At 44.1% G+C, this 267,336-nt stretch overlaps 4 protein-coding genes across 4 annotated transcripts; all 4 read left to right on the top strand.

Annotated features, from left to right (window-relative positions):
* Positions 1–28,439: 28,439 nt before the first annotated feature.
* HTRA1 (HtrA serine peptidase 1) lies at positions 28,440–154,185 on the top strand (the record flags this gene model as incomplete). The annotated part of the gene is made up of 10 exons (XM_030204704.1): positions 28,440–28,531; positions 28,964–29,550; positions 41,369–41,468; positions 54,505–54,709; positions 100,970–101,164; positions 101,899–101,931; positions 127,217–127,331; positions 137,157–137,214; positions 139,714–139,809; positions 153,402–154,185. Coding segments are annotated over 10 exons (1,650 nt in total), but the record flags the coding sequence as incomplete, so codon positions are not given.
* Positions 154,186–185,995: 31,810 nt separating this feature from the next.
* On the top strand, positions 185,996–250,724 carry LOC115471034 (deleted in malignant brain tumors 1 protein-like). Its single transcript, XM_030204703.1, is given in 18 exon segments — positions 185,996–186,056; positions 194,545–194,559; positions 205,659–205,697; positions 206,985–207,302; positions 226,434–226,445; positions 238,645–238,962; positions 241,046–241,063; positions 241,519–241,571; positions 241,573–241,837; positions 242,873–242,890; positions 243,346–243,663; positions 245,744–245,761; positions 246,217–246,534; positions 247,571–247,588; positions 248,044–248,361; positions 249,398–249,415; positions 249,871–250,188; positions 250,720–250,724. Coding segments are annotated over 18 exon segments (2,448 nt in total).
* Positions 250,725–251,701: 977 nt separating this feature from the next.
* On the top strand, positions 251,702–253,740 carry LOC115471033 (deleted in malignant brain tumors 1 protein-like). The gene is made up of 3 exons (XM_030204702.1): positions 251,702–252,014; positions 253,051–253,068; positions 253,523–253,740. Exons 1-3 carry the CDS (start codon positions 251,702–251,704, stop codon positions 253,738–253,740), a joined length of 549 nt encoding a protein of 182 aa, XP_030060562.1.
* An 87-nt stretch (positions 253,741–253,827) lies between these two features.
* On the top strand, positions 253,828–261,857 carry LOC115471032 (deleted in malignant brain tumors 1 protein-like). Its single transcript, XM_030204701.1, has 4 exons — positions 253,828–253,838; positions 260,011–260,028; positions 260,484–260,801; positions 261,823–261,857. The coding sequence occupies exons 3-4, from the start codon at positions 260,489–260,491 to the stop codon at positions 261,855–261,857; spliced, it is 348 nt and encodes a 115-aa protein (XP_030060561.1). The 5' UTR covers positions 253,828–253,838; positions 260,011–260,028; positions 260,484–260,488.
* The last annotated feature ends 5,479 nt before the right edge of the window (positions 261,858–267,336 follow it).

Raw genomic sequence — 267,336 nt, 5'->3', positions numbered from 1 at the left:
CTGAGTATCCTTCTAACTTTGACTGTCGCCTTTTCTACCTGTTTGGCCAGCTTGAGATCATCGGACACAATCGCCCCCCAAGTCTTGCTCTTCTTTCGTACTTCACCCCCTATACTGTAAGGAATGGAAGAATAGACTAATGGTTAGTGCAATGGCCTGAGAACCAGGAGAACTGGATTCAGTTCCAACTGTAGCTCCTTGGGACTCAGGGCAAGTCACTTAACCCTCCATTGTCCCAGGTAACTCTAAAATTATCCTTCCCATCCTTCAAGGAATTTTGACTCGAGACTTTTCTCAAGCCTATTCTTCCACCAAGCCACCAAATTCTGGAACACCGTACCGACAGCAATGCTCAACATCAACTGCTACACTGTATTCCATAAAGCGTTAAAATCAGTTCTGTTCAAGAAATACGTCCAACCAAACTCATCGTAAATCTGGTTCCCCAACATAACTTTTATAGTACGTCTGAAGTCCTTTTCACAGCATCTATGCATTAGACTGACTTGTCTACTTGCTAACCTGCTCTGTAATCTGCTGTGAAACTTGTCTTCCCAATGCAGTCTTGTTGAATTCTCTTTACTCTGTAATCTGCTCGGAACCACTTGAGGTGTGAGCGGAATATAAGCACCTGGTAAAGTAAAGGACCTGTATATAATATGTAAACTGCTTTGATTGTAACCACAGAAAGGTGGTATATCAAGTCCCATCCCCTTTCCCTTAACAGAAAATACCCACTTCTGCTCTGTGTCCAAAATCTCTTGAGGTTTTTGTTTTAATATTTTTATTGGTGCTACATCAAAGATGAACATACAATAAACACCAAAGGCAAGAATAGCAAACATCACTGTCTGATTGAAATAAGTATGAACAAGACAATTGTACCAACAACCACATGCTGTCCACTTTCTCCACATCCTACCCCACCCCCAACCCTTCGCAACCCTCACTATTACCTACAGTGCAACTAGATGGGTAAGAAAGTTACAAAGCCTATCATGAGGAACCCACTGGACTGAAATGCCATCCCCTTAGCTGTGCTCCCCGTTCCCAACCTTTGGGCAGACTGGATGGACAGTGCAGGTCTTTTTCTGCCGTCATCTACTATGTATGTTTTTTACCCAATCAGCCATATACTTAAATCCTTCCCCCCTTCCTCCTCCCAACACACCCCTCCCCACTGCCACATCACAAGAACGTATCTCCTTCCTCCCACCTCCTCTCCCTTCCTGCACCCTCCCAGTACCAGCCTATCTAAATAGCCAAATGTGACTCCCCAAACCCTATCACCAGAAAGGACCCTACCGGACAGGCCACCAGATCCTAGTGTTATAGATTATTTACAAAGAGGCTGCGGCCCTGTGGACTCAGAATTTGCAAATAAGGGTCCCAGAGCTTCAAAAAGAATTGTTTACATTTGTAGGAGCCACTCGCCTCCTTAGCTTCCCAGGTGGCCAGTATATGAACCTGGTTACGCCAGTGCCAAAATACAGGCAGGTCTGATGATGTTCAATATTGCAAGATCACTTTTTTGCCACCAGGCTAAGCTTGCGACATAAAAGGATGCTGTATCTAGCGAGGGGCCTGAATGCACCCCGCTTCCCAGGTGGCCAGTATATGAACCTGGTTTTGCTAGTGCTGAAATGCCTTGGGGGGGGGGGGGGTCTGATGACGTCCAATATTGCAAGATCACTTTTTTGGCCACCAGGCTAAGCTTGCGACATAAAAGGATGCTGTATCTAGTGAGGGGCCGGAATGCACCCCGCTTATCTAGTAATAATTGTTCTGCCGTCACTTGGACCGTGTGGACCAGTATCTGAGATGACAAGCCCCTGATCCTTCCCCAAAAGGCTTTTATTTTAGGGCATTGCCAAATCGCATGAATATGTTTGTCTCTGTTGTTTACATTTAGGACAGCTCGACTTCCCCTCTCCGACCACGTGTGCGAGCTGCGCTTTAGCCCAATATGCTTGAAGTATTACTCTGTATCTGCACTCCCTCAGTCTCACCTCTGTAGTGAGCGAGAATATCCCCCTTAACGTAGCAGCGACATCCCAGTCCCACAGTGACACCCCCAAATCTTCCCATCTAGCTTTCAATCATGTAAAATCTTTATCTGGTATCCACTTGATTAGGGCCCCACACAGACCTGAAACAGACAGGCTGCGGATCTCAACCTCTTGAAAGAATTCTCGAATTTTGGCCCCCAAATGTGTCCCCAGTTGCTTCCTATCCAAGGATAAAACATAATGCTTGAGCTGTACTTAGGCAAACCTATTACCCCATTGCTGTCCCACCCAGTCCTGCAATCGCTCATATGGGATCAACTGCCCTTCCCCTTCCAAAATATGTTCTAGTAATGAAATGCTGCTTTTTTCCCATTCCCCAAAGATCGGGCTGTCCATGCCTGGCTGAAAAGCCACATTACCTCTGATCGTAAGTTGGTCAGACATTAAGGGGTTAGTTCCCAGCCTCCCCGCCAAGAAGCGCTACAGTTCCTGCAGTGGCCTTAGTAACACACTTTTTTTTTTCAGATGAGAGGGTGTTTGAGACGTTGGCAAATGTAGTAATGAGGAAAATTTTGTAAGGTGCATAGTATATACTCTCCAGTTCTATAGGTGTGTAGATCTGTGTCTGACAAAACCAGTCTCCCAGATGACGCAGCAAGCATGCTTGGTTGTATTGTTGCAAATTGGGAAGACCAAAGCCCCCCCCCCCCCCCCTCCAGTCATCCAGCATAACTGGCAAACGCATCTTCGGTTTTTTCTTTGCCCAGCAAAATCCACTGAACAACCAATACAGGCCCCTCAAATCTTTCTTTAGAATCCTGATCGGCAGCACCTGGAGAACATATAGCCAACGGGGGAACTGAACCATCTTCAGCAGCTTTACCCGACCCAGCAGGGTCAAAGGAAGATCTCTCCACTCTCCCAGCCACCTTTTAGTGCTCTTCATGAGGATCTCAATATTGAGCCTATATAGGGATTCCACCTCCATTGCCAATCGGATGCCCAAGTATTGAAATGAGTCCTTCGCCCATCATAATGGAAAGGCCTCTCCCCCCCCCCCCCCCAATCTTTTTGCAACTGCGACGAGGACGGCAAAGCCTCCGATTTATCAAGATTGAGACGGAACCCAGCGTAGTTCCCATATTCTTGAAATAATTCTAGTAGGGCTGGCAGAGATGCCCTCGGATTCCCCAAGTGTACCAAAAGATCATCTGTGAATGCTGCCATCTCTGAGGTTTTTAAATCTTCAGACTATCAAAGGATTGCTAGAACAGATTTGTGGATGTTCAGAAAACCAGTCTCTCTCTAAGGTTCTTTCACAGCTGTGAGTTGTTGAAAATATAAAGCTGGCAAATGGCATAGAAGGCTCCCTGGTGTGTTAGAAGAGGTGCAGCACTCATGCCTGGGTGGACCAAGCATGCCTGCATCTTTGAGACCCGCCCAGAAGCACTAAAGTTGGATTGGGTATGTTTGCTGCTAGCCCCCCTTCTCCCCCCCCCCCCCGACCCAGTTCTACATGTGTATTGAGCTAATGTACTTTTTATTTTCCTGTGTAATTTGCACACTGTTTAGTCTACAAATTAGAACTAAAAATCCATATAGTTTTAATTTTTTTAATTAGATCAGCACATGACAACCACATTAGTCTTAACATTCATATTGGGAACTGTTGTACTGCCATCCAGAATTTTCCTTTAAGAAATAGCCAACTTCTACTTTTTTATCCAGCTCTATTTGCCTCCCCATGTGCAGGTAATATTTATGAACAGTGTGATGTAGAAGAGTTATCCTGATGATATTGTGTTTCTCTGTTATGCACAACTCCTTGTAGGTCTTTCAAAGTGTGTTAAAAGTTGTGTTAATTTCTTTGCAGAATTGCAGTTATTGGAAAGACGTTTGAAATTGATTTGTCCTCTGGACATTTTACTTGTGTCAAACTTTTTGCACTCCTCCAAATTTGTAGCATGGAGATTACTCACTGGCGTACAGAATAATACCTTAAGATGGATTCTTAACATCCTTCCCTCACCTGTAGACCACCTCTGCTCTTCACAAGCTTTCTTGAACTCTGATGCTGTTTTGTCTACCACACATCTTGAGAAAAAAATATTTCCTTAGATTACTTGCCCTCAGCCTAGAGCTTTTCCTTTAAGGAGATTCATCGTTTTGCGTTTATTCCTTGAAGGTATTTGACGTTCTCCAAGGACAAGTAGGGCATTAATTCTCACAAGTGGGAAATGCAGTGCTGCGTTGTCTGGTCCGGGCTTTATGACAAGGCAAAAGAGCTTTTGTAGAGAGCAAGACACGCTCCACTGCGCGTGCTCAGGTGCCTTCCTGCTCGGGTATGGTTACCACAGTTTTTGTTTTTTTTACCGTGGTGAGGAGAAGACTGTGTTTGTGACTTCTCTTCACGCCCGGTCTGAAGACCTTCTTTTTAAGTGCCTTTCGGTGTGTTTTCAGCGTTTTTTTCGCTGTACCTTTTCAGGCATTTGTTTTCCCTCTTCTTCCCATATCTTTTCAGTTTAATTTGTCCAATTTTTACGTTTCCTTTAGTTTTCCGTCCACTAGGCTGTGTTTAGGCCTGGTCTCCAGGCGGGTCTTTCCCATTTTTTTTCCTGGTGCCTTGCCCCTTTTTCTCCAGCACCATCGCGTCTTTTGATTTAGCATCAGAAGTTTTTTCCGTCCATGTCCTCTAGAGCTCCCAGGGGCTTTTAGCACTGTACTCGGTACAATTGAACGATATCTGGCATGGATACCCATTCTAGGTGTCTGTGTCCTAGGGCTCAACCATAGCCCTGCTAGTTCTGTCCTTTGTCTTCATATGATTAAAAGCAGTCAACTGTCCAGAGAGGCTCAATGAGAAAAGATTTTTGGAGCTAAATCTGGGTCCTCAGCATTGAGGTTGGCGGCATCAGTGTCAACATTGAAGACAGCATCAGCATTGGTTTCTATGGCTGCCTCGAGGCCCAGAGACACTGAGGAGCAGTTGAGTTGAGTGGGTCTCCACCTGTCTCAATGCCGACTGCTGTACCAGGGCCCCTGGGACTTCCATTCCAAATTCCTCAGTCACAAGAAATGCTGACGTCGGATGCATCTCTCCTAGTTTGGGGAGCTCATGTAGATGGGCTTCATACTTGGGGAGCATGGTCCCTCTAGGAAACAGGTCTTCAGATCAATCTTCTGGAGCTCTGGGTGATCTGGAATGTTCTAAAGGCTTTCAGAGATTGTTCAACCAAATTGTTCTCATTCAGACAACCAGGTTGCAAGGTATTACATCAACAAGCAGGGGGGCACAGGATCACGCCCTCTTTGTCAGGAGGCCGTCTAGATGTGGCGCTGGGCTCGCTAATATGGCATGTTCCTTCGGGCCACTTATCTGGTGGGCACAAACAACAGCCTAGCTGACAGACTGAGCAGGGTTATGCAACTGCATGAGTGGTCTCTCAATGTGTGCATTGCTCATGAGATCTTCCAAGAGTCGGGCACCCCCTCTGTGGATCTCTTTATCACTCAACTGAATCACAAAGTCCCTTAGTTCTGCTTCAGGCCCACGGCAGGCTAGCGTCAGATGCCTTCCTCCTCAATTGGGGGACAGGTCTGCTGTGTGCGTATCCTCCCATTCCTCTTGTGGGGAAGAGGCTGCTGAAACTCATGATCTTAATTGTGTCTTACTGGCCTCGGCAAATCTGGTACCCTCTTTTCCCGGAGTTATCCTCCGAAGAACCATGAAGATTGTTTTCCGACCCTCATCATGTAGAACGAGGGATCTCTTCTTCTTCCCAACCTTCAGTCTCTGGCCCTCACGGTCTGGATGTTGAGAGCCTAGAGTTTGCTTCTCTCGGTCTGTCGGAGGGTGTCTCCCGGGTCTTGCTGGCTTCCAGGAAAGATTCCAGTAAGAGATGTTATTCTTTCAAATGGAGGATTGCCGCCAGGTGTGAGGGCAAGGCCCTAGATCCTGTTTACTGTCCTACACAGTCCCTGCTTGAATACCTTCTGCACCTTTCCGAGTCTGGTCTCAAGACCAACTCTGTAAGGATTCACCTCAGTGCAATTAGTGCTTATTAGCGTGTAGAGGGTAAACCCATCTCTGGACAGCCTCTGTTTGCTTCATGAGAGGTTTGATTTTGTCAAAGCCCCCTGTCAAACTTCCAGCTGTGTCATGGGAAGCTGATGAAATCTCCTTTCGAGCCACTGAATTCCTGCCATCTGAAGTACTTGACCTGGAAGGTCATTTTCTTGGTGGCTGTTACTTCAGCTCCTAGGGTCAGTGAGCATCATGCTCTAGTAATGGATGCATCTTATACTAAGTTTCATCACAACAGAGTAGTCCTCCACACGCACCCTAAGTTCCTAGCAAAAGTTGTGTCAGAGTTCCATCTGAACCAGTTGATGGTCTTGCCAACATTCTTCCCCCGACCTCATGCTAATCCTGTCAAAAGCTTGGACTGCAAGCGAGCATTGGCCTACTAGGTGGAACAGATAAGGCCCCACAGACGGTCTGTCCAACCTTTTGTTTCTTTTGATCCCAACAGGATGGGGGTCGCCATCAGGGAAATGCACAATCTCTAATTAACTGGCAGATTGCATTTCTTTCACTTATACCAAGTCTGGGCTGACACTGGAAGGTCATGTCACAGCTCATAATGTCACAGCCATGGCTGCGTCAGTAGCCCACTTGTGGTCAGCCACTATTGTAGAAATTTTGCAAAGCTGCAACGTGGTCTTGAGTCCACACATTTTACATCTCATTATTTCCTGGATACCCGACTCGATAGTTGGTTCGGGCAGACAATGTTGCAGAATCTGTTTGGGGTCTAGAATCGAACTCCACCCCAGGCCCGTTTTATTCTGTTCCAGGCTGCACTCTCACTCAATTTGTATATAGTTTCAGGTTGATCTGAGTTATGTCCTCGCCATTGCTAGGCCCAATTGACCAATGTTTGTTGTTTTTCTGTGAGCCTGGATACTAGGGATGCCCCACTTGTGAGAATTAATGCCATCTTGTCCTCGGGAAAAAGCAAAGTTACTTACCTGTAGCAGGTGTTCTCACAAACCCTCCCACCTCCCCTAGGAGTTGTCTCCTATTTTTAAAATTTTTTCTTGTTGTAGTATTTAACTGCTATAACCGTGCCTGAGTGGCAGGCAGGAAGGCACCTGCACATGCAAAGTGGAGCGTGTCTCACACTCCACAAAAGCTCTTTTGGCTTGTCAAGCCCGGAAAGGGGCAACGCAGTGCCATTTTATCCACGTGTGAGAATATAAGCCCTGCTGTGCTCAGAGAATACTTGCTACAGGTAAATAACTTCTCTACTATTACTACTACTACTAATAATTTCTATAGCGCTACTAGAGGTACGCAGCACTGTACACATTATATGCAGGTACTTTCTCTGTCCCTAGTGGGCTCACAATCCGTTTTTGTACCTGGGGCAATGGATGGTTAAGTGACTTGCTCAGAGTCATAAGGAGCTGCAGTGGAAATGAAACCCAGTTCCCCTGGATCTCAGTTTGCTGTGCTAACTATTGAGGTCTACAAAATCCTGAGTGATGTAGAATAAGTAGAAATAAATCCATTTTTTTTACTCGTTCCAAAAGTACAAAGACTAGGGGATACTCAAGGAAGTTACATGGAAATACTTTTAAAACAAATAGGAGGAATTTTTATTTTACTCAACGAATAGTTAAGCTCTGGAACTCTTTGCTGGAAGATGTGGTAACAACGGTTAGCATATCTAGGTTTAAAAAAGGTTTGGAGAAATTCCTGGAGGAAAAGTCCATAGTCTGCTATTGAGACAGACATGGGAAGCAACTGTTTGGCCTGAGATTTGTAGTACGGAGTGTTGCCACGATTTGGGTTTCTGCCAGGTACTTGTGATCTGGCTTGGCCACTGTTTGGACTATTGGTCTGACCCAGTATGGCTACTCTTGTGTTCTTATGCTTTATAATGAAGACTGTTGGCCCCTGGGATCCTTTCCATTTAGTTTATATTGCATTGAAGATGTGACTGCCTTTGGGAAAAGGTGATTGATTAAAGAAGCGGATCCAAAAAGTTGAGCATGGCCAAGTTTTCATGTCATGGGTTCATAAGCAGTCGGCAAAAGTTACAAGTTTTGAACTTCTGTAACTTTTTCTTTTTCACGTAAAAGTATGGGGTTTGGACTGTTGTGCTACAAATTGTTTGCTCTAACAGAATTAAAACCTCATTTTTTGTTTCTGGAGACTTCAGTCACTTTTTCCCAGAGATGGTCTCATGTTCTCCAGAATTATAAATACCGACATCTCACCTGACTGTTTTCCTGCTGACCATTCCACACACTGTGCACCCTAACATGCTTCTGGCTTTTGCCTTAATCAGATGCAGTGACCCCCCCCCCCCCCCCCGCTCTTGTTTTCTGTACCTCGTACGTATACTGTACTGCTTCTCTGTTTATTATTTTGCAACCCAATGCGCTGCCATGCGATTATAGCATTAAAAATAGCTGAAAATGAGGCTTATTGAAATTCCACCTCCGTGTTTTCCTCACCTTCAAGGTTTTTTCCACCTCTTGCAGATTTTGGTATCCTATGCAAAAAGGCAGACCATTCTTGATGGCCCTTCCCAGTTTTGCTTATAAAAATAATCAGCTTTGAGAAATGCAGGGATTTTCCACTTCTCCCTGAGCATGTTTCAGGAGCTGTTTTGCTGGGCATGGGGAGATGGGAATAATTTAATAAGTCACTGAGCACTTAGATTTGGAACAGAAGGATCATCTCTGCAATGGATCATGACATGGCATTTGATATATCACCACCTGAGTGGCGAAGCAGGTGGGGGAAGAGAGGTTGGTGGTTGGGAGGCGAGGATAGTGGACGGCAGACTTATAAGGTCCGTGCCAGAGCTGGTGATGGGAGGCGGGACTGGTGGTTGGGAGGTGGGAAATACTGCTGGGCAGACTTGTACGGTCTGTGCCCTGAAAAAGGCAAGTACAAATCAAGGTATACACATGAGTTTATCTTGTTGGGCAGACTGGATGGACCATGCAGGTCTTCTGCCGTCATCTACTATGTTACTATGTTACCTCTTACCACTAATCAGTGGCTTGTCCAAACTCTCCTGTAAAATTGAAAAAGGTGCTGTTTACATGACCAGCCTGTTCTAGCCTGGTCTGGAAGATAGGTAAGGACACAATGATGCAACATAAAGACATCCTGTCTGCCCTGTTAAGGTGCTTAGAGTTGTCTGTGTAGGTTACACCCTTCTGTGCCTTTTATAGTTTGGTCATTTATTTTGCTCTCCCCTCCCCTTTTCTATATAGTGATTCTCTAGATTGTAAGCTCTTTGAGCAGGGACTGTCCTTCCATGTTAAATTGTACAGCGCTGCGTAACCCTAGTAGCGCTTTAGAAATGTTAAGTAGTAGTAGTATCCCACACATTTTTAAATTCCATCACTGTTTTTGACCCACTATCTCCACTAGGATGTATTCTAGGCATCCACTGCACCATCCATATATTAAAAAAAAAATATATATATATATATATATTTATATATTTGGCAACGATTTGCCTTTTAACTTCTGTTCAGCAGATGCCAGAAATCTAGTGAAGGTGAATTACAAGGTTGCAGAGAAAGACAGGTCCTCCTATTGGACTAATCCTGCCCTGGGATTTCTTTCTTGCCTGCATGATAAACATGCTTGGATAATTGGGATTGATTTTTATTTTCTTTTCTAAGACTCCAGTGGCGTAGCCAAGGGTGGGCCCAGGCCCACCCAGTAGCAGCACACCTATGATGTGGCTGGCAGGGATCCCCAAGCCCCACCAGCCAAAAACTCCCAACAACTGTCCCTCCTGCATACCTTGTAAATAGCAGATCTTCACCTGCAGAAAGCAGCAACTGATACGTACTGTTCGCACCGACCCCACAGCCTTCCCTCTGCCTATGCGGAAACAGGAAGTTGCATCAGAGGGAAGGCTGTGGGACCAACATGAGCTGTGTGTGTGTGTTAGTTGCTGCTCGCTGCTGGTGAAAATCTGCTACTTAAAATGTATGGAGGGGGGATGTTTGAGAGTCCATATGGCATGAAGGCAAGAGAGGGAGAGACAAAATCACTTGTGGAACAGGGTGGAGTTCTGCCCACCCATCTTAGGCCCAGGCCCACCCAAAATTGGGTGTCTGGCTACACCCCTGTAAGATTCATCTGAAGAGTCTCAAGTTTTCTGCATCATTCTTCCCCTCTGGTTTTGCTCATTTGAACTGGAGTGTGAGACATGAATTGCATTTTTCTTGCTCATGATTTAATCGCCCTGACCAGGTGGGCTATGGTAGGTAAAACATTGTTCATTATCCCCTTTGAAGTAAGGGATGGATAATAATTTTATTTAGAAGGTTGGAGAGCTCTGAATTAAACACAAAATCGTTTTGTTCTCAGAAGAGTTTTAAGGAAAAAATACTAGAACCTTGGTGACTTAGACACCAAGGGCTCTGTGCCCAGAAGGACCTCAAGGTCAAAGAAACGTAGCTGGACCCTTACAATGGTATTTAATCACTGCAAAAGGCTTAGACTGTGACCAAAAGGATTGGGCACATGCTTATGTAAGGCTGCTAGAGAGTGACTTTGGTACTCGGTGTTACGGGACCGGTTTGTAAATTTTAGTAGCTGTTTACTACTACTACTACTACTATTTAGCATTTCTATAGCGCTACAAGGCGTACGCAGTGCTGTACAAACATAGAAGAAAGACAGTCCCTACTCAAAGAGCTTGCAATCTAATAGACATAAAATAAAGTAATCAAATCAATGTGTACAGGAAGGAGGACAGGAGGGTAGGTGGAGGCGAGTGGTTACAAGTCAAAAGCAATGTTTACATAAAAGAACCACAGAAATGGATGTAACTCAAGCTCGCCTTCCTTTGAAATTATGCTTCAGAATTGTTCTTTTAAGGTGCTCCAGAGAAACCCCTCAGCTATTATGAGGGGTTTCTCTGGGGAGAAGAGACTGGAAGACCTGAATATGTATACCCTAGAGGAAAGAAGGGACAGGGGAGATACGATACAGACGTTTAAATACTTGAAAGATGAATATAGGAACAAATCTCTTCCAGAGATGGGGGAAATGGTAAAACTAGAGGTCATGAACTGAGGTTGTGGGGTGGTAGACTTAGGAGTAATGTCAGGAAATTATTTTCAAGGAGAGGGTGGTCGATGCCTGGCATGCCCTCCCCGAGGGAGATGGTAGAGAGAAAAACAGAGACGGAATTCAAAAAGGTGTGGGATCAACACAGGATCTCTATTTAGAAAATAGATGTTTTTTGTTAAACCCTTAAATGGCTGCGTGTGTGTGGATGTGTGAGCGACTCCAGCTGTGAAGAACTAAGGGTGGTCTGTGTTCTGTATATGGCAATCCAGTTTAGGATGGGCTGGAAAGGGCATCCATGGCAACTTTAGTAGCCGTAACTGAGGACAGTGCTGAGCAGACATTTATGGTCTGGGTCCCACAGATGAAAGACGGATCCAGAGAGGTTAGAGTGGGCTTTGACGGCAACTCCAGTAGTTGGAACATAAGGACAGAGCCGGGAGGACTTCTGTGTTCCAGAAACACCAAAGAAAGACCATGATCAAATATATTATATCACATTCATTGTTGATGTAATCATGAATTGATAATGAATGTGACTATTGGGCCAACTGGGTCTTTCTTTATCTGTTGTCAACTTACTATGCTACTATGAAAAGAATACTCAGTTGTGATGGACAATGTAATAGCTTTGACATTGATTTTTCCCCATTTCCTTGGTTGCTGCTCTTCTGAATTTTGCCTTGAGGAGGTTTGCTTATCAAATTCTTTACAGCTGAGACTTTTAATTTCCAAGCCTACCCAGGTGGGTGGAAATGTAGATTGGTGGTTGTACTGACACCCCTTCCCCCCCCCCCCCCCCCCCCACCCCATACTTATGATTGACATGTGTTAATAAAATCTTTAAATTTGCTAATATCTATCTATATATATCTTTTTATACTGAGAATGGTGTCACATGTAATGCTTTTATTTGTCCTCTATAGAAGTCTGAAGTCTGTTTTACAGTGATTCCAGTGAGTAGGAAGCCACGTTCTAGAAGATGCTTTTAGGGCTGTTTTTTCACTGTCGGAGCCAGTGCTTGGGACAAAATGGAAGCTGTAATGTGCCCTCAAGAGTCAAGTTGATATTATTTGAGAATACTTGACTTACCACTGATTGCACAAAGTTCCACTAGGCAGTTTACAATAAAATAAACAAAGATCAGAAGTCAAGAAGAGAAGTTACAATCATAAAAGTTGGGAGAAATTAGCCAGAAGAAGGGACATGGAGTAAAAGCAGAAGGTGGAGGAAGGGGGGATACAGATAGGACAAAGAAAGAAAGAGAAAAGAGAAGGTGCCCTCTGTTAATCAGGAGCCATGGAGTTCAGCTGTAAGCTAACATTGAAATATCCGGCTGCTGGGCTCAAGATGACTGTCTTGAGAAGCTGAGGGATGGGATATTTAACTTGAGTTATAGGTAGACTATTTTAGCTAATTGAATGCTAGTATCAAGCCTTCAAGACACTTGTCTGAATGGACCCTATGGTGGTTACTTGAACCAATGAATACCCTGATGCTCTGCCACAATTCTCTGGGTCCACAGGAATTGCAGGTGCATGAGTTCAACATACTGTAAAAGGGGATTGATTTATATATTTTTTAAAGCTAAAAGTAGCCTGGGGTGTAATTTGTTGCAGGATAAGAAAGTGTTGGGTGTTATTTATTAGGATTTATTTACCGCCTTTTTTAAGGAATTCACTCAAGGCGGTGTACAGCAAGAATAAGTCAAACATAAGCAATAGATAATTACAGCAGTAAAAATATTCAAACAACAATATAAAGTATGGCATAGCATACTCCATTATAATGCTAACACAATCCCCATCTTGACAGCACAGGGTGTAAGCAAAGACGGAACATATAGACAGATAAATAAGGGATCCATTGGTCAAGGGCACTTGAACATTATCTTGGCCAGGGTAGGAGGGATATTCTAAAGCCAGCCAAAGAGGCCGGTGGTTGGTTCTAAGTTTTGCATCGCTAAACAATTATGGTCAAGTCCAGCTCCGCTGCCTAAATTAACAGGAGGTGCATTGCACCATTATATTCTCTGGATCCGAGACATTGGCTGGTGTGGATCACTTCTCTGTGAAAGAAATCTGCAATATAAAAGCAGCATTCTCCAAAAATAATATGTTGCTGTGGCCTGGAGTTCAGTCCGCTTTGCTTTGTGCTTTGACATTCATTTATTGAAACTTGTTTGTGCACCGTGAACAGCTGATGCTTATAAACCAACTACAATGATTTAAGTTATCAGCCACTCCTGCAACTGTTTCATGTTTTCACAACAACCTCATAATAAAAAACACAGTATAAAACCCAGGATCTTCTGCCAAACCGAATTTACAACGGAAATTGGTCACTGTTTCAGCAGAAACTGAAAACAGCCCCCCCCCCCCCCCGCACTCCTCTCCTCCGCAGCAGCAGCCTCCTCCTCACACTCCGCCACCACCCTATCCCACCCAACCACATGAAACCCTCCCTGGTCCTACCTTATTTGTTTCATCTTTTGGCCTCCTGCTTAGCAATGCAGGCAAATGCACCAGGAACGCCCTTCAGATATACTCCAATTCATATTGTGCACAGCCATAAAACATTGTTAATGTTACAATTTTACATCCTGGATGAATGATTTGAAGAAACCGTTCAGGGAGCAAAAATGCAATTTATTTCTACTTCTGTTATGGGCAATAGAAGACAACCCAGCAGAATGCAGCAGAACATTAGAAAGCTTATGATTTTAGCGCTCTGCTCTGTCTTTTTGCATAAGCTGAACCGTATACATGGAAGGTAACTTTATAACGGGTCACCTAGGTTTTTTTTTTTTTAATTTATTTATTTATAATTTTGCATTTAACACACAAGCACAAACTTGCATAAGTAACATAAGAACAAAATCAATTAAGGCATAACTATAGGAAATAAAGGCAATTAAATTCTCTTCTTAGACCACTAAATAACGGGGGAGGATCCAGAAAGTTGAGAAGAACACATTATCATAATAATTAAAAAAAAAAAGAAAAAGGCCTGGACGTAAGCCACGGTATATTATACATTTCTCTCAAAACTTCCACCTGGGGATCACTGGGCAATTTTCTTTAAATCAACAAAACTCTTAAGCTGTTCCGGGTCATAAAAGGTATACTTAATACCTTTATATTTTATCAAACATTTACAAGGATAAGATAATAGGAAAGTAGCACCTAGTAACTTAGTCTCTTCCCTCAATGCTAGAAATTTCCTACGCTTATCTTGAGTCGTTCTTGTTACATCTGGATATATCCAGACACAGGCACCCAAAAATTCTTTTAAGGCATTTCTAAAGTACAGTTTGAAAATAGAATTAACATCTCTTTCAAAAACAAAGGATACCAACAAAGTGGAACGTGTTTGGACTTCCGTCAAAATCTGTTCCAAGAATAAAGTCAAATCTTGTAATCCAGTAGGTTGTACAACTTGTTTCTCTAATTTTCTCTTTTGCTCCTCTGTTTGCGGTATTGGGAGATAATATAACTTATTAATCGGAGGAATCATATCAGAGGAGAAATTGAGAATTTCGATCAAGTATTTTTTAAAGAGTTCAAGAGCACTCAATTCTTGGATCTTTGGAAAATTTATTATTCTCAAGTTAAGTCGTCTATTGAAATTTTCTAACTGATCTAATTTGTTATGCAAGATAATTTTGTCCTTAATCAAACTCTCCGTTGTATTTTTTAAAGTATCAATGTCTCGTTGAAAATCATTCCTTTGAGAGTTTACCTCTTGACGTACTTTCTCTATTGATTCATTGAGGGAGTCGACTTTAGCCACCAGGGAAGTAGTTTCTGAAGCAGTTTTAAGAATAGTTCTGTTCAAGTGCTGCAACATTGCCCAGATACTACCCAGGGTCACCTCTGCGGGAGTCGAAAGCTCCTGATGTAATTCCTCTGCAGCCATTCCAGGAGAGGCGCCGTCCAAAGAGTAATTCTCGGCGCCACCTTCGGACGTCGTTGAAAACTCCGCCTCAACCCTGGGCTCTGCAGGGCACGGAGGGGGATTAAGATCGGGCGAGGAAAGGGTGGTATCATGCCCCAAGGGAATCGTCGCTCCTCCGATCGTTCCCGTAGCAGGGCTCCTCTGCTCCTTTTCCCACGGCGTACTTGTAGTGAAGCCCTCGAGAGTCATCTGGACTAACCAGGCAGGCTCCGTTGTGGACGGCAAGCGTTTGACCACCCCCTTTCGCTTGGTATGTGGCATTTTAAAACGTAAATAGTAAAGAAGAAATGTTTAAATGTTTGAATATATCAAACAAAAGGAAATCCAGAGAGCCTCGAAGAGCTCCAGCAAGCCACGTCCGCCATCTTGGCTCCTCCCCCCGGGTCACCTAGGTTTAAGGAGAATGTGTCTATTTTTATTTTATTTGCCCTTACAGAAACTGAGAAAAATAAGATAAAGACCATGTGACCCATCAGGTCTGACTAGCCATCTCGACCACTATCCTAAGGGTAGAGGGGCACTTGAAGCTATGTATGTTTAAGCCCACTTGGGAGCAGGTGCAGTTGTTGGTGTATAAAAAAGTGCATCAATCGTAACCCCACTTGGACTCTACTCCAGAGCATGGCTGCACATGGGGCAGGCAAGGTTATTTACCTTCTTGGTACCCTGCATACTCTTACATATGTAACTCCAGAGTAATGTGTCTAGTCCTTTTACATTTGAAAAATCTTTTATAAAATGACTGTCACACAGAGGGGCATAATCAAACACGCCTGGCCATCTATATGGCCGGCGCCATAAAGAGCTGTCCCCGACCGTATTATTGAAAAAGATGGCTGCCCATCTTTTGTTTCGATAATACAGTTGGGGCCGGCCAAATGTCAGAGACGGCCGGGTTTGAGATGGCCAGCATTGGTTTTCGCCATCTCAAACCGGGCCAAATCCAAGCCATTTGGTCGTGGGAGGGGCCAGCATTCGTAGTGCACTGGTCCCCCTGACATGCCAGGACACCAACTGGGCACCCTAGGGGGCACTGCAGAAGACTTCAGAAATTGCTCCCAGAAACATAGCTCCCTTCCCTTGGGTGCTGAGCCCCCCAAAACCACTCTCCACAACTGTACACCACTACCATAGCCCTTAGGGATGAAGGGGGCACCTAGATGTGGGTACAGTGGGTTTCGGGTGGGTTTTGGAGGGCTCCAATTTACCACCACAAGTATAACAGGTAGGGGGGGATGGGCCTGTGGTCCACCTGCCTGAAGTGCACTGCAGTACCCCCTAAAACTGCTCCAGGGACCTGCATACTGCTGTCAAGGAGCTGGGTATGACATTTCAGGCTGGCATAGAGGCTGGAAAAATGTTTTTAATTTTTTTTTGGGGTGGGAGGGGGTTGGTGACCACTGGGGGAGTACTGGGAGGTCATCCCCGATTCCCTCTGGTGGTCATCTGGTGAGTTGGGGCACCTTTTTGAGGCTTGGTCCTAAAAATAAATGGACCAAGTAAAGTCGGCCAAATGCTCGTCAGAGCCGGCCTTCTTTTTTCCATTATCGGCCGAAGCCAGCCATCTCTTAACCACACCCCCCATCCCGCCTTCGGTACCCTGCTGACACACCCCCTTGAAGTTTGGCCAGCCCTGCGACGGAAAACAGTTGAAGCCAGCCAAACTCAGCTTTCGATTATACCGATTTGGCTGGCTTCAGGAGAAGGGCAGCCATCTCTCGATTTGTGTTGGAAGATGGCCGCCCTTCCCTTTCGAAAATAAGCAGGACAGGCACCCAGGCTATCACAATATGCCCAATGTATCTTAATGGGCAGCAAAACAAAGGGTTCAAAAGTGCACAAACAAAAGCACAAATGAGCCTTCAAGAGTGGAGTAATAGAGAATCCTTTAATTCAATAGACCTGACATGGGCCGTGTTTCGTCGCACACTGTGCCTGTCTCAGGGGTCAAACTAATTCAGCAATAGCAAAAAAAGATCCAAATAAGGTCCTTCAAAACAGCAGAGCGTAATAGTGAAACAAACCAAGCACGTCTATACTCATTAATAGCTTCCAACAAACCCCCAGAAATTTAAAAAGCTTAAAGTCCCAAAACGTCTTAAAGCGGCGGGAAGCAATAACATGCTAGTCTTTAATAACCCAGTTCCTGTTGTCTTAAATATAATAAAGTCTTCTTAAGTAAGTGGGTACAAATTAAGTCATATGGGGGCCTCTGCAGGGGTGTGCTGGTAAATTTTTAACAACAGGCTCTTTCTCCAGATGTAGCCATCTCTGCAGTTGGAAGGGCCAGGGGTGGCCGGGTGGGGGTGGGGGGGAGCAACACTTGCCTCTCTCTGCTCCCTCCATGCGGGCACGCTAGGCATACCTTTGCTGGCAACCAATAAATGGACTGCCACCACTCCCAACGTCTTGCTCTGAGCAGCATGCTGAAACTTCTCACACATGCTGGAGAAGTCCTAGCCTGCTGCTCAGAGCTGGAAACAAGGAGCTGGGAGCAGCAGCAGTCTATTTACTTGGCTGGCAGGGCTCAGCATCCCCACCAGCAAAGTAAAAGAGAATTCAGCAGGGGGCCCAAGCCCACATTTTGGGAGCCAGTTGTTAAAGTAGCCATGGAGGGCCCAACTTTAACAACCGGCTCCCAAAATTCTTAAAAACTTAACAACCGGCTCTTGCGAGCCTGTGAGAGCCTGCTCCAGCACACCACTGGGTCTCGTTTCACACAAGGATACAACCCTGTGGCTTGCAAAGATCATCATTGGCTCCCACATGTTATGATTTTTCTACTTTCACCATATTTCCATTGGACCTTCGCGTTTGATACAGTTTAAAATACTGATGGAAATAAATGGTGAAAGATGGCACCTAAAGGGAGAGGGGTAACTCCCAGCGACTCAACCACAGGGCGCTTGACACTTATGAGACACGGGCATCGAGATAGCATCCAGAGAGAGGGATAGCTCCCTCCCTAACACCAGCAGAACATGGTGAGGCAGCATGGCAGTCCAGCAGGTTTGGCACTGCTCTACTCTGCATTGAGGGTCGATCGTGTTGGCATAGATCCAACACTAACAGGTCCATTATGCTGCATACTTTTCTATCATCCCCTGGGAAGTTGGTCCAACATTCAAGAGAACTTTATGGACTTTGTATCAAACATCCGCACTAACTTCTCAGATGTCCTTCCCTTAGGTGATATCAGCTGGCACCTAGAAAACTATCAAGACCATAATGCCAGAAACCTGTTTATCTTCCTGACCCAAAACACCACAAGGTACAGCATCCCACAGAAAAGGTCATCTACCGGACATATTTTCCTACAGGTTTTCAACAGAAAACAACCATATACTAGAAAATCACAAATGGGAAGAAGTGTTATGGTTAGATCATAGCAAACTCACATTCACACTTCAATGGAAAGAAAATGGCAAGAATAAAGAATCAACAAGTACACACAATTTTCTAATCAGAGGAAAGGTGAACAATCACACCTGGCTAACAGCGCTGAACGAACAAACAGACACATCACCCAACAACATCCAACTTCATAAGTAAATGGGATGAATTAAGCAAAAACAAGATAGCACCAATCAAAATGAAAACAAGATGTAAGAAACAACCACGTCCCTGGTTTAATGATGAACTACTAGAGATTTTTTTTAAATGTAGGAAACTAGAAAGAAACTGGTCCAAAAACAAATCAGACATAAAATCACATGGAGGAAAGCCTTAACGAATAAACACAATATAAAGAGAGCAAAAGTGGAATACTACAACACATACGTGAGCGCAGATCAGATAAATACAAAAAAAGTGTACAAACTCATGAATAAGATGGCTAAACACCAAAAATCTAGCATCAAGTGAACCACCACCAATAGCGAATGAGCTCACACAATACTTTGAGCAAAAAAATAACTAACATACGATCAAACCTTCTGCTCAGTGTGCTGCTGCGGCTAGGAAAGTGAATAGAATGTTGGAGATTATTAGGAAAGGTATGGAAAACCGGTGTGAGGATGTTATAATGCCGTTGTATCGCTCCATGGTGCGACCGCACCTTGAGTATCGTGTTCAATTCTGGTCGCCGCATCTCAAGAAAGATATAGTAGAATTGGAAAAGGTGCAGCGAAGGGCGACTAAAATGATAGCGGGGATGGGACGACTTCCCTATGAAGAAAGACTAAGGAGGCTAGGGCTATTCAGCTTGGAGAAGAGACGGCTGAGGGAGACATGATAGAGGTAAATAAAATAATGAGTGGAGTGGAACAGGTGGATGTGAAGCGTCTGTTCACGCTTTCCAAAAATACTAGGACTAGGGGGCATGCGATGAAACTACAGGGTAGTAATTTTAAAACAAATCGGAGAAACGTTTTCTTCACCCAACGCATAATTAAACTCTGGGATTCATTGCCGGAGAACGTGGTGAAGGCGGTTAGGTTAACAGAGTTAAAAAGGGGTTAGACGGTTTCCTAAAGGACAAGTCCATAAACCACTACTAAATGGACTTGGGAAAAATCCACAATTCCAGGAATACTACTACTACTACTTATCATTTCTATAGCGCTACCGGATGTACGCAGCACTTCACACTTGAACATGGAGAGACAGTCCCTGCTCAGTAGAGCTTACAATCTAATTATGACAGACAGACAGGACAAGTAAGGGATAAGAGTTAGGACAGACAGGACATATCAGGGATAGGGGACAGTTGAAGGTTTAGGTTTAGGAGTTAAAAGCAGCATCAAAGAGGTGGGTTTTTAGCCTAGATTTGAAGATGGCCAGAGATGAGGCTTGGCATACCGGCTCAGGAAGTTTATTCCAGGCAAACGGTGCAGCAAGATAGAAGGAACGGAGTCTGGAGTTAGCGGTGGAAGAGAAGGGTGCAGATAAGAGAGATTTGCCCAGTGAGTGGAGTTCCCAGGAAGGAGTGTAGGGAGAGATGAGAGTGGAGAGGTATTGAGGAGCTGCAGAGTGAATGCATTTGTAAGTCAGTAAGAGGAGTTTGAACTGAATGTGGAAATGGATAGGGAGCCAATGAAGTGACTTAAGGAGAGGGCTAATATGAGCATAACGACACTGGCGGAATATGAGTCGTGCAGCAGAATTTTGAACAGATTGAAGAGGAGAGAGATGGCTAAGTGGGAGACCTGTGAGAAGCAAGTTGCAGTAGTCTAAGCGGGCGGTGATAAGAGTGTGGATGAGGGTTCTGGTTGCATACTCAGAAAGGAAAGGGTGAATTTTGGTGATGTTATAGAGAAGGAAACGACAGGTTTTAGCAGTCTGTTGAATATGTGAAGCGAAGGAGAGGGAGGAGTCGAAGATGACCCCAAGGTTACGTGCTGATGAGACGGGAAGGATGAGCGTATTATCCACAGAAATAGAGAAAGGGGGGGGGTGGGGGGAGAGGAGAGGTCGGTTTAGGTGGAAAGATAAGAAGCTCAGTCTTGGTCATGTTTAGCTTCAGATGGCGGTGAAACATCCAGGCAGCAATGTCAGACAGGCATGCTGAAACTTTGGCCTGGATGCCTGCTGAGGTTTCTGGTGTAGAGAGGTAGATCTGGGAGTCGTCGGCGTAAAGATGATACTGAAAACCATGGGATGAGATCAGAGTACTAAGCAAAGAAGTATAGATGGAGAAGAGTAGAGGTACCAGGACAGATCCCTGAGGTTCACCAACTGACAGCGGGATAGAAGAGGAAGAGGATCCACCAGAGTATACGCTAAAAGTACATTTGGAGAGATAAGAAGAAAACCAAGAAAGAACAGAGCCTTGACAACCAAGCGAGGATAGCGTATTGAGGAGTAAGCTGTGTCAAAAGCAGCAGATAGATCAAGAAGGATAAGGATAGAATAAAGCCCTTTGGATCTGGCCTGGAGCAGGTCATTGGAGACTTTAGTAAGCGCCGTTTCGGTTGAATGACGGGGGCGAAAGCCAGATTGAAGTGCATCAAGAATTGCTTTAGATGATAGGAAGTCGAGGCAACGATGGTGAACAGCACGTTCAAGCATCTTGGATAGGAAAGGGAGGAGGGAGATGGGGCGATAGTTGGAGGGACAGGTAGGGTCCAATGAGGGTTTCTTTAGGAGTGGTGTTACTATGGCATGTTTGAAGGCATCAGGAACAGTCGCAGTGGAAAGTGAAAGATTGAGGATATGACAGATGAAAAGGATGACAGTGGGTGAGATAGTGTTGAGTAGATGAGTAGGCATAGGTTCAGAGGAGTAGGTGGTATAGAATATTTTTACGTTTGGGAAGCTCGCCAGGTGCCCGTGGCCTGGATTGGCCGCTGTCGTGGACAGGATGCTGGGCTCGATGGACCTTTGGTCTTTTCCCAGTGTGGCATTACTTATGTACTTATGTAACAAATATCCCTCACAGATTTCTTATATGATTGTGAGTGCAAAAGCAATGATCATATCAAGGTTGACAGAACCTGGTCATCATTCATAATACCCACAACCAACTCACTTAAAACAGTGTTAACAAAATATGCACATGCAAACTGCCTACTAGACAATTGCCCCAATTACTTGATGAAAAATCCACCAGATTGGTTCATCGACTGCCTCACTGAACACATAAAATACATGTTTTCGAATGGTTACTTCCCTCCTGATAAGGGTGATATCAAATTGACTTCAATCCCCAACAATGCCACTAACAAGATCATTGAACTCACAAATTACAGGCCAGTGGCTTCAATACCACTACTGACGAAAACGAAGGAGGGCCCAGTAGTACAACAACTAATGGGAATAGCTAGCACACTTCTCAATCCATCATAACTCATAATCAGGTTTCAAACCACTACATAGCACTGAAACAGTTGTAACTATGCTGATAACAAAATTCAGAAGATTGATAAGCCAAGTCTAGAAAATTCTCTGCAACAATTTGACATGTTGAGTGCCTTCAATATGATAGACCACACAACACTAATGACCTTACTTCACAACATGGGAATCAGTGGGGCAGTGGCAACCTGGTTCAAAGGATTCTTAAGAACTAGGTCATACCTAGTAAAGATGTCCAACCAACCCTCAGCCTCTTGGATCTCGGAATGTGGGGTGTCACAAGGCTCTCCAGTATCACCGATATTGTTCAATATTATGATGGCCCCACTCAGCAAGAAACTGGAAAAAATGGGATTTAATCCATTTACACACGCCAATGATATGACCATCTACATACCGTTTAACAAATATATCGGACAATTTTAAAACAGGACTGGATCTCATGGAAAACTGGACCACAACTTTCAACAAACTAAACAGAGACAAAACCAAATTCCTAGCTCTCTCTAGCCAACACAATCCCATGTCTGACCATAACTTCACTTGTGACCAAAAAATATACCCAAATGAATCACAAATAAAAATACTAGGAATCATTCTTGACAAACATATATCTTGAAAATCAAGTCTCAGCCATCACATCAAAGAGCTCTAAAACTCTATAGATACTGAGAAGGATCAGAGTACTTCCCAGACAATCCTTCCATCTAATAGTACAATTGATGCTATTGTCCCAATCAGACTACTGCAATTCAGCATATGTAGGATGCACAGAAAACATACTAAAATCGCTGCAGACCATACAAAAAAGCAGCAAAACTGAAATTCAAAAAGTCAAAATATGAAAGAGCAACCCCGTCTGCTTGCAATGCTACCCTGGCTACCAGTAAGGACCAGACTGTTTTTTAAAACCAGTACTCATTTTCAAGATACGATTCAGTATGTCTCCTGATTACATGCTAGACCTGATTGAACTATCACTGAGAAATGCAAGTCCGGAAACCAGAGGCTGTTTATTACTCCATCTGCCCAACTGTAGAAACATAACCAACAAATCCATCTACAAGGCTGGATTCAGTTATCTGGGCTCTAAATAGTGGAACTCGATTCCCAAGGCCGTAAGAAGCATTACGGAGTACCTCCAGTTCAGGAAAGATGTAAAAACCTATCTGTTCAAGAAATTTTATGGTTAGCCACGTATGATATAAATGTTCGACACTGATTGTAATGTAATGGTAAATACAAAAAGAATGTAACATCTCCGAACTGACAATTGTAAGCCTCATTGAACCGAAACTTGTTTTTGGATAATTGTGGGATAAAGGAATGAATGAATAAATAAATAAATAAAATATTTCACACTCACCAGCCAGGATTTAAAGATCTGGGTTTCTTATGATATTATAGAAGGGCAACCTTCGAAAGCTAATCAAGAAATGTATTAAGTTATGTCCAATAAAAAAGGTATCATCTTATTTTCTTTTCCATGTTTTATTTTGTTTGATTTCTATAGATTCTACATGGAATGTTGCTACTATTGGAGATTCTACATGGAATGTTGCTATTCCACTAGCAACATTCCATGTAGAAGTCGGCCCTTGTAGATCACCAATGTGGCCGCGCAGGCTTCTGCTTCTGTGAGTCTGACGTCCTGCACGTACGTGCAGGACGTCAGACTCACAGAAACAGAAGCCTGCGCAGCCTTCTACATGGAATGTTGCTAGTGGAATAGCAACATTCCATGTAGAATCTCCAATAGTAGCAACATTCCACGTAGAATCTCCAATAGTAACAACATTCCATGTAGAATCTCCAATAGTAGCAACAGAATCTCAATAGTAGCAACATTCCATGTAGAATCTCAATAGTATCTATTTTACTGTCAATGAAATGCTTGGATGTTTCACTTATATATACTGTCATCTACCACATTTGCTTATTTCCGATCTGACAAAGAAGGGCAACCTTCGAAAGCTAATCAAGAAATGTATTAAGTTATGTCCAATAAAAAAGGTATCATCTTATTTTCTTTTCCATGTTTTATTTTGTTTGATTTCTATTGATAACCTTGAGTGGACTAACACGGCTACCACACTCCTCTACTTATGATATTATAAAATTATATTGCTTGGTCACCCACTGATCATCCTGGATGTGCAACGAACTTCCTGGGCAGCTTTGTTTATGCAGCAATGTGGTACAGTTAAAAAAATTAGTTAAAATCTCAGCTGCTCGTTGAGGCTTTTATGTAGGAGTGATCAATGTTTAAATTTAATATTGAACAGCAGGCTGTGTAGTTTATAGTTAGTCTGTAATGTGTTTTTATGTTTGTCATTGTAAGCTTTGTTTATTTTTATTGTGAGTGTTTTGATTTGTAAATCACAAACGCAATAGGCGATGTATACATTTTTAAAATAAATAATATATAATGAAAAAATAATAATATGGAATAACAATGAAACAAATAAAGAATAAAATGAATATAAAAAATAAATAAAGGAGAATAGACTGAAATACCCATTAAAAACAAAACAGAGAAGCAAAATACTCGACTACCAGGGTCTACTCTACCACGAATGAACTTTAATGCAATACCACTTTACCTCATATTTCGAATACGAATTCTTTATACTTGACTGCTTAATCTACTATCCTGCTTATAATCGAAAGAGAAAAACGCCTATATTTCGACCCAAATTGGGAGATGGGCATTTTTCTTGCAAAGGAGCCCAAATTGGTATAATCGAAAGCCAATTTTGGGCGTTTCCAACTGCACTCCGTCGCGGAAATGAATAAAGTTGATGGGGGCATGGTGGAGGTGGGACTGGGGCGTGGTTATCAGCTGAGGAGAGATGGGCGTCTTTAGCTGATAATCGGAAAAAAAAAGGCGTTTTGACCGCAATTTTGGGTCACTTTTTTTGGACCCTTTTTTCTCACGAACAAGTCTCAAAAAAGTGCCCCAACTGCCCAGATGACTACTGGAGGGAATCGGGGATGACCTCCCCGGACTCCCCCAGTGGTCACTAACCCCCTCCCACAAAAAAAAACCCACTTTACAAACTTTTTTTCCAGCCTGTTTGCCAGCTTCAAATGCCGTACCCAACTCCATGACAGCAGAATGTGTTCGATCCTGTCACAGCCTTTCTCTGGGTCAGATGTGGCTCTCGGGTGCAGTACAGGGTCACATCAGCATTGCATTGTGGTGGGTGTAGGGTACTGGGCTCCGTGATTTCATTAGCTTGTGTTACAGTCTCACGATGTTGGTAGTTGGTAGTTGGTAGGCTCTTCTCCCATGGTGCTTTTCCCCCTGCCTACTGGGTCAGAGTGTGCCCTGTTGTGTTTCCTGTTGTAGTCCATGCGGTAGTGGCCATTTTTGTAAGCCAGTTTTAGTTCCCTTTCCTGTGTTAGCCACGTTAGAGAACTTAGTTCTTACCTTGAATGTGGCTGACAGAGGGCATTGTACAGCATTCTGCCAACTCTGACCTACTGCTAATCTCAGTACCAGGGAGACTCATTGCCAGTGGGGCACAACCTCTGATCTGCAGTTAACTGTGAGTAAACACGGTTATTCCAATAAAGGACGTTTTTGGAGAGATTAGTCTTCAGGTGTCAACTGGTGTGCCAATGTTATACAGCAGCAACAAGTCCTAAAGGCCTGCGTGTATGCAGGTCCCTGGAGCACCTTTAGTGGGTACCGCAGTGCACTTCAGCCAGGTGGCCCCAGGCCCATCCCCCCCCCCCCCACCTGTAACACTTGTGCTGGTAAATGGGAGGCCTCCAAAACCCACTGTACCCACATGTAGGTGCCTCCTTCACCCCTAAGAGCTATGGTAGTGTTGTACATTTGTGGGTAGTGGGTTTTGGGGGAGGGGGGTTGGGTGCTCAGCACCCATGGTAAGGGAGCTATGCATATGGGAGCGTTGTCTGAAGTCCACCGCACTGACCTTTAGGGTGCCCAGTTGGTGTCCTGGCATGTCAGGGGGGCGAGTGTACTACGAATTGTGGCCCCTCCCACAACCAAATGGCTCAGATAAGGAAGTTTTTGAGCTGGGCGTTTTTAGTTTCCATTATCGCTAAAAAAAACAAACACCCAGCTCAAAAACGTCCATTTTTTCGAAAATACGGTTTGGCCCGCCCCTTCACGGACCCGTTCTCGGAGATAAACGCCCATGGAGATAGGCGTTTGCGTTCGATTATGCCCCTCTATGTCAATCATAATCTTTAATGTAATACCACTTATATCTCTCACTCCAGAAATGGCGATCGTGATAACGGAACAATGTAAGCCACATTGAGCCTGCAAATAGGTGGGAAAATGTGGGATACAAATGCAATAAATAAATAAACATGATAGTGATAGGACATGGTAGTAATATAACAAGCAGATATTGTACAACAGTTCTGAATATATGTGGTGGAGTTGTGTATATTCACATTGGTTGATTTTTGTGGTATGCCATGTTAAAGAGATGGGTCTTCAGTAGTTTGCGGAAGTCTGTTAATTCGTAGATCGTTTTTAAGTTGCGCAGCAATGCGTTCCATAACTGTGCGCTCAAGTAGGTAAAATTTGATGCGTGCATTAGTTTGTATTTTAGACCTTTGCAGTTAGGAAAGTGCAGGTTAAGGAATGTGCGGGATGATCTTTTGGCATTCCTAGGTGGTAGGTCTATCAGGTCTGACATGTAGGCTGGTGCATCTCCGTGAATGATTTTGTGGACTAAGGAGCATATTTTGAACGTGATTCACTCTTTAAGTGGGAGCCAGTGTAGCTTCTCTCGTAAGGGTTTAGCACTTTCGTATTTTGTTTTACCGAATATGAGTCTAGCTGCAGTGTTCTGGGCTGTTTGACGTTTCTTGATTATTTGTTCTTTGCAGCTGGCGTAGAGTGCGTTGCAGTAGTCTAGATGACTGAGCACCATAGATTGCATCAGGTTGCGAAAAACTGACCTTGGGAAGAAAGGTCTTACTCTTTTTAATTTCCACATAGAGTGGAACATCTTCTTAGTTGTGTTTTTCGCGTGATTCTCAAGTGTTAGGTGTCAATCGATGGTAACTCCAAGAATTTTCAGGGTGTCCGAAATTTAGGCTAAAAGTCCACCTTTTTGAGGCTGCTTTTAACTCCTAACCCCTATTCACTTGTTCAGTGCCTATCTCTGTTTTATCATTCCCACGTTTAGCAATTCCCTTATCCCTTATTTGTCCTGTTTGTCTTGATTAGATTGTCCAGCAGGGACTGTCTCTTACATGTTCAAGTGTACAATACTGCGTATGTCAAGTAGCACTATAGAAAGGATAAGTAGTAGTAGTAGTAGTCTTTGGGATTCCGGAATCTTGCCACTCTGCCCTTATCCCTTATTTGTCCTGTTTGTCTGTCCTAATTAGATTGTAAGTTCTGTCAAGCAGGGACTGTCTCTTCATGTTCAAGTGTACAGCGCTGCCTACATCTAGTAGCACTATAGAAATGATAAGTAGTAGTAGTAGCCTTTGGGATTCTGGATTCTTGCTACTCTTTGGGATTCTGCATGGAATCTTGCTACCCTTTGTCCTTATCCCTTATTTGTCCTGTTTGTCTATCCTAATTAGATTGTAAGCTCTGTCGAGCAGGGACTGTCTCTTCATGTTCAAGTGTACAGCACTGTGTACGTCTAGTAGCACTATAGAAATGATAAGCAGTAGTAGTAGTAATAGTAGTAGTCTTTGGGATTCCGGAATCTTGTTGCTCGTTGTCCTTATCCTTTCATGTCCTGTTCAGCTGTCTTGATTAGGTTGTAAGCTCTGACCAGCAGGGACAGTCATATGGGACAGTCCCTGCTGGTCAGTGCTTAGTGGACAGCGCTGCTTCTAAGTCTAGTAGCACTATGGAAATGTAGTAGTAATCGAGTCCCAGCAGAGTGTAAACACTGGCAGCCAGATGCACTAACTCCACGGAAAGAGCCCTTCCCTTACCGATCCCTTAGCGAATTGGTAAAAAACGGTCATGCATAAAGAAAATCGCATGCAAATGAGCTGCTCGCTGTTAGCTCATTTGCATGCGATTTCCTTCCTAAGGAGGGGAAGCCAGTCGGCCAGCTGAGCATGCGCAGAGCAGCCAATCGTTATGCTGGCTGCTCTGCGCATGCCAAAGACGGCTTCATACACGTCCTCACTCAAAAAAAAAAAGGACGTCCCTGACGAACACTTGGATGTTTTTTTTCTTCAGATTTTGTGATGGACGTCCTTCTCTTGGATGTGTGTTTCTTATGACTAAAGTACCCGAACTGAAATGACCACCGCCGGAGAGAATCGGGGATCAGGACGTGCGAGGATGTCCAAATCAAAACTATTTGGACGCCCCTTTAGATTATGCCCCTCCAGGTCTCTCTCAGCTAATCACAGCGCGTTCAGCTGTCACTGGTGACTGGGGGTGGTCATTTTGGTTCGGGCACCTTAGTTGTAAGAAAAACACGTCCAAGAGAAGGACGTCCATCACAAAATCTGAAGGAAAAAAAACACCCAAGTGTTTGTCTGGGTCAGCCTTTTTTTTTTTTTTTGAGTGAAGGATGTCCAAGTGTTAGGCACTTGAAAGGACGTCCCTGAGGAACACTTTTCTTCTGATTTTTGCGATGGGCGTCCTCCTCTGTATGGGTCCTGCTCATCACAGCAGCCCTAACGAGAGGTGCAGACCTCCCGTTAGGTTTTCCACGGTGCATGGGGTTGGAAACGGTAGTGCATCACGTCATAACAGTAATGAGCTCATTTGCATTCCGTTTTCGTTAGCTGCTACCGTTACAGGAAAATGGCTCGGAGAACCCTTTTGTGCATGTCCTGGTTTACTACTTAACTGGCTAGTACTAGTTTATGGCTCGTTAAGTTTATTGCATCTGGCCCTGGGTAAGGATAATGTTCTTCAGGTACTTCCAAATTTGTGTTGTAGTGCTTTAGCCCTTGTCATCATCATTTGCTCATGTTTGACCTGAAGAAGGGATTACCTTCTAGAGCTAATCAAAAGGACTAAGTTAGTCCAAAGAACAAAAAAGTAGCATCTTTCTGTATTTTTCTTAGCTGGTTTCCCAGTGACTGTTTTGAATGTTGACTCTCCTCTCCTCAGTTTAGGGGTCGGGGCAGCACAGCCTTGGCTCCCAGTTGCTCTCTGGTGGGCTGAGCTTGTCTTGCTGGGAGGGAGCCCCCTCCCTAGGCTGGGCTGGGCTCTGGGATCCTCCTGCTGCTGCCGCCGCCTGTCCGAGCCACTGGGTCCAGGGATGTTGCTGCTGCCGGTGCTCGTCCTGCTCCTGCTCCCCTCCTCCGGTGCCTCCCCGCCTCGGCTCCCGCTGGCCCCCGCCTGCCCCGACCGCTGTGAGCCAGAGCGTTGCCCCCCGGCGCCAGTCCGCTGCCCCTCCGGGGAGACGGCGCTGAGCTGCGGCTGCTGCACGGTGTGCGCGGCCGGTCCCGGGGAGCCCTGCAGCGGCGGAGACGGTCCCGAGCGGCCCTGCGCCTCGGCTCTCCGCTGCCACGTCCCGTCGGGCTCGCCTGGAACTCCCGGTCCCGGGACCTGCGTCTGCGACTCCAACCGACCCGTCTGCGGAAGCGACGGTAACACCTACGGGGACCCGTGTCTGCTGCAGGAGGCGAGCCGAGAGGCGCAGAGCAAGAGACAGCCTGCCATCCGCCTGCTCCACCCGGGAGACTGCGGCACCGGTAAGAGAGACAGACACACCAGTAAAAAGAGAGAGACATCTACATGTATAAAGGGAAGACTGAGAGGGTGGAGAGAGACACACACCCAGACACTTTTAGCAGAGAGACTGCTGCACCACTACAAAAACAGAGAGAGAGAGAGAGAGAGAGACACCCACACACCCAGACACGTTCGGCAGAGACTGCTGCACCACTACAACAACAGAGCAAGAGCGAGACACCCAGACACATGTTCAGCAGAAAGACTGCTACACCACTACAACAACAGAAAGAGACACACCCAGACACATGTTCAGCGGAGAGACTGCTGCACCAGTAAAAAGAGAGAGACATCTACATGTATACAGGGAAGACTGAGAGGGTGGAGAGAGACACACACCCAGACACTTTTAGCAGAGAGACTGCTGCAGCACTACAAAAACAGAGAGAGAGAGAGAGAGAGAGAGAGAGAGAGACCCACACACCCAGACACGTTCAGCAGAGACTGCTGCACCACTACAACAACAGAGCAAGAGAGAGACACCCAGACACATGTTCAGAAGAGAGACTGCTGCACCAGTAAAAAGAGAGAGACATCTACATGTATACAGGGAAGAGTGAGAGGGTGGAGAGAGACACACACCCAGACACTTTTAGCAGAGAGACTGCTGCAGCACTACAAAATCACAGAGACACCCAGACACATGTTCAGCAGAGAGACTGCTGTATCACTACAAAATCAGAGAGAGAGAAAGAGGAAGATACACACCCGGATGCATGTTCAGCAAAGAGACTGCCGCACCACTACAAAATCACAGAGAGAGACATCCCCAGACACATGTTCAGCAGAGAGACTGCTGCACCACTACAAAATCACAGAGACACCCAGACACATGTTCAGCAGAGAGACTGCTGCACCACTACAAAATCACAGAGAGACAGAGAGAGAGACACCCAGACACATGTTCAACAGAGAGACTGCTGTACCACTACAAAATCACAGAGAGAGAGAGAGGGGGAGACACACACCCGGACACATGTTCAGCAAGGAGACTGCCGCACCACTACAAAATCACAGAGAAAGACACCCAGACACATGTTCAGCAGAGAGACTGCTGCACCACTACAAAATCACAGAGACACCCAGACACATGTTCAGCAGAGAGACTGCTGCACCACTACAACAACAGAGCAAGAGAGAGAGACACCCAGACACATGTTCAGCAGAGAGACTGCTGCACCACTACAAAATCACAGAGAGAGAGAGAGGGAGACACACACCCAGACGCATGTTCAGCAAAGAGACTGCCGCACCACTACAAAATCACTGAGAGAGACACCCAGACACATGTTCAGCAGAGAGACTGCTGCACCACTACAAAATCGCAGAGACACACACACCCAGACACATGTTCAGCAGAGAGACTGCTGCAACTGTACAAAAACAGAGAGAGAAAGACACCCAGACACATATCCAGCAGAGAGATACCTACATACATACAGAAGAGAGACTGAGAAAGGGGAAAGAGACACATGTCCAACGGAGAGACTACTGCACCTGTGAGAAAGAGAGAGACATATATGTACATACTCATGAGCAAAGGGCAGACTGAGTCAGGGGTAAGACAGAAAACCCAAAATAGCTAGGAGACTGCAGGACACACATACAGATATCCAGCAGAGAGACTGGCAGGCGTAAGAGAGAGAGAGAGAGAGAGAGAGAGAGAGAGAGAGAGAGAGAGAGAGAGAGAGAGAGAGAGAGAGAGAGAGAGACTCATTATTGGTTCTTTCTGTTTGCTTACAGCTGTAAGAGAGAGACATATACAAAGGCAGAGAAGGGAAGGAGTGGCAGGGGTATCAGACACTCCTCTTTAGTTTGTCATTTCCCAAATTATGTCATTGTTTCTATTGTTATACTGTTAACAGACTGTAAGTTAAACTGTAACACTGCATTTTATTGGCCATTGAGGTCAAACTGTCTCTGAGTCTGGTTATTACTTATTGGGGGCAGTTCCAAATGCTCTTTACTGGGGTAAATTGGCAGTTTGAAAACTGCCCACTTTCAGTGCATGTAAAGCTACATCTGTTGTCCAATATGCATTGCAAAAAGGCATCTCTAGTTTAGGGTTAGATCTGGAGAGGTAGAAACACGTAGCTTTGTGTTTTGCAGAGAAAACAAATACCTGCAGGAAACAAAAAATAGGAAATGACATGCAAATCTCTAGGCATCATTTTCCCAAGGCAACTCTCATATATTCCCTTTTAAAACTGGTTTAAATCCACAAGTAAATGCCCGTGAACTGTGCAGCAAGTTCAGCGTTGAATGTCACCCTTTTCCAGTCCTTGGGAAATACGTACAGTATCTAAACGTAACCTTGACCTACCCTTGAAAAGCTGCAAGTTAAATTGTTTTTTTTTTTGGGGGGGGGGGGGGGGACTGAGGTGGTGGTTTTATGTTTTTGGACACCACTTCAATCTTTAGAAGCCTGTAGGCAGTGCAGATGAATTTTAAATAAATGAAACCCCTTTCTCTTTCCAAAGACTAATTGAATTCATCTGTTAATGGTGTTACCAGAACTCCGGTGCTGATTCAAGAGCTTGGGATGTGTCTTACGTTTATGGTTATGTTTATTAGAAAATTTGGTATCCTGCCAATTCTGAAACAGGTCTCGGTGGCTCATCTGGCCCCAGTGCCTTTTCCACATTTGGTTTTTGCTAGTTCCATGTATGTGCATAAGTGAACGTGAGCCCTGTGGGTGCCACCTATAAGATTAAGAATACACTTTATGCCACTGAAATCATGAAAAGCAAAACATATTTTCAAATGTAAAGTTGGCAGTGGTGAAAAACTGAATTTGAAGCCAACAATATATTCAATCCACTACTTATGATTTTAAAACTGAAAACTGAGGCTGTCCATAGCTTCTTTGGTGATCCACATTTAGGAAGAAGAAACATTCTGGCTCTGCTTTGTTCCCTAGTTGGGGAAGTTTATTGACAGGATGTGGTTACCAGCTCCAGGTGGATTGAGATGGGTAACCTATAAGTTTACATCCATATGAGGGAAAGGGAAATGGGACTTGATATACCACCTTTCTATGATTTTTGAAAGTACATTCAAAGCGGTTTACATATATTCAGGTACTTATTTTGTACCAGGGGCAATGGAGGGTTAAGTGACTTGCCCAGAGTCACAAGGAGCTGCAGTGGGAATTGAACTCAGTTCCCCAGGATCAAAGTCCACTGCACTAACCACTAGGCTACTCCTCCACTCCTGAGGAAGTCCTGTCTTCCAGCTGTGTCCACAGGGAAAGAGATTAGCCTCTTGGCTAACTTGGCTGGAAGATGGAGTGCACTAGAGTCTGAAGGAGTCGATTTCTGAGGGTCAGAAGAACTTTCAGAATAAAAATGCAAAAGCATTTTCACAGTGAACAGAAGATGGACTAATCTCCAGGAGAGGAGGAACATCAAAATATGTCCTGGTTCATATTCAAAATGATTTAACTGGACAGAGGTGGCCACTGATTAGTTAAATCACTTGTTCAGGGTTATCCACTAGTTTTCAGTGGCATTTAACCGGCTATCACCGTTACAAATGAGCAGTCAGCGCTTAAGTGAAAACCGGCTATTTTTTTTTGGGGGGGGGGGGGGCGTTCCAGGAGTGGAGTCTACACTTGGCAGATTAAATGCCATTATTCAGCACTTAACTGGCCAGGATAGCCACATAAATGGGACCGCGTAAAACACAGTCTTATCGTTATGGCCGCTTAAGTTCTGAATATGGACTTAACTGTTAGCCGCCATTCAGTGCTGAAGCCCGAACATGTCCTGGCATTGAAGATCTGGGAATAACGCTGGTAACGGTCAGCAAAATGCTCACTGCCGCTGGCTAAATATTTACCCCTTTGTGATGAGTTGAAGAGTGCCAGGGGCAGCTCTTGTGACAGTAAATGAGGACATTGTCCCCCTCATTGTATAACACATGAGTTAATGAATCCTAGCACTGAGGTGTGTGACTTCCACAGTTATGTGTTGGCCACTAAGTGATAGTCTGTTACTTTAGTGTACAGCTGGCTTAACGTATAAATACAAGGGGGGGGGGGGACATGGACAGGGCACAGGCGTGTCCAACATCAGACGACTGTATGCCTGCTATTGACGTGCTGTAGGCCTGAGTGATACCAGCTATGATCACGCTTACTGGCTATGGCCTTTGATGCAGTGGTTTCAAGAGCCATTGGTATATGCTTTAAGAGGGGTCATCTCTTAAAGGGGATGTGCCCAGCAAACTAGTGGTTAGGGTGGTGGACTTTGGTCCAGGGGAACTGAGCTCAATTCCCAACACAGGCAGCTCTTTGTGACTCTGGGCAAGTCACTTAACCCTCCATTGCCTGCCGCATAGAGCCTGCCATGAGTGGGAAAGCACAGGGTACAAATGTAAAAAAAAAAACAAAAAAAAAACTGCACTATGGAAAGCTCTGGAAAACCAGTAGAGAAAGCCTAGCATTTTTGTGTCAGTTCATCTACATTAAGATGGCAAAACCCTGGGCACATGGGTCGAGAGGGAAACTCCAAATGTACCAAAAAATGATCCATCCATAAAAGTGCTGAAATAAGGGGCATCAACCTTTGATGATGGATACACTGGAGAAAACCACCCAATGCACCGTATGGCCAGCATTATATGAAGGGTAAACCTAGGCCCTCCATGAAACTGAGAAATACTTTCTCATGTTAAAATCACCAAAAATAACGAGGTTTGGAAACTCTGGATTTGGAGTTAGCTCGCACTTTCTTCTGTAGAAGCTCAAGGTATAAATTCAGGACCAGAAGGCATTTTCCCAATCTAATTTTGTACCTGAGACAATGGGGAAGTTATTTGTCTAAGATCAGAAGGAACACTGGTGGGATTTAAACCCTGGCTCTCAGTCAGGCTACTCCTCCACTCACAAATAGATGGATGGCTGTCTGTGTGTAATGGGTAAGGTGTGGTGGTGGTGTATGTGAGGCAAATTATGAGAGGATGGGGGGGAGGGAGTAAAGGGTGTTTGTATGGAGTGTTTTGTGTGTGTTTGTGTGGAGATCCTTTCTTCCACACTTAACACCCCATGCAACCCATGGCCCCTCTCCCAACCCTAGCTTTTCTCCATTTTCACAACCCCTACCCCTACCATGCTCTCCATGATCTTTCATCCACCTTCCTTCCAATGATCTCCTTTCCCACTCCATTCCCACAATCTACTACTCACTTACCCACATCCACTCTGTTTTAGATCACCAGTCTTTTTACCACCTCCTCAAATTAGTACTCACCAGCCACCCGCAATTTAGAGAGATAAAAGACTAGGAAGGCCACGTGTATGAGAAAAGCAATTCTTTTATTACTTACCAAGATACAGATACAAATTGGTATTTTCTCATATGGGAAAGCAGCACTGTTACATAGAAATGTAATCTGTGACTGTCTCTTCCAACGTACTCACTCTTTCCCTTCGCTACTGTTCTTGGGTTCCTTCCAGCTAAAGTTTTATAAACTGCCCCTTAACACGGATGTAGCTTCATCATTTCATTTATAGCGTTAATGCTTTGTTTAGCATTTTTGCTTTTTCAATCTACTCTGTTTGCCTTCCAGGCACACACGGTACAGATGTTGTATAACAGCTGTTGCAGCCTCCTTATGTGGATATATTACAAAGGAGATGGAGGGTGTGCCTTCTTTGAGCTGCTGGAGCTTTCACAGCAAGCATTGGCACGGATGAAAACAGGTTAAAAATCCTGACTCAGACACAGTCTTCCAGAGGTCTCGGTAGCCTGGATATCATGAAAGGGAGAATGACGCATCATTCCCTTGCATGTAGGAAATTGGGAGAGGAGATGGTTCACATGTACTGAATATTGGGAGTCTGCCTGTCTCTAGCCATTGAAAACACAATACTGACCCCCCCCCCCCCCACCCCAACTCGCAGCTATTCAGGTGGAGGACTCCCCGCTCAGCTTAGAGGGAACATAGTAACATAGTAGATGACGGCAGAAAAAGACCTGCACGGTCCATCCAGTCTGCCCAACAAGATAACTCATATGTGCTACTTTTTGTATATACCCTACTTTGATTTGTACCTGTGCTCTTCAGGGCACAGACCGTATAAGTCTGCCCAGCACTATCCCCGCCTCCCAACCAGGGGCGTAGCCAGCCTTCCGTGGGGGAGGGGTCCAGAGCCCAGGGGGAGGGGGCACATTTTAGCCCTCCCCCCGGCGCCGCCCCCCCTCCCGCCGCGAACCCGCCGCCGCTGCAGCTTACCTTTACTTTTGCTGGCGGGGGATCCCACTCCCCGCCAGCCGAGCCGACGTCTTCTTCTCAGTCGCTTCCTGCTCTTCAATTTGTTTGCTGACGTCCTGCACGTAATTGTACGTGCAGGACGTCAGACTCAGAGAACAGAACGTTCTCTGAGTCTGACGTCCTGCACATACAATTACGTGCAGGACATCAGCAAACAAATTGAAGAGCAGGAAGGACTGAGAAGATGTCGGCTGGAGGGGAGTGGGATCTCCCGCCAGCAAAAGTAAAGGTGGGCGGCGGCGGGGGCGGGTTCGCCGGGAGGGGGGTCCTGGGGTGAATCTGCGGGGGCCCCGGCCCCCTCAGGCCCCACGTAGCTACGCCACTGCTCCCAACCACCAGCTCCGCCTCCCAACCACTGGCTCTGGCACAGACCGTATGGAAGAGGAGAGGCTTAAAAATGGAGGGAAGCCATTGGATGGTTAAGAGCAAAGGCTTGGGGCCATTTCTGGGTTTTGATTGAGCTCGAAACCTAAAGGAGCCGGAGGAAAGAACTTTCTGCCCTTCAGACTATATTCTGAGAGAGAAACTCACATACAAGCATTGTATGATATTCCTATAGGGTTCCCTAGAACTGAATAAGAATTTCTTCAGTATCCCATTTTCCCAAGTAGACTTCATACCACTCAAAAATTCAGTCCGATGTATCCCATAAGACTGGCTGAAGGTACGGTGGTGCGGTCACTCATGAGCGAGACATGGAGGTAATGAACATCTCTGTTCAGTCCATAAGATATTCATTCAGGCTCTTCCCAGGCCTTGATTTCCCTCTTCATACACCTCTGCCCTGGTACAGCTTCTCTCCCAACTATGAAAGATAAAAGCTCAGGGGCACCTTAATATGTTTCAGTCTCTTTTCCATGTGTTTAGGTTCACTCGTCTTCCAGCTCTCTTTACCCTGTTCTGCTATGGAAGGCGTGTAACAGTGCTGGCCTCAGGTCATCTGCTGTTACATTTGTAGAAACATAGTAACATAGTAGATGACGGCAGAAAAAGACCTGCACGGTCCATCCAGTCTGCCCAAGATAAACTCATATGTGTATACCTTACCTTGAATTTGTACCTTACCTTGATTTGTACCTGTCTTTTTCAGGGCACAGACCGTATAAGTCTGCCCAGCACTATCCCCACCTCCCAACCACCAGCCCTGCCTCCCACCACCGGCTAAGCTTCTGGGGATCCCTTCCTTCTGAACAGGATTCCTTTATGTTTATCCCATGCATGTTTGAATTCTGTTACCGTTTTCGTTTCCACCACCTCCCGCGGGAGGGCATTCCAAGCATCCACTACTCTCTCCGTGAAAAAATACTTCCTGACATTTTTCTTGAGTCTGCCCCCCTTCAATCTCATTTCATGTCCTCTAGTTCTACCGCCTTCCCATCTCCGGAAACCATTGTCCCAGAACAGCTGGATGCTACATTCTTGCCAATGTAATACAGACAAAGCTCTAAAGAGCTGAAGAGAGATCCAGGGGTCCTTGGTTTTCCTTCTGCTCTGCATCCTGAACAGTCCCTGATAGAAATCTGTGTGGAAACAAAACAAGTTTTTGCTTATCAAACGTCACTGGGGTTGACAAACACCAAAAATGTCTTCCTTCTCTGTTTCCAAGCTGACCTTAAATAATCCCTGGTTGGATTAAGTGCTGGGAGCACATTCACTCAGTTACATAAACACATGGACTGTATAGCTAAAGTCCCACGTTTTCTGCGACTGTATCATTTACTCTTAGTCCAGGATCAGTACAGAATCGATATGCAGCCTGATCTTTCATCCAAATTCTCGTAGCTCCACAATGCTAACATTAGATTTTCCTCTTATAAAAAAATATTTGCTTAAAATGAATATTGGAGCCATCTTTTTCATTTCAAGAAGCAAAAGTATGGAATAATCTTCGAACAATATTAGGCAACTTACATCCTATTCCTTGTTTCAAAAGTTTTAAATAGAAAATGCTTGCTATTTTATCGCAAGCTTATATTTGACTGCGTAACATGTCTTTTCTTGTATTTGTGACGCAAGAACAGAATACAGTAGAGAATACAGCAGAGTACAGCAAGGAAAACACATGAGCACATTAATAAATCATTGTGAACACAGACAGCTTAATACTGCCACCATATTTTATCCCCACCTCTTTAGCAGCTTGCTGCGACTGTACTGATTTTCCCCTCTACATGACTGAGACCCTCTAAGCAGTGGAGCACATTTATAGAGTGGAGGAGTGGCCTAGTGGTTAGGGTGGTGGACTTTGGTCCTGAGGAACTGAGTTCAATTCCCAGCTCCTTGTGACTCTGGGCAAGTCATTTAATCCTCCATTGCCCCATGTAAGCCGCATTGAGCCTGCCATGAGTGGGAAAGCGCAGGGTACAAATGTAACAAAAATAAAATAGATACTATTGGAGATTCTACATGGAATGTTGCTACTTTTGGAGATTCTACATGGAATGTTGCTATTCCACTAGCAACATTCCATGTAGAAGGCTGCGCAGGCTTCTGTTTCTGTGAGTCTGACGTCCTGGACGTCAGACTCACAGAAGCAGAAGCCTGCGCGGCCACATTGGTGATCTGCAAGGGTCGACTTCTACATGGAATGTTGCTACTATTGGAGATTCTACATGGAATGTTGCTATTCCACTAGCAATATTCCATGTACAAGGCTGCGCAGGCTTCTGTTTCTGTGAGTCTGACGTCCTGCACGTACATGCAGGACGTCGGACTCACAGAAGCAGAAGCCTGCGCGGCCACATTGGTGATCTGCAAGGGCCGACGGCTAGATGTTACTAGTGGAATAGCAACATTCCATGTAGAATCTCAACTAGTAGCAACAGTGGAGGAGTGGCCTAGTGGTTAGGGTGGTGGACTTTGGTTCTGAGGAACTGAGTTCGATTCCTGGTACAGTCAGCTCCTTGTGACTCTGGGCAAGTCATTTAATCCTCCATTGCCTGCCGCATTGAGCCTGCCATGAGTGGGAAAGTGCAGGGTACAAATGTAATAAAAATAAATAAGTAAAAAAAGGAGGAGGTTGAGTCCTGAGCTCTCTGACCTGCCTAATATCTGGTGCTTGATTTGTAGGTCAATGTCCAGCACTTACGGACACTCCAAACTCCAGTTGATCCCTCCCTTCCCTGTCATCTTCCCTTCACTACTGGGTTCCTCCCAGCTAATGTTTTATAAATTGACCCTTAACATGGATGTAGCTTCATCATCTGATTTAGTGCATTAATGTTTTGTTTAGAATTCTTGGTTTGTTTGTTTTTTTTAAATCCAAGCTCCTTATGTGAATATATCAGAAAGGAAATGGAGGATGTGCTGCTGGGGATTCACTCAGGTGAAAGTTTCAAAATCCTGCCCCAGGCACCAGGAAAGTCAAATTTCCTCTTCATGTCTTTTACCAATTACCACCCAGCTGCCCTAATCACTACTCACTCTGTTGGTCCCAAAGCCATGTAAACTCGCACAGTTTTGCTTGTTACCACCTCTGCTCCCAGACTCTTCTGGGCATCTGTCACCGTCTCTGTTACATATGCTCTCATCTTAGCATCCTCTCTGCAAGGTCCGATCAGGACTGTTTTACCAGGAGGAGAGAGCTAAAGCACTGCCTTGGAAATGCTTATTAATGTTGGGGGGGGGGGGGGGGGGGGTCTGTTTTTCTTTATCATTGTTTTAAAATTGTTATAAAATTCATTCCAAAATGGGCTTCTTGGCCCTTCTGAATGTTTCTATATGAAGCTAAGCTCAGTGTGTGGCAGCAGCCAGAGCAGCCAATATAATGTCGGCTACTTGTCATCTGGATTGGCCACTGCTGGCAGCAGGATACTGGGCTAGATGGATCATTGGTCTGTCCCAGGATGGCTGTTCTTATGTTCTTAAGCTTAAAAACCGCTATCAGGCCATACATTTTTTGTCAAAGTGGAATTCACTTGAAAAATGACCACTGTATTAAACGATGCTTTATTTGAAATGATATTATATTTTGTAAATTGCATTGACTCATGTATATCAAGTTAATAAATGATAAGGTCACACAGAGAGTCAGCGAGACAGCCTGGTATTAGAAGTGGGGTGTAGAGAGATGCAGAACTGGAACTTGGAGTCTTCTAATTCCTTCCTCATAGCCTCAGCTCTAAGCTTAATTCCATTGCCAGCCTTATCCTCACTGTACCACATCACCCGCTCCACTGAGCATTTTGACAGTCCTGACTGTGAAGGCAGATTAGGAAGACAAGTAGAGATGAGCTGTGTTACCAAGGAACATTCTAGATCAGGAATGGCAACCTGTGGCAAACCAGTGTATTTTATGCAGTCCGCAAGACCGTGGGACGTATAGACAAAAAAAACATCATTACTTTGACTTGATTTTACTATTGTTTTTATGTTCTGCGATTACCTGGCAGTTTTATGTTGATCAAATCTCATAAGATAACCAGCAACAATCAATCTTATATAAAAAAAAATAACAATCAAAAATGTTCAGACACATGAATTTAAAACTTTCTTCAAATATGGCAACTAAGTAATCAGAAATTTCTTAAAGAGATAATTTTACATAAGAAAAGATAGCTTTGCATAGATTTGATATTTAATTTCAATGAAGTGTATCCCAAATAGAAGTTTCCTGATAAACTGAACTAAAATTCATCGAGTTCTGGTATTTTTAAATAGTGTATTTCATAAATATTTTCAGAATAGCCACTTTGTTTCCATTGTTTTTAGTTCAATTTGTACTTCTTTATTTAAGTATCACAGAAGGTCATAACTACATAAGTGTTGCCACACTGGGACAGACCGAACGTCCATCAAGCCCAGCATCCTGTCTCCAACAGTGGCCAATTCAGGTCACAAGTACCTGGCAAGATCCCAAAACAGTACAATACATTTTATGCTGCTTATTCTAGAAATAAGCAGTGGATTTTCCCCAAGTCCATTTTAATAATGGTCTATGGAGTGTTCCTTTAGGAAGCCACCCAAACCTTTTTTAAACCCCGTTAAGCTAACCGCTTTTATTACATTCTCTGGCAACGAATTCCACAGTTTAATTACACATTGAGTGAAGAAATATTTTCTCTGATTCATTTTAAATTTACTACTTTCTAGTTTCATTGTGTGCCCCCTAGTCCTAGTATTTTTGGAAAGACTAAACAAACAATTCACGTCTACCCGTTCCACTCCACTCATTATTTTATAGACCTCTATCATATCTCCCCTCAGCTGTCTTTTCTCCAAGCTGAAGAGCCCTTGTCATTTTAGTCTTTCCTGATAGGGAAGTCGTGCCATTCCTTGTATCATTTTCGTCGTCCTTCTCTGTACCTTTTCTAATTCCACTATATCTGTGGAGCTCTGTGCATTTCTGGTTCTGACATTTGTGTGGCCCTCTGTGCATAAAGGTTCTAGACCATCACCGTGTTGTCTTTAACTCTGAAAAATGATAGCATGGCTGGAAGTTATGATGTTCTGAGACTTGCTTCCTGTGTTGCAATAACATGTGTTTTCTGTTTGGATTCCCAGGGCAGGATGACCCCAGCAGTCCACGGCATAGGTACAACTTCATCGCTGATGTAGTGGAGAAGATTGCTCCAGCTGTGGTTCACATTGAGCTCTTCCGTGTGTAAGTCATAATCACCAAACACAGACATACTGTATCAGAAATCACAGATGGAAGGATCCGAATCTGTTTTGTTAGAAGTTCCTAAGTGCTCAGCCAGCTCGATAACTCAGTGGCTAGTACTGTATGCTGCCAGGGAGGAGACCTGGGTTTGATGTTTGGCCCCAACCTCTGGGGATATTGTAGAAACAACATTCACATTCCCAGTGACTCCTAGGAGGCCAGATAGAGGGTCCACAGTCACCATTTGGATCCATACATTTATCCAGAAAGATAAACTTCGTAGTCAAAACAGATTAAAAACAGAAAATACATTCCTAGTACAAAATAAAACAATACACAAAAAAATATCATGGACTTGCTGCAACAAGAACAAACCAAACCAAAAGCCTTTACGTGTAAATGCAAGTGAGTGAAATATTTAGACTAAAATATGTAGATGTGGGAGAGAAGCAATCAAAAGCTAATAAACTCCATCTTCTAACTAAAGACAGCCTGAAATAACTAAAGACCTAAAATGTACCATAATCTTTTCAGGTCTAAGATCATGGGGGAAATAACTTTATTAAAAAGGACAGAGACATAAGAAGGCTTTTTATTTTACACTGAACTTCTCCTCTGGATTCTTAAAAAGAAGGATAAATCCTTCTTATCTGTTTCCTTCTCCACTACTGCCAACTCCAGACTTCGCGCCTTCTGTCTCGCTGCACCCTACGCCTGGAATAAACTTCCTGAGCCCCTACGTCTTGCCCCATCCTTGGCCACCTTTAAATCTAGACTGAAAGCCCACCTCTTTAACATTGCTTTTGACTCGTAACCACTTGTAACCACTCGCCTCCACCTACCCTCCTCTCTTCCTTCCCGTTCACATTAATTGATTTGATTTGCTTACTGGAGCACCTTAAGAGAAAAATTCTGAAGCATAATTTCAAAGGAAGGCGAGCTTGAGTTACATCCATTTCTGTGGTTCTTTTATGTAAACATTGCTTTTGACTCGTAACCACTCGCCTCCACCTACCCTCCTGTCCTCCTTCCTGTACACATTGATTTGATTACTTTATTTTTTGTCTATTAGATTGTAAGCTCTTTGAGCAGGGACTGTCTTTCTTCTATGTTTGTGCAGCGCTGCGTATGCCTTGTAGCGCTATAGAAATGCTAAATAGTAGTGGTAGTAGTAAGGCAACATTCCCCTGAGCTTAAACTAGTGTCGATCAGTGCTTCTCAACATGCATGACCCACTGTATGTGAATCTCATTATGAATATTGTAATGACTGGAGGGCTCTGTCTAAAGCCGGCAGGGAAGGTAAAGAGAGTTCCCACATATATAACCCCCACGGCCACTGCATAGGTTTTCAAGTGAGAAGGAAAACCCAGCCCGGCTAGAAAAGGAGGGAGTTCCCAGACAAACAGATCCCATTCACTATCAGGGGGAATCCCTAAGCACAGACCGGGATCCCGACTTAGCCCAGGCCCCCTGGCTGACTAAACAATATAATTTGGATACAGGTTGCAGCTGGGAGGGGTCTCTGTGGGCTAATGTGAAGAAACAGAAAGTGCAAGCAAAGATATGGAGTGGACTAAGTAGGGACTGTCTTCAGCTACTCCAGAGATCACAAACCCTGAAGAGAAGGAGCAGATGGAGGTAGCACCAGCCCCAGAGGAGTGAAGGAAAACCAGGTGCTGGGAGTTTCAGTGGCTGGGCAAGCTTTGCAATTGGTGTGCTTTTTTCTCTCCACACAGTCCCTGTGGGAGGACCTGAGCCAGTCTGCCCTGGAAGTGGGAGGTAGGGGACAAGCCCCAGCTGAAAGTAGGCTGGGGCTGTCAGCAAAGCAGTGTGGAGAACAATTAACTGTTGCTGGATTGTTGAACTGTTTGAACTGAAATATGAACCTTATTTGATAAGCCCTAGCAAGGCTGGGGGCTACTGTTTGGTGAGTGAACTCTGAACTAGGATGTGTGGGGTTGGACGTGGACTCCTAAAGTTTCTGAGAAATTTCAAGTATACTGAAGAAATTGTTTAAACAAGCTAGTTGCCAAAAGACTTTATTGGAAAGGAGGAAGGCTGAAGTTTGCCTTTCCTTCCTGGTTGGCTGGTCAGGAATACAAGCAGCATAATGTAGATCAGCCCGCAAATTCCTCAATCTGAACTTCCCCAGCTGCAAAGAATACGCCACCACCTTCTCCTACAGAAGTACACAGTTATGGAATGGGTTACCCCCAGCCCTAAAACCTAAGGACAATCTAAGCAACTTTCGCAAATCTCTGAAGACGCATCTCTTCAATAGAGCCTATAAAAAGAACCCTTAAAGACACAAATTCACCTCCTAAACTATCCAACCTAACATCATCTTCCCTAATCCCTCATCGATCTTCTGTTTACTTTTGATTGTATCCAAAATTCGCCCTTTCCTCTCTGAACACACCACCCGAACTCTCGTCCACGCTCTCATTACCTCTCGCCTGGACTACTGCAACTTACTCCTCACAGGCCTCCCACTTAGCCATCTATCCCCCCTTCAGTCTGTTCAGAACTCTGCTGCACGTCTCATATTCCGCCAGAACCGATATACTCATATCACCCCTCTCCTCAAGTCACTTCACTGGCTTCCGATCAGATACCGCATTCAATTCAAGCTTCTCCTTCTTACCTACAAATGCACTCAGTCTGCTGCCCCTCACTATCTTTCTACCCTCATCTCCCCTTACGTTCCCGCCCGTAACCTCCGTTCACAGGATAAATCCCTCCTCTCAGTACCCTTCTCCACCACCGCCAACTCCAGGCTCCGCTCATTCTGCCTTGCCTCACCCTATGCTTGGAACAACCTTCCTGAGCCCTTACGTCAAGCCCCCTCCCTGCCCGTCTTCAAGTCTTTGCTTAAAGCCCACCTCTCCAATGCTGCGTTCGGCACCTAACCCTTACCGTTCAGTGAATCCAGACTGCCCAATTTGACTGCCCCTATCGGACCGACCGTTCACTTGTCTATTAGATTGTAAGCTCTTTGAGCAGGGACTGTCTCTCTTTGTTAAATTGTACAGCGCTGCGTAACACTAGTAGCGCTCTAGAAATGTTAAGTAGTAGTAGTAGTAGTAGTAGTAGTATTACATATAGCAGTGATTTAACCAGAGCTGAGATTGTGATGTCATAATGCCTCATTCCACCAATGCCTAAGAGCCAACCTCATCAGTGATGTCACAATGGCTTGATTGTCCTATATTTGTCTCACTCTTAGCTATTAGATTGTAAGCTCTTTGAGCAGGGACTGTCTCTCTTTGTTAAATTGTACAGCGCTGCGTAACCCTAGTAGCGCTCTAGAAATGTTAAGTAGTAGTAGTAGTAGTAGTAGTAGTAATATCCTGTCATAACTTTGTCATAACTATACTCTGTAAGCCACATTGAGCCTGCAAATAGGTGGGAAAATGTGGGGTACAAATGCAATAAATAATAATAATAATGCTTTCAGTGCGTTACCTTGTGGCAGGTCTGTTTTCTGTTTGGGAGAAGCAAGACTGAAATCCCAGACAGGATATTGAGTACCTGGAATTGCAGTTGTGTGTTGTTTTTATTTTCCTTTTTGTGTGTGGATTTTGTTTTGTATCTTGGAGGCTTGCTGTGCAGCAGCCTATTCAAGCCAGGAAGACTCCATACCACCTTCAATCAACCAATACAACCAAGGGAAGTACTACAATATGCATTAACATAGTAAATGACGGCAGATAAAGACCTGTACGGTCCATCCAGTCTGCCGGTAATACTGACTAGCTACTTGCGCCTCTAGGAAAGGGATAGAGTCACTGATGTAAATGACTTTTCATATATCAAGGGCCATGATCATTCAGGCACTCCCCATCTCCCACCCACCTCCAGCACAGCTCTTCATTTATAGTCAATTATTCTAATTAGGATAAGAAGAGGAGAGTTTTATTAGTTTTAATTACAAACACTAAATAAATTATACACATTATACTATATTTATTTGTTTGTTTGTTGCATTTGTATCCCACATTTTCCAACCCATTTGCAGACTCAATGTGGCTTACAATTTTCTGTCATGGCTTTCACCGTTCCAGAGTGCAGATAACAATTGATAATATATAAAGAACACGGATGACATAATAAGAATCAGGTAAAAAAGAGAAAACCTTCAATTGGTATTACATATAGAACAAGGATAACATAATAACAGGTAAAAACTCCAGTTGCAGAACTCATCGCGGGATGAGTCAGTCTTGGTAGACCTGACTCAGAGATCTGGCGTAGGAGAGTTTTCACAAAGGGCTGGTGTTGGAGGGGCTTTCCCTACTGTTCCATCTATTCCCCCTCTTCTGAAGCCTGCTGAGGTGACATTGGAAGCTATATGGTCAGCATTGGAATCCCTTCACATGGTATGTGCTGGAACTTCAACTTCATTTAATCTGCATTTACAGAGAATTGACAAATGTGAGGAAGTCTTGAAAGCTAATTCCGGAAAGATTCTTGCTTTAGAGTCTCAAGTTCAGCATTCCCAAACCGTGCAAACTACTATGGCTCAGGACAAAATGTTGGTTCATCGAAGACTGGAGAATTTTGATAACTATGTGAGATATTTAAATTTACATTTACTTAACTTTCCTAGACTTATGACTGTATCCCAAAAGGATCTATTTTATAGATTTTTTTGAAGAAGTTTAAATATTCTGATACTGGTTGTCCATCTTGTCTTAGGATATATTACTTTCCAGTTCCTATCAACATTCGAGCTCCTCAGATGTTTTTTTTATTTTTGTTACATTTGTACCCCGCACTTTCCTACTCATGGCAGGCTCAATGCGGCTTACATGGGGCAATGGAGGGTTAAGTGACTTGCCCAGAGTCACAAGGAGCTGCCTGTGCCTGAAGTGGGAATCCAACTCAGTTCCTCAAAGTCCACCTTCCTAACCACTCGGCCACTCCTCCACTGTTGCTACTATTTGAGATTCTACATGGAATGTTGCTATTCCACTAGCAACATTCCATGTAGAAGTCGGCCCTTGCAGATCACCAATGTGGCCGCGCAGGCTTCTGCTTCTGTGAGTTGTACTTGCAGAACGTCAGACTCACAGAAACAGAAGCCTGCGCAGCCTTCTATATGGAATGTTGCTAGTGGAATAGCAACATTCCATGTAGAATCTCCAATAGTATCTATTTTATTTTTGTTACATTTGTACCCTGCACTTTCCCACTCATGGCAGGCTCAATGCGGCTTACATGGGGCAATGGAGGGTTAAGTGACTTGCCCAGAGTCACAAGGAGCTGCCTGTGCCTGAAGTGGGAATTGAACTCAGTTCCTCAGTTCCCCAGGACCAAAGTCCACCACCCTAACCACTAGGCCACTCCTCCACTGTTGCTACTATTTGAGATTCTACATGGAATGTTGCTATTCCACTAGAAGTCGGCCCTTGCAGATCACCAATGTGGCCGCGCAGGCTTCTGCTTCTATGAGTCTGACGTCCTGGTACATGCAGGACTTCAGACTCACAGAAACAGAAGCCTGCGCAGCCTTCTACATGGAATGTTGCTAGTGGAATAGCAACATTCCATGTAGAATCTCCAAAAGTAGCAACATCATGTATCTATTCTATTTTATTTTTGTTACATTTGTACCCTGCACTTTCCCACTCATGGCAGGCTCAATGCGGCTTACATGGGGCAATGGAGGGTTAAGTGACTTGCCCAGAGTTGCAAGGAGCTGCCTGTGCCTGAAGTGGGAATCGAAACTCAGTTCCTCAGTTCCCCAGGACCAAAGTCCACCACCCTAACCACTAGGCCACTCCTTCACAGCCACAGTTAATTCTGATAGTTCAAATGTTACTCAAATTCTTGAACCCTCCATGGAAGAAGTGGTTTCTAGATCTACACTTTTGGTGACATTTGTTTTCCTATAGGATAAAGAGGCTATTTTGCACCTCTGTTTTTTTTTTTTTTAGAATTTCATATCCCATGTTTCTAGGAAGTAAAATGTCTATATTTCTTGATATATTTAAATGGACTCAAATACATAGGAAGGAGTTTCTAGCACTTAAGCCACAAGTAATTTCCTTGGGAGCCAGGTTTCAATTAAGGTTTCCTTGTGTTTACTTTTCCTAGATCAACGTAATTATGTATTTTATGAACTCTCCCAACTATAATTTTTCTTGGAAGGTAGAGAAGTTTCACTGTCAGTTTCTTAGCCCTTTATGACACCTACAATAGTTAATATGGTGTGACACACTGTAGGTTGTCACTTATTTTATTTTTTTGACCAGCTTCCTCTGGTATTTGGAATGGTTCTTCTCCTCCAAATGTGTTCTAGTTAGCTGATTATGTGTAAATTAGATTATTATATATGATATTGTATTTAATATTCTTTCTATATATTCATGCTTGATGTGTTTTAAGGATTTTCTTGATGTCTGTATTAAAAGTTAAATAAAAAAACAACAACTTTAAAACAAATGCACAACCCACATTTCTATATAAAAACTTTGTTTAAAATAACATAGTAAATGTAAATGACGGCAGAAAAAAAAAGACCTGCATGGTCCATCCAGTCTGCCCAACAAGACCAACTCATATGTGCTACTTTTTGTGTATACCCTACTCTGATTTGTACCTGTCCTCTTCAGGGCACAGACCGTATAAGTCTGTCCAGCACTATCCCCGCCTCCCAACCACCAGCCCCGCCTCCCACCACTGGCTCTGGCACAGACCGTATAAGTCTGCCCAGCACTATCCTCGCCTCCCACCACCGGCTGGCTCTGCCACCCAATCTTGGCTAAGCTCCTTAGGATCCATTCCTTCTGAATAGGATTCCTTTATGTTTATCCCATGCGTGTTTGAATTCTGTTACCGTTTTCATTTCCACCACCTCCCGCGGGAGGGCATTCCAAGCATCCACTACTCTCTCCGTGAAAAAATACTTCCTGACATTTTTCTTGAGTCTGCCCCCCTTCAATCTCATTTCATGTCCTCTCGTTCTACCGCCTTCGCACCTCCGGAAAAGGTTCGTTTGCGGATTAATACTTTTCAAATATTTGAACTTCTGTATCATATCACCCCTGTTTCTCCTTTCTTCCAGAGTATACATGTTCAGGTCATCAAATCTCTCCTCATACGTCTTGTAACGCAAATCCCTTACCATTCTCGTAGCTTTTCTTTGCACCACTTCAATTCTTTTTACATCCTTCGCAAGGTACGGCCTCCAAAACTGAACACAATACTCTAGGTGGGGCCTCACCAACGACTTATACAGGGGCATCAACACCTCCTTTCTTCTGCTGGTCATACCTCTCTCTATACAGCCTAACAACCTTCTAGCTACGGCCACCGGGGTTGTGTATTTATTTTAAATAGATTTTTTTCCATATAGAAACACAGAGCTCTGTTTATCAGTTTTTTATTCTGTGCACACTCCCTTGTATACTTTTTTATGTGGTCCCTTTGTCTCTCTTTTTTTATCCACTTGGGTCAGGAAGTCTATTCCAGCCATATGAGGCTAAATTCTATATATGGTGCCAAAAAGATCGGCCCTGAAAAAAAAATACGTCTATAAAGTATGCCTAAACTTAGATACGGTTTATAGAATATCTAGTCGCAGGAGAGCTTGGTGTATTTTATAACAGTGTGCATAATTTTCAGAAACACTCACGATCCGACCATTCCATGTCCGTGGTCATGTCCCCCTTTTCAGCAGCACGCATTAGAATTTACGCACATCGCTTTATAGAATTGTGTGCGTAAATTCTAATTAAAGCCAGTGTCAATAATTGCTTATTAATTGAAGCCTGGATTGGCCGCTGTCGGAGACAGGATGCTGGGCTTGGTGGACCCTTGGTCTTTTCCCAGTATGGCAGTGCTTATGTGCTAATTATTGGCACTGATTGGCTTGTTAAGATACAGAATACAACCCGAATTGCGTACGCAACTCAAGTCGCACTAAATAGAATCTGGGGGATGGCGTGTAAAGAATGGAGTCTGGAGTTGGCAGTGGAGAAGGGTACAGAGAGGTACAAAAGGAAACCAAGTTACCTCTCTTCAGATGGTGAGGTCTGCCCATTCAGAACAATCTGGAAAACGGTATCAGGGAGAATTTTCCAGAGACGAAGCTATTGTCTCCTAGGGAACGTTGGAAAATGTATTTAAAGAATGTGTGGAAGATCTCACAGTCTGAATACAAATTAATGGCTTTGAATAACTTTGTTATATGCAGATTTGTTCACTTCACCCATTGATTCCATTTCCAGATCATTTATAAATATGTTAAAAAGCACCAGTCTATATGGTGGGATCAAGATAGTATTTGAGGCAGACATGTGAGCAGGAGCTCTGTGGGCGCTCTGAGAAGACTAGCTGACTTAGACCCAGGAATGGGGACAAGGAAAGCTAAGTGGGTTGCTAACCCCTCTGCTCCCTCTCAGAATTTCTTACCCAGTCAGCCAACCCTAGAGGCATTTGGAGCTGCTGTGGTCTGGGAGTGTGGTGCTTTTGAGAGTGCTCCCTTGGCTGGGGAGCAGAGTGATGAAGGGGTTCAGCCCTGAGGCATGGGTTGAACTACTACAACCCAGAGGCATTATGAGTAGGAGGCACCTGATCTGGCTTTATGCAAGTCGTCAACACCGAAGGCAGGTGTGGAAGGAACCCTGTCCTCAGTGTCGACTTTGCTGAGTGCTTTTCTTGGAAGAGCCAATGCTGTTTCACATGCAAAAGGCAAATTTCAGTTTTAAGACCTGCAGTTATTACCTTTGATGAAAGGCCTGGGAGCCTCTTTCTCTTCCTTTGTGGGTAGGCTTAATCAAGATATTGCCAGTTTGTTGTTGACGGTTGGTGACCAGGGAGAGATCCTCTGCTAAATTAGCTCCATTGAGGAATGCCTGAGTGAATTATAGCTGGTGTCAGAGGCTCAGATCCGTGATAGAGGAGTGCAAGCTTGGAAATTGGAATATCAGATTAGGAGAAATTATTTGATTCCTCAGTTTTCCAAAAGCTTCACTATTGTCTTAGTTGCTATAGTCCAAATGTATTTGAGAAAGGTGCTTGAATTTATAACTGAAAATATGCTCCCAGTTGTTCAAGCACAGTATTAGATTGGGTTTAGACCTGTTCATAAGTCATTGCCTTATTCTTGCTGTACACTATCTTGAGTGAATTCTTTCCAAAAGGCCATAAATAAATAAATCTCTTGGACCTGCTTCATTGGAAGTTGTGAATTGACTAGTTTTTGGGAGAGCTTTTTGAAAATTGTAACAGAAAGGACTACTTTGATAGTTTGCTTTGCCCCTTGAATCTGACTGAAGTACAGTCCTCAGACATTACTTTAGAAAGATGAATGAACAATTTTTGGGATCAACGTTTTTCCTGATTTTTCTTGTGAAATGTAGAAGAGGCATAAAGAGTTTTGGGCCTTACAGCTGAGGGTTGTTGTTTTGGGTGTGAATTTTGTTTTGAAATTTCTATGTAGATGTTTTGCAAACTTTGAGGGTAAAGTTTTTGTTTTAAATCTTGAACAACTGGTGAATTTTTTTTTATGTTAACCCAAGTCTTGTTGTGGACCTATATTCCCCTTCTTTCTGGCTATGTCTTTGTATTTGAGTTTTGAATGTGTTTCCTGTTCTTGGCTCTTGAATATTGGGAGTGAAAGTTTCCTTTTAAGAATGGTGTCATTATTTCTGTGCATTCATTATTTGGATGGAAGGATTAATTGTAAATTTCAAGAAGCACTAGTTCCAGCACAAGGACTTCATCCTTTGGATTCCTAGTCCCTCCAAATAGGTTTTATATCAGTCTGCTGTAGCTATAGTGTCAAGGCTGGTCTTGGACTGAGGGCCTGCTTGGGTGAGGAGCGTGGTCGTACCCCATGAGCTATTGTGTGCTGCTGGTAAATCCAGCTTTCTGTACGTGAAGGATTCTGGTATTGAAGTTGATGCAAGGGCCAGCATGGATTTGTTTTTCAAGGATCTATTAAACACACCATGTAAGGGAAAGGGAATGGGACTTGATGTATCACCTTTCTGTGGTTTTTGCAACTACATTCAAAGCGGTTTACATAGTATATACAGGTCCTTATTTGTACCTGGGGCAATGGAGGGTTAAGTGACTTGCCCAGAGTCACAAGGAGCTGCAGTGGGAATTGAACTCAGTTCCCCAGGATCAAAAGTCCACTGCACTAACCACTAGGCTACTCCTCCACTAGTGACATTCCATGTAGAAGCCTGCCCTTGCGGCCGCACAGGCTTCTGTTTCTGTGAGTCTGACGTACGTGCAGGACGTCAGACTCACAGAAACAGAAGCCTGCGCGGTCGCATTGCTGATCTGCAAGGGCCGACTTCTACATGGAATGTTGCTAGTGGAATAGCAACATTCCATGTAGAATCTCAAATAGTAGCAATATTCCATGTAGAATCTACAAACAGGGAAAGGGAAATTTGACTTGATATACTGCCTGTCCGTGGTTTTTTTGCAACTACATTCAAAGCAGCAATAGCAAGACTTGACCCAGCAATACCTCTGTGAGCTCTCTCAGTGGTCTAGGATGTATTTGATCAAGTGCCATGACTTTGTCCAAGATTAATTTTCCAAACTATTTATAAACAGTACAGTATCTAATGCCTCCCTCATATGTACAGTATTTGTGTCATCTGTGACCTTCTCTAGACCGAACAGAAGCATTTGTCTAGCATTTCTGCTCTTCCCTTTTCAGTTTCTGCACATTGGTTCTCAGTACCTTTGAGTCTCGTAATTCCACATCTTCCTTTCCCCAATATCCCTGAAAAATATCTTGTCACCCTGCTCTATATCTTTAGTCATTTTTACTTCTATCTTTGCTTTTGGCAGTCTGACTTCTTTCTTTGCCTCTTTCCACTTTGTACAGTATTCTTGGTTGTGTTCCTCCTTCTGTGATCTTCCGTATTTTGTAAATGCTCCTTTTCTGCCTTGATTTTTATTTATTTATTTATTCAAGACTTGATATACTGCTTTCTCTGTCAGACAGGGCAAAGCGGTTAACAAACGAAAACATAAAAGATAAAAAAAGAAAGAAACCCAGACACACAAGAACATACATAACCAAAAATAGGTCCTCTTACTCGGGTACTAGCACCCCAGTTCTGCCGAGCATCGCTCGTATGCACAGGCCTGCTGAAACAGCCAGGCTTTGAGCGATGATTTGAATTTCCTTTGCACGGGTTAGGGGCACAGAATTCCATAAGTGAGAAGCAAGAAAGAAAAAGACGCCATGACGGGTTATCTCCATTTGAGCCAGGCAGAACCCTGGCAAAATCAAGCGGTGGTTGTTGACAGAGCTCAGGACCCACGTTGGGGAGTAGGGAACAGCGTTGACAGATAAGATGGTGTGCCTTGACGATAAGCTTTGAAGGTCAGGATTAGGGGTTTAAACTGGATGCAAAATGCAATGGGTAAACCAATGATGGTCCTTTAAAACATATGTGATGTAGTTGAATTTCTGTAGGTGACAAAGGAGGCAGATGGCTGTATTTTGCAAGGTCTGGAGCCTCTTAAGCAGAGACTTAGAAATCCCCAAATAAATGAGGTTGCAGTAATTTAGTCTTGTCATAAACAGGGATAAGATTAATGAGTGAAATGTATCGTGATCAAAGAGTGAGCGGAGTGATCAGAACTGATGCAAAAGAAAAAACTGTGACTTACAGAGAGAGGTTGGAATCGAGAAGCACTACATTGGTGAACCATACTTCAATGCAGACACTTGTAGGGTTTGTCTTTGTTGTTGTTTATATTTTTATGTTTCACTCTATATAATTTATTCTGAAATAGATTTTTATTATTGATTTTATTATTATTGGCACATTGTGTAGTGGAGCTGTTGGAGGTTTATTTAGGGGCTCATTCTCAAAGCTCTTAGACTTACAAAGTTCCATCGGTTACTCTGAGGCGGCATTTCAAGGGCTAGGCTATATTTGTATTGATAGCAGTGATGTCCAGCTACTATGCAGATACATTTGTCGATTGAAGGAGACTGCAGAACTGGCTTTTCTAGTTTGAATACATTTGCTTAAGATTAAGAGCATATTAAGTGACCCTGCTTAAACGATAGGGCTGCTAATAGTCAGCATTATGATAAACAGATGCATTTTTTGCATTATCCACAGCTGACTTTCTGAATATTTTTCCTGATTATGTATAGGAATACAGGGGAGACTTTGCTATCAATATGTGTGAGTGTGAGGGATTTGTTGGGGAAAGGAAGAGGCTATCGGAGATGTGTAAGGGGCATGGGGCATAGAAGGGGGTTGTTATCAGCAGCATATGATACAGAATGATAGACTTACCACCCAGGAATGCTAAAAAATCATCCCGCTAACGCATGCGTCAAACTTCTCCTACTTGAGCACACAATTCTGGAACGCGCTGCCGCGCAACTTAAAAACGATGTATGAACTAATTACCTTCCGCAAACTACTGAAGACCCATCTCTTTAACAAGGCATACCACAAAGATCAACAAATGTGAACTCCTATACATATCTCCAGAACTGTCTTACAATATTTGCTTGTTAAACTACTATCATGTTTTTATCAATATCATGTTACCCAAGTTCCTTCTGTAATAGTAAATGTATATTTTTCTTATGTATTTCCACCATTCATGATGTATTGTAAGCCACATTGAGCCTGCAAAGAGGTGGGAAAATGTGGGATACAAATACAACAAATAATAATAATATTATAATTGTAAGGAGTATGGCTGGTAGGGGTTGTTAACAGTATACATGATGCAAAAGGTATGTAAAGAAGGGGGGTTTCGGTTAGAATGACCTATTCTGTATACTGGGGATAGGATTATGACAGTATTATAAAACTCTTCACCTGTAGGTCACCATTCAGTTCTAGCTTAGGTTGAAAGGGACTTAGAAATGTCTCTGTGAAATGAACTGGAGGCTTTATTCTGCTTGTAGACACTCCTGTCAAATTCTGTAATACTGTGAACATTGTCACTGATCGAAGAGGATAGAGGTGAGCAGGCCATTTTTTCTCCCTTCAGTTGAGTAATTCCTTTCTTGTTTCTTGCAGGCTGCCATATTCCAAAAGGGAGATTCAGGCCGCCAGTGGCTCAGGGTTTGTCGTATCCGAGGAAGGTCTCATTGTCACCAACGCTCACGTGGTCACCAATAAGCACAGAGTGAAAGTAGAGCTGAAGGACGGGGCCACATATGAGGCAAAGATCATCGATGTGGATGAGAAGGCGGATATAGCACTTATTAAAATTGACCCTCAGGTAAGCTGGGGTGTGCACTGGCTTGTTCTCAGATGATGATAAAGGCCAATAATCTGGTAGAGGCTGGTAGGTGCCCTGGTGTCCCTGCATGAGGGTCAACGCTTTGGAATCTCTCTTTCAGCAGCATTTATTTGAATGATATCATCTTATTATATTTGGGTGTCTATGGCACAGAGAGAGAGAGAGAAAATGGCATATTCAGGAGTATATCAGAGTGATCTTGATTAATATTCAGTGACTTCTTTTTGGTCTTCAGAAGACTATGAGAGTGAGACTTGTCTCTCCTTGAACAGAAATGAGGCTAGAGTTTCTTAGAAACCGCTGCTCCTCTGTGTCTTAAGATTTAGGTGTTTGTGTGCTAGATAAAGTTACTTGACAGGGCGCTGTCCACCACAAACTGGAAAAACAAAGTACAACCAGGTCCAGAGACACCAGGAAGGCCAAATAAGGAAGCAGAAGAATCCGGTGTGGCAAAATTGATTTAGTATCAAATGTCGGCATCAGGAGTGTGATGTCCATGGTGAGGGACATCAACTTTAAAATAGTGATCAATGCACTGATTCCTCAGGAGTTTCTTGTAAAAGGCATGAAATGCCAGCTTAAGCTGAAGAATGATCTAAAATCCGGCAGCTAAGATTTAATGCTAAAACATGCACATAAGGTTATATTTGAAAATAATGCCCCCCCCCCCCCCATTCATAGAGAGGAATATTAGAGGTTAAACATTAGTATAGTAAATAAGATGGAAAATGACTAAATGCTGTCTTTACCAGATGCAGGAAACTTTTATTAGACATAAACAAGTTTGGAAGAAAACAGGGAAGTGAATGAGATGCATGCAGATGTCTGAGCATACAGATGATGCATGGAATAATGTATGATAGTTCCGCATTGCTATAAATGTTAGATATTTACTGGAACCACTAGCAGTTTTAGAAACTACCCTGAACCCCTGTATTCCAACTAAGAACACAAAAAGATCAGCATGTACATTCTTTAATCTCCACTATCCCAGCTGCAAAGGAATTAAATATAAATCCACATATGCTTCATCTTCTCCTACAGAAATATGCAACTATGGAACGCACTACCAAAGTCCTAGCAATCTTCCGAAAACTACTGAAAACCAACCTGTTCAAAAAAGCGTACCATAATGATCTATCCTAAATACTAGACAACTAGACTCTACATGAGCTAGACAAAACCGAAATCTTCACACTAGACTGATAACCTACGCGCTACTAATGAAAGCTACGCAATGCGCCCTACCACTTTATTTCACATACCGGAAATGAACTTTCTATAGCTGATTGTCTAACTTATTCTATAATTCACTCTATCATTTAGGAACTTCAAGGCAATACCACTATCCTGCTTATAATCGAACGAGAAAAACGCCCAAGTTCCGCCCTAAATCGGGAGATGGACGTTTATCTCACAAAAACGAATAACGCGGTATAATCGAAAGCCAAACTTGGACGTTTTCAACTGCACTCCATCGCGGAAGCGTACAAAGTTGACGGGGGCGTGTCAGAGGTGTGGTGAAGGTGGGACTGGGGCATGGTTATCACCCGAACAGAGATGGGCGCCTTTCGCCGATAATGGGAAAAAAGTATGCATTTGTAGCTAGAATTTAGGGCACTTTTCCTGGACCCTGTTTTTTCACGAATAAGGCCCCAAAAAGTGCCCTAAATGACCAGATTACCACCAGAGGGAATCGGGGATGACCTCCCCTGACTCCCCCAGTGGTCACTAACCCCCTCCCACCACAAAAAATGATGTTTCACAACTTTTTCTTTTCACCCTCAAATGTCATACCCACCTCCCTGGCAGCAGTATGCAGGTTACTGGAGCAATTGTTAGGGGGTGCAGTGGACTTCAGGCAGGTGGACCCAGGCCCATCCCCCCCCTACCTGTTACAATTGTGCTGCTTAATGCGTTAGTCGTCCAACCCCCCCAAACCCACTGTACCCACATGTAGGTGCCCCCCTTCACCCCTTAGGGCTATAGTAATGGTGTAGACTTGTGGGCAGTGGGTTTTGAGGGGGATTTGGGGGGCTCAACACACAAGGGAAGGGTGCTATGCACCTGTGAGCTCTTTTACCTTTTTTTTTGTTTTTGTAAAAGTGCCGCCTAAGGTGCCCGGTTGGTGTCCTGGCATGTGAGGGGGACCAGTGCACTACGAATCCTGGCCCCTCCCACGAACAAATGCCTTGGATTTATTCATTTTTGAGCTGGGCGCTTTCATTTTCCATTATCGCTGAAAAACAAAAATGCCCAGCTCACAAATTGTCGGCTAAAACATGGATGTCTATTTTTTTCGAAAATACGGTTCGGTCCGCCCCTTCACGGACCCGTTCTCGGAGATAAACGCCCATGGAGATAGACGTTTTTGTTCGATTATGCCCCTCCTCGTATTCTTCTTTACCATTTATGCACCTTAATGCAATACCAGTTGTATTTCTATGTCCGGAAATGACGATCGCCATTACGGCATAATGTAATCCACATTGAGCCTGCAAATTGGTGAGAAAATGTGGGATACAAATGCAACAAATAAAATAAAATTTGCAGATGTAAGCAGAATATAATCTAGCCAATGATTTTTCAAAGTTTGTGTCCCATGATTTGTGATGTAATCAGTTAATTTATAACTTAATGCATTCTTAATAAAAGACCTGAGGGATTTTGAGAGAGTTCTGGGTGGCCTCACTGCCATTATGTGAAACTCTCAGTTCTCTCTCCCAAAGGATCTATATTTTTTTATTGGTGGTGTGTGTGTGGCTTTCTTTCTTTTGCCCTCCTAGAGATTGAAGTAAAGAGCCAGGTATTTATCCTGCCCTGATGGGGTCTTAGGCAATCAATGTATTGGGGAAATAAAAACCCCAGAATGGTAAAATACTTCTATGGAAGAAGGAAGAGAAGGATTTTGTGGGTGATCATATGTGATGATTTTAAGTTGGCCAAATAGGTGGAAAAGGAGAACTTGAAGTTCTGGAGGCCGCACCTTCAGAAAGTCAGGATGGAGTCAGTTCAGAGGGCTAAAATGGTCAATGGTCCTTGTCATAAAGTGTGTGGGGACAGACTTAAAGATCTCAATATGTATACTGTGGGAGAGGGGAGATATGATAACAGACATTTAAATACCCCTGTGGCATAAATTATCAGGAAGTGGAGCTCTTTAACTGAAAGAAAGCTCTGGACTGAGGGGCACAGGATGAAGGTGAAAGGGGACAGACTCAGGAGTAACCTAAGGAAATTCTACTTCATGGAATGGGTGGTGGACGTGTGGAATAGCCTCCTGGTGGAGGTGGTGGAGACAAGGACCGTATCTGAATTCAGAAAAGCTTGAGAAAAGCACAGAGGATCTCTGAGGGAGCAGTTGGTGTAGATGGGTGTCTAGACTGTATATGTCATATGGTCTTTATGTGCCGTCATTTTCTGTTTCCTATGTGTTGATCAGTTGTTAAGCATATGCGGTATATTGTGGTGTCTTCCCAGAGTTCTGGTTTCATACTGGGCGCTATAGGGAGGGAAGCTTAGAAGAAATGTGAGAAAATAGTTTTTGGGGTGGTCGATATTCAGCTGGTGGTGGTCAGCATTCTTTTAACTGCCACCACCTGAGTATATAGTACTACTACTACTAAACATTTCTAAAGCGCTACTAGGGTTACGCAGCGCTGTACAATTTACATAGAGGGACAGTCCCTGCTCAAAGAGCTTACAATCTAGTAGACAAGTGAACGGTCAAATTGGAGCAGTCTGGATTTACTGAACGGTAAGAGTTACAGTGGTGGAAATAAGTATTTGATCCCTTGCTGATTTTGTAAGTTTGCCCACTGACAAAGACATGAGCAGCCCATAATTGAAGGGTAGGTTATTGGTAACAGTGAGAGATAGCACATCACAAATTAAATCCGGAAAATCACATTGTGGAAAGTATATGAATTTATTTGCATTCTGCAGAGGGAAATAAGTATTTAATCCCTCTGGCAAACAAGACCTAATACTTGGTGGCAAAACCCTTGTTGGCAAGCACAGCGGTCAGACGTCTTCTGTAGTTGATGATGAGGTTTGCACACATGTCAGGAGGAATTTTGGTCCACTCCTCTTTGCAGATCATCTCTAAATCATTAAGAGTTCTGGGCTGTCGCTTGGCAACTCGCAGCTTCAGCTCCCTCCATAAGTTTTCAATGGGATTAAGGTCTGGTGACTGGCTAGGCCACTCCATGACCCTAATGTGCTTCTTCCTGAGCCACTCCTTTGTTGCCTTGGCTGTATGTTTTGGGTCATTGTCGTGCTGGAAGACCCAGCCACGACCCATTTTTAAGGCCCTGGCGGAGGGAAGGAGGTTGTCACTCAGAATTGTACGGTACATGGCCCCATCCATTCTCCCATTGATGCGGTGAAGTAGTCCTGTGCCCTTAGCAGAGAAACACCCCCAAAACATAACATTTCCACCTCCATGCTTGACAGTGGGGACGGTGTTCTTTGGGTCATAGGCAGCATTTCTCTTCCTCCAAACACGGCGAGTTGAGTTCATGCCAAAGAGCTCAATTTTTGTCTCATCTGACCACAGCACCTTCTCCCAATCACTCTCGGCATCATCCAGGTGTTCACTGGCAAACTTCAGACGGGCCGTCACATGTGCCTTCCGGAGCAGGGGGACCTTGCGGGCACTGCAGGATTGCAATCCGTTATGTCGTAATGTGTTACCAATGGTTTTCGTGGTGACAGTGGTCCCAGCTGCCTTGAGATCATTGACAAGTTCCCCCCTTGTAGTTGTAGGCTGATTTCTAACCTTCCTCATGATCAAGGATACCCCACGAGGTGAGATTTTGCGTGGAGCCCCAGATCTTTGTCGATTGACAGTCATTTTGTACTTCTTCCATTTTCTTACTATGGCACCAACAGTTGTCTCCTTCTCGCCCAGCGTCTTACTGATGGTTTTGTAGCCCATTCCAGCCTTGTGCAGGTGTATGATCTTGTCCCTGACATCCTTAGACAGCTCCTTGCTCTTGGCCATTTTGTAGAGGTTAGAGTCTGACTGATTCACTGAGTCTGTGGACAGGTGTCTTTCATACAGGTGACCATTGCCGACAGCTGTCTGTCATGCAGGTAACGAGTTGATTTGGAGCATCTACCTGGTCTGTAGGGGCCAGATCTCTTACTGGTTGGTGGGGGATCAAATACTTATTTCCCTCTGCAGAATGCAAATAAATTCATATACTTTCCACAATGTGATTTTCCGGATTTAATTTGTGATGTGCTATCTCTCACTGTTACCAATAACCTACCCTTCAATTATGGGCTGCTCATGTCTTTGTCAGTGGGCAAACTTACAAAATCAGCAAGGGATCAAATACTTATTTCCACCACTGTATATAGTGCCGGACCGTGTCTGCATAAATAGTGTATCTGTGTTTAAAAAAGGTTTGGACAAGTTCCTGGAGGAGAAGTCCATAGTCTGTTATTGAGATGGACATGGGGAAACCACTGATTGCCCGGGATTAGTAGCATGGAATGTTTCTACTAATTGGGTACTTGTGACCAGAAGTGTAGCCAGGTTGAGATGTCAGGGGGGGGGGGGGGGGGCACTGTTGGAAGCAGGATACTGGGTTAGATGATCCATTGGTCTGACTCAGTATGGCTATTCTTATGTTCATGTTATCATGTTACCTCCCCCCCCCTTCTGATACAGCATCACTGGTTGCCAGTAGCTTATCAAATAAATTATAAAATTCTCACATTAACTCACAAAACACTGTAATGGGACTTCCAGCTTATTTGTTTTCAGTTATCATCCTTTACACATGCCCTTCGTTTCCTCAGTGATCGTCGTTTACGCATTCCCAATGTATCCTCAGATCATCTTGAGTCAAGTTGCTCCTCGGCCATGTTCTACCTGGCACCATCTCTTTGGAACTCACTTACAAAACAGCTGCTTCTTGAGTTTTCCTTTTTCTAAATTAAAGAACGCTCTAGAAACCTACCTCTTTTCTTCTGCCTTTGACCTACTGTCCTAATTTTTCTTCTATTTCTCGCTATTTGCTGCTGTTTTGTTCTTAGTTTGTCCTATGTCTTCTATCCTATTGAAATTGCTGTTCCTTTCCTTTCCTTTTATTAATTGATTTTTAACTTGTACACTGCTTTGCTGTTTTCTATAAAAAGCGGTATATTAAGCTGAATAAAGCATAAGTGCACTGAACTGGCAATCAGAGCTTGCACGTTTGCCGAAAGGCACATTTTTGCAGAGTGACTGTTCTTAGTGAGGATTAGGGTGCAGCAGGGAGGAGAAGGAAGGAAAGTGGAAATGTCTGGCTGCTTTCTCAGCCTTAAACCTTCAGGATGTATTAGTCATGTCGAGAGTTTGGGAAGTCGGGCAGAGAGTGGCGCGCAGTCTTATGCCAGCCTGTTGGGCAGGAACTGTAACACCCAGCATCTTCCCTTGGCAGAAGGAACAGACACACGCCTGTTGTATAAAAGCCAAAACTTCTGTCATGTGATCTGTGTTTCTAGGCCAGCATGTCTTTGGAGCCCAGCAGCAGTCTGGCTGCTCTGTAGCTCTCGGAGCTGTCTCTAGCTGCTTCCCTGTGTGCCCTCTAGTCCTGTGAGCTGTCTCTTGCAGTTATTCTGATCAGTTGTCTTTGATACTTTTATGTTTTCTCTGTAGGCCTTGGGGGTTCTCACTAGCTGTTCTTGCATTTTCTATTTCTAGTTACTCTTGCATTTTCCCTCTCTCTAGGTTTTGGGGCTGTCTCACTATTGTTGTTTTTGTCTGTTCCTGGGACCTGTCTCTAGCTACTCTTGTGTTTTCTCTCTAGGTTTGAGGGCTGTCTCTAGGTATTGTGTTTTCTTTCTCTTTCTCTCTCTCTCTGGCCCTGGGGGCTGCCTCTACTTGCTCTTGTGTTTTTTTTCTCTCTCTAGTCCTGTTCCAGGGGCGTAGCCAGACACCCAATTTTGGGTGGGCCTGGGCATAAGATGGGTGGGCAGAAGAACCTCTCCCTGTCCCACGGGTGATTTGGTCTCTCCTCTTGCCTGCATGCCATATGGTCTCTCAAACATCCTCCCTCTCCCGTATACCTTTTAAATAGCAGATTTTCATCAGCAGCGAGCAGCAACTAATACACACTGCTTATGTTGGCCCCACACCCTTCCTTCTGATGCAGCTTCCTGTTTCCGCCTAGGCAGAAATACATCAGAGGGAAGGCTGTGGGGCCGATGTGAGCAGTATGTATGTCACTGCAGGCAAAGATCTGCTACTTACAAGGTATGCAGGAGGGACACTTGTTGGGAGTTTTCAGCTGGTGGGGCTTGGGGATCCCTGCCAGCCACATCATAGGTATGCTGCTACTGGCTGGGCCTGAACCCAAAGTGGGTGGGCCTGGGCCCACCCAAGCCCACCCTTGGCTACGCCACTGCCCTGTTCTACCTTTTCAATGGCTGCAAAGTGTACAACTCTTTCCTTCAGACATCTGTGCTATGCACATCATTGAGTGAAGGGCAGGAGGGGCTTTTCTGTGTCATCAAGGCTCAGTTTTGGCTTGCTTGGTGGGACAGAGATCATGTGAACTTCTTCCCCTTGGGCTTTGTTTTAGTTTGCAAAGGGAATGTGTGCACTTTGACGATGCCATAGGTATAAGGTTGGGGTGGACACTTGCACCTGTAGTTCCCGGATTACTTTTTGGCGATCTTGGTTTTGTGATCTGTATTGAACCAATTTTGTCATTTGTGGAATAAAAGAATCAAGTAACACTAGTAAAAGAAGCCCGTTTCAGAGCAAATGAAACGAGTCCTAGCAAGGTTTTCGTCGCCAACACCCCCCCCCCGCTCCCTGGCCAACCCCTTCGTTGTTCTGGCATTGCTTTGCCCCCAACATCATGACATTTGACGCGAGGGCGGGGCCCAGAGCGATTTCCCACCCTCCCCCCACCTCCCTGCCTCCCTCCCTGCCAACCCCTTCGTTGTTCTGGCATTGCTCCGCCCCCAACGTCATGACATTTGACACGAGGGCGGGGCCCAGAGCGATTTCCCACCCTCCCCCCGCCTCCTTGCCTCCCTCCCTGCCAACCCCTTCGTTGTTCTGCCATTGCTCCGCCCTCGAGGGCGGGGCCTGGAACTATTTCCCACCCCCTGCCTCCCTCCCTGCCAACCCCTTCGTTGTTCTGCCCGGAGCGATTTTGGTGGCTTCACCACCATGAACCTTCGAACCTTTTTGAAGGAAGTCAGAGCTTGGCTTCACTGACGTCAGTGTCCTCAGAACGTTGAGGGTGAGTTTTATTATAGTAGATAACACCTGATTTTTGAGCAGGTAGAATTTTGCCTGACCCCTGACCTACAGACAGTCTTGCGAATGTCTCCTCTCAATATGGGGAAAGGTAGACATGCTGCTCCACAATTCTTGGGTTTTCAGCTGCTTTGAAAGTTTTTAATCTGCAGGCAGCTGCTTTATGCTAGTAAAATCCATTTTTTACGCACTGAAAATACTTTGAAAATTGGGTTTTGAGAAAAGAATTTTGAAACTCAGTCTGCAAACAAATTTTCAACTGGAAACGTTTCCTGAATTTCTTGGAAAAACTTAATAAATAGAAACAAAACAGAGAAAAGAAAATAAGATACCTTTTTTTATTGGACTTAATACATTTATTTTTATTTTTTGAAAGGTAACCCTTCTTCAGATTTGTGTTTCCGATCTGAAGGGTTACCTTTGAAAGCTAATCAAAAATGTTAGTCCAATAAAAAGGTATCATCTTATTTTCTTTCCTATGTTTTGTTTTATTTATATTTATCACATTTTAAAAGTGGACTAACACGGCTACCATACCACTTTACTCAAGTTGGAAAAACTTCAAATAAAAAATGTATTAAAAAAAAGACAGAACTTTGTGTGGTACAGTGTGAATATTTTTCTACCCAGGTATTTTGGACCTGCATAGGAGCCAGTGTACAGTATATACAAGAATTTATGGATAGTAAATGCCACGAGAACTTACCATCCACAACCAAAGTCACCCATATTTTTAGGGTGATATATAGCCTTTCAAGAGCCAACCAAAGCAAATGAAAGTGCATGCATTATTTGGGGAAGGTGGATCAATTTTCACACCTTGCTTTTGTGTGATATCCTACATCTAACAGTGGCCAATCCAGATCACAAGTACCTGGCAGAAACCCAATTAGTAGCAAAATCCCATGCTACCAATCCCAGGGCAAGCAGTGGCTTCCCCCATGTTCATCTTAATAACGAACTATGGACTTTTCCTCCAAGAACTTACGAGACTGGGAGACTGGGTGGCTAAATGGCAGATGACGTTTAATGTGAGCAAGTGCAAGGTGATGCATGCGGGAAAAAAGAACCCGAATTATATTATCATCCCATGGCTTTTCCTACCATCTCTATGCTGATGACTCCCAAATCTACCTTTCTACCCCTGATATCTCACCTTGCATCCAAACCAAAGTTTCAGCGTGCTTGTCTGACATTGCTGCCTGGATGTCTCAACGCCACCTGAAATTAAATATGACCAAAACCGAGCTTCTCATTTTCCCCCCCAAACCCACCTCCCCGCTCCCCCCGTTTTCTATTTCTGTTGATGGCTCTCTCATTCTCCCTGTCTCCTCAGCTCGAAACCTTGGGGTCATCTTTGACTCTTCTCTCTCCTTCCCTGCTCATATCCAGCAGACCGCCAAAACCTGTCGTTTCTTTCTTTACAACATCCGTAAAATCCGCCCCTTTCTTTCCGAGCACTCTACCAAAACCCTCGTCCACACCCTTGTCACCTCTCGTTTAGACTACTGCAATCTGCTTCTTGCTGGCCTCCCACTTAGTCACCTCTCCCCTCTCCAGTCGGTTCAAAACTCTGCTGCCCGTCTCATCTTCCGCCAGGGTCGCTTTACTCATACTACCCCTCTCCTCAAGACCCTTCACTGGCTCCCTATCCGTTTTCGCATCCTGTTCAAACTTCTTCTACTAACCTATAGATGTATTCACTCTGCTACTCCCCAGTGTCTCTCCACACTCGTCCTTCCCTACACCCCTTCCCGTGCACTCCGCTCCATGGATGGATCCTTCTTGTCTGTTCCCTTCTCCACTACTGCCAACTCCGGACTTCGCGCCTTTTGTCTCGCTGCACCCTACGCCTGGAGTGGACTTCCTGAGCCCCTGCGTCTTGCCCCATCCTTGGCCACCTTTGGGTCTAGACTGAAAGCCCACCTCTTTGGCATTGCTTTTGACTCGTAACCACTTGTAACCACTCGCCTCCACCTACCCTCCTCTCTTCCTTCCCGTTCAGATTGATTGATTTGATTTGCTTACTTTATTTATTTTTTGTCTATTAGATTGTAAGCTCTTTGAGCAGGGACTGTCTTTCTTCTATGTTTGTGCAGCGCTGCGTATGCCTTGTAGCGCTATAGAAATGCTAAATAGTAGTAATAGTAGTAGTAGTAGTATAGCTATGTCATGCAAGGTTCCACGTTAGGAGTTACGGACCAAGAAAGGGATCTGGGTGTCATCGTCGATAATACACTGAAACCTTCTGCTCAGTGTGCTGCTGCAGCTCGGAAAGCAAATAGAATGTTGGGTATTATTAGGAAAGGTATGGAAAACAGGTATGAGGATGTTATAATGCCGTTATATAGCTCCATGGTGCGACTGCACCTTGAGTATTGTGTTCAATTCTGGTCGCCGCATCTCAAGAAAGGTATAGTAGAATTGGAAAAGGTGCAGCGAAGGGCGACTAAAATGATAGTGGGGATGGGACGACTTCCCTATGAAGAAAGACTAAGGAGGCTAGGGCTATTCAGCTTGGAGAAGAGACGGCTGAGGGGAGACATGATAGGTATATAAAATAATGAGTGGAGTGGAACAGGTGGATGTGAAGCGTCTGTTCACGCTTTCCAAAAATACTAGGACTAGGGGGCATGCGATGAAACTACAGTGTAGTAAATTTAAAACAAATCGGAGAAAATGTTTCTTCACCCAACGCGTAATTAAACTCTGGAATTCGTTGCCGTAGAACGTGGTGAAGGCGGTTAGCTTAACAGAGTTAAAAAGGGGTTAGACGGTTTCCTAAAGGACAAGTCCATAAACCGCTACTAAATGGACTTGGGAAAAATCCAAAATTCCAGGAATAACATGTATAGAATGTTTGTACGTTTGGGAAGCTTGCCAGGTGCCCTTGGCCTGGATTAGCCGCTGTCGTGGACAAGATGCTGGGCTCGATGGACCCTTGGTCTTTTCCCACTGTGGCATTACTTATGTAAACTTTTTTAAAATCTAGATATGCTAACCGCTGTTACCACATCCTCTGGCAATGAGTTCCAGAGCTTAACAATTTGTTGAATGAAAAAATATTTCCTTTTTTTTTTTTTAAAGTATTTCCAAGTAATTTCATTGAGTGTCCCCTGGTCTTTGTACTTTTTTCAAACAGTGAAAAATCAATTCCGTTTTAGCTGTTCTACACTACTTAGGATTTTGTACACCTCAATCCTATCTCTCCTCAGCCATCTCTTTTCCATGCCGAAGAGCCCTAACCTCTTTAGCCTTTCCTCATATGAGAGGAGTTCATCCCCTTTTCTAATTCCGCTATATCTTTTTTGAGATACAGTGACCAGAATAGAACGCAATACTCAAGTTGCACCATGGAGCGGTACAGAGGCATTATAGTATTCTCTGTCTTGTTTTCCATCCCTTTACTAATAATTCCTAGCATTCTGCTGCTTTTTTGGCCACCACCAAACACTGGGCAGAAGATTTTAGACTATTGTCTACAATGACACTTAGATCTGTTTCTTGGGTGCTGACCTCCAAGGTGGACCCTAGCATCAAGTAATTATGATTTAGATTATTCTTCCCAATGTGCATCACATTGCATTTGTCTACATTAAATTTCATTTGCCATTTGGATGCCCACTTTTCCATTTCCTAATGTGTTCCTGCAATTTTTTACAGTCCATATGTGTGTTAACAAATTTGAATAGTTTAGTGGCATTTGCAAATTTAATCACCTCACTTGTCATTCCGATTTCCAGATCATTTATAAATATGTTAAGTAGCACCGGTCCCAATACAGATCCCTACGATGCTCCACTATTCACCCTCTTCCACTAAGAAAAATGGCCATTTAACCCTAATCCACAACATAGTTTCCTATCCCATGGCTTTTTAATTTTCTCAGGAGTTTCTCATGAGGAACTTTATCAAAAGCTTTCTGAAAATCTAGATAAACTACATCAATAGGTTCACCTTTATGCACATGTTTATTCACGCATTCAAAGAAATGAAGCACACTGGAGAGACAAAACTTCCCTTGGCTGAATCCATATTGACTCTGTCTCATTAAACCATGTTTGTCTGTTCACGCTTTCCAAAAATACTAGGACTAGGGGGCATGCGATGAAACTACAGTGTAGTAAATTTAAAACAAATCGGAGAAAATTTTTCTTCACCCAACGTGTAATTAAACTCTGGAATTCGTTGCCGGAGAAAGTGGTGAAGGCGGTTAGCTTAGCAGAGTTTAAAAAGGGGTTGGATGGTTTCCTAAAGGACAAGTCCATAAACCGCTACTAAACGGACTTGGAAAAATCCAAAATTCCAGGAATAACATGTATAGAATGTTTGTACGTTTGGGAAGCTTGCCAGGTGCCCTTGGCCTGGATTGGCCGCTGTCGTGGACAGGATGCTGGGCTCGATGGACCCTTGGTCTTTTCCCAGTGTGGCATTACTTATGTACTTATGTACTTATGTACTTATGTACTTATGTGTTCTATAATTGTATTCTTTATAATAGTTTCCACTATTTTGCCCGGCACTGAAGTCAGGCTTACCGGTCTGTAATTTCCCAGATCACACCTGGAACCCTTGGTGTTAAAGTGGCCACCATACTACTGATGATATTAAACAGGAGATCACTAACAGCAAATCAGCAATTTCATGTCTGAGTTACCCTGGGGTGCATACCATCTGGTCCAGGTGATTTACTACTCTTTAATTTGGCTCACTACATCTTCCAGTTCCTTCGCACCATCACCGTTGAGGACCATTTCTGGTACATCTTCAGTAAAGACTGAAGCAAAGAATTAATTCAATCTTTCTGCTAGGGTCTTGTCCTCCCTGAGTTTCTTTTGAATATTGTCATTAGGCATGTTTGGACTTTAGATCAATGTTTCCAGTTAGATAATCCAGTGCAACTGGACATTGTGAATGCTTGCAGTGTTTTTAGTGACTATGATGGCATAGAGAATTGGTTCTGTTCTGATGGTGTGTACGACATCATTCTCTATCATTCTCCTTCTCTGCGCATATCCAGCAGACAGCCAAGACCTGTCACTTCTTCCTCTTTAACATCAGCAAAATTCGCCATTTCCTCTCTGAGCACACCACCTGAACTCTCATCGATGCTCTCATTACCTCTCGTCTTGACTATTGCAACCTATTCCTCACCGGCCTCCCACTTAGCCATCTATCCCCCCTTCAATCCGTTCAGAACTCTGCTGCACGTCTTATATTCCGCCTGAACCGATATACTCATATCACCCCTCTCCTCAGGTCACTTCACTGGCTTCCGATCAGATACCGCATACAGTTCAAGCTTCTCCTTCTTACCTACAAATGCACTCAGTCTGCAGCCCCTCATTACCTCTCTACCCTCATCTGCCTTTACGTTCCTGCCCGAAACCTCCGCTCATAGGACAAATCCTTCCTCTCAGTACCCTTCTCCACCACCGCCAACTCCAGGCTCCGCCCATTCTGCCTCGCCTCTCCCTATGCTTGGAATAAACTTCCTGAGCCCTTACGCCAAGCCCCCTCCCTACCCATCTTCAAATCCTTGCTCAAAGCCCACCTCTTCAATGTTGCTTTCGACTGCCCCAATTTGACTGCCCCTACTTGACTGACTGTACATTTGTCCTTTAGATTGTAAGCTCTTTGAGCAGGGACTGTCCTTCTATGTTAAATTGTACAGTGCTGCGTAACCCTAGTAGCGCTTTAGAAATGTTAAATAGTAGTAGTAGTAGTAGTAGTATGCGCCCTCCCTGCCCATCTTTAAGTCCTTACTTAAAACCCATCTCTTCTCCCTTGCTTTTGGCGCCTAACCTCCTTCCCCATTCATGATACACTGACTACACTGACTACATAGTTTGTTACCTTTAGATTGTAAGCTCTCTTGAGCAGGGACTGTCCTTCCCCATGTTTTAACTTGTACAGCGCTGCGTAACCCTAGTAGCGCTATAGAAATGCTAAGTAGTAGTAGTAGTAGTATTGTGCTAGTGACATCACTGGAAATTCACAACATTTGTAGCTGTTCCTATGGGAGTGACTGTGATGTCACAAAAGAATATGTGTGACATCTCAGTTTTTGTTCTGGAGGTTTTGATATCAAGGAAAATACATTAATATCTGTCTAGGACTTGAGTGAGCGAGCTTCTCGTTCCAAAATGGGCAAAAAGTGCAGGGAAAGGGGGTGTAGGACCTTGTTTGGATAGAAGAATGTCGGATATCACTTAGGGCAGTGTTTTTCCAACTGATAGTAGAATAAGCCCTAGACACTTCAGTTTAAAGACTGGAAATTGACCCGCATGCTGTGGAGACATTTCATTACATATAAATGTATCTCACCCATATTCACTGTGGATATCCTGAAAAGCTAACTGGGTGGGAGTACTGCAAATTGACCTGAGAAGCATCAATTTAAGGAAAGGGGAGGTTGGTGCCGCACTTGAAGTGGGAGCGGAGTGGGGGCAGAGGGTATCGCCCAGAAATGGGGAATGTGCAGTGCCACTTGGGGCCTGGAGAATACAGGATGTTTCTCAGCAGGAAAGGGGTATATGGCCCTCCTTGAGTAATGCAATGGAGCATGTTAGTGAAGGGAGGGAGATGTGAGAACAGAGCACTCGGGGAGCTGTAGAGCCTAATGTGCAGGTGAAAAGAGGAACCTATACATGGGGGCCAGAGGAGGAATTAACTGTGGAACTTAGGGAAGTAAAACTGGATGAGAGAGGGTGTAAAAAAAATGTTGCTGTACACAGAAGACTCCACAAGAGCCTTAAAGTGGAGGAGTGGCCTAGTGGTTAGGGTGGTGGACTTTGGTCCTGGGGAACTGAGGAACTGAGTTTGATTCCTACTTCATGCACAGGCAGCTCCTTGTGACTGGGCAAGTCACTTAACCCTCCATTGCCCCATGTAAGCCACATTGAGCCTGCCATGAGTGGGAAAGCGCAGGGTACAAATGTAACAAAAATAAAATAGATACTATTGGAGATTCTACATGGAATGTTGCTACTATTGGAGATTCTACATGGAATGTTGCTATTCCACTAGCAACATTCCATGTAGAAGGCTGCGCAGGCTTCTGTTTCTGTGAGTCTGATACATGCAGGAAGTCCGACTCACAGAAGCAGAAGCCTGCGTGGCCACATTGGTGATCTGCAAGGGCCGACTTCTAGTGGAATAGCAACATTCCATGTAGAATCTCAAATAGTAGCAACAGTGGAGGAGTGGCCTAGTGGTTAGGGTGGTGGACTTTGGTCCTGAGGAACTGAGTTCGATTCCCACTTCAGGCACAGGCAGCTCCTTGTGACTCTGGGCAAGTCACTTAACCCTCCATTGCCCCATGTAAGCCGCATTGAGCCTGCCATGAGTGGGAAAGCGCGGGGTACAAATAAAAAGAAATAAAAAAATTAAGAGTGTGAGATCATGTTGGCCAGTGCGATGGTGTGAATTGCTTGGCTAGTGTTTATGTGGACATTTAACAAAAATACATCTTTAGCTTTGGTCATAGTTCCTGAGAATGAATCATGTATGTTGGCTGAGAGATGTGTCTCTGAAATGAGGAATGTGGTTTTGGTGATTCCTGACTGAGTACATAAATATTAGTGTGTAAGTTTCCACAGCACCATGGGGCGGAGGGGAGGGGGGGAAGAAGAGCAAAACCCCAAATCTAAAGATACAAGATGTTCTGGAACTTAAGCGTTCTCTTTAGTAAATATTACTGTTAAAACTTGAATCAACTGGTTTCCACTGGTAAACTCTTAAGTGCAGTGACATAATGTGATTCATTGCATGGATCCTAGATCTGTTTCCCTTAAGATCCACAGAGGAAAAAAAAAACAAGGCATAAGGTCAGCACCTGAAACAACTTCAGCTGTAAAATTGAAAGCTAGTTGAGGAATCCATTGAAAACCACTGGACTTGATGTTTGCGACTCCATTGCTTGCTTAGTGTGGGAACTCGCTGTTCATTCAACAGAGGAGTCAATGCGAAATGATAGCTGCAGACATGTCACTGGATACCTGAAACACTAGGCTCAACAGCTTGTGTATCCTTGTTGCTAGTGATCAGGAGTCATGGCCAGCCAAATGTGGGAAACAGAAGACACAACACATTAATAATGACCAGACAGAAGATAACACATTAATAATGCCATGTATTAAACGTAATATAAAACGGAACAACAAGCATGCATTGAAATGTCTATACGCAAATGCCAGGAGCCTGAGACATAAGATGGGAGAGCTGTACATTGCACACAATGAAAAACTGGATATCATAGGCATCTCTGAGACCTGGTGGAAGGAAGATAACCGATGGGACACAGTCATACCGGGCTACAAATTATATCGTAGTGATAGGGTGGATAGGATTGGAGGAGGGGTAGCACTGTATGTAAATGAGAACCTTGACTCAGATAGGCTGCAAATATTGCAGGAGACAAAACCCCTATTGGAATCTTTGTGGATTGAAATTCCATGTGAAAAGGGGAAAAGGACGGTGATAGGAGTGTACTACCGTCCGCCTGGCCAGGATGAGCGGACGGATACAGCAATGTCAAAGGAAATTAGGGAAGCGAATAAATTGGGCAATGTAATATTAATGGGTGATTTCAATTATCCACATATAGACTGGGTTAATGTAACATCGGTACACGCTAGGGAGGTGAAATTTCTTGATGAAATCAAGGACGGCTTCATGGAACAGCTGGTTCAGGAGCCCACAAAAGAAGGAAAAATACTAGACTTAGTCATTACTGGAGCTCATGATCTGGTGCAGGGGGTAACGGTGCGAGGGCCACTCGATAAAACAGTGATCATAATATGATCAGTTTTGATGCTGGCATTGAAGTAAGTGAACTTAGGAAATCAGATACACTAGCGTTTAACTTTAGAAAAGGTGATTACGACAAAATGAGAAAAATGGTGAAAAAAAGACTGAAAGGTGCAGGACGCAGGGTAAAAAACTTGCATCAGGCGTGCATGCTGTTTAAAAACGCCATCCTGGAGGTACAGGACAAATATATTCCGCGCATTAGAAAAAGGGGAAAAAAGACCAAATGTCAGCCGGTGTGGCTAAACAGTAAGGTAAAGGAAGTCATTAGAACCAAAAAACAATCATTCAGAAAGTGGAGAAGAGAACCGACTGAAAGTAACAAGATAAAACATAAGGAATGCCAAGCCAAATGCAAAGCGGAGATAAGGAGGGCAAAAAAGGACTGAAAAAAAGTTAACATTAGAAGCGAAAATACATAGTAAAATTTTTTTTAGATACATTAAAAGCAGGAAGCTGGCTAAAGAATCGGTTGGGCCGGACGAAAATGGTGTTAAAGGGGCGATCAGGGAAGACCGAGCTGTAGCGGAGAAATTAAATGAATTCTTTGCTTCGGTCTTCACCGAGGAGGATTTGGGAGGGACACCGGTGCCGGAAAACATATTTGAAGCGGGCGAGTCGGAGAAACTAAACAAATTCTCTGTAAACTTGGAGGATGTAATGGGTCAGTTCTGCAAACTGAAGAGTAGTAAATCGCCAGGACCTGATGGTATTCATCCCAGAGTATTAATAGAACTGACAAATGAACTTGTAGAGCTACTATTAGTAATATGCAATCTATCCCTAAAATCGAGTGTGGTACCGGAAGACTGGAGGGTAGCCAATGTTACGCTGATTTTTTAAAAGGGTTCCAGAGGAAATCCGGGAAATTATAGACTGGTGAGTCTGATGTCGGTACCGGGCAAAATGGTAGAGGCTATTATCAAGAATAAAATTACAGAGCACGTACAAAAACATGGGCTGATGAGACAAAGTCAGCACGGATTTAGTGAAGGGAAGTCTTGCCTATCTACTGCATTTTTTTGAGGGGGTGAACAAACATGTGGACAATGAGGAGCCGGTGGATATTGTGTATCTGGATTTTCAAAAGGCGTTTGACAAAGTGCCTCATGAAAGACTCCTGAGGAAACTGGAGAGTCATGGGATCGGAGGTAGGGTATTACTATGGATTAAGAGCAGGTTGAAAGATAGGAAGCAAAGAGTAGGGTTGAATGGTCAGTATTCTCAGTGGAGAAGGGTAGTTAGTGGGGTCCAGCAGGGGTCTGTGTTGGGACCGCTGCTTTTTAACATATTTATAAATGACCTAGAGATGGGAGTAACTAGTGAGGTAATTAAATTCACAGATGACACAAAATTATTCAGGGTCGTCAAGTCGCAGGAGGAGTGTGAAAGATTACAGGAGGACCTCGCAAGACTGGGGGTTATTATTATTATTTATTGCATTTGTATCCCACATTTTCCCACCTTTTTGCGGGCTCAGTGTGGCTTACAATAAGATATGAATAATAGAAATACATTTGTTACAACTTGGTTATGGATTACATTGTGCAGAGTTGTGCGAGACATTCGAATATCATTAGGAATATAACAATGGGACATCAACATAGAAACATTGGAAGGAGACAATGGGAAGCTAAAGGGCAGTGTTAGACACAAAGACATATGGTGTACATAGTTCCGTGAATAAGTGTATGATTGACTGGATTACGGGATGAGGGATCAGAAGTGGATGTATGTTGCATTGATGAACAGTGAGTATGGACTCTATGTGTTTTGGCTCTTTCCGTAAGTTTGTTCAAACAGGTAAGTCTTCAGTAGTTTACGGAAGGAAGCTTGTTCGTTAATCACTCTTAGGTTGCGCGGTAGTGTATTCCAAGACTGCGTGCTCATGTGGGAAAAGGTTGACGCATGTAGCGTCTTGTATTTCAGGCCCTTGCAAGTGGGGAAGTGGAGGTTGAGGTGTGTTCGAAATGATCTTTTAGCTTTTCTGGGTGGTAGGTCTATTAAATCAGACATGTATGCTGGGGCTTCGCCGTAAATGATCTTATGGACTAGTGTGTAAACTTTAAAAGTAACGCGTTCCTTAAGTGGAAGCCAATGTAATTTCTCCCGTAGTGGTTTTGCCCTTTCATATCTTGGTTTTCCGAGGATGAGCCTGGCTGCTGTGTTCTGGGCTGTTTGAAGTTTCCTCAGTATTTGGGTGTCCAAGTGGCAGATGAAGTTCAATGTTGACAAGTGCAAAGTGATGCATGTGGGGAAGAGGAACCCGAATTACAGCTATGTCATGCAAGGTTCCGCGTTAGGAGTTACGGACCTAGAAAGGGATCTGGGAGTCATCATTGATAAGACGTTAAAAACGTCTGCCCAGTGTGCTGCCGTGGCTAAGAAAGCACACAGAATGTTGAGTATTATTAGGCAAGGGATGGAAAAGAAACACGAGGATGTTATAATGCCGTTGTATCGCTCCATGGTGCGACCGCACCTCGAGTACTGTGTCCAATTCTGGTCGCCGCATCTCAAAAAAGATATAAAGGAATTAGAAAAGGTGCAGAGAAGGGCGACAAAAATGATAAAGGGAATAGAACGACTTCCCTATGAGGAAAGGCTGAGAAGGTTAGGGCTCTTCAGCTTGGAGAAAAGGCAGCTGAGGGGTGATATGATAGAAGTGTACAAGATAATGAGCGGATTAGAGTGGACAGATGTGAAGCGTTTGTTTACACTTTCAAACAACAACAAAACCAGGGGACACAAGATGAAGCTAGAATATGGTAGATTTAAAACAAATAGGAGAAAGTTTTTCTTTACTCAGCGTGTAGTTAGAGACTCTGGAACTCGTTGCCAGAGAATGTAGTGACAGCAGCTGGCTTTACGGAATTTAAAGGGAGTTTGGAGAGATTCCTGAGGGAAAAGTCCACTGAACATTATTAATTTTTTTTTTTTTTTTTGGGGGGGGGGGGGGGGGGGGGTTGCCAGGTTCTTGAAGCCTGGATTGGCTGCTGTCGGAGACAGGATGCTGGGCTTGATGGACCCTTGGTCTTTTCCCAGTATGGCGGTACTTATGTACCTTTTAGAGTCAGACTCTGGCATTAAAAAAAACCCACAAAAAAAACCCTGAGGTCATACAGGAACTTCCTGATGAGAACAGAAATAGTTAACATCACCTCTATGACTGTGAAAGCCCATCAGGAGATCTTTCTCCTGGCATTAGCATTGGTATCAGAGTGATCCTTAAATCACCCTCTGCACCCAAGCCTGCAAATCAAGAGCCAGCATAGAAAACATAGAAAAATGTAGGCAGATAAGGACAACAGGGCTCATTTTCAAAGCATTTAGACATACAAACTTCCATAGGTTACTATAGATCTTTGTAAGTCTAAATGCTTTGAAAATACGCCTCCATATGGCCCATCCATGTCATCTATTCTCCCTATGACTTCCTTAGAGAGTCTATGTGCTTGTCCCAAGCTCTCTTGAATTCAGATACTGTTTTCATCTCCACCACTTTCATGGGAGGCTGTTCAATTAATTCACCACCTTTTCCATGAAGAAGTATTTCTTCAGGTTAGTTCGAGCCCAGCATCCTGTTTCCAACAGTGGCCAATCCAGGTCACAGATACCCGGCAAGATCCCAAAAATGTACACAACATTTTATACTGCTTATCCCAGAAATAGTGGATTTTCCTCAAGTCCATTTAATAACGGTCTATGGACTTTTCCTTTAGGAAGCTGTCCAAACCTTTTTTAAACCCCGCTAAGCTAACCGCCTTTACCACATTCTCTGGCAACGAATTCCAGAGTTTAATTACACCACATTGAGTGAAGAAAAATTTTCTCTGGTTTTAAATTTACTACATTGTAGCTTCATCGCATGCCCCCTAGTCCTAGTATTTTTGGAAAGTGTAAACAGATGCTTCACATCTACCCGTTAATTAAACTCTGGAATTCGTTGCCAGAGAATGTGGTAAAGGCGGTTAGCTTAGCGGGGTTTAAAAAAGGTTTGGACAGCTTCCTAAAGGAAAAGTCCATAGACCGTTATTAAATGGACTTGGGGAAAATTCACTATTCGAGGTGCGGTCGCACCATGGAGCGATACAAAGGCATTATAACATCCTCATTTTTGTTTTCCATTCCTTTTCTAATAATACCTAACATTCTATTTGCTTTCTTAGCCGCAGCAGCATAATGAGCAGAAGGTTTCAACGTATCTTCAACGACGACACCTAGATCCCTTTCTTGGTCCGTGACTCCTAACGTGGAACCTTGCATGACATAGCTATAATTTGGGTTCCTCTTTCCCATGTGCATCAGTTTGCACGTGCTCACATTAAACGTCAGCTGCCATTTAGACGCTCAGTCTCCCAATCTCGTAAGGTCCGCTTCTAATTTTTCACAATCCTACCACGATTTAACGACTTTGAATAACTTTGTGTCATCAGCAAATTTAATTACCTCACTAGTTGCTCCCATCTCTAGGTCATTTATAAATATGTTAAAAAGCATTGGTCCCAGCGCAGACCCCTGGGGAACCCCACTAACTACCCTTCTCCATTGAGAATACTGACCATTTAACCCTACTCTCTGTTTTCTATCTTTTAACCAGTTTTTAATCCACTACCTCCTATCCCATGACTCTCCAATTTCCTCTGGAGTCTTTCATGAAGTACTTTGTCAAACACTTTCTGAAAATCCAGATACACAATGAGGCTCATTTTCAAAGCACTTAGCCTCCCAAAGTTCCATAGAAACCTATGGAACTTATCCTCCCAAAGTGCTTTGAAAATATGCCTCAATATCAACCAGCTCCCCTTTATCCAGACCTCAGTTTGGGAGGGGGCATAAGCCCAAAGGGGGGGGTACATTTTGCTCCGCCTTCCCAAATTTCTCAACCCCCACTGTAACTCCACAGCTCTTGCACGCTCAATTTCACTAAAAATCTAGAATGCACATGGAGGAGGGGGAAAACAGGGCAGGCAGCGTGGTTGCAAATATTGCTGTTGGAGGGACTTAGGGACCCCTGCCAGCCAAACCAGTAGACCAAGGCCCCCCATGGCTACGCCACTGCTGTGCTGTACACACTGTGCTGTGGTGTTACTGTACATTTACCTGAGGGAAGTTTCCATTGCTGCTGTCTGTGCTGAACCTGGTGTGTGTGAGGAAAGCTCACACTGTTGCTCCCTGTAATGTACTTGGTTTGAGGTGTGAGTGAAGATTGCACTGCCTCTGCCTGCCTGTTCTGTGGATAAGCAGAGGGCCAGCAGTTGAACCACGTTGCCCCTAAATGACATTTTCATTCCATGTTTTGCTGCAGGATTAATCATGACTATTTGTAGAGGGGCAGGAATTGATTTTCAGCATTTGCCTTTTCTCATCATTTTTCTAAGTGATTCCATACGGCTCAGTGACTCACATGCAGGGTTCCAGGCAGGATCTGGCACACAGCACTCACTCTCCTTCCATCCTCTCCCAGCCTGACCTGCTGGCTCAGACCAGCTCACAGAGGGATTTATTGAAAGCTACATTTTTCAGCCTTTATGATACTCAGATATGTAAAATAATTTCTTCTCCCTGTATTAACTGGAGATTTTTGGGAGCGCATACATTGATTAGTGATACCAGTTCCTCTGATCCTATTCCCACCCATCTACTTAACACTATCTCTCCTTCTGTCATCCCTTTTATCTGTCATATCCTCAATCTTTCACTTTCCACTGCGACTGTTCCTGATGCCTTCAAACATGCCATACTCACACCACTCCTTAAAAAACCTTCATTGGACCCTACCTGTCCTTCCAACTATCGCCCCATCTCCCTCCTTCTGGTAGTGTGTTCAGTAAGGAAAAGACACATTTTGGTGATGATATAGAGAAAAAAATGACAGTATTTTTTTAGCAGTCTGTTGAATATGGTTAGAGAAAGAGAGATAGGAGTCAAAGATGACAGGTTATGAGTTGATGAGACAGGGAGGATGAGAGTGTTTTCCAAAGAGATAGAGAATGGGGGAAGAGGAGAGGTGGGTTTAGGGGGAAAGATAAGAAGCTCAGTCTTGGTCACGTTTAGTTTCAGATGGTGGTGAGACATCCAGGCAGCAAAGTCAGATAGGCAGGCTGATACTTTGGCCTGGATTCCTGCTGAAATTTCTGGTGTAGAGAGGTAGATCTGGGAGTCATAAGCATAAAGGCGATACTGAAAACCATGGGATGAGATCAGAGTACCAAGGGAAGAAGTATAGATGGAGAAAAGAAGAGGTCCCAGGACAGAGCCCTGAGGTACACCAAACAATAGTGAGATAGAAGCGGATGAGGATCTACCAGAGTATACATTAAAAGTGTGATGGAATAAGAAGAAAACCAGGAAAGAACAGAGCCCTGAAATCCAAGTGAGGACAGCATATCAAGGAGTAGGCGGAACAGTGTCAAAAGCAGCAGATAGATTGAGAAGGATGAGGATGGAATAGAGACCTTTGGATCTGGCCAGGAACAGGTCATTGGAGACTTTAGCAAGTGCTGTTTCAGTTGAATGAAGGGTGTGAAAGGCAGATTGAAGTAGATCAAGAATAGCTTGAGATGAAAGAAAGTCAAGTCAACAGCAGTGAAGAGCACGTTGAAGTACCTTGAATAAGAAAGGGAAGAGGGAGATGGGGCAATAATTGGAAGTACAGGTTGGGTCCAATGAAGGTTTTTTGAGGAGTGGTGTAACTACTGCATGTTTGAAGGCATCAGGAACAGTCACAGTGGAAAGTGAAAGATTGAGGATATGACAGATAGACGTAATGACTGTAGGAGAGATAGTGCTAAGTGGATGGGTGGGAATAGGATCAGAGGAACAGGTAGTTAGTTTTGAGGAGGAAAGAAAATGTGCAGTGATTTCACAAAAGAAAGAAAAGGAGGCAGGGGTTGACTCCAACACATATTTGGTATCATTAACTACAAAATCCTTATCCAGCTAGAGCTGGCTCTTCAAAACTATTGTCAAATACATTTTCCATAAAGGTCCCAAAATTGCTCTTGGTGTTTGGCTTCTATCTCTAGGGTCTGCTGGATGATGTCAGTCGAGAAAGAACCTGTTCTGAGTTGCTAGACAGTTGGTCTAGTTTTGTGAAATGGGAGTGGAGCTGCCCAGCTGTTTGATTCCTCTCTGAACAATTCTTTGTCCATTATTTATTTATTTATTTATTTGTTACATTTGTAGCCCACATTTTCCCACATATTTACAGGCTCAATGTGGCTTACATAATACCGTGAAGGCATTCGCCAAATCCGGTACGGGATAGGTACAAAATGTTGTATTGGGATAGGGAAGATATGTTGTATTGGGATAGGGAAGATAAGATTCAATCAAGTTGGGTTGAGGTAAAAGAGTTCATTAATGTCCAATATGATCTTTAATAGTGAAGCGTTGCAGGGTTGAGTCATTTAAGTCAGGTCATTCGGATATGCCCTTCCGAATAGGTGAGTCTTTAATGACTTTCTGAATTTTAGAAAAATTATTTTCATTATTTTCAGGAACTCTTTGTTCGCTATCTTTTGTAGTATGAAACATTCTGCTTTCAGTGCCTTTGCCATAGAGTGGCAATGTCCATGTCCGTCTGGGAAACTCAAGCTGAGCATTCTCTGTAGCCATGTGTTTGTTTAATGATGTCTCACTCAGTATATAACTTGAAAAGGGATGAGCATCAATTTTCAACTACCAAGGCACTGATGCTGTCTGCTCAGTTCAGATATTGCCAACTGTCACATATCCGAGGTCAAATCCATGAGGACTATTACTGCTAATGTACCTAGTGTAGCCGTGGTATGTCTACCATTCAGAAGAAGAATTTGGGCATTGTGATTTAAAGGTGGAATTTGACTTTTTGTAGATTTCAAAGTTTGTCTCTTTGTGGACACCCTGGAGGGTGTGGATGGCATGAAGAAGGATCTAGCGAAGCTTGAAAAATGGTCCGATAATTGGCAACTAAGATTTAATGCTAAGAAAAGCAGGGTCATACACTTGGGTTACAAGAATCCAAGGGAACGGTACATTATAGGGAGTGAAGTGCTCCTATGTACAGAAGAAGAGTGGGGGATGATTGTGTCTGATGACCTTAAAGTTTTCAAACAGGTAGAAAAAGCGATGGTCAAAGCCAGAAAGTTGCTCGGGTGCATAACGACAGGGATGACAAGCAGGAAAAAAGAGGTGATAATGCCCTTATATAAGTCTCTGGTGCAGTGTTTTTTTTTGTAGGAAAAAAGGTACCAGCACTTATGGGCGGGGTCACCATCCATGGATCCGCCCCTATAGTAGCCACACCCACAGTAGCCACACCCCTTATACCAGCCGTGGTGCATATAAGCAGTATCATTGAAAATACTATACCAATATAGGAGAAAAAAATAACTTATTGTCACGCTTCTCACGGAAGCACTGTGTTGTGAGCCCTTGGACGCAGTGGCAGGCAAAATCACCTCCAAGCCAGAAACAAGGCAACACAGGACTGGAACCCTGAACTGGAGTTGCAGCAGAGGCAAGCAAGCTGGAACAGGCAGAGCAGAAACAGCTAGACTTCACCTGCGCTTGACCGCCGTTCCCTGGGAGTTGAGCCCCCAGGTGCTGGCGGCCGGCAGGACTTTCAGGACAGGGCAGGAACTGGATACCAATAGGAACCCCACAGGATCTAGAATACCCAAGGTAGGCTAGGCAAAATACTAGACTAGGACCCTCAAACAAATACCACACTAGGTAGAAGCAGACAGGGTTGGAATCAAGACAGGGGTGCAGGGTTATGTCTGGAGCTCCAGTAGCGGAGAAATACAGGCAGAGACCAGGACTATGGCTGAAGCTCCAGTAGTTAGAAATACAGGCAGGGAGCTGGGCTATGGTTGGAGCTCCAGTAACTGAGAAATACAGGCAGGGAGCAGGGCTATGGCTGGAGCCCCAGTAGCTGAAAAAGACAAGCAGAGGACAGGACTATGGCTGAAGCTCCAGCAGCTAGGAATACAGGCAGGGAGCAGGGCTATGGCTGGACCTCCAGTAGCTGAGAAATACAGGCAGAGAGCAGAGCAATACTGAAAGCTGCCAAGCAGCCACTAAGAAAGAAACCCAAGCCAGGAATACAGACCAGAGGCAAGACTAGGAAATAAGCAGGAGAACCAGACTAACTAGAATTAAGCTACACACAAGCTAACTAGCATTAAGCTAGAAACTCAGACTAGAACTGGATTAGGCAGAAGTGCACAGAGCACCCTAACATACCAGGGACCTTAGACTATGCAAAGGCAAACATAGAAGTCTCAAGGTGATTAATAAAGCCCATCTGCAGCTGAGGCTCAGCTGTAGCAATCACAAGGCAGCTACGGGTGCTGTTCAGGCACAAACAAGAAAGACAAGTCTGGCAGCCTGGAAGATCCGGACCGGACCAGGCTGAAGTCTGGAACAGGTAGGGACAGCAAGACAGTCCATGGCAGCCACCGGTTCTGGCCACCAGAGGGCGAGAAAAGCACAAACCAAGAAGCAGGCAGAAAGCATACTGAAGCATAGAGAGGCTCAACATACACAGGTGCAGCACAGAGGAGCAATCAGAGCCATGCTGGAAGCAGCCAGCACACAGAGACAGAGCAAACTTAGGACAGAAGCCAGCTTAGAAGCTGACCGCCAGAAGTAAGTTAAGCCTGAGAGGGGTCAGGACCACAGACGTGACACTTATGATTTTTTTTCATTATAAATAATTTCTATAAGCTGTTACAGCTCTAGTATACCCAGTGCAAAATAAGACAGCAGGTATAAATTCTCAAATTGGACATCTTCCAAACACTAAAATGAAAATAAAATGATTTTTTTCTACCTTTGTTGTCTGGTGACTTTGTTTTTCTGATCATGTTGGTCCCAGTCTCTGATTCTGCTGCTCTCTATCTGTTCCCTTAACTCTGTTTCCAGGGCTTCCTTTCCATTTATTTCTTTGCTTTCCTTCTTTCTTCTTCATTTCTTGCCATACATCCATAGGTAAAAGCTGGGTCCTCCGCGGACTTGACTGCAGTAGGTATAGAGTGGATCCAGCTTTTGCCTATTTTATTCATCCATGTGCAGTTTTTCTCCGCTTTTCCCTTTCCCTCATCTCGTCAGTATGCATCTCCTTCTTCTTTCCATCCATGTCCAGCATTTCTCCTCTCTCCTCTCCTCCCCTCCATCCATGTCCAGAATTTCAATTCTCTCCTTTCTCCTCCATCCATGTCCAGAATTTCAATTCTCTCCCTTCTCCTCCATCCATGTCCAGAATTTCTCCTCTCTCCCCTAAATCCATGTGCATCTTCCCTCCCCTCCATCCATGTCCAGCATTCCTCCTCTCCCCCTCCACTCCATCCATGTGCATCTACTTCCTCTGTCTTCCCTCCCCTCCATCCATGTCCAGTATTTCTCCTCTCTGTCTTCCCCTCCAACCATATGCATCTCCTTCCTGTCTTTCCTTCCCTCCAACATTTCTCCTCTCTTCCCTTCCCCTCCACTCCATCCATGTCCAGCGATTCTCCTCTGTCCTCCCTTCCCATCCATGTCCAGTGATTCTCCTCTGCCCCTATCCTCCCCTCCCAAACATGTCCAGCAATTCTCCTCTGCCCTCCCCACCCATCCATCTCCAACGATTCTCCTTTGCCCCCTGTCCTCCCCTCCATATCCAGTAATTTGCCCCAGCCGCAGTGGCGTACCAAGGGGGGGGCGGTGGGGCGGTCCGCCCCGGGTGCCAGTGGGTGGGGGGTGCTCTGCTCCCGCCGCCTCCCGTGGCCGTTCCCGCGGCGCCACACATTTAAAAAACCGGCGAAGCAGCGTCGCAGGCAGCGCCTCGTGCCCTGCTTGTAAAAAAAAAATCAAATCTCCTTCCCCTCCTCGTCTTGACGTCGACTCGGGCCTTCCAATCAATTTGATTGGAAAGCCCGAGTCGACGTCAAGACGTCAAGACGAGGAGAAGGAAGGAGATTTGATTTTTTTTTACAAGCAGGGCACGAGGCGCTTCCTGCGACGCTGCTTCGCCGGTTTTAACGGGACTGAGGTGGGGAAGGAGAGGGGCGAAAGGGCTCGTCGGGTGGGGGTGTTCAGAGGGGAGAAGGGGACTGGGGTGAGGATCTCAGAAGGGGAGGGGAGAAGGGGACTGGGGTGGGGGTGTTCACAGGGGAGAAGGGGACTGGGGTGGGAATCTCGGAGGGGAGAAGGGGACTGGGGTGGGGATCTCAGAGGGGAGAAGGGGAGGGGAGAAGGGGACTGGGATGGGGGTGTTCAGAGGAGAGAAGGGGACTGGGGTGGGGGTCTCAGACAGGGGAGGGGAGAAGGGGACTGGTGGGGGTCTCAGACAGGAGAAGGGGAGGGGAGAAGGGGACTGGGGTGGGGATCTCAGAGGGGAGAAGGGAAGGGGAGGGGAGAAGGGGACTGGGATGGGGGTGTTCAGAGGAGAGAAGGGGACTGGGGTGGGGGTCTCAGACAGGGGAGGGGAGAAGGGGACTGTGGTGGGGGTCTCAGACAGGAGAAGGGGACTGGGGTGGGGGTGTTCAGAGGGGAGAAGGGGGCTGAAAAAAGGGGCAGAGAGAGAGAGGGGACAGATCCTAGATGGAAGGGGGAGCGAGAGGGAGGGCAGACCCTGGATGGATGGGAGAGGGAGGGCAAATGGTGGATTGAAGGGGCAGAGAGAAAGGGCAGGCAGTGGATGGAAGGGACGGCAGAGAGGGCAGACACTGGATGGCAGAGAGAGAGAGAGAGTGAAGACAGATGCTGGATGGAAGGAAGACGGTGAAAAGAAGATGAGGAAAGCAGAAACCAGAGACAACAAACTGTAAATAAAATATATATATATTTTTTTTTTGCTTTAGGATAAAGTATTGTAGATGTGTTAAATGGTTATAATAGAACATGTAAATAAGGTAATCTTTTTATTGGACTAATTTTAATACATTTTGACTAACTTTCGGAGAACAAAACCCCCTTCCTCAGGTCAGGATAGGATACTGTAACAGCACTATACTGTACTGACCCGAGGACGGAGGTTTTGGCCTCTGAAAGCTAAATGTATTAGTCCAATAAAATGGTATTATTTTACTTTCTATATTTGTTTTATTTCTATTTGTTAATTTGTAAAGTGGTGATTGGTACTTGTTAGTTTTTTTCAAATTTACATCTGCTGTCTTTATATTTTGCACAATACTAGGGGACAGTTTCTGTTTCTGTGGTGTTGCATTGTATGCAGAGTCTGGCATTGGGGGTTTAGTTTAATTTTTGTCTAAATAGAAAGTTTATGATTACTTATTTTATAGTGGATTAGGGTGTATCTGTGTTTGTGAAAAAGACATGGCTTTCAGTTGGCATTGACTGTGTAGGATCTACGATCTGTACTATTCTGTCTGGTTTCGTTTTACAATAGGTGAATTGATGTTCTAGTGCTCACTGTAGTGTTTAAGATGCTTTCCTTTTCCTTGTATGACTCGTAGAAATGACTGCTTATGGTATGGTAGAATTGCTCTATAGGTCCTGAGTGTTTTGTATTCTCGGCATGCCTAGTACTGGATTTGGGGGGGGGGGTGTTCAAAAATGACCGGCCCCGGGTGTCAACTGCCCAGCCGTACCTGCCCGCCCTTAGCTCCCCGACAGCCCTGCTTTCTGTTCTTGCTGCCTTGCAACATGTTTAAATCTTTAATTTCTTTTTACCTGAAGTCGAAGTGGCGGCGTTAGTGAAAGGACCAGGCTCGCCTCCTCTAGCCTTCCTTTCGTTTGTGTCCCGCCTTCCTCTGACGTTGTTTTCTGTTTCCACAAGGGCGGGACACTGAGAGGGAACGAAGGGAAGGCTGGAGGGGACGAGCCTGGTCCTTTCACTAACGCCGCTGGTGGTGATGCAACTTCAGGTAAAAAAAAATAAAAGATTTAAACGCATCGCGGGGCGGCAGGAACAGAAAGCAGGGCTGTCGGGGAGCTAAGGGTGGGCAGGTGAGCTGGCCCTAGGAAAAAAAAAAGCACTGCTCTGGTGAGGCCCCCATTTAGAGTACTGCATGCAATTGTGGAGACTGCACCTACGGAAAGATATAAACGGGATGGAGTCGGTCCAGAGGGAGGCTCATGAACCTCAACATGTATACGCTGGAAGAGAGGATGGAGAGAGGGGATATGATAGAGACGTTTATCTCAGTGGCGTTAATGTACAGGAGGTGAGTCTTTTTCAAATGAAGGAAACCTCTGGAATGAGAGGGCATAGGATAAAGTTAAGAGGAATCTAAGGAAGTACTATTTCAGAGAAAGGGTGGTCGATGTTTGGAATGCCCTCCCGGTGGAGGTCGTGGAGACGAGGACTGTGTCAGAATTTAAGAAAGCGTGGGACAGGCATGTGGGATCCCTTAGGAAAAGGAGTTAGTGGTTACTGAGAAAGGGCAGACTGGATGGGCCATTTGGCCCTTACCTGCCATTGTGTTTCTGTTTCTATGTTTCAGTGAGAGGTTCCTGGAACTGGAATCTCACTTCTATTATCAGATGGCTCAATACTGCCATCTACAGCCCCAGTCAGATATTTGTTTGCTGTTTGTCACCGGTGCATATTCTTAGTCTCTTTAGAAAGTTGTTCCCTTTTACGTCAAAGAATGTTGAGCTGATACTTTGATTAAGAATAATTGTTCTGCCCCACTGCTGTGTGTGCATGTTTACATTCAGTTTGCATTGTACTGACAGCCTTTATCTAATGTGAGACACTTTCTGCTGGCCCTATAGCTAGGGTTACCATTTTTTGTCCTCATAAAAAGAGGACACTTGCCTCGCCCCTTTCACGCCCCACCCCTGACGCATATTTTCCTCCTCCCCCAATCACCTTGCCTCCCCCCGTCACCTCCCCTCCCCTTACTCTACTATCCCTGGTGGTCTAGAGGTACCTCTTCAGGGCAGGAAAGAGCCCCCTCTTTCCTGCCTGGAGCGCTGCTGCCAGCTGCCCTGCATCCTGTGGTGAGCCCAGCTCTCGGCGTTTCAAAATGGCCGCCGAGAGTTGAAGTCTCGCGAGGCTGCTTCAACTCTCGGCGGCCATTTTGAAATGCTGAGAGCCGGACTCACAGTATCCAGGGCAGCTAGCAGCAGCGCTCCGGGCAGAAAAGAGGGGGGGCTTTTTCCTGCCCCGAAGACGAAGAGGTACCTCTAGACCACCAGGGATAGTAGAGTAAGGGGAGGGGAGTCCTGCGCCCGCCCCCGCCAGCCAGCCCGTTTGTCCACAAATCCGGATAAACGGGCAGGCTGGCCAAATCCGTCCGGACATGTCCTCAAAAAGAGGACATGTCCGGGTAAATCCGGACGTATGGTAACCCTACCTGTAGCCCTCACACTTATAAGTTAAATGTTGCATGTGACTTTGTGTCCAGCCCCTTTGAGACCTGCCTTGTTCATATCTCCATCAGGTGTAACCACTGATCCTATAGTGATTAGCATTGTTGGTGAGGAGGGTGTGGAGACTAGTGCAGCTGCAGTGAATGGAACCATTGTGCTGAGTGGAAGAGGTGCAAGACTTCCAAGAGATCTGGGATATGCTTAATAAGAACATAAGCGTTGCCATACTGGGACAGACAGAAGGTCCATCAAGCCCAGCATCCTGTTTCCAACAGTGGTTAATCCAGGTCAGGGCCGCCGAGAGGGGGGGGACAGGGGAGACAAAATTCCAAGGGCCCGGGCCTCCAAGGGGGGCCCGGCGCCGCAGTCCCACCCGCCACCGCGCCCCTTCCACCTGAAACCCCGCCAGCAGAAGTGCTGTCTTCTGACTCCGGCGTGCGCGGCCCACACAGACGCGCTCCTCTCAGCTGATCTTTGCTGTACTCTGCAGGGCTTCTGTGCGTCTGACCCACGGTTTGGGTGGAAGGGGACCAGTGGCGGAGGCGAGTGGGACTGTGGCGCGGGGGCGGCTACAACCTGGGGGGGTGGCAGTGGGGGCGGGGCCCAGGGGGCGGCCTTGTCCCGGGCCTGGCCCAGTCTCTCGGCGGCCCTGATCCAGGTTAAAAGTACCTGGCAAGATCCCAAAACAGTACAATACATTTTATGCTGCTTATCCTAGAAATAAGCAGTGGATTTTCCCCAAGTCCATCTTAATAATGGCTAATGGACTTTTTTTAAAAGAAGTTATCCAAACCTTTGTTAAACCCCGCTAAGCTAACTTTTACCACATTGTCTGGCAACAAATTCCAGAGTTTAATTACACGTTGAGTGTTCTCAGATTCGTTTTAAATTTACTGCTTTGTAGCTTTATTGCGTGCCCCCTAGTTCTAGTATTTTTGGAAAGAGTAAACAAGTGATTCACGTCTACCCGTTCCACACCACTCATTATTTTATAGACCTCTATCATATCTCCCCTCAGCCGTCTTTTCTCCAAGCTGAAGAGCCCCAGCCACTTTAGCCTTTCCTCATAGGGAAGTCGTCCCATCCCCTTTATCATTTTTGTCGCCCTTCTCTGTACCTTTTCTAATTCTACTACATCTTTTTTGAGATGCAGTGACCAGAATTGCACACAGTATTAAAGGTGTGGTTGCACCATGCAGTGATACAAAGGCATAGTAACAAAACAACTTACTGAATACTTAAAAAACCACTCAATTCTCCACGAATCTCAATCAGGATTTCAGTCAAATCACAGTACCGAAACTGTGCTAGTGTCTGCAATGAACTCATTTAAACAAGAAATTGCAAGGGGCAACAACATACTCCTCCTACAATTCGACATGTCCAGTGCCTTTGACATAGTTGACCATGAAATACTATTATATATACTAGAATACTTCGGAATAGGAGGCACAGTTCTCAAATGGTTCAAAGGATTCCTGACCACAAGATCATACCAAGTAACAACGAAAGCGGACAGATCACCCCCATGGACACCTGAATGTGGAGTACCCCAAGGATCCCCCCTCTCACCAACTTTATTCAACCTGATGATGATACCTTTGGCTAAACTTCTAGCAACTGAAAAGCTCAACCCTTACATATATGCAGATGATGTCACGATCTCCATTCCGTTTAGACACGATCTAAATGAAATTACCAACGAGATTAACCAAAGCCTCCAAATAATGCACTCCTGGGCAGATGCATTCCAACTGAAACTAAATGCAGAGAAAACACGTCTTGTTCTTACCTCACAACATAACACAAAAAGCTTCCCGACCATAACCACGCCATACTGTTCTTTGCCTATCTCTCAAAACTTGAAAATTCTAGGAGTAACCATAGATTGAAACCTCACTCTCGATGCTCACGTGAAAAACACGATGAAAACGATGTCCTATTCCATGTGGAAACTCAAAAGAGTAAAACCTTTCTTCCCGAGATACTTATTCCGCACTCTGGTACAGTCAATGGTGATAAGTCATCTCGATTACTGCAATGCACTGTACGCAGGCTGTAAAGAGCAGAACATCAAAAAACTACAAACTGCCCAGAATACTGCGGCCAGACTCATATTTGGAAAAACCAAATATGAAAGTGCAAAACCCTTAAGAGAGAAACTCCACTGGCTCCCACTTAAGGAACGTATTGCATTCAAGATCTGCACAATGGTACACAAAATCATTCACGCAGACGCCGCAATCTACATGTTAAACCTCGTGGACCTACCTCCCAGATACGCCTCAAAATCATCCCGCAAATTTCTTGACCTGCACTTCCCCAACTGCAAAGGAAAAAAATACAAGATGATGCATGATACCACCTTCTCCTACATGAGCACGAAGTTATGGAACGCACTACCTAGAGACCTGAAAACAATCAACGAAACAACTATCTTTCGCAAATCCCTCAAGACATATTTCTTCAACAAAGCCTACAATGAAAACCCAGAACCTTACTAATCCACCTCTGAAAACCCATCGTCTAAGAAAACCCATCATTTATTATTCCTACTAAATTCCTTCTTTCTTCTCTCTACTTCTCCTCCTAACTAATCTCTGCACAACAATAATTATACCTGACATCCAGGATTAACTGTGTGTAACAAAACTACGAGGATGGTATGGGATTTGTGTTACAAGACGTATGAGGAGAGACTTGCTGACCTGAACATGTATACCCTGAAGGAAAGAAGAAACAGGGGTGATATGATACAGACGTTCAAATATTTGAAAGGTATTAATCCGCAAACAAACCTTTTCCGGAGATGGGAAGGCGGTAGAACGAGAGGGCATGAAATGAGATTGAAGGGGGGCAGACTCAAGAAGAATGTCAGGAAGTATTTTTTCACGGAGAGGGTGGTGGATGCTTGGAATGCCCTCCTGCGGGAGGTGGTGGAGATGAAAACGGTAACGGAATTCAAACATGCGTGGGATAAACATAAAGGAATCCTATTCAGAAGGAAGGGATCCTCAGGAGCTTAGCCTAGAATGGGTGGCAGAGCTGGTGGTTGGGAGGCGGGACTAGTGCTGGGCAGACTTATACAGTCTGTGCCAGAGCCGGTGGTGGGAGGCAGGGATAGTGCTGGGCAGACTTATACGGTCTGTGCACTGAAGAGGACAATACAAATAAAAAAGTAGCACATATGAATTTATCTTCTTGGGCAGACTGGATGGATGGTGCAGGACTTTTTCTGCCGTCATCTACTATGTTACTATCCTGCTTATAATCGAACGAGAAAAACGCCCAAGTTCCGACCTAAATCGGGAGATGGACGTTTATCTCACAAAAACGAATAACGCGGTATAATCGAAAGCCGAACTTGGACGTTTTCAACTGCACTCCATCGCAGAAGCGTACAAAGTTGACGGGGGCGTGTCGGAGGCGTGGTGAAGGCGGGACTGGGGCATGGTTATCACCCGAACAGAGATGGGCGCCTTTCGCCAATAATGGAAAAAAAGTATGCGTTTGTAGCTAGAATTTAGGGCACTTTTCCTGGACCCTGTTTTTTCACGAATAAGGCCCCAAAAAGTGCCCTAAATGACCAGATTACCCCCAGAGGAAATTGGGGATGACCTCCCCTGACTCCCCCAGTGGTCACTAACCCCCTCCCACCACAAAAAAATGATGTTTCACAACTTTTTATTTTCACCCTCAAATGTCATACCCACCTCCCTGGCAGCAGTATGCAGGTCCCTGGAGCAGTTGTTAGGGGGTGCAGTGGACTTCAGGCAGATGGACCCAGGCCCATCCCCCCCTACCTGTTACAATTGTGCCACTTAATGCTTAGTCGCCGAACCCCCCCCAAACCCACTGTACCCACATGTAGGTGCCCCCCTTCATCCCTTAGGGCTATAGTAATGGTGTAGACTTGTGGGCAGTGGGTTTTGAGGGGGATTTGGGGGGCTCAACACACAAGGGAAGGGTGCTATGCACCTGGGAGCTCTTTTACCGTTTTTTTTGTTTTTGTAAAAGTGCCCCCTAGGGTGCCCGGTTGGTGTCCTGGCATGTGAGGGGGACCAGTGCACTACGAATCCTGGCCCCTCCCACGAACAAATGCCTTGGATTTATTCGTTTTTGAGCTGGGCGCTTTCATTTTTCATTATCACTGAAAAACAAAAACGCCCAGCTCACAAATTGTTGAATAAAAAATGGACGTCTATTTTTTGTGAAAATACGGTTCGGTCCGCCCCTTCACGGACCCGTTCTCGGAGATAAACGCCTATGGAGATAGACGTTTTCGTTCGATTATACCCCTCCACGTTACTTTGAGCCTGCAAATAGGTGAGATAAGGTGGGATACAAATGCAATAAATAAATAAATTATAGCATCCTCATTTTGTTTTCCTTTCCTAATAATACCTAACATTCTATTTGCTTTCTTAGCCGCAGCAGCACACTGAGCAGAAGGTTTCAACGTATCATCAACGACGACACCTAGATCCCTTTCTTGGTCCATGACTCCTAACGTGGAACCTTGCATGACATATCTATAATTCGGGTTCCTCTTTCCCACATGTATCACTTTGCACTTGCTCACATTAAACGTCAGCTGCCATTTAGACGCCCAGTCTCCCAGTCTCGTAAGGTCCTCTTGTAATTTTTCACAATCCTCCCGCGATGTAGCGACTTTGAATAACTTTGTGTCATCAGCAAATTTAATTACCTCACTAGTTACTCCCATCTCTAGGTCATTTATAAATATGTTAAAAAGCATTGGTCCCAGCACAGACCCCTGGGGAATCCCACTAACTACCCTTCTCCATTGAGAATACTGACCATTTAACCCTACTCTCTGGTTTCTATCTTTTAACCAGTTTTTAATCCACAATAGAACACTTCTAATACAAAGTGGCTGAGGGCCCTGATGCTGTCTATCCTCCATGTTCCCCTCTTGCTAAGTTGTCAGTGAGCATGCTGGTCAGGCTAGATTCATGCATTAATACTCGTTCCTTAGAATGATGATCCTCTCTCAAGAGCTGAAAAGTGCAAGGAGTCAAGACCACTTAAAGAGACCATGAGGGCAAAATATCTGTTTTGGAGAAAGAGGTGGAGAATATTAAAGCTGTAAATACTCCTTTAATTCAGGATGAGACGAATATTAACAGGAAGTTGGAGCATATGGAAAACTCATTTAAGTTTTAAAATTTCCCAGCCTACCAGAAATAACTCCTTAGGATCTGTTCTTGATGAAAATAATAAAGACATCACCAGAAGCCTGATACATCCTGAGGAAGAAGCGTTCAACAAAAGATACGGAAGTATCTGAGAATGCTGTAACCGCTCCTCATTAATGGACTTGAATTTAACAGAGACATTCAAGTTTTCTAGCTCTGTGAACGGGCAGCTAATATTTCAACAAATTTATCTGGACCTAGCTAATACACCACAAGAACCACGGCAGCAGGTCTTGGTCTTAGGCCAAGAAACACATGTCTTGGGAATGGCTTTTTCCTAAGATATCCTTGTAAATTTTCTTGTGAAATATTAGGGGTTAACTGCTTTCCATATTCCTGGTCAGTTACATATTTTCCTTGATACTGATAGCCTACCTGGCCCTCTTCCCTCCATTCTTCTCAGGTGTAGAGTGGAGATGTCTGAAGATCTATAAAGAAGGTACAGCTTTTGTCTTTTGTGCTATAGGAAATAGCTTCCTTTATATCCCTCGTTTCTTATTTGTTCCCCCATCTCCAGGTTTATGGGCTAATGGGATCATTTCTTTATTTACTGCACTTTCATTTTCTTTATTCCTTGATTATATGCATAAGAATAGTTGATCCATATTTACTTGCGGTATATTTGAAATAGTATAAATAAAAAGAAACATGCACACTTACATCATAGCCCAGTAGCACATTTCCTCTTCCTCCAGTCAAACTCGGAGCCAGTGGAAAGAGACGTGGTAAGGTGCATCTCTGTAGGGTGATAGGGACAGTGGACGATTTGGGTGGTAAGTGGTGGTGTTTGTGTGTGGTGGAGGAGGAGCAGAGAGAAGGGGTGTGATGTGTATATTGGGGCAACATGTATCTGTAAGAATGTGTGAGGTTCTATGTGTGTATTTGCACACTCTGCTCATACTGTGCTAAAACTCCACCCATGCACATGCCAAGTACATGCTATTAAAACATGCTGCATACTTCCTGCTAGTCGGTATTATAAAAGAGACCATTTAGGCATTCCTTAAAGGATTTTCCTATTTGAACATAAGAGTTGCTGTACTGTGTCAGACCAAGGGCCCATCTAGCCCAGTATCCTGCTTCCAACAGTCACCAGTCTAGGTCACAAGTACCTGGCAGGGTCTAAAAGTATCAAGATTCTATGCTACCAACCCCAAGGATAATCAGTGACCTTCCCCAGATCTACCTTAATAACAGTTCATGGACTTTTCCTCCAGGAATTTCTGCAAACCTTTTTTTTAAACTCGGCTACATTAACTGCTTTTACTACTTGCTCCAGCAATGAGTTCCAGAGCTTCACTAAGTGTTGAGTGAAGAAATATTTTCTCCTATGTATTTGCCGAGTCTGAGCTGGGATTTCAGCATCTGCCAGCTCGTGAGGTAGAAGCAGGTCCTGTAGACATATTTAGTCCCAGCACTGAAGCAGCAGAATAAGTTGAACATAGGCAACAGAAAGCTGCTTGTGAAGTCTGAAAAGTGCATAAGTATAATCTCAGAGTGGATAAAAGAGACCTCTACAGTAGGTGCAGCTGGTGTCATTCCTTACATAAGTACATAAGTACATAAGTAGTGCCATACTGGGAAAGACCAAAGGTCCATCTAGCCCAGCATCCTGTCACCGACAGTGGCCAATCCAGGTCAAGGGCACCTGGCACGCTCCCCAAACGTAAAAACATTCCAGACAAGTTATACCTAAAAATGAGGAATTTTTCCAGTCCATTTAATAGCGGTCTATGGACTTGTCCTTTAGGAATCTATCTAACCCCTTTTTAAACTCCGTCAAGCTAACCGCCCGTACCACGTTCTCCGGCAATGAATTCCAGAGTCTAATTACACGTTGGGTGAAGAAAAATTTTCTCCGATTCGTTTTAAATTTACCACACTGTAGCTTCAACTCATGCCCTCTAGTCCTAGTATTTTTGGATAGCGTGAACAGTCGCTTCACATCCACCCGATCCATTCCACTCATTATTTTATACACTTCTATCATATCTCCCCTCAGCCGTCTCTTCTCCAAGCTGAAAAGCCCTAGTCTTCTCAGCCTCTCTTCATAGGAAAGTCGTCCCATCCCCACTATCATTTTCGTCGCCCTTCGCTGTACCTTTTCCAATTCTACTATATCTTTTTTGAGATACGGAGACCAGTACTGAACACAATACTCCAGGTGCGGTCGCACCATGGAGCGATACAACGGCATTATAACATCCGCACACCTGGACTCCATACCCTTCTTAATAACACCCAACATTCTATTCGCTTTCCTAGCCGCAGCAGCACACTGAGCAGAAGGTTTCAGCGTATCATCGACGACGACACCCAGATCCCTTTCTTGATCCGTAACTCCTAACGCGGAACCTTGCAAGACGTAGCTATAATTCGGGTTCCTCTTACCCACATGCATCACTTTGCACTTGTCAACATTGAACTTCATCTGCCACTTGCACGCCCATTCTCCCAGTCTCGCAAGGTCCTCCTGTAATCGTTCACATTCCTCCTGCGACTTGACGACCCTGAATAATTTTGTGTCATCGGCGAATTTAATTACCTCACTAGTTATTCCCATCTCTAGGTCATTTATAAATACATTAAAAAGCAACGGACCCAGCACAGACCCCTGCGGGACCCCACTAACTACCCTCCTCCACTGAGAATACTGGCCACGCAATCCTACTCTCTGCTTCCTATCTTTCAACCAGTTCTTAATCCATAATAATACCCTACCCATACCTGTCTGTGTATGCGACCAGCAAGTTAATTGCTTCTTCCATCAAAGGCTTCGGAGAACAGCCATGCTTTCCCCTGCTTTCTCTAGTCTTGTGTTGAGCAAAGCCTCTCAGGGAGAACATTCCAGAGTGTGGGGGCTACTCTGGAGAAGGCTTGCTGATGGGTACGTAAGAAGAACAGCCATACTGGGTCAGACCAATGGTCCATCCAGCCCAGTATCCTGCTTCCAGTAGTGACCAATCCAGGTCACAAGTACCTGGCAGAAACCCAAATAGTAGCAACATTCCATGCTATCAATCACATCCTGTAATGTCTTTTGGAGAGGGTGTGGTTAGGTATACTCCTTGGAGGTGTGTAGAGGGAGATCCTGTTCTTCAAATACTCTGGCCTGTTTCCTTTAAGAGCCTTGACTAACAGATATAGAGTTTTAAGTATAACCCTGTATTGTGTGAAGCTTTTGCAGAAATGGTGTGATGTGGTCATGTGGCTTACAGCCTTCTATTAGTCTTGCTGCAGCATTATGAATCAGCTGGAGCTGGTGCAGACCCTTTGTATACTGTGCATTACAGTAATCCAGTATTGATGTTATCGTGGCATGAACCATTTTATAATCTATGCCTATTTCCAGTACCCATGATGTATTGTAAGCCACATTGAGCCTGCAAAGAGGTGGGATAATGTGGGATACAAATGCAATAAATATATATATATATATATATATGCATGCACTTAAGTCCACCCACCAAGAAAGTACACGCTGTCATTTCCAAGCAAGCACTAGTCAGTATTCTCTGAGGACAAGCAGGCCACATTAATCTCATATGTGGGTGACATCATCCACGGACCACGGTGCAGAGACAAGAGTTTAAGACAGCGCTCCCACAGTGCATGCATGGGTGCCTTCCCACCTGAGATACAAACTCGGGGCCAGCAGTCTCTTCATTTCTGATAGTTCTCTTCAGCGCATTCGTTCATCACCTTTTTAGGTGTCTTCCCTCACGGGAGTTTTGTCCTTTGTGCTTCAATATTTTTTCTTCTTTTACAAAATTATTATTTCCTATAACTTTTAAAGTAAAAAAAAACATTTTTTTTTGGCTCTAGAGGCCTTCTTAGGCCTGAGCACTGGCTAGGTGAGCTTCCCCTTTATTCCCTCACCATTGAGCCATTTGATTTTGCTTTGGCCATTTTGCCTTCCATGTCATCTAAGGTTCCCAGTGGCTGTGAGTGCTGTGCCCGGTACAATTGGCCTGCCGAGGTCCGTGAGGCTACCACAGGAAGTCTTGTCAGCCATTTTGACAACACGGTGGCATCGGGCAGAGCAGCAGCAGCAGACAGAAAAGAATGGGGATCTTTCCTGCCCCTGAAGAGGCCACTAGATCACCAGGGTCCTTCAAAGTAGGACTGGGAGGGCAGCCTAGTGTGCAGATGGGGAGGGGGGGGCGCAGGCAGTGCACCCAATGACCCTTACTGCTTGTGGACCCAGAGCACTGTCAGTCTGCCTCTGCCTTCTAATAACACATTGCAACATCTAGAACTAATCCAAACATTGTTTCTCACGGCGAGGAGACTACCCTCTAAACGTATATGGTTGAAAAAAGTTTGGGCTGTTTTTGGAATGGAAAAAGTGACCTGAAAGTTAAAGAATAAACCAGGGAAATGAATTCCCTGTTACAAACTCTCTCTTATTATCATACCTTTAGCAGAATTTCCGAACTCCTCCCTCATTTATTGGCCCTGTTGGATGATTCCCTCTTCCTTGATGTTATATCTCAATGTTATTCCAGTTTTGTATATTAGTCGATTACTTTCCTTCTTTATGACTTTCCTTTAATAGTCAAACTTTATAATGATTTTATAACACTTTTAGATCTACTGTTTACTTTGGTTGTTTACAGTTATGGGGAGGGAGGGTAACATTTTTGAATCTTTTTCTTGTTTCATTACATTGTAATTATTATTATTATTATTATTATTATTATTATTATTACATTTGTATCCCACATTATCCCACCTTTTTGCAGGCTCAATGTGGCTTACAGTTCATCGTGGATACTGGAAATAGAAAAGAATGTACATTTGGATTTACAGCAAGTTTTGGGTGCATGATGGTGAAATACATAATATTGGGAATAGAAAAGAATATACATTTGTTTTAGCAGAAGTTTTGGTTACATGATGGTGAAATACATGATAGTGTTAGAGTCAAAGGCATTAGGTACAAGAAGGTGTGAGAGCAAAAGACATTAAAGAACATTCCTGGATATCTTGAAGAGGTGGAGTTACGCATGTTGTTCTTTATGATATATTTTGTCGAAGAGATAAGTCTTCAGGAGTTTGCGGAAAGTGGTCACTTCGTAGACCGATTTCAGGTTACGTGGCAGTGAGTTCCAGAGCTGTGTGCTTGTATAAGAAAAGGTTGATGCATGCATCGATCTGTATTTCAAGCCTTTACATTTGGGAGGATGAAGATTGAGGAATGTGCGGGAGGATTTCTTTGCATTTCTGGGTGGTAGTTCTATTAGATCTGACATGTAGGCTGGGGTGTCACCATGGATGATTTTATGGACCAAGGTACAGAGTTTGAACGTGATGCGTTCTTTGAGTGGGAGCCAGTGTAGTTTTTCGCGGAGGGGTGTTGCGCTTTCGTATTTTGGTTTGCCGAATATAAGTCTGGCTGCCGTGTTCTGGGCTGTCTGGAGTTTTTTGAGTATTTGCTCTTTACAACCGGGGTAGAGTGAGTTACAATAGTCCAGATGACTAAGTACCAGTGATTGTACTAGCTGGATAGCACTACTATGGGTTTTATCTGTATTTATACAGTGTCTGTTAGGTCATATCAGTAGTTATGTTATTTTAGTAACTATCCACACATTGTACTGAATACTTATTGTTCTTTGGTTGTTATCTCATCATAATAATCAAAATATATTGAAATGAAACGGCTGCTGTCTCTATGCATGGCTTTGACATCTTGTACAGACTGACAGGTCAATGAAGCTTCTTGAATCAAAGAATCTGAATGTACAAAAGGCACAGGAGCAGGGTGAATAAGGTGAAGTGGCCAGAAGTGGGGTGATCAGACAGGGTTGGCAGTGACCAGAGCCGCAGAGAGACAAAACGGACAGGGAGCCAGTGAAGTGACTTAAGGAGAGGGCTAATGTTGTCATAGCGACTTTGGCGGAAAATGAGTTGCGCAGCAGAGTTTTGAATTGATTGAAGAGGAGAGAGATGGCTAAGAGGGAGGCCGGCGAGTAGTAGGTTACAATAATCAAGACAGGGGGGTGATAAGAGTGTGGATAAGGGTTCTGGTAGAGTGCTCAGAGATGAAGAGATGGATTTTGCTAATGTTGTAGAGAAAGAAACGACAGGTTTTGGCAATCTGCTGAATATGAGGAGAGGAGAGAGGAGTCAAAGATGACTCCAAGGTTACGAGCAGATGAAACAGGGAGAATGAGAGTGCCATCCACCGAAATAGAGAAAGAGGGGAGAGGGGAGGTAGGTTTAGGGGGAAAGATGAGAAGCTCGGTTTTGGCCATGTCGAGTTACAGATTACGCTGAGACATCCAGGCAGCAATATCAGACAGGCAGGCTGAGACATTGGTCTGGAAGGTGGTTGAGATTTCGGGGGTAGAGAGGTAGATTTGGGAGTTATCAGCATAGAGATGGTATTGAAAGCCATGGGATGATATCAGAGAGCCAAGGGAAGAAGTGTAGATGGCGAACAGGAGAGGACCGAGAACAGAACCCTGAGGTGCACCGATTGGTAGAGGGATAGAAGTGGAAGAGGATCCACCAGAATGTACACTAAAGGTGCAAAGTGAGAGGTAGGAGGAGAACCAGGAAAGAACAGAGCCCTGGAATCCAAATGAAGATGGTGTATCAAGGAGTAGGATGTGATCAACAGTGTCAAAAGCGGCGGATAGGTCGAGAAGGATTAAGATAGAGTAGAGGCCTTTGGATTTGGCCAGAAACAGGTCGTTAGAAACTTTTTAAAGTGCAGTTTCAGTAGAATGAAGAGGGCGAAAGCCAGATTGGAGTGGGTCAAGAATAGCATGAGATGAGAGAAAGTCAAGGCAGCGGCGGTGAACGGCGCGTTCAAGTAACTTGGAAAGGAAAGGGAGGAAGGAGATGGGTCGATAATTGGAAGGACAGGTAGGGTCAAGTGAAGGCTTCTTCAGGAGTGGTGTGACCACAGCATGTTTGAAGGCATCAGGAACGGTTGCAGTGGAAAGGGAGAGATTGAGGATATGACAGATAAAAGGGGTGATAGTAGGAGAGATGGTGTTAAGAAGGTGGGTAGGAATGGGATCAGAGGAACAAGTAGTTCGTTTTGAGGAGGAGAGAAGATGTGATGTTTCTTCATCAGTGACCTCAGGAAAGGAGGAAAAGGACGGAGGGGTTGAGGAAATAGGGGAACAGACAAGGGGAGGGAGAGGCGGGGGTGGATTGGTAGAGAATTCGAGGTTTATCTTCTGAACCTTGTCATGGAAGAACTCGGCTAGGGTCTGGGGAGATAGTGAGGGGGGAGTTGGGGGTGGAGGCACTTTGAGGAGAGAGTTTAGCGTGGCGAAGAGAAGTCGAGGGTTTGAGCCGAGAGAATTAGTCAGCTGGATAAAGTAGTCCTGTTTGGCAAGGAAGAGAGCAGATTGGAAGGGGGTCAACATGAATTTGAAATGAGAGAAGTCAGCAAGGGCACGAGATTTCAGCCAGATGCGTTCGGCGGAACGGGTACAGGAACGTAGGTAGCAGATTTTAGGGGTTAGCCAGGGCTGGGGTTTGGTACATCTTATAGGACGGGACATGAGAGGTGCAAGAGTGTCTAAGGCAGAAGATAGAATTGTATTGTAGGAGGAGACGGCATCATTGACAGATTTGGATGCTGTAATGGTAGAGAAGAGGTTCGAGACATTGGAGGATAGGGTAGTAGGGTCAATGGCCTGGAGATTCCTAGATAAATTGGTTAAGATTGGGTGGGAGGAAGTTTGAGTGTGATGGTTATTAGATGGTCAGAAAGGGGAAGTTTAGAGATAGAGAAATTGGAGGGGGAGCAGTTATAGGCGAAGATAAGATCAAGACAGTGACCATTTTGGTGGGTAGGGGAAGTAGTGGAGCATAGTTGAAGATTGAAGGAGGATGTTAAGGTGAGGAACTGAGAGGCGTAAGAGTTGGAGGGATCATTAACATGAATGTTAAAGTCGCCAAGGAGGGGGAGGAAGGATCATGAAAGAAGGAAAGCCAAGCGTCAAAGTCGCTGAGAAAGGATGAAAGGGATTTTTCAGGGGGACGATAAATAACTGCTATTCAAAGAGGCAAAGGAGTAAATAGGCGGACGGAGTGGACATCAAAGGAAGAAAAACAGAGAGACTGAGGTGGTAGAAGAGATTGAAATTTGGAAGAGGGCGAGAGTAATAGACCAACACCACCACCACGGCCAATAGGGTGAGGAGTATGGGAGAACAGATAACCACCATGGCAGAGGGCTGTGACTGAGGCAGATTCATCAGGGCAGAGCCAAGTTTCAGTTATCGCAAGCAGATGGAGGCTACGAGTGATAAAAAGGTCATGGATATAGGGAAGTTTGTTGCAGATGGAGCAGGCATTCCATAGGGCGCATGAGAAGGGCAGAGAAGGGGGGGAGGTTTGGGATGCAGAGATATTTAGCTGGCAGGGCTTGGGTATCCCTGCCAGCCATTCAAGGTACTGCAGTTGGGTGGGCCCGAGCCCAAAGTGAAGGGGCTCAGGCCCCCCATGCCACTAGGTTAGCCGGACCCCCCTTTGAGACCAGGCCCAAGCAATCTTGCCTCCTCTGCCCCTCCCCTCCGTGGGCCTGGCAGTGACAGAGAAACAGGCAAAAGATGTGAGAGATCCCCAGCTAGTGAGGCAGAGGCTTATTGGGCCTGCTGGGATGTCAGCTAGTAAGAGAGGTTTTTCTGCCCATGGGGACCTCAGCTAGTGAGGCAGAGGCTTATCTGCCCTGCCGGGACCTCAGCTACTGAAACAGATGGGATCTTGGTACCGAAGCCAAGGTTCATCTCTCTGATAGGGTTTTCGGCTAGTGGGTCAGAAGCTTATCCTCTCTGTGGAGATCTCAGCTAATGAGACAGATGTGTTGCACAAGCAGCATGATTCATTTTGAGAGAAGCCTTTCTGTTTGATTCTCATTACCTCGTGTTGCTGGAAAACATGTGTTTCCATGTTTCGAAGATGTGGCAACGGCATTGATTAGAACAAGATGTTAATCAAATTGTTTTGGGGGAGTGAATAAGAGAACTTACAATAGATCTTTGGTAGATCATGGAATCAGGTTGGGATTATATGTGATTTTATGTCCATACACAGGGCTCAGACGTGACATTCCAGTCAGCATTGAGCTGTTACCGGTACTTCAATATTTACAGGGCCATTTTCACAGTCATTTTTGCAGGTGAAACAGTTATTAACCCCCCAGGAGTGGGCTAGTTGAAAATAACCCACACTTCCTGCAGTGTCCATAATAACACTTTTTCCTGCACCAAGCAGATATGGTTCCAAGGTGGCGAGAGGACAGGGACTGCCTTTTCCAAAATGAAATGCGGTGTGCCAAGTGTGTCTGAGATCTTTTTTTATCGGGTTGTTTTACAAGTGAGTGAAGATGCAAAATGTGAAGTTTGGGGCAAGTACCAGGCAGCACTAACTGGATTTGGGGCAGCGGAGTGTAATGTTTTCTCTGTAAGGAATTTCTTGGGAATTTTGGAGAAGTGTAGAGTAATAACCTTTTCATAAGGAAGACAATAACAGTCTGTTCTGCACTTTTAAATTAGGAGCCCAGAGGTCTCTTCAGTGAACTTTGCCAATGGCTTTGATTCCATGGAGAAGAGCCTCTGTTGTAAAGTCCCTGGTTACAAGTGTGGATAACTGGTTTTCTCTTCACAGGGGAAGCTGCCCGTCTTACTGCTGGGACGCTCAGGAGATCTGCGGCCGGGAGAATTTGTGGTTGCCATTGGAAGTCCATTCTCGCTTCAGAATACTGTGACCACAGGGATTGTCAGCACCACCCAGCGAGGGGGAAAAGAGCTGGGACTTCGCAACTCTGACATGGATTACATCCAGACCGATGCCATCATTAATGTGTGTGCAAAGCAACTCATGAAATGTTTACCTGCCTTCCATCTCTCCATCCCATCCTGTCTCTTTGCTCTCCTTCCTGCCCTCCCTCCATCTCTTCCAGTCTTCTTGCTCTCTTGCCCGTCCCACGTTTTCTCCTTCCTGCCCGCCCTCCATCCCTTTCAGTCTCCTTGCTTTCCTGTCCTCCTTCCCATATTCTCTCCTTCCTGCCCTCCCTCCATCTCCTTGCTTTTCTGTTTTCCTTCCCACTTTCTCTACTTTCTCTCCTTCCTGCTCTGCCTCCATCCCTTCCTGTCTCTTTGCTCTCCTGCCTCTCCCAAGTTCTCCTCTTCCTGCTGTCCCTTCATCCCTTCCAATCTTCTTCCTTCCCACTTTATCTCCTTCCTGCTCTCCCTCCATCCCTTCCAGTCTTACTTTCCTGTCTTCTTTCCCACTTTCTCTGCTTCCTGCTTTCCCTCCAACCCTTCCTGTTTTCTTGTTCTCCTGCCTTCCCATGTTCTCCCTTTCCTGCCCTTCCATGTTCTTCTCTTCCTGCTCTACTTCTGTCCCTTCCTGTCTCTTTGCTCTCCTGTCCTCTTTCCCATTTTCTCTCCTTACTGTCCTGCCTTCTTTCAAGCCTTCTCATTTTTACATTTTCCTTCCTTCCTTTTCCATCTTTCTTCCCTCCTGTGTTCCTTGGATATGAAATCCTCTTTAATGCATTAATTGTAAAGACAAGGTTTTTTTTTTCATTTCAGTATGGAAATTCTGGAGGACCATTAGTAAATCTGGTAAGTCATTGCTTTGCTTTTCCTTGCTAATGTGGGGTTTAAGAACTGAAAAAGTTATGGCAGGTTTTTAAACTCATATCTTTTGTTTTGTTGTATGCAGCAGTAAAGATTTGATATATTGGTGACTGTAATTTGCCAATTCGTTGCATTTAGTGTTGGTATTACAACTTAAGAACATGTAGCCATATTGGGTCAGACCAATGGTCCATCTAGCCCAGTATCCTGCTTCTAACAGTGGCCAATCCAGGACACAAGTACCTGGCAGAATCCCAAAGAGTGGGCTTCCTCTCATTTGCTGTGCCAGGAATCACTAGTACAGTTTAGTGAAAGAGGCCTTAGTCTTTCAGCTATGGCCTTGTCCTCCTTGAGTGCTCCCTTTACTACTACTACTATAAATCATTTCTATAGCGCTACCAGTGGTACGCAGCGCTTCACAATTGAACATGAAGAAAAGACAGTCCCTGCTCAAAAGAGCTTACAATCTAAATCAGGACAGACAGACAGGACCAATAAGGATAAGGGTAGAAGGACACATAGGAATGATTCTAAACGGAATGTTGCTACTATTGGAGATTCTACATGGAATGTTAATGTTGCTATTCCGCTAGCAGCATTCCATGCAGAAGCCTGCCCTTGCAGATCAGCAACGCGGCCGCGCAGGCTTCTGTATCTGTGAGTCTGACGTCCTCAGACTCACAGAAACAGAAGCCTGCGCGGCCGCGTTGTTGATCTGCAAGGGCAGGCTTCTACTACTACTACTACTATAAATCATTTCTATAGCGCTACCAGTCGTACGCAGCGCTTCACAATTGAACATGAAGAAAAGTCAGTCCCTGCTCAAAAGAGCTTACAATCTAACTCAGGACACACAGACAGGACCAATAAGGATAAGGGTAGAAGGACACAAAGGAATGATTCTAAATGGAATGTTGCTACTATTGGAGATTCTACATGGAATGTTAATGTTGCTATTCCGCTAGCAGCATTCCATGTAGAAGCCTGCCCTTGCAGATCAGCAACGCGGCCGCGCAGGCTTCTGTTTATGTGAGTCTGACATCCTGCGTCAGACTCACAGAAACAGAAGCCTGCGCAGCCGCGTTGCTGATCTGCAAGGGCAGGCTTCTACTACTACTACAAATCATTTCTATAGCGCTACCAGTTGTACGCAGCGCTTCACAAATGAACATGAAGAAAAGACAGTCCCTGCTCAAAAGAGCTTACAATCTAAATCAGGACAGACAGACAGGACCAATAAGGATAAGGGTAGAAGGACACATAGGAATGATTCTAAATGGAATGTTGCTACTATTGGAGATTCTACATGGAATGTTAATGTTGCTATTCCGCTAGCAGCATTCCATGTAGAAGCCTGCCCTTGCAGATCAGCAACGCGGCCGCGCAGGCTTCTGTATCTGTGAGTCTGACGTCCTCAGACTCACAGAAACAGAAGCCTGCGCGGCCGCGTTGTTGATCTGCAAGGGCAGGCTTCTACTACTACTACAAATCATTTCTATAGCGCTACCAGTCGTACGCAGCGCTTCACAAATGAACATGAAGAAAAGACAGTCCCTGCTCAAAAGAGCTTACAATCTAAATCAGGACAGACAGACAGGACCAATAAGGATAAGGGTAGAAGGACACATAGGAATGATTCTAAATGGAATGTTGCTACTATTGGAGATTCTACATGGAATGTTAATGTTGCTATTCTGCTAGCAGCATTCCATGTAGAAGCCTGCCCTTGCAGATCAGCAACGCGGCCGCGCAGGCTTCTGTATCTGTGAGTCTGACGTCCTCAGACTCACAGAAACAGAAGCCTGCGCGGCCGCGTTGTTGATCTGCAAGGGCAGGCTTCTACTACTACTACTATAAATCATTTCTATAGCGCTACCAGTCGTATGCAGCGCTTCACAATTGAACATGAAGAAAAGACAGTCCCTGCTCAAAAGAGCTTACAATCTAAATCAGGACAGACAGACAGGACCAATAAGGATAAGGGTAGAAGGACACATAGGAATGATTCTAAATGGAATGTTGCTACTATTGGAGATTCTGTTGCTACTATTTGAGATTCTACATGGAATGTTAATGTTGCTATTCCGCTAGCAGCATTCCATGTAGAAGCCTGCCCTTGCAGATCAGCAACGCGGCCGCGCAGGCTTCTGTTTCTGTGAGTCTGACGTCCTGCGTCAGACTCACAGAAACAGAAGCCTGCGCGGCCGCGTTGTTGATCTGCAAGGGCAGGCTTCTACTACTACTACTATAAATCATTTCTATAGCGCTACCAGTCGTACGCAGCGCTTCACAATTGAACATGAAGAAAAGACAGTCCCTGCTCAAAAGAGCTTACAATCTAACTCAGGACACACAGACAGGACCAATAAGGATAAGGGTAGAAGGACACAAAGGAATGATTCTAAATGGAATGTTGCTACTATTGGAGATTCTACATGGAATGTTAATGTTGCTATTCCGCTAGCAGCATTCCATGTAGAAGCCTGCCCTTGCAGATCAGCAAGGGCAGGACGTCAGACTCACAGAAACAGAAGCCTGCGCAGCCGCGTTGCTGATCTGCAAGGGCAGGCTTCTACTACTACTACTATAAATCATTTCTATAGCGCTACCAGTGGTACGCAGCGCTTCACAATTGAACATGAAGAAAAGACAGTCCCTGCTCAAAAGAGCTTACAATCTAACTCAGGACACACAGACAGGACCAATAAGGATAAGGGTAGAAGGACACAAAGGAATGATTCTAAATGGAATGTTGCTACTATTAGAGATTCTACATGGAATGTTAATGTTGCTATTCCGCTAGCAGCATTCCATGTAGAAGCCTGCCCTTTGCAGATCAGCAACGCGGCCGCGCAGGCTTCTGTATCTGTGAGTCTGACGTCCTCAGACTCACAGAAACAGAAGCCTGCGCGGCCGCGTTGTTGATCTGCAAGGGCAGGCTTCTACTACTACTACTATAAATCATTTCTATAGCGCTACCAGTCGTATGCAGCGCTTCACAATTGAACATGAAGAAAAGACAGTCCCTGCTCAAAAGAGCTTACAATCTAAATCAGGACAGACAGACAGGACCAATAAGGATAAGGGTAGAAGGACACATAGGAATGATTCTAAATGGAATGTTGCTACTATTGGAGATTCTGTTGCTACTATTTGAGATTCTACATGGAATGTTAATGTTGCTATTCCGCTAGCAGCATTCCATGTAGAAGCCTGCCCTTGCAGATCAGCAAGGGCAGGACGTCAGACTCACAGAAACAGAAGCCTGCGCAGCCGCGTTGCTGATCTGCAAGGGCAGGCTTCTACTACTACTACTATAAATCATTTCTATAGCGCTACCAGTGGTACGCAGCGCTTCACAATTGAACATGAAGAAAAGACAGTCCCTGCTCAAAAGAGCTTACAATCTAACTCAGGACACACAGACAGGATCAATAAGGATAAGGGTAGAAGGACACAAAGGAATGATTCTAAATGGAATGTTGCTACTATTAGAGATTCTACATGGAATGTTAATGTTGCTATTCCGCTAGCAGCATTCCATGTAGAAGCCTGCCCTTTGCAGATCAGCAACGCGGCCGCGCAGGCTTCTGTATCTGTGAGTCTGAGGACGTCAGACTCACAGATACAGAAGCCTGCGCGGCCGCGTTGTTGATCTGCAAGGGCAGGCTTCTACTACTACTACTATAAATCATTTCTATAGCGCTACCAGTCGTATGCAGCGCTTCACAATTGAACATGAAGAAAAGACAGTCCCTGCTCAAAAGAGCTTACAATCTAAATCAGGACAGACAGACAGGACCAATAAGGATAAGGGTAGAAGGACACATAGCAATGATTCTAAATGGAATGTTGCTACTATTGGAGATTCTGTTGCTACTATTTGAGATTCTACATGGAATGTTAATGTTGCTATTCCGCTAGCAGCATTCCATGTAGAAGCCTGCCCTTGCAGATCAGCAAGGGCAGGACGTCAGACTCACAGAAACAGAAGCCTGCGCAGCCGCGTTGCTGATCTGCAAGGGCAGGCTTCTACTACTACTACTATAAATCATTTCTATAGCGCTACCAGTGGTACGCAGCGCTTCACAATTGAACATGAAGAAAAGACAGTCCCTGCTCAAAAGAGCTTACAATCTAACTCAGGACACACAGACAGGACCAATAAGGATAAGGGTAGAAGGACACAAAGGAATGATTCTAAATGGAATGTTGCTACTATTGGAGATTCTACATGGAATGTTAATGTTGCTATTCCGCTAGCAGCATTCCATGTAGAAGCCTGCCCTTGCAGATCAGCAACGCGGCCGCGCAGGCTTCTGTTTCTGTGAGTCTGAGGACGTCAGACTCACAGATACAGAAGCCTGCGCGGCCGCGTTGCTGATCTGCAAGGGCAGGCTTCTACTACTACTACAAATCATTTCTATAGCGCTACCAGTCGTACGCAGCGCTTCACAAATGAACATGAAGAAAAGACAGTCCCTGCTCAAAAGAGCTTACAATCTAAATCAGGACAGACAGACAGGACCAATAAGGATAAGGGTAGAAGGACACAAAGGAATGATTCTAAATGGAATGTTGCTACTATTAGAGATTCTACATGGAATGTTAATGTTGCTATTCCGCTAGCAGCATTCCATGTAGAAGCCTGCCCTTTGCAGATCAGCAACGCGGCCGCGCAGGCTTCTGTATCTGTGAGTCTGACGTCCTCAGACTCACAGAAACAGAAGCCTGCGCGGCCGCGTTGTTGATCTGCAAGGGCAGGCTTCTACTACTACTACTATAAATCATTTCTATAGCGCTACCAGTCGTATGCAGCGCTTCACAATTGAACATGAAGAAAAGACAGTCCCTGCTCAAAAGAGCTTACAATCTAAATCAGGACAGACAGACAGGACCAATAAGGATAAGGGTAGAAGGACACATAGGAATGATTCTAAATGGAATGTTGCTACTATTGGAGATTCTGTTGCTACTATTTGAGATTCTACATGGAATGTTAATGTTGCTATTCCGCTAGCAGCATTCCATGTAGAAGCCTGCCCTTGCAGATCAGCAACGCGGCCGCGCAGGCTTCTGTTTCTGTGAGTCTGACGTCCTGCGTCAGACTCACAGAAACAGAAGCCTGCGCGGCCGCGTTGTTGATCTGCAAGGGCAGGCTTCTACTACTACTACTATAAATCATTTCTATAGCGCTACCAGTCGTACGCAGCGCTTCACAATTGAACATGAAGAAAAGACAGTCCCTGCTCAAAAGAGCTTACAATCTAACTCAGGACACACAGACAGGACCAATAAGGATAAGGGTAGAAGGACACAAAGGAATGATTCTAAATGGAATGTTGCTACTATTGGAGATTCTACATGGAATGTTAATGTTGCTATTCCGCTAGCAGCATTCCATGTAGAAGCCTGCCCTTGCAGATCAGCAAGGGCAGGACGTCAGACTCACAGAAACAGAAGCCTGCGCAGCCGCGTTGCTGATCTGCAAGGGCAGGCTTCTACTACTACTACTATAAATCATTTCTATAGCGCTACCAGTGGTACGCAGCGCTTCACAATTGAACATGAAGAAAAGACAGTCCCTGCTCAAAAGAGCTTACAATCTAACTCAGGACACACAGACAGGACCAATAAGGATAAGGGTAGAAGGACACAAAGGAATGATTCTAAATGGAATGTTGCTACTATTAGAGATTCTACATGGAATGTTAATGTTGCTATTCCGCTAGCAGCATTCCATGTAGAAGCCTGCCCTTGCAGATCAGCAACGCGGCCGCGCAGGCTTCTGTATCTGTGAGTCTGACGTCCTCAGACTCACAGATACAGAAGCCTGCGCGGCCGCGTTGTTGATCTGCAAGGGCAGGCTTCTACTACTACTACTATAAATCATTTCTATAGCGCTACCAGTCGTATGCAGCGCTTCACAATTGAACATGAAGAAAAGACAGTCCCTGCTCAAAAGAGCTTACAATCTAAATCAGGACAGACAGACAGGACCAATAAGGATAAGGGTAGAAGGACACATAGGAATGATTCTAAATGGAATGTTGCTACTATTGGAGATTCTGTTGCTACTATTTGAGATTCTACATGGAATGTTAATGTTGCTATTCCGCTAGCAGCATTCCATGTAGAAGCCTGCCCTTGCAGATCAGCAACACGGCCGCGCAGGCTTCTGTTTCTGTGAGTCTGACGTCCTGCGTCAGACTCACAGAAACAGAGCCTGCGCGGCCGCGTTGTTGATCTGCAAGGGCAGGCTTCTACTACTACTACTATAAATCATTTCTATAGCGCTACCAGTCGTACGCAGCGCTTCACAATTGAACATGAAGAAAAGACAGTCCCTGCTCAAAAGAGCTTACAATCTAACTCAGGACACACAGACAGGACCAATAAGGATAAGGGTAGAAGGACACAAAGGAATGATTCTAAATGGAATGTTGCTACTATTGGAGATTCTACATGGAATGTTAATGTTGCTATTCCGCTAGCAGCATTCCATGTAGAAGCCTGCCCTTGCAGATCAGCAAGGGCAGGACGTCAGACTCACAGAAACAGAAGCCTGCGCAGCCGCGTTGCTGATCTGCAAGGGCAGGCTTCTACTACTACTACTATAAATCATTTCTATAGCGCTACCAGTGGTACGCAGTGCTTCACAATTGAACATGAAGAAAAGACAGTCCCTGCTCAAAAGAGCTTACAATCTAACTCAGGACACACAGACAGGACCAATAAGAATAAGGGTAGAAGGACACATAGGAATGATTCTAAATGGAATGTTGCTACTATTGGAGATTCTACATGGAATGTTAATGTTGCTATTCCGCTAGCAGCATTCCATGTAGAAGCCTGCCCTTGCAGATCAGCAACGCGGCCGCGCAGGCTTCTGTATCTGTGAGTCTGACGTCCTCAGACTCACAGAAACAGAAGCCTGCGCGGCCGCATTGTTGATCTGCAAGGGCAGGCTTCTACTACTACTACTACTACTATAAATCATTTCTATAGCGCTACCAGTCGTACGCAGCGCTTCACAATTGAACATGAAGAAAAGACAGTCCCTGCTCAAAAGAGCTTACAATCTAACTCAGGACACACAGACAGGACCAATAAGGATAAGGGTAGAAGGACACAAAGGAATGATTCTAAATGGAATGTTGCTACTATTGGAGATTCTGTTGCTACTATTTGAGATTCTACATGGAATGTTAATGTTGCTATTCCGCTAGCAGCATTCCATGTAGAAGCCTGCCCTTGCAGATCAGCAACGCGGCCGCGCAGGCTTCTGTTTCTGTGAGTCTGACGTCCTGCGTCAGACTCACAGAAACAGAAGCCTGCGCGGCCGCGTTGTTGATCTGCAAGGGCAGGCTTCTACTACTACTACTATAAATCATTTCTATAGCGCTACCAGTGGTACGCAGCGCTTCACAATTGAACATGAAGAAAAGACAGTCCCTGCTCAAAAGAGCTTACAATCTAACTCAGGACACACAGACAGGACCAATAAGGATAAGGGTAGAAGGACACAAAGGAATGATTCTAAATGGAATGTTGCTACTATTGGAGATTCTACATGGAATGTTAATGTTGCTATTCCGCTAGCAGCATTCCATGTAGAAGCCTGCCCTTGCAGATCAGCAACGCGGCCGCGCAGGCTTCTGTATCTGTGAGTCTGACGTCCTCAGACTCACAGAAACAGAAGCCTGCGCGGCCGCGTTGTTGATCTGCAAGGGCAGGCTTCTACTACTACTACTACTATAAATCATTTCTATAGCGCTACCAGTCGTACGCAGCGCTTCACAATTGAACATGAAGAAAAGACAGTCCCTGCTCAAAAGAGCTTACAATCTAACTCAGGACACACAGACAGGACCAATAAGGATAAGGGTAGAAGGACACAAAGGAATGATTCTAAATGGAATGTTGCTACTATTGGAGATTCTACATGGAATGTTAATGTTGCTATTCCGCTAGCAGCATTCCATGTAGAAGCCTGCCCTTGCAGATCAGCAAGGGCAGGACGTCAGACTCACAGAAACAGAAGCCTGCGCAGCCGCGTTGCTGATCTGCAAGGGCAGGCTTCTACTACTACTACTATAAATCATTTCTATAGCGCTACCAGTGGTACGCAGTGCTTCACAATTGAACATGAAGAAAAGACAGTCCCTGCTCAAAAGAGCTTACAATCTAACTCAGGACACACAGACAGGACCAATAAGAATAAGGGTAGAAGGACACATAGGAATGATTCTAAATGGAATGTTGCTACTATTGGAGATTCTACATGGAATGTTAATGTTGCTATTCCGCTAGCAGCATTCCATGTAGAAGCCTGCCCTTGCAGATCAGCAACGCGGCCGCGCAGGCTTCTGTATCTGTGAGTCTGACGTCCTCAGACTCACAGAAACAGAAGCCTGCGCAGCCGCGTTGCTGATCTGCAAGGGCAGGCTTCTACTACTACTACTACTACTATAAATCATTTCTATAGCGCTACCAGTCGTACGCAGCGCTTCACAATTGAACATGAAGAAAAGACAGTCCCTGCTCAAAAGAGCTTACAATCTAACTCAGGACACACAGACAGGACCAATAAGGATAAGGGTAGAAGGACACAAAGGAATGATTCTAAATGGAATGTTGCTACTATTGGAGATTCTACATGGAATGTTAATGTTGCTATTCCGCTAGCAGCATTCCATGTAGAAGCCTGCCCTTGCAGATCAGCAACGCGGCCGCGCAGGCTTCTGTATCTGTCAGTCTGACGTCCTCAGACTCACAGAAACAGAAGCCTGCGCGGCCGCGTTGTTGATCTGCAAGGGCAGGCTTCTACTACTACTACAAATCATTTCTATAGCGCTACCAGTGGTACGCAGCGCTTCACAATTGAACATGAAGAAAAGACAGTCCCTGCTCAAAAGAGCTTACAATCTAACTCAGGACACACAGACAGGACCAATAAGGATAAGGGTAGAAGGACACAAAGGAATGATTCTAAATGGAATGTTGCTACTATTGGAGATTCTACATGGAATGTTAATGTTGCTATTCCGCTAGCAGCATTCCATGTAGAAGCCTGCCCTTGCAGATCAGCAACGCGGCCGCGCAGGCTTCTGTTTATGTGAGTCTGACGTCCTGCGTCAGACTCACAGAAACAGAAGCCTGCGCAGCCGCGTTGTTGATCTGCAAGGGCAGGCTTCTACTACTACTACAAATCATTTCTATAGCGCTACCAGTCGTACGCAGCGCTTCACAAATGAACATGAAGAAAAGACAGTCCCTGCTCAAAAGAGCTTACAATCTAAATCAGGACAGACAGACAGGACCAATAAGGATAAGGGTAGAAGGACACATAGGAATGATTCTAAATGGAATGTTGCTACTATTGGAGATTCTACATGGAATGTTAATGTTGCTATTCCGCTAGCAGCATTCCATGTAGAAGCCTGCCCTTGCAGATCAACAACGCGGCCGCGCAGGCTTCTGTTTCTGTGAGTCTGAGGACGTCAGACTCACAGATACAGAAGCCTGCGCGGCCGCGTTGTTGATCTGCAAGGGCAGGCTTCTACTACTACTACAAATCATTTCTATAGCGCTACCAGTCGTACGCAGCGCTTCACAAATGAACATGAAGAAAAGACAGTCCCTGCTCAAAAGAGCTTACAATCTAAATCAGGACAGACAGACAGGACCAATAAGGATAAGGGTAGAAGGACACATAGGAATGATTCTAAATGGAATGTTGCTACTATTGGAGATTCTACATGGAATGTTAATGTTGCTATTCCGCTAGCAGCATTCCATGTAGAAGCCTGCCCTTGCAGATCAGCAACGCGGCCGCGCAGGCTTCTGTATCTGTGAGTCTGACGTCCTCAGACTCACAGAAACAGAAGCCTGCGCGGCCGCGTTGTTGATCTGCAAGGGCAGGCTTCTACTACTACTACTACTATAAATCATTTCTATAGCGCTACCAGTCGTACGCAGCGCTTCACAAATGAACATGAAGAAAAGACAGTCCCTGCTCAAAAGAGCTTACAATCTAAATCAGGACAGACAGACAGGACCAATAAGGATAAGGGTAGAAGGACACAAAGGAATGATTCTAAATGGAATGTTGCTACTATTGGAGATTCTACATGGAATGTTAATGTTGCTATTCCGCTAGCAGCATTCCATGTAGAAGCCTGCCCTTGCAGATCAGCAAGGGCAGGACGTCAGACTCACAGAAACAGAAGCCTGCGCAGCCGCGTTGCTGATCTGCAAGGGCAGGCTTCTACTACTACTACTATAAATCATTTCTATAGCGCTACCAGTGGTACGCAGCGCTTCACAATTGAACATGAAGAAAAGACAGTCCCTGCTCAAAAGAGCTTACAATCTAAATCAGGACAGACAGACAGGACCAATAAGGATAAGGGTAGAAGGACACAAAGGAATGATTCTAAATGGAATGTTGCTACTATTGGAGATTCTACATGGAATGTTAATGTTGCTATTCCGCTAGCAGCATTCCATGTAGAAGCCTGCCCTTGCAGATCAGCAAGGGCAGGACGTCAGACTCACAGAAACAGAAGCCTGCGCAGCCGCGTTGCTGATCTGCAAGGGCAGGCTTCTACTACTACTACTATAAATCATTTCTATAGCGCTACCAGTCGTACGCAGCGCTTCACAAATGAACATGAAGAAAAGACAGTCCCTGCTCAAAAGAGCTTACAATCTAAATCAGGACAGACAGACAGGACCAATAAGGATAAGGGTAGAAGTACACAAAGGAATGATTCTAAATGGAATGTTGCTACTATTGGAGATTCTACATGGAATGTTAATGTTGCTATTCCGCTAGCAGCATTCCATGTAGAAGCCTGCCCTTACAGATCAGCAAGGGCAGGACGTCAGACTCACAGAAACAGAAGCCTGCGCAGCCGCGTTGCTGATCTGCAAGGGCAGGCTTCTACTACTACTACTATAAATCATTTCTATAGCGCTACCAGTGGTACACAGCGCTTCACAATTGAACATGAAGAAAAGACAGTCCCTGCTCAAAAGAGCTTACAATCTAAATCAGGACAGACAGACAGGACAAATAAGGGACAAGGCTCTATTGAAGAGAGGAAGACAAGATAAGGTTACGAGACAGATTGACAGACAGGATACATAGGATACCCCTCTATCATCCGTCATCTACCTGACTTCCTCAGCCTTCCTACTTCAGATGAACCTTAAGATGTTTTTTCTTATGCCTCTACGGCAAGCTTCTTTTCAATTTTTTCTTTCTGCCTACTTATCAATCCTTAATGAATAAATCAAATTACATAAGAAGTAAATTGAACCTCTTCCTGAATGCAGAATATTGGAAATAAGGGGGAGAAGTGCTCAGTATCAGGGAGAAATTAAATGAATTCTTTGCTTCGGTCTTCACCGAGGAGGATTTGGGGGGGACACCGGTGCCGGAAAGAATATTTGAAGCGGGGGAGTCGGAGAAACTAAACAAATTCTCTGTAACCTTGGAGGATGTAATGGGTCAGTTCAGCAAGCTGAAGAGTAGTAAATCACCGGGACCTGATGGTATTCATCCCAGAGTATTAATAGAACTAAAAAATGAACTTGCGGAGCTACTGTTAGAAATATGCAATCTGTCCCTAAAATCGAGTGTAGTACCGGAAGACTGGAGGGTAGCCAATGTTACTCCGATTTTTAAGAAGGGTTCCAGAGGAGATCCGGGAAATTATAGACCGGTGAGTCTGACGTCGGTGCCGGGCAAGATGGTGGAGGCTATTATTAAGAATAAAATTGCAGAGCATATACAAAAACATGGACTGATGAGACAAAGTCAGCACGGATTTAGTGAAGGGAAGTCTTGCCTCACCAATCTAATGCATTTTTTTGAGGGGGTAAGCAAACATGTGGACAATGGGGAGCCGGTTGATATTGTATATCTGGATTTTCAGAAGGCGTTTGACAAAGTGCCGCACGAAAGACTCCTGAAGAAATTGCTGAGTCATGGAATCGGAGGTAGGGTATTATTATGGATTAAGAACTGGTTGAAAGATAGGAAGCAGAGAGTAGGATTGCGTGGCCAGTATTCTCAGTGGAGGAGGGTAGTTAGTGGGGTCCCGCAGGGGTCTGTGCTGGGTCCGTTGCTTTTTAATGTATTTATAAATGACCTAGAGATGGGAATAACTAGTGAGGTAATTAAATTCGCCGATGACACAAAATTATTCAGGGTCGTCAAGTCGCAGGAGGAATGTGAACGATTACAGGAGGACCTTGTGAGACTGGGAGAATGGGCGTGCAAGTGGCAGATGAAGTTCAATGTTGACAAGTGCAAAGTGATGCATGTGGGTAAGAGGAACCCGAATTATAGCTACGTCTTGCAAGGTTCCGCGTTAGGAGTTACGGATCAAGAAAGGGATCTGGGTGTCGTCGTCGATGATACGCTGAAACCTTCTGCTCAGTGTGCTGCTGCGGCTAGGAAAGCGAATAGAATGTTGGGTGTTAGTAGGAAGGGTATGGAGTCCAGGTGTGCGGATGTTATAATGCCGTTGTATCGCTCCATGGTGCGACCGCACCTGGAGTATTGTGTTCAGTACTGGTCTCCGTATCTCAAAAAAGATATAGTAGAATTGGAAAAGGTACAGCGAAGGGCGACGAAAATGATAGTGGGGATGGGACGACTTTCCTATGAAGAGAGGCTGAGAAGGCTAGGGCTTTTCAGCTTGGAGAAAAGACGGCTGAGGGGAGATATGATAGAAGTGTATAAAATAATGAGTGGAATGGATCGGGTGGATGTGAAGCGACTGTTCACGCTATCCAAAAATACTAGGACTAGAGGGCATGAGTTGAAGCTACAGTGTGGTAAATTTAAAACGAATCGGAGAAAATTTTTCTTCACCCAACGTGTAATTGGACTCTGGAATTCGTTGCCGGAGAACGTGGTACGGGCGGTTAGCTTGACGGAGTTTAAAAAGGGGTTAGATAGATTCCTAAAGGACAAGTCCATAGACCGCTATTAAATGGACTTGGAAAAATTCCGCATTTTTAGGTATAACTTGTCTGGAATGTTTTTACGTTTGGGGAGCGTGCCAGGTGCCCTTGACCTGGATTGGCCACTGTCGGTGACAGGATGCTGGGCTAGATGGACCTTTGGTCTTTCCCAGTATGGCACTACTTATGTACTTATGTACTTATGAAAGCGCTTATACTAAGGTTTGTCTTGGGCAGACTAGATGGACCATGCAGGTCTTTTTCTGCCGTCATCTACTATGTTACTATGTTACTATGTTACTATGTTACTATGTTAAGGTGACTAAATTAATGCTGGTGACAGCTGAATTGTGATCATTTTAGAAGGAAGGCTGGCTGACTATCTTATTACTCAGGAAAGCTGCAAACTGTGGCGGCTTCTAAGAATGTACTTAACAGAGAGACATTTAATAATATAATTACAGGGCAAATTAAGTCAATAGAAACCACTCAAGTGCAACACTTCATCTTACAACAGGAACTTTGCCTTCTTTCTTCTATGCCGTCTTAGCCGTATCGAGGTAAATCTTTGCTTTACAATTAAGGAAAAGAACATCACGCTATTTGGAGAACAAACGGAGTGCTTAGTCTCCATCTGGGTTGAAGCCAAATTGAACAATGAGAGCTCCAAGTCCTTTTGCAAGAGCTGAGTCAATTTAGAAGAGTCAGAGGAAATTAGTAAGCTCAACGCACAGGTGGGGAGGACGGCGGTGGGGGTCTCTAAAATCCCTCAAAACAACTCTAGTTACCAGCTTTGGAAGACTGCTGATATTTTCTAGATGTTCATAAAAACATTGCTAAGTCACTAAACAATTCACACGAGTTCAGGTTTTTAAAAAACATCTATTCTTTCAAATCTTTCAATTTAGCAGCAGTGGCTTGAAATAGATTATTCATCATATTAATCAGAGAAGAAACTGCATTTCAGAGGTAGTTTAATATCAGAGTCTTGAGTTTCACTATAGGAAACAAATATGCTTCCCTCTAGAGCTGCAGTTGTGGCTTGAGAAGTTCCTTCTCCCAACAGTTTCCCCCCTGGTACTTTAGATGATCCAACCATTGCCTTCCGCTCCTCCTGACCACTGTCTTAATTTAATGTATTTATTATAAAGACTTGATAGAACGCAAGTTGCTCTGAAGTGCTGCTAGTTTTCGATTAAGACTACAGAAACAGAAAATGAAATAGAAGTCACAATATTGGTGAGAGGGAAAAGAGGTGAAGTGGGGGAGAGGGAACATAGAGTGGCAGAGGTAGGGTTACCATCCTGCTTATAATCGAACGAGAAAAACGCCCAAGTTCCGACCTAAATCGGGAGATGGACGTTTATCTCACAAAAACGAATAACGCGGTATAATCGAAAGCCGAACTTGGACGTTTTCAACTGCACTCCATCGCGGAAGCGTACAAAGTTGACGGGGGCGTGTCGGAGGCGTGGTGAAGGCGGGACTGGGGCATGGTTATCACCCGAACACAGATGGGCGCCTTTCACCGATAATGGAAAAAAAGTATGCGTTTGTAGCTAGAATTTAGGGCACTTTTCCTGGACCCTGTTTTTTCATGAATAAGGCCCCCAAAAGTGCCCTAAATGACCAGATTACCCCCAGAGGGAATCGGGGATGACCTCCCCTGACTCCCCCAGTGGTCACTAACCCCCTCCCACCACAAAAAAATGATGTTTCACAACTTTTTATTTTCACCATCAAATGTCATACCCACCTCCCTGGCAGCAGTATGCAGGTCCCTGGAGCAGTTGTTAGGGGGTGCAGTGGACTTCAGGCAGGTGGACCCAGGCCCATCCCCCCCCTACCTGTTACAATTGTGCTGCTTAATGCTTATTAGTCGTCCAACCCCCCAAACCCACTGTACCCACATGTAGGTGCCCCCCTTCACCCCTTAGGGCTATAGTAATGGTGTAGACTTGTGGGCAGTGGGTTTTGAGGGGGATTTGGGGGGCTCAACACACAAGGGAAGGGTGCTATGCACCTGGGAGCTCTTTTACCGTTTTTTTTGTTTTTGTAAAAGTGCCCCCTAGGGTGCCCGGTTGGTGTCCTGGCATGTGAGGGGGACCAGTGCACTACGAATCCTGGCCCCTCCCACGAACAAATGCCTTGGATTTATTTGTTTTTGAGCTGGGCGCTTTCATTTTCCATTATCACTGAAAAACAAAAACGCCCAGCTCACAAATTGTCGAATAAAACATGGATGTCTATTTTTTTCGAAAATACGGTTCGGTCCGCCCCTTCACGGACCCGTTCTCGGAGATAAACGCCCATGGAGATAGACGTTTTCGTTCAATTATGCCCCTCCATATGTCCTCTTTTTGGATGTCTTTAGAGATGTCCTCTAGGATTTTTAATTTTTAGGGAAATGTCCTCTTCTTCTTTTACGTGCCTATGACCAACGCACCTACCCACATGAGAGAAACTATCTCTGGCTTGGTATTAGTCAGTCTGGACACATGGGGGCGCTAAAGAGAGAGAAAGGTGTTGCTGATTTCCTCTCTGCTTCCCTGTGGTTGAATCTGTCAAAGGAATTTTGTTCATGCAGCATATCTTTAAGCATACGTCATGCAAAGTCTTTCACACGTATCTCAGAAGCCAGCCAAAGTTGTTGAGGTTCTGATAAGTACGCTTGAGCTCAGACTCAGTCAAACTTAAATCCGGAAGTTCTTGAAAAATAGATTGTCTACTGCTGTACTTTGTAAATACATCACTGTTTGATGTGTGTTCATTAACTACAATTAAATATTTCTTTAGCAAAAGTAGCAACCATTTTTATTTTTTCTGCCCTCTAGGCAGAGGAGGGGGAAGGAGGGGTGGGTAGAGGGGTGTGAAGGCAGTGCTGCTGCTTGAATATGTAGTTTTGGCTCTGCTTCTGACATAGTGTTCATTGCTGTAGCCAGTGGTGTGCTGGTAAATGTTTAACAGCAGGCTCTCTCCCTGGTCCCCCTCTGCGCCCCCCCCCCCCCCAAATTGCAGAGATGGCTATAGCCGGGGAGAGAGCCTGGGAGGGGGGGGGCAATGCATTACTCCAGGGGAAAAAAAAATTAATTAATGATCCCAGGTTCCAATCTAATTCATGTTTAATGTGCGATAAAATGCCATAAATAAGTAAATAATATAAACTTTTAATGTTGAGCACCTGATTCTCAAAGTGGACATATTCCAAACACTATAATGAAAATAAAATGATTTTTTTTCTACCTTTGTCTGGTGACTTTGTTTTTCTGATCATGCTGGCCCAGTAGGAGACTTAACCCCAACAGGACTGGAAAAAATATTTGGTTCAATGAGAACTGTCTGAACAACCGTGTTTTCAAAGCTTTTTCAAACTGAGGAATGGACGAGTCCATCCTCAGTTCAAGTGGAAGAGTTTTCCACAACGTTGGAGTAACTATACTAAGGGTCCCTTTTACTAAGCTGCGTAAGCGTCTACATACGCCCAACGCACACCAAAATGGAGTTACTGCCCGGCTACCGTGTGGCTCTTGTGTTCATTTCATTTTCGGAGCACGCGCCAAGCGACATTTGACACACATACAGTGGGGGAAATAAGTATTTGATCCCTTGCTGATTTTGTAAGTGTGCCCACTGACAAAGACATGAGCAGCCCATAATTGAAGGGTAGGTTATTGGTAACAGTGAGAGATAGCACATCACAAATTAAATCCGGAAAATCACATTGTGGAAAGTATATGAATTTATTTGCATTCTGCAGAGGGAAATAAGTATTTAATCCCTCTGGCAAACAAGACCTAATACTTGGTGGCAAAACCCTTGTTGGCAAGCACAGCGGTCAGACGTCTTCTGTAGTTGATGATGAGGTTTGCACACATGTCAGGAGGAATTTTGGTCCACTCCTCTTTGCAGATCATCTCTAAATCATTAAGAGTTCTGGGCTGTCGCTTGGCAACTCGCAGCTTCAGCTCCCTCCATAAGTTTTCAATGGGATTAAGGTCTGGTGACTGGCTAGGCCACTCCATGACCCTAATGTGCTTCTTCCTGAGCCACTCCTTTGTTGCCTTGGCTGTATGTTTTGGGTCATTGTCGTGCTGGAAGACCCAGCCACGACCCATTTTTAAGGCCCTGGCGGAGGGAAGGAGGTTGTCACTCAGAATTGTACGGTACATGGCCCCATCCATTCTCCCATTGATGCGGTGAAGTAGTCCTATGCCCTTAGCAGAGAAACACCCCCAAAACATAACATTTCCACCTCCATGCTTGACAGTGGGGACGGTGTTCTTTGGGTCATAGGCAGCATTTATCTTCCTCCAAACACGGCGAGTTGAGTTCATGTCAAAGAGCTCAATTTTTGTCTCATCTGACCACAGCACCTTCTCCCAATCACTCTCGGCATCATCCAGGTGTTCACTGGCAAACTTCAGACGGGCCGTCACATGTGCCTTCCGGAGCAGGGGGACCTTGCGGGCACTGCAGGATTGCAATCCGTTATGTCGTAATGTGTTACCAATGGTTTTCGTGGTGACAGTGGTCCCAGCTGCCTTGAGATCATTGACAAGTTCCCCCCTTGTAGTTGTAGGCTGATTTCTAACCTTCCTCATGATCAAGGATACCCCACGAGGTGAGATTTTGCGTGGAGCCCCAGATCTTTGTCGATTGACAGTCATTTTGTACTTCTTCCATTTTCTTACTATGGCACCAACAGTTGTCTCCTTCTCGCCCAGCGTCTTACTGATGGTTTTGTAGCCCATTCCAGCCTTGTGCAGGTGTATGATCTTGTCCCTGACATCCTTAGACAGCTCCTTGCTCTTGGCCATTTTGTAGAGGTTAGAGTCTGACTGATTCACTGAGTCTGTGGACAGGTGGCTTTCATACAGGTGACCATTGCCGACAGCTGTCTGTCATGCAGGTAACGAGTTGATTTGGAGCATCTACCTGGTCTGTAGGGGCCAGATCTCTTACTGGTTGGTGGGGGATCAAATACTTATTTCCCTCTGCAGAATGCAAATAAATTCATATACTTTCCACAATGTGATTTTCCGGATTTAATTTGTGATGTGCTATCTCTCACTGTTACCAATAACCTACCCTTCAATTATGGGCTGCTCATGTCTTTGTCAGTGGGCACACTTACAAAATCAGCAAGGGATCAAATACTTATTTCCCCCACTGTAGGTCATTAGCTCCCGGTTACCGCATGAGACTTTACCGCTAGGTCATGGCTGGCGGGCAGGTCGCAGACCCAAAATGGCTACGCAGCAATTTTCATTTTGCCGCATGTCCTTTTTTTTGGCAAAACGTTTAAAAAGGCCTTTTCTACAGGTGCGCTGGAAACTGATTCTGCGCACGCCCAAAACACGCAAGTACCCTACCGCAGGCTTTTGTAAAAGGACCCCCTAAATGCAGCACTGTTTGAAGAATATAAAACTAAAGTCTAGAACATGATGGATCGACTAAATAATTAGCCTGTGAGGATCACAACTGGCTTCAGGAAGGTATGGCTCCAAAAAAAGAATTGAGATATTGAAGATTAGCTGTATAATTTGCCTGATGGGTCAATAGCAGTATTTTAAATCTAATTTGTGCCAGAACATTAATTGATTTGATTTGCTTACTTTATTTATTTTTTTGTCTATTAGATTGTAAGCTCTTTGAGCAGGGACTGTCTTTCTTCTATGTTTGTGCAGCGCTGCGTACGCCTTGTAGCGCTATAGAAATGCTAAATAGTAGTAGTAGTAGTAGTAGTATCTGATTCTGCTGCTATCTGTCCTCTTAACTCCATTTCCAGGGCTTCCTTTCCATTTATTTCTTTCCTTTCCTCCTTTCTTCTTCATTTCTGGTCCTCCGCAGACTTGACTGTCCAGTGGATCCAGCTTCTGCCTATTTTCTTCATCCATGTGCAGTTTTTCTCCTCTCTTCCTTTCCCCTCATCTCATCTCCTTCCTCACTCTTCCCTCCCCTCCATCCATGTCCAGCATTTCTTCTCTCCCTTCCCTCTCCTCCACCCATGTCCAGCAACCCTCCTCTTTCTCCTGCCCCCCTCCAGCCACCCATGCCCAGCGACTCTCCTCCTCCAGCCACCCATGCCCAGTGACTCCCTTCTCTCCCCTGCCCCCCTCCAGCCACCGAGGTTGTACAGCGGATGCTTTGGGGCAGGCAGGAAAGATCCCCAGTTTTTCCTGCCCGCGCTGACTCTCCCCCGCTGCCGGATTGCTCTTCAAAATGGCCGTCAAGACTTACAAGGGCGGCCCTGGCGGCCATTTTTAAAGAGCGATCCGGCAGCGGGGGAGGGTCAGTGCTGGCAGTGGGCAGGCAAAACTGCCTGCCCCAAAGAATTCACTGGACAAGGGAGGGACCGGATCCTGTAGAAGGGAGGGAGGAAGGAGAGCCGGCTCGCCCTCAGGAACAACTGGCTCGCAAGTCGGTAAAAAATTTAACAACCGGCTCTTGCGAGCCGGCTCCAGCACACCACTGGCTGTAGCTCATTAAGCAGTGGCCAGAGCCTTTGTTAAACATGCTGTGGCCCAGGGAAGAAATTTATAAAGAGGCCCAACATCCTCCAGCAGGCTCTATCTCCTTCAGATTTAGGCAGTTTTGCAGACCCCTGTAGCAGAGGGGCCCAGGGCAACTGTCTTGTTTGCACTCCCCTAACACTGGCCCTGGCAGTGGCTGAGAGGAAGAGACATCTGTCACTAAGGCTGAATCATCAGGCCTTGATCTTATCTTGGACAAAGCAGAAGTTCCAACTTTGGGAGTAGCCTCCGTCCTCCAACCCCCAATGATGCCTTCAGGGAGGATTCTCCAAGCCATTCACTAGATGCAGCCCAAACGACAAAACATAGTAACATAGTAAATGACGGCAGATAAAGACCTGAACGGTCCATCCAGTCTGCCCAAGAAGATAAACTCATTTTGTGTTTATCTTGTTGGGCAGACTGGATGGACCCTTCAGGTCTTTATCTGCCGTCATTTACTATGTTTTGTGGTTTGGGCTGCATCTGGTGAATGGTATTCGGTACATAGGCGCCGACTCCATGGGTGCTGTGGGTGCTTGAGCACCCCCAATGTTTTCACCCACCCAGGCAGGGGTGGGGGGCGCCGATTACCCCTCCGATGTCGCAGCAGCTATGCAGCGTCAGTGAAAGCACTGCCCGCTAGTCTTCCCTTCGCTTCGCTCGTTCGTTCCCTGTCAGTGTCCCGGCCTCGCGGAAATGATGTCAGAAGAAGGCGGGACACTGACAGGGAACGAATGAGCGAAGCGAAGGCTAGGAGGCAGCACTTTCACTGACGCTGCGCAGGCTCAGCTGCTGCAACTGAGGTAAATTAAAAAATTTAGAGAAGAGGGACGGGTAGGGCAGGTGGACATGGGAGCGGAAGGGCAGGGGGAGCGAAGCATTGATGGATGGATCTGGATGGGAGGAGAAGGCAGGGCCCAGGAAGAGCGGAGAAATTGCTGTACAGGGAGGGAAGGGAGGAGAATTGCTTGAGATGGATGGATGGAGGTGGGCAGGGGACAGAGGAGCATCGATAGACATGGATGGGAGGGCAGGGCCCAGGGAGAGAGGAGAAATTGCTTGACATGGATGGATGGAGGTGGGCAGGGGACAGAGGAGCATCGATAGACATGGATGGGACGGCAGGGCCCAGGGAGAGAGGAGAAATTGCTTGATATGGCTGGATGGAGGTGGGCAGGGGACAGAGGAGCATGGATGGACATGGATGGGAGGACAGGGCCCAGGGAGAGAGGAGAAATTGCCTGATATGGCTCGATGGAGGTAGGCAGGGGACAGAGGAGCACGAATGGACATGGATGGGAGGGCAGGGCCCAGGGAGAGAGGAGAAAATGCTTGACATGGAGAGGAGGGCAGGGGAGAGAGGAGAATTGCTGGATATGGATGGATGGAGCATGGAGGGGCGCAGGGGAGAGAGGAGGACCCAGCTTTTATTTATGGATATAGAGCAAGAAATTTTTATTTTTTTATTTGTTACATTTGTACCCCGCGCTTTCCCACTCATGGCAGGCTCAATGCGGCTTACATGGGGCAATGGAGGGTTAAGTGACTTGCCCAGAGTCACAAGGAGCTGCCTGTGCCTGAAGTGGGAATCAAACTCAGTTCCTCAGTTCCCCAGGACCAAAGTCCACTACCCTAACCACTAGGCCACTAGAAAGGAGGAAAGTAAAGAAATAAATGGAAAGGAAGCCCTGGAAACAGAGTTAAGAGGACAGATAGCAGCAGAATCAGATATTGGGCCAGCATGATCAGAAAAACAAAGTCACCAGAAAACAAAGGTAGAAAAAAAATCATTTTATTTTCATTTTAGTGTTTGTAATATGTCCACTTTGAGAATTTACATCTGCTACATCTGCTGTCTTATTTTGCAATGTATAGCAATGTGTTTCTTTCTGTTTGTCTGGTATTGTGCTGCTTGCAGAGTCTAACTTCTTAGGATTTCAGGTTAATTTTTGAAGAATTTGAAGAGGGGCTAGCTCTGTTCTGCATGTGTGACTGCAAGGCCAAGTGTCTGAATAGGGATCCGTTTGTTAGATTCAGAGATTTTGCTAACACATTGTTTTTCAGAGTTGGCAAGACTGTCTGTTCTCATAATTCATGGTCTGTATGCTAATTTGGTTTGTGTCATTTTGAGTATAATGGAGCTGTAACAGCTTACAGAAATTATTTATAATGAAAACAAAAAAAACAAGTTATTTTTCTTCTATACTGGTGTAATATTTTCAATGATGCCATGGCTGGTAAAAGGGGTGTGACTACTGTAGGGGCGGAGCCATAGTGATCCCACCCCTGGATGGGTAGGGGCACCGACTAATAGTCTGCAGGAGGGCGCCAGAAACCCTAGGACCAGCTCTGCACCCGCCGGAAGTTGGAAGTTCCCTTCCCAGCCAGCCCACCTGCCCGGTGCCCGCCCTCTTCTCCCTCAGTTCTCCGCCAGTCCGTCCTCGCCTTCCTGCGTGTCGCCCAGAATTTTAAAACTCATCGCCTCGAGGTCCTGGCAGCAGCAGTGAAAGGCGAGCAGGCTCGGCGCTTCAGCCTTCCCTTCTCTCTCAGCTCTGGTCCCGCTCTCATTTTCTGTTTCCGCAAGGGCGTGACCAGAGCTGAGCGAGAAGGGAAGGCTGAAGCACCGAGCCTGCTCGCCTTTCGCTGCTGCCGTCGGGACCCCGAGGTAAGATGAGTTTTAAAATTCTGGGCGCATGCAGGAAGGCGAGGATGGACCGGCGGAGGACTGTTGTGGGAGAAGAGGTCAGGCTGGGGTTGGGACTGGCACTCGGAGGAGGGGGGCGTGGAACTTGGAGGAGGGGGAGGGGGGCAGCGAGGGGGAGGGAGAGGGCAGGGGAATGCACCACCTGTTAAAAAAAAATTCAGCACCCCCCATTCATTTTGAAAAGTTGGCTCCTATGATTCGGTAGATGAGAGGCTGGTGCAGGTGCAGCTTCCACTTCCACGGGAACCCCGCAGAACTGCTTCCATCCCCACGGGAACCCTGCAGGAACTGCCTCCGTCCCTGCGGGAACCCCGCAGAACTGCTTCCATTCCCGCAGGAACTGCCTCCGTCCCCGTGGGAATCCCATTCCCATGCAGTTCTCTACTTTGGTCTGTCCCAGTATGGCAATGCTTATGTTCTTATGAAATTCTTTTAACTGGGATCACTGAATACCCTCCACACAATAGTTGTCCAGGCAAGAGAAACTTTACCTAGAGGGGACAGAGCGGGGCCCTCACCATTGCTGCACCAAGAGAGATTACTGTAAGGGGAAATCAGTGCGGAGTTACCATGTATCTGGTCCCTAGACTTAAATCTGAGAATTGAAAGCTGATTTTGAGGATAATGTCAAGTACCCCGTTCTAGTTGCAAGTAGGAGAATTGTGAGACAAGCAGTTCTCTGTGTACTGAAACTTATCAAGAGGAGAAAAATCATTATATACACCACCCCTTATATTCTTGTTTTTTTGGTGGAAAGATAATCACTGTTTGGAAAGACTGAAATGTGAATCTAGAAAAGTGCTCTGATATCATTGGAGTCTGTTTAAAAGCTGAATCCCTGAAGCATTTAGACCAAGTTGACTGTTATGAACTACCGTATTTTTCGGACTATAAGACGCACCTAGGTTTTAGAGGAGGGAAATAGGAAAAATTTTTTTTTCCTTTTTCCCTCTTCTAAAACCTAGGTGCTCCGGTGCGTCTTGTCCAAATCCCTCCCTCCCTCCGAGTTCGGGATCGCCCTCCCCCCGGCCCTGTCACCACTTCTCCCTACTCACGTCACGCGATCTTCCCTGGTGGTCTAGTGACGTCGGGGCAGGAAAGAGCCCCCTCTTTCCTGCCCAGCGCGCTGCTCTCCGTCCTCCTGTATGCTGCCTGACGGTCTCGGCGAGATTCAAAATGGCCGCCGAGAATTTAAGTCTCGGCGGCCATTTTGAATCTCGACAAGACCGTCAGGCAGCATACAGGAGGACGGAGAGCAGCGCGCTGGGCAGGAAAGAGGGGGCTCTTTCCTGCCCCGACGTCAATAGACCACCAGGGAAGATCGTGTGAGTAGGAAGAAGTGGTGACAGGGCCGGGGGGGAGGGTGATCCCGAACTCAGAGGGAGGGCGGGCGGGCGGGCGATCTTGAACTCGGAGGGAGAGAGGGAAATCTCTACATTCGGACTATAAGAAGCACCCCCCATTTTCCTCCCAAATTTGGGGGGAAAAAAGTGCGTCTTATAGTCCGAAAAATACGGTATGTTTTCAGTTTGTTAGTAAAGCTAGTTAAAGTTTCTGCAGTTGACTACTGGCTTTTTCTTCAGGAGTGAGTGCCCAGAGAAAGAGCACCCTCGGCCCACACCCAGCTTGTAAGGTCCCTTGCAGTGGGAGCTGTGTGTGTGGAAGCTGAACTATGTGTTTGTGTGACCCTGGTCCCGGGTGGCGAGTGGAGTGAAGTCCTGAAGAGTAGCAAATCTCCTGGACCGGATGGTATTCATCCCAGAGTACTGATAGAACTGAAAAATGAGCTTACGAAACTATTGTTAGAAATATGTAATTTTTTTTTTGTTACATTTGTTACCCCGCGCTTTCCCACTCATGGCAGGCTCAATGCGGCTTACATGGGGCAATGGAGGGTTAAGTGACTTGCCCAGAGTCACAAGGAGCTGCCTGTGCCTGAAGTGGGAATCGAACTCAGTTCCTCAGGACCAAAGTCCACCACCCTAACCACTAGGCCACTCCTCCACTGTTGCTACTATTTGAGATTCTACATGGAATGTTGCTATTCCACTAGCAACATTCCATGTAGAAGTCGGCCCTTGCAGATCACCAATGTGGCCGCGCAGGCTTCTGCCTCTGTGAGTCTGACGTACGTGCAGGACGTCAGACTCACAGAAACAGAAGCCTGCGCAGCCTTCTACATGGAATGTTGCTAGTGGAATAGCAACATTCCATGTAGAATCTCCAATAGTAGCAACATTCCACGTAGAATCTCCAATAGTATCTATTTTATTTTTGTTACATTTGTACCCCGCGCTTTCCCACTCATGGCAGGCTCAATGCAGCTTACATGGGGCAATGGAGGGTTAAGTGACTTGCCCAGAGTCACAAGGAGCTGTGCCTGAAGTGAGAATCGAACTCAGTTTCTCAGGACCAAAGTCCACCACTCTAACCACTAGGCCACTCCTCCGGAAGATTGGAGAGTGGCCAATGTAACGCCGATTTTTTAAAAAAGGTTCCAGAGGAGATCCGGGATATTATAGACTGGTGAGTCTGATGTTGGCGCCGGGCAAAATGGTAGAGACTATTATTAAGAACAAAATTACAGAGCATTTTACTCTACTTAACATTTCTAAAGCGCTACTAGGGTTACGCAGCGCTGTACAATTTAACATAGAAGGACAGTCCCTGCTCAAAGAGCTTACAATCTAAAGGACAAATGTACAAAAAAATATTCAAAAGCATGGATTAATGAGACAAAGTCAACATGGATTTAGTGAAGGGAAATCTTGCCTCACCAATCTACTACATTTCTTTGAAGGGGTGAACAAACATATGGATAAAGGTGAGCCAGTCGATAGATATTGTGTTATCTGGATTTTCAAAAGGCATTTGACAAAGTCCCTCATGAAAGACTCCAGAGGAAATTGGAGAGTCATGGGTTAGGAGGTAGTGTTCCATTGTGGATTAAAAATTGGTTAAAAGATAGAAAACAGAGAGTAGGGTTAAATGGTCAGTATTCTCAAAGATATGTCTCTTTTTAGTTTTTCTCTCATCTTTTGTATGTTGTACGCTTCTGTTCTTGTTGCAGGATGGAGAAGTGATTGGGATCAATACCCTGAAGGTTACTGCTGGCATCTCCTTTGCTATCCCATCTGACAAGATTAAGCAGTTCTTATCTGAATCTCATGATAGGCAGGCAAAAGGTAATTCTTATCTCTACCTTACTTACAGGTGAAGGAAACCAATGGTCTAGAAATTCATTACAGAGATAGACACAAATTGAGAAGTGACAGAAGTCTGGAAAAATGACATCAAGGGATTTGGTAGAGGAAAGGGTGCCTGGGCTGCAGTCTCAGTGAGATGGTTTGGGTGAGTTGAGGCGTTAGGAAAGCTGGTAAGAATGGGGTTGGTATGTGGGAGATATAATACCTGTGAGGTGATGAATATTTTGAAGGAGTGAGAACACCCCTAAAGATGATGCCATCTGACAGTGCTGACACAGCATTGCTTATAAAGCTGGCAAAGTCTAGAGGTTTTTCAGGGCCCCCGCAGAACATTCCATGAAGTTGCCATCATAAGGCCTCTGAGTCCTTCATTGCTTGTACCTGATAACTTGATTAGGTGCATCTTTTTTTCTGGATCTCCCCTCCTTTCATATTATTATAGTGTTTTTCTACTGCTCCTAATTTCTGAAACAGATAAATAATATACTGATTGCAGTATTTACATAATTGCTTGTTGACAATGAATTTATACCTTTTGTATTTTTGATTTTGATATTCAGTTTCACCGATAGGTTTTGTTAGTTAGTTCAGATAATAGCACTGACCCCTCCCTACACTTTGAAACAAAATATCCAGAGATGAAATTGGTCATGTATGAAATGTCCTGGATCTCCTGCTTGATGCTTCAGCTCCCTCCCCCTCCTCCAGTCCCCAAGGCAAACCAGCAACACTGTGGAGGGATGGTAAGCAGAGCCCACTCAGCACCAAAGAACGGTCTCTGTGCTCAGCCTCTCCAGTCCCGTCCATCCTACCTATAACCAATATGCACGAACAGGGCTGCTCAGGGCTGTGCTCTGTTTGTCTGAAGTGGACACTGCCCCAAATCCAAAGTGTTTATGATGCAGGGAATTGGGCCTTGGCTGACAATAGGGGTAGGAGAAGGGTGTCACCCATAGCTCTAGTCAGGCCAGAATATTTTCTAGTAAGGGCAAGAAATGTGTGAGGGGGCAGTATGAAAGGGGCTGAATGTTGGGAAAGGTGAGGAGGGATCTGAATGCTTAGAGGAGGGGAGCCCAGGCAGGAGAAAGACCCTACCTTCCCGCTGCATATTGATGAGTCTGCGATGAACTTCTGCTATCTGTTGAGAGCAGAGCTTTATGTGAGGTCCGTTCCCCTCTCTCTCCTTCCCCTCATTCCCTTTCCTCCTTTCCTGAAGTTACTATTGAGGAAACTACACTTCTCCTTTCTTCCTCAAAATGTACCACCTGTTCCTCTGATCCCATTCCCACCCACCTTCTTAATGCCATCTCTCCTACTCTTATTCCTTTTATCTGTCACATTCTCAACCTCTCACTTTCCACTGCGACTGTCCCTGCTGCCTTTAAACATGCTGTGGTCACACCTCTCCTTAAGAAGCCTTCACTTGACCCTACTTGTCCCTCTAATTACCGACCCATCTCCCTGCTTCCTTTTCTCTCCAAATTACTTGAGCGTGCTGTTCACCGCCGCTGCCTTGATTTTCTCTCCTCACATGCTATTCTTGACCCACTACAATCTGGTTTTCGCCCTCTCCACTCAACCGAAACTGCGCTTACTAAAGTCTCCAATGACCTATTACTGGCTAAATCCAGAGGTCAATATTCCATCCTCATTCTTCTTGATCTTTCCGCTGCTTTTGACACTGTCGATCACAGCATACTTCTCGATACCCTGTCCTCACTTGGATTCCAGGGCTCTGTCCTTTCCTGGTTCTCTTCCTACCTCTCCCTCCGCACCTTTAGTGTTCACTCTGGTGGATCCTCTTCTACTTCTATCCCTCTGCCTGTCGGCGTACCTCAGGGTTCTGTTCTTGGTCCCCTCCTCTTTTCTATCTACACTTCTTCCCTTGGTTCATTAATCTCATCCCATGGCTTTTCCTACCATCTCTATGCTGATGACTCCCAAATCTACCTTTCTACCCCTGATATCTCACCTTTCATCCAAACCAAAGTTTCAGCGTGCTTGTCTGACATTGCTGCCTGGATGTCTCAACGCCACCTGAAATTAAATATGACCAAAACCGAGCTTCTCATTTTCCCCCCCAAACCCACCTCCCCGCTCCCCCCGTTTTCTATTTCTGTTGATGGCTCTCTCATTCTCCCTGTCTCCTCAGCTCGAAACCTTGGGGTCATCTTTGACTCTTCTCTCTCCTTCTCTGCTCATATCCAGCAGACCGCCAAGACCTGTCGTTTCTTTCTTTACAACATCCGTAAAATCCGCCCTTTTCTTTCCGAGCACTCTACCAAAACCCTCGCCCACACCCTTGTCACCTCTCGTTTAGACTACTGCAATCTGCTTCTTGCTGGCCTCCCACTTAGTCACCTCTCCCCTCTCCAGTCGGTTCAAAACTCTGCTGCCCGTCTCATCTTCCGCCAGGGTCGCTTTACTCATACTACCCCTCTCCTCAAGACCCTTCACTGGCTCCCTATCCGTTTTCGCATCCTGTTCAAACTTCTTCTACTAACCTATAAATGTATTCACTCTGCTGCTCCCCAGTATCTCTCCACACTCGTCCTTCCCTACACCCCTTCCCGTGCACTCCGCTCCATGGATAAATCCTTCTTATCTGTTCCCTTCTCCACTACTGCCAACTCCAGACTTCACGCCTTCTGTCTCGCTGCACCCTACGCCTGGAATAAACTTCCTGAGCCCCTATGTCTTGCCCCATCCTTGGCCACCTTTAAATCTAGACTGAAAGCCCACCTCTTTAACATTGCTTTTGACTCGTAACCACTTGTAACCACTCGCCTCCACCTACCCTCCTCTCTTCCTTCCCGTTCACATTAATTGATTTGATTTGCTTACTTTATTTATTTTTTGTCTATTAGATTGTAAGCTCTTTGAGCAGGGACTGTCTGTCTTCTATGTTTGTGCAGCGCTGTGTATGCCTTGTAGCGCTATAGAAATGCTAAATAGTAGTAGTAGTAATGTGAGACCAGAGAAGTGTTCATCATGCAATAGAACCCCCCCCCCCCCCCCCCAATGCTTGAACGCAACTACTGTTGTCATTAAAACTCAGCTCACCTTGGTGGTCCTTGCCTGATGAGGCCAACTAAGGGGCACAATCAAGGGACATGCCCCCCCTTGATATACACTTGGATGCACTTGGAGATGCCAGAAAGTTTGTATGTGGGGTTTTGTTTTATTGCTTTATGAGTAGGGGCTGATTATATTAATAGAGTAATTGAATTCTGTAGGGAGGTGAGTGGGTATATGTGTAGAATTTGTTGTTGGGGAAATGTGAATGTCTTTGGGAATATTTCTGGTGGATGAGCTATCTGGTGTTTTGGAAAGAAGTGAAAAAACTCACATGAGAAAATTGACATATATTCCATTAGAGACATAAAATGAAATGTCCTGTAAGATTACAGAAAGGCTCTACTGCTGTGTTAATGAGGGCATGTTTTAGTGCGTATTCTGGAAGAGAGAAAATTAGATTGCCTCTCCCTTACAGAGATAGGTTGTCCTGAGGCATTCATAAAGAATGACCTTGCTCTCCTAGGGGACGATAATCAAAGGCAAATGCAAGTACTAGAGGCCATTAGTGCCAGACTAGCACCTGCGTTTACCTTTGCCCTATGATCAGATCCGGTGAGCGCAAGTAACAATGAGATTGCTGACTCTGAGCGCAAGTAGCAACAGGGCATTAGGTATTTCTCCTCAATGCTCAGCGGGCAGCGCGCCAAACATTGGTACTGCTCCTGCGGCAAACCCTATGCCAGCTCAGAGCCGGCATAAGGGTTTGCAGAGCATTGGGGAGGAATGGGGAGCCCTATCCAGCATGCATTGGCATGCTTAAAGGCCCCCCCCCCCCCCAGAAAAGGGGCTGGAGGTCTGGCAGACCCCCAGCCCCCATTCAAAACAGTTTCCCTTACTTCTCTTGGTGGCCTAGCTTTGATTTATTTTTTTGTGAACCTCCTCAAATGGTTAGTCCAGGAATGTGGTATATAACATTTTACAAATAAATATTGGGACAGGAGAGGACAATGTATCTCGGGAATCATGAGGATGGGTGTTGGGGGTTGGTAGAGAGAAGAGACTAAGAGGCACATTTTCGATATGTCTTAAGTGCAACTTTGGATGTTTTGCTAAAAATGTCCAGAATCCGAATAGCAAATATAGCGATTTTTGAAACAGCAAAACATCTTATCTTTTTTTCCCCCCAATAATGGCCACTTGCTAGATAATTTTGTGCTCTGTGTGTTTATCTTTTTGTCCATTTTCAAAAGAAAAAAATAACATCCAAGTGAAAAACGTACAAAATCAAGCCTTTGCGATGTAGGAGGAGCCAGCATTCTTACTAGACTGGCCACACAGACTACTACTACTACTACTACTTAGCATTTCTATAGCGCTACAAGGGTTATGCAGCGCTGTCCAAGTTAAGACATGGGGAAGGACAGTCCCTGCTCAAGAGAGCTTACAATCTAAAGGTAATAAGCTATGTAGTCAGTGTAGGTATCATGAATGGGGAAGGTGGTTAGGCGCCAAAAGCAAGGGAGAAGAGATAGGCTTTGAGTAAGGACTTGAAGATGGGCAGGGAGGGCGCATGGCGTATGGGCTCGGGGAGTCTGTTCCAGGCATAAGGTGATGCGAGGCAGAAGGGGCGGAGTCTGGAGTTAGCGGTGGTGGAGAAGGGTACAGATAGGAGTGATTTGTCCTGAGAGCGGAGGTTACGGGTGGGGACATAGGGGGAGAGGAGGGAAGAGAGGTAATGGGGGGCTGCAGATTGAGTGCATTTGAAGGTCATTAGGAGAAGCTTGAACTGTATATGGTAGCGGATCGGGAGCCAGTGAAGCGACTTGAGGAGAGGGGTGATATGAGAGTATCGGTTCACGCGGTAGATAAGACGTGCGGCGGAATTTTGGACAGATTGAAGGGGGGATAGGTGGCTAAGCGGGAGACCAGCGAGGAGAAGGTTGCAATAGTCAAGACGAGAGGTAACGAGTGAGTGGACGAGGGTTCGGGTGGTCTGTTCAGAGAGGAATGGGCGGATTTTGCTAATATTATAGAGGAAGAAGCGATAGGTCTTAGCTGTCTGCTGGATATGGGCAGAGAAGGAGAAGGAGGAGTCGAAAATGACTCTGAGATTGCGGGCTGACGAGACGGGGAGGATGAGGGCGTTGTCAACAGAGACGGAGAGTGGGGGAAGAGGAGAGGAGGGTTTGGGTGGAAAGACAAGGAGCTCAGTCTTTGCCATGTTCAGTTTCAGATGCCGGTTGGACATCCAGGCGGCGATATCTGAGAGGCAGGCCGAAACTTTGGCCTGGGTTTCGACTGTGATGTCGGGAGTGGAGAGGTAGAGCTGGGTGTCATCGGCATAGAGCAGTGGGGCACCCTAGGGGGCGCTGTAGCAGACATCACGTAAAAGCTCCCATGTACACATCTCACCATTTCTCCCTTATATTGTACAGTGAGCCCTCCAAAACCCACCAAATACCTACTGTACCCAACTATACACTACTACAGGACTGCGGGGTAGGGAGGCTGACATCACAGTGGTGGTAGTGGAAGCCCTAAGCATGCTCACAAAAACCTTCTAGGCTTTTCTAAACTTTCCGAGAAATGCTCCATTTGAAGATGTCGCCTGCTGCGTATGGAGAATATCAACAGTGAAACAATGGATTAGATGAGAAGGAAACCAGTGACTACTAGGATGTGCCCCAAAGGATGGCTGGGCCCTTCTAAGCTGTCATCACAATGTTAAATTGTACAGCGCTGCGTAACCCTAGTAGCGCTCTAGAAATGTTAAGTAGTAGTAGTAGAATTGCCAATGTCTTTAATCAGAAAGAAGTGAAACTTGGGCAGACTGGATGGACTGTACAGGTCTTTTCTGCCGACATTTACTATGTGATGTACCCTTTTGATGCTGTATATTGGAAGTACAGTGCTTCAGAGACATGTATTCACTGACAGCTGAGAGTTGTTAGAGGAAAGGAGTTTGGGCACAGATGAGGCAGTCCCTTTTATTTATTTTCAAGAAGTGGTGTATCAGGCCATTCTTTGGGAGCACAAGCTAGCATATCACTGGTCTCCCTCCTTATCTCATCTGTTGTTGTTTCAGTGTCGGAAATTAGCCGGAGGAGTAGCCTAGTGGTTGGTGCAGTGGACTTTGATCTTGGGGAACTGGGTTTGATTCCCACTGCAGCTCCTTGTGACTCTGGGCTCCATTGCCCCTGGTACAAAATAAGTACCTATATATACTATGTAAACCACAGAAAGGTGGTCTATCAAGTCCCATTTCCCTTTCTCTATTTGTAGATTCTACATGGAATGTTGCTATTCCACTAGCAATAGAGAATCCACAAAGTGTGGAGAACTCAAAGAAGACCCACGGATACTTTGTAAAACAAACAGAAAAGTGGGCACAAAACCAGGAGTCCCAGAGACTGGATCACAGTAAAGCTAAAACCAAATTTTATTAATTAGTATATTTGACTCAAATATACTAATTAATAAAATTTGATTTTAGCTTTACTGTGATCCAGTCTCTGGGACTCCTGGTTTTGTGCCCACTTTTCTGTTTGTTTTGCTATTCCACTAGCAACATTCCATGTAGAAGCCTGCCCTTGCAGATCAGCAATGCGGCCGCGCAGGCTTTTGGTTCTGTCTGGCTGCGTTGCTGATCTGCAAGGGCAGGCTTCTACATGGAATGTTGCTAGTGGAATAGCAAAACATGGAATGTTGCTAGTGGAGGAGTAGCCTAGTGGTTAGTGCAGCGGACTTTGATCCTGGGAAACTGAGTTTGATTCTCACTGCAGCTCCTAGTGACTCTGGGCAAGTCACTTAACCCTCCATTGCCCCTGGTACAAAATTATTACATGAATATATGTAAACCGCTTTGAATGTAGTTGCAAAAACCTCAGAAAGGTGGTATATCAAGTCCCAGTTCCCTTTCCCTATTGGAGCTTCTACATGGAATGTTGCTAGTGGAGGAGTAGCCTAGTGGTTAGTGCAGCGGACTCTGATTCTGGGGAACTGGGTTCGATTCTCACTGCAGCTCCTTGTGACTCTGGGCAAGTTACTTAACCCTCCATTGCCCCAGGTACAAATAAGTACCTGTATATTCTATGTAAACCGCTTTGAATGTAGTTGCAAAAACCACAGAAAGGTGGTATATCCAGTCCCATTCCCTCCCCCCCCCCCCCCCCCCCCCCCGCCTTACAGGGCACTGAGAATACCTATGGCATATAAACAAGCAGTATTTTCACTTAAAGAAAACAGACCAATGTCTACATCACCCTCCAATGGAGAACAAAAGACTTACAGAACAAACAAGAACGTAAAACCTACACTACGAGAGGAAAAATAGATCCGGTAATATTCTGGCAACAGATCTACTATAACGGATGGACAATAAAGACAGACACAAACCAATTCCTCCAAGAATGGGACGATAGATGCAGATCCATATTAGACAATATTGCACCAATCCAAACCAGAACCTCAGAAAGAATTCAATACCTTGGTTCAATGAGGAACTGAAAAAACTCAAAACACAAGTTAGAAGGTTAGAACGTGCATGGAATAAAAAGAAAGATGACCCCACACTCAAAGCCTGGAAACAACTCCAAAGAAAATGCAAATATACCATAAGACAAACTAAAAGATTATATTACAAAAATGAAATTGGACCAAATTACAAGGACACACATAAACTCTTCCAACTCGTGAATAAACTACTAGATACTACAGCAGTCACAACCAACAACAAAGATACACCAGGAGTAGACAATCTCGCGACATACTTCAATGACAAAATCGTACAATTGCGACTCAAGATACCTGTCAGTACCATCGACTATACTGAACTCCTTGACTGTTTAGACCTGGCCCCTGGTGTATACCCAGCAGACAGAATATGGACCAACTTCGAGACATTAACAGAGGAAACCATTTCCCAAACGCTCAAAAGATTTGCCAAATCTAACTGCAAACTAGACATATGTCCAAACAACCTTATGACATCTGCGCCTCAACAATTTATAACAGACATAACGAAACACTTGAATTACATGTTACAAAATGGAATCTTCCCGAAGGAGAAAGGAAACATACTACTCACCCCCATACCCAAAGACGCAAAGAAAAGTGCCAGTGAAATAACCAACTACAGACCAGTAGCATCCATTCCCTTAATAATCAAACTAACGGAAGGGATGGTAACCAAACAACTTACAGACTATCTAAACAAATTCTCTATACTCCACGACTTCCAGTCAGAATTTAGGTCTAACCACAGTACCGAAACAGTACTAGTTACACTCATGACCAAATTCAAACAAATGATTGCAACCAGAAAGAACATACTACTCCTACAATTTGACATGTCAAGTGCCTTCAACATGGTTGATCATGGAATACTACTACACATCCTTGCGTACTTTGGAATTGGAGGTAATGTTCTCAACTGGTTCAAGGGATTCCTAGCCACACAATCATACCAAGTGACATCTAACTCGACTACTTCAGCCACATGGATACCTGAATGTGGAGTTCCACAGGGATCCCCCCTCTCGCCGACTCTATTCAACTTAATGATGATACCCTTGGCCAAACTACTATCAAACCAAAACCTCAACCCATATATATACGCAGACAACGTAACGATCTACATCCCATTTAAACAAGATATAAAGGAAATCTCCAATGAAATCACCCAAAGTCTCCATATCATGCACTCATGGGCGGATGCATTTCAGTTGAAACTTAATGCAGAAAAAACCCAATGCCTAATACTCACCTCACAACATAACACGAACAAATTCACCACCATCAACACACCAAATCTGAACCTGCCAATCTCAAACACCCTAAAAATTCTTCGAGTCACCATCGATCGACACCTAACACTTGAGAGTCATGCGAAAAACACAACCAAGAAGATGTTCCACTCAATGTGGAAATTAAAAAGAGTAAGACCTTTCTTCCCAAGATCCATTTTCCGCAACCTAGTACAATCAGTGGTGCTCAGTCATTTAGACTACTGCAATGCACTCTACGCAGGCTGCAAAGAGCAAATAATCAAGAAGCTTCAGACAGCCCAGAACACAGCAGCTAGACTCATATTCGGTAAAACAAAGTATGAAAGTGCTAAACCCCTACGAGAAAAATTACACTGGCTCCCACTTAAAGAATGCATCACGTTCAAAATATGCACCCTAGTTCACAAAATCATCCACGGAGATGCACCAGCCCACATGTCAGACCTGATTGACTTACCACCCAGGAATGCTAAAAGATCATCCCGCACATTCCTTAACCTGCACTTCCCCAACTGCAAAGGTCTAAAATACAAACTAATGCATGTGTCTAACTTTACCTACCTGAGCACACAGTTATGGAACGCATTACCGCGCAACCTAAAAACGATCTACGAACTAACCAACTTCCGCAAACTACTGAAGACCCGTCTCTTTAACAAGGCATACCACGAAGATTAACAAATATGAACATACACAACTCCTCCACATATATTCAGAACTGTCTTACTATATCTGCTTGCTATATTACTATCATTTTTATTATAATGCTACCCAAGATCCTTCTGTACCATTAAATGTATATTTTCTAATTATATTTCCACCTATCATGATGTATTGTAAGCCACATTGAGCCTGCAAAGAGGTGGGAAAATGTGGAATACAAATGCAATAAATAAATAAATATGTTCTGGAGCCTGCAGTAGGGACAGGAGGTAGGTAGGCAGCTCTATCCAGTGAAATTATTGATACTGTATTGTATTCTAATTTGATTTTCTAACAGGGAAAACGATTACAAAAAAGAAATATATTGGAATACGCATGATGTCACTGAGCCCAGAGTAAGTGAAGAACACGCCTGGAGCCAACGCACATAAAACATGACTGCAGAAAGTGAGCATGAAGCATGACCGCAGAGGGGGAAATTCGATAGATGGTGCCTAAACAATTGGAGCGGCAATCAATGCTGACTAAGATTATTCTATAAGCAGTGCTTAGATTTAGGTGCAGTATATAGAATATGCTTAGTTGATATCTCAGCACCTAAAACTACATTTACACTAACGAAAACGTGGCATAAATCCTGGTGCATAGAGTTAAGCACACTTGGCCACATTCTGTAACTATGTGCGTAAATTTCGGAATGCTCATTTTCCCCGCCTGTAGCCATGCCCCTTTTTGTCTGTGCACATTACAAGTTGTCCACGCAAATTCTAATGATTGTCAATTGGTGCTTATTATTGCTTGTTAAGAGCTGTTATCAAAGCTGATTGTCTTGTTAAGCTAATTAAGTTACGTGCGTGGTTATAGAATATGCTTGGATTTCAGCTCTGATCTCTAGGCGCAGTATATAGAATCTGGGGGAGAATGTGTGATATCACTGAGCTTGGAAAAAGTGAGCATGAAGCACGGCAGCTGTAGGATATATGTGATGTAACTATCCTTGGAGTAAGTCAGCACATAGCATGGCCATTGGGCATAGAAGCATGGAGGCCAAAGGATATAAGTGATGTGAGTAAACAAGCACAAAGCAGTATGGATGACATCGCTGAGCCCAGAATAAGAACCAGTAAAACATGTTGTTGTCATACCTGAACTGAATGATATTTAATTCTATAAAAATGGCCTTGTGTAACGTGGCTGTTTTTTTTACTTATGTTACGTGGATGAAAAAGCCTTTGAATTCCCGGTTCAGAACATGTTGTAATCTGTCTTGTCAGGATGGAATCTTCATCGGCTAAAAAACCTCCATCAATGTCATGTGAGAATATAACTTATAATTCACAAAATGACTGTCAGGCTTATTTTTGAAAGTGAGCGCTGGCCATTTCCCGACATAAATCGGGAGATGGCCGGCGATCTCGCAAAAGCGGCGAAATCGGTATAATCGAAAGTGGCGTTTTTGACAGCATCGCCGCTTTCCCGTCGCCTCGCTGGCGAAAGTGCAAGGGGGCGTGTCAACGGCTTAGTGAAGGCGGGGCATGGGCGTGGATACCAGATGGCCGGCTTACGCGGATAATGGAACAAAAAAAAGCAGCGTTAAGCAGTATTTCGCTGGGTTTACTTGGTCATTTTATTTTCACGACCAAGCCTCAAAAAGGTGCCCCAACTGACCAGATGACCACTGGAGGGAATGGGGGATGACCTCCCCGTAGTCCCCCAGTGGTCACCAACCCCCTCCCACACTAAAAAAAAATACAAATAAAAACCTTTTTTGCCAGCCTTTATGCCAGCCTCAGATGTCATATTCAGGTCCATCACAGCAGTATGCAGGTCCTCGAAGCAGTTTTTAATGGGTACAGTGCACTTCAACAGGGAGACCCAGGCTCATCCCCCCTACCTGTTACACTTGTGGTGCTAAGTGTTGAGCCCTCCAAACCCCCCCAAAACCCACTGTAACCACATGTAGGTGCCCCCCATCACCCATAAGGGCTATGGTAATGGTGTAGAGTTGTGGGGAGTGGGTTTTGTGGGGGATTTGAGGGGCTCAGCACCCAAGGGAAGGGAGCTATGCACCTGGGTGGTTTTTTGTATTTTTTAAAATTTTTAGACGTGCCCCCTAGGGTGCCTGGTTGGTGTCCTGGCATGTGAGGGGGGCCAGTGCACTACAAATGCTGGCTCCTCCCACGACCAAATGCCTTGGATTTCGCCGGGTTTGAGATGGCCGGCATTTTTTTTCCATTATCGTTGGAAAACAAAACCGGCCATCTCAAACCCGGCGAACTCTGGCATTTGGCCGGCCTAAACCGTATTATTGAAAGAAAAGATGGCCGGCCATCTTTTTCGATAATACGGTTCCGGCCAGCTGTAGCGCTGCCGCCACAGTAGATCGCCGGCGAACTATTTGGCCGGCGACGTTCGATTATGCCCCTCCACGTCAAATAGACGGTGTCTAACACTTATCTGAATATCATAATGTTGCAGTATGGTTACGCTCCGTTCCACTCCGACGGGGTCCCATTTCGCCGTTCTAGGCTTTATCAAGGAATGATCTCGTACTGCAATATATGATGGTCTGTAAATCAAGAAGGAAATCAGCCTCTAGAATATAGGAATGCCACTCTCTCATACATACTGTCTCCGATTTACACTTGTTGCTATATAGTACTTACGTTTTGTTCTGTGCATTTTTTTTATAGAATTAAATATCATTTATTTCAAATCTTGTGGCCACGTCCAATTGTTTATATAAAAGTTATCATGGCAGTCACAGTACAAGTGTGAAATCAAGGAGGTCACTGTAAGCACCTTAATGATATCAAGAAACACCCAACAGAAACTTGTGAAGACTTGGTGAGCCTTTCCACTCTGTAATTGATTATCTCATTCTTTATTTCCAGCAAGGTTAAAGAACTGAAGGAACGCCTGAAGGACTTCCCAGATATCACATTTGGGTCCTACATCATTGAAGTCATACCCAGTACTCCTGCTGCAGCGTAAGTAGGAGAGGAATTTATGGGATGACTGTGAACCAGCCTGGGATTTCACACACTCTGCTCCAAAGATACATTTGGGGTTGTCGTCCTTCTTTTGTAAGACTACATCAGAAATAGCATGCACGATTTTTCTGTGCCAAACACTGCTATTTTATTGACGTCTAAAGAGCTAAAGTTTTAGTGACAAGTATAAAAAGACTAGGGCTCTTTGCTTTGGAGAAGAGACAGCTAAGAGGAGATATGATAGGGGTCTATAAATGTTTAGTGGCGTGGAATGAGTACACATGAATTGCTTGTTTATTGTTTCCAAAAATACAAGGGACTAAGGGGCACACAATGAAGCCAGTAAGTAGTAAATTTAAAACAAATCAGAGAAAATATTTGCATGCACTCAACATGTAATTAAACTGCGGTATTTGTTGCTAGAGAATGTGTTAAAAGTGGTTAGCACAGCAGGGTTTAAAAAAGGTTTGGACAAGTTCCTAAAATCCATAAGCCATCACCAAGATGGGTAAAATGCACTGCTTAGTACTGGGATAAGCAGTATAAAATCTGTTTTACTGTTTTGGGATCTTGCCAGGATCTTGTGACCTGGATTGGCCACTGTTGGAAATGGAATACTGGGCTTCATAGACCTTCGGTCTGTCCCAGTATGGCAATGCTTGTGTACTTATAAGTATGGAACTGCATGTAATGTGCTCCTTTACGAGCAGTTGATCAATTTGACAGGTCAGGCTGCTGTTGAACGTGGATTATAAATGCAGGGCAAAAACAGGAAAACACCAGTTAGGAAGCCAGACTTTCTGATGAGAATCAAATTAATAATAGAACACAGTAGGATCCAGGACCATGACTGTGTGTATCTATGGTTCTCATGCTCTCCTTGATGTACACATTAGGGCCCTGGCACTGGTATAGTCACAGATTCTGAACTGCAGGCTCTCTCCATGACATTGTCTATTCTGATAGCCACACCTACCCTTGTATTCTCTCCCACATCTACAGCCACACTCTATAATTATATGGAATAACAAAAAGCTTGACTCCCATGAAGTTAATATCTCAGAGGAGCAGTTTTGATTGGCAGCCACAAAGTTTGAAGGATATGGCACAGTGGTTTGTTCAACCTGTGATCATTTTTTGTGACGTTCTTTACAATTTTCATTTTTGCATTTCTGACTTCTTTACCAGCCTCTCTTAGGTTTTGCAGATATTGTTGCCTGTCTTCATCTTTCTGAGATCTAGAAACAGAGAAAAGTATACACAGATAAAGACCATATGGCCTATCCAGTCTGTCCATCCATGCTATCTATTCTCCCTATCACTGCCTTAGAGATCCTATGGACCTGTCCCAAGCTTTCTTGAATTCAGATACTGTTTTCGTCTCCACCACTTCCACTGGGAGACCATTCCACATGAATTCACCACCTTTTCCCTGAAGAAGAGTTTCCTCTGGTTACGTCTATCCACTTTCACATTCACCCTCAGCGCTCTCATTCCAGAGCTTCCTTTCAATTGAAAGAGACTCACCTCTTGTGCATTTATGCCGTGTAGGTATTTAAATGTCTCTATTATATCCTCCCTCTCCCACCTTTCTTCCAAAGTATACATATTGAGATATTTTAAGTCTGTCCCCATATGTTTTATGACGAAGACCACTGACCATTTTAGTAGCCACCTCACAAACACCCTCACAAATCACTAAAACCAAAACACATACTAGGAAATGTACATGGAAAGCAATGACCACAAATGCTCGCAGTCTAAGCAATAAAATTCATGACCTTCAAGCCCTGATTTTGGAGGATGACTTGGACATAGTTGCAGTCACAGAGACATGGCTCAATGGTTCCCATGAATGGGATGTAAACATACCAGGCTATAATCTTTTTAGGAAGGATAGAGAGGGACGTATAGGTGGAGGAGTAGCTCTGTATGTGAGAAATGATATCGCAGCAACTGAAATGACAGGGAACTGGGGAAAGGAAGAAGTGATATGGATCACCTTAAAAAGAGAGGATAGAACCTTGGTCCACGTGGGTGTTGTCTACAGACCCCCGACAAAATTGGAGGAACTGGATAAAGATCTGATCGCTGATATTCAGAAGTTGGGGAAGAAAAGAGAGGTGCTGTTGTTGGGAGATTTTAATCTGCCGGATGTAGATTGGAAGGTTCCTTCTGCGAAATCGGAAAGAAGTAGAGAGATTGTGGATGCTTTCCAAAGTGCTCTGCTCAGACAAATGGTGAACGAACCCACGAGGGAGGGAGCCACGTTGGATCTGGTGCTCACGAATGGGGATAGTGTGTCAAATGTCCGAGTGGGTGCACACCTGGGAAGCAGTGACCATCAAACGGTTTGGTTTGATATGACGGCTGAAATGGAGGGCGGCCATTCTAAACTCAAAGTCCTGGATTTCAAGCGTGCTGACTTTAGTAAAATGGGGGAATACCTGAGGAAGGAGCTGATGGGCTGGGAGGACATACAAGAAGTGGAAGGACAGTGGTCCAGGCTGAAAGAAGAAATAAATAGGGCCACAGACCTTTAAGTAAGGAGAGTAAATAAAAGCAAGAGAAAAAGGAAACCGATATGGTTCTCCAAGCAAGTGGCTGAGAAAATAAAGGCTAAAGAGTTAGCGTTCCAGAAATATAGAAAATCTCAAGAAGAGGAACACGGGGAGGAATACCGGATGAAACTGAAAGAAGCCAAGAGAGAGGTACGTCTGGCGAAGGCGCAAGCGGAAGAACAAATGGCTAGAAATGTAAGGAGGGGAGACAAAAACTTCTTCAGGTATATTAGTGAAAGGAGAAAGACTATAAAGGGAATTGTGAGACTAAAAGATACAACAAAACGCTATGTAGAAAATGATGAAGAAAAAGCCAATTTGCTAAATAGATACTTTTGTTCTGTTTTCACTGAAGAAAACCCTGAGGAAGGACCAAGAGGGACTGGCAAAAGTACACCTGAGAATGAGGTGGATAAAGCGCCGTTCACGGAAGAGAGTGTGTATCAACAACTTGGAAAGCTAAAGGTGGACAAAGCCATGGGGCCGGACGGGATCCACCCCAGAATACTGAGGGAGCTCAGAGAGGGTCTGGCGGGTCCTCTTAAAGACTTCTTTAATAAATCCTTGGAGACGGGAGAGGTTCCGAGGGATTGGAGAACGGCGGAGGTGGTCCCTCTTCACAAAAGTGGTGATAGGGAAGAAGCTGGAAACTACAGGCCGGTAAGCCTCACTTCGGTTATTGGAAAAGTAATGGAAGCCATGCTGAAGGAAAGGATAGTGAATTTCCTGGAAGCCAATAAGTTGCAAGATCCAAGACAACATGGTTTCACCAAAGGGAAATCGTGCCAAACGAATCTCATTGAATTCTTTGACTGGGTGACAGGAGAATTAAATCAAGGACATGCTATGGATGTCATCTACTTAGATTTCAGCAAGGCTTTTGACACGGTTCCCCACAGGAGGCTCTTGAATAAACTAGACGGCCTGAAGATAGGACCCGAAGTGGTGAACTGGATTAGGAACTGGTTGACGGACAGACGCCAGAGGGTGGTGGTGAATGGAGTTCGCTCGGAGGAGGGAAAGGTGAGTAGTGGAGTGCCTCAGGGATCGGTGCTGGGGCCCATTCTGTTCAATATATTTGTGAGTGACATTGCCGAAGGGTTACAAGGTAAAGTTTGCCTTTTTGCGGATGACACCAAGATTTCCAACAGAGTGGACACCCCCGAGGGAGTGGAAAACATGAAAAAAGATCTGAAGAAGCTAGAAGAATGGTCTAAGGTTTGGCAATTAAAATTCAATGCGAAGAAATGCAAAGTGATGCACTTAGGGAGTAGAAATCCAAGGGAGACGTATGTGTTAGGCGGGGAGAGTCTGATAGGCACGGACGGGGAGAGGGATCTTGGGGTGATAGTATCTGAGGACCTGAAGGTGACGAAACAGTGCGACAAGGCGGTGGCAGTAGCTAGAAGATTGCTAGGCTGTATAGAGAGAGGAGTGACCAGCAGAATAAAGGAGGTTTTAATGCCCCTGTATAAGACGTTGGTGAGGCCCCACCTGGAGTATTGTGTTCAGTTTTGGAGGCCGTACCTTGCGAAGGATGTTAAAAAAATGGAAGCGGTGCAAAGAAAAGCTACGAGGATGGTATGGGATTTACGTTCCAAGACGTATGAAGAGAGGCTTGCTGACCTGAACATGTACACCCTGGAGGAAAGGAGGAACAGGGGTGATATGATACAGACGTTCAAATATTTGAAAGGTATTAATCCGCAAACAAATCTTTTCCAGAGATGGGAAGGCGGTAGAACAAGAGGACATGAAATGAGATTGAAGGGGGGCAGACTCAGGAAAGATGTCAGGAAGTATTTTTTCACGGAGAGGGTGGTGGACGCTTGGAATGCCCTCCCGCGGGAGGTGGTGGAGATGAAAACGGTAACGGAGTTCAAACATGCGTGGGATATGCATAGAGGAATCCTGTGCAGAAGGAATGGATCCTCAGAAGCTTAGCTGAAATTGGGTGGCGGAGCAGGTGGAGGGAAGAGGGGGTGATGATTGGGAGGAGAGGATAGGGGAGGGCAGACTTGTACGGTCTGTACCAGAGCCGGTGATGGGAGGAGGGACTGGTGGTTGGGAGGCGGGAAATACTGCTGGGCAGACTTATATGGTCTGTGCCCTGAAAAGGACAGGTACAAATTCAAGGTAAGGTATACACATATGAGTTTGTCTTGGGCAGACTGGATGGACCATGCAGGTCTTTTTCTGCCGTCATCTACTATGTTACTATGTTACCTTCTGGACCGACTCCATCCTCTTTATATCTTTTTGAAAATGTGGTCTAGGATATACATATTCAGGTATTCCAGATTCTTCTCATATGTCTTTTGGTGCAAGCTCCATACCATTTTTGTCGCTTTCCTCTGGACTGCTTAAGTCTTTGTGCACCTTTAGCAAACTCCAAAACTGAACACCATACTCCAAGTGGGGCCTCACCAATGACTTGTACAGAGGCATCAACACCTCCTTTCTTCTACTGGTTACGCCTCTCTCTGTACAGCCTAGCATCCTTCTGGCTACTGCCACCACCTTCTCACACTGTTTCATTGCCTTCAGATTCTCAGAACTCCAAGGTCCCTCTCCTTGTCTGTGCATATCAGCCTCTCACCTCCTAGCACATACGTCTTCCTTGGATTCCTATTCCCTAATTGCATCACTCTGCACTTCTTAGCATTGAATTTTAATTGCCAAACATTAGACCATTCTTATAAGTTTTGCAGATCCTTTTTCATGTTTTCCACTCCCTCCGAGGTGTCCGCTCTGTTACATATCTTTGGTATCATCTGCAAAAAGTCAAACCTTACCTTCTAACCCTTCAGCAATGTCGCTCACAAATACATTCAACAGAATTGGCCCCAGCACTGATCCATGAGGCACTCCTCACCTTTCCTTCCTCCAAGTGAACTCCATTGACCACCACCCTCTGGCTTCTGTCTGTCCTAACCTAGCTCTCCACTTTGGGTCCTAACTTCAGTCTGTCAAGTTTATTCAAGAGCCTCCTATGAGGAACGGTGTCAAAGGCTTGGTTGAAATCTAAGTAGATTACATCTAGCGCACGTCCTCGATCCATTTCTCTGGTCACCCAGCCAAACAATTCAATCAGATTCATTTGGCACATTTTACCTTTGGTAAAACCATGTTGTCTTGGATATTGTATCTTATTGGATTCCAGGAAATTCACTATCCTTTCCTTCAGTATTGCTTCCATTACTTTTCCAATAACCGAGGTGAGGCTTACTGGCCTGTAGTTTCCAGCTTCTTCTCTGTCACCACTTTTGTGAAGAGGGACCATATCCACTCTTCTCCAATTCCACAGAACCTCTCCTGTATCCAAGGATTTATTAAACAAATCTTTAAGAGGACCTGCCAGAACCTCTCTGAGCTTCCTCAGTATTCTGGGAAGGATCCCCTCCAGTCCCATGACTTTGTCCACCTTTAGATTTTCAAGTTGTTCCTAAATACTTTCTTCTGTGAATGGTCCTATATCCACTCCATTCTCAAATGTACCTTTGCCAGCCAACTGTGGTCCTTCTCCAGGATTTTCTTCTGTGAACACAGAACAGAAGTATTTGTTTAGCCCTTTTGCTTTTTCCTCATCATTCTCCACATAGCTGTTTACAGCATCTCTCAGTCTCACAATTCCATTTTTAGTCTTCCTCCTTTCACTAATATACCTGAAAAAATTCTTGTCTCCCCTACTCACATTTCTAGCCATTTGTTCTTCTGCTTCGCTTTCGCCAGACATATATTTATCTTGGCTTCTTTCAGTTTCGGCCGGTATTTCTCTCTGTGTTCCTCTTCTTGAAATTTTCTGTATTTCATGAATTCCAACTCTTTTGCCTTTATTTACTTAGCCACTTGCTTGGAGCATCATGTCAGTTTCCTTTTTCTATTGCATTTATTTACTCTCCTCACATCAATGTCAGTAGCCATATTTATAGCTCCTTTCAGCCTGGACCACTACCTTTCCACTTCTTGTATGTCCTCCCAACCCAGGAAGTGCTACTTGTTTGCTGGACTGGGGGTTGGGCAGTTGGACACTTGGTGAAAAGGAACAGACAGGAAACCATGAGTTGAGGCATCTGACTCTGAAGTCATCTGACTGATATAGAAATATTATAAAAGGGATAGACCCTTCCTAGATAAAGCCGTCCGCACGGACAAGGGTGATGCAGATTTCCCAACCTACTCTCAGGCGTAGCTGAAGAAGCTGTAGAGGCACTGGGATCTCAGGCATAGCTGGAGAGGGGCTTCCCCAGCTGTAGAGGCACTGAGATGATTATGAAGAGTTTGGTAATGTATCTCTGATTTGTAAATAATTGTCTTTATTGCTTTAGCATTGTTATCTGTGTGTGTTCTTGGTTTTACTCATTGGGATCTACACGGACCTAGAACAGCACCCACTTGGATATTAGCAGGTTTTTTTTTGAGGGGGTACTTGGGGGTACTGAGTACCGGCACCTTTCCATTGTCTGCTAAAATTGATCCATGGTCCCCAAGTTTTAATGAAAGAGCTCAAGCTCTACACACCAATTCTGCCTTGTCATAGATTCTGTGACTGGTTGCAGGGGGCCTTGCTGTTCTGGGGTTGATCCCTCAGTGATCACCCCACCCCCGAAGGGTGGCCTGTCATTTGAGTATTGGCACCTTTTTCGCTAGAAAAAGCACACTGGATATTAGACACACTTTCCTCATTTGTGAGCATCAGATCCAGCGTCACTCCTTCCCTCGTGGGTTCCGTCACCATTTGCCTGAGTAGAGCACTTTGAAAGGCATCCATGATCTCTCTATTTTTGTCCAATTCCGCAGATAGAACTTTCCAATCCACATCCGGCAGGCTGAACTCTCCCAGCAACAGCACCTCCCCTTTCTTTCCCAACGTTTGGATATCTGTAACCAAATCTTGACCTAGTTCCTATGATTGTGTCGGAGGTGTCTAGACAACACCCATGTGGAAAGAGGTTCCATCTTCTTTCAAAGTGGTCCATAGTGCATTTTCCTTTCCCCAGTCACTGTGATGTCATTTCTCAGATACAGAACTACTTCTCTACCTTTTCAACCATCTCTGTCCTTCCTAAATAGATTATAGCCTGGTATGTTTGCATCCCATTCATGGGAATCACTGAACCATGTCTCTGTGATGGCAACGACGTCTATGTCTACCTCTCGTATCAGGGCTTGCGGGCATTTGTGGTCATTGATTTCCAGCTACATTTCAGTGGAAGTCTCATCATCTGTTTAGTTTTTTGTTTAGCCTCACTGCCTACTGTGTTAGTAAGAAGTGATTTGCTAATGTTTGTTTATTTATTTATTTATTATATTTGTATCCCGCACTTTCCCACTAAAAGCAGACTTAATGCGGCTTACATAGTAATAGGTAACACAGAATTTTGTTATGTAAAGTAGGAAATTAAGTATTACATAATAGAAGGATGGATGTTGCTTACTTTGCTTTCTTTACTACTGTCACATCTTGTCTTTTGCTAGGGGTGACCACTGGAAGTGACCTGCTTCCATAGGCCACCCCTGTCTTCTAGTTTCAACACCTAGAAACATATTGTCTGAATTTCTCACCAAGGATTCTTTTTCCTGCCACATTGAGATGCAGCCCATCGTTACAATAGTCTTTTGTTTTCCCATATATTGCCCCATTCTCCTTGATGACACCAGGCTTTGAGCCACCTATTGAAATTCTCGATAGTTTGTAAGCTTTTCTCTCCTTTTCTAAAAGTAGTACTTCAGAAAAAGTTACTTTTTGTACCAAAGATTTTAACCTCTCCCCCAGCTCCTGAAAAGCTCTCTGTGCTACAAATGGGGTATTGTTGGCCAGATCATTTGTTCCCAGATGGATAACAACATCAGTGATAGAACCCTTATTCTCTTCTCTGCTGAGGCGCTTGGAAGGCATTTCACTTTGCTGGGCCCCTTGAACGGTATTCCAAAGTTAATGCCTCTGATAATGGAATCCCCTAGCAGCAACAGTTTTAAGGTATGAGATTCCTTATTAGTGCTTTGGGGGTGTTGTTTCTCTTGAGTTACATTCATTTCTTCTTGTTCTACCTCAGTTCTGTTTTCTGGATTATCACAGTGTTGTAATGGAGCAAAAGAATTCTGTAGGGGCAACAATTGTGAGGGTTGATGTTTCTGTGCCACATGTTGTAGCCTACCTGAGCTTACTGTGATCCATCTATTCCTATCTGTTTTAGTCTTAGAATCCAAACTATATAGAGAGGAAAGGTCCCACTCAACTTTCTTTCTGAGAAGTTCTGAGAGAAGACCACATCTCTGTGGGTAACACTTCAGTTGATCTGAATTAGGTGTGAGGAAGTAGAAGAGTTGCTAAGGTTACTAAGGGCAATTTGATTACTGGGCTAGCTTCAAAGGGTTTGTTTGAAGTAGTTTCCTTAGAATCCAAACTATATAGAGAGGAAAGGTCCCATTCAACTTTTTTTCTGAGAAGTTCTGAGAGAAGAAGACATCTCTGTGGGTAAGTGACATTATTTTATTCTGAGCTTAGTAACTTAAAGATTAGAGTTTAAAAGAGGAATTGTAGGATATTGATAAACACAGTTAAAATTTTAAAATAAAAAAGCAAGCAAACTTTATTAGCTAGCCTCCATAACCTTGTCCCCATAGTTTTAAAACTTGAAGTTTCTGCCACAGCTTAAAGATTAGGGTTTAAATGAGGAATTGTAGGATATTGATAAAAACAGAATTTTAAAATTAAAAAAAAAAGCAAGTTAACTTTGGGGGTCTTTTACTAAGGCGTGCTCATATTTTTAACACGCGCTAAAATTGAGTGCACGCTAAACATTAGAGACGCCCATAGGAATGCATTGGCATCTCTAACGTTTAGTGTGCGCCCAGTTTTAGCGTGTGCTAAAAACGTGAGCATGCCTTAGTAAAAGGGGGTCTTCATTAGTTAGTCTCCATACCCTTTTCCCCATAGTTTATAAACCTTGAAGTTCTGCCACAGCTTAACGATTAGGGTTTAAAAGAGGAATTGTAGGATATTGATAAATACAGTTAGAATTTTAAAATAAATAAAAAACGGCAAGCAAACTTTATGACCTAGTCTCCATACTCTTTCCCCCATAGTTTTAAAACTTGAAGTTTCTGCCACAGCATTAACAGAGACTGAAGAGCCCTGTTAAGTCCTCATTCCCACCCACCCCTAGCTCAACTTTTTATTTATAGTCAATTTTCTAATTAAGACAAGAGGGGAATTTTCAATTTTCATTAGTCTGAATTACATTTAATTAGTTTCTAAGAAGCAAACCCTAAATAAATAACAGACAAAACTACTACTACTACTTATCTTTTCTAAAGCACTACTAGACGTACACAGCGCTATACACTTGAACATGAAGAGACAGTCCCTGCTCGACAGAGCTTACAATCTAATTAGGATAGACATACAGAACAAACAAGAGATAAGGGAATATTAAAGTGAGGATGATAAAATAAGGGTTCTGAACAAGTGAATAAGGGTTAGGAGTTAAAAGCAGCATCAAAAAGGTGGGCTTTTAGCTTAGATTTGAAGATGGCCAGAGATGGAGCTTGACGTACCGGCTCAGGAAGTCTAGTCCAGGCATATGGTGCAGCAAGATAAAAGGAACGGAGTCTGGAGTTAGCAGTGGAGGAGAAGGGTGTAGATAAGAGAGATTTACCCAGTGAATGGAGTTCCCGGGAAGGAATGTAGGGAGAGATGAGAGTGGAGAGGTACTGAGGAGCTGCAGAGTGAATGCACTTATAGGTCAATAAGAGGAGTTTGAACTGTATGCGGAAACGGATAGGAAGCCAGTGAAGTGACTTGAGGAGAGGGCAAATATGAGCATAACAACACTGGCGGAATATTAGTTGTGCAGCAGAATTTTGAACAGATTGAAGAGGAGAGAGATGGCTAAGTGGGAGACCTGTGAGAAGCAAGTTGCAATAGTCTAAGCGAGAGGTGATAAGAGTGTGAATGAGGGTTCTGGTAGTGTGCTCAGAAAGGAAAGGGCGAATTTTGCTGATATTATAGAGAAACGACAGGTTTTAGCAGTCTGCTGAATATGTGCAGAGAAGGAGAGGGAGGAGTCAAAAATGACCCCAAGGTTACGAGCTGATGAGACAGGAAGGATGAGAGTGTTATCCACAGAAATAGAGAATGGGGGAGGAGGAGAGGTTGGTTTAGGGGGAAAGATGAGAAGCTCAGTCTTGGTCATGTTTAGTTTCAGATGGCACTGAGACATCCAGGCAGCAATGTCAGACAGGCAGGCTGATACTTTGGCCTGGATTTTGACTGAGATTTCTGGGGTGGAGAGGTAGATCTGGGAGTCATCAGCATAAAGATGATACTGAAAACCATGGGATGAGATCAGAGTACCAGGGGAAGAAGTATAGATGGAGAAAAGAAGAGGTCCCAGGACAGATCCCTGAGGTACACCAACTGACAGTGGGATAGAAGTAGAGGAGGATCCACCAGAGTAAACACTAAAGGTACGCTGGGAGAGATAAGAAGAAAACCAGGAAAGAACAGAGCCCTGAAATCCAAGTGAGGACAGTGTATCAAGGAGTATGCTGTGATCAACAGTGTCAAAAGCAGCAGACAGATCGAGAAGGATGAGGATAGAATAGAGACCTTTGGATCTGTCCAGGAACAGATCATTGGAGACTTTAGCAAGTGCTGTTTCAGTTGAATGAAGGGGGTGAAAGCCAGATTGAAGTGGATCAAGAATAACTTGAGATGAAAGAAAGTCAAGGCAAGGGCGGTGAACAGCACGTTCAAGTATCTTGAATAGGAAAGGGAGGAGGGAGATGGGGTGATAGTTGGAAGGACAGGTAGGGTCCAATGAAGGTTTTTTAAGGAGTGGTGTGACTACGGCATGTTTGAAGGCATCAGGAACAGTCACAGTGGACAGTGAAAGATTGAGGATATGACAGATAAAAGAGATGACAGTAGGAGAGAGAGTGTTAAGTAGATGGGTGGGAATAGGATCAGAGGAACAGGTAGTTAGTTTCGAGGAGGAAATAAGATGTGTAGTTTCCTCTTCAGTGATTTCAGAAAAGGAAGAAAAGGAGGCAGGGGTTGGAGGGTTGAGAAAATGGACTAAGGGAAGGAGAGGAGGAGGTGACCTGGTTGAGAATTCAAGTTTAATCCTTAAAATCAAGCATGGTACCAGAAGATTGGAGGGTGGCCAATGTAATGCAGATTTTTAAAAAAGGTTCCAGAGGATATCCGGTAAATTATAGACTGGTGAGTCTGACGTTGGTGCTGGGCAAAATGGTAGAGGCTATTAATAAGAATAAAATTACAGAGCACATACAAAAACATGGGCTGATGAGACAAAGTCAGCACGGATTTAGTGAAGGTAAGACTTGCCTCACCAATCTACTATATTTCTTTGAAGGGGTGAACAAACATGTGGATAAAGGGGAGCCAGTTGATATTGTGTTTCTGGATTTTCAGAAGGCGTTTGACAAAGTATCTCATGAAAGACCCCAGAGGAAATTGGAGAGTCATGGGATAGGAGGTAGTGTTCTATTGTGGATTAAAAACTGGTTAAAATATAGAAAACAGAGAATAGGATTAAATGGTCAGTATTCTCAATGGAGAAGGGTAGTTAGTGGGGTTCCCCAGGGGTCTGTGCTGGGACCGCTGCTTTTTAACATATTTATAAATGACCTAGAGATGGGAGTAACTAGTGAGGTAATTAAATTCGCAGATGACACAAAGTTATTCAGGGTCGTCAAGTCCCCATGTAGCTTGTTTTTTCTTCCCAACCTTGCATCTCCCTCTGTACTTCATCTGCTTGTACCTACCCTGTCCTCCACCAAGTTCAGAAAGAGAGGACAGGATAGGTGCTGTAAGGATGTGCACAGAAAATTCTTAGCTCAAGTTTATTTCTGATTTGTGAACTTTTGTTTTAAACTTTTTATTTTAATAACACATTTCTAGTGCACATCAGAACATTTTAATTGATGCTAATTGACTTAGCATGTGTTACTTCATAGACTTGTATACATGTGATAGATTTAGCATTGCATTAAGTACATAAGTACATAAGCACTGCCATGCTGGGAAAAGACCAAAGGTCCATCAAGCCCAGCACTCTGTCTCTGACAGTGGCCAATCCAGGCCCCAAGAACCTGGCAAAAACCAAAAATTTAATAACGATCAATGGACTTTTCCTTCAGGAATCTGTCCAGACCCCCTTTAAACTCAGCAAGGCCAGCTGCCGTCACTACCTTCTCCGGCAATGAGTTCCAGAGTCTAACCACACGCTGAGTAAAGAAAAACTTTCTCCAATTTGTTTTAAACCTACCACATTCTAATTTCATCTTGTGTCCCCTAGTTCTATTATTGTTAGAAAGCGTAAACAAACACTTCACATCTGTCCGCTCTACCCCACTCATTATTTTGTAGACCTCTATCATATCACCCCTCAGCCGCCTTTTCTCCAGGCTAAAGAGTCCTAGCCGTCTTAACCTCTCCTCATAAGGTAGTCGTCCCATCCCTTTTATCATTTTTGTCGCCCTTCTCTGCACCTTCTCCAATTCCTTTATATCTTTTTTGAGATGAGGCGACCAGAACTGAACACAATACTCCAGGTGCGGTCGCACCATGGAGCGATATAACGGCATTATAACATCCTCATGCTTGTTTTCCATCCCTTTTCTAATAATACTCAACATTCTGTTCGCCTTCTTAGCCGCCTCAGCACATTGAGCACATTAAGTTTTTAAAGGCCCATTAATGAATTCACATCTGTACCCTGCTGCCCCCAACAGTGCAAAAAGGAAGCCCAGTTGGAGGAGACATTGTGGCAGGGTGGGATAAATTGAGTAAGTGCCCGAAGAGGGAGGACTATGTGCTCACTCCAGAGAGAGATGAAAGGCTGGAGGCCTGCTTTAGTTCAGGGCCCTGTCCTATGTCTGTATGATCTCTAAGGCAGGCAGCCCCTTTCCCTTCAGTCAGAGCCCCTCTCCCTATTTATATACATATTTGTGAGTGTTATGTATGTAACTGGATTATATGCTCTTACTTTTTTTCAGAGCGGGGCTGAAGGAGAACGATGTGATTATAAGCATTGATGGGGAGACTGTGAGTTCAGCCAATGATGTCAGTAACGCCATTAAGAAGAATGACATTCTGCGAATGGTGGTCCGCAGAGGCAACGAGGACATTGCATTGACTGTGGTCCCACAGGAAATGGAGCCCTAAAATGAGATGTGAGCTGGTTCTCACATTTCCTGCTGTCGGGATTTTTTACACTCACCCTAAACTGCTGCAGGAACCAGGACCTGTGGCCCGGCAAGCATTGGCAGAAAGTATTGAGAGGAAAACTCCAGTTTCCTGTGCCCTGTATCGAGTTGCAGCAGGCTCTTCTGTCCATGGTGCTCAGGAAGTTTCTGTAACAAGCTTGATGAGGAGCTGCCAGGGCTCATTCAAATTAGCACAGGTTGCTCCATAATGGAGGAAAAGTTACTATCAGTATTGTGCCTGTCTCCATCCCATGTCTGTGCTGATGGAGTGAATGTGGCTGCTGCTGTCCATCTGTAACAATTTCCAGAACATGTGAACTGAAAAATTTGGGATTATTTGGTGTGGATCTCCCTGCAGGTGCTGACCTGTGAACTGAAGTACTGTCCGCTGCCTTGTTCATGGAGTTTTCAGATACAAGAGTCAGAGAGAGGCGATATGGACCACACTGTCATTCTCTCTGTATATTAGCTTTGCTGTAATCGCTTACAAAATGCACTTTTACCCTTTATTCTCAGTTTATCAAATTATTTTCAACTAAAATTGTCATAAAATTAAAGTAACATACAGAATAAATTAAGATACTGGTGCTTTTTACAGAGAAAAATGACCTCTAGGTGCAGCCTCGCATACTCTATCTGAAACCCCATTCTCTACATATAGAAGAATGTTCAGCATTCCCTACACCTCATTCCAAAGCTTGATGTCTGCATAAAGAAGGAGGTGAGGTCTTCAATAACCTCTATTCCATATACTGAAGGAGAAGTCATCTACCATACATCCCCTATCCCAAAGCCCTCTCCATACATATTGAAGGAGGAGAAGTTTAACATGCATCTCCTTCTCAAAGCCCTCGTCTTATATTCTGAAGAAGGTAAAACCTACCCTATATCTTCTATCCCAAAGTCCTCTCCATATATACTGAAGGAGGAAAAGTCTACCATGCATCCCGTATCTAAAAGGCCTCTCCATACATTCTGAAGGAGAAGTCTACCATGCATCTCCTATCTCAAAGCCCTCTCACGATGTTTTGAAAAGGGTGAAGCCTTCCATATATCCCGTATCCCAAAGCTTATCTTCTGAAGAAAGTGAATCCTTCCACATTTCTTGTATCCCAAATCCTCTCCCTATTTTCTGAAGAAGGTTAAGCTTTCTTATACATCTCATATCCCAAAGCCCTCTCCTTACATACTGAAGGTGGTGAAGCCTATCACATATCTTGTATCCCAAAGTCCTCTCCATACATACTGAAAGAGAAGTCTACCATACATCCCGTATCCAAATGCCCTCTCCATACATACTGAAGGAGATGAAGCCTATCATACATCCCATATCCCAAAGCCCTCTCCCTATCTTCTGAAGAAGGTGAAAACTTCCATACATCTTGTATCCCAAAGCCCTCTCCCTATATACTGAAGAAGGTGAAGCTATCATATATCCCTCTCGTTACATCCTGAAGGAGGTGAAACCTAGCATATATTTCCTCTCCCAATATTCTAAAGAAGGTGAAACCTATCGTACATCCCATATCCCAAAGCTCTTTCCTTACATATTGAAGAAGATGTCTACCATACATTCTGTATCCCAAATCCCTTTTCCTATATACTGAGAGTTGAAGCCTTCCATACATTCTGTATCCCAAAGTGCTGTCCCCACATACTGAAAGAGGTAAAGCCTTCCATACATTCCATATCCCAAAGCCTTCTCCCTACATACTGAAGGAAATGCCTACCATACACCCCATATCCCAAAGCCCTCTTCCTACATACTGAAACAGGTGAAGCCTTCCATACATTCCACATCCCATAGTCCTATCCCTATATCCTGCATCTCAGAAACCTACTGTACATCCTGTATCCCAAAGCCTTCTTCCTACATAACGAAAGAGGTCAAACCTTCCATACATTCCATATCCCGAAGTCCTATCCCTACATCCTGTATCCCAAAGCCCTCTTCCTGCTTTACAGACAGTGGTGCTAAGGGAGAAGAGAAAGCACAATTCTATATGTGCACACTCGCACTGCTGCATGCTTTGTGTATGTAAATGTAGGGTTAATTGGCACTTATGTGTTTAAGCGCCCTAGGCTCTATTCTATAAGGGCACAGGTAAGCTCTATAGCATGATGTGCAAGGGCGTGTACATGTGGGCACACCATTGGCAGGACATAGCCATGTCTCCTACATAAGTGTCCAGCTTATAGAATACTGTCAGTTGTGTGTGTTGTATGCTGCTCTTGGGCACGCCCATTTATGCCTGCCATAGACCTGGTGTTTACGGGCATATTGCCACCTGTATAGGTTTGTCATGTAGAGCCTTTCTGGGCATGAAAAGTGAAGCAACCTCCAGGAAAGAAAAGAGTTTGCATGGTTTTCCATGATTGTTCACTAGTTAGAGCTGTATACCAATTTTAATAACCACATTTAAGAGAGAGGAAGGGAAATATAATTTAAGATAGGAAAGAGGAGTTATAATTCAGCAGAGCTTGAGAGTAGATACTGAGAGGGTGGGAGACTGTGATATGTAAGGAGGGGGTTATTCACTTCCCTGTTGCCTCTCTTCATAAAGATAACCAAGTTAAACCTCAACCCAGTATTGAAGCCCTGGGACGGGAGAAGAACCTGGCTGGAATCCTATAGGGGGGAGACAAAAGGCAGCCCATGAAGAACCTCAGCACAGTATTGAAGCCCTAGGAAGGGAATAAAACCTGGGCTGGAATCCCAAAGGGGGGGAGGGGAAGAGACTATAGTGTCCTAATGAATTTAAGTTTGCAGGGAGATAGCCTACAGGGAGAAAGTCTGAAGAGGAAGGGAGAGTGTCCAGGGGAAGGCAACAATCCTCAGGCTTACATACGAGAGTATAAAGACTCACTTAGAAGAGAAGAGACCACTACCCTGGAGTCCTGGAAAGAAGCCATCCTGAGAATTCTGCCAGAGAAGCTCAGAAATGTAAGGGGTAAATGAATGGAGCTTTGTTAGCAGATGGGAACAGGTTACAGAAATGGTACCGAGTACTGTTTTGTTTTTTAAAATAGGTTTTGATGACTGGACTGCAAAGATGACACCAGAAGGATGTTTTCCTGTTGTTTATTTATACTGCAACGCATTGTACGCTGGCTGCAAAGAACAGACCATCAAGAAACTTCAAACAGCCCAAAATACCGCCGCCAGGCGCATATTTGGAAAACCAAAATATGAAAGTGCAAAACCCTTAAGAGAGAAACTTCGCTGGCTCCCACTTAAGGAACGAACCACATTCAAGATCTGCATGATTATACACAAAATCGTCCACGGAGACGCCCTGAACTACGTGCTAAACCTCGTGGACCTGCCTCCCAGAAATGCCAAAAGATCATCCCGAAAGTTTCTTAATCTGCACTTCCCCAGCTGCAAGGGATTAAAATACAAGCTTGTACATGCGACCTCTTCTCGCACTTGTGGAATGCACTACCAGCTAACCTGAAAACAATTGACGATATATCTAACTTTCGTAAATCCCTGAAGACATATCTCTTCAATAAGGCCTACAAAAAGGACCCATAGCTTAACTATACCACCTCAGCAATCCACCCCATTCTGACAATCATCTTTCTATATCTATTTTCTTAGAACCTATTTCACATTCTTAATCTGTTTGTTTCATCAAATGTATCTGACACCCTGGATTGGCACTGCCATAACAGATCTATGTAAGCCACATTGAGCCTGCAAATAGGTGGGAAAATGTGGGATACAAATGCAATAAATAAATAAAATAATAAAATAAATAACAGCTGGAGATGGAGAATAGTACTCAAAGTAGGCTTGTGTTTGATGTTATCCAGGGGCAATGGCTGTTAGGCTGAGTGCTCCTAGTACCTCCTGAGAGGAAGCCAGCCTTTTTGGTTTTGCTTTAAACATAGTAAACATAGTAGATGACGGCAGAAAAAGACCTGCACGGTCCATCCAGTCTGCCTAAGAAGATAAATTCATATGTGCTACTTTTTTATTTGTACTGTCCTCTTCAGTGCACAGACCGTATAAGTCTGGCCAGCCCTAAGGAACACTGAAAAGGAAAACTCTAAGAATGTGTGTCCAAGTCCCATCGTTGAAGTTGTTAGAGCCTTAATTGATAGAGCATTTAAGTCCTATCTGAGAAGCTAAAAAGCTGAGTTTCATATTGCTAGAGCTTAGGAGTGGGTTAAAATCCCACCTGAGCAGCCAGGAAGCACATTTGCACATTTTGCTGAACTTAATAAATTGCCTTTTTTCTTGTTCCTCTTTGTGAGAGAAAGACCCTAGGGAAGCTGTGAAGTCCTAAGATGCTCAATGGAGAAGGCTGGACAGTGATGTTCCTGGAATTACTTTTTAATTTGCTTTTGTTTTCACCATAAGGGTGTTAGTAACAGGGAATAAAGACTACCATTGCTTTAAAAGCATGCCTTGATAGGGTCCCTTGGTTGTGTGTTGGATTAAGTCTCTCAGTCCTGATGGGCTTGTATAGCAGGTCTACATCACACAATTTAGTGCAGGTGTAACCTATGCTAGAATCTCTTTATCTTCAAACTCAACCACAGTTTTTAGCACCAGTAGTGAATTGTTTAGTAGATTTGGAAAGAGAAGTATTTCCTCTAGTTCTCCATAGAATTGCTCTTAAAAGCACACCACTAAAGAGGCACTCACCCTGCTTTAGCCTGAATCATTGCAGATTGATTTTCATTAGATTTAGATTTTGATACAAATGATTAATGACCCTACCTAATTTTTAAAACTCTTCCTCTTAATCCCGGTCCGGATGATTATTATACCTTAGTCTATATATCCCAATCTCCTTTATACCTTTATTTTTCCCTCTCCATCCTTTACCCTTTATCTTCGTCAGATCGGAAATATGCTTTGATGTCCCCATGCATACCTCCTACCCACCCCCATCCTCCCACCCTGTCAGACTGTCATAGTAATGCTTGAATGTTTTCACTTATATACACTGTCAGCTAGCACATTTGCTTATTTCCGATCTGACGAAGAAGGGCAGCCTTCGAAAGCTAATCAAGAAATGTATTAAGTTATGTCCAATAAAAAAGGTATCATCAGATCAGAAATAAGCAAATGTGTTAGCTGACAGTGTATATATCAGTCCCTCATAGATGGTCTAGCACGGTGGGTAGGAGATGTGTACGGGGGACTTCAAAGCATTCCATAGTCTAGCAGGATGTTTGTGGGGAGGGGAGGGGAGGGGAGGGGAAGGTAATAAGCAGTGAAATACAACTTATGTTTTATAGTGAAATCAGAATGATTGAATATTTTGACACCCAACGGACAGGACTTAACAAGGATCTGGGTTTTCTAGCCCACTATAAAATATAAGTTGTATTTCACTGCTTATCACCTTCCCGTCCCCTCCCCACAAACATCATGCTAGACTATGGAATGCTTTGAAGTCCCCCGTACACATCTCCTACCCACCGTGCTAGACCATCTATGAGGGACTGATATATACACTGTCAGCTAACACATTTGCTTATTTCTGATCTGATGAAGAAGGGCAACCTTCGAAAGCTAATCAAGAAATGTATTAAGTTATGTCCAATAAAAAAGGTGTCATCTTATTTTCTTTTCCATGTTTTAATTTTGTTTGATTTCTATTGATTACCTTTCATTGTAATTATAAATACTATGTAAGCCGCACTGAGCCTGCAATGTGTGGGAAAGTGCAGGGTACAAATGTAATAAATAATAATAATCTATCGATCATCTAATCCTACTCCAGCTAAGAGCTATTATAGTGTAATGATCTGAGGAGATAGGTTTTTGATTCCCCCACCAAAATAAATATAGAATGATATGGTACTTATATAGAGAATCTTCCTAGGTTGAAACTGAATGTAGATATAGGCACAAGTTAGTAACACATTTAAAATACTAACATATATGCACACGTATGTGCCCAAACTCTAGTACTAGAAAATGCATTTTTATTTTCTAGCACTGGGAGCTTTCCTGGCAGTAATTGGGCAGCCCCACCGCTGCCTGGATACCGCTGGGGGAGCGCATAAGCCCTTACTGCTAATGGAAATGGCCACATGGCAAATGGTTCACTTACCGCAGGAGTATATATAAATAATTGAATCCTTATATATATATATATATATATATATATAATAGACTTAAGCCTGAAATTCTTACTTCAAAGGGTTTTATAAAGAAGGAAAAAACGGCCTCTAAAGAGCTCTAAGATACAATGTATATACAGAGCTAAACGGATCAAAAAGACCCTCTCTTCGTCATTGGGGCAGAAGGACGAAGACTGCAGATATAGAGAGCAGTGAACTAGCTGTACTCAGACCTACTAAACAGGCACGGGCATAGGAAAAGTCAATCGGTATTTGAACCAAGATAAGTGCCTTTTTATTTATGCTCACCAGATGGTAGCTGAGTCTGAGATTATCATTTTAATATAACATAGTAACATAGTAGATGACGGCAGAAAAAGACCTGCACGGTCCATCCAGTCTGCCCAACAAGATAAACTCATATGTACTACTTTTTGTGTATACCTGACCTTGATTTGTATCTGTCATTTTTAGGGCACAGACTGTATAAGTCTGCCTAGCACTATCCCCACCTCCCAACCACCAGCCCCGCCTCCCAACCACCGGCTCTGGCACAGACCGTATAAGTCTGCCCAGCACTATCCCCGCCTCCCACCACCGGCTCTGGCACAGACCGTATAAGTCTGTCCAGCACTATCCCTGCCTCCCAACCTCCAGCCCCGCCTCCCAGTACCGGCTCTGCTATCCAATCTCGGTTAAGCTCCTGAGGATCCATTCCTTCTGAACAGGATGCCTTTATGTTTATCCCACGCATGTTTGAATTCCGTTACCGTTTTCATCTCCACCACCTCCCGGGGGAGGGCATTCCAAGCATCCACCACTCTCTCCGAGAAGAAATACTTCCTGACATTTTTCTTGAGTCTGCCCCCCTTCAATCTCATTTCATGTCCTCTCGTTCTACATAACAATAATTAACAATTAATTTATCAGAGTTAGACAAAAACAATGCTTCCTTATGTAACCTGCCCTCTCTTGTAGGCCCGTGCCAGTCTTACTTTACTCCAGGACTGTAGTCATGCCAAGATACCTCGGATTTAATACAGTCTTCAAAAGGAACAGGTCAAATTAAACTAATCTCACTCATATGGCTCTAAACCATCCAAGGGACAATTTAAGCTAAATTGGATAAATTCAAATTCCAAGTCAGATGGTGTTACATAAAAATATTCATTTTATTTAAGAAACCAGTTGGCAACAGTTTCAACAATTAAAATGAGTTTTGGTGGTGAGTAAAGCGAAGATACTTACCTGTAGCAAGGTATTCTCAGAGGACAGCAGGCTGAATATTCATGCGTCAGCCCAGGAATCGGCATTTTGCAACAGCAAAAAAAGAAAACAAACTTTGCCAGAGCCTTCTTGCACGCATGCAGTGTGCACCTGTCACGTCTGTGGCCGTGACCACCCTCAGCCTTACCTTCTTTCTGGGGGTCAGCAGCTCTGCTGGCTTCTGTCTGTGTTTGTGTTAGTCTTGTCTCTGTCCTGGTGTGCTGGCTGCTTCCAGCATGAACCTGATTGCTTCACTAGACCTCACCTGTGTGGGCTATGTCTCTCTAGGGAGCCAGCATCTAAGATGGCTGCCACCGGCTCTGTGCCAGCTTCCAAGATGGCTCCTGCTTGTCTTTCCTGTGGGCTCACTTCCTATGTGTGTCAAGCCTCTCTTTGGGGTCTGTGTACTTCCTGCTTCTGCCCTACGGCCGGTGACTCATCAGTGAGAGCCTTCATAAGGAAGGGCTGTGCTTGCAGTCGAGGCCTTTGCATAAGTGTCATGCTCTTAGGCCAGGTCAGGTTAGTAAGTGTCTGCTGCACTACTGCTTAGCCTCTCTCTGGGTTCCAGCCCAGTTTCTTTCTGTGTCTGTGTCTCTTTTGTCCTTCAGTGGGGGGTCTTCCCTGCCACTGTCTGTCTGTGGACTGCGGGTCCTTCCTGGTTTACCCTGTGTTTGGGGTGAAGCCTCTGTTCCTGGCTACTCTGTGTTTGGGGTGAAGCCTCTGTTCCTGGCTTACTCTGTGTTTAGGGTGAAGCTTCTGTTCCTGGCTTACCCTGGGTTGGGGTGAAGCCTTTGTCCTGGTTTACTCTGTCTGTTCTCCTGTCTGCCCAAGACCCTTGGCCTGTTATTCCTGGTTTGCTCTCTTTACCCTGAACCCTGCCTTGCCTAGCCTGTGTGCCTACCCTGCTTGTATATCCTGAGTGTATATCCTGAATCCTGTATCTGTCTAGCTAGTGTGTATTTCCTGGGTGGTTATTCCTGTATCCTGTCTCCACCTAGCTAGATGGTTTACCCTGTGGGTATTCCCGGATCCCCGTTCTGCCTAGTGTGTATGCTGCCCTAGTCCTTGCTCCTGCTAGGCTTCTGTACGCCTTGTGTTCCTTGGTCTGTCTTCTGGGTCTTGCTAGTGGCTGTGCAGCAGCACACTGTCTGTGTTTAGTTACTAGTCTGGTCTCCCTTGTGTATCCCAGACCCAGGGTGGGTCCTCTGGATCTTCAGTTCCTGCCTTATCCTGCAAGTCCTGCCGGCCGCCTGCACTTCGGAGCTCAACTCCGGAGGAACGGTGGCTAAGTGCAGGTGAAGCTGTTCCTGTCTCATCTGTTCTAGTTGCCTGCCTTGAACTACTCCAGTCCAGAGTTCCAGTACTGATCTTCTGTGTTTCCAGTCCCGAGGTGGTCTTGCCTGCCGCTGCCGCTCCTCGGTGATGGCCCAAGGGCTCACGAACTCCAGTCCTGCCTCGAGGACCTGACAGAATGCCAAGGGCCTCGAGAACGCAACAGCACCATGCATGTGCAGACCGATTTCCCGCCCATCGTGCAACTGTGCTCCTCAGTTAAACTCTAAAGCATAAAGAGAGAAACTCCAAGGGGAGGTGGGCGGGATTGTGAGAATATTCAGCCTGCTCTCCGCAGAGAATATCTGCTACAGGTAAGTATCTTCGCTTTCTCCGAGGACAAGCAGGCTGTAATATACTCACAAGTGGAGTATCCCTAGCATCCAGGCTCACACAAAACAATAAACATTGGTCAATTGGGCCTCTCAACGGTGAGGAAAAAACAGAGATTAACCTTAAACTACATACAGCTAGCTGAGAGTGCAGCCTGGAACAGAATAAAACTGGGCCTAGGGGTGTGGAGTTGGATTCTAAACCCCAAACAAATTCTGCAGCACCGACTGCCCAAACCGACTGTTGCGTCGGGTATCGTGCTCAAGGCAGTAATGTGATGTGAATGTGTGGACTGAAGACCACGTTGCAGCCTTGCAAATCTCTTCGATGGAAGCTGACTTCAAGTGAGCCACTGACGCAGCCATGGCTCTGATATTATGAACCGTGACATGGCCCTCTAGAGTCAGCCCAGCTTGGGCATAAGTGAAGGAAATGCAATTCGCTAACCAATTGGAAATTGTGCATTTTCCGATGGCGACTCCCCTCCTGTTGGGATCAAAAGCAACAAACATCTGGGTGGAATGTCTGAAGGGCTTTGTCCGCTCCACGTAAAAGGCCAATGCTCTCTTGCAGTCCAAGGTGTGCAAGCTGCTTTCGCGAGAGTGGGCATGAGGACGGCGGGGAAAAAATGTTGACAAGACAATTGACTGGTTCAGATGGAACTCCGACACCACCTTTGGCAGGAACTTAGGGTGTGTGTGGAGAACTACTCTGTTGTGATGTGATGAAACTTAGTATAAGGTGCATCCACTACTAGGGCCTGAAGCTCACTGACCCTATGAGCTGAAGTAACAGCCACCAAGAAAATGACCTTCCAGGTCAAGCACTTCAGATAGCAGGAATTCAGTGGCTCAAAAGGAGCTTTCATCAGATGGGTGCAGATGCCAGGCCAAAAGGCAGTACAGGGTACTGAAAGTGCTGCATTCCCAGCCGAAATCAAAGATACTTCCTGTGAGCTGGAAGTATCGGAATGTGCGTGTAAGCATCCTTTAAGTCCAGAGAGCATAGCCAATCGTTTTCCTGAATCATGGGGAGAAGGGTGCCCAGGGAAACCATCCTGAACTTTTCTCACAACAGGAATTTGTTCAGGGCCCTTAGGTCTAGGATGGGACGCCCCCCCCCCCCCCCCTGTTTTCTTCTGCACAAGGAAGTACCTGGAATAGAATCTCAGCCCTTCTTCCCCTGGTGGAACAGGTTCGACCGCATGGGCCTTTAGAAGGGCAGAGAGTTCCTCTGCAAGTACCTGCCTGTGCTGGAAGCTGTATGAATGAGCTCCCGGTGGGAAATTTGGAGGTTTGGATTCCAGATTGAGGGAGTTATGGGGTAACTGAGACCTCATTAACCCGGGCTCTCTGTGAATCCGATATTGGGAATCTGTCTTCTTGGGAATCATAGGACCAGACAGAGGGGATGCCCAGTTTCTCATAAGGACTTAGGGAAGTCCTCAGCCCCTCTGTCTGAGTACCTTATGCAAAGGAGCCATCACTGCCTCCTTAGGTGGAGGTGTAGTCCAGGACCTCGAGCATCTCAGCCCTGGGCTCATCCTCCACATCTACGGTGAATGGAATGGCCTCCATCATTTCCCAAACAAAAGAGGCAAAGGAAAGGCTCTCTAGGGGAGACAGCCTCCTTTCAGGTAGAGGGGATGGTTCAGAGGGTATCCCAAAGGACTCATCTGAGAAGTACCTGGGATCCTCCTCTGACTCCCATGAGTGCTCCTCTTCAGTATTGGACAGCATTTCCCTCAGTGACTTCCGAGACTGTACCTACATCGATGCCAAAGACCAACGGTCTCAGTGGCAATGTTGAGGGGCTGACGCCCGCATGGACTGCGGTGAAGCTTCTTCCACCAATGTTGAAGGGGAGTCGACCTGGGTGGCAGCCGATACCGGAGCCGCAGGCAGCACCGAGCTCAGAGATCTCACCGCAGATAAGGGCCCAGACGCCACTGCAAGACAAGGGTCAGGAGCCACAAGCACTTCCGAAGCCGATGCAGACTGGCGCAGCAGTCCTTCCAGAAGCTCTGGAAGTAGGGCCCGGATGCATTTGTTGACAGCTACCATCGGAGAAGGCTGTGGGGCCAGTGGAGCAGTTGGTGTCAGAATCGGATGAGGCTTGGGAGCAGGAACCGGACTGCTGGGAGGCCGACGTATCGGCACCTCCTGTCTGGAGGGGGAGTGGTTCTCTCAGCGCCGACGCTTCTCGGGTGCAAAATCCCTCGGCACCATGGAGCTCCCAGCACCATGTGTCGAAGGAGAATGGTGACAGTGCTTCTTCGCCTTCGCTTGATGCACGTCACTGAGACGCCTCGGTGCCCACGAGGACAACATCGAATCCTCACGTCACCTCGGGGTCGGGTCTGACAATGGATTGTCTCGGGGGGGGGGGGGGGGGGCCTGCATAGCAGGAGGCCTCGAGATAGTTGGAGACCCATTTTGAAATTAGCCTTTTCCATAGACTTAAATAGGAAAATCAGACTTTTTCACCTTTTACCACAAAATTTTGGACAAACATAATCAAACTCACACCACTATAATTCGAATTTTAAAAATAAATTTTTTTTCTGGATGTCACTCATTTTTCACTTAAATTTGACCCCAAAACACTTGGGGTCAAATTTAAGTGAAAAATGAGTGACATCCAGAAAAAAAACACTTCAAAATCCCTCAATAGACACATGTAAAATTGCCAAAAATTCCTTTTTCACAGCCACAACCAATGTTTTAAGGATGCCAGCCTCCTGGACTCAAAATACCCAATCCTACTCTAATCCTAGACCCTAACCTATCCAACTCACCTCTAGGGACACCCCCCAACCCCCCAAGGGGCAAAAAGAATAAATAAATTATTTTTGGAGCTCAAGCTCCAAATAGCCCATAAAATGAAATAAAATAAATATAAAAGGGTCCAGACTCCAAACAGACAGGTCATGACTCTGGATCCCTTCCGGGTCGACCCCCGACAATGGGGCCGCCGCCTACCCACAACCACCAATGGCAGGTCTTCAGGCCCGAGCAAAAATCAAAATTACTGCTTCATTTTGGGCCTACCAGAGGTCCAAGCTGTGTAATCATACACAGAGGCTCTGCCCAGATGCCCATCGCACACTACAGCCCTCCCCGGTCCTACCTTAAAAAGGCACGCCGCTGGTGATCTAGCGGCCTCTGCAAGGGGGAGCATGTTCTTTCCTGCCCATTGTGCTGCTGCTATTCCCCCTGCTCGGCACTGCTGTATTTTAAAAATGGCAGCCAAGACTCCCTGTGGAAGTCTAGCGAGACTGTCGAGACCCGCGAGACTACTGCGGGAAGTCTTGGCCACCATTTTGAAAGCACGGCAGCGCCGGCAGGTGGGGAAATAGCGGCAGTTCAGCGGGCAGGAAAGAACATGCTCTCCCCCCCCCACACACACACACAGACCACTAGGCCCTTCAGGTAGGTCCGGGGAAGTATGAGAGTCAGCTGCGGTGGTAGGGTGGTAGCAGTTCGGCGGTAGGGGGGTGTCAGGCGGTGGCCAGGCGTGGGGCCCAGACCACTCTCACTCTGCCCCTGCCTCTGGACATTCCTCAGGCCCAAACCGGGTCCAAAACTGGCCACCAATGGGAAATATGAGTCCTGGCCTGACCTGAAAATCACCCAGCACCCCAGATAAACTTAAAGAATCTGCCTGGGGCGAGGAGGCGGTACCGGGCTGTCCGGGGAAGAGCGCATCGACACCTCTTGTATGGAGAGTGAGCGGTCCTCCCGGCATTGACGCTTCATGGGTGCCGAATCCTTCAGCGCCTCGGAGTTCTCGGTACCGTGACGGGAAGGTGACCGATGATGGTGCTTCTTCGCCTTCGCTCGAAGCACGTCACCGGTACCTCATGGTACCGACGAGGAGGACGTGGAATCCACAAGTCTCCTTGTGGCCGGGTCCGAAAGAGGTTGGTCCCGGGGGGCCTGTACCGCAGGAGCCCTCGGGGCAGGTGGAGACCCACTCGATGGCTCACTGCTACCAGCATGAGAGGGTCTGTGGACAGCCATCACCTGCGCTCCTGACGTCGATGCAGTCTCCGATGCCGACATGGGTACTGATGATGACCTCAGTACCGCTGGTGCCGTCGACGTCGAAGTACCAGACGGGGCTCCAAACAAAAGGTTCCACTGAGCCAATCTCGCCGCCTGGGTCCTCTTCTTCAGCTGAAGACACAAAGTGCAGGCGTTGGGGCGATGACCATCCCCCCAGACACTGAAGACATGAAACGTGTCTATCAGTGAGCGAGATTGTCCGGCTGCACCTTGTGCACTTCTTGAAGCCGCTGGTAGGCTTCGAGAACATGGGCGGAAAAATTGCACTGGCGAAATCAAAATTCGTGATGATGCCAAAAACGGCACCAAAACCGAGGAAAACCCGTACGGGCAGCCAAAATGGCCGCACACGACAACGAAAGGAAATTTATGTGGAACAAAACTAAGGAAATAGAGGAAAGAAAACTTTATTTTTTTTTTAACAAAAAGACGAGCGAACCCGCTCCGAACACACTCCGAAAAGCGGCGCAAAACGCTGCGAGGGTCTCCTAAGATGCAGAACCACCGAAAAACTGCCGTCCTGAGCCATGGAAAAAAAGAGACTGAGGAGCACGCTCGCACTACGGGCGATAAGACGGTCGCGCATGTGCGCGCGAGGGCTAGCAAACTTTGTTACTAGGAAGATCTCCGATCCTGGGGCTGCCGTCGGACGTCACCCATCAGTAAGAACAAGCAGCCTGCTTGTCCTCGGAGAATGGTCATGCACCAATCCCTGTGATTAGCACAGGGCCATTTCTTTTCTTTTTTTTGGCTGAAAACAGTAGCAGGGGGGCCTATGCCACCACCGGCCTTGGTAAAAGGGGACCTAATTATTTTAAAGTCTTGCTCTCTCTTTCTTGACTTCCCCGACTGTCACCAAACCCTCTTTAATATGTTGATCACAATAGCGCAACGAATGATATTAGCTAATTGGAAGAACTCCAGTCTACTAAATGAACAGTTAGTAGACAGTTAATACAGTTATTCTAATTGCATTATAAATGTGCTTTCAGCTGCAGATTTCACGGGATCAATTCTCAGAAAATGTTCAACTTGGTCTCCACTCTCTGAGTATGTAATGTCCTCAAGAACACTTGACTAATAGATCTTATTTTTATCTGACTCTATATTCAACTGTTTTGTTTATGGTAGCCTGTAATATGTACATATTTACCTCTTATTGCAGCTTTACGGTTTCTTCTATATTGTTCTCGTTCATATTTAATGTTTATTATTGTAAGATTTATAACCTTCAATAAAATTTCATGAAAAAAAAAGGAATCGAAAAGCTGCTGTTTCTAAACACATTTTCCAGAGTCTCTATTTTGTGATGCAAAAAAAGGCAACCTTAAGTTGTAGATATACTAGTATTTTGCAAAGATGTAATCTTATTCTCAAAACTATGAACCTGAGAAACTACTTTATTGACTTTATAGTTCACTTCTTTAAACGTGGAAATAGTCTCTGAAGTAAAAGAATACAATTGAGGTAACTATATCTTTCAGCAGTGACTCAGTACGAGAAAGTAATTTCAAAGAGAATATTATCTATATGTACTAAAGTAAAATGCAAACAAGTTTAATTTATTACCTTTTTCATGTGTCTAATGAATGTTTGACCAATAAAAGTTAAATGACGTATAAATATTGAAAGAAATCCTTAACCTTAGTAGACTTAGATCACTTCATATTAGTTTACAAGATGAGTCCACCATCTGCTGTGGTAGGAACTCATAAACTCCTTTTGTACCTCATTCCATCTGCCTGGAAGAAAATACACTATATAACTTCAAGTGCTGATGTCGGTAAAGAAGATTTGAAATTAACCCTAAAAATGATTTATAAATAATGGCCAGCCCTCTGCCTTTTTTTAACCCATTCTAGGACCATGTAAAATACTGTAACCTAATGGGCATAATTCCCTTAGCATAGGATCTCCATAATAATACCAACCCAGGTTGATTTTCCTCAATCCAATCTCATAAAATTTTAACTTTAGCTGGAATTGACCTGGCTTTTACATAGAAAGGTGAAATTAGATCTTACCTGCTAATTTTCTTTCCTCTAGACCCTCCAGACCGGTCAAGACGCGTGGGTTATGTCCTCCTACCAGCAGAGGGAGACTGAGAAAACACTAAGCTTTTGAAGCCTGTATATATAACCTGTGCAGAACCTCCACTAGCCAGTATAACCCTGACAAAGCAGAGAAACAAAAAAAACACTAACAACAACTAGCAACCCTGTACGTGGTCACAGTAAACTGCAAAAACAAGAAACATCTTCCGCTTGCTCTTACGGAAACATGTTCCTTTGCCTTTGATAAAACAGTTGGGCTTCTACAGGTGGACTATCAAAGAAGAGCCCTACCTGTCCCGGACTCCTATCACAAAACAGAAATAAACAGTCTGCAATTAGAGAAACAACAATCTACAGCAGCCAAGAATTATCCAACAAACACACCTCCTGGCCTCCAATACAGACAGGGCGGGCTCTTGACCGGTCTGGAGGGTCTAGAGGAAAGAAAATTAGCAGGTAAGATCTAATTTCACCTTCCTCAGCGACCCTCCAGACCGGTCAAGACGCGTGGGACGTACCAGAGCAGTAACTAACTTACGGGAGGGACCTACTAAGGCCAGAGGTCAAAACTGCTGCCCCAAAGCGCACCTCGTCCTTTGCATGCACAGGAATCCTATAATGCTTCACAAAGGAATGCAACGAAAACCAAACCACAGCCCAACAAATATCTAACAGAGAAATCATACTATTCTCCGCCCACGAGGCTGCCATTCCCCTAGTGGAATGAGCAGACCAGCCCCTAGGCACCACAGGACTCTTCACCAAGTAAGCAGATGCAACCGCCTCCTTCAACCACCGTGCTATGGTCACCTTAGGAGCCGCTGCACCCTTCTTTGGCTCACCATGAAGAACGAACAAACGGTCAGAGGCTCTGAAGTCCTGAGTTCCAGAGAGATAACAACTCAAAACTCTCCTGACATCCAGCTTGGCAATACCACGCTGCTCCGAATCTCCAGCCATATCACCCAACACTGGCAGAGAGATGACCTGATTAACATGGAACTCGGAAACCACCTTGGGCAAAAAAGGAAAGCACCGTCCGCAACGAAACCTTTCCCTCAGAAAGGACAAAAATGGTTCCCTACAAGACAAAGCCTGAAGCTCTGAAACACTCCGTGCTGAAGTAATTGCCACCAACAAGACCGTCTTTAAAGATAAATCCTTACAAGATGCCGATACCAGTGGCACAAACGGAGGCCTGATCAAAGCATCCAAAACTAGCTTCAAATCCCACGGAGGCACCATCCGTCACTGAGGTGGACGCAGCAACTTAACACCCTTCAAAAAACGCACTACCTCAGGCACAGACGCGAAGGACTTTCACTGAAGCTTCCCACGAAAACATGACAAAGCTGCCACCTGAACCTTCAGTGTAGACAAGGCCAGACCCCTATCAACACCATCGTGCAAAAATTCCAAAACTTCCGCCACCGAAGAGCGAAACGGCCAAACTCGATGGTCTTCACACCAGTGCTCAAAGATTCTCCAAACCCGGACATACGCCAAGGAAGTGGATCGTCTACGGCAACTCAACATCGTAGCAAAGCCACTGGACGAAAGCCCCTTCTTCTTCAACTTGTGCCGCTCAAGAGCCAAGCCATAAGCGAAAACCGAGCCGGATCCGGCATGATTATCGGGCCTTGACACAGAACTGATCCCAACAAAGGCAGGGCCGCCGCCCCTGCCAACCGCACCAGGTCTCCGTACCATGGTCGATGCTGCCAATCCGGAGCTACCAGAATCACCCGACCGAAGTGATGTTCGATGCGCTATATTACTCGACCGACTAACAGCCACGGAGGAAACACATACAGTCACTCCCGAGGCCAAGGCAACAGAAGAGCGTCGATTCCCTCCGCTCAAGGGTCTCTTCAGCGACTGAAAAAAAAAAAATCTCTGAACTTGCGCATAGCGAGCCGTTGCCCTAAGATCACCGAAAGTCCCCAGACCGACACAACTCACTGGAACACTGACCGAAGAAAAGACCACTCTCTGGGATCTAGAGTGTGCCTGCTGAGATAATCTGCATCTATGTGACCTACCCGGCCACATGCGCTGCCAAAAGAGCCTGAAGATGAGTTCAACTGCGCCGCCAAGGCTCTTCGTCCCCCCTTGACAGTTGACATATGCTACTGCCATGGCATTGTCACAGAGCACTCGGACTGCCTTGTGGCGAACCACCGACGTCAAGGCCTGGAGCACCACCCGAATGGCCCGAGTTTCCAGCCGGTTGATGGACCACTCTGCTTCTGCCCGAGACCACCGGCCTTGAGCTACCTGACCGAGACAATGTGCCCCCCAACCTTGCAGACTGGCATCCGTGACCATTACCAGCCCCTGTGGGGACTCCAACGGCATTCCTGTTCCCAAATTGCGCGGGTTGAGCCACCAGCGAAGACTGAGACGAGGGGCCACCGACAGCGGACAACACATTTCCAAGTCCTGCGACAGAGGGGACCAACGACTGAACAGAGCTGACTGTACCTGACGCATGTGCGCCCTGGCCCACGGAACTACCTCTATGGTCGCCGCCATCAGGCCCAGGACCTGACGATAAGTACGGGCCGTCGGCGCCTTCTCTGCAAGGAACCGACAAATCGGACCCTGTAACTTGGAACCAAAAGGCTGCACGAAGGAAAGTGAAGATAAGCTTCCGTCAAATCCAGGGAAGTGAGAAACTCTCCTTTCCGGACCGCACCAGTGACCGACCGCAACGTCTCCATCCGGAAAGAGGGCACCTTGAGTGCCGCATTGACCCTTTTGAGATCTAAAATGGGACGAAAAGTGTCCTCTTTCTTGTGGACCACAAAATAGATCAAATAGCACCCTGAGCGTTGCTGATCTGAAGGAACAGGAACCACGGCTCCCAACGCGAGCAGCCACCGCAGAGTGTCCCTCACTGCTGCCCTCTTGCTCCAAGACCGACAGAGGGATTCCAGAAACACTTCGGGAGAACAGCTTTCGAATTCCAGCGCATATCCGCCTCGAAACACCTTGAGAACCCACTGATCTGACCTGATTTGGGCCCAGCTCTGGTAAAACAGACTCAGCCGAGCCCCAACATGCACCAGAGCCTGAGCCCGCACACCTTCATTGGGAATTGCGGCGTGAATACTAACCTCCTGCGGAAAAGCCACGCCCTCCGCGACGATTCTCACGAAAGAACTGTGCGCGCTGGAAAAACCGACCCCTAGAGGTCCTACTACTATTAAACATTTCTATAGCACTACTAGACTTATACAGCATTGTCCAAATTAACATGAAAAGACAGTCCCTGCTCAACAGAGCTTACAATCTAAATTGGACAGACAAACAGACAGCTAGGGGTAGGTCCCACTCGATCTGCCCGGCCTATACCGCTGAGCCTCCCTAAACCGTCCTCGAGAGGAACTAGTTCTGGCCCCTGCCTTGAACCGAAAATCTGGAAGCCATAGAACCTTGGTATCACTAAGACCTCACACTAACTTGTCCAAATCTTCTCCAAAGAGCATAGCTCCCTTAAGTGGCAGAGACCCACAACCATAGCCATATTTTTTGTCTGAAGTAGGCAACAAATCATAAAAGCCTCAGACAAAAAGGATGAACCCATGTCCAAGTCGGCTAACTCCTGACCCCCAGAAGAACCAACATCTACCGAATCATCCAGGAGCTTTTCGGCCCAACGAAAACATGCCCGAGCTACCAGGCCCCCACAAACCGAGGCCTGCAGGGCTAGAGCCGACAAAACAAAACTACGCTTGAGAAAAGATCCCAACTTCCTATCCTGAGGATCACGGAGGGCCGTTCCTCCATCAACCGGGATAGCCGTAGCTATAATTACTGCCGTCACTACTGCATCTACCGTGGGAGCCTTAAAGGAATCCCTATCGTCCTGAGGGAGGGGATAAAGCCTCGCCATTGCCTTTGCCACCTTACACGGCAAATCCCATTCCTGACAAATCATCTCCCGGAGATCCTTGTTCATAGGGAAGGATCACGCCTGACGCTGAATGCCCTTCACCAACGGATCCTGGACAGTTTCCCCCAAAGCCACCTCAGGACCAAACTGAAGGGTGGACGACACCTGATCTATGAGTTCTGACAGCTCATCTCTATGGAAAATCCGCACTATTGAAGGATCCTCTCCAGGAATCCACCAATCCTGCTCCTGAGAGCCGTCAATTCCATCTGACTCCCCCAGATCACTAAGCACAGCTTCTGCAGCTACAGGAGAAAAACATTGCCTGTCCTCTGACCACTCTAACCGTGGTCTCTCAGCCAAGACGGAAATAGCCCCCTCTTCCAATTAGGGGGGGGGGGGGGTCCCGATCTCCAGGCCTGATACCGCGTCCAGACAAAATCTGGAGGAAAGCCCACCATTCCTGGACCGTCATTAGGCCCTTTTGTGCCAAAAACGGAGGCCGCAGGCCCAAAAACAGCTGGCTCCACGGGCCGCGTCAGACTCAAGATGGCGGCTGTTCCCGCCAAAACTGTTCCCGCTGACAGCGGCCCTGCCTACGCTCCCGCTGACCCGGAGACTCCCGACACCATCGATCCCTCCGCGGTCAAGTCGGGGGGAGCCACAGCCACTTTTATAGGTGCACCGCAAAGCTACACTGAGCGCCCGGTGCCTCTACCCCTCGCCACGAGCACGCGCGACATCGGAGGAGCTGGGCCACCATAAACCATGAGGGACGGGAAAAGCTGTTCAGCAAACGCGCCAAACCAAAATCTCACTCACACTGCAAAAGCACTGAAGAAAGCGCTGCTCCCTCGTTCCAGCAAGGAATCTAAACCCCCGTTCGGTCCGCTGAAAATAAAGAAATAAATGACCTTAAAGGCACAGTACTCCAACTCTGGCAGCTGGAAATTGTAAGGCACTCAAGGCTACAATACTGAGAAAGCAGCCGAGGCACAAAGCTGCCAAGCAAAACGAAATAGAATAACTGACTTTAAAGGCACAGTACTCTAATTCTGGCATCTGGAAATTGTAAGGCACTCAAGGCTACAATACTGAGAAAGCAGCCGAGGCACAAAGCTGGCAAGCAAAACGAAATAGAATAACTGACCTTAAAGGCACAGTACTCTAATTCTGGCATCTGGAAATTGTAAGGCACTCAAGGCTACAATACTGAGAAAGCAGCCGAGGCACAAAGCTGCCAAGCAAACAGAAATAGAGAGCAGCACAGGGGGAGGGACCCAAACATAGGTGTAACACCCCAGGGGGAAAAACTGGGCCCCACCAGACCCAGGGCCCCAAAGCACTTTTTTTTTTTTTTTTTTTTTTCACACACACGTACAGGGTACTGCAACAGAATAAAGTTTGGAAGGAAAAAAATCCTACGACCCAATGACAAACTACCTCACCAGATTATTGGAGACTGCACAGGCTGTCAACTGCTACCTCTGCTGAGACTGAGAAAATACTGGCTAGTGGAGGTTCTGCACAGGTTATATATACAGGCTTCAAAAGCTTAGTGTTTTCTCAGTCTCCCTCTGCTGGTAGGAGGACATAACCCACGCGTCTTGACCGGTCTGGAGGGTCGCTGAGGAATGTTACGTTTCTGGGTAGTGAGCCCTTGGACCATAGTGGAAGGCTATGATAGACTGAATCCAATAGAAAGAGGATGGGACAGGCCTAGACTGGGAAGATGCCTGAAACAGGACTCGGGTAGCGTGAGAAGGCACAAGTGAAAGCACAGAGTTTCAGGAACCCACTCTAACATCGAAGCCGGTGGCTTCTCAAGAACCCAGTCTCGCATGCGAAGACAGAAAGCACAGCTGGAACTCACTCACACAGACAGCAGTAAGGCAGGACTGGAACCCACTCACACATGGCAGTAGATAGGCGTGCTGGAACCCACTCACTCAGACAGATGTTGGAAGCTGTACTGGAACCCCCTCACACAGTCTTAGTTTGTATCATCAAATTGTATCTAACTGCATTATTTAACTGTGTTTTGATATATGGGTTTTCAAGTTTGTCCCATTTATTTTTCATTTGACACTTAAGTTTTGCTAGTTTTTTTTTGTTTTTATATATGGATTTTAAAATTGTTTTATAATCATATTTATGTATTTATTAACGTGTTTGTATTCTAGTTATAATGTCTATTTATGTTCTTTATGCTTTTCATTGATTTTAGCGTTGAATGTGGAACTTATATATGTATTCTGTTTTATAGTACTATAGGCCCCTGATGCAGCTCTTTGGGCAAAACTTGGCCAAGTTGGGTACTGTTTTTACCCGTTTCACTGCTGTTGTTGCTAATAAATTGTTTGGACTACAGTTTGAGCTTCCTGTCCTCTGTTTCGTTGGTCTGCTCATTTTTCTAACCGGTCTGGCCCTTGTAGACTGTCTGCCTGTTTGCTTCCTGGGATCATATCTATGAGCGAACCTAGTTTCAATTATTGCCAGTAAAACAGGAGAGCAATCAATAAAGTTTGCTCATACAGCCATTACCATATCATCTCAACCAGACCATTTAAGTGCTGGAATAGGAAAAAATTTTGCCCCTGTTACTGGCACAGGATATGTTTCCACATGTCTAATTCCAATCAGGATCAACTGGAGGAGCAAGATTGACCACAACTTATGCGTTTTGTCAGCCTAGTCTTGATCCCACAATTAAAAGAATCATTAAATCTAAAATACTTTAAAATAGCAAATATTTAAAACAATATAATGAAGTGCGAGAAAATATGCACAAAGAGGCATGAGCTACCCCTTTGGCACACTCTGTAGGAGCAAAATATATAACAAAGATATATGGGATTATGACACTATCCAGCATTAACAACCTGACTTTTAAAAAACAGACTCTGACTTATTTCATCTTTCAGTGATAAAGCTTGTTGCTAAATGAGCCTCAGCCTTGCATACAGACAAGAGAATGCTGCCAGGGTGCCAATGTACAATAGTAACAATGTTATTATTGGCACCGACATCATGGCCAGACCAGCCAAGGACTCTTGGAATTTTCCTTGCAGCTGGAGAAGTGCTGTGGCTGGCAAAACTACACATTGTTTTTGAAAGCCCGGCTCATTGTCAAGGTGACCCCTTCAATGTAGTGCCAAAGAGACAATATTGTGGCCCTTGAAGTCATAACATGTGAGAGAAACAAAGTTATTTCACATTACTAACTCAGGTACAGCTCATGATTTCTGTATAAAAGAGGCTCATATCTGAGGCAAAGGACTGTTTTGCATTCCATAAAGGGCTCCCAAATCCCAGCAGGGGTTCTGTGGTTCACTTCACGCTGTTTCAAGGGATAACCAGAGCATCTTCACATATATCCACTAAAAGCTGTATGTGAACGATTAAGGGGTTGGAACTTCTCTCATATGAGGAAAGACTTAAGAGGTTAGGGCTCTTCAGCTTGGAAAAGAGATGGCTGAGGGGGGGGGGGGGATATGATCGAGGTCTAGAAAATACTGAGTGGTGTAGAACGGATAAACATAAATCAGTTTTTTTACTCTCTCAAAAAATAAGATGACTAGGAGACACTCAAAAAAGATAGATGGTACTACTTTTAAAACAAATAGGAGGAAATATTTTTTCATTCAGTGAATAGTTAAGCTCCAGAGGATGTGGTATCAGCAGTTAGTGTAGCTGGGTTTAAAAAAAGGTTAAGTTACTGGAGGAAAAGTCCATAGTCTGCTATTGAGATAGATATGGAGAGGCCACCACTTGTCCCTGAGATCAGCAGCATGAATCTTGCTAATATTTGGGATTGTGTCAGGTATTTGTGACCTGAATTGGCCACTGCTGGAAGCAGGATACTCGGCTAGATATACCATTGGTCGATCCAGTATAGCTATTCTTATGTTCTTCTCCCAGGTGCAGCCCTTGCTTGTGACTGACTGACCATCTGAGGAGCACTCTGTTATCTGCTGCTTGTCTGCACCAGGTTGTATAGTTGCCATACATAGTTGTTTTATAAGTGCTGTGGGTCTAGATTAATTGACTAAATTATAAGTCTGACTAGGGTAATGTGTGTTTGCTCTGAGTTGTTTCTATGATAAGATCTTCATTCTTGCCTTTTCATTTTGTTCTTGTGTTACAAGAAATGATTTACTTTGGGGGAAAGAGCTCTAGAGCACTCGCTACTGTTTATAATTTAAGAGCAGGCGCTGTATTTATAAATTTTAGGATATTAATTTCTCCACCAATCACCAAAGGTGATAATTGCAATAAATTCAATAAATTAAGTACATATCTCTGTTGAAATGCAGTATTCTGTACTGCAAGATTTGAAAGCATGTACTCAGAGCATGGCACTAAGTTTAAAAGTGTCCATGCGCTACCAGTATAACCTTAACAGATATCATATACTCAGAGCACAAAGAGACTATATTTTTAGCTTCAGAAAAGGTTGATTTAATATACAAATCATGTAAATAACATTGCAAACGAGAGGTAAGGGTCTTACAGAGAATCTGAACTTAAAGCCAGGTCTAGATCAAAAAGTTATAACTCACAGAACAGTCCTTTTGTTACAGAGCTTGCTGTGGTCCATTGAAGATTGATGAGCCATGAGGCAGAGGCAGGTGGACTGCAGGTCAGGTCCCAAGAGTGAGCATCAGGTTCCAAGAGAGAGCAGCAGGTCCCAAGCGAGCTTCCCAAGAGAGCAGCGTGGGCAGATGGGAAAAATTTTCCCCACCCCAAATCGGCCCTAAACCAGCCCAAAACCCACCCAAAGTCAAACCCCGCCTCCAACGTCACCGACCCCGCCTCCAACGTCACCGCCCCCGCCCCCAACATCACCGCCCCCGCCCCTGACGGCACCTCTGATGTTGTTAGCCCCGCCCCTGACGTCACCTCTGATGTCATTAACCTCGCCCCTGATGTCAACCCTACCCCGGAAAAGCTTCTATTGGACCAAATTGGACCAATAGAAGCCCCTGAAAAAAGCGCAAACCCCGCACAGCTGCAACGAAAAAGAAGCCCAATTTCCCGCAGCCCGCAGCCTTCGAAAATTTCCAGCATCCTGGCTTAAAAACCAGCCCAATTGGGTGGGAAACCCACCCATCTGGCAACACTGCAAGTGAGAGCAGCAGGGATGTTTCCAGGCCTTTTATAATGTTAGCAGAGAAGCATGGTGTGTGCATGTCCTGGATATTTTGCAAGGCATTATGGTTATTGCAGTCTGTTCACATGGTCACATTATAAGTCTCTCCTTTCTGCAGATGTCCTGGCGTCCATTTGTCTGATAGATGATAGGAGGGGGCAGGTATACCTCTGATGACAGGCAAATGTTTTGTTTATGCTTTTCCTCTGAGTTCTTTGTTTTCAATGGGGTCTCCAGACTTTCTGTCTCTTGGGTCTTTGGTTTTCGGAGATGTCTGGATGGAGATTCAGGTACCCACCTTAGTCAAGCTTTTGTTAGGTGGGAGGGCAGAGGAAGCTATATATTTCTCTTTTGTCTTTGTTAAGTGTTTGTAATTGACTATCCCTGCTATCAAAAGTCCCCAGGAGAAAGGGAGGGGGAGAGAGGGGCTTGAAATGAAACTATTTTTTCTGCTGTAGTTTAAAACTGTATTTTTAAAGCTGTATGTTTGTATTGCTATATATGATCCAGCAAAATATCATGCTACATATTACCATTACACTTGCTGCTATTGCAAATAGATACACACTCTATTTTTATAATATCCTTGGGTGTGGAGTTATTGCTGTTATTGTTTATGAATTCAGATCCATAGATAAAAAGGAACACCATTGCTTTCCAGACATTACTTTGTCTAAAGCCAGAATATGGCAGAGTCCCATTCTTCTGCAATCTACACTAACAGGCTTATTTTCGAAAGTGGCGATCTTCTGACATAAATCGGGAGATGGCCGGCGATCTCGCAAAAGCGGCGAAATCGGTATAATCGAAAGCAGTGTTTTTGACACCATCACCGCTTTCCCGTCGCCGTGCCGGCGAAAGTTCAAGGGGGCGTGTCAGCGGTGAAGCGAAGGCAGGACGTGGGCGGATAATGGAAAAAAGAAAAGCGGCGTTCATCAGTATTTGGCCGGTTTTACTTGGTCCTTTAATTTTCACGACCAAGCCTCAAAAAGGTGCCCCAATTGACCAGATGACCACCGGAGGGAATGGGGGATGACCTCCCCATACTCCCCCAGTGGTCACCAACCCCCTACCACACTAAAATATTTAAAATAAAATACTTTTTTGCCAGCCTCTATGCCAGCCTCAAATGTCATACCCAGCTCCCTGACAGCAGTATGCAAGTCCCTGGAGCAGTTTTTAATGGGTGCAATGCACTTCAGGCAGGCAGACCCAGGTCCATCCCCCCCTACCTGTTACACATGTGGTGCTAAGTGTTGAGCCCTCCAAACCCCCCCAACACCCACTGTACCCACATGTAGTTGCCCCCCTTCACCCATAAGGGCTAAGGTAAATGTGTAGAGTTGTGGGGAGTGGGTTTGGGGGGGATTTGGGGGGCTCAGCACCCAAGGGAAGGGAGCTATTTGTGTATTTTTTGAACATTTTTAGAAGTGCCCCCTAGGGTGCCCGGTTGGTGTCCTGGCATGTGAGGGGGACCAGTGCACTACAAATGCTGGCTCCTTCCATGACCAAATGCCTTGGATTTCACCGGGTTTGAGATGGCCAGCAGTTTTTTCCATTATCACTGAAAAACAAACCCGGTGATCTCAAACCCGGCGAACTCTGGCATTTGGCTGGGCTGAACCGTATTATCGAAAAAAAGATGGCCGGCCATCTTTTTCGAAAATACGGTTCCGGCCAGCTGTTGCGCCGCCGCCAAAATAGATCGCCGGCGACCTATTTCGCTGGCAACGTTCGCTTATGCCCCTCTAAGTGACACATTCCCAATAACACCCTAGAAGGTTGTTATCTACATACGCCCCCACAACCCCTTTGGTGTGACAGATGAGGTGTGATGCCTCAGTAGTGGGCGCATTCATATGTAGAAGCAAACGGACTCTAGCGTGTGTCATTCAAAACAACTGATGTAATATCTTGTTTGAAAAAATTGGACAAAAGCCCTCAGAAACCAAAGGCAAGGCGTCTTTGGTTTTGAACATTGTTACATTCAATTTATGTACATGTATCCAGCGTTTGATTTCGATCATTGGGCATGAAAACTCCAATAACTCTTAAGAATACAAAAAAGTATTAGCATATATTCTTTTTTTAGTTTTTCTTTTAGTGAAGCTGTGGACATAAAATGCCTTTACAACTACGTAAATCTTTTCCCATGTATCAACTCTAAATACATCCATTTCCACTCAAAATATTGTTAGAAAAAGCACTTAGCTTTTCTTCAAATCCAGCACAGACTCAAATTAGCTCGACAGGGCCACCGTTTCACCCATCAAAGGCTTCATCAGGAACTGGTGCTGAATGGCAATGAACGTTATCTGGAAAACAATATATATAAACTTATATGAATAAAGAAATGAATAAAGAAACATACAAAGTGTATAAAATACCAGCTGAACCACAAACACCCCTGTTCACTTGCTTTCAGTCATGAAAATGCTGTCTCAAAATGGTGATTGCAATGTCACACGCCATTGTTCATGGAATATATAGGCTCCTCCTTTGAAATTTTTAAAGAGGTAGTGTCATGTTGAATTAAAAAAGTTAAATCAATAGAAAATGTACCAGTCTATTGAACTATTAAGACCCCAAGGTTCAATAGATTTAAGATTGTTCTACAAGTGGTTCCTTAATAGCCATCCTTCTGATATTAGATCTATGTTCGAGGATTCTGACTTTTAAAGGTCGCGTAGTCATCCCGATGTACACTTTCTGACATGGACAGGTAATGGAATAAACAACAAGGTCTGAAAGGCAGTTAGTGAAGTGCTGTAACTTGAAAACTTTCAGTCATTTGATTATAAAAATTCTTTGTCTATGTGGTGTTATGACATAATTTGACAGGTGCCACACTTTTAATGCCCACATATTTATCTGCCTTTCTTCTTGCTGTCTTTACTGATCTCTGCAGGGCTCAACAGGTCTTTCAAATTGTTTCCTCTTGAAAAAGCAATACGTAAGAATTTATTTTGAAAGACAGGGTTGGATTGTAGGATGTCCCAACGATTCTTGATAATACACGTAAGCTGAAAGCTTGCTTCATTATATTGCATAACCATCGTGAGAGTATTTTCATCTGTTTCTTTAACTACCAGATTATTCAAAAGAAGATCCCTGTTGTTAAATTTGGCTCTCTTATAGGCCTTCTTTAAGAGATTCTTGGGATATCCTCTGTCTGTCAGATCCGACATCAGGTCTCCAGCCTGTGTATTGAAAGTGGAAAAATCTGTACAGATTCTCCTCAGTATGAGCATTTGAGAGAAAGGTAGGCAGTTCTTAAGCTGGACCGGATGGCAACTCGTATTATGTAAAAAAGTTTTTTTTTTTGTAAACTTTGGTCACAAATCTATTACATAGTAACATAGTAGATGACGGCAGAAAAAGACCTGCACAGTCCATCTAGTCTGCCCACGATAAACTCATATGTGTATACCTTACCTTGATTTGTACCTGTCTTTTTCAGGGCACAGACCGTATAAGTCTGTGCAGCAGTATTTCCCGCCTCCCAACCACCAGTCCCGCCTCCCATCACCGGCTCTGGCACAGACCCCGTATAAGTCTGCCCTCCCCCATCCTAGCCTCTCAACCACCAACCCCTCTTCCCCCTGCCACCCAATTTCAGCTAAGCTTCTGTGGATCCATTCCTTCTGCACAGGATTCCTTTATGCCTGTCCCACGCATGCTTGAATTCCGTTACTGTTTTCATCTCCACCACCACCCGCGGGAGGGCATTCCAAGCGTTCACCACCCTCTCCGTGAAGAAATACTTCTTGACATCTTTCCTGAGTCTGCCCCCCTTCAATCTCATTTCATGTCCTCTCGTTCTACCGCCTTCCCATCTCCGGAAAAGATTCGTTTGCAGATTAATACCTTTCAAATATTTGAACGTCTGTATCATATCACCCCTGTTCCTCCTTTCCTCCAGAGTATACATGTTCAGGTCAGCAAGTCTCTCTTCATATGTCTTGGAACGCAACTCCCATACCATCCTCGTAGCTTTTCTTTGTACCGCTTCCATTTTTTTAACATCCTTCGCAAGGTACGGCCTCCAAAACTGAACACAATACTCCAGGTGGGGCCTCACCAACGTCTTATACAGGGGCATTAAAACCTCCTTTTTTCTGCTGGTCACACCTCTCTCTATACAGCCTAGCAACCTTCTCGCTACGGCCACCGCCTTGTCGCACTGTTTCATCGCCTTTAGGTCCTCAGATACTATCACCCCAAGATCCCTCTCCCCGTCCGTGTCTATCAGGCTCTCCCCACCTAACACATATGCCTCCCTTGGATTTCTACTCCCTAAGTGCATCACTTTGCATTTCTTCGCATTGAATTTTAATTGCCAAACGTTAGACCATTTTTCCAGCTTCTTCAGATCTTTTTTCATGTTTTCCACTCCCTCCGGGGTGTCCACTCTGTTGCAAATCTTGGTGTCATCTGCAAAAAGGCAAACTTTACCTTGTAACCCTTCGGCAATGTCACTCACAAATATATTGAACAGAATGGGCCCCAGCACCGATCCCTGAGGCACTCCACTACTCACCTTTCCCTCCTCCGAGCAAACTCCATTCACTACCACCCTCTGGCGTCTGCCCGTCAACCAGTTCCTAATCCAGTTCACCACTTCGGGTCCTATCTTCAGCCCTTCTAGTTTATTCAAGAGCCTCCTGTGGGGAACCGTGTCAAAAGCCTTGCTGAAATCTAAGTAGATGACGTCCATAGCACGTCCTTGATTTAATTCTCCCGTCACCCAGTCAAAGAATTCAATGAGATTCGTTTGGCACGACTTCCCTTTGGTGAAACCATGTTGTCTCGGATCTTGCAACTTATTGGCTTCCAGGAAATTCACTATCCTTTCCTTCAGCATGGCTTCCATTACTTTTCCAATAACCGAAGTGAGGCTTACCGGCCTGTAGTTTCCAGCTTCTTTCCTATCCCCACTTTTGTGAAGAGGGACCACCTCCGCCATTCTCCAATCCCTCGGAACCTCTCCTGTCTCCAAGGATTTATTAAACAAATCTTTAAGAGGACCCGCCAGAACCTCTCTGAGTTCCCTCAGTATTCTGGGGTGGATCCCGTCCGGCCCCATGGCTTTGTCCACCTTTAGCTTTCCAAGTTGTTCATATACACTCTCTTCCGTGAACGGTGCTCTATCCACTTCGTTTTCAGGTGTACTTTTGCCAGTCCCTCTCGGTCCTTCACCAGGATTTTCTTCAGTAAAAACAGAACAAAAGTATCTATTTAGCAAATTGTCCAAAATGATCTCAACATCTAAATAATGAATAGCTATAGACGAATAACTATGTCGTTTATGTATCTCCACCAACACACTATAAATTCACTAAATGGAGACTTGTTAATCCATTCTGCCTCAAATTGTGTCATAAAGAGATTAGCAATGGAAGGAGCAAAGGTTGCTCCCATCGCGACTCCACTCACTTGAAGAAAGAAACTACCGTTAAATATAAAATAGTTTTCTTTTAATGCGATTCTTGCCAGAGTCATCAGAAAATCCATCGGTATGAGGTGTGGTTTCTCCCTGATCTCCAGTGTAGATCTAATAGTTGACATTGCTTCATCCTGTGGGATGGATGTATATAATGAACAGACATCAAGAGTCACCATAAGAATATGACCATCCAGGCTAACATCCTGCAATTTTTGAAGAAAATGTGTGCTGTCCCTTATGCATGATTGACTTTTAGATACTTCAGGCTTAAGAAACGCATCAACAAAAGTTGACAACGGTTCAAGCAGAGACTTTCGACCAGATAGAATCGGTCTTCCTGGGGGTTTATCCAATGTTTTGTGTATTTTTGGCAAAAAGTACGTAACTGGTACATTAGGATTGAAACGATTGAGAAATGTTTTGTCGCTCATAGTAACAATGCCATCATTTACAGCTTTGTTTGTGATTCTGGTTATAATTGATTTTAAACGTTTTGTTGGATTCAGCGCTATTTTCTTATATGATCTTACATCATTTAATTTACGGTAACCTTCTTCTAAATAATCACCTTTACTGAGAAGGACAATGCCCCCCCCCCCCCCGTCAGCTTTCTTAATAACAACGTTGTCATCTGTCTGTAATGTTCTTCAAGCATTTAATTCATCTTTTGAGAGATTGTGCTTTTTGCGAAACCTATACCTGTTCTCTTTTTTTAGGCTAGCTAAGTCTTTATAGATAAGCTGTTTAAACATGTGTAGTGCTGGATCTAATGGTGTTTGCAGTGTCCAAATTGATTTTGGTTTAATGATGGTTCTGTCAATGGAACCTGTGTCATTTTTTAAAGAAGCGCTTCCAGCGCAGGACGGGCAGCAGATACTCGGCTAGTTCTGTGATATCAGAGGATTGCTTTCTATCAAGTGCATAGAAAACAATCACTGACCCCTGAGGCAGGTGCGATTGAGCACCGAAACACAGCCCATGTCGGGTTCTCTCTTAAGGCCCTTTTGTGCTTTTCTTTGCTGCTTGGCTTTGTGTACTTGAAATTGAACGCAGAAAAAACTCAATGCCTCATATTAACCTCCCAATACAACACAACAAAATTTACTGCTATCAACACACCTAAACTAAACTTGCCAATTTCAGAAAATTTAAAAATCCTTGGAGTAACAATCGACCGCTACCTTACACTAGAGACCCACGCGAACAACACAACAAAAAAGATGTTCTTCTCCATGTGGAAGCTGAAAAGAATAAAACCATTCTTTCCAAGATCTGTCTTCCGCAACCTGGTACAATCACTCGTATTAAGCCATCTAGATTACTGCAACTCATTATACGCAGGCTGCAAAGAACAAATAATGAGAAAACTTCAGACAGCCCAAAATACAGCAGCCAGACTCATTTTCGGAAAACCAAAATACGAAAGCGCAGCACCATTGCGCGAGAAACTACACTGGCTCCCACTCAGGGAACGTATCACCTTTAAAATATGCACGTTAGTGCACAAAATCATTCACGGTGAAGCCCCTGCATACATGTCTGACTTGGTAGACCTGCCACCCAGAAACGCCAAAAAATCATCCAGAACTTTCCTCAACCTCCACTTCCCTAAGTGCAAAGGCATAAAGTATAAAGTACTACATGCATCAACCTTCTCATACAAGAGCACGCAACTCTGGAATGCACTGCCACGCGGCCTGAGAGCGGTCTATGAGCTGACAGACTTCCGCAAACGATTGAAGACCTATCTCTTTGACAAAACATACCGCAAGGATCAAAACATATAAATCCCATATGCACCATAACAAAGCCTCAAGATATTACCCCATGTACTCCACTTCCCCGTACTCTCCCCCATTCAACAATCTACCCACAGATAAAAAATGTCTACCCCATCGCCCTCTTGCTATTACTCGATCAGCGTAGTAATTCCCCAACGTCATATCCTTAAGCTTCTACGCCCCAAAGGTGATTGATCTGACTCTGTCTTCCTTAACTATTCACAATGTAAACCATAATCGTAATATAACAAATTGTACTTCCATCATTTACAATGTATTGTAAGCCACACTGAGCCCGCAAATAGGTGGGAAAATGTGGGATACAAATGCAATTAAATAAATAAATAAATAAATACTTTTGGACTTCTTCATGAAAAGGGTGGTAAACTTGTTTATTTTAAGTGTGTATTATATTTTATTATGAAGGTTTTTATGGAAACCACCTAGTTATAGGTGGTCTATAAATTGTTTTAAATAAATAAAGAAATAGACAATTCCCTAGGTTCACCTAGTGGTAGGTCGCCTAGTAGAGAACCTTGTACTGTTTGTATGCAAAAGAAAATAAATTGCAGCCAACAGATTAGGGCACAAGAGAATAAATGTAAGGGTCCCTTAGTCTCTAAATTTACACAGAGTGTGCAAATATTAGCAGTGCAGAAGGGCAGATGTAATTGTGCTGAGGCCTGTGCTATGTGTAGTGAATCTCACAGTGTTGGTATCCTTTCATTCCTGTGTTACCCTCTGATCTCTTCCTCAATAAAAATATTTGCCACCATAAATGAAAACCATATCAAACATTCTTGGCTGTTATTAAAGCTTGTAAGAAGGCTTAGAGACATATTAAATATTACCTTATCCACTGTGCAATACTTCCTCATGTCAGGAGGGGACACACCCTGTTATCAGAACACCCGCTGTAGATAAATAGGGACGTTCCTGTCCAGAGCTTCACTGGAGCTCCTGTTAAAATGGGGGGTACAAGCATCTTCTTGTGGGCACTTCTGCTGGCAGGAATCCTGCAACGGACAGGTAATATCTATCTTTATAAGAGCAGACTTCTGAAGTCTTACATACCATGTTCGGTGAACACTGTGCTTATATACTCAGACCAGTGGTCACTTTGGATACTAATAAGCTGAAGGAGAGTCACCAAATATCTTACCATTACACTGTTGATCAGTGTGCGTCAATGACATCCATCCCCACCAGCCCACCGTCAAACTTCATTAGCGGGTATCCTCAAAGTTGTGAGCATTTTCAAATGCATTCTCTTTTGTCTACTGAGAAATGCCTTATTTTCAAGCATGCAGCTCTTTCCCCATCCCCTTTCTGTTCAGGGCCTGGGTAGAGAGGCAGAATAGCATAATGTTAAAAAAATAAAATCCAGAAAGAAAATGAGGGCCGCCCCAGAGATCTTCAGGGGCTGCCATTGGCCCCCGGGCCTTGCACTGAAGAACACTGTATCAGAGTATTGGTGTAACTAAGATGGTCATTTTCTTTTGGTTGTCAGCCTGCCAGCGTCACATTCACCATCTTCATGTATACTTAGAGTTGTGTGGACTGAAGATTAGACTTTGCTGTTATAAGTATAAGGAATATTTAATTTCATATACCACCTGCAAGCCTGAAGGTTATCAAAGCAGTGTGCATTCAGGTAAAACAGATAATTTTTCTGTCCCTGGAGGGTTCACAATCTAAGTTTGTACCCAAGGCAATGAAAGGTTACGTGATTTCCCAAGATCACAAGTTGTTGCAGTGGGATTTGAACCCTGACTTCTCTGGTTCTCACTCCACTGTTCTAAGCACTCCATATTCTGCCTCTTTCTGATCATGCTCATATCTGCCGTAGAAATATTCACGTTTGCAGATAAAGATCAATTCCCCCCCCACCTCCATCTGCCTTTTTGTGCAGTTCCCCATCAGACTTCATACATGGTCTTCTCCCTTCTTCCTTCCTTTAATCTCCAAGGTCTCTTATGTGTCTGCCCCTGTGCTTAGATTCTGCCCCTCCTGTGACTCCCATCACCAGTAGCTTCCCAGTGAAAGTCTAATCATCTCATTCTTATGGGATCAGGAAATATTTTGCTCATTTGGAAATACAGAGTATACTGAGGGCTTTTTCTAACAATGTTCACTACACTGAGCAGAGCTCTTTATTCATGTTTATACATTTTAACTGGGATATAAGGGTATTAACTCACAAAAAAGATGTGCTAAAATGTAGGTAAAATGTGTGACAATTTAAGTATAAATATAAAAATCTAATCTCTAGGAGATGCTGTTGTTTTGATGTAATGATCAAAAGGAGCCCAATGTCTCTTAAAAGTAGGCAATTGACGAAATTTAAAAGCTGCAGATTCTTCATAGTTTCTAATAGTACAAAGATGACTCCACCATTCACAAAAGTTCAAATGCAAATTATTTTTCCAATGAAATACTATGAGTGGTTACAGCCATCATTATATCAAAAAGTTTTTGATATTGAGCCTGAAGTGTAAATTTAGGGGTTGAAGAACGAAGTATTATCACATCATATGTCAAACCAACATGCAAGGAGAAGGGAATTATTGCACATATTCTTTTCCATATTAAATTCCAGTAGGTGGACACATGGAAACATTCAAAGAGTAGATGCTTCAGGTGACCAACAGGAGCAGAACAAGACCAACATTTTGGAGGAGATGTTGATCTGGCTAGTTTAGACAATTTGAAAGGAGTCCAATAAGCTCTATGAAGAACAAAAAATGATGACTGTGTTATACCAGAAGAAAGTGGGTCTATTGGATTTAGACCAAAAGGTTAGCCAATTAATTTCACCATGATGACATCACAATTCCAACTCCCATCTATGTTGGAGCTCAAGACAGGGGTTTGTGCAAGAGTCATGTATACATTTGTATATTCTCGATGCTTTCCTATTACCCATTAGAATAGTACGACAAAAGGTAGTAAGATTAGTAGCATCTGACTGACCACCCGTAGTTTGCAACAAATTTTGATAGACATTAGAGAGGGAAAGCCAAGAATCAGCATCAAGTGTAGTTAAATTACATTGTAGACAAGCAGATTCAGCAGAAGTCACATCATTACATACAGTAATTTGAGATAATGACCATATGCCTTTTTCTTGTCAAAGCAGCCAGTTTAGAGTAGAATTACTTAAATTAATGGACGAATTAAACCAAATACTAATATCAGAAAAAGGAACATACAATTTAAATATTTTTCTCATAGTGGTGATGAGCTTTGCAGTAGCTTTAATTAAACGCATACCAGTGGGATATGGAAATACATCCATCAAAGGAAGAAGATATATTCCGCCAGTGTCGTTATGCTCATATTAGCCCTCTCCTCCGCATTCAGTTCAAACTCCTCTTACTCACTTACAAATGCATTCACTCTGCAGCTCCTCAATACCTCTCCACTCTCATCTCTCCCTACACTCCTCCCCAGGAATTCCACTCACTGGCAAATCTCTCTTATCTGCATCCTTCTCCTCCACCGCTAACTCCAGACTCCATTCCTTCTATCTTGCTGCACCGTATGCCTGAAATAAACTTCCTGAGCCAGTACGCCAAGCCTCATCTCTGGCCATCTTCAAATCTAGGCTAAAAACCCACCTCTTCGATGCTGCTTTTAACTCCTAAACCTAAACCTTCAACTGTGCCCTATCCCTGATATGTCCTGTCTGTCCTAACCCTTATCCCTTACTTGTCCTGTCTGTCTGTCATAATTAGATTGTAAGCTCTATTGAGCAGGGACTGTCTCTCCATGTTCAAGTGTGTAGCGCTGCATACGTCTGGTAGCGCTATAGAAATGATAAGTAGTAGTAGTAGTAGTAAGATGAAGAGGAAAAGGGGAACTTGAATGCTTCTCAAAGTTAAACCATCTAGGGAGATTTTGATGATTATCCTCATGAAACCAATATATTGTCTGTGACAATCTGAATGCTAGATGATAAGATTTAAAATCTGGGAAGTTGATACCACCATTAGATTTATACAATTTAAGTTTTTGAAGAGCAATTCTAAGCTGGCCTTACGGAATTTAAAGGGGGTTTGGACAGATTCCTGAGGGAAAAGTCCATTGAACATTATTAATTTTTTTTTTTTTTTTTTGGGGGGGGGGGGGGGGGTTGCCGGGTTCTTGAAGCCTGGATTGGCCGCTGTCGGAGACAGGATGCTGGGCTTGATGGACCCTTGGTCTTTTCCCAGTATGGTGGTGCTTATGTACTTATGGGTTTACGCTGCCATAAAAATCTAGAAATTTTACCTTCTATTTTCTTATATAGCGAAGAACGGAATGGAAAAGGTAGCATGCTGAAGATATAATTTAATTTTGGAGTAAGAACCAATTTTTTTTTTTAATTTTTATTTATTGAATTTCAAATTTTACAAATGAATATCAATTTGTAAGGTAATACAGAGAAACAGTTACAAGGCAATTACAAAATAAAAGATATGCATATCTAATCGTAATATTTCTTACTCTTCCTTAGACCACAACAATTATTTGGGGGGAGTGGATTTAGAAAACTAAAAGGAGAATTCAATAAGGAAAATCAAGTTTTAAACCACAATTGGCATAGTCCTATGTTTTATCCCGTCATATTCTATTCGCTGATTCAGTTGTTCCAGTCTGGCGGCTAGTTGGAATCTTAGAGTCCAGAAATACCTTCAGCTGACTTGGCTCAAAAAAGACATATTTAACACCTAATAAACGTATCACACATTTACAGGGATAAACCAATGTAAAAATTGCACCCAAAGTTTTTACATCTTCTCTCAGGATCAAAAATTGTTTTCTTCTTTGCTGGGTCACCTTTGTAACATCAGGGTATACCCATATTTTTTGACCACAAAAGAGTGTTGTGGAGTTTTTGAAATATAATTTCATAATCATATTTAAGTCCTGCTCAAATACAAAGGATACTATCAGAGTCCCCCGGTTAGTTATTTCAACCATAGAGTCTTCTAATAATGCAGTTAAATTCTGTAAGTCAATATCATTTCTCTGAGGGGCTATGTTCACCATATTTACTGATTGAGAAGCCTCTCCCCGCTTCTGAGTAGCTGGAAGGTAATACACTTTATTGCAAGGGGGAATATCTTTAGGAGAGAGCTTCAAAATCTCTTGTAGATATTTTTTGAAGAAATCGTAAGATGAAAGTGCAGGTGATATTGGAAAATTCAATAGTCGGAGTGTAAGACGTCGATTAAAATTCTCAATTTGCTCTATTTTGCGAGATGTTAGCATTTTATCTTTAACCAAGGTGTCCACAGTCAGTTTCACTGTATTTACCTCATCTTTTACCTGAGATACTTAATTTGTTACTTCTGATTTTGTTTTTTCAAAAACTTCCGACATTGTAGACAGTTTACTCACTATTGTAGAAATTTCTTTAGTCGATCTAGCCACCTCAGCCGTTAGTCCCTGGACCGCTTGCCAAATAGCCGTCAGAGTAACTTCCTGTGGGGAGCCTTGCTCCTGAATGTTTCCTTCTGCTTGTCCAGGGGAGGAACCGCCGATCGGGCTCAAACTTTCGGCGTCTTGCGTCTCAGCTTGGCCTACTAACCCCACCCTGGAACTTGCAGGACACGGAGGTCGCGTCAGCTCAGGCGGCGATAGCGTGGTATCCGGCCCCAGAATAGACGTCGCTCCTTCGGCGTCACTCAACGCGGGACTCGCCAAACCATATTCCACCGGGAAGCTTGTCATGTAGCGGTCTAGGGTCTGCTGTGTCGGAGACGAAGTAAAGGCTATCGGCGGTTGCCTTTTAGTCGCCGCTTTCCGCTTAGTATGAGGCATTTCAACACAGGAAAAACAAGAATGAGGTATTTCCAGCAGATTCCCGAGACGCTCACGCAGCAAGCTAGGACGCCATCTTACCACACCCCTCCGTAAGAACCAATTTTATTGCCTCAGCCCTACCCCACCATGAAAGATATAATGGATTCCATCTATCTAGAGTACAGTCTACTATAGATAGTAGAGCTTCAGAATTTAATTGTAAAGAGTGAGTTACAGTTTTACCATACCAAATTCCCAGATATTTTATCCTATTAGGCTCCCATTTAAAAGGAAAGGAAGAAATATGATGCTTCTGAACAGAAGGAGATAAGGATAAAACCGCTGATTTATTCCAATTTATCTTATAACCAGACAATAAAGAGAAGGATTCTATAGAAGTGAGGAGAGTAGGTAGGGATTTTAATGTTGACTACAGAAGGATATCGCCAGCATATAATGATAGTTTAAATTCTTCAATACCAATATCTGCACCCAAAATTTCAGAATTATGCCTAACTGCCATTGCTAAAGGTTCTAACGCAATGTTAAAATGAAGTGGTGAAAGAGGGCAACCTTGTTTGGTTCTCCTTTTTAGGGGAAATGGTTTAGATACATTGCCATTGACCACTATAGCAGCCAGTGGATTATCATAAAGAATATTAACCATGTTTAAAAATCTTTCACCAATACCAAACCATCTCATGGTATAAAACAGATACTGCCACTCAATTCTGTCAAATGCTTTTTCTGCATCTAAGGAGACTGTAATTAAAGAGTCATCAAAACAGCGTGCATTTGACAAGATATTCCAAAAAAGTCGACAATTATCATTTGGGAGATGTTGGGGAGTAAATTCATTTTGATGGTTTATGAATAATAATAGGGAGAATTTTTTGGAGTCTAGAGGCAAGAATCTTAGCAAATATTTTATTATCAATGTTACTAAGAGATATCGGCCTATAATTTTCCACTTTATTGTGATCTTTATAAGGTTTAGGAATTACTATAATTGTAGATTCTAGAAAAGAACCTTTAGAAGCGTCTTCCGTTAGAAAAAGATTATATAACTGGAGAAGTTTGGGTACAAGAATGTCCGAAAAAGCTAAATAGAATTCAACATTAAGCCCATCGTTTCCTGGAGACTTATTTTTTGGAAATGATTTCAAAGCTGAAAGTGCAAATGAAGTGATTATCTGAGATGCAGAAGCCCCTGGAGACTTATCTCATGCTTTTACACTGCAAGTTAAAGTCTTCAGTTAGAGATAACTTTATCACATTTCTGCAAGTGGCATTAGTCTATGGGAGTGGTGTGCTGGAGCCGGTTGTTAGTTTTTCTGAAAATCTGTGAGGCGGTTGTTGCACCAGATCAGCTGGGGCAGGAGCGATCCTCCAGCCTACGCTCCTGCCCATACAATCTCCACTGTTCGGCCATACTGAAAGTGACTGCCGTAAGTTTCAGCAGCAGTCTCTTGCAGTGGGAACTCACGGCAGCCATTTTCAGTACGGAGAGTGCATGGAGACTGTATGGGCGGGAGCATAGGAGGATTGCTCCTTGTCCAGCTGACCACTGGACCACCAGGGCTCTGTAATGTAGGCCCGGGGAGTGAGAGCAGGAGAGGTCAAGCTGCGTGGATGGGATGGAGAGAAGGGGAGAAGCTACATGGATGGGAGGGAAAGAAGAGGACAAGCTGCACGTGGATGAGAGGGAGAGAAGGGGACACTGTATGTGGATGAGAGAGAAAGAGGGAAAAGCTGCTCATGGGTTTATTTATTTATTTATTTATTTAAATATTTCTTTTCTAATTTTGTGTTTAGTGGAGTATGGAAGAAAATACATTTGTTACTTTTATCAGAATTTTCACTGTGTATAGAATTTGACTTTCTTGGGGGGGGGGGGGGGGGGTCTCCAGTTTTTGTCAGCAGGTTTTTTTATGGCCCCCCTATTTTGTATCAGTTGAGGAGGGTCTGTCCGTGTTCTGCATGTGCGACTGGGATGGAGGATTTGCTGGCATGTAGTGTCTGAGTAGGAATCTGTAACAGGCTAGCTTGTTCCAGTTTCCCAGTAGTGGGTGTACTGGTATATAGGGCAAGAAATAGTCTGACAGTAAATCATATGTCAGATTTAATGTCAATACATTTATTGTGAAAAGAATTCTTGGATGAGTAGCAGACATAAGTTGGCTATAGATACAAGTGTGGCAAAAATCAACCAAAGCATTCCACGAAAATCAACTGGCCATCTGGAATTTACAGTAAAGAATACTGCATGTTTTAATATTATTTGTAAATTGGTTGCTGCCTGCACATATCATTTGTACTAACAGAATGTATAATACGGTTTCATACATATCTATGGGTGGTTTATTTTTTAGTTTTCTACTTCCCCCAGCTGTTCCCATTCAACTAACAACTCCATGAGGTGTTCCCCCATCTTGACAAAGTTAGTTTTTTTTAAAGTCAAAAACCTTCAATCTCGAATAAACCCTCTCCTTCTGTGTCTTTATACTGAACCACACAATTCAGTGATCGCTAGAGGCCAAATGATCACCCACTGAAGCCAGTGCATCAGCATAAATTTGCATGCTATTACCTTTGATCATCAGGGCTTTATTACCCTGCACTGTTCCAGCACTAATTTTAAAACACTGTATGGAACCCCTGGGGGCTGCTGCTGGGGCTTCAACTAAAATAGTGGCTAGAGCTGGAATGTGGGTGGCTGTAAAGGGGGGGGGGGGCTCAGATGAGAGAAGGGGGCTGGAGCTGGGGGCTGAGAAGGGGGACAGGTGGGAGAAGTGGGCTGGGGCTGGAACTAGGGGCAGGTGGGATAATGGGGCTGGAACTGGGGGCTGAAAAGAGGAGGCAAAAAGAGAGAGAGGATAGATCCTGGATGGAAGGGAGAGAGAAGGTTACCAGTTGAATATCACTGAAACCCTGATAAATGCCAGTAGTCAATTAATACTCGGATAGTGAGCACCAACAGGTATCCATATACATAAGAACATAAGAGTAGCCACACTGTGTCAGACCAATGCTCCACCTAGCCCAGTATCCTGTTTCCAACAGTGGCCAAGCCAGGTCACAAGTATCAGGCAGAAACCCAAAACGTAACAACACTCCATGCTACCAATCCCAGGGCAAGCAGTTGCTTTCCCATGTCTGTCTCAATAGCAGACTATGGACTTTTCCTCCAGGAATTTGTCCAAACCTTTTTTTAAACCCAGATACGCTAACTGCTGTTACCACATCCTCCGGCAAAGAGTTCCAGAGCTTTTAACTGTTCGTTGAGTATAAAAATATTTCCTCCTATTTGTTTTAAAAGTATTTCCATGTAACTTCCTTAAGTGTCCCCTAGTCTTTGTATTTTTGAATATCCAGATATAAAACCAGAAGATCAAACACTAACCAGCTGAGTATTGTGGGGTCTAATTTTTCACAGATGGAATTGATTACTAAATACTTTCCAGTGGAGAAGGAAAACGTTTCTCCGAGGACAAGCTGGAGAGATGTATCCTTATATTTGGGTGACCGCTGCCAAAAGCCTCTTAAAGATATAGTTCACCGGGCAGCATCTGCACCAGGCTCTATTGAGATGACATCACCCAACTGTAAGGATACCTGTTCTCCTTTCCTCGGAGAACACCTGCTACAGGTAAGTAATTTCAATACCTGTAGTCTGTTTGTGCTTTTCACTCAGAACTAACACTTTCTTTTCTTTTCATCCTAACAGCTTCTCAGCTCTCAGGTAAGTGAAGGATTTGAGCTTGTTTTAATTTAAGAATTTTCTGCCTTTTTAGGGTCACTCAGCAGTTTTCCTGCAGTTGAATACAATGTTCTGTTCGCTTTCCAGGCCAGAGGAATCCTAAGCGCCCTTATTGCTGGGGTTAACTGGTTCCTGAACAGGATGACCAAGGCCTAGTGTTATCCCATTTCATGCATGGACTTGTAGTCCTGTAAAAGTTTAGTTCCATGCATGCACTATGGTGAAACATAGAATGTGCTGAAAAATTAGAAGCTGTAATTCCCCCCACGGATTACAATGATATGATGTTCAATTACCCACAACCCTTATAACATCAGAGCAACTTTACAGAGCTCTGTGGCACACAGTTCAGTGGGAGTCTTTGTGAGCAGGAAGTGTTACAGAGCTCTGTGGCACACAGTTCAGTGGGAGTCTTTGTGAGCAGGAAGTGTTACAGAGCTCTGTGGCACACAGTTCAGTGGGAGCCTTTGTGAGCAGGAAGTGTTACAGAGCTCTGTGGCACACAGTTCAGTGGGAGCCTTTGTGAGCAGGAAGTGGCAGGCAGTCCCAGTGTCAGGAGATGAGAGAATGAATAAGGATTTTGGTAATATGTTAAGGGCAGGAATGTGTTGGTATTACAGCAGTGGCGTAGGCAGATCTGATATTTTGGGTGGCACATGAGTGGGCATAAGGCAACCCCCACCCCCCACAGAGCCCAACATCTCCCCTGCCCTTTCCACCCCTCCCCCCATTTTAACAACAGTCAGAACAGACTTTGTTTCCTTCTGGTTTTATGCTAAATCACCAGATCTCAGTATGAGAGGATTATATTATATATTTATTCCTCTCTAATGACACGTCTAATTCACTTTTATTCACCACTCTATCAGCTTCAAAGACTCTCTCACTCTAAACTTTGGCACATTCACTAATACAAATGATCTAGAAAACTATTTTCGCAAATCACTCACCCTTTCTACCCAAGCAGGATGTTTTATTCAGGAGTCAGCCTTTTCGTTATACCTTCACTTGCTTTTCTCAGCACATAGTAACATAGTAACATAGTAGATGATGGCAGAAAAAGACCTGCACAGTCCATCCAGTCTGCCCAAGATAAACTCATGTGTATACCTTACCTTGATTTGTACCTGTCTTTCTCAGGGCACAGACCGTATAAGTCTGCCCAGCAGTTTTTCCTGCCTCCCAACCACCTGTCCCGCCTTCCATCACCGGCTCTGGCACAGACCGTATAAAAGTCTGCCCTCCCCTATCCTCGCCTCCCAACCACCAACCCCTCTTCCCCCCACCTGCTCTGCCACCCAATTGTAGCTAAGCTTCTGAGGATCCATTCCTTCTGCACAGGATTCCTTTATGCACATCCCATGCATGTTTGAATTCCGTTACTGTTTTCATCGCCACCACCTCCCGCGGGAGGGCATTCCAAGCATCCACCACCCTCTCCGTGAAAAAATACTTCCTGACATCTTTTCTGAGTCTGCCCCCCTTCAATCTCATTTCATGTCCTCTCGTTCTACCGCCTTCCCATCTCCGGAAAAGATTTGTTTGCGGATTAATACCTTTCAAATATTTGAACGTCTGTATCATATCACCCCTGTTCCTCCTTTCCTCCAGGGTATACATGTTCAGGTCAGCAAGTCTCTCTTCATACGTTTTGGAATGCAAATCCCATACCATCCTCGTAGCTTTTCTTTGCACCGCTTCCATTTTTTTGACATCCTTCGCAAGGTACGGCCTCCACAACTGAACACAGTACTCCAGGTGGGGCCTCACCAACGTCTTATACAGCGGCATTAAAACCTCCCTTCTTCTGCTGGTCACACCTCTCCCTATACATAAGTACATAAGTACATAAGTAATGCCATACTGGGAAAAGACCAAGGGTCCATCGAGCCCAGCATCCTGTCCACGACAGCGGCCAATCCAGGCCAAGGGCACCTGGCAAGCTTCCCAAACGTACAAACATTCTATACATGTTATTCCTGGAATTTTGGATTTTTCCAAGTCCGTTTAGTAGCGGTTTATGGACTTGTCCTTTAGGAATCCGTCCAACCCCTTTTTAAACTCTGCTAAGCTAACTGCCTTCACCACTTTCTCCGGCAACGAATTCCAGAGTTTAATTACACGTTGGGTGAAGAAAAATTTTCTCCGATTTGTTTTAAATTTACTACACTGTAGTTTCATCGCATGCCCCCTAGTATTTTTGGAAAGCGTGAACAGACGCTTCACATCCATCTGTTCCACTCCACTCATTATTTTATATACCTCTATCATGTCTCCCCTCAGCCGTCTCTTCTCCAAGCTGTATAGCCCTAGCCTCCTTAGTCTTTCTTCATAGGGAAGTCGTCCCATCCCCGCTATCATTTTAGTTGCCCTTCGCTGCACCTTTTCCAATTCTACTATATCTTTCTTGAGATGCGGCGACCAGAATTGAACACAATACTCAAGTTGCGGTCGCACCATGGAGCGATACAACAGCATTATAACATCCTCACACCTGTTTTCCATACCTTTCCTAATAATACCCAACATTCTATTCGCTTTCTTAGCCGCAGGAGCACACTGAGCAGAAGGTTTCAGTGTGTTATCGACGACGACACCTAGATCCCTTTCTTGGTCCGTAACTCCTAACGTGGAACCTTGCATGACGTAGCTATAATTCGGGTTCTTTTTTCCCACATGCATCACCTTGCACTTGCTCACATTAAACATCATCTGCCATTTAGCCGCCCAGTCTCCCAGTCTCGTAAGGTCCTCTTGTAATTTTTCACAATCCTGTCGCGATTTAACGACTTTGAATAACTTTGTGTCATCAGCAAACTTAATTACCTCGCTAGTTACTCCCATCTCTAAATCATTTATAAATATATTAAAAAGCAGCGGTCCTAGCACGGACCCCTGAGGAACCCCACTAACTACCCTTCTCCATTGTGAATACTGCCCATTTAACCCCACTCTCTGTTACCTATCCTTCAACCAGTTTTTAATCCACAATAGGACATTTCCTCCTATCCCATGACCCTCCAATTTCCTCTGTAGCCTTTCATGAGGTACCTTGTCAAACGCCTTTTGAAAATCCAGATACACAATATCAACCAACTCCCCTTTGTCCACATGTTTGTTCACTCCTTCAAAGAATTGAAGTAAATTGGTCAGGCAAGATTTCCCCACACAAAAGCCATGCTGACTTGGTCTCAGTAATCCATGTCCTCGGATGTGCTCTGTAATTTTGTTTTTAATAATAGCCTCTACCATTTTCCCAGGCACCGACATCAGACTCACCGGTCTATAATTTCCCGGATCTCCCCTGGAGCCTTTTATAAAAATGGGCGTTACATTGGCCACCTTCCAATCTTCCGGTACCACGCTCAATTTTAAGGATAAGTTGCATATCACTAGCAGTAGCTCCGCAAGCTCGTTTTTCAGTTCTATCAGTACTCTAGGATGAATACCATCCGGTCCAGGAGATTTGCTACTCTTCAGTTTGCCGAACTGCCCCATTACGTCCTCCAGGTTTACCGTGAAGTCAGTAAGTTTCTCCGACTCGTCCGCTTGAAATACCATTTCCGACACCGGTATCCCACCCAAATCTTCCTCGGTGAAGACCGAAGCAAAGAATTCATTCAGTCTCTCCGCTACGTCTTTGTCTTCCTTGATCGCCCCTTTTACCCCTCGGTCATCCAGCGGCCCAACCGATTCTTTTGCCGGCTTCCTGCTTTTAATATACCGAAAAAATTTTTTACTATGTTTTTTTGCCTCTAATGCTATCTTTTTTTCATACTCCCTCTTGGCCTTCTTAATCTGCGCCTTGCATTTGCTTTGACACTCCTTATGCTGTTTCTTGTTATTTTCAGACGGTTCCTTCTTCCATTTTCTGAAGGCGTTTCTTTTAGCCCTAATAGCTTCCTTCACCTCACTTTTCAACCAGGCCGGGTGTCTTTTGGACTTCCGTCTTTCTTTTCTAATTCGCGGAATATGTATGGCCTGGGCCTCCAGGATGGTATTTTTGAACAGCGTCCACGCCTGTTGTACAGTTTTTACTCTCTCAGTTGCCCCCCTAAGTTTTTTTTTTACCGTTCTTCTCATTTTATCATAGTCTCCTTTTTTAAAGTTAAACGCTAACGTATTTGACTTTCTGTGTACAGTTACTTCAAAGTCGATGTCAAAACTGATCATATTATGATCACTGTTATCAAGCGGCCCCAGTACCATAACGTCCCTCACCAGATCATGCGCTCCACTAAGGACCAAGTCTAATATTTTTCCTTCTCTCGTTGGCTCCTGCACCAGTTGCTCCATAAAGCTGTCCTTGATTTCATCAAGGAATTGTATCTCTGTAGCGTGTCCCGATGTTACATTTACCCAGTCTATATTTGGATAATTGAAGTCACCCATTATTATCACATTGCCCATTTTGTTCGCGTCTCTGATTTCTTTTATCATTTCTGTGTCTACCTGCTCATCCTGGTGAGGCGGACGGTAGTACACTCCTATCACCATTTTTTTCCCTTTTATACATGGAATTTCAACCCACAGTGATTCAAAGGTGTGATTTGTGTCCTGCTGAATTTGTAATCTATCTGAGTCAAGGTTCTCGTTAATATACAATGCTACTCCTCCACCAGTCCGGTCCACCCTATCATTACGATATACTTTGTACCCCGGTATGACAGTGTCCCACTGGTTATCCTCCTTCCACCAGGTCTCAGTAATGCCTATTATATCCAATTTTTCATTTAGTGCAATATATTCCAACTCTCCCATCTTATTTCTTAGACTCCTAGCATTTGCATACTGTATAGACATTTCAGAGTATGTTTGTTGTTCTTATTTGCATGATGCTTAGTACCTGACACTATTGATTTGACATCTTTTGTCTGATCTTTAGTTGTATTTAAGGGCACCTGGCCTACCACGGTCTGTTGTGCAACCTCACTATCCAGAAACCCTATCTTCCCTGTTTGTGAGGTATCTTTGCAAGATACCTTTTCCCGAACCATGCGCTTTTGAGCGACTGTCGGCCTTCCCCCCACATACAGCCTAGCAATCTTCTAGCTACGGCCACCGCCTTGTCACACTGTTTCGTCGCCTTCAGGTCCTCGGATACTATCACCTCAAGATCCCTCTCCCCGTCCATGCCAATCAGACTCTCCCCGCCTAACACATACGTCTCCCTTGGATTTCTACTCCCTAAGTGCATCACTTTGCATTTCTTCGCATTGAATTTTAATTGCCAAACGTTAGACCATTCTTCTAGCTTCTTCAGATCTTTTTTCATGTTTTCCACTCCCTCCGGGGTGTCCACTCTGTTGCAAATCTTGGTGTCATCCGCAAAAAGGCAAACTTTACCTCGTAACCCTTCGGCAATGTCACTCACAGAATCGGCCCCAGCACCGATCCCTGAGGCACTCCACTACTCATCTTTCCCTCCTCCGAGCAAACTCCATTCACCACCACCCTCTGGCGTCTGCCCGTCAACCAGTTCCTAATCCAGTTCACCACTTCGGGTCCTATCTTCAGCTCATCTAGTTTATTCAAGAGCCTCCTGTGGGGAACCGTGTCGAAAGCTTTGCTGAAATCTAAATAGATTACGTCCATAGCACGTCCTTGATTTAATTCTCCCGTCACCCAGTCAAAGAATTCAATGAGATTCGTTTGGCACGATTTCCCTTTGGTGAAACCATGTTGTCTCGGATCTTGCAACTTATTGGCTTCCAGGAAATTCACTATCCTTTCCTTCAGCATCGCTTCCATTACTTTACCAATAACCGAAGTGAGGCTTACCGGCCTGTAGTTTCCAGCCTCTTCCCTATCACCACTTTTGTGAAGAGGGACCACCTCCGCCGTTCTCCAGTCCCTCGGAACCTCTCCCGTTTCCAAGGATTTATTAAACAAATCTTTAAGAGGACCCGCCAGAACCTCTCTGAGCTCCCTCAATATCCTGGGGTGGATCCCGTCCGGTCCCATGGCTTTGTCCACCTTTAGCTTTCCAAGTTGTTGATAAACACTCTCTTCCGTGAACGGTGCTCTATCCGCTCCATTCTCAGGTGTACTTTTGCCAGTCCCTAGCGGTCCTTCTCCAGGATTTTCTTCTGTGAAAACAGAGCAAAAGTATCTATTTAGCAAATTGGCTTTTTCTTCATCATTTTCTACATAGCGTTTTGTTGTATCTTTTAGTCTCACAATTCCGTTTTTAGGCTTTCTCCTTTCACTAATATACCTGAAGAAGTTTTTGTCTCCCCTTCTTACATTTCTAGCCATTTGTTCTTCCGCTTGCGCCTTCGCCAGACGTACCTCTCTCTTGGCTTCTTTCAGTTTCATCCGGTATTCCTCCCCGTGTTCCTGTTCTTGAGATTTTCTATATTTCTGGAACGCCAACTCTTTAGCCTTTATTTTCTCAGCCACTTGCTTGGAGAACCATATCGGTTTCCTTTTTCTTTTGCTTTTAGTTACTCTCCTTACATAAAGGTCTGTGGCCCTATTTATTACTTCTTTCAGCCTGGACCACTGTCCTTCCACTTCTCTTATGTCCTCCCAGCCCATCAGCTCCTTTCTCAGGTATTCACCCATTTTACTAAAGTCAGCACGCTTGAAATCCAGGACTTTGAGTTTAGAGTGTCCGCCCTGCACTTCAGCCGTCATATCAAACCAAACCGTTTGATGGTCACTGCTTTTCAGGTGTGCACCCACTCTGACATTTGACACACTATTCCCATTTGTGAGCACCAGATCCAACGTTGCTCCCTCCCTCGTGGGTTCCGTCACCATTTGTCTGAGCAGAGCACTTTGGAAAGCATCCACAATCTGTCTTTTAGATTTGGCAGATGGAACCTTCCAATCTACATCTGGCAGATTAAAATCTCCCAAAAACAGCACCTCTCTTTTCTTCGCCAACTTATGAATATCAGCGATCAGATCTTTATCTAGTTCCTCCAATTGTGTCGGGGATCTGTAGACAATGCCCACGTGGACAGAGGTTCCATCCTCTCTTTTTAAGGTGATCCATAACGCTTCTTCCTTTCCCCAGTTTCCTGTCATTTCAGCACCCACACACACTCCTGTTTTCTTTTACCAAATAAACAGCAATCAGAATTTCACTCACCAACTCTCTTTCCACACCAAACACAGCTGAACCTGAAATCAGACATAGCTAGGTGGGTTGCCAGGGGTGCAGGCGCTCCCCCAAACGGACTGGCGCCGTCAGCAGTCTGCTCTCCGCTCCCCCACGACCTGAACCTGGCTACGCTACTGCCTGGAATATAAACTTTCCTACCTAAAAGGACTTTCCTTACTGACCGGAACTTTCTTTTGTCTATCTCCTGACTCTAACAGTCTGAGCTAAAATTCCTCTTTGAAAGTCCTGCTTGACCTATCAGCCAACCAACTGCTTTTAGCTTTTAGAGCTCTCCAGGTCCCCTGTTAATTGTTATACCCACTTTCCTGTAGGCGTGCTGTTCTCTGTGAATATGCAGAGCATAAACTTTCAACCAGCAACATTAACAGATTATGAATATCACGGCATTCTATTTTTATCACTCTCCAGTCTCACTTGCACACTCCCGCCAAACCTCTTCCCTTTAATTGGGACACTGTAATCTCACCTCATCTTGAGCGCTTTCCTCAGCAGACACATATGTACAGACCACCTGGTAGCTGAGCAAAAGCCAGAGACAATTCGCAGAATTTATCTCCAACATATGCACTACCTACTCAAATGTCTTGTTTGCAGGGGACTTAAATATTCACCTAGACAATCTGGATGACCCATACATCCAAGAAATCCTAAACTTCTTAACGTCCTGGGACATCCCCAAACCAATCCAATACCCCAACACACTGCAAGGGATCATCTACTTGACCTTTTCACTCACTCTACCAAAACCCTCATCCACACCCTTGTCACCTCTCGTTTAGACTACTGCAATCTGCTTCTTGCTGGCCTCCCACTTAGTCACCTCTCCCCTCTCCAGTCGGTTCAAAACTCTGCTGCCCGTCTCATCTTCCGCCAGGGTCGCTTTACTCATACTACCCCTCTCCTCAAGACCCTTCACTGGCTCCCTATCCGTTTTTGCATCCTGTTCAAACTTCTTCTACTAACCTATAAATGTACTCACTCTGCTGCTCCCCAGTATCTCTCCACACTCGTCCTTCCCTACACCCCTTCTCGTGCACTTCGCTCCATGGATAAATCCTTCTTATCTGTTCCCTTCTCCACTACTGCCAACTCCAGACTTCGCGCCTTCTGTCTCGCTGCACCCTACGCCTGGAATAAACTTCCTGAGCCCCTACGTCTTGCCCCATCCTTGGCCACCTTTAAATCTAGACTGAAAGCCCACCTCTTTAATATTGCTTTTGACTGGTAACCACTTGTAACCACTCGCCTCCACCTACCCTCCTCTCTTCCTTCCCGTTCACATTAATTGATTTGATTTGCTTACTTTATTTATTTTTTGTCTATTAGATTGTAAGCTCTTTGAGCAGGGACTGTCTTTCTTCTATGTTTGTGCAGCGCTGCGTATGCCTTGTAGCGCTATAGAAATGCTAAATAGTAGTAGTAGTAGATTATCAACCCACAAAGACTTATTCATATCTGTCACCACCTGGTCTTCAGTACCCTGGTCCGACCGCTACAAACTCACCTGCGCCCTAAGCTGGAATGAAGCAGCTTCATCCAATAAAATAAAAACATGACCCACCAAGGTCCCCTCACAAGGCAAAATAAAAACCACCAAATTCTGGGACAATGCCTCAACTTATGACCCAATAGTGAATGTACACAGAGATGTAAATTGCTTTTGTTTCCTGAATGTAACTATGTTTTCAGGTCTCTTTCTTTCTTTCCCCTTATCATGATCTCCAAAACTTAAAAGAGCTAATCTTGAGCCTCAGGCTTTGAGGACATTATTAGAAATCTAATGTCCATGCTTTTAACTGTGATCAAAAGCCCTGTGTCTCCTCTTCTCTCTGCCCTGACTATGTGCTATCGTGTTAGAGATTATCATACCATCTGTCTATACAGTCTATATGTAGCTTGAAATAGCAGATTTTCCATCAATTCTGGGGACATGTGTTTGACCGACTTTGGTTCCTCTTTGTCATTCATTCAACATGGCACTTTAGGAATTATAATCAATGGTAGATTTCCAGAATTGTGTGCTCAGGTAGGAAAAGGTTGACGCATGCGTTAGTTTGTATTTTAGACCTTTACAGTTGGGGAAGTGAAGATTAAGGAATGTGCGAGATGATTTTGTAGCATTCCTGGGTGGTAAGTCTATCAGGTCTGACATGCAGGCGGGGGCATCTCCGTGACTGATTTTGTGAACTAGGGTGCATATTTTGAACGTGATGCGTTCTTTAAGTCAGAGCCAGTGTAGCTTTTCTCGTAGGGGTTTAGCACTTTCATATTTTGTTTTACCGAATATGAGTTTAGCTGCAGTGTTCTGAGCTGTCTGAAGTTGCTTGATTATTTGCTCTTTGCAACCAGCGTAGAGTGCGTTGCAGTAGTCTAGATGACTGAGTACCATTGATTGTACCAGGTTGCGGAAGACGGTCCTTGGGAAATTTTTTTTTACTCTTTTTAATTTCCACATTGAGTGAAACATCTTCTTGGTTGTGTTTTTCGCGTGACTCTCAAGTGTTAGGTGTCGATCAATGGTAACTCCAAGAATTTTTAGGGTGTCCTTAATTGGAAGATTCAGTTTTGGTGTGTTAATGGTGGTGTATTTGTTCATGTTATGTTGCGAGGTGAGTATTAGGCACTGGGTTTTTTCTGCATTGAGTTTCAGGTGAAATGCATCCGCCCATGTATGCATGATATGTAGGCTTTGGTTGATGTCATTGGCAATTTCCTTTAAATCTTGTTTAAATGGGATGTAGATCGTTACGTCGTCTGCGTATATATATGGGTTGAGGTTTTGGTTTGATAGTAGTTTGGCCAAGGGTATCATCATTAAGTTGAATAAGGTCGGTGAGAGGGGGGATCCCTGTGGAACTCCGCATTCAGGTATCTATGTGGCTGATGTAGTCGAATTAGATGTCACTTGGTATGATCGTGTGATTAGGAACTCCTTGAACCAATTAAGAACGTTGCCTCCAATTCCGAAGTATTCGAGGATATGTAGTAGTATTCCATGATCAACCATATCGAAGGCGCTAGACATATTGATTTGTAGAATTAGCATGTTCTTGCCAGTTGCAATCATTTGTTTAAATTTATTCATGAGAGTAACTAGTACCGTTTCCGTACTGTGGTTAGAACGGAATCCTGACTGGGAGTCGTGTAGTATTGAGAATTTGTCTAAATAGTTTGTGAGTTGTTTGGTTACCATCCCTTCTGTTAGTTTGGTTATTAAGGGAATGGATGCTACTGGCCTGTAATTGGTTAGTTCACTAGCACTCTTCTTTGCGTCTTTGGGTATGGGGGTGAGTAGAATGTTTCCTTTCTCCTTCGGGAAGGGTCCTATTGAACTTTTCTGGCACTCTTACTCCCTTGTTTTTGGTCTGTTTTGGTTTATCTTACACCTTTTTTGTGTTTTGTTCTGTTTTCACGGGAGATTTGGACTTCTTTTTCGTGTGCTCGGAGATTCCAATTTGTAACATATAGTTCACGTGGTTCGTGAGGTCTGTTATAAATTGTTGAGGGGCAGATGTCATAAGGTTGTTTGGGCATATGTCTAATTTGCAATGAGATTTGGCGAATCTTTTGAGCGTTTGGGAGATGAGATCCTCCGATAATATCTCGAAGTTGGTCCAGTTTCTGTCTGCTGGGTATACACCAGGGTCTGAATCTAGACAGTCAAGGAGTACAGCGTAATCGGTGGCACTGACTGGTATTTTCAGTCGCAATTGTATGATTTTCTCACTGAAGTATCTCGCGAGATTGTCTGCTCCTGGTGTATCTTTGCTGTTGGTTGTGATTGGTGTGATATCTAGTAGTTTGTTCACGAGTTGGAAGAGTTTATGTGTGTTACTGTACGATCAGCATTTCCACTAGTAGCTTTATAAAAGTATAAAATAGATTGATGGCTTGTATTGATAAGAAGGCTCTGCTTTATATTCCTCTGTTATTTTCTTTTCATCTGTAGTTACTTCAAGACCTTCTCTACCAGCAAGTTCTGCAGGTGGTAAGTGACATTTCCTCCTCTCCAAAGTATTCTCAGTGATAATAATACTACTCCTTCTGGATTTTCCCTTTTTATATCTGTTATAGAAATGAACCAGCAACACCGAGGTGACTGTCAGGCTCATTTTTGAAAGAGAAGGACGTCCATCTTTCGACATAAATCGGAAGATGGACGTCCTTCTCATAGAGAGGTCCAAATCGGTATAATCGAAATCCAATTTTGGACGTCTCCAACTGCAGTCTGTCGCAAGACGTCCAAATTTCAAGGGGGCGTGTCAGAGGCATAGCGAAGGCGGGACTTGGGTGTGCCTAACACTTGGAATTCTTTGACCCATAATCGAAAAAAGCAAGGACGTCCTTGACGAACACTTGGACGTTTTCACCCGGACATGTTTTTTTTAACAAATAAGGTACAAAAAGGTGCCCGAAATGACCAGATGACCACCGGAGGGAATTGGGGATGACCTCCCGTTACTCCCCCAGTGGTCATTAACCCCCTCCCACCCTCAAAAAATATTATTAAAAATATTTCGTGTCAGCCACTATGCCAGCCTCAGATGTCATACTCAGGTTCATGACAGCGCATGCAGGTCCCAGGAGCTGTTTTAGTGGGTATTGAATTGCACTTCAGACAGGCAGACCCAGGCCCATACCCACTACCTGTTGCATTTGTGCAGGAAACAGCGAGCTCTCCAAAGCCCACCACAAACCCACTGTACCCTCATCTAGGTGTCCCCCTTCATCCATAAGGGCTATAGTAGTGGTGTACAGTTGTGGGTAGTGGGTTTTGAGGGAGGGGGGCTCAGCACACAAGGTAAGGGAGTTATGTTCCTGGGAGCATTTTATGAAGTCCACTGCAGTGCCCCCTAGGGTGCCCGGTTGGTGTCCTGGCATGTCAAATGCTGGCTCCTCCCACGTCCAAATGGCTTGTATTTGGGAGTTTTTGACATAGATGTCTTTAGTTTTGAAAATCGCTGAAAGTCAAAGATGTCCATCTCTAGGGACGTACAAATCCAAGGACGTCCTTGGTATTTTCAAAACAAAAGATGGACGCCCATCTTGTTTCGAAATATGTTTCCCCCTCCCCCCCCCCCCGGATTTGGACGTTTTACAAAGACGTCCAAATCTCAACTTGGATGTTTCTTTCAAAAATGCTCATCTATATCAATCATTTTCCGAGTATTTGCATTTAGTAATATAATACAGCAGTATAGTGATATGTTCCAGTCTCGCAGTCCACTATAGAGAAAAGATGCACATAATGGCTGTGGGTCATTATTGCTTTTAGGATCTATACATGAAATACGATTGGTGAACAGCTCAGACAGATGCGCAGGACGTGTTGAAGTTTACTATGCTGGAAACTGGGGAACAGTTTGCGATGACAGTTGGGATACAGCTGATGGAAATGTTGTATGCAGACAACTGGGCTGTGGAGTCGCTATTTCTGCTCCCGGCAATGCCCGTTTTGGCCAAGGCACAGGAACTATTCTTCTGGATGACGTGAGATGTACAGGAAGTGAACGGTATCTGTCACTGTGCCCCAGCAATGGGTGGAACCGCCATAACTGTAATCATAATGAAGATGCCGGTGTCATCTGCTCAGGTACCTTCTTCTGCCTCTTACTACATAGGAGTTTAGTTACTGTCTATAGATGTCTTCATAGGATTTATACAGTATGGACAATTTCTGAGATCTCAACTCCAATCTCTCCACTGGAAAAGTATTTCTTGTTTGGAAAAGAACTTGTCTTACAAAGGCAGATTGGATAATTGCGCATCTTCACATAGGACCACCTAAAACACAGTTCTGTATCTATCCGGTTAAGTTCTGAATATCGCATTTAACCAGTATGTATAACTAGATATTTAATGCCAGTGCACGGACATGGCCTGACATTGAATATCTGGGGAGACTGTCAGTGACCGCCCAAAAATCACTGACCATCGCCTGCTGAATGCTGACCCCATAGAATTTAGAATTAGCACGCATTTTCCTGCCAACTAACAGTAGGTGATCTATAGAGAATTACCTCCTCAATGGACAATGCCAAGGTGGACCAAGGGCAGAATTCCCAATTACCCAATTATCAGCGATTTTCAGTCTGCTAACCGGTTACCTGGCTGGATAAAGTTAGTACAGCAAAAAGGCTGTGAGATAAGTTTAACCAATTTTTTATAGGTTACCAGATGAATATTACTGGAACCCTGATAAATGCCAGCAGTCAATTAATACTCGGATAGTGCGCACCAACAGGTATTCATATACATAAGAGTAGCCACACTGTGTCAGACCAACGGTCTATCTAGCCCAGTATCCTGTTTCCAACAGTGGCCAAGCCAGGTCACAAGTATCAGGCAGAAACCCAAAACGTGACAACACTCCATGCTACCAATCCCAGGGCAAGCAGTTGCTTTCTCCCATGTCTGTCTCAATAGCAGACTATGGACTTTTCCTCCAGGAATTTGTCCAAACCTTTTTTTAAACCCAGATACGCTAACTGCTGTTACCACATCCTCCGGCAAAGAGTTCCAGAGCTTTTAACTGTTCGTTGAGTATAAAAATATTTCCTCCTATTTGTTTTAAAAGTATTTCCATATAACTTCCTTAAGTGTCCCCTAGTCTTTGTATTTTTGAATATCCAGATATAAAACCAGAAGATCAAACACTAACCAGCTGAATATTGTGGGGTCTAATTTTTCACAGATGGAATTGATTACTAAATACGTTCCAGTGGAGAAGGAAAACGTTTCTCCGAGGACAAGCTGGAGAGATGTATCCTTATATTTGGGTGACCGCTGCCAAAAGCCTCTTAAAGATATAGTTCACCGGGCAGCATCTGCACCAGGCTCTATTGGGATGACATCACCCAACTGTAAGGATACCTGTTCTCCTTTCCTCGGAGAACACCTGCTACAGGTAAGTAATTTCAATACCTGTAGTCTGTTTGTGCTTTTCACTCAGAACTAACACTTTCTTTTCTTTTCATCCTAACAGCTTCTCAGCTCTCAGGTAAGTGAAGGATTTGAGCTTGTTTTAATTTAAGAATTTTCTGCCTTTTTAGGGTCACTCACTCAGCAGTTTTCCTGCAGTTGAATACAATGTTCTGTTCGCTTTCCAGGCCAGAGGAATCCTAAGCGCCCTTATTGCTGGGGTCAACTGGTTCCTGAACAGGATGACCAAGTCCTAGTGTTATCCCATTTCATGCATGGACTTGTAGTCCTGTAAAAGTTTAGTTCTATGCATGCACTATGGTGAAACATAGAATGTGCTGAAAAATTAGAAGCTGTAATTCCCCCCACGGATTACAATGATATGATGTTCAATTACCCACAACCCTTATAACATCAGAGCAACTTTACAGAGCTCTGTGGCACACAGTTCATTGGGAGTCTTTGTGAGCAGGAAGTGTTACAGAGCTCTGTGGCACACAGTTCAGTGGGAGCCTTTGTGAGCAAGAAGTGTTACAGAGCTCTGTGGCACACAGTTCAGTGGGAGTCTTTGTGAGCAGGAAGTGTTACAGAGCTCTGTGGCACACAGTTCAGTGGGAGCCTTTGTGAGCAGGAAGTGTTACAGAGCTCTGTGGCACACAGTTCAGTGGGAGTCTTTGTGAGCAGGAAGTGGCAGGCAGTCCCAGTGTCAGGAGATGAGAGAATGAATAAGGATTTTGGTAATATGTTAAGGGCAGGAATGTGTTGGTATTACAGCAGTGGCGTAGGCAGATCTGATATTTTGGGTGGCACATGAGTGGGCATAAGGCAACCCCCACCCCCCACAGAGCCCAACATCTCCCCTGCCCTTTCCACCCCTCCCCCCATTTTAACAATAGTCAGAACAGACTTTGTTTCCTTCTGGTTTTATGCTAAATCACCAGATCTCAGTATGAGAGGATTATATTATATATTTATTCCTCTCTAATGACACGTCTAATTCACTTTTATTCACCACTCTATCAGCTTCAAAGACTCTCTCACCCTAAACTTTGGCACATTCACTAATACAAATGATCTAGAAAACTATTTTCGCAAATCACTCACCCTTTCTACCCAAGCAGGATGTTTTATTCAGGAGTCAGCCTTTTCGTTATACCTTCACTTGCTTTTCTCAGCACCCACACACACTCCTGTTTTCTTTTACCAAATAAACAGCAATCAGAATTTCACTCACCAACTCTCTTTCCACACCAAACACAGCTGAACCTGAAATCAGACATAGCTAGGTGGGTTGCCAGGAGAGCAGGCGCTCCCCCAAACAGACTGGCGCCGTCAGCAGTCTGCTCTCCGCTCCCCCACGACCTGAACCTGGCTACGCTACTGCCTGGAATATAAACTTTCCTACCTAAAAGGACTTTCCTTACTGACCGGAACTTTCTTTTGTCTATCTCCTGACTCTAACAGTTTGAGCTAAAATTCCTCTTTGAAAGTCCTGCTTGACCTATCAGCCAACCAAATTGCTTTTAGCTGTCTCCAGGTCCCCTGTTAATTGTTATACCCACTTTCCTGTAGGCGTGCTGTTCTCTGTGAATATGCAGAGCATAAACTTTCAACCAGCAACATTAACAGGTTATGAACAATCACGGCATTCTATTTTTATCACTCTCCAGTCTCACTTGCACACTCCCGCCAAACCTCTTCCCTTTAATTGGGACACTGTAATCTCACCTCATCTTGAGCGCTTTCCTCAGCAGACACATATGTACAGACCACCTGGTAGCTGAGCAAAAGCCAGAGACAATTCGCAGAATTTATCTCCAACATATGCACTACCTACTCAAATGTCTTGTTTGCAGGGGACTTAAATATTCACCTAGACAACCTGGATGACCCATACATCCAAGAAATCCTAAACTTCTTAACGTCCTGGGACATCCCCAAACCAATCCAATACCCCAACACACTGCAAGGGATCATCTGCTTGACCTTTTCACTCACAGATGACCCATAAGGAAACAACAGAGCTTGGGTTTCTGTGGCTCATCTCAAACTGGCAGCTGTATGAGCGGGCAGTAAGGGTAGTGGCTCTGTGCAAGTCTGTAGGAACAGTTATTACAAACGCCTTTTACCTCTGCTGCTTTCTCCTTCAGTGGCTATGCTGGCTAGGGTTAGAGAAGAGCCCTTGGTCACAGGGGAGCCATGTGGACTGCAGTTGGTGGGGATGGCAATGCAGGGGTCCTCAAATCCAGTCCTTGAAGTCTACAACCCAGCCTGGTTTTCAGGATTTCCTCAATGAATATGTACGAGATCTGTTTGCATGCAGTGAATGCAGATGGATAATATATAATCATTGTGGACCTTGAGGGCTCATGGCATAGTGGCTGCCCTGTTGTCCCACACAGTTCATCCAGAGGTTACTGTGCCTGGTTGCAGTTATCCCTATGTGGTGGTGCATATCCTCTCTCCGTGTTTTCCATATCATCGGGTTGAAAAACAATATTTAGTACACAGCCCCCTTCATTTGCGAGATATTATGAAACTGTTGATAGCAGGTTGTGTGTCCTTTTGCTCTGTAGTACACAAGTACACATCCTGCTTTCTGTCCTTATGTACGCTTGTCACAATTGTGTGTTCTTTATAAAAGAGATGATCCTGTAAAGACTAATGGTTTATTAATGCGAAGGAGGCTTATTTATGAAAGTGCTCTTAGTCTGTTATTATGAGAGTATGGTGATAATGTGTGTTAGTGTTTGTCGTGGTGCATTTTCTGTGGCAAGTGCAGCTTGTGTCCCCCCTCCCCCCTTGCAGTCAGGGTTTTGTGTTTTACCTAGTGGCTGTCAGGTATGTGCTTAGTATCGGAGCAACCTTTGTAGATAAACCAAATTTATTTATTGGGACCTTGGATGGACCGGCATACACCAGGAGGCCTTAGGCAATGACCACACACACTGCTTTCCTCACTCAGACAATTAACCAGACCAAGACAGTAGATGTTTTGAACCAACTTGTTTCTAAAAGTCTTTGGTTAGAAAGCTAATGGACACAATAATGCCAGTCAACTTTGTCAGAGTTTAGAGACAAGCGGTATTTACAAGGTCCACTATAGTCCCAAGCCATTATTAAAATGGAATTGGGAAAAATCCACTGCTTATTTGTAGGATAAGCAGCATAAAATCTGTTTTACTGTTTTTGGATCTTGCTAAGGTGCTTGTGACCTGAATTGTACCCACCTAGGTACTGGGTTTGGTGGACCTTTGGTCTGTTGCAGTATGGCAGCACTTATGTTCAGTTACTCGTCCTTGTTGGAATATGTGGCACCCTCTTTCTTATTCCTCTTATGGTGTATCAACTAGGAGCAAGCAGAATAGTTATCCTTACAGTCTGTTAGCAATGCTGAAAAACTTGAAAATTCTGAGGTGCTAAATGACTACCTTTTTGCGTTTAGCCTTCGTTTCCATATTACATATTGTAATTATTCAATCCTCATTGTGGGAGGCGGGACTGGTAGTTGGGGATAGTGCTGGGCAGATTTATACGGTCTGTGCCAGAGCCGGTGGTGGGAGGCGGGGCTGGTGGTTGGGAGGCGGAGATAGTGCTGGGCAGACTTATACGGTCTGTGCCAGAGCTGGAGGTGGGACTGGTAGTTGGGAGGCAGGGATGGTGCTGGGCAGACTTATACAGTCTGTGCCAGAGCTGGTGGTGGGAGGCGGGGCTGGTGGTTGGGAGGCGGAGATAGTGCTGGGCAGACTTATACGGTCTGTGCCAGAGCTGGAGGTGGGACTGGTAGTTGGGAGGCAGGGATAGTGCTGGCCAGACTTATATGGTCTGTGCCCTGAAGAGGACAGGTACAAATAAAAAGTAGCACATATGAATTTATCTTGTTGGGCAGACTGGATGGACCGTGCAGGTCTTTTTCTGCCGTCATCTACTATGTTACTATGAAACCCACAAAGACTTATTCATATCTGTCACCACCTGGTCTTCAGTACCCTGGTCCGACCGCTACAAACTCACCTACGTCCTAAGCTGGAATGAAGCAGCTTCATCCAATAAAATAAAAACATGACCCACCAAGGTCCCCACAAAAGGCAAAATAAAAACCACCAAATTCTGGGACAATGCCTCAACTTATGTCCCAATAGTGAATGTACATAGAGATGTAAATTGCTTTTGTTTCCTGAATGTGACTATGTTTTGAGGTCTCTTTCTTTCTTTCCCCTTATCATGATCTCCAAAACTTAAAAGAGCTAATCTTGAGCCTCAGGCTTTGAGGACATTATTAGAAATCTAATGTCCATGCTTTTAACTGTGATCAAAAGCCCTGTGTCTCCTCTTCTGTCTGCCCTGACTATGTGCTATCGTGTTAGAGATTATCATACTATCTGTCTATACAGTCTATATGTAGCTTGAAATAGCAGATTTTCCATCAATTCTGGGGACATGTGTTTGACTGACTTTGGTTCCTCTTTGTCATTCATTCAACATGGCACTTTAGGAATTATAATCAATGGTAGATTTTCTAAGGGGGCAATTCTATAAATTGATGCCTCAGTCTAGGTGCCCCAATGCCGCTGGCTTAGCATCAATTCTCTAACGGCATCTTGGCGCCAAGATTACATTATAGAATACTGATGAAAGTCCATGTTTGGGGCAGACACAACTATGCACACAAACCTTCAAAATTAGGTACTATGGCACTTGGGTGCTACCTTATAGAATAGGGCCCCCTAAGCTTTTATCCCATTGATTTCGAAAAGGGAGAAAGGCCCTCATATGAAAGTTGTACCTAAGTAATGCCATACTGGGAAAAGACCAAAGGTCCATCGAGCCCAGCATCCTGTCCCCGACAGTGGGCAATTGAGGTCAAGGGCACCTAGCAAGCTACCCAAACGTACAAACATTTTATACAAGTTATTCCCGAAATTGTGGATTTTTCCCAAGTCCATTTAGTAGCGGTCTATGGACTTGTCCTTTAGGAAACTGTCCAACCCCTTTTTAAACTGTGCCAAGCTAACCGCCTTCACTACATTCTCCGGCAACGAATTCCAGAGTTTAATTACGCGTTGGGTGAAGAAAAATTTTCTATTTGTTTTAAATTTACTACACTGTAGTTTCATCGCATGCCCCCTAGTCCTAGTATTTTTGAAAAGCGTGAACAGACGCTTCACATCCACCTGTTCCACTCCACTCATTATTTTATATACCTCTATCATGTCTCCCCTCAGCCGTCTCTTCTTCAAGCTGAAAAGCCCTAGCCTCCTTAGTCTTTCCTCATAGGGAAGTCGTCCCATCCCCGTTATCATTTTTGTCGCCCTTTGCTGCACCTTTTCCAGTTCTACTATATCTTTCTTGAGATGCGGCGACCAGAATTGAACACAATACTCAAGGTGCGGTCGCACCATGGAGCGATACACGGCATTATAACATCCTCACATCTGTTCTCCACACCTTTCCTAATAATACCCAACATTCTATTCGCTTTCCTAGCCGCAGCAGCAGCACACTGAGCAGAAGGTTTCAGTGTATTATCAACGATGACACCCAGATCCCTTTCTTGGTCCGTAACTCCTAACGTGGGACCTTTCATGACGTAGCTATAATTCGGGTTCTTTTTCCCCACATGCATCACCTTGCCCTTATTCACATTAAACGTCATCTGCCATTTAGCTGCCCAGTCTCCCAGTCTCATAAGGTCCTTCTGTAATTTTTCACAATCCTCTCGTGAGTTAACGACTTTGAATAATTTTGTGTCCTCGCTAGTTACTCCCATCTCTAAATCATTTATAAATATATTAAAAAGCAGCGGTCCTAGCACAGACCCCTGAGGAACCCCACTAACTACCCTTCTCCATTGTGAATACTGCCCATTTAATCCCACTCTCTGTTTCCTATCCTTCAACCAGTTTTTACTCCACAATAGAACACTACCTCCTATCCCTGGACCCTCATTTCCTCTGTAGCCTTTCATGAGGTGCCTTATCAAACGCTTGTAACACTCCAAAATGTATATTAGGGCTGCCTTTTCAACCACATTCAGGACGTGTTGAAATTTACTATGCTGGAAACTGGGGAACAGTTTGCGATGACCTCTAGCACCTCTTTACAGAATTGCCCCCTAAGCTTTTATCCCATTGATTTCGAAAAGGGAGAAAAGCCCTCATAAGAAAGTTTTAATACTCTGTTGCACTCCAAAATGCATATTAGGGCTACCTTTTCAACCAAATTCAGGATTCATAGGGTGTCTTCTTGGTGCTCTTTCCAAAACTGAACCTGGGAATCTTAATTACGGGGAAATGTGTTTTACCTTTTCTCTGTTTCCCATGGTTGTGAATACCATTACATGTGTGTTTAACACCGTTTAGCACAGTCCAGACTCTCTGTAGGTAACTGTACACGCACCATGGTGTTTAATATACATGTGTGTAAAGACTGAGAGACATTGGATTCCCGAGAGTGGGAGGATGTTGGGGCAGTTACTGTACGATCAGCATTTCCACTAGTAGCTTTATAAAAGTATAAAATAGATTGATGGCTTGTATTGATAGGAAGACTCTTCTTTATATTCCTGTTACTTTTCTTTTCATCTGTAGTTACTTCAAGACCTTCTTTACCAGCAAGTTCTGCAGGTGGTAAGTGACATTTCCTCCTCTCCAAAGCATCCTCAGTGATAATAATACTACTCCTTCTGGATTTTCCCTTTTTATATCTGTTATAGAAATGAAGCAGCAACACAGAGGTGATTGTATAGTATAGTTAAGTGGATGACGGCAGAGAAAGATCTGTACGCGTCCAGTCTGCCCAACAAGATAAACTTATTATACATGGTATGCAATATTTTATATGTATACCCGCGTTTGATTTGTTCTTGCCACTTTCAGGGCACAGACTGTAGAAGTCTGCCCAGCACTGTTCTTGTACTAAAATTTCTGAAGTTAACGTTGCAGCCCATCCATATCTATTCAGTCACGGACCATAGAAGTCTGCCTAGCACTGATTTTGCTTTCCAATTACCAGTGTTGCCACCCAATCTCCGCTAAGATTCCATGGATCCATTTCTTCTAAACAGGATTCCTTTCAGGCTTATTTTCGAAAGAGAAGGATGACCATCTTTCAACACAAATCAGTAAATTGGCGTTGTTCTCATAGGGTTGCCCAAATCGTCATAATCGAAAGGCAATTTTGGGCATCCCCAACTGGTTTCTGTCGCGGGGACGACCAAAGTTCCCGGGGGTGTGTCAGATGTGTAGCAAAGGCAGGACTCATGGGTGTCCTCGACCCAAAATGGAAAAAAAGGGCATCCCTGACCAGCATTTGGATGACTTTACCTGGTCCTCTTTTTCTTACGACCAAGGCACAAAAAGGTGCCCAAACTGACCAACCACCGTAGGGAATCAAGGATGACCTCCCCTTACTCCCCCAGTGTTCACTAACTGCCTCCCACCCTCAAAAAACATCTGTAAAAATATTTTGTGCCAGCCTCAAATGTCATACTCAGGTCCATCGCAGCAGTATGCAGGTCCCTGGAACAGTTTTAGTGGGTGCAGTGCACTTCAGGCAGGCGGACCCAGGCCCATCCCCCCCTTTACCTGTTACACTTGTGGTGGTAAATGTGAGCCCTCCAAAACCCACCAGAAACCCACTGTACCTACATGTAGGTACCCCCTTCACCCGTAAGGGCTATGGTAGTGGTGTACAATTGTGGGTAGTGGGTTTTGGGATGCTCAGCACACAACATAAGAGAGCTATGTACCTGGGAGCATTTTATGAAGTCCACTGCAGAGCCTCCAAGGGTGCCCGGTTGATGTCCTGGCATGTCAGGGGGACCAGTGCACTACGAGTGCTGGCTCCTCCCACATCCAAAGGGCTTGCATTTGGTAGTTTCTGAGATGGGCGTCCTTGGTTTCCATTATCGCTGAAAATCAGAAATGACCAAGTCTAGGGACAATCTAAATTGAAAGATTCGGGTGTTCCCGACCATATTATTGAAATGAAAGATGGATGCCCATCTTGTTTCGATAATACTGGTTTCCCTGTCCCTTCGCCGGGACGTTTTGCGAGGACGTCCTCAGCAAAACTCGGGCATCCCTTTTGATTATGCCCCTCCACGTGTCTGTCCAATACATGTTTGAATTCCGTTACAGTTTTCATCTCCACCACCACCTCCTGTGTGAGGGCATTCCAAGTATCCACCACCCTCTCCGTGAAATAATACTTCCTGACTTTACTCCTGAGTCTATCCCCCTTCAACCTCAATTCATGTCTTCTAGTGCTGCCGACTTCCGTCTCCAGAAAAGGTTTGTTTGTGGATTAATACCTTTCAAATATTTGAACTTCCGTATCATGTCACCCCTGTTTTTCCTTTCTTCCAAGATATACATGTTCAGGTCGGCAAGTCACTCCTCGTACGGTTTGCAATGCAAAATCCGATACCATTTTTTGTAGCTTTTCTTTGCATCGCTTTCAGTCTTTTTACATCTTTAGCAAGATACGGCCTCCAAAACTGAACACAGTACTCCAAGTGGGGCATTAAGGAGCATCAACACCTCCTTTCTTCTGCTGGTTATGTCCCTCTCTATGCATCCTAGCATCCTTCTGGCCACGGTCACCGCCTTATCGCATTGCTCCTTCACCTTCACATCCTCGGACACCATCATCATGCTTTCCAAAGTACTCTGCTCAGACAAATTGTGACAGAACCCACAAGGGAGGGAGCGACGCTGGATCTGGTGCTCACAAATGGGGATAGTGTGTCAAATGTCCGAGTGGGTGCACACCTGGGAAGCAGTGACCATCAAACAGTTTGGTTTGATATGACGGCTGAAGTGGAGGGCGGCCACTCTAAACTCAAAGTCCTGGATTTCAAGCGTGCTGACTTTAGTAAAATGGGGGAATACCTGAGGAAGGAGCTGATGGGCTGGAAGTAGAAGGACAGTGGTCCAGGCTGAAAAAAGTAATACATAGGGCCACAGACCTTTATGTAAGGAGAGTAAATAAAAGCAAGAGAAAAAGGAAACCGATATGGTTCTCCAAGCAAGTGGCTGAGAAAATAAAGGCTAAAGAGTTAGCATTCCAGAAATATAGAAAATTTCAAGAAGAGGAACACGTGGAGGAATACCGGATGAAACTGAAAGAAGCCAAGAGAGAGGTACGTCTGGCGAAGGCACAAGCAGAAGAACAAATGGCTAGAAATGTAAGGAAGGGAGACAAACATTTCTTTAGGTATATTAGTGAAAGGAGAATGACTAAAAAGGGAATTGTGAGACTAAAAGATACAGCGAAACGCTATGTAGATAATGATGAAGAAAAAGCCAATTTGCTAAATAGATACTTTTGTTCTGTTTTCACTGAAGAAAATCCTGGAGAAGGACCACGAGGGACTGGCAAAAGTACACCTGAGAATGGAGTGGATAGAGCACCGTTCACGGAAGAGAGTGTGTATCAACAACTTGGAAAGCTAAAGGTGGACAAAGCCATGGGACTGGACGGAATCCACCCCAGAATATTGAGGGAGCTCCGAGAGATTCTGGCGGGTCCTCTTAAAGATTTGTTTAATAAATCCTTGAAGACGGGAGAGTTTCCGAGGGATTGGAGAATGGTGGATGTGGTCCCTCTTCACAAAAGTGGTGATAGGGAAGAAGCTGGAAACTACAGGCCGGTAAGCCTCACTTCGGTTATTGGAAAAGTAATGGAAGCCATGCTGAAGGAAAGGATAGTGAATTTCCTGGAAGCCAATAAGTTGCAAGATCCGAGACAACATGGTTTCACCAAAGGGAAATCGTGCCAAACGAATCTCATTGAATTCTTTGATTGGGTAACTAAAGAATTGAATCATCGACATGCTATAGACATAATCTACCTAGATTTTAGGAAAGCTTTTGACACGGTTCCCCACAGGAGGCTCTTAAATAAACTCAATGGGCTGAAGATAGGTCCCGAAGTGGTGAACTGGATTAGGAACTGGTTGACGAACAGATGACAGAGGGTGGTGGTAAATGGAGTTTGCTCGGAGGAGGGAAAGGTGAGTAGTGGAGTGCCTCAGGGATTGGTGCTGGGGCCGATTCTGTTCAATATATTTGTGAGTGACATTGCCGAAGGGTTAGAAGGTAAAGTTTGCCTATTTGCGGATGATACTAAGATTTGCAACAGAGTGGACACCCGGGAGAGAGTGGAAAGCATGAAAAAGGATCTGAGGAAGCTAGAAGAATGGTCTAAGGTTTGGCAATTAAAATTCAATCTTAATCCTAATAGGGGATATATATATAATAGGAGGTACCTAAAACATTAACAACAAATAGTACTCCTGTTCTATAAATTACAAAATCTTTATTAGTGAAAACAAACCAGTGCATTAAAAGCATTACCAAATAGTATCCCTGCAACTCACTCACACTGCCATCCACACCAGACTTATACCCTGATCACATATATAAATCCCATACAGAACATTGAACAAAAACCCTAAATTGCAGTTTCTTCAGCCTCTGTGTATCACCAGAGCACAATCTCAAAAAAGATCAGTCAGTGAGCCCTAAAAAAACACAAGGGCATACAAAACCCAGTTCTTAATAATATTGAACGTTACTGATCTTTGTGCCAAATAATCTTGAAATAGTCTTATGCGCATGTTAACTCTCCACTTTTGTGGTAAGCTTGTATGATGGCAGCTGTATGGGCATAGTTAAAGGGTGCTATGTTCCTACGTTCTGTAGACTCAAGTGGTGCACCCTTTTAACATGCAGCTTCCCCCAATGAGGCCCCCAATTTCAGTGCAGAAAACAGCCATTCTTACAAAAAAAACCTTCCTCAAATTCAGCCTCAACCACTGTCTCTAGCCGACCCATCAGTCCGATATTGTTTCATTTTAATCGATTCTCCTGCTCATCTAATTTGCGCTCCTATGGTTCTACATTTGCATCTGCTGTTTAACATCCGCAATACCTTCCTTTATTTCTGTCACCTGCTGCTCACATTCTCCCATTCTTGCTACATAATCCATCATCTTTTGTGATGTTACTTCATTTGTATTGAAAGCTGTTCAGATCTTCTGTCCAATGCTGAAACAGATGCCTGCTGCTGTAAGCTGTTCAATATGGAGTGGTGACAGAATAGAAGGTTTCTGGAGCAATTCCACCATCTTGTTTTTGCTTGGTTTTTCTTTTTCCCTATACTATGGCTTAGCCAACATATCTGTCGGACGAGTATTTTATTATTTATTGAAATAATAAAACAAAAAGTTCCATTATATAAGGTAAATCAAGTAATTCAAAAGAGGTAAATTCTACACAGATAAAAAAAATATTTTAGAAATTTATTTATTTGGTCCACTTGTATCCCACATTTCCCCAACTTATGCGGGCTCAATGTGGCTAACAAAGTTACAAGAAAATTACATAATACAACAGGAGAAAATTGTTCCAGTAATAGATTTACAAAAAAGTACAGAGTAGCTAAAATAAGAGAAAACAGAAGGGAAAACAGGAGCCACCAAGGAGAAGCTGACAGAGGGTAAAGAGCAGGTAAACTGCCAATACGAGAAAATAAAGGGGGTTAAACTGCATTGCTGACTTCGGGGTAGGTTTTAGTAAACAAAAAGTTTGATGATCCGATGTTTCTTTCAGGAGTCTCGGCAAAGCATTCCAGGTTCGTGGGCTGATGAAAGAAAAGAAAGAAGCGTAGATTGTCTTGTATTTCATTGTCTTGTAAATTACATAAACTCCATCCCAAATTTACTGTAAATATTTATGGCACTAACAATAGTCCTCAACAATTGGGGGGGGGGGGGGGGGGGGGGAGTGAGGGAGAGATGGAAAAGGAGCCAGAAGGAAATTGATGGAGTTACCAGACTTAGTACATAAGAACATAAGTAATGCCACACTAGGAAAAGACCAAAGGTCCATCGAGCCCAGCATCCTGTCCATGACAGCGGCCAATCCAGGCCAAGGGCACCTGGCAAGCTTCCCAAATGTACAAACATTCTATACATGTTATTCCTGGAATTGTGGATTTTTCCCAAGTCTATTTAGTAGGGGTTTATGGACATGTCCTTTAGGAAACCGTCTAACCCCTTTTTAAACTCTGCTAAGCTAACCGCCTTCACCACGTTCTCCGCCAACGAATTCCAGAGTTTAATTACGCGTTGGGTGAAGAAACATTTTCTCCAATTTGTTTTAAATTTACTACACTGTAGTTTCATCGCATGCCCCCTAGTCCTAGTATTTTTGGAAAGCGTGAACAGACACTTCACATCCACCTGTTCCACTCCACTCATTATTTTATATACCTCTATCATGTCTCCCCTCAGCCGTCTCTTCTCCAAGCTGAAAAGCCCTAGCCTCCTCAGTCTTTCTTCATAGGGAAGTCGTCCCATCCCCGCTATCATTTTAGTCGCCCTTCGCTGCACCGTTTCCAATTCTACTATATCTTTCTTGAGATACGGCGACCAGTATTGAACACAATACTCAAGGTGCAGTCGCACCATGGAGCGATACCAATGGCATTATAACATCCTCACACCTGTTTTCCATACCTTTCCTAATAATACCCAACATTCTATTCGCTTTCCTAGCCGCAGCAGCACACTGAGCAGAAGGTTTCAGTGTATTATCGACGATGACACCCAGATCCCTTTCTTGGTCCGTAACTCCTAACGTGGAACCTTGCATGACGTAGCTATAATTCGGGTTCTTTTTTCCCACATGCATCACCTTGCACTTGCTCACATTAAACGTCATCTGCCATTTAGCCGCCCAGTCTCGTAAGGTCCTTCTGTAATTTTTCACAATCCTGTCGCGAGTTAACGACTTTGAATAATTTTGTGTCATCAGCAAACTTAATTACCTCGCTAGTTACTCCCATCTCTAAATCATTTATAAATATGTTAAAAAGAAGAGGTCCTAGCACAGACCCCTGAGGAACCCCACTAACTACCCTCTCCATTGTGAATACTGTCCATTTAACCCCACTCTCTGTTTTCTATCCTTCAACCAGTTTTGAATCCACAATAAGATTCAATATGGTGAAGTCAAGCATTATGGACGCCTTATGGACACCTCAGGAGATTGAACAGGCTGAAGTTGCTGATGAAGGGCCAGATTTCCTGAACCAGGGCTCTTTCAAACCTTACCACGGACGTTGATTTAAACTAACCCATTATGGTGACAAGACAATACAGATAAATGGTGTCATTATATTATTAAAAAGTGAATAAGAAATAACCTCACATGTATTTAAATGATTATTTTTGTACAGGATGGGCTATAATATTTTGTTACTGAGATTTTGGACAGTAATTACAAAAATATTTTTAAGCACTCTATTGACTGTATGATTTATGAACACACTTTGGGTGTCCCTATGATAGTGTATCATTGGGTACGAAAGGCAGATTGTAGACCAGGTTCATATTTGGCCTTATTGGTTGAAATAATGCCATTTTATATCGTTATAACTCATTTAATCTAGAGGGGACACAATACACTGAAGGCTCTAAACATTATTGCTATTATTATTATAACTTTCCTAGTATTATTATTGGAAAATGTGGGTTTTGTTTTATATCGAGGGATTTTTCCATTGTTGGGTTTTTGAAAAGTTTGAATCCATGTTATATTTTACACAGCAGCAGCACCGAAGACAGCAAAGGTGACAAACTAAAACTATCAGAACACCAGTTGTGGCATTGAAAAGTTTATTGGTTGGTTAATTGAGACTCAACACAAGTTGTGTTTCAGCCACTAGACCCTTGTCAGGAGTGTGGACAAAAACAACTTGATATGTCAATGATGCAGATAGGCTGGAATAACACTAAACTGAACTAGTTGGGAATCTGAAACACGGCACTCGGAAACAAAGTAGCAGAGTCACCATGCAACAATATCTCGACTCTTGTTGAATCTCGATTTACCAACCAATAAAGTTTTCTATGCCACACCTGCTGTTCTAATAATTTTAGTGCATCACTTTTGCTGTCTTTGGTGAGGTTTACTTTGAGCAGAGGGCTGTTCTGCTTTTGTTTCATATTTTGATATAGTGCATACTATATGCAGGTCCTGATATGTGAAATGAATCTGATGTTGACGGAGTTTCAAGGAAAAATCCCCCCAAAATTATTACCTGTGACTTGATGAGGCCCTGATAATATTTCTGTAAGCAGAGCAACATGTTAGCTAATGAGAGGTTACTCATTTCTTGTTATCCTCGTCAGCATGTAGTTCCTTTTCTTCTGCTGAGTGTCTTAATAAATATTTTGATATTTGATGGGACCTATCTGAGTAAGACCAACTTCAACCTGAATAAGTCTGCTCATTGGGTCCATACACAGATTTTTAGTGGCATTATCCAGATATTGTGCTGAAAGTCTGTCTGGGCTGGAGTTTCCACTTAGCTAGTTAATGCCGATAGTCAATTCACTAATTGGTTTACTGCCCGGATAAGGCTAGGATAGCAAGAAGGCTTGAATATCACTGATATCTGGATAAGTGCCGGTGGCCAAGTAATATCTGGATACTCAGCACTGGACATATCTGGATCACCAGCAGCTGCTATTAAAATCAAATGCAGACTACCACAAATTAATATTGTGCGGCTAATTATTTATTCATGCTAATCTTTCAAACATACAAAATTGATTATAAACTTAGGGCCTTTTTTATCAAGCCGTGTTAGCGGTTCCCACACAGCAATGCCGACAGAGCCCATTCAAAGCCGCTAGCGTGGCTTGATAAAAATGGCCCTTAATATTTTCCAATGGAGAAGGAAAATGCATATCTTTTGATGTCTGAAGTCCATTTGTACTTTCCTGGGTTGTATCACTCCGTACTAACATTTGTTTTCTTTTATCCTAACAGCTTCTGAGCTCTCAGGTAAGTGAAGGATTTGAGCTTGATTTAATATAGCAATTATCTGCCTTTTCAAGGTCAGTGAGTCACTCAGTGGTTTTCCTGCAGCTGAATCTCATTTCTAGTTACTTCAAGTCCTTCCCTAACACCAAATTCTCCAGGTGGTAAGTGACATTTCCTCCGCTCCAAAGCGTCCTCAGTGGTAACAATACTACTCCTTCTAGATTTTCCCTTTTTACACCTGTCACACAAATCAACCAACAACACCATTACACATATGGTTCACACTGTTTAGAGAGTCTGGACTGTGCTAAAGGTAACAGTATATACAGTGTGGGTTTTAAAATACATGTATGTAAAGACTGTAAAACTGAGAGCCACTGGATTCCCAGGGGTGGTAGGAGATTGGGGCACATTCAGTAAGATCAGCCCTTCTATTACTAGCTTTATAAAAGTATAAAATAGATTGATGTCTTGTATTGATAAGAAGACTCCTCTTTGAAAAAAATAGTTAAGATCCAAGATGGCTGTCAGCACTTAGGTAGTGTGAGGAGCCCACAATTTCTTTCTTTTGAAAATGCCGAAAAGATGAGGAAAGGCGGCAGCCTGAGGTTCGCAGTCACCTCCCTCAATACCTGGAGTTCCTATGGACCATTTTGTGAGCACCCTGGGACAGAATCAACTGATCGTGAGTGGAACCCTAGAAGTCGCTGGCATAATGCAGGAAGGATCGGCGTCTTCGGGGCAGGATGTTACTCTGAGCCCCGATCAACGAACTCCACCCCTGTAGCTGCAGTTGACTAGTTCTCCCTTCGAGGGATTGACGGGACCTCCGCCAAAGGGCGAGAAGGTGAAGCCCATGGTAGAAGCTCCAATCCAACTCAAAGGGTTATCCGAGGGACAATTATGGTGGCCCGAGGTGAACAGTCCTACTGAAAGGTTAACGGGGATACAAGGTATGATGTCGGTGAAGAATCCGGAACATATAGATAAAATTCCTCCATTAATGTTGGAGAAGCCAGCGGAGGTAACTTTTGACTCTCTTTGGGATTTAACTTCTCAGTTTATATTAACCTCTACTCAAAAAAACCAATGCTATATCTGAGAAAGTTTCTGAAATTGAACAGAGGAGCTCAAAAACAGAATCAGATATGAAAGCTTCAATTGAGAAACAATTAACTAGTTAGAAAACTGTTACAGATCTGGGAAACCTGCAAGCAGTAATGTTAAAAGATTTAAGAAGAAAAACAGAAGTATATGATAATTATATGAGGAATAATAACTTAAGATTTATAAATTTTCCTAAGATTAAAATGATAAAACCAATAGATATGGTAAAGAGATATCTGCGTGAAATTTTAGAAATTCCTGAAACAAGCTTACCACCTTACCACAAAAGGAATTATCCCAACGAGAGAAAAAAAGACTCATTCAATTTGACTGCATTTCTGGAAACTTCTGACATAGATCAAGCACAGGCAGCCACTCTGGTAGCTACTGTTGCTTTAATTCCTGAAAAGCAATGGCTTCTTTGATTGTTTTTTAGGAACCGGGAGAAATTATTCCTGGGCCTAAGAATAAATCTATTTCCAGATATTTTGAAGGAAACCCAGAAAAGGCGTAAACAATTTTTGTTATTAAAACCCGCCGTTCTCCAACTTGGATGAGTATTTCATTTAAGGTTTCCTTGTAAATGTATCATTTGACTTAATTCATCTAAGTATGTTTTCATGGACCCTTCACATTTATCATCATTCATAACCTCTAAAAGAACTGAAGGAGTTTAATTTAATTTATTATTTTCTGTCACCTACCAAATGCTGATTAACCTTTGTAATTTTCCTTTTAATTTCCTGTATTTGGAATATTGGATCTACTTAATAGTGGACTTGAGTGTTAGAATTATGCTAAGTATGTTTACTATATTTTTCTTGTTAAATGATGACTTAAATATTAACACTTTGCCGGATCAAGAGTGTAACTTTGAAATATATTGTAAAATTGCAAAAATAAACTAAAAAAAAGATAAGAAGACTCCTCTTTATACTTGTTATTTTTCTTCTCATTTGTAGTTACTTCAAGTCCTTCCCTAACACCAAATTCTCCAGGTGGTAAGTGACATTTCCTCTTCTCCAAAGCGTCCTCAGTGGTAGCAATACTACTCCTTCTAGATTTTCCCTTTTTACACCTGTCACACAAATCAACCAACAACACCATTACACGTATGGTTCACACTGTTTAGAGAGTCTGGACTGTGCTAAAGGTAACAGTATATGCAGTGTGGTTTTTAAAATACATGTATGTAAAGACTGTAAAACTGAGAGCCACTGGATTCCCAGGGGTGGTAGGAGATTGGGGCACATTCAGTACAATCAGCCCTTCTATTACTAGCTTTATAAAAGTATAAAATAGATTGATGTCTTGTATTGATAAGAAGACTCCTCTTTATACTTGTTATTTTTCTTCTCATTTGAAGCTACTTCAAGTCCTTCTTTAACACCAAATTCTCCAGGTGGTAAGTGAGATTTCCTCCTCTCCAAAGCATGCTCAGTGGTAATAATACCCCTTTTGGATTTTCCCTTTTTACACCTGTCACACAAATAAATCCAACTCACAATATTTGAAGTTGGGATCTCGGTGGTGGCTGTATAGAAGATTATTAAGTACTTAAGTAGAAAACAGCTGGAGATACAGAGACTCTGCTTCATGAGTATGCCATGCACTGCCCGGTTAGTGCTAGGGTGTTCCGTGGCTGGATTTACCTAGTTATCGGTGATATTCAGTCTTATTCAGGCACTTACCCAGTTAGCAAACTAGGCTGGCAAAAAGGCTGGACATACCCTGACATTCAACAACAGAATCTGGGTGTCAGGTGTTGTATATCTGGGTAGAAACATTTCATAGCAGGCGGATCCACAGTGGGCTAAATATTGAGCCGATTATAATTATTATATTTTTGAGTTCAGATATCTTTATCAGTTTTCCAGAAGTTTTACAAAACAAAAGAACAAAAGAAAAAAAATTGCAACAATGGTAATGCTAGTAGACATCCAAACCGAAACATTATAAAGCATCTAGATAAGATCTAATTTATCCCGTTTCCTCTTTTTGCACTGGCTGCACTATAATGCTTGCGATTTAACCAGACTGTTTTTCTCCAATGATTTTCTTTCAACAAGTGAGCAGTTTTCCTATTGCAAATGATCAACTTTAAGTGCACTAACTATCATGAAATCTAGATGATGAGCCTCCCATTTTGATAAGATCAATTGAGTTTTTCATTACAAGCTTATAGAGAAGAGATTCCTGTAGATTCAGAATTGGAGAAATTTTCTCACAATATAGCTGGAGCTGTGAGCAATATAAAATCATGTATGACAAGGTTCCAACATGTGCCTTATAGTTCCAATATCTACTGGCACAGTCATTTTTAATTTCAGCAATTTGGAGGGTGTCCAGTAAGCTTTAGATTTGTGCAAGGGAAGTTGAAGGAGATATGCATAGTACCTTAGGTTTATGAATCTCCAGATTGCTTCAGCTCCTCTTCCCATGTTTTTTTAATGCCCATATGTCACAGAGATAGTCTGTAGAAATGCAGTCCTGACTTAGGGAGTGATCCTGGAAGAACGTCAAGACGCTGCAGCCTAGACAGTATACCTAAATTGGGGAGGTCATCCCAGGAGTATCACGTATACCTTCCTTGGCAATGATAAAATCTCTTAATTTTATAGGACAAAAAAAAAGATAATTAACCGCATTTAAGGATATCAAACATCTACATGGGTATCTAAGCACAAAAGTTCCACCCAGTGAAAGGACTCTTGGCTTCTGCCAATATCTCCCTTCTCCTGGTCTGAGTTTCTTTAGCAAAATCCGGAAAGACACGAACTTTCTCGCCCATAAAATTAATGTTCATTTTTCTGAAATAAGACCGCATGATAAAACTTTTATCCGAGTCCAAAGCAAATGTCACAAGCAATGTAGCTCGATCTGAAATTTCAGACCGCTCTAGAAAATCAGTCAGATTATCTTGAGGAGTTTCTGGTTCAATAGTAGTAACTGGAGATTTTTTAATATACTACGTTTTAGTCACCATAGGGTGGCTTTCAACAGGAATATCCAGAACTTCCAAAAAATATTTTTTCAATATTCAGTTGATGTAATAAATGCAGAAGTAGGGAAATTAAGTATTCAAAGATTATTTCTTCTGTTCTGGTTTTCTATATACTCCAATTTCCTAGCTTGGATTTTGTTCTCTTTTATAGTAGCCACCACTGTTGTTTGAATAAACTGCAATCTAGAATCAACATCTGAGAATTTTTCTTGATGGAGATCCAGTCTAGTGGTGTGCTGCTCAGATTTTTCCTTCAGTTGTCTTATTTCAGTCTGAGTAGCATTAAACATACGTTCAAGGGATATATTCAGCCCCTGTATGGCCTCCCAAATCACATCCATAGTGATTACTGCAGGTTTTTCGACACCACCTCCTCCTAACTACTACTACTACTACTACTATTTAACATTTCTAGAACGCTACAAAGTGTACGCAGCGCTGTACAAACACAGAAGAAAGACAGTCCCTGCTCAAAGAGCTTACAATCTAATAGACAAAAAGTAAAGCATTTAAATTTAAAATATTTAAGCAGTCAAGCACAGAAAACAGCGTTTCATGGGTTAAGGCTAGGGGCAAATATCCCCTTGATGCTGTATTCGTACCTGGAGTAGAAGCCTGGACTGGACCTCCTACCGCCAATGTTAGGTCGACCTCATCGGAAGCCTGTTCCAGCAGCGCTACTTCCCGTCCGCCTCTGCTTCCAGGTTGTGGCGAGGTCAGTCCTGCAAGAGGGCTAAGAGTAGCGCCCTCGATACTGTGCTCCGTAGCTGCCAATTCGGAGATTCTAGAAGCAGTTTCTATCGGTCCCGGTGGACGGATTCCAAATGTTTCCAGCGTGGGTTGCACCAAGGCGGGACCAGAAACAGCGCTCGAGGAGGTAGGAGCTACTGTTTTGCCTTTCCTCTTCCCCATTTCTCACGGGGAGCGCTCCTTGGGGCAAACTCAAAACAGGAAATCACCAGAGCTCTCGTTCACACATCCAGTGCAGCGGCCATCTTGGTTCCTCACTCAAAAGGGATTTTAGTGTTTGTGTTGCACATGAAAAGTAAAGCGGGAGCATTTGGAGGGCATAGATTATCTTGGGAACCACTATCATTTGTACATCTTCTAATCAGCTCCGTAAAACTAGGTGGAATGGATATCATCCAATCAGTCTCTCAAACTATTTCACAGAGATTTTCCTTGTTCCTCATAATCATATCTTACATTGTGGGCTTCATAGGATTTGCTGGATTTCAGTGATTACACCTTGCAATGTCATGTCAGAGTCTTTCCCTGTCGTTGTTTTATAAGGTGAAATAAACTCAGCTTTGGAGCATTTCAGTATCTGAGGTGGATGATTTGAGTAATCCAATTTTGTGAGCTTCATGTTTAAATCGTAGCACTCCACTGCTAAACATCCTGTATATTATCCATGTAACAAGTACTTTCTTTAGAGAGAATTAATTACCTGAGCCAACAGGAATGCAGGCATTAATCAGCTATTTTGGATCATGCTCATTAGTGTCTATGGACCCACCAATTATTTTTCATGATCACAATTCCTAGGTTAAATTGTATGCACGTAACAGTGGTAGAAAAAACACTTTCATAATGGCTGACTGATCTATCAGTATTTGACTAGGATTTCAGTACAAGCTGGACACTACAGTAAGCAGGCGGGGAGAAAGGCCGGGTTCAATCATTATAGAAACAGAGAAAAACGAGGGCCACTAAAAGCCATATAGCCTCTCCAATATGCTCATATTTACAGAGGTGTATTTTCAAAGCCCTTTCAAAGTCTTTCTTTGGTGTTTCTGGGACATAGACCGTAGAAGTCTGCCCGGCTCTATCATTATGTTCCACCTACTGGAGTTGCCACTCCAGCCTATCCAAATCCATCTTGTCATTTGAAGGCCCCAGACCATAAAGGTCTGTTCAGCACTGTCCTCAGTTCTAGCTACTGAAATTGCCATTGAAGCCCTTTCCAGCCTATCCTAAACTGGATTACCATATAGAGACACAGACCTACAAAGTCTGCCCGGCACTGGCCTTAGTTCTTCACAGCCAGAGTAGCCGTCCAAGCATCACACATCCACCTCCTGCAGCCATTTAAGTTTAATTTTTTACTTATTTATTTTTGTTTTCTACCATTTATTTTTTAAATAGAGTTCCTCTGTGTTCATCCCATGCCTTTTTGAATTTCAACACTGTTTTTGTCTCTCAGGAGGGCATTCCAGGCATTTCCTGACATTACTCCTTAGTCAATTAGCACACAGACGAAACAAGTCCACACAGTCTAGACAACACTCAGCAAAACAGCGAAGATGACTCAAAAATAAATAGGCAATGCTTCAAAGGGTCTAGGACTTTATTGTACAACAACCAAAACTCAACACAGCTGTGTTTCAGTCAATAAGACCTGCCTCAGGAGTCTATTACAGAAACAAATAATAATAAAAAAAAAGCATATGCACAATATAAAAAGAAAAAAAATCAACACATCAAACATATAAATGACAAGTGACCGACTCACCCGCAAATGCGCAGTAGAGACTTCCCTCTCTGTCCCGCCCTCACGTCAAGACGTGATGACGTCAGAGGGCGGAACAGAGAGGGAAGGGAAATGGACACTGCCGCTGCAGAGCCTGGAGACGAAGCAACATCGCCGGCGCACCAACCTCCACCCCCCCAATCCCCGACGTCGCTACCGCTCCCCTCTGTATCAGGCCCCCTGCACTGACATGAGAGCGCCTCTCACCTACTACTACTATTTAGCATTTTTATAGCGCTACAGAGCGTACGCAGCGCTGCACAAACATAGAAGAAAGACAGTCCCTGCTCAAAGAGCTTACAATCTAATAGACAAAAAATAAAGCAAGTAAATCAATTAATGTGTAGAGGAAAGAGGAGAGGAGGGTAGGTGGAGGCGAGTGGTTACAAGTCAAAAGCAATGTTAAAGAGGTGGGCTTTCAATCTAGATTTAAAGATGGTTAAGGATGGGGCAAGAAGTAGGGGCTCAGAAAGTTTATTCCAGGCATAGGGTGCAGCGAGGCTGAAGGAGCGAAGTCTGGAGTTGGCAGTAGGAGAGAAGGGAACAGATAAGAAGGATTTATCCAGGGAACAGAGTGCACGGGAAGGGGTGTAGGGAAGGACGAGTGTGGAGAGATACTGGGGAGCAGCAGAGTGAGTACATTTATAGGTTAGTAGAAGAAGTTTAAACAGGATGCGAAAACGGATAGGGAGCCTGTGAAGTGACCTGAAGAGAGGGGTAGTATGAGTAAAGCGACCCTGACAGAAGACGAGACGGGCAGTAGAGTTTTGAACCGACTGGAGAGGGGAGAGGTGACTAAGTGGGAGGCCAGCAAGAAGCAGATTGCAGTAGTCTAAACGAGAGGTGACGAGGGTGTGGATGAGGGTTCTGGTAGAGTGTTCAGAAAGAAAGGGGCGGATTTTACGGATGTTGTAAAGAAAGAAACGACAGGTCTTGGCGATCTGCTGGATATGAGTAGAGAAGGAGAGAGAGGAGTCAAAGATGACCCCAAGGTTGCGAGCTGAAGAGACAGGGAGAATGAGAGAGCCGTCAACAGAAATAGAAAATGAGGGGAGCGGGGAGGTGGGTTTGGGGGGAAAAATGAGAAGCTCGGTTTTGGTCATGTTTAATTTCAGAGCGATCTGCTGCTGCCTGCAGCGCTTTCACACGGAGGTGAGAGGCGCTCTCATGTCAGTGCAGGGGGCCCGGCATGGAGGGGGGAGGGAGCGGCGGCCAAGAGGGTAGCTGGACATGGGGGGAGGGCAGGGGGGAGAGAGGAGGGTTGCTGGACATGGGGGGAGGGCAGGGGAGAGAGCAGGGTTGGTGGACGGGGGGGGGGGGGAGGCCAAGGGAAAGAGGAGGGTTGCTGGATATGGGGAGAGAGGATGGTTGGTGGACAGGGGGAGGCCAGGGGATACAGGAGGGCTGCTGGACATGGGGGGAGGGCAGGGGAGAGAGCAGGGTTGCTGGACATGAATGGATGGAGGTGAGAATTATTACATTTTGCAAAACACAAATCTCGACCATTTTAACGGGCTTAACGGCTAGTATAGATATAAAGAAACCAACGTGGAGGGGCATAATCGAACGGCGCCGCAACCGTATTCTGGAAAAAAGATAGCCGGCTATCTTTCATTTCGATAATACAGTTGGGGCCGGCCAAATGTCAGAGATTGCCGGGTTTGAGATGGCCAGCTTCAGTTTTCGCCCATAATGGAAACTAATGCCGGCGATCTCAAACCCAGTCAAATCCAAGGTATTTGGTCGTGGGAGGAGCCACCATTTATAGTGCACTGGTCCCCCTAACACGCCAGGACACCAACCGGGCACCCTAGGGGGCACTGCAGTGGACTTCAAAAATTGGTCCCAGGTGCACACCTCCCTTACCTTGGGTGCTGAGCCCCCCAAATCCCACTCACTACAACTCTACACCACTGCCATAGCTCTAAGGGGTGAAGAGGGGCACCTACATGTGGGTACAGTGGGTTTTGGGGGGGGGGTTGTAGGGCTCCCATTTACCACCACAAGTGTAACAGGTAGGGGGGTGGGCCTGGGTCCACCTGCCTGAAGTGCACTGCACCCACAAAAAACTGCTCCAGGGACCTGCATACTGCTGTCATGGAGCTAGGTATGACATTTGAGGCTGGCATAGAGGCTGGCAAAAAAATGTTTCTTACTTTTTTTTTTGGGTGGGAGGGGGTTGGTGACCACTGGGGGAGTAAGGGGAGGTCATCCCCCATTCCCTCCGGTGGTCCTCTGGTCAATTGGGGCACTTTCTTGAGGCTTGGTCGTAAAAATAAATGGACCAAGTGAAGCCGGCGAAATGCTAGTCAGAGTCGGCCATCTTTTTTCCATTATCGGCCGAAGCCGGACATATCATAACCACGCCCCCCGTCCCGCCTCCCATACACTTACGAAACGCCCCCTTTAACTTTGGCCGTCTCTGCGACGGAAAGCAGTTGGAGCTGGCCAAAATCGGCTTTCCATTATACTGATTTGGGCGGGTTCAGGAGATGGCCAGCCATCTCCCGATTTGTGTCGGAAGATGGCCGGCGATCTCTTTCGAAAATAAGCTGGATAGTAACATAGCAGATGACGGCAGCGAAAGACCTGCATGGTCCATCAGTCTGCCCAACAAGATAAATTCATATGTGCTACTTTATGTGTATACCTGACCTTGATTTGTATCTGCCATTTTAGGGCACAGACCGTAGAAGTCTGCCCAGCACTAGCCCCACCTCCCAACCACTAGCCCCGCCTCCCACCACCGGCTCTGCCATCCAATCTCCGCTAAGCTTCTGAGGATCCATTCCTTCTGAACAGGATTCCTTTATGTTTATCCCACACATTTTTGAATTCCATTACTGTTTTCATCTCCACCACCTCCCACGGGAGGGCATTCCAAGTATCCACCACTCTCTCCCTGAAAAAATACTTCCTGATATTTTTCTTCAGTATGCCCCCCTTTAATCTCATTTCATGTCCTCTAGTTCTTCCGCCTTCCCATCTACGGAAAAGGTTCATTTGCGGATTGATACCTTTCAAATATTTGAACATCTGTATCATATTACCCCTGTTTCTCCTTTCCTCCAGGGTATACATGTTCAGGTCAGCAAGTCTCTCCTCATGCATCTTGTAATGCAAATCCCATACCATTCTTGTAGCTTTTCTTTGCAGTGCTTCAATTCTTTTTACATCCTTAGCAAGATACGGCCTCCAAAACTGAACACAATACTCCAGGTGGGGCCTCACCAACGACTTATACAGGGGCATTAAAACCTCTTTTCTTCTGCTGGTCACACCTCTCTCTATACAGCCTAGCAACCTTCTAGCTATGGCCACCTCCTTGTCACACTATTTCGTCACCTTCAGATCCTCAGATACTATCACCCCAAGATTCCTCTCACTGTCTGTACATATCAGACTCTCACCGCCTAACACATACGTCTCCCGTGGATTTCTACTCCCTAAGCGCATCACTTTGCATTTCTTTGCATTGAATTTTAATTGCCAAACCTTAGACCATTCTTCTAGCTTCTGCAGATCCTTTTACATGTTTTCCATTCCCTCCGCTCTGTTACAAATCTTAGTATCATCCGCAAATAGGCAAACTTTACCTTCTACTACTACTACTACTACTTAACATTTCTAAAGCGCTACTAGGGTTACGCAGCGCTGTACAATTTACATAGAGGGACAATCCCTGCTCAAAGAGCTTACAATCTAGAAGACAAGTGAACGGTCAAATTGGGGCAGTCTGGATTTACTGAACGGTAATGTCACTCACAAATATATTGAACAGAATCGGCCCCAGCACCGATCCCTGAGGCACTCCACTACTCACCTTTCCCTCATCCGAGCGAATTCCATTAACCACCACCTCTGGCATCTGTCCGTCAACCGGTTCCTAATCCAGTTCACCACGTCGGGTCCTATCTTCAGCCTCTCAAGTTTATTGAAGAGCCTCCTGTGGGGAACCATGTCAAAAGCTTTGCTGAAATTTAAGTAGATTACATCCATAGCACGTCCCTGATTCAATTCTCCAGTCACCCAGTCAAAGAATTCAATGAGATTCGTTTGGCATGATTTACCTTTGGTAAAACCATGTTGTCTTGGGTCTTGAAACTTATTGGCTTCCAGGAAATTCACTATCCTTTCCTTCAGCATCGCTTCCATTGCTTTTCCAATAACCGAAATGAGGCTTACCAGCCTGTAGTTTCCAGCTTCTTCCCTATCACCACTTTTGTGAAGAGGGACCACGTCTGCTGTTCTCCAATCCCATGGAACCTCTCCCGTCTCCAAGGATTTATTAAACAAATCTTTAACAGTACCTGACAGAACCTCTCTTAGCTCCCCCAATATCATGGGGTGGATCGCGTCCGGTCCCAAGGCTTTGTTCACCTTTAGATTTTCAAGTTGTTCATACACACTCTCTTCCGTGAACGGTGCTATATCCACTCCATTATCATATGTACTTTTGCCAGTCAATCGTGGTCCTTCTCCAGGACTTTCTTCTGTGAAAACAGAACTAAAGTATATATTTAGCAAATTTGCTTTTTCTTCATCATTATCTACATAGCGGTTTGCAGCATCTTTCAGTCTAACAATTCCCTTTTTAGTCTTCCTACTTTCACTAATATACCTGAAGAAATTTTTGTCACCCCTCCATACATTTCTAGCCATTTGTTCTTCCGCTTGCACTTTTGCCAGACGTATCTGTCAGGTTCTCGAGGCAGGACCGGAGTTCGTGAGCCCTTGGACTCCTGCCGAGGAGCGGCAGAGGCAGGCAAGACCACCCTGGAACCGGATACAAGGAAGACTAGAACTGGAACTCTGGACTGGAGCAGCAACTGAGGCAGGCAACTAGAATAGGCAGAACAGGAACAGCTTCACCTGCGCTTGACCACCGTTCCTCAGGAGTTGAGCTCCTGAATGCAGGTGGCCGGTAGGACTTGCAGGACGGGGCAGGAACTGAAGATCCAGAGGACCCACCCTGGGTCTAGGGTACACGAGGGAAGCTAGGCTAAATACTAGACTAGGACTGAAAGCTGCAGCACAGCCACTAAGTAGGAAACACAAGACAGACTAAGCAGACAGGACATGCACAAAGTCTTGGCAGGAGCAAGGGCTAGGATATATACACAAGCTTGGCAAAAGCAGAGGTTAGGAGGCACATACAAGGTTGGCAAAGCAGGGGTCAGGGAATACACTAGCTAGGCAGAAGCAGGAATCAGGATACACACTCAGGATATACACTAGCTAGGCAGAAGCAGGGTTTAGGAACACACTAGCTAGGCAGAAGCGGGGTTCAGGATATACTCTCAGGATATACACTAGCTAGGCAGAAGCAGGGCTCAGGAAATACACTGGCTAGGTAGCAACAGTAGAAATAAACCAGGAGCTAACAGAGTCTTTGGGCTGGCAGCAGGCAGAAGAGTAAAACAGGAGCTAACAGAGTCTTAGGGCTGGCAGCAGGCAGAAGAGCAAAGCAGGAGCTAACAGAGTCTTTGGGCTGGCAGCAGGCAGAAGAGAAAACCAGGAGCTAACAAAGTCTTAGGGCTGGCAGCAGGCAGAAGAGTAAACCAGGAGCTAACAGAGGGCTGGCAGCAGGCAGAAGAGTAAACCAGGATCTAACAGAGTCTTAGGGCTGGCAGCAGGCAGGGAATAAACCTGGGACTAGCAGAGTCTTTGGACAGGCGGCAGACAGTAGAATAAACCAGGCACTAGCAGAGTCAAGATTGAAGCTTCAGTAGCTCCAAACAGAGGCAGGGAACCAAACACTGGCTGAAGCTTCAGCAGCTCCAAACATAGGGTAAGGCCAAAGAAAGACTAGCAGTCCACAGACACAAAGCAGAAGGGCAGCAGCCCACATGGAAGGACTAGCTGTCCACAGACACAAATAGTAGCTGGGCAAGAACCCAGAGAAAGGCTAAGTAGCAGCGCAACAGAACACTGACTAACCTGACGACCTTTTGGCATATCAATACAAAGGCCCTGCATGCCTTCACTTCCTTATGAAGGCTCTCACTGATGATGTCACTTCCTGCAGGACAGAAGCAGGGAACACACTCACACCAAGGAGAGGCTTGGAACACATAGGAAGTGAACACACAGGAAGGACAGGCAGAAGCCATCTTGGAAGCTGGAACAGAACAGGCGGAAGCCATCTTAGATGCTGGCTTCCCAGAGAGGCATAGCCCACACAGGTGAGGTCTAGTGAAGTAATCAGCACACAGAGACAGAGACAAAACTAACACAGAAACAGAGAGAAGCCAGCAGAGATGCTGACCCCCAGAAATAAGGTAAGTCTGAGGGTGGCCACGGCAACAGACGTGACAGTATCTCTCTCTTGGCTTCTTTCAGTTTCATCCAGTATTCCTCTCCGTGTTCCTCTTTTTGAGTTTTTCTGTATTTCAGGAACGCCAACTCTTTAGCCATTATTTACTCAGCCACTTGCTTGGAGAACCATATCAGTTTCCTTTTTCTCTTGCTCTTACATAAAGGTTTGTGGCCATATTTATAGCTTCTTTCAGCCTGGACCATTGTACTTCCAGCCCATCAGCTGCTTCCTCAGGTATTCCCCCATTTTACTAAAGTCAGCATGCTTGAAATCCAGGACTTTGAGTTTTGAGTGGCCGCCCTCCACTTCAGCTGTCATATCAAACCAAATTGTTTGATGGTCACTACTGCCCAGGTGGGCACCCACTTGGACATTTGACACACTATCCCCATTTCTGAGCACCAGATCCAGCATTGCTCCCTCCCTCGTGGGTTCCGATAGAGGAATTAGAAAAGGTATAGAGAAGTATGACAAAAATGATAAAGGGCATGGGACGACTTCCCTATAAGGAAAGGCTGTGGCTAGAGCTCACCAGCTTCATATGGTGCATGGTTATAAGAATATTTCACTTCAGAAGAAAAATGTATAACTTTTGATATCTAGAGTCCGTGTGTGCTTTTCATGGGTTGTATCACTGGACACTAATACTTTGTTTTCTTTTCATCCTAACAGCTTCCTCTCAGAAACCTGGTAAGAGGAGCATTTGAGCTCAATTTAACTTAGGAATTATCTGTCTTTTCAGAGTGAGTGAGTCACTCAGCAATTTAACAGCAGAGGAGTCCAGTCTTCTCTTTCCTTCCAGGCCTGACCAAGTGACAATATTTAGAGCCCTAGATTGTCCTGTTTGGAATCAGGCCCTGTGTGACACCCCACCCCCCAGTCAAAGCAGAGTGACAATGGACAGGGAGCAGTTTTGAGCTTCTATCTCTCTTGTGCTTTGTAAGGTTCAAAAACTCATACAGCACTCGAGAGAGCCTACTACAAAGCTTAGCTATGCACTCAGCCACTACCTACCTCATTTTGTAGCCTTACACTGCATCCTAATGTGCTTAGTGCAATGATTGGAACCATGTCTAAAATGTAGCACAGAAAAAATGTCCCATCCTTTATTTGTACATATAACAAAGAAACTATCAAACACATCACTCCAATATAGTGTCACACTGGGGATTCAGATCTGAAGGATAAAATATATTAAATTTTAAAAAATAGCCTCAGTGTAACAGGGAGCCTGACTTTTATGCTCCACTGTAAATATTACCATCACAGGCTTCCACCACCTTCCGAAAAAAAACACAGAGAAAAACTCCCAGAATATTTCAAAAATTCTAAAGAAGTGGGAGAAAAGTCTGTGTTTAAAAAACAGAAGGGAAGGTAACACAATTTAACATAATATACCCACAACACTAAATGGATAATTTGTAAAGCAGTTTTTATGCACTGCTATGTATTTCTCCTGATGAAGATAGCAAAACAGAAGGATTTCCTACTGTCGAGAAACATGGAAACTGGACATTTTCTGCCAGAAGGATAATATAAATTGGACACTTTAATTTTGGAGAAACCCCACAGACTGTGAAAATTCTATGAGGCTGCACTTCTGTCAGGACAATTTGGATGTTCTGAGCTAAGTAAAGTTTACTTTTTGTCAGAATTAGAATCCATTCATTAGTAAGGATGGAAGTTTAAGCAATTCTAGCAATGTTATAAGAGTTTTTGCTCTATTTTGAGTTTTCTTTACTTGCAGGAAGGCTTCTCTGTTTGAATGAGGATTTTAGTCTAGTGAGGGATTGCTAATTAGTGTCTATTTGGGTGAGTTATATTCATAGTGAGATTTAGTGTTGTGGGTATTTGGATCTGTATTATGTTAAATTGTGTTACCCTCCCTTCTGTTTTTTAAACACAGACTTTTCTCCCACTTCTTTAGAATTTTTGAAATATTCTGGGAGTTTTTCTCTGTGTTTTTTTTCGGAAGGTGGTGAAAGCCTGTGATGGTAATATTTACAGTGGAGCATAAAAGTCAGGCTCCCTGTTACACTGAGGCTATTTTTTAAAATTTAATATATTTTATCCTTCAGATCTGAATCCCCAGTGTGACACTATATTGGAGTGAAGTGTTTGATAGTTTCTTTGTTATAACTACACACTCGTTGCAGATTGTTTATTTGTGAGAATTATTTGTACATATACAATCTTCTCCTTTGATTTTAGGATCTATGCATCTAATACGATTGGTGAACAGCTCAGACAGATGCGCAGGACGTGTTGAAGTTTACTATGCTGGAAACTGGGGAACAGTTTGCGATGACAGTTGGGATACAGCTGATGGAAATGTTGTATGCAGACAACTGGGCTGTGGAGTCGCTACTTCTGCTCCTCGCAATGCCCGTTTTGGCCCAGGCAGAGGAAATATTCTTCTGGATGATGTGAGATGTACAGGACGTGAACAGTATCTGTCACTATGTCCCAGCAATGGGTGGAACCGCCATAACTGTAATCATAATAAAGATGCCGGTGTCATCTGCTCAGGTACCCTTTTTTCTGTCTCTTGTAACAGCTTGGTTATTGTCTATAGATGTCTTCATAGAATGTGTACATTATAGACAGTTTCTGAGATCACAGCTCCTGCTTCTTTTCTAGAAAAGTATTTCTTATTTGGAAAAGTACTTGCCTTACAAAGACAGCTTAGTTCATTTTTGCATCACAAAAGAAGATATTTTGGCTCCTAAACAGGATTTACTTCACTTCTCATTACTATGGAAGGATAGGTCGAAGCTTCATGGCCTCCTGATTCGGCAGAGAGAAAGACACTGTAGGGATTGAAGAAGTGCACAAAGCCATTAGTGTAATGTGTCCATGCTATATTTGACATAGCACATAGTGTATGCAGATCCTGATATTGAAGGGATCTGCAGCAAGAAAACATGCTGACAATAGCTTCAATGAAAAATTTCCAAAATGTTATAGTCATGATTTGATGAAGGTCAGATAATAGTTCCTTGACCAGAGTGACCAGTTGGCTAATGAGGCGATTCTCACTTTTTGTTATCCTCCTTTCAGTGTGAACTTCCTTTTCTTCACTTTGGGGTCACTATCCTGCTTATAATCGAACGAGAAAAACGCCCAAGTTCCGACCTAAATCGGGAGATGGACGTTTATCTCACAAAAACGAATAACGCGGTATAATCGAAAGCCGAACTTGGACGTCTGCAACTGCACTCCATCGCGGAAGCGTACAAAGTTGACGGGGGCGTGTCGGAGGCGTGGTGAAGGCGGGACTGGGGCATGGTTATCACCCGAACAGAGATGGGCGCCTTTCGCCGATAATGGAAAAAAAGTATGCGTTTGTAGCTAGAATTTAGGGCACTTTTCCTGGACCCTGTTTTTTCACGAATAAGGCCCCAAAAAGTGCCCTAAATGACCAGATTACCCCCAAAGGGAATCGGGGATGACCTCCCCTGACTCCCCCAGTGGTCACTAACCCCCTCCCACCACAAAAAATGATGTTTCAGAACTTTTTATTTTCACCCTCAAATGTCATACCCACCTCCCTGGCAGCAGTATGCAGGTCCCTGGAGCAGTTGTTAGGGGGTGCAGTGGACTTCAGGCAGATGAACCCAGGCCCATCCCCCCCTACCTGTTACAATTGTGCTGCTTAATGCTTAGTCGTCCAACCCCCCCCCCCCCAAACCCACTGTACCCACATGTAGGTGCCCCCCTTCACCCCTTAGGGCTATAGTAATGGTGTAGACTTGTGGGCAGTGGGATTTGAGGGGGATTTGGGGGGGCTCAACACACAAGGGAAGGGTGCTATGCACCTGGGAGCTCTTTTACCTTTTTTTTTTTTTTGTAAAAGTGCCCCCTAGGGTGCCCGGTTGGTGTCCTGGCATGTGAGGGGGACCAGTGCACTATGAATCCTGGCCCCTCCCACGAACAAATGCCTTGGATTTATTCGTTTTTGAGCTGGGCGCTTTCATTTTCTATTATCGCTGAAAAACAAAAACGCCCAGCTCACAAATTGTCGAATAAAACATGGACGTCTATTTTTTTCGAAAATACGGTTCGCTCCGCCCCTTCACGGACCCGTTCTCGGAGATAAACGCCCATGGAGATAGACGTTTTTGTTCGATTATGCCCCTCTATTTGTCAGAAATTAAGGGGGTAGGATCAGTTGTTCCTTGAGTCTGACCTTATCGCCGATACTTTGATATATCGCCTCAGTCCTCAGGCAGCCGGGTTGTATTTTCTACTTTGCTCGTTAGTGGAGATATTCAGTTTAACTAACTAGTTAATAGTCAGCAGATGAGTGCCGGTAGCCAGTTATACCAAGATGTACAGCGCCAGCAAGTATCCATATAGCAGCACTAAATATCTGAGAATAAAAAACCTGCAGCAGCCTGTATTTAAATCAACAGCTGACTACCAGAGATGACTATTGTGAGATTCAATTCTTCACCCATAGGAGTCTTTCAAACATACAATACTGATTGCAAACTTAACAATTTCCAGTTCACAAGAAAAACGTATATCTTTTGAAATCTGGAGTCCGTTTGTGCTTTTTCTGGGTTGTATCACTGGACACTAATACTTTGTTTTCTTTTCATCCTAACAGCTTCCTCTCAGAAACCTGGTAAGAGAAGCATTTGAGCTCAATTTAACTTAGGAATTATCTGTCTTTTCAGGGTGAGTGAGTCACTCAGCAATTTAACAGTAGAAGAGTCCAGTCTTCGCTTTCTTTCCCGGCCTAATCGAGTGCCAATATTCTGAGTGCTAGAGTGTCCTGTGTGGAATCATGCCCTGTGTGACACCCCACCCCCCAGTCAAAGCAGAGTGACAATGGACAGGGAGCAGTTTTGAGCTTCTATCTCTCTTGTGCTTTGTAAGGTTCAAAAACTCACACAGCACTCGAGAGAGCCTACTACAAAGCTTAGCTATGCACTCAGCCACTACCTATCTCATTTTGTAGCCTTTCACTGCATCCTAATGTGCTTAGTGCAATGATTTGTTCCATGTCTAAAATGTAGCCAGGAAAAATGTCCCATCCTTTCTTATTTCTACATATGCAATCTTCTCCTTTGATTTTAGGATCTATGCATCAAATACGATTGGTGAATGGCCCAGACAGATGCGCGGGACAGTGTTGAAGTTTACTATGCTGGAAACTGGGGAACAGTTTGCGATGACAGTTGGGATACAGCTGATGGAAATGTTGTATGCAGACAACTGGGCTGTGGAGTCGCTACTTCTGCTCCTCGCAATGCCCGTTTTGGCCCAGGCAGAGGAAATATTCTTCTGGATGATGTGAGATGTACAGGACGTGAACAGTATCTGTCACTATGTCCCAGCAATGGGTGGAACCGCCATAACTGTAATCATAATAAAGATGCCAGTGTCATCTGCTCAGGTACCCTTTATTCTGTCTCTTGTAACAGCTTGGCTATTGTCTATAGATGTCTTCATAGAATGTGTACATTATAGACAGTTTCTGAGATCACAGCTCCTGCTTCTTTTCTAGAAAAGTATTTCTTATTTGGAAAAGTACTTGCCTTACAAAGACAGCTTAGTTCATTTTTGCATCACAAAAGAAGATATTTTGGCTCCTAAACAGGATTTACTTCACTTCTCATTACTATGGAAGGATAGGTCGAAGCTTCATGGCCTCCTGATTCGGCAGAGAGAAAGACACTGTAGGGATTGAAGAAGTGCACAAAGCCATTAGTGTAATGTGTCCATGCTATATTTGACATAGCACATAGTGTATGCAGATCCTGATATTGAAGGGATCTGCAGCAAGAAAACATGCTGACAATAGCTTCAATGAAAAATTTCCAAAATGTTATAGTCATGATTTGATGAAGGTCTGATAATAGTTCCTTGACCAGAGTGACCAGTTGGCTAATGAGGCGATTCTCACTTTTTCTTATCCTCCTTTCAGTGTGAACTTCCTTTTCTTCACTTTGGGGTCACTATTTGTCAGAAATTAAGGGGGTAAGATCAGTTGTTCCTTGAGTCTGACCTTATCGCCGATACTTTGATATATCGCCTCAGTCCTCAGGCAGCCGGGTTGTATTTTCTACTTTGCTCGTTAGTGGAGATATTCAGTTTAACTAACTAGTTAATAGTCAGCAGATGAGTGCCGGTAGCCAGTTATACCAAGATGTACAGCGCCAGCAAGTATCCATATAGCAGCACTAAATATCTGAGAATAAAAAACCTGCAGCAGCCTGTATTTAAATCAACAGCTGACTACCAGAGATGACTATTGTGAGATTCAATTCTTCACCCATAGGAGTCTTTCAAACATACAATACTGATTGAAAACTTAACAATTTCCAGTTCACAAGAAAAACGTATATCTTTTGAAATCTGGAGTCCGTTTGTGCTTTTTCTGGGTTGTATCACTGGACACTAATACTTTGTTTTCTTTTCATCCTAACAGCTTCCTCTCAGAAACCTGGTAAGAGAAGCATTTGAGCTCAATTTAACTTAGGAATTATCTGTCTTTTCAGGGTGAGTGAGTCACTCAGCAATTTAACAGTAGAAGAGTCCAGTCTTCGCTTTCTTTCCCGGCCTAATCGAGTGCCAATATTCTGAGTGCTAGAGTGTCCTGTGTGGAATCATGCCCTGTGTGACACCCCACCCCCCAGTCAAAGCAGAGTGACAATGGACAGGGAGCAGTTTTGAGCTTCTATCTCTCTTGTGCTTTGTAAGGTTCAAAAACTCACACAGCACTCGAGAGAGCCTACTACAAAGCTTAGCTATGCACTCAGCCACTACCTATCTCATTTTGTAGCCTTTCACTGCATCCTAATGTGCTTAGTGCAATGATTTGTTCCATGTCTAAAATGTAGCCAGGAAAAATGTCCCATCCTTTCTTATTTCTACATATGCAAACTTCTCCTTTGATTTTAGGATCTATGCATCAAATACGATTGGTGAATGGCCCAGACAGATGCGCGGGACGTGTTGAAGTTTACTATGCTGGAAACTGGGGAACAGTTTGCGATGACAGTTGGGATACAGCTGATGGAAATGTTGTATGCAGACAACTGGGCTGTGGAGTCGCTACTTCTGCTCCTCGCAATGCCCGTTTTGGCCCAGGCAGAGGAAATATTCTTCTGGATGATGTGAGATGTACAGGACGTGAACAGTATCTGTCACTATGTCCCAGCAATGGGTGGAACCGCCATAACTGTAATCATAATAAAGATGCCGGTGTCATCTGCTCAGGTACCCTTTTTTCTGTCTCTTGTAACAGCTTGGTTATTGTCTATAGATGTCTTCATAGAATGTGTACATTATAGACAGTTTCTGAGATCACAGCTCCTGCTTCTTTTCTAGAAAAGTATTTCTTATTTGGAAAAGTACTTGCCTTACAAAGACAGCTTAGTTCATTTTTGCATCACAAAAGAAGATATTTTGGCTCCTAAACAGGATTTACTTCACTTCTCATTACTATGGAAGGATAGGTCAAAGCTTCATGGCCTCCTGATTCGGCAGAGAGAAAGACACTGTAGGGATTGAAGAAGTGCACAAAGCCATTAGTGTAATGTGTCCATGCTATATTTGACATAGCACATAGTGTATGCAGATCCTGATATTGAAGGGATCTGCAGCAAGAAAACATGCTGACAATAGCTTCAATGAAAAATTTCCAAAATGTTATAGTCATGATTTGATGAAGGTCTGATAATAGTTCCTTGACCAGAGTGACCAGTTGGCTAATGAGGCGATTCTCACTTTTTGTTATCCTCCTTTCAGTGTGAACTTCCTTTTCTTCACTTTGGGGTCACTATCCTGCTTATAATCGAACGAGAAAAACGCCCAAGTTCCGACCTAAATCGGGAGATGGACGTTTATCTCACAAAAACGAATAACGCGGTATAATCGAAAGCCGAACTTGGACGTTTGCAACTGCACTCCATCGCGGAAGCGTACAAAGTTGACGGGGGCGTGTCGGAGGCGTGGTGAAGGCGGGACTGGGGCATGGTTATCACCCGAACAGAGATGGGCGCCTTTCGCCGATAATGGAAAAAAAGTATGCGTTTGTAGCTAGAATTTAGGGCACTTTTCCTGGACCCTGTTTTTTCACGAATAAGGCCCCAAAAAGTGCCCTAAATGACCAGATTACCCCCAAAGGGAATCGGGGATGACCTCCCCTGACTCCCCCAGTGGTCACTAACCCCCTCCCACCACAAAAAATGATGTTTCAGAACTTTTTATTTTCACCCTCAAATGTCATACCCACCTCCCTGGCAGCAGTATGCAGGTCCCTGGAGCAGTTGTTAGGGGGTGCAGTGGACTTCAGGCAGATGAACCCAGGCCCATCCCCCCCTACCTGTTACAATTGTGCTGCTTAATGCTTAGTCGTCCAACCCCCCCCCCCAAACCCACTGTACCCACATGTAGGTGCCCCCCTTCACCCCTTAGGGCTATAGTAATGGTGTAACTTGTGGGCAGTGGGATTTGAGGGGGATTTGGGGGGGCTCAACACACAAGGGAAGGGTGCTATGCACCTGGGAGCTCTTTTACCTTTTTTTTTTTTTGTAAAAGTGCCCCCTAGGGTGCCCGGTTGGTGTCCTGGCATGTGAGGGGGACCAGTGCACTATGAATCCTGGCCCCTCCCACGAACAAATGCCTTGGATTTATTCGTTTTTGAGCTGGGCGCTTTCATTTTCTATTATCGCTGAAAAACAAAAACGCCCAGCTCACAAATTGTCGAATAAAACATGGACGTCTATTTTTTTTCGAAAATACGGTTCGCTCCGCCCCTTCACGGACCCATTCTCGGAGATAAACGCCCATGGAGATAGACGTTTTTGTTCGATTATGCCCCTCTATTTGTCAGAAATTAAGGGGGTAGGATCAGTTGTTCCTTGAGTCTGACCTTATCGCCGATACTTTGATATATCGCCTCAGTCCTCAGGCAGCCGGGTTGTATTTTCTACTTTGCTCGTTAGTGGAGATATTCAGTTTAACTAACTAGTTAATAGTCAGCAGATGAGTGCCGGTAGCCAGTTATACCAAGATGTACAGCGCCAGCAAGTATCCATATAGCAGCACTAAATATCTGAGAATAAAAAACCTGCAGCAGCCTGTATTTAAATCAACAGCTGACTACCAGAGATGACTATTGTGAGATTCAATTCTTCACCCATAGGAGTCTTTCAAACATACAATACTGATTGCAAACTTAACAATTTCCAGTTCACAAGAAAAACGTATATCTTTTGAAATCTGGAGTCCGTTTGTGCTTTTTCTGGGTTGTATCACTGGACACTAATACTTTGTTTTCTTTTCATCCTAACAGCTTCCTCTCAGAAACCTGGTAAGAGAAGCATTTGAGCTCAATTTAACTTAGGAATTATCTGTCTTTTCAGGGTGAGTGAGTCACTCAGCAATTTAACAGTAGAAGAGTCCAGTCTTCGCTTTCTTTCCCGGCCTAATCGAGTGCCAATATTCTGAGTGCTAGAGTGTCCTGTGTGGAATCATGCCCTGTGTGACACCCCACCCCCCAGTCAAAGCAGAGTGACAATGGACAGGGAGCAGTTTTGAGCTTCTATCTCTCTTGTGCTTTGTAAGGTTCAAAAACTCACACAGCACTCGAGAGAGCCTACTACAAAGCTTAGCTATGCACTCAGCCACTACCTATCTCATTTTGTAGCCTTTCACTGCATCCTAATGTGCTTAGTGCAATGATTTGTTCCATGTCTAAAATGTAGCCAGGAAAAATGTCCCATCCTTTCTTATTTCTACATATGCAATCTTCTCCTTTGATTTTAGGATCTATGCATCAAATACGATTGGTGAATGGCCCAGACAGATGCGCGGGACGTGTTGAAGTTTACTATGCTGGAAACTGGGGAACAGTTTGCGATGACAGTTGGGATACAGCTGATGGAAATGTTGTATGCAGACAACTGGGCTGTGGAGTCGCTACTTCTGCTCCTCGCAATGCCCGTTTTGGCCCAGGCAGAGGAAATATTCTTCTGGATGATGTGAGATGTACAGGACGTGAACAGTATCTGTCACTATGTCCCAGCAATGGGTGGAACCGCCATAACTGTAATCATAATAAAGATGCCGGTGTCATCTGCTCAGGTACCCTTTTTTCTGTCTCTTGTAACAGCTTGGTTATTGTCTATAGATGTCTTCATAGATTGTGTACATTATAGACAGTTTCTGAGATCACAGCTCCTGCTTCTTTTCTAGAAAAGTATTTCTTATTTGGAAAAGTACTTGCCTTACAAAGACAGCTTAGTTCATTTTTGCATCACAAAAGAAGATATTTTGGCTCCTAAACAGGATTTACTTCACTTCTCATTACTATGGAAGGATAGGTCGAAGCTTCATGGCCTCCTGATTCGGCAGAGAGAAAGACACTGTAGGGATTGAAGAAGTGCACAAAGCCATTAGTGTAATGTGTCCATGCTATATTTGACATAGCACATAGTGTATGCAGATCCTGATATTGAAGGGATCTGCAGCAAGAAAACATGCTGACAATAGCTTCAATGAAAAATTTCCAAAATGTTATAGTCATGATTTGATGAAGGTCTGATAATAGTTCCTTGACCAGAGTGACCAGTTGGCTAATGAGGCGATTCTCACTTTTTGTTATCCTCCTTTCAGTGTGAACTTCCTTTTCTTCACTTTGGGGTTCACTATTTGTCAGAAATTAAGGGGGTAAGATCAGTTGTTCCTTGAGTCTGACCTTATCGCCGATACTTTGATATATCGCCTCAGTCCTCAGGCAGCCGGGTTGTATTTTCTACTTTGCTCGTTAGTGGAGATATTCAGTTTAACTAACTAGTTAATAGTCAGCAGATGAGTGCCGGTAGCCAGTTATACCAAGATGTACAGCGCCAGCAAGTATCCATATAGCAGCACTAAATATCTGAGAATAAAAAACCTGCAGCAGCCTGTATTTAAATCAACAGCTGACTACCAGAGATGACTATTGTGAGATTCAATTCTTCACCCATAGGAGTCTTTCAAACATACAATACTGATTGCAAACTTAACAATTTCCAGTTCACAAGAAAAACGTATATCTTTTGAAATCTGGAGTCCGTTTGTGCTTTTTCTGGGTTGTATCACTGGACACTAATACTTTGTTTTCTTTTCATCCTAACAGCTTCCTCTCAGAAACCTGGTAAGAGAAGCATTTGAGCTCAATTTAACTTAGGAATTATCTGTCTTTTCAGGGTGAGTGAGTCACTCAGCAATTTAACAGTAGAAGAGTCCAGTCTTCGCTTTCTTTCCCGGCCTAATCGAGTGCCAATATTCTGAGTGCTAGAGTGTCCTGTGTGGAATCATGCCCTGTGTGACACCCCACCCCCCAGTCAAAGCAGAGTGACAATGGACAGGGAGCAGTTTTGAGCTTCTATCTCTCTTGTGCTTTGTAAGGTTCAAAAACTCACACAGCACTCGAGAGAGCCTACTACAAAGCTTAGCTATGCACTCAGCCACTACCTATCTCATTTTGTAGCCTTTCACTGCATCCTAATGTGCTTAGTGCAATGATTTGTTCCATGTCTAAAATGTAGCCAGGAAAAATGTCCCATCCTTTCTTATTTCTACATATGCAATCTTCTCCTTTGATTTTAGGATCTATGCATCAAATACGATTGGTGAATGGCCCAGACAGATGCGCGGGACGTGTTGAAGTTTACTATGCTGGAAACTGGGGAACAGTTTGCGATGACAGTTGGGATACAGCTGATGGAAATGTTGTATGCAGACAACTGGGCTGTGGAGTCGCTACTTCTGCTCCTCGCAATGCCCGTTTTGGCCCAGGCAGAGGAAATATTCTTCTGGATGATGTGAGATGTACAGGACGTGAACAGTATCTGTCACTATGTCCCAGCAATGGGTGGAACCGCCATAACTGTAATCATAATAAAGATGCCGGTGTCATCTGCTCAGGTACCCTTTTTTCTGTCTCTTGTAACAGCTTGGTTATTGTCTATAGATGTCTTCATAGAATGTGTACATTATAGACAGTTTCTGAGATCACAGCTCCTGCTTCTTTTCTAGAAAAGTATTTCTTATTTGGAAAAGTACTTGCCTTACAAAGACAGCTTAGTTCATTTTTGCATCACAAAAGAAGATATTTTGGCTCCTAAACAGGATTTACTTCACTTCTCATTACTATGGAAGGATAGGTCGAAGCTTCATGGCCTCCTGATTCGGCAGAGAGAAAGACACTGTAGGGATTGAAGAAGTGCACAAAGCCATTAGTGTAATGTGTCCATGCTATATTTGACATAGCACATAGTGTATGCAGATCCTGATATTGAAGGGATCTGCAGCAAGAAAACATGCTGACAATAGCTTCAATGAAAAATTTCCAAAATGTTATAGTCATGATTTGATGAAGGTCTGATAATAGTTCCTTGACCAGAGTGACCAGTTGGCTAATGAGGCGATTCTCACTTTTTGTTATCCTCCTTTCAGTGTGAACTTCCTTTTCTTCACTTTGGGGTTCACTATTTGTCAGAAATTAAGGGGGTAAGATCAGTTGTTCCTTGAGTCTGACCTTATCGCCGATACTTTGATATATCGCCTCAGTCCTCAGGCAGCCGGGTTGTATTTTCTACTTTGCTCGTTAGTGGAGATATTCAGTTTAACTAACTAGTTAATAGTCAGCAGATGAGTGCCGGTAGCCAGTTATACCAAGATGTACAGCGCCAGCAAGTATCCATATAGCAGCACTAAATATCTGAGAATAAAAAACCTGCAGCAGCCTGTATTTAAATCAACAGCTGACTACCAGAGATGACTATTGTGAGATTCAATTCTTCACCCATAGGAGTCTTTCAAACATACAATACTGATTGCAAACTTAACAATTTCCAGTTCACAAGAAAAACGTATATCTTTTGAAATCTGGAGTCCGTTTGTGCTTTTTCTGGGTTGTATCACTGGACACTAATACTTTGTTTTCTTTTCATCCTAACAGCTTCCTCTCAGAAACCTGGTAAGAGAAGCATTTGAGCTCAATTTAACTTAGGAATTATCTGTCTTTTCAGGGTGAGTGAGTCACTCAGCAATTTAACAGTAGAAGAGTCCAGTCTTCGCTTTCTTTCCCGGCCTAATCGAGTGCCAATATTCTGAGTGCTAGAGTGTCCTGTGTGGAATCATGCCCTGTGTGACACCCCACCCCCCAGTCAAAGCAGAGTGACAATGGACAGGGAGCAGTTTTGAGCTTCTATCTCTCTTGTGCTTTGTAAGGTTCAAAAACTCACACAGCACTCGAGAGAGCCTACTACAAAGCTTAGCTATGCACTCAGCCACTACCTATCTCATTTTGTAGCCTTTCACTGCATCCTAATGTGCTTAGTGCAATGATTTGTTCCATGTCTAAAATGTAGCCAGGAAAAATGTCCCATCCTTTCTTATTTCTACATATGCAATCTTCTCCTTTGATTTTAGGATCTATGCATCAAATACGATTGGTGAATGGCCCAGACAGATGCGCGGGACGTGTTGAAGTTTACTATGCTGGAAACTGGGGAACAGTTTGCGATGACAGTTGGGATACAGCTGATGGAAATGTTGTATGCAGACAACTGGGCTGTGGAGTCGCTACTTCTGCTCCTCGCAATGCCCGTTTTGGCCCAGGCAGAGGAAATATTCTTCTGGATGATGTGAGATGTACAGGACGTGAACAGTATCTGTCACTATGTCCCAGCAATGGGTGGAACCGCCATAACTGTAATCATAATAAAGATGCCAGTGTCATCTGCTCAGGTACCCTTTTTTCTGTCTCTTGTAACAGCTTGGTTATTGTCTATAGATGTCTTCATAGAATGTGTACATTATAGACAGTTTCTGAGATCACAGCTCCTGCTTCTTTTCTAGAAAAGTATTTCTTATTTGGAAAAGTACTTGCCTTACAAAGACAGCTTAGTTCATTTTTGCATCACAAAAGAAGATATTTTGGCTCCTAAACAGGATTTACTTCACTTCTCATTACTATGGAAGGATAGGTCGAAGCTTCATGGCCTCCTGATTCGGCAGAGAGAAAGACACTGTAGGGATTGAAGAAGTGCACAAAGCCATTAGTGTAATGTGTCCATGCTATATTTGACATAGCACATAGTGTATGCAGATCCTGATATTGAAGGGATCTGCAGCAAGAAAACATGCTGACAATAGCTTCAATGAAAAATTTCCAAAATGTTATAGTCATGATTTGATGAAGGTCTGATAATAGTTCCTTGACCAGAGTGACCAGTTGGCTAATGAGGCGATTCTCACTTTTTCTTATCCTCCTTTCAGTGTGAACTTCCTTTTCTTCACTTTGGGGTCACTATTTGTCAGAAATTAAGGGGGTAAGATCAGTTGTTCCTTGAGTCTGACCTTATCGCCGATACTTTGATATATCGCCTCAGTCCTCAGGCAGCCGGGTTGTATTTTCTACTTTGCTCGTTAGTGGAGATATTCAGTTTAACTAACTAGTTAATAGTCAGCAGATGAGTGCCGGTAGCCAGTTATACCAAGATGTACAGCGCCAGCAAGTATCCATATAGCAGCACTAAATATCTGAGAATAAAAAACCTGCAGCAGCCTGTATTTAAATCAACAGCTGACTACCAGAGATGACTATTGTGAGATTCAATTCTTCACCCATAGGAGTCTTTCAAACATACAATACTGATTGCAAACTTAACAATTTCCAGTTCACAAGAAAAACGTATATCTTTTGAAATCTGGAGTCCGTTTGTGCTTTTTCTGGGTTGTATCACTGGACACTAATACTTTGTTTTCTTTTAATCCTAACAGCGTCCTCTCAGAAACCTGGTAAGAGAAGCATTTGAGCTCAATTTAACTTAGGAATTATCTGTCTTTTCAGGGTGAGTGAGTCACTCAGCAATTTAACAGTAGAAGAGTCCAGTCTTCGCTTTCTTTCCCGGCCTAATCGAGTGCCAATATTCTGAGTGCTAGAGTGTCCTGTGTGGAATCATGCCCTGTGTGACACCCCACCCCCCAGTCAAAGCAGAGTGACAATGGACAGGGAGCAGTTTTGAGCTTCTATCTCTCTTGTGCTTTGTAAGGTTCAAAAACTCACACAGCACTCGAGAGAGCCTACTACAAAGCTTAGCTATGCACTCAGCCACTACCTATCTCATTTTGTAGCCTTTCACTGCATCCTAATGTGCTTAGTGCAATGATTTGTTCCATGTCTAAAATGTAGCCAGGAAAAATGTCCCATCCTTTCTTATTTCTACATATGCAATCTTCTCCTTTGATTTTAGGATCTATGCATCAAATACGATTGGTGAATGGCCCAGACAGATGCGCGGGACGTGTTGAAGTTTACTATGCTGGAAACTGGGGAACAGTTTGCGATGACAGTTGGGATACAGCTGATGGAAATGTTGTATGCAGACAACTGGGCTGTGGAGTCGCTACTTCTGCTCCTCGCAATGCCCGTTTTGGCCCAGGCAGAGGAAATATTCTTCTGGATGATGTGAGATGTACAGGACGTGAACAGTATCTGTCACTATGTCCCAGCAATGGGTGGAACCGCCATAACTGTAATCATAATAAAGATGCCGGTGTCATCTGCTCAGGTACCCTTTTTTCTGTCTCTTGTAACAGCTTGGTTATTGTCTATAGATGTCTTCATAGATTGTGTACATTATAGACAGTTTCTGAGATCACAGCTCCTGCTTCTTTTCTAGAAAAGTATTTCTTATTTGGAAAAGTACTTGCCTTACAAAGACAGCTTAGTTCATTTTTGCATCACAAAAGAAGATATTTTGGCTCCTAAACAGGATTTACTTCACTTCTCATTACTATGGAAGGATAGGTCGAAGCTTCATGGCCTCCTGATTCGGCAGAGAGAAAGACACTGTAGGGATTGAAGAAGTGCACAAAGCCATTAGTGTAATGTGTCCATGCTATATTTGACATAGCACATAGTGTATGCAGATCCTGATATTGAAGGGATCTGCAGCAAGAAAACATGCTGACAATAGCTTCAATGAAAAATTTCCAAAATGTTATAGTCATGATTTGATGAAGGTCTGATAATAGTTCCTTGACCAGAGTGACCAGTTGGCTAATGAGGCGATTCTCACTTTTTGTTATCCTCCTTTCAGTGTGAACTTCCTTTTCTTCACTTTGGGGTTCACTATTTGTCAGAAATTAAGGGGGTAAGATCAGTTGTTCCTTGAGTCTGACCTTATCGCCGATACTTTGATATATCGCCTCAGTCCTCAGGCAGCCGGGTTGTATTTTCTACTTTGCTCGTTAGTGGAGATATTCAGTTTAACTAACTAGTTAATAGTCAGCAGATGAGTGCCGGTAGCCAGTTATACCAAGATGTACAGCGCCAGCAAGTATCCATATAGCAGCACTAAATATCTGAGAATAAAAAACCTGCAGCAGCCTGTATTTAAATCAACAGCTGACTACCAGAGATGACTATTGTGAGATTCAATTCTTCACCCATAGGAGTCTTTCAAACATACAATACTGATTGCAAACTTAACAATTTCCAGTTCACAAGAAAAACGTATATCTTTTGAAATCTGGAGTCCGTTTGTGCTTTTTCTGGGTTGTATCACTGGACACTAATACTTTGTTTTCTTTTCATCCTAACAGCTTCCTCTCAGAAACCTGGTAAGAGAAGCATTTGAGCTCAATTTAACTTAGGAATTATCTGTCTTTTCAGGGTGAGTGAGTCACTCAGCAATTTAACAGTAGAAGAGTCCAGTCTTCGCTTTCTTTCCCGGCCTAATCGAGTGCCAATATTCTGAGTGCTAGAGTGTCCTGTGTGGAATCATGCCCTGTGTGACACCCCACCCCCCAGTCAAAGCAGAGTGACAATGGACAGGGAGCAGTTTGAGCTTCTATCTTCTCTTGTGCTTTGTAAGGTTCAAAAACTCCACAGCACTCGAGAGAGCCTACTACAAAGCTTAGCTATGCACTCAGCCACTACCTATCTCATTTTGTAGCCTTTCACTGCATCCTAATGTGCTTAGTGCAATGATTTGTTCCATGTCTAAAATGTAGCCAGGAAAAATGTCCCATCCTTTCTTATTTCTACATATGCAATCTTCTCCTTTGATTTTAGGATCTATGCATCAAATACGATTGGTGAATGGCCCAGACAGATGCGCGGGACGTGTTGAGTTTACTATGCTGGAAACTGGGGAACAGTTTTGCGATGACAGTTGGGATACAGCTGATGGAATGTTGTATGCAGACAACTGGGCTGTGGAGTCGCTACTTCTGCTCCTCGCAATGCCCGTTTTGGCCCAGGCAGAGGAAATATTCTTCTGGATGATGTGAGATGTACAGGACGTGAACAGGTATCTGTCACTATGTCCCAGCAATGGTGGAACCGCCATAACTGTAATCATAATAAGATGCCAGTGTCATCTGCTCAGGTACCCTTTTTTCTGTCTCTTGTAACAGCTTGGCTATTGTCTATAGATGTCTTCATAGAATGTGTACATTATAGACAGTTTCTGAGATCACAGCTCCTGCTTCTTTTCTAGAAAAGTATTTCTTATTTGGAAAAGTACTTGCCTTACAAAGACAGCTTAGTTCATTTTTGCATCACAAAAGAAGATATTTTGGCTCCTAAACAGGATTTACTTCACTTCTCATTACTATGGAAGGATAGGTCGAAGCTTCATGGCCTCCTGATTCGGCAGAGAGAAAGACACTGTAGGGATTGAAGAAGTGCACAAAGCCATTAGTGTAATGTGTCCATGCTATATTTGACATAGCACATAGTGTATGCAGATCCTGATATTGAAGGGATCTGCAGCAAGAAAACATGCTGACAATAGCTTCAATGAAAAATTTCCAAAATGTTATAGTCATGATTTGATGAAGGTCAGATAATAGTTGTTGGATTATTTGTAGTAAATAATTAGCAGATTTTAGTACACACAGCTTCAGCTTTAGAAATGTTAATTTCTTTCTTCATCTCTCTCTCATTCACCCCTGAATAATTCACTGCTGAGTCACTTTAAAGTTGAAGTAACAAAACATCTGTTTACTCACAGTTTGTAGTTAGATTATAATCAGACAGGCTTATATATACATATTACTATACATTTGTATTATCAGCTCCTTCCATGTGCTTAGATGGTAATGGATGCTCACACCACCATAGATCCTCTCAGGTTAGGAGAGATCATGAGCTCCATGTGCTCCATGTGCTGCATGTGCTGCATCTAACCCCCACAGGAAGTTACATAGCTGTGTGACCTCTCTAAGTAATTCACATCAGAGGTCACAGAGTAATCACAGAGAAATAATAGGTGACAGTCAATGCATGTAAAATACAATTACATTCCAACAAACCCCTTCTCATGCATAACTGTCATGCAATTATTTATTCATACAAAGTCCAAGCTTTATACGCAGATTCACAAAATGTTCTCTGGGTAACGGTTTGGTCATGATGTCAGCTGTCATCTCACTGGTGTGACAATAGTGTAGACTGATGACCCCTTCTTTCGCCAACTCTCGCACGTTGTGGTATTTCGTTGCGATGTGCTTGGTGCGTGACTGAACCTTGTCATTCTGTGACAGTCGGATGCAGCTCTGATTATCTTCCATTATCTGGATTGGTCTCTTTTCAGCTATTCCGAAATCCAGCAAAAGTTTTTCAATCCACATCAGTTCTCTGCACGCTTCCGATACGGCCACGTATTCAGCTTCTGTAGAAGACAAACTCACAATACTTTGTTTATGACTGGCCCATGAAATTTGTACATTTCCATACATAAACACATATCCACTTGTGGATTTATAATCAGAATGATCCCCTGCCCAATCTGAATCACAGTAACATATTAGTTTTGGATTACTATTGGCTGAAATCTTTAATTTACAATCAATGGTACCCTTTAAATACCTTACCATCCTTTTAACTGCAGTCCAATCTGATTTGGTAGGTGAGCTGACCCTTCTGCTCAAAATTCCTACTGCATTTGCTATATCAGCCCTGTATGTGGTAGCTAGATATAAAAGCTTACCTATGGCTGATCTATATTGGATGTTATCTGGTAAAGGTTCTCTTACTGTTTCATCCTTCAGAAAATCAGTGATCATGGGAGTGCTTACAACTTGGGCATCTTGCATACCTAAACTTTCAATAAGCTCATTTATTTTCTGCTTCTGGCTTAGAAGATAAGAACCATCATTTTGTTTCTCAATTTCTATACCAAGATAGTATGACACATTACCCAGTTCTTTTATCTCAACATTGTGGTTTAAACACTTTACAATGTCCTTGTACTCTTGCTCACTTTTGCTTGCAATGAGCAGATCATCAACAAAAGCTAAAATGTATGCATATTGTCCATTTGTGCACCTAGTGTACAAGCATTTATCTGCTTCACCTTGCTTAAATCCTAAATTTGTCAATATTTCATGCAATTTTTCATTCCAACATTTTGCACTTTGCTTTAATCCATAAAGACCTTTGTTTAATTTACACACTAGCTGTCTTTGTTTTGTATTTATGAAACCTGTTGGCTGTTCCATGTACAAGTCTTCAGTTATATCTCCGTGAAGAAATGCTGTTTTCACATCAATGTGGTTGACTTGCATGCCTTTTGAGACTGCAATGCTCAGAAGTGTTCTAATTGTCGTGTGTTTCACTACAGGTGCAAACACTTCATCAAAATCTTCTCCATATTTTTGAAGATATCCCTTTGCGACTAATCTGGCTTTATACCTTTCCACTTTTCCTTGTGCATTCCTTTTTAACTTGAATACCCATTTGCATCCTATAGCTTTCTTGCCAGGAGGTAATTTTGTAAGAATCCAAGTATTATTTTTATCCAATGCATCAATTTCTTCTTGTGCAGCTTTATGCCATTCAGCAGCTTCTTCTGCTGGCATTTTCTCAATCTCATCCCATGTTAAGGGCTCTTGAGCTTCTGCTGACTTTGTTAAGTAAGACAGTCTTGGGGGTGGAACACCTTTGTTTTCCCTGGATGAGCGTCTGACAACAGGTTGGTCTGACCTTTCCGCATCCTCTAAATCTGAGAGTTCTTCTCCAATTGATTCCCCTTCTCCAACTGTACTGTCTTCTTCAATGATCCTTTCTGTGTCTGCTTCCTCTGTCTGTTCCTCGTTAGATACAGGTGAGTTGCTTTCAGACATCTGCCTTGGTATGGCATTTATATACACTGGCATGTCTATTATGGTTCTAGTTTCATATTCTGGATGATAAGGCTCATCTGGGATAATCCAGCCTTTATCAACCCTTTTGTTTTCATCAAAATATGTAACATGTCTTATGCCAACAATGCCAGTTTTCAGATTCAAAATTCTATATCCTTTGTGTCCTGGAGTATAGCCAAGTAAAATGCCCCTTTCTGTTGTGGAATCCAGCTTATGCCTTCTTTGCTTTGGTTCATGAGCATATGCTGTACTTCCAAATGTTCTTATGTGTGACAGGTTTGGCTTCCTACCATGCCATGTCTCATGTGGTGTGCGCTCAGCGCCTTTAGTTGGCATTCTGTTTTGTAGGTACACTGCTGTGAGAATGGCTTCCCCCCATAGTCTTTTAGGGAGATTGCTATCTGACAGCATACATCTGGTCATTTCCACAAGTGACCTAAATTTTCTCTCTGCAACAGAATTTTGCTCTGGTGTATAAGCTACTGTTGTGATATGCTGAATGCCTTCTTGTTCTAGAAATGTGCGCATGCTGTGTGAAGTGAACTCACCACCATTGTCGGTCTGAAGAACCTTTGGTTTTCTTTCAAATTTATTGCTCACCATGGCTACGTATTTCTTCAGCATGTCTGTGACTTGACTTTTCTCTTTCAGCAAATAGGCCACACAGTATCTAGAGAAATCATCCAAGAATATTAGCACAAATCTGTTATTTCCCAATGATGGGATATTAAACGGTCCACATAAGTCACTGTGTATTAAGTCCAGCACTTTATTACTCCTATTTCCTGTGTATGCAGGAAATGAGGGTCTCACACCTTTTTGAGTAACACAGTCTATGCATTTCTCAATTTTACCAGCATCTGCACTTATCTGAATGCCGGTGGCTAGTTGCCCACTGTGAAGATCCTGGATCACCTTAGAATCACGATGTCCCAGGCGGCGGTGCCAGATTTCCAGACTACATTTACCATCATTCTTCCTTACTTGCGCCATATGTGAGGCTTCACCTGAAATGCTCAGTTTATAAACATCATTATGCATAAAAGCTTCAGCATACACTTCATCATTTTTAGAGATTGTGCACTTACTGTTTTCAAAATGAATCACAAATCCCTTCTTATCTAATGTAGATACACTAAGCATATTGCAAACTGCTTGGGGAATATACAAGACATCACTTACAGGAATTTCTTTAACTTCATTAGACACTTTGCATTTTAAGAATCCAATTCCTTTTGCTTGGATCTGAGCAGTCCCTGCGTTTGCAGTTTTAAGAATACCTTCCTCTGGACACATTTCCTGAAAGAAATCTTTACAATTGGTTAAATGGCATGTGCTCCCCGAATCCAAAATCCAAGTACTTTCATTTGAATTATTATTTACCATAGTCAAAGATTTTTCTGCCATTAGAAAGCCCTTGTGTTTATCTTTGTCCTTCATACATTTCCTGGTTTGAAAATTCTTTAATTCCATTGGCTTAGGTGAGCTAGAGGGAGTGTTTTGTGTTTCCTTACACCATTTAGATACATGTCCCTCCTTTCCACATGAATAGCAAATCAGCTTGCCCTTGGGTGGAGTTTTCCCATAGCTCCGCCTTCCTCTGTTCTTTGCCAAGAAATTTGTTTCATTTCTCTCTGACTGACTTTGAGAACACATCTCCTCAGAATCATTTATTATGCATTCCTGCCTTAGTTTTGATGTTGTCTGTTCAAAAGATTGCCCTTCAATGGCCTCATTTACAGACCTAAAAACATCAAACTTCTTTGATAGTGAGGTAAAAAGAAATGCTCTTTTCAATGCATCACACATGGGAATTCCAGAAAGTTCTAACTTTTGAAATGAAGACATAAGATGCATAATGTGATCATTACATTTACTTTTATCCCTTAATTTGGTTTCATTCAACTCTGCCAACCAAATTGGTTGCTGCTTTGCATATGTAGTTGCATACATAGTTCTCAGTTTATATAAAATGTCCTTTGGTGTATCATTTCCCTCCACTAATATGGCTTGTTTCTCTGAGAGAGCTTCCAAAAGCATGCACTTCACATAATAGTTTGCATTGTCCCATTCAGCCATATTTTCAGCTGTTCTGTCTTGGTCTAAGCATATATTTAATCCTTTTGCTCGAAGGAGACATATGAATCTTAGTTCCCACTGCTGATAATTAAACTCAGTTAATTTAGGCACCTTGAGAGAATAGAACAATGGTGAATTTCTTCCCTCAGCCATTTTCTTAGCCTTCTGTCTGCTGTGTGGGGGGAGAGAGAGACAGACTTAATCTTTCCTTTAAAACTTAAGAGAAAAATGTGGCCTTTTTTTCTGCCTGGTAATATTTCTCTTCTTTTTCAATTCCTGGACCCTGGGCCCATAACCCTTTTGTTGGATTATTTGTAGTAAATAATTAGCAGATTTTAGTACACACAGCTTCAGCTTTAGAAATGTTAATTTCTTTCTTCATCTCTCTCTCATTCACCCCTGAATAATTCACTGCTGAGTCACTTTAAAGTTGAAGTAACAAAACATCTGTTTACTCACAGTTTGTAGTTAGATTATAATCAGACAGGCTTATATATACATATTACTATACATTTGTATTATCAGCTCCTTCCATGTGCTTAGATGGTAATGGATGCTCACACCACCATAGATCCTCTCAGGTTAGGAGAGATCATGAGCTCCATGTGCTCCATGTGCTGCATGTGCTGCATCTAACCCCCACAGGAAGTTACATAGCTGTGTGACCTCTCTAAGTAATTCACATCAGAGGTCACAGAGTAATCACAGAGAAATAATAGGTGACAGTCAATGCATGTAAAATACAATTACATTCCAACAATAGTTCCTTGACCAGAGTGACCAGTTGGCTAATGAGGCGATTCTCACTTTTTGTTATCCTCCTTTCAGTGTGAACTTCCTTTTCTTCACTTTGGGGTCACTATTTGTCAGAAATTAAGGGGGTAGGATCAGTTGTTCCTTGAGTCTGACCTTATCGCCGATACTTTGATATATCGCCTCAGTCCTCAGGCAGCCGGGTTGTATTTTCTACTTTGCTCGTTAGTGGAGATATTCAGTTTAACTAACTAGTTAATAGTCAGCAGATGAGTGCCGGTAGCCAGTTATACCAAGATGTACAGCGCCAGCAAGTATCCATATAGCAGCACTAAATATCTGAGAATAAAAAACCTGCAGCAGCCTGTATTTAAATCAACAGCTGACTACCAGAGATGACTATTGTGAGATTCAATTCTTCACCCATAGGAGTCTTTCAAACATACAATACTGATTGCAAACTTAACAATTTCCAGTTCACAAGAAAAACGTATATCTTTTGAAATCTGGAGTCCGTTTGTGCTTTTTCTGGGTTGTATCACTGGACACTAATACTTTGTTTTCTTTTCATCCTAACAGCTTCCTCTCAGAAACCTGGTAAGAGAAGCATTTGAGCTCAATTTAACTTAGGAATTATCTGTCTTTTCAGGGTGAGTGAGTCACTCAGCAATTTAACAGTAGAAGAGTCCAGTCTTCGCTTTCTTTCCCGGCCTAATCGAGTGCCAATATTCTGAGTGCTAGAGTGTCCTGTGTGGAATCATGCCCTGTGTGACACCCCACCCCCCAGTCAAGGCAGAGTGATAATGGACAGGGAGCAGTTTTGAGCTTCTATCTCTCTTGTGCTTTGTAAGGTTCAAAAACTCACACAGCACTCGAGAGAGCCTACTACAAAGCTTAGCTATGCACTCAGCCACTACCTATCTCATTTTGTAGCCTTTCACTGCATCCTAATGTGCTTAGTGCAATGATTTGTTCCATGTCTAAAATGTAGCCAGGAAAAATGTCCCATCCTTTCTTATTTCTACATATGCAATCTTCTCCTTTGATTTTAGGATCTATGCATCAAATACGATTGGTGAATGGCCCAGACAGATGCGCGGGACGTGTTGAAGTTTACTATGCTGGAAACTGGGGAACAGTTTGCGATGACAGTTGGGATACAGCTGATGGAAATGTTGTATGCAGACAACTGGGCTGTGGAGTCGCTACTTCTGCTCCTCGCAATGCCCGTTTTGGCCCAGGCAGAGGAAATATTCTTCTGGATGATGTGAGATGTACAGGACGTGAACAGTATCTGTCACTATGTCCCAGCAATGGGTGGAACCGCCATAACTGTAATCATAATAAAGATGCCGGTGTCATCTGCTCAGGTACCCTTTTTTCTGTCTCTTGTAACAGCTTGGTTATTGTCTATAGATGTCTTCATAGAATGTGTACATTATAGACAGTTTCTGAGATCACAGCTCCTGCTTCTTTTCTAGAAAAGTATTTCTTATTTGGAAAAGTACTTGCCTTACAAAGACAGCTTAGTTCATTTTTGCATCACAAAAGAAGATATTTTGGCTCCTATTTACTTCACTTCTCATTACTATGGAAGGATAGGTCGAAGCTTCATGGCCTCCTGATTCGGCAGAGAGAAAGACACTGTAGGGATTGAAGAAGTGCACAAAGCCATTAGTGTAATGTGTCCATGCTATATTTGACATAGCACATAGTGTATGCAGATCCTGATATTGAAGGGATCTGCAGCAAGAAAACATGCTGACAATAGCTTCAATGAAAAATTTCCAAAATGTTATAGTCATGATTTGATGAAGGTCTGATAATAGTTCCTTGACCAGAGTGACCAGTTGGCTAATGAGGCGTTTCTCACTTTTTGTTATCCTCCTTTCAGGTCACTATTTGTCAGAAATTAAGGGGGTAGGATCAGTTGTTCCTTGAGTCTGACCTTATCAGACTTTGATATATCGCCTCTGTCCTCAGGCAGCCGGGTTGTATTTTCCACTTTGCTCGTTAGTGGAGATATTCAGTTTAACTAACTAGTTAATAGTCAGCAGATGAGTGCTGGTAGCCAGTATGTTAACTAGTAGTAGTAGTAGTTATACCAAGATGTACTGCGCCAGCCAGTAACCATATAGCAGCACTAAATATCTGAGAATAAAAAACGTGCAACAGCCGGTATTTAAATCAACATCTGACTACCAGAGATGACTATTGTGAGATTCAATTCTTCACCCATAGGAGTCTTTCAAACATACAATACTGATTGCAAACTTAACAATTTCCAGTTCACAAGAAAAACGTATATCTTTTGAAATCTGGAGTCCGTTTGTGGTTTTTCTGGGTTGTATCACTGGACACTAATACTTTGTTTTCTTTTCATCCTAACAGCTTCCTCTCAGAATCCTGGTAAGAGAAGCTTTTGAGCTCAATTTAACTTAGGAATTATCTGTCTTTTCAGGGTGAGTGAGTCACTCAGCAATTTAACAGTAGAAGAGTCCAGTCTTCGCTTTCCTTCCCGGCCTAATCGAGTGACAATATAATGACTGCTAGAGTATCCTGTGTGGAATCATGCCCTGTGTGACACCCCACCCCCCAGTCATTGCAGGGTGTCAATGTACAGGGGAGCAAATTTTGAGCTTCTATCTCTCTTGTGCTTTGTAAACTTCAAAGACTCATACAGCACTCGGGAGAGCCTATTATAAAGCTTAGCTATGTACTCGCCCACTAACTAACTCATTTTGTAGCGTATCACTGCATCCTAATATGCTTAGTGCAATGATTTGTTCCATGTCTAAAATGTAGCCAGGAAAAATGTCCCATCCTTTCTTATTTCTACATATGCAATCTTCTCCTTTGATTTTAGGATCTATGCATCAAATACGATTGGTGAATGGCCCAGACAGATGCGCGGGACGTGTTGAAGTTTACTATGCTGGAAACTGGGGAACAGTTTGCGATGACAGTTGGGATACAGCTGATGGAAATGTTGTATGCAGACAACTGGGCTGTGGAGTCCCTACTTCTGCTCCTCGCAATGCCCGTTTTGGCCCAGGCAGAGGAAATATTCTTCTGGATGATGTGAGATGTACAGGACGTGAACAGTATCTGTCACTATGTCCCAGCAATGGGTGGAACCGCCATAACTGTAATCATAATAAAGATGCCGGTGTCATCTGCTCAGGTACCCTTTTTTCTGTCTCTTGTAACAGCTTGGCTATTGTCTATAGATGTCTTCATAGAATGTGTACATTATAGACAGTTTCTGAGATCACAGCTCCTGCTTCTTTTCTAGAAAAGTATTTCTTATTTGGAAAAGTACTTGCCTTACAAAGACAGCTTAGTTCATTTTTGCATCACAAAAGAAGATATTTTGGCTCCTATTTACTTCGCTTCTCATTACTATGGAAGGATAGGTCGAAGCTTCATGGCCTCCTGATTCGGCAGAGAGAAAGACACTGTAGGGATTGAAGAAGTGCACAAAGCCATTAGTGTAATGTGTCCATGCTATATTTGACATAGCACATAGTGTATGCAGATCCTGATATTGAAGGGATCTGCAGCAAGAAAACATGCTGACAATAGCTTCAATGAAAAATTTCCAAAATGTTATAGTCATGATTTGATGAAGGTCTGATAATAGTTCCTTGACCAGAGTGACCAGTTGGCTAATGAGGCGTTTCTCACTTCTTGTTATTCTCCTTTCAGTGTGAACTTCCTTTTCTTCACAGTGGGGTCCTTATTTGTCAGAAGCTAGGGGGTAGGATCAGTTGTTCCTTAAGTCAGACCTTCTCGCTGATACTTTATTTATTTGTTGCATTTGTATCCCACATTTTCCCACCTCTTTGAAGGCTCAAAGTGGCTTACAATACATCATGAGTAGTGGAAGAATGCTAGAAAATAAACATTTAGTATTACAGAAGGATCTTGGTCAGCATGATGATAATAAAACAAAGTAATAGTATACAAGCAGATATTATGAAACAGTTCTAAATATAAATGGGCGAGTTGTGCATATTCACATTGGTTGATCTTTGTGGTACGCTTTATTAAAGAGAAAGGTCTTCAGTAGTATGCGGAAGTTCGTTCTTTCGTAGATAGATTTCAAGCTGCGCGGCAATGCGTTCCATAATTGTGTGCTCAGGTAGTTAAAGTTTGACGATGCATTAGTTTGTATTTCATACCTTTGCAGTTGGGGAAGTGCAAATCAAGGAATGTGCAGGATGATCTTTTGGCATTCCTAGGTGGTAGGTCTATCAGGTCTGACATGTAAGCTGGTGCGTCACCATGGATAATTTTGTGAACTAGTGAGCCTATTTTGAACGTGATGCATTCCTTAAGTGGGAGTCAGTGTAATTTTTCTCGTAAGGGTTAGCACTTTCAAATTTAGTTTTGCCAAATACGAGTCTAGCTGCAGTGTTCTGGGCTGTTTGAAGTTTCTTGATTATTTGTTCTTTGTAGCCAGCATATAGTGCGTTACAATAGTGTAAATGACTGAGCACTATTGATTGTACCAGGTTGCAGAAAACACTCCTTGGGAAGAAAGGTCTTATTCTTTTTAATTTCCACATTGAGTGGAACATCTTCTTGGTTGTGTTTTTCCTAGTGTTAGATGTCGATCAATGGTGACTCCAAGAATTTTTAGGGTTTCTGAAATAGGAAGGTTTAGAGTTGGTGTGTTAATGGCGGTGAATTCTTTCTTGTTGTGTTGAGAGGTGAGTATTAGGCACTGGGTTTTTTCTGCATTGAGTTTCAGCCGGAATGCGTCCGCCCAAGAATGCATGATATGGAGACTTTGGTTGATGTCACTGGAAATTTCTTTTACAGTGGTGGAAATAAGTATTTGATCCCTTGCTGATTTTGTAAGTTTGCCCACTGACAAAGACATGAGCAGCCCATAATTGAAGGGTAGGTTATTGGTAACAGTGAGAGATAGCACATCACAAATTAAATCCGGAAAATCACATTGTGGAAAGTATATGAATTTATTTGCATTCTGCAGAGGGAAATAAGTATTTGATCCCCCACCAACCAGTAAGAGATCTGGCCCCTACAGACCAGGTAGATGCTCCAAATCAACTCGTTACCTGCATGACAGACAGCTGTCGGCAATGGTCACCTGTATGAAAGACACCTGTCCACAGACTCAGTGAATCAGTCAGACTCTAACCTCTACAAAATGGCCAAGAGCAAGGAGCTGTCTAAGGATGTCAGGGACAAGATCATACACCTGCACAAGGCTGGAATGGGCTACAAAACCATCAGTAAGACGCTGGGCGAGAAGGAGACAACTGTTGGTGCCATAGTAAGAAAATGGAAGAAGTACAAAATGACTGTCAATCGACAAAGATCTGGGGCTCCACGCAAAATCTCACCTCGTGGGGTATCCTTGATCATGAGGAAGGTTAGAAATCAGCCTACAACTACAAGGGGGGAACTTGTCAATGATCTCAAGGCAGCTGGGACCACTGTCACCACGAAAACCATTGGTAACACATTACGACATAACGGATTGCAATCCTGCAGTGCCCGCAAGGTCCCCCTGCTCCGGAAGGCACATGTGACGGCCCGTCTGAAGTTTGCCAGTGAACACCTGGATGATGCCGAGAGTGATTGGGAGAAGGTGCTGTGGTCAGATGAGACAAAAATTGAGCTCTTTGGCATGAACTCAACTCGCCGTGTTTGGAGGAAGAGAAATGCTGCCTATGACCCAAAGAACACCGTCCCCACTGTCAAGCATGGAGGTGGAAATGTTATGTTTTGGGGGTGTTTCTCTGCTAAGGGCACAGGACTACTTCACCGCATCAATGGGAGAATGGATGGGGCCATGTACCGTACAATTCTGAGTGACAACCTCCTTCCCTCCGCCAGGGCCTTAAAAATGGGTCGTGGCTGGGTCTTCCAGCACGACAATGACCCAAAACATACAGCCAAGGCAACAAAGGAGTGGCTCAGGAAGAAGCACATTAGGGTCATGGAGTGGCCTAGCCAGTCACCAGACCTTAATCCCATTGAAAACTTATGGAGGGAGCTGAAGCTGCGAGTTGCCAAGCGACAGCCCAGAACTCTTAATGATTTAGAGATGATCTGCAAAGAGGAGTGGACCAAAATTCCTCCTGACATGTGTGCAAACCTCATCATCAACTACAGAAGACGTCTGACCGCTGTGCTTGCCAACAAGGGTTTTGCCACCAAGTATTAGGTCTTGTTTGCCAGAGGGATTAAATACTTATTTCCCTCTGCAGAATGCAAATAAATTCATATACTTTCCACAATGTGATTTTCCGGATTTAATTTGTGATGTGCTATCTCTCACTGTTACCAATAACCTACCCTTCAATTATGGGCTGCTCATGTCTTTGTCAGTGGGCAAACTTACAAAATCAGCAAGGGATCAAATACTTATTTCCACCACTGTAGGTCTTGTTTGAATGGGATGTAGATCGTTACGTCATCTGCATATATATATGAATTAAGGTTTTGATTTGATAGTAATTTTGCCAAGGGTATCATCATTAAGTTGAATAGAGTCAGCGAGAGCGGGAATCCTTGTGGTACTCCGCATTCAGGTACCCATGCGGGTGAAATAGTCGAGTTAGATGTCACTTGGTATGATCTTGTGGTTAGGAATCCCTTGAACCAATTGAGGACATTGCCTCCGATTCCGAAGTATTCAAGGATGTGTAATAAAATTCCATGGTCAACCATGTCGAAGTGCTTGACATGTCAAATTGTAAAAGTAGTATGTTCTTACGAGTTGCAATCGTTTGTTTGAATTTAGTCATGAGAGTGACTAATACTGTTTCGGTACTGTGGTTAGACCGAAATCCTGACTGGGAATCGTGAAGTATTGAGAATTTATCTAAATAGTTTGTAAGTTGTTTGGTCACCAACCCTTCCGTTAATTTGGTTATTAAGGGAATGGATGCTACTGGTCTGTAGTTAGTTCGCCAGCACTTTTCTTTGCGTCTTTGGGTATGGAGGTGTGTAAAATGTTTCCTTTTTCCTTCGGGAAGAGTCCATTTTGTAGTATGTAATTCAGGTGTTTCATTATGTCGTTTATGAATTGTTGAGGAGCAGATGCCATCAGGTTGTTTGGGCATATATCTAGTTTGCAGTGAGATTTGGCAAATCTTTTGAGCGTTTGGGAGATGATATTCTACGATACTATCTCGAAGTTGGTCCAGGTCCTGTCCACTGGGTGAATGCCAGGGACTGGGTCTAGGCAGTTAAGGAGTTCAGCATAGTCCATGGTACTGACAGGTATTTTAAGTTGCAGTTGTACGACTTTTTCGTTGAAGTATCTCGCAAGATTGTCTGATCCAGGAGTGTCTTTGCTGTTGGTTGTGACTGGTGTGATATCTAATAGTTTGTTCACGAGTTGGAAAAGTTCATGTGTGTCCTAGTAATTTGGTCCGATTATGGTTTTGTAATGTAGTCTTTTGGTTTGTCTTATGGTATATTTGTATTTTCTTTGAAGTTATTTCCAGGCGTTAAATGTGGTGTCGTCTTTCTTTTTATTCCAAGCTCGTTCTAACCTTCTGACTTTGATATATCGCCTCAGTGCTCAGGCAGCCGGGTTGTATTTTCTACTTTGCTCGTTAGGAGAGATATTCAGTTTAACTAACTAGTTAATAGTCAGCAGATGAGTGCCGGTAGCCAGTTATAGCAAGATGTACAGCGCCAGCAAGTATCCATATAGCAGCACTAAATATCTGAGAATAAAAAACCTGCAGCAGCCGGTATTTAAATCAACAGCTGACTACCAGAGATGAATATTGTGAGATTCAATTTTTCACCCATAGGAGTCTTTCAAACATACAATACTGATTGCAAACTTAACAATTTCCAGTTTACAAGAAAAACGTATATCTTTTGAAATCTGGAGTCAGTTTGTGTTTTTTC

This window comes from Microcaecilia unicolor, chromosome 5 (genome assembly GCF_901765095.1).
Source record: "Microcaecilia unicolor chromosome 5, aMicUni1.1, whole genome shotgun sequence".
In the NCBI taxonomy this organism is placed as follows: Eukaryota; Metazoa; Chordata; class Amphibia; order Gymnophiona; family Siphonopidae; genus Microcaecilia; species Microcaecilia unicolor.
This window is presented reverse-complemented; position numbering and strand designations above follow the sequence as displayed.

Coding starts and splice junctions, on each gene's coding strand:
- LOC115471033 (XM_030204702.1), top strand. CDS start 251,702: ATGCATCAAATACGATTGGTGAATGGCCCAGACAGATGCGCGGGACGT.
- LOC115471032 (XM_030204701.1), top strand. CDS start 260,489: ATGCATCAAATACGATTGGTGAATGGCCCAGACAGATGCGCGGGACGT. Junction 260,802..261,822: donor TGCCGGTGTCATCTGCTCAG/GTACCCTTTTTT, acceptor TCATCCTAACAG/CTTCCTCTCAGAATCCTGGT.